Source organism: Apus apus, chromosome 3 (genome assembly GCF_020740795.1).
Source record: "Apus apus isolate bApuApu2 chromosome 3, bApuApu2.pri.cur, whole genome shotgun sequence".
In the NCBI taxonomy this organism is placed as follows: domain Eukaryota; kingdom Metazoa; phylum Chordata; class Aves; order Apodiformes; family Apodidae; genus Apus; species Apus apus.
The window spans coordinates 55,700,588-55,911,971 of NC_067284.1; the positions used below are offsets into that span (position 1 = coordinate 55,700,588).

The 211,384-nt window shown below is 43.3% G+C and overlaps 9 protein-coding genes across 21 annotated transcripts; 5 read left to right on the plus strand and 4 right to left on the minus strand.

The window, feature by feature from the left end:
* Positions 1 to 3,700: 3,700 nt before the first annotated feature.
* Positions 3,701 to 30,474, minus strand: HNRNPLL (heterogeneous nuclear ribonucleoprotein L like). 2 transcript variants are annotated; one of them, XM_051613274.1, is made up of 13 exons: positions 30,210 to 30,474; positions 21,701 to 21,819; positions 20,210 to 20,447; positions 18,148 to 18,233; positions 14,812 to 14,908; positions 14,648 to 14,720; positions 10,614 to 10,685; positions 8,262 to 8,479; positions 7,981 to 8,102; positions 7,324 to 7,525; positions 6,380 to 6,437; positions 6,164 to 6,262; positions 3,701 to 4,458 (listed from the first exon to the last, which is right to left on the minus strand). In XM_051613274.1, the coding sequence occupies exons 1-13, from the start codon at positions 30,369 to 30,371 to the stop codon at positions 4,403 to 4,405; spliced, it is 1,602 nt and encodes a 533-aa protein (XP_051469234.1). In that variant the 5' UTR covers positions 30,372 to 30,474; the 3' UTR covers positions 3,701 to 4,402. The 2 variants fall into 2 exon arrangements, with proteins under 2 accessions (XP_051469234.1, XP_051469233.1); XM_051613273.1 differs by having other exon boundaries at positions 30,174 to 30,474.
* An 18,477-nt stretch (positions 30,475 to 48,951) lies between these two features.
* Positions 48,952 to 62,668, plus strand: GALM (galactose mutarotase). The gene is made up of 8 exons (XM_051615403.1): positions 48,952 to 49,232; positions 49,708 to 49,862; positions 53,601 to 53,807; positions 55,215 to 55,296; positions 58,481 to 58,622; positions 58,713 to 58,887; positions 59,293 to 59,404; positions 62,483 to 62,668. Exons 1-7 carry the CDS (start codon positions 49,037 to 49,039, stop codon positions 59,368 to 59,370), a joined length of 1,035 nt encoding a protein of 344 aa, XP_051471363.1. The 5' UTR covers positions 48,952 to 49,036; the 3' UTR covers positions 59,371 to 59,404; positions 62,483 to 62,668.
* LOC127383070 (serine/arginine-rich splicing factor 7) lies at positions 62,208 to 68,972 on the minus strand. The gene is made up of 9 exons (XM_051615407.1): positions 68,897 to 68,972; positions 68,352 to 68,532; positions 68,040 to 68,219; positions 67,090 to 67,164; positions 66,659 to 66,760; positions 66,246 to 66,293; positions 64,050 to 64,094; positions 63,433 to 63,468; positions 62,208 to 62,520 (listed from the first exon to the last, which is right to left on the minus strand). The coding sequence occupies exons 1-9, from the start codon at positions 68,922 to 68,924 to the stop codon at positions 62,466 to 62,468; spliced, it is 750 nt and encodes a 249-aa protein (XP_051471367.1). The 5' UTR covers positions 68,925 to 68,972; the 3' UTR covers positions 62,208 to 62,465.
* Positions 68,973 to 71,072: 2,100 nt separating this feature from the next.
* On the plus strand, positions 71,073 to 75,491 carry GEMIN6 (gem nuclear organelle associated protein 6). 2 transcript variants are annotated; one of them, XM_051615404.1, is made up of 3 exons: positions 71,073 to 71,185; positions 71,838 to 71,983; positions 74,903 to 75,491. In XM_051615404.1, exons 2-3 carry the CDS (start codon positions 71,856 to 71,858, stop codon positions 75,276 to 75,278), a joined length of 504 nt encoding a protein of 167 aa, XP_051471364.1. In that variant the 5' UTR covers positions 71,073 to 71,185; positions 71,838 to 71,855; the 3' UTR covers positions 75,279 to 75,491. The 2 variants fall into 2 exon arrangements, with proteins under 2 accessions (XP_051471364.1, XP_051471365.1); XM_051615405.1 differs by lacking the exon at positions 71,073 to 71,185 and adding an exon at positions 71,391 to 71,517.
* A 1,371-nt stretch (positions 75,492 to 76,862) lies between these two features.
* Positions 76,863 to 84,549, plus strand: LOC127383071 (serine/arginine-rich splicing factor 7-like). Of its 2 annotated transcripts, XM_051615408.1 has the most exons (9): positions 76,863 to 76,960; positions 77,379 to 77,559; positions 77,706 to 77,885; positions 78,840 to 78,914; positions 79,036 to 79,137; positions 79,625 to 79,678; positions 82,102 to 82,146; positions 82,841 to 82,876; positions 83,746 to 84,549. In XM_051615408.1, exons 1-9 carry the CDS (start codon positions 76,939 to 76,941, stop codon positions 83,768 to 83,770), a joined length of 720 nt encoding a protein of 239 aa, XP_051471368.1. In that variant the 5' UTR covers positions 76,863 to 76,938; the 3' UTR covers positions 83,771 to 84,549. The 2 variants fall into 2 exon arrangements, with proteins under 2 accessions (XP_051471368.1, XP_051471369.1); XM_051615409.1 differs by lacking the exon at positions 82,102 to 82,146.
* A 3,554-nt stretch (positions 84,550 to 88,103) lies between these two features.
* On the minus strand, positions 88,104 to 110,522 carry DHX57 (DExH-box helicase 57). Of its 4 annotated transcripts, XM_051615399.1 has the most exons (24): positions 110,492 to 110,522; positions 105,358 to 105,587; positions 104,616 to 104,768; positions 104,170 to 104,331; positions 102,675 to 103,486; positions 101,099 to 101,289; positions 100,847 to 100,968; positions 100,392 to 100,587; positions 99,505 to 99,629; positions 98,213 to 98,346; positions 97,507 to 97,561; positions 96,619 to 96,821; positions 95,544 to 95,660; positions 95,080 to 95,176; positions 93,444 to 93,617; positions 92,994 to 93,194; positions 91,931 to 92,207; positions 90,741 to 90,836; positions 90,558 to 90,641; positions 90,287 to 90,424; positions 89,405 to 89,479; positions 88,838 to 88,972; positions 88,450 to 88,650; positions 88,104 to 88,341 (listed from the first exon to the last, which is right to left on the minus strand). In XM_051615399.1, exons 2-24 carry the CDS (start codon positions 105,576 to 105,578, stop codon positions 88,198 to 88,200), a joined length of 4,113 nt encoding a protein of 1,370 aa, XP_051471359.1. In that variant the 5' UTR covers positions 105,579 to 105,587; positions 110,492 to 110,522; the 3' UTR covers positions 88,104 to 88,197. The 4 variants fall into 4 exon arrangements, with proteins under 4 accessions (XP_051471359.1, XP_051471361.1, XP_051471360.1 ...); XM_051615401.1 differs by lacking the exon at positions 105,358 to 105,587 and having other exon boundaries at positions 110,492 to 110,510; XM_051615400.1 differs by lacking the exon at positions 110,492 to 110,522 and having other exon boundaries at positions 104,616 to 105,449.
* Positions 110,523 to 110,880: 358 nt separating this feature from the next.
* MORN2 (MORN repeat containing 2) lies at positions 110,881 to 115,234 on the plus strand. The gene is given in 6 exon segments (XM_051615018.1): positions 110,881 to 110,903; positions 111,400 to 111,541; positions 111,789 to 111,850; positions 112,597 to 112,704; positions 115,136 to 115,173; positions 115,176 to 115,234. Coding segments are annotated over 6 exon segments (432 nt in total).
* A 2,380-nt stretch (positions 115,235 to 117,614) lies between these two features.
* On the plus strand, positions 117,615 to 150,198 carry ARHGEF33 (Rho guanine nucleotide exchange factor 33). 4 transcript variants are annotated; one of them, XM_051615472.1, is made up of 16 exons: positions 117,615 to 117,653; positions 123,943 to 124,097; positions 127,381 to 127,430; positions 133,361 to 133,525; positions 135,131 to 135,252; positions 136,125 to 136,267; positions 137,600 to 137,659; positions 138,842 to 139,057; positions 139,695 to 139,824; positions 141,071 to 141,203; positions 141,780 to 141,863; positions 142,742 to 142,825; positions 143,600 to 143,748; positions 144,599 to 144,784; positions 146,407 to 147,160; positions 148,858 to 150,198. In XM_051615472.1, exons 2-16 carry the CDS (start codon positions 124,076 to 124,078, stop codon positions 148,993 to 148,995), a joined length of 2,436 nt encoding a protein of 811 aa, XP_051471432.1. In that variant the 5' UTR covers positions 117,615 to 117,653; positions 123,943 to 124,075; the 3' UTR covers positions 148,996 to 150,198. The 4 variants fall into 4 exon arrangements, with proteins under 4 accessions (XP_051471432.1, XP_051471433.1, XP_051471435.1 ...); XM_051615473.1 differs by having other exon boundaries at positions 144,626 to 144,784; XM_051615474.1 differs by lacking the exons at positions 117,615 to 117,653; positions 123,943 to 124,097 and adding an exon at positions 132,364 to 132,468 and having other exon boundaries at positions 127,391 to 127,430.
* A 6,918-nt stretch (positions 150,199 to 157,116) lies between these two features.
* SOS1 (SOS Ras/Rac guanine nucleotide exchange factor 1) lies at positions 157,117 to 209,262 on the minus strand. 4 transcript variants are annotated; one of them, XM_051613437.1, is made up of 23 exons: positions 207,344 to 208,035; positions 205,738 to 205,904; positions 199,164 to 199,289; positions 196,813 to 196,944; positions 196,126 to 196,290; positions 192,469 to 192,678; positions 191,842 to 191,985; positions 187,941 to 188,051; positions 187,733 to 187,831; positions 176,137 to 176,264; positions 174,540 to 175,195; positions 168,839 to 168,920; positions 168,309 to 168,431; positions 167,684 to 167,787; positions 166,361 to 166,583; positions 165,578 to 165,697; positions 165,122 to 165,284; positions 164,648 to 164,765; positions 163,152 to 163,324; positions 162,451 to 162,567; positions 162,006 to 162,270; positions 160,807 to 160,925; positions 157,117 to 159,438 (listed from the first exon to the last, which is right to left on the minus strand). In XM_051613437.1, exons 2-23 carry the CDS (start codon positions 205,834 to 205,836, stop codon positions 158,944 to 158,946), a joined length of 3,972 nt encoding a protein of 1,323 aa, XP_051469397.1. In that variant the 5' UTR covers positions 205,837 to 205,904; positions 207,344 to 208,035; the 3' UTR covers positions 157,117 to 158,943. The 4 variants fall into 4 exon arrangements, with proteins under 4 accessions (XP_051469397.1, XP_051469398.1, XP_051469399.1 ...); XM_051613438.1 differs by lacking the exons at positions 205,738 to 205,904; positions 207,344 to 208,035 and adding an exon at positions 208,879 to 209,262; XM_051613439.1 differs by lacking the exon at positions 207,344 to 208,035 and having other exon boundaries at positions 205,672 to 205,741.
* Between the last annotated feature and the right edge of the window lie 2,122 nt (positions 209,263 to 211,384).

A 211,384-nucleotide genomic window follows, 5' to 3' on the forward strand; every position in this document is an offset into this window, starting at 1 on the left:
ATTCCTTACAGAATAGCAAAGGTAGGCTGGGAAGAGCCTAGATTAATTTACCACATGCATTCTTAACAATTCAGACCACAAATAGCACAAGCTAGAAGAAATTAAGGAAGTGGAAACCACCTCACTTCTGGGATTGGATACCCTAGGCAAGATCCTGTGTATCAGATCACTTAATCCAGCTGCAGTTTAATGTCCATCTCTCACCCCTTGTCACCTCCACAGACTGGGAGAAAAATGCAGGTCTAGTGAACTGTGCTCACCCCTTGTTCCTTAGTGCCTTCCTTCCAGAGGATTTGCAGCATCACTTGTTCCTTGCTTAGACAGGGTTTTCCATTCACTCTTGCATTTCACAACAGATCAGGTGATAAATCATGCTTCTCTCATGCTGTTACTCAGTGAGGCCTTTCTCACTGGTTTTAAAGGAACACAACCTATGATGTAGGACAGCAGCAAAGCATGAGCAGCTAACCAACACATGGAGAATACTGTGGAGCAGCAGACTGCTTTTCCTTTTTTTTTTTTACCTTTCTTTGGGACTGTTGCCACCAGCAGACCCAAATCAGCAATTTATTTCCTTAAGGCTGACACATTTTTGCCATGTATTCAGAGGGCACTATCAGCTTTTCTATGACATCAAGCCAGAGTATTGCTTGGTCATAGCATCAAACATGCAAGCTGATACATGCAAACACTGCAAGGCAGGTTTTACAACAGGACTCCTAAATTACCTTTTATACACAAGATGTTTGAAGGTGGGAGGCTCTCACTCGCAGCACAGTTGCATCTAGTTTAAGGTCTAAGTTAAGCTGAGCTCATAAGTAGTGTCTTATTTTCCCATGCCTTCTTGCACACTGTTTCTGGCCAAAGCCATGCCAATACAAATCAGATTATATTTGATGTTACCACCTCTGTAATTGCCAGAAGGGAATAAAACCATTAGACTGGGTAGACAAAAACCTGGAATGGCTTAAAAAACCCACTATCAGCAACAGACCTCAGAACACTAGGTATTTTCAAAAGACAAAAATAATCCCAAAGATGTTTAAACACATCCCAGAAGTGAAAAAAATAAATATTTGAGCAAGCATATTTATGTTCCCAGACTTCAACGTATTATTTAACAAAAGAGACCAGATGTCTCCTGCTAAGCCATCACAATATTAAAGAAAGTTCAAGCACAGTTCACAAGAAAACACACAGCAGGAAAAGGAGCAAGTTGCATTTAATTACAACAAAGAGGGTTTCAGACAGTTACAAGCCAGCCTATCCCAAACATTACCCTTTACTAAAAGATGGACTTTATGACAAATTAAGTTGAATCATTCTTTTCAGAAAGCAGGACACCCAAACACTTCCTGAATGGCTTCTTTTAAATCTTTTCTTATATCAACCTAGCAATGCACTCTATCTTGCTGTAGTGGTATAGAAAGTCAAAAAGCAACTATTGCCACTTCTTGCATATAAGAAAAACAAATACAAACAAGGATTAGAGTATCAGGAGAGAAGATGAACAGAACTCCACCCCAGTGTATCATTTACCTCCAATGAAAGGTGATCCATTAGAAAAAATAAACTTTTTTTATTTTTTTAAATAAACAAACAGTGGAACAGACATGAAGATATTACTATGTAAATGCTGGCTGCCAATTAGCAGGGAATATGCATAGCAAAGTTCACTCTTTTACTTGTATGGCTTATGCAAAAAAAAACCAAACAAACTGCACTGAAAGACTTTAATAGTTCCATTTTAATTACTACCACTGTCACATGATAGACAAAACTTCACTCCCCTTGGAGCAATTAATCCTTCACCTGCCCCACTGTTCTGGCTCTATTCTAAAAAGCAAGATTAATAGGTGAACACAGGCCTCATTTGTGGAAAGAAGAGACCAACTCCATTCCTCCCGGAACACAAGCACCCATCCTTGTAAGCCAAAAAGAACAGTTTAATTTTTTTCCCAGCAAAACATCAACAAGGAATCTTTCCTTTTCTCAACTTTTACAGGAATAAGGTTGTTATTATAAGCAGAAAGAAACTCGAACAATTTTTCAGTCTCCTTTCCTTTCTTCCCCACATGGCACAGGCTACTCATCTTGCATTTGGGACTTCCAGCTGGTATCAAGTCCTCTTACATACACCTGGAACTAGTCTGTCCTCTGTTCTTAGCAGCCACAAGACAGACACTTTTCACCTGACTACCTTAGGCACTGAAAGCTGTGATCCACTGAGGACACTGAAACATTAAAGTGCTTTTTTTTTTTAATTTTATTTTTTTTAATGTAAAACCTGAATGCTTTAAGGGTCACTCATCCTACATCCCAAACTGAGCCAACAGATAACATACTATTTTTAATGTTCAACTACGAACTTGACTTCTGAACCTACACCAATACAAGTTATGACAGAACAGAGAGGTTTCCACAGAACATTCGAGCTGATGGAAGAGAAATGAATGACGAGACCTTTCACTGTTAAAACACTAGGCAGCACAGAACATTTCTCTAGCACCCAGTGTTTCTGTTGGCAAGTAGCAAGACGTGGCACAGAGCCTTCTATGCTGGAGCTCTCTGGAAGCAACTTCTTGGGGAAAAGCACTGAGGCTTAAAGAGTACTAGCAGTGCCCCTGAACTGCAAGTCAGTTTGCCACCTACCAGACAGAAGGCTAGTATGATTCCAAACCCTTTGTAGAAAGACAGTGCTGAAGAGCAGCTGTCCTTGAGTTCCCAGTTCAGACATACCAGAAGCCTGATTTGAATACCTGAAATATTCATTACCTGAAACATTAACAAAATGGAGGTAGACAGGGCAAAAATGAATCATCGTTGATGACAAAACCTGAAAAGTCAGCTGACACATTCTCCCTTGCATTATAAGGTGTGTTTGCCTTGAAATTAAGAACGGGGAAAATCCAGTCTGTATTTAAAGACCTGTGCAATGCCCACAGTCTGTAAGCATTCTGCATAATCTCTCAAGACCAAGCACACTGCACAAGTAATCCTGCATATGGATAAAATCCGTAAAGAAGGAACAAAGAACTTGTGTGATAAAACATAAAACACCTGATAAAATAACTTTTCTCTGATCACTAAGAGCAAAACTAGAAGCAGGCCTAAACACTTTGCTGCAAATTCAGATAGGAGAACAAATACAGAGCCTAGGACAACAGCTCACAGACTTCCCTGCTTGGATTCCCATTTCTGGCAGTTTAGCCCAAATAAGATGCGACTCCAGTTCTAGAAGAGAGCAGAGATTTCAAAGTTCTGGGACAAAACAGATCTCTCTCCTTCCCTGAAGTGAAAGACTTCTCGCCTCATTAATTTCACATCATGTAATTAATTACATTATCTGAATCCCACCTAGATTACCTCAGTTTAACTGAAAGGCTAGAGAAGTCTACTTAACCTGTGAATTCTTTCATGGTCATCACAGACGTGTAAGATAAATCAGACAAAAGACAACACCAAATTAACTGTCCAGGTATGAGAGAGTATGGGGGGCTTGTGTTTTTTTTTGTTTAACTACTTTTATCACTTGAGTTTCTGTTGTGATCAATCTTCTCACACATCCAACTTTTGCCATTTAGTATGTCATAACCACTATTTAAAAAATTAAAAAAAAAAAAGAAAAAAGTCAGAAGGATATGTTAAACACCAAAGATTAAAGTTTAAATTATGGAAAATGAGGATGAACACACTGACACAGGCTTGCAATTTTAATTTGAAAAGGCCCCTATGGTGGGACTAGCTATAGATGGCATCATGCTAATGCAAACGGAAAATAGTTTTTTAAAAAACAAAACCACTTTAAATAAGTATGAATTCACACCATACACATGTACATACTTAATTTTCTACATTAGCTTTGTCTGAACTATAAATCAAGTGTATACTACTAAAAATTCGGTATGTGCAACATTAACCTGGTTAAAGCATTCTATAAATACAAGCTTTTTAGTATTGCAACATACTTCACTACTTAACATACTGAAAAACAAGTTCTACATTTAAAATTCTGATGTAATAATTCTACCTGCCAATTAAGACTAGAAATGGAAAAATACTTGCTAATCTTGAACATTACCGAAAATGCAAATACATTTCATGTATGGAAGAAAACAATCTTGTTTATGCTACTGGTGCTTCTTTAGACATTTGAAGATACACTAACAAAATACAAACTTTGTAGGAAGCTTACAACATGTACTTCTCAGAGGCAAGAAGAAAAAAATCTGTTTTGTATTTATGAAGGAACATCCATTTATTATAAAACAAGATAAAAGATATTAGAATTAAGTTGAAACAAGGCAACATTAGAACAACCACTTTAGAGCTTGGTGAATGAAGTGTAGTTTTAAACTTGCAAATCAGGGTGAACGCAGCTCTTAACATGTTGTCCTCTTCTCTATAAATGGGATGAAGTAGAGAAGCAAAGCTTCAGGGTGTAAGGGTTGGAGCCATCTGTTAGGAGACAACACGTAACATACTCAGGGTGTTTTACTGAGCATAACTCTTCTGCTGATCAAGATAATCTTGCATCATCTGACAAGTTTACTGATTTTGTAGCTTTAAGGCTCATACTTCCCCACCTACCCCTGCCAGTGGAGTGCAGACACCAGATGACCTGTAAGTAGGTGTTACTGATAGTCTACCAGCAGCTTTTATGACATTTAAACAAAGTGATAGATGTGTTCACAAAGGAATGTAGACAGAATTCCAAATGTTGTACTATACACAAGACTTTACCATTATTGCTGTCCATCTTCCTAGCAGAGCTAATATAGCTAACTAAAGGGTGGAACTATTTAGAGAAGTAGTATTTAACAGGCAATTTCAAGGACAGAAGGCACTGATATTTAAGCGAGTCAAGACGTAGAATATGACATTTCTGTCACAGACAAGAGTGGCACTGGATGGCATTTACATATGTTTGACCAAGAAAAGGAACAGCAGGATGTCCAGCACATCCTTCAGGCCTCTCCAGAAAGCAAAGCATAAAACCACCTCCCTATTTGGAAAGACTGCCAAGACCCACAGGTGGCTGCACAGATTAGCCTCTCAGGTAATGGAACATATGTCCTCCTGGTTCAGCCAACTTGAGACAATCTTATTACACCAAATCTTAACCAGCAGTCCTTGTTTTAAAATATTGTATTTCCCTGTGATAGTTGTATTTGATTATACACTAGGGTTTGCCTTTTTTGTATTGAAAGACTAAGTTCTTCTGCTGTTATCACCTTTCCAAACTGAGATAAATGTGAAATTGTGAACAGTATGTTATCAATACAATCTTTCTTTTGCCCCTAAAATAATCTCAGTCTATTATTGAGAAGGTAGACAAAACAGGAGAGAGGGATAGGAAAGATTTAAACTATTAAAACTTGACAGGGAGACAAATAGATAATAGTTTGGAGATGGTAGTTCCAACTAAATCCAGCCCAGTGTCTAATGTTAAAGTTATGTCTGTGAATACCCAACAAAATTCCACTTATTCCAATAAACTGTCTTAACTGTCCAGTGCAGATCTGACCTATAATGTACTTGTTTAGCAGGTGAACTCCCCTTCCATACTTACAGGTTTAGAGCTAAACTCAGTTTGGCCTCACAATTTCATATTTGAAACAGAACCAACAGCTGGAGCAGTTAATTTACAGCAGGAAGCTGTGTAACTTAAAGAATCTTCTGCCCCAAAATATGGCAGATTTATCTGCATTTATTGTGAAAGATACAAAAAACTTCAGTAAGATATTATTCATTAGGTTTGATTTTGATGAAGATGGATTTTAATGCTGTTCCTGCCAGCCTTCTTTTTGTCCCAAACCAAGTTTTTCCCCCCCCGCCTCTTTCTGCAACTTCAAAGTTGCAGTCCATATTTTGAGTTCTATAGGATGAATCAAAAAACTAAGAAAGAGTGATGTTTAGATAGAAACTATTGGAACCCAAAGTAGAGATTAAATACTGTATATTTATATACATAAATTTATATTTATATACTGTAATATATAGAGTATGTGTGTGTGTATATTCATTAAATAAAGCATATATGCATATAATAAGAACAACACAGATTTTAGCTGCAGAAGCCTCACCATTTACAAAGGCAGTATCAGCCCAGAAGAAAACAAGAAAGAAATGTATAGAAGTAAAATCAGTAAAATTTACTTACTTGGGACTCTTATCTGGTAGTGATTAAGTACAGTGAGAGCTTCCACTGCATCTGTCTTACATTCCCATTCCAACAGACCAGACAGTGTTTTGGCAGAAGCTGTCAAAATGAGAAGCAAAAAAGGGAAGGAGGGGATCAGTAACATCTCCTGACATTGTATGCCCTTATCATAAGTGGAATTCAAATAACTCCCCAAATAGGTGAAAGCTGACTTACGTTTTGGATCAAACACTTTGTATTTAATAAAGCTGAGAACTTCATGATCCTCACATAACTGTCACAAAAATAAAATAAGAGGTAAAACTCCAGTAAAAATGCACATATACACATTAGCAAAAATTCCAAGATCCTGGAAGAGACACACAAAAATGATAATACTGACTCTTTAAGAGAGCTTCCAAGAATTTATAGCAAATTATTATTATTTAAAAAAAATGTTTAGATTGGTAACTCTTTAGAACAGGATTCTACAGTATGCGAAACAAGGCTCCTGTATCTGCTCTGTCCCATGATGAGTATGATTTTATAGGCACAAAACCTGTTTATAGTACTGATACCACTACTATCTCAGACAACATATTTAAATAAAAACAAGTTCTTTTTCACATTCCCACTTCAATGCAGCAGCTCAGAAGTTATACATCCAAGTACACCACTCATGAACCAGAGTTAACTTTCAGACAGAGCCTGAAAAAATCAAACACAAAACAAAAAAAAAACAAAAAAAAAAAAAAAAAAAAACAAAACCTTTTTTACTGAACTGATAAATAACTCACTGGACTATCATAAGTTTTACCACTACCTCCACTTGAGAGGCACAGAATTGTATGTTTTAAGCATCCAGAGCCCATTTAGGACTCCACTCTGCAAACTGTTCTGAAACATCCTAGCAGTCATTAAGAGTAACCATCTCAGGGAGTCAATAGATTTCTATTTCCAAGACCTTGTTTCTCACATTAAAAAAATTAATATGGAGAGAATAATGTCAGAATTGGGAAAATATAGCAGCTTCTATGTAGAGAGGCTACAGACCTATTTTAAAAAACAGCTCTCATCCACTTGTTGTAACTACTCCAGTTATTTATTTTTAAAAGTAGGGCAGTGTAAAGCTAGTGTAGAGTCCCAAAACACTGTCTGTCACAGCCACTGCAACTGCCTACCTTTACAAATGTTTCTTCAGTTACACACAGGGGAACATTATAATAATGAAGCACACAAGAGGGTGGTTGGATGATGTTCTTAGATGCTTGGCCAGCACTGGTGAAGCGATTATTCTTACTCATGGCAAAATCCTTGTAACTACTCGTGCCATCCTCAAGTTCAAATATCTGGCTTGGAACTACCGAATGCTGCTTGGAAACACTGGGATTTAAGGATACATATATTTATAGTTAAAAGTTTCTTAAATAATTAAGACTTGCATACTTTGCACACAGACTATTGATTTAACCAGAAGAGAGCTGATATTTCTTTACAACAATTTTAAATAGAAAGAAAACAAGATGGGATGGGTTTCACACTTCCTCAAAAAATAAAACCAAAAAAACAACAAACAAACAAACCCAACAACTTTGAAAGGATGGAGAAGACATATTAGGAAATACAGATTATCAGTAGCCAATCCATGTAATGCAAATATGTTTTACTAATATAAATAAAACAATAATAAATAAAATGCTGAACAGGAATAAATAAACAATAGCTGCAAATTGGCAGTAAAAACTCCAACAATGAGATAACAGAACAGCAGCATATTGCCTGTTTGTAACCTCATTCCATCTGCCCACTGGTAGGCTATTAATCCACAAATATATTACCAGACATTAAGTCTCTTTCCAAATAACTTGACATTGTTGAGATGTGTAACAGCTCTTTCCACAGCATACTCATCACCCATTTCAACCAGTGCTGTGCCTGGAATAGTCTTCATAAATTTCACCTAAGGTAAATATAGGAAAAAATGCCATTGCAACAAACAGCCCAACCAAGAGTTTTCTAAGTTATTAGAAAACATTTTACACCATCTCAGTCAGGCTTTTTTTCAAAACAATTAGGATTACTATAGTGGTTTCCAAGTTTCTACTAAAGTGTGCCTTACCTTCTCAATGTTTCCATACAAGCAGAACAGGTTGAAAACCCTTGAACAGTTCATCTTAAGCTGATGCAACCCACTAACGATGACAACTGACCCAGAAGGATTTCCACCATGCATGTAGGAGGAGGAGGCCTGAGGCAATGGATAAGCAACGAGTTCTGGAGTGTCCCGAGATCCCATTCGGTATCGACTTGGCAAGGGCAACAAAGGACCGTGTGACCCTAAGGAGATGGAAGACCATGCATTGGTATCATTTGAAACAAGCTTCACTACTTAATCAGACATTAAACCCTATACATAATGCATATTTAAGGGGGTGGACATAGGATGGGGCATGACAAGCTTACAGCAGCTTCCATTAATTCTTTTTCCAATTAGAAAGAACGAACACCAGAGAAAGAAAGAACGAACACCAGAGAAAGAAAGAACGAACACCAGAGAAAGAAAGAACGAACACCAGAGAAAGAAAGAACGAACACCAGAGAAAGAAAGAACGAACACCAGAGAAAGAAAGAACGAACACCAGAGAAAGAAAGAACGAACACCAGAGAAAGAAAGAACGAACACCAGAGAAAGAAAGAACGAACACCAGAGAAAGAAAGAACGAACACCAGAGAAAGAAAGAACGAACACCAGAGAAAGAAAGAACGAACACCAGAGAAAGAAAGAACGAACACCAGAGAAAGAAAGAACGAACACCAGAGAAAGAAAGAACGAACACCAGAGAAAGAAAGAACGAACACCAGAGAAAGAAAGAACGAACACCAGAGAAAGAAAGAACGAACACCAGAGAAAGAAAGAAAATAGAAAAAAACACAAACAAAATCCAAAAAACCAACCCTCTTCTATTTTCTTTATTGTTCCAAGTCTTTTCCTATATTACCAGACAAGTAGAATGGAGATGTTTCATGAAATTGTTTTTATACACAAGTCAAAAAAGGTATTTCAGTAATTATAAAAATAGTATCTTCCCTGCACCATGCAAAATATTTGAACATAAACCTATCAGAAAAAATATTTAAAATAAACCTTCAGCAATGTTATAATAACTACTCAGTTACATGGCACCAAAAAAAGAATACTACATAGTAGGGAAAACAAACCAAAATCAGTTAACTTTTAGCCAAAGGTCAGCAGAGGATATAACACAGCTCTTTTCCAGAGATAAAAGGTTAAGTCAGAAGACTGCCTTTCTACAAATAGTTAATTTGGAAATAACATGACTGCTTAAACCCCTGTATTAATGCAAAATTAAGCTGTCCTATTTCCCACTTTCTGACTACAGGTAAAGATACAAGTTTCACTGAAATAAACAATTTATTTCCTTTTTTTTTTTAATGAATGAAGAGACATTACTAGTAAGCAATACTTCTGTTTGTAGAAAATATCAATATTACAGATCAAGGAGAAGATCCCTGTTCTTCTGAGACAAAAATAATGTGAAATTCATATAAGCCAAGTATAAAAGGAAACTTTGTCTTTTTCTTCCTCATCAAAAAACAGGAATAAGAGGGAGACAGTGGTACAGGAGGAGACAGCCACATTACTTAAGGGAGAAGGGGTATATCAGAAGAATGCAAAAGATCATCAGTGAATACTTCCAAGTACAACTTGGAAGTTCTGGAGATGCAAAGAACCTTTGGAAAGAGTAGGTAGAAAGTCAACCCACACTGTAAAATATCATAAATACAAAGAAATAGCAAAGAAAGAGGCAAGACCAATCACACTGCACTTGACATTTAGGAGAGTAAAGTATAAAAGTCACATCTAACTGGGGACATGAGTTTCTCAACCCTGAGGTCCTGGTCCAACACAAAGTGACAGGAGATCTTCATTTACAGATAGTACTGGTAACAACTGCAACTCCTTAGAGCATTAACTCCAAAACATTATTCTTATACAGCCACATAGATGTACCTTGTCAGAATTAACTAAATCAGAAGAAACACAAAGCCCACAATTCACAGCTTTGCACACAAGAACATCACAGAGCTCTCTCGCATCAATTCACTGATCAAACTAAGTTGGCATTTTTCAGAAGCAAACTGCTTTCCCAGTACAGATGTCATTTTCCATTCACTGCTAGGGTGATGGCAACTGCAAAGCAAGCATTCTTCCAAGGAATAAATTTGTAGAGCCAGATGCTATCCAAGAAAGGAGAGGCAGGGCAATAAATGCACACAGATTTCAGTGACTCAGGAGCATTTTCAGAATGTGGACTGGCAGCACCACACATACAGCACAGCAGTGAACTACTCATGCTGTAGGGGTCCACAGTTAAGCACTGATTGAATATTTCGAAGTTCACATAACAAGTAAAGATATCAAAACCACCTGTAATCCTATGTTACTTACCATAACCATCATGTCTAAATGATGATGGATGCTCTCCCAAAATAGCTTGCCTCTGGCGGCCCTTCCCTCTGTCTAACATGTGGGAAGGGAAAGGAAACAGTTTAGTATGCACAACTATGCTGTTGATTTCTCCAGTTAAGACATAAATCTTCTACTTAAGAAGCAAAAAAGTAATCTGAATCCTTGTTAATGTTATAATCAATTTCTCATTCATTATACATCTAGAACCACAAGCTGTAACCCTGGGACACCAAAATTAAAAGACTGCCATCTGTATAACAAATTGCATTTAAGTTGATTTGGGGCAGTGGCCAATGAGGAGATGCAGACATCTAAAGCTTATAGAAATACCCAATAGTTTTCCTAAATAGACACCACACATTAGTATAGATAACACCATACAGCAGGATTTACCTATGTGTCTCTTAAAATAAATTTGAAATGCAGTACTTTTGAAAGACAGTACCTGAATCATAATATTAGCTTCAACAGCAACACATTTTCAAAGTGGGCTTCTTTCAAGAAGTTTCAGCATAAGCCAACAACAACCTGTATTACATGGTTTCATAATCAGTAAACAGAGAGCATTACATATGTGTACATATATATTTACAGAACACCTACTGATTTATGGGCGTGCTGAGAGGATTGTACATTATTGTATTATCAGCAGCACATAACAGTTCAATTGAAGAAAAACACCACTGAATAATGCACTAAAACAACAGTCAATACTTTAAGAAAACCCAGTTCTCTAGGATATAAAGTTAAGCAAGGGGTCTACATTGCTGGAGGAAAGCAGAGCATCACAGCCAAAGCTGTATTTTTAAATCAGATCCATGTTGCATGACAAAGAAAACCTAAACTTCTATATTTCTTTGTGGTAAGCAACAACTGATTTCTCACAATTAACCAGGCCACGTTGAAAAGATGGGGCAAGACATTTATCAGTTTAAAACTTTTTTTTCCCAGGAAAATTAAGTATGACTGCTGAAAATGGCAACTCCAGCCCAATGCAGCTGGAGGTAATTCCCCTGAAAAACAGGAACTATTTGCATTATACAACACAACAGTGGAAGATGAAAACACATTCGCCCTTTCTGCTCAGGATTTTGAAGACGGGCTCCAAGTCAGATATTTACTTTGGCAATAAAGCCTGAAGTTATAACAGTGCTGCATGCCTTCAAACACATAAAAGACAGATTACTTTTGACAAGTTTTTGTTTTCCATTCCCTTTTCAGAGTAACAGCTCTGGTTCTTGGCTCTAGAAAGCAAATGGGCAGTCATATCAAGTATTTTGAGCATTTAAACTGTATGCAGTAATAATCTTTCCGAAAAATCAAGTTTATAATTCCAGTCCTTTGAATCTGCACACAGTTAAGTAATACAGTAAAAGGACCACATCCTTCATATAAATAATTCTAGGAGTACAGTTTAACAAGTATTTCCACCTCCTGATGGTGCAGTCCACAGCTCTCTCCTGACCCCATACTTGTTCCTTCCTTGAACAGTCCTTCAGTTGTGCCAGTACAAATACTTGTGCAAACAGGCACTGAAACATGAGAACTGATCTGTGGTAAAAATAATTCTGAAAGGAAAGACTCTTTATAATCTAGTTTAAGCTTGGGGTTTGTTGCTTTTCGGCTTTTTTTTTTACATCAGGTCCTTGAATCACTACATATGCTGGTGTTACTGCAAAAAGAAATGCACCAAACTACAGTTTGAAATTTCTGGCCAAAAGCAATTAGAATATTAAAAGTCAGGTGATTTTTCTGGTTCAATCTAATGTAATATGGGTTCATAGCAGCAGGCACTTGTTAGGAAGTTTTCTTAAGTGGTAAAATACCATGGGGAAGTCTTTAAATTGTTATGATAAAGAATTAAAAACAGGACTTAAGAAAAAAAATAATTAGCAAAATGCATTTCCTTCCTAAGATTTGGGGGAGGGGAGTATAAATTCTCAAAAGATGTGTTAGCATGTCCATCTTCAAAATGAAATTCCTTTGGGCAAAGATCTTTTTTGCTGCAGTCAGATCCCTGCAGTTCAGGTGACATTAAGTTCAAAAGCCAAACAATGCTGCTGCAAGAGTAAGTTGAAGCACAAATACAAAAATTCTCTCTCTCAAAAAAAAAGTCCTGGATTATTTCATGGGCAAAATTGATCTAGGTTTCAGTTTTGTCAAGTACATTTCAGTGTTCATTCAACAATTTATATTCCCATTTTCTAGATAAATGGATGTGGGCCACAGTAAATGAAAAATCATTATATACGAAATTTAGCATTATATTTAGAGATATATATAACACAAGTCTAATTCTTTTCCTCTTACGTGTAGTAGAACAATGTATAGAAAATAAAGACAGGCTGTCAAAGTAGCAAAAGGAAAACAAAAGAGTAGGATGAGAATTCTTGAGAAGGAGCAAGCCGTACCTATCCTAAGTTTTCATTTTCCACTGTTTTCTCTAGCTTGGGGAACACTTAGTTCATACAGCCATATCTATCTGCAGACCAATTACACAATGCAATTAGATGCACAACATTACCAGTCAGTTTCCAAACATTGCAATGATCAAAAGATATGAAGATCAAATTAAGTCTTCAGATTTTTCAAATTCAAACGTTCAGATGTTTTTCTTGCACGTGGGTTTCTTTGAAATCCCTTTTTTAAGTCAGAAATTTGAGAAAAAAATATTGAATCCTGAGACAGATAGTCATAATCTACAAGCTGCAACCAATACTGTAGCTCCCTTGTTAACTTTTTACAAGCACTTCATTTTGAAAATTCGAGCCCTAAGTTTGTAGGTGTACAACAGTTTTACAAGCCCAGCATCTCTGCAGAATTACTCTGAAAGTGTGTATCACTTGAGACGGTCAAAGCTCTGGTTCTCAGCCTCTGATAAGTACATACTCTATCTTGGACACATTGTCTTCACTTTTCTAACTTTACATTGCACACATTATTGTACATAAGATACTGAACTCTGCACTCAACAGTTACAGGGTTGTTTGTTGTTTTTTTCTTAAATGAACACTTTACAGGAGTTTGGCTACACAGCAGTTTGTCTTTACATATATAGTCATAGTTTCCACTGACGTGAGTTAAGCTCTGGTGATTTTTACAGCTGAGTACTCAAGAGACAATATGCCTGTACCAATTAGGAATCTACCTATTTTAATACTTAAATATAAATTAGGGGACTTAGCTGAATTGCACTACTCAGTTCCAGCTATCTACAGATAAGGATTCAATGTCCTTCTACTAGACAGTATTTGCACGAAGACTGAATGCAACTCTCACATACAGCAAGTAATAAAAAGATTACAACGTCAATGATATCAATGAGAAAGTTTCTTAATTTTGGAGGTTCTAAATTTCTCAGTTGTAATTAAGGGAAGACCATCATACATACAAACTTGAACAGAATGGGTACAGTCTATCAAGTTATTCATCCCATACAAATCTGAAGTACTGAAAGTGTCCTCCTTTAAAAACTTGTGGTGGTGGTGCATGCAGTATGCAGACAAGGTGAATTGCAAGTCTGAGGTTTTTTTCAGAGGGTTTTTTGTTTGTTTGGTGGGGTTTTTTTGCTGATGCCGATGTGGTGCATGATGAAGTGTAGAGTCAGCCTGCTGAAGTCCTCTATCCTTCTTAATGGCTCGTCCAACATAGGGGGGGAAAAAATAAAAAAAAAAAGAAGAGTCCTTTCGAAGGAGAAGCAGTGTGCAAGTTTGTAGTTTGTAAGGAATAGTCTGTACCAGGATTCCTCTCCTCCAAAGAGAGAGAGCTGCTTGGAGAAATGCAAGTCCTTGAGAACTGCGCAGGTGCTTGCAGGTGTGGGCTCCTTGTTGAACTAAGTGGCTCAAGCACACGGCAGTAGGGGGCACTAGGGCTCAGGGTTAATTTCCTGACGTGTGAGCACAGACTTCAGCTGCAATGGCTTTGAAATGACTACTGTGATACAGCCTGACCACATATAAAGGATTGGCATTAGTACAGTCAAACATCTACAGCGATAAGGTACGAAAACCTACCTCGTCGGCCCAGATACGGTTTAGTGTAGTCCCAACTATCATTGTCGTTTCTAATGACATTGAGTCGAGTTGGCTGTTCAAATAAAGAAAAAGTGGAAAAGGTTAAGTCTTGATTGTATATGTATTTTTCTAGTAAAAATCCAAAGAGAAGGTCCAAGCATTACCCTTGCATATTCAATCTTTAGGGTGCAGCATCCTGCATAGATATCTGCTCCGTTGAGTGCCGCTTTTGCCTTCTGGGCACAAAACACCGACTCAAACATACACATCGTGTTAAGGATTTTTTTCCCAGGCATCTCACTCATGTCCCTTTCTTCCAATATGGCTTTATTTTTGTAGCCTGCATATATCTCACTATCGTATGCCTTAAAAGAACTCCATACAAACTCTAATATAAAATGACCAACAAGTATACGTGGGTTCAACTTATGTTAAACATCTGTTCTTGAGATGTAAGCAGCACATGAGATCATTCATAAATCAGCAAATTCTTCAGCGTGGTTTATATAGACAGAAGCTTTGTTTATACTCTGAGCTTATGCTGTTTGGAAGAAGATAATTCTGGTGGATTTAGTAGTTTTCATCAGAAGACACAGACAGTGACCAGCAAGCCCAGAGAATATTTGCAGGGAAGGTCTGAAAGGAAAGTTCAAGCTGCATCATTTGGGAAGGGATCAGAGCTTGGGGGTGAGAAGGACTAACTTAAGACAATGCATCCCTTCTCTCAGCTAGAATTAACTAGAGTCTTGTGGGTAAGGAGAACATGAACTCACTTTACAGCAAAAAGAAATAAGAGCAAGCACACCCTTTTTAGCTTGTTACCCAAGTATCACCACAAAACAGATACTTGGAATGAACAAATATTCATCCTGCATCAAAACACACAACCAGATTGCTTTAAATCCACTGCTCAGAGCAGATGCATGTACCATGCTCCAACATGTAGGTTATTTCATAACCTGTACACACTCCACGATTAGTTCTATGACTAGCAGAAAAAAGTACCTGAGCCTTGGCACATGGCAATCCATTATTTCATACATCCTCAGTAACATATGCTGCCAGAAAGCCTGAACCTTGCAGCAGACCAGACATTTTGTGCCAATCTTTGATGTAACTTAGTGAAATTTTGGAAGCAGACTGTATCACTAGCATATCCCTTGTATTTTACCACATCTCTGCAGCCCAACTTGTTGCAAGGTGATGGCAGGTTTACTGTGGAATTTAAGAGTGATTTAGTGTCATCTGCAAACTTACTGAGGGCGCACTCCGTCTCCTCATCGAGATCATTGATAAAGACACTAAACACAACTGGCCCCAGCACTGAGCCCTGGGGAACACCACTTGTGACCAGCTGCCAGCTGGATTTAACTCCATTCACCACAACTTTGGGCCCAGCCACCCTGCCACTGTTTTAACCAGCACACCCATCCAAGCCATGAGCATAGAGTTTCTCCAGGAAAATGCATCAAAGGCTTTACTAAAGCCTAGATAAACAACATACACAGCCTTTGCCCCATCCGGTAAGTAGGTAAGCTTGTCCTAGAAGGTTAGCCAAATAGGACTTGCCTTTCATAAACCCATGCTGACTGATTGCCTTGGTTGTTCCGTATTTGTTCTGTATTCTGTGATGACACTCAATATGATCCAGTCTATAACCTTCCCTGGCACCAAGGTCAGATTGACAGGCCTGTAGTTCCCTGGATCCTCCTTCTGGCCCTTCTTGTAGGTAGGTGTCATATTTGCTAACCTCCAGTCAACTGAGACCTTCCCACTTAGCCAGGACTGCTGAGAGATGATGGAAAGTGGCTTAGTGAGTATATCTGCCAGCTCCCTCAGTAACCTTGGGTGGATCCTACCAAGCTCCATAGACCTGTGTGTGTCTTAAGTGGTGTAGTTTGTTGCTAAATATTTCCCCTTGAATTACAGCGGCTTCCTTCTACTGCCTATCCCTACCTTCCAGCTCAGGGGGCTGGTTACCTGGAAAACAACTGGTCTTACTAATAAAGACTGAGGCAAAGAAAGTGTTCAGTAGGTCAGTCTTTTCCTCATCCTCTGTCACTATGTTTCCCCTCTATCCAATAAAGCATAGAGATTCTCCCTAACTCTCCTTTTCTTGCTATTTATAGAAACATTTTTTTATTGTCTTTGACAGCAGTAGCCAGATTAAGTTCTAGCTGGGCTTTGACTCGTCTGATTTTCTCTCTGCTTAGCATAATGACATCTTTGTAGTCCCCCCGAGTCACCTGTCCTGTCTTGCAAAGGCCATAAACTCTCCTTTTTTTTCCTGAGCTCCAACCAAAGCTCAGCCAAGCCAGCCTTCTTTCCCACCGGATCATCTTTCAGAACAAGGGGATGGGCTGCTCCTGCAACCTTAAGATTTCCTTCTAAAGTAGTCCCGCTTTCCTGGACACCTTTGCCCTTCAGCGCTTCCTCCCAAGAGACTCTGTCAACCAGTCTCCTAAACAAGCCAAAATCTGCCCTCCTGAAGTCCAAGGCAGCAGTTCTGCTGAGCCTCCCTCCTTACTTCTCCAATAATAACAACAACCCCCGAGTCATCTGATGCAGACAGTACCACTTACCACAAACTCAACACACAATCATAGGAAGTCAAACTAGTCCGTTATGACACACAGTTTAAGTCTTCTGCACAGAAAAACAGCTGTTAGTTTGCTTTTATGTAACTTAGGGTAATTCTTTTTGCCTGGCAAATCATCAGTGCAGCCACCGGTTACGTCTTATGTTACAAAAGTGACCCACTAATAAAGCCTACCACATCAGTAGGATCTGAAATTGCAAAATAATTTGAGATTTTTCATACAATGTTGTCCAGGCAACAGCTCAGAAATGGAGGGTAATGATTCTCTAGGAAGAGGGCTATCAGAGTTTTATAAACTAAGGCATAATCATATCAGACTTTGCACTTTGCAGACCGCAGTAGCACATTAACAACTCTGAACATTCATCCTATGTACAACTTGATGTTACAAATAAAGTAAACAGCAGGATAACAAAGCAGGGAATTTCCTCAACACATGATAAAGTGGGTCAAGCAGGCCTAAGTTTGTCTTATACTTTATTAAAGTCAGAATACTAAGACAAGCCGTAATATACCAGAACTATTTTAAGAGTCTGAAGAAATCAAAGTGCACCCCTGCAATCCCTTACCCATTTCTTGAGTATCAACACAAGCAGAAGCCATGAAAACTGTATGTAATGTCTTGTTAAATCTATGACATATTTAATCTCTGCAATTATTAGCCTTAGGGCCAGCTATAAATATAGTTATCAAGAGCATTGTTGACAATGTGATTTTTTATCAAGACGAGATGTGCAAGTGCTATTTTCTCTTCCAAAACATAAACATTAGGAATTACCGTGTCTCAAAAATTAAAAAAAATAATTTGGCCTCAAAATTACACAGTATTTTTCTGACATTCTCCTGTTAAACTCCACCTGCAGCCAAGAACCTACAGCAAAAGCACACTCAAAAAGGATATTCAACCATAGCTTGTATTCCATTTCTCTTGAATATAACAATACGCTGAACTCTCCCAACAGGGTTGCACACAGTATACAAGACATCCTAAGGAAGAAGAAAAAAATGTTTTGGTCAGATATGAAATTTTTAACACTTCAAGTTCACAGAACATTTTCTTGTGTTGACATTTGAATGCCAAAGAAAAAAGGCTTGTTAACTTTTCGCTTGTAATTCTCGCTGTATAACTTATACATTCATCAATAGCATTTTAATGGATTAGTATAGTAGAGGCAGTCAAATCTGAAAACCAGGGAAAGACTTACAGTATTATAAATACTCATGCAAACATTAATTTAACAAGTACCTTCAATGTTGTTGAAGAGGAAGAGGTAGTGTTGGGCTTTGTGGTTTTGGGGGTTTTTCAGGGGTTTTTTTTGTTGTTTTTTTTGGTGTTTTTTTTTTTATATATAATGCAGATGTCATTAAAAATGAGATATTCTTAAGTTAACTGTTTCTTTAACCCGCTGGCCAATGCAAAATGTTTATTTTTCTCATCACATTCCTTGCTGTTATGGGTACAACTGCTCTTCCCAGTTGCTATGACTGCTAGTCTCTGCTGTCTTCAATGAGCTCTGGTGCTTGCAAGTAATTTGGGAAATACGTCTGTTTCTACTGCTTATTGGTTTGGGACAGTGTGAAAGAATAGTTGGGGGGGTGAGGGGCGGGTAGTGGTGTTGGTTGTTGGTTTGTTTTCAAAAAACAATTACTGTGCTAGAAGCTTAATCCTCAGAATTTCCATGAAACTCTCCTAGCCGAGAAAGATGCTTCTGCTACCAGTTTTCTTAGGCATTTATATTCAACTCAGCTGCTTATGCAAGCCAAATTCAAAATGCATGAAGGAAATGCAGCTTCCAACGTTTGTATTACAATTGCAAGCAAATAATACTTTAACTTAGTGGATTTGTTCACACAGCTCAAAGCAGGTATATTTTTAAACACTGACAAAAAAGCAACTCATACATTTGTCATGCTTTTCTATAAGGAAAACTAACAGGAAAAAGAAAATTCACCAACCACAAATGAATCAATGGGCAAAAACCTACTGATATTTCCAAATGCAGTGAAGCAAAATGCATGATATGGAACTGACTGCTTGAAGTCATTTCAGGAATACTAAGTTTCAGTCAATTTGCTAACATAATATACAACACACTAAACAAATGCAAGCACTAAGTTATATGGTTCTACACTACACAAACACTTTGATTGATTATTACTATCCCACATATTTCCTTAAGAACAACAATTAACTTAAGCTCATATTGCAAGTTTTCTTAAAGCAGACTTTTGAAAGTTTTCCTGAAATATTTCTGTGCAATTCAACATGTACTATAAAATCTCTATGAAAAATAAAAGCATTCAATGCTTCAGAAAACACACATTCTTAAATACTAGCAAAAATATCTCTATCATTAAAAAAACATGCAAGTGTGCCATGAACAGATGGCAGTAAATTAGGATGCAACTGTACATATGGTATGACTTGAAATACTGAAAAGTAAAATACATCAGCCCAACTAAAAGTGAGGAACTTTCCATCAAACTGGAGCTGATAATCAACAAATGAAGGTTTCAACTTTCCACAAAGGAAATATGAATGAAGGATTGCAATAAAATAACCCCTCCTGCTGGAAAAACTACTTGCTATTTAAACATACACCACTGAGAGCCTAAAAGCTAAATATTCCTGATGTTGTAGCAACACATTTGGAAATATTTCAGAAGCATGTAGCAACTTAAGCATTTCAAAATCCTGACCACAACAGTCTTCAAATGTATTGCAAAATACTTGTACAAGACTGAGTAATCTTGAAAAACCTTTTTTCCAGAACATACACGATATTTCTGTGAAGATGTTGTAAAGCTTTGGTACCTGAATTTAATTCCTGACTCAAATCAACAGTGTACAGTTTTAACCAATACTACGCAATAGCAATAATGTAACAGAGACAGCTGCTCCCTGCCTTTTGTTGTTCCATTAAGGAAAAAAAAAAAAGAAAGAAAAAAAATATTAAACATACCACTGTAATTGGGTAGAGAGGATTCTGAATTGACAACAGGAGAACTTTATTTCCACCAGATGGGTCATCAGTGTTTCCTGGCCGAGTAATTCTCTTACTTGTTGAGTAGTTGAAAAAGGCTTGTTGTCCAGCAATGTACACAGGTTCATCTGCTGCAAAGGTTACACATTTCTTCGCACTTTGTACGTTTTCAAACTCCACCAGAGCCTGGCGCTTAAATGGCATCATCATGACATAGCTTGTGAGAGAAACATTACAGTAAGTTTTTCTATATGCTTACTCAACACAACTCCAAAGTCCCGTAACTCTCACACCTGCTATGTTTTTTTTCTAAACAATTCCTAAAAAGGACGTGAAAGGAAGGTAGTTCTCCCTGCTTGTGTTTCCCAAACCTGGTCAACACATTCCTAAAGCATTTGCACAAAACTAATGCAGCTATAAGTTAAATAAGTAATAAACAGTTGTTTTCCAGAAGAAGTTTAATACATAAAAACATTCAATTAATAAAACAAATAGTTAATAATTTACTAAATTACAATTGATACTAAAAAAACCCCACAACAACCTTGCTAGAGTCATTTAGGAGGTAAAGGATCAAAGTAAATGCAAATTATACAACACATTGAAAGCCGACACGTTAAACGTATTTGCTGTTGCTATAAAATTTAAAACACTATTTTTGACACAAAACTATGTCAGAGGAAGTAAATATAAGTATTCTAGCTAACCAAATTCAGACACAAAGTCAAGAAACTTTGTTACTTTTTGAAAAGTAAAACTCTCATGCTAAAATACACCCATTTGTATTCCTGAACAAGCTTGTGTTCACTTAATTTTATTTTTTTATTTTAAGATACTGGTACAAATACAATTCAATTATGTGAACACTGCGGCAGTGAAAAATATTATTGTAATATTTACAAAACCCTTTTTTACTTCAATACATTCATTTACTTGAATAGAAATGCACATTTCCAAAAAGAAGCACTCAAAACTCAGAATAAGGTGGCTCTAACCATTCACCTCTACTATTCTGTTCACAGATGAGGAACCTCTAGGCTATATGACCTTTAAAGGCACTTTTCCTAAATAATCATCTCATTCTGAAGGTCCTACCATATCGTACACCTTCCATATGAAACCATAGGAAAAAGCATAGTCTGCTCTGAGTCCCATCCTAATTTTTGGTATGTTCAAGACAATCACCACCATGCTGCTCTGCAATTCAGTGTAGCTACAGCTTGTTTTTAGGCCAGGACTAGCTGTGCTTCTGAAGCCTGACAGACAGTAGGGTGTGCAGACAGAGTAGCTCTGCTTGGCCAGACTTCCCATGCACAGAAACACAGAATTGTCAAAGCTAGCAAATCTTAATGCTTTACTATTAACCAAGTTCTGGATTCAAATGGATATTGTAATGTATTTAAAGAGGTCCAACAGACTCTTAATTAATACTCCAACTTGCCCAGAGACACTATTTTATACTTGACATACCATATGGTTCCAAACTTTTCAAGAGCTTCCACAAGATCTGCTTCCACAACTGATTCACACAGCCCTCGGACATGGACAACAGGAGAAACAGAGACTTTGTGATGACTTCCCCCAGCATCCTAGCAATGAAACAACATTTTAAAATTCAACATAGAACATGAAATACTGCTATCATTAATTAAAATTAAATATTTGGCAGAAACTACACTGTGTCCAGAAGCAGCCATCTAAATGTACAAGCACATTTAAAGTAATTTTTTTCTTTCCCAATGGGTTGCCAAGTTCAGTTGCTGAAGTCTACTTAAAATGCCTTGCAGATTTAATTAATGTGCTTGCACAGGCAAGATTTTTCTTTATGAAAAAAAAAAGCCCATTTAGCACTTGGTTGAACTACAGGAGGTCATCCACCCTAGTCATTAAAAGCATAAAAAAAAAAATACTTGAACATGCACAAGAGAGAAAGTATTTCTGACACTCTTCCTGTTTGTTTATGCCAGTATTCATTTTGAGACAGGCTGGTGGGATAGAAAAGCAAGAACAAAGAAGGGCCATCAGAAAACCGCAAAGCTTACTGCCAGTAACAGATTCAGCCTCCATACACTGGCACACAAAATTCCTGCTATGAACATTTTTCAGAGCTACTGCTTCAGACAGTATCAGTATTGTGTGACTGAAGAATTCGGGTTGGAATAGCCTCATCCTTCTATGCAAAGCCTGAAGTAGGGCAGAAATTTACAGTACATACTCCTAAGACACGAGGATTTAAAAAAAATAAAACTATGTAAGCCAATATGCAAAAATAAAAAAAATAAAGTGTACACTAAAATATACTGTCATTACCAGCACCCAAATTTCATACATGTAACACCAGTGTAAAGCTGATGCATTCAAATTTACCAGGTACATCAATGTGTTAGATCTAACAGATCAAGTCTTGTTGATTTTTCACTTTTTTGTAATTAGTACAGCATCTTCTGCAACTAGAGAGAGATTCTCAGTTGCAGCACAAAGGAGCATTCAGCTCCAGTAATTAAGTAACCACCATTGCTACTACTGCCACTGACATTCCACTCTTCTCTATCTGTTGAACTACAGATTCAAGGAAAAAACATTCCAGATAACTACAAATTGAGTCTCGTGTTTAATTCCCATGTTCCATACACAGCTCTCCCAAAACAATTCTGGTTTTTTTCTTTAAATTTGAGGATTAGACCATTCTGTTTGAACCAAAAGCCAACACTTCAGATTTTGTCAGATGTCAGAATAATCTGCTGTGCATAAACTTGGCTTGCATTTTATTCATTTACAGTATGAAGGCATTTGAAGTGGCAACAGATTTATTTCAATAAGAGCTGTGACAATTGTGGAAAAACACCATTAGTGATATTTGCATAAGATTCCATATATACCAAATTAATCAGCTGAGGTCTATGGCAGTAGCAGTGATGAAAGTAAACATAAAAGGTTAATATTTGATCTCCAAATACTTAGGCAATTGCAGAAGGAACTACACACAAGTTTTTATTTTCAGCTTATACGTTCTTTACCCACATACACACTTTTCAAAGCTGAAAGAAGCACCCAAGGAAACCTTAAAACAAAAACTGGCAATCATTACCCTAAGGCATTAAGTTACCAGGCACCTTTAAATAAAGTCTGTAAAACAATCAAAAGTTATTACATCAATTATTCATTGTCCTGCCTACTAGTTGCTATATTAAGATCCCAGTTAATGCTAGGGGTATGTTTTTCTTTTGTTTTCTTTTTTTTAATGCATTAAGGAAATTGCACTAAAAATATTTCTGTCTAATCAGATGGCAAAAATAAGCAATTATTTTCTCACTGAAGCAAAGACTCACTACAAAGAGAGATCATACCAAATCAGCACCCCCATACATCAAGTCAAGCTTTTCAAAGAGTGGGTGATAAAATTGTTATTTCTCTCTCTCCCCTTCCTAGTTCAATCTATTACTGTTTCCGTTCATGTTTCTTTGTCATGCATATGCTAGTGTATTTTATTTATTAGCAGTCCACTTAAGCTTTTATATATATATATATATCTATCTATGTATCTTCAGTATGTATCTTTCTAGTAGGACAAACTCTCAAAAGTTAACAACTTTCATACTTACATATTCAAAAACAATATAAATAAGTGATATGCACATATCATAGAATCATAGAATGGTTTGGGTAGGAAGGGACCTTAAAGATCATCTGGTTCCAACCCCCCTGCATGGGCAGGGACAGCTCCCAGTAGACCTGGCTGCACACAGCCCCATCTGACCTGGCCTTGAACACTTCTAGGGAGGGGGCATGAACTATTTCTCTGGGCGACCTGTGCCAATGTCCCACCACCCTCATAGTGAAGAACTTCTTCCTAATGTCCAACCTAAATCTACCCTCTTTCCAGTTTAAAGGACACATATACAGATGTCCACACTTCTTCAACTGGAATTATTCTGAAAACAATCAGCAAATACATATTCTGCTTTCTTTTGTAGTGAAAGCAACATGTGGCTTTCCAAACCAAATTTCCTTCTGCCATAACAGCATATAGAAAGCATCCTTTAGTAGGGTGTTGTATAGTACTTAGCAAGAATCATTAAGTTCTAACACCGCTGCTATTAAAGAAACTTGCACAGAAGCTCATGAAGCATGGAATAATAAAAAAAAAACCACATCAACCCTCCTCCTAAAAAATCTCAGCAAAATCTCAGTAACTGCCCATGAAATTAAGGACTTGCTTATATGGTATTTCAAAAACTAATTAATACAGATAAAACCACTGAGGCAATGAACGGCCAAATCAGAGGGCTTCTGCTTTACTCAAAATAGTTTCTAACGAGCAGCAATAAACAGCAGCACAAGAATGGAGCATAAGCCAGTCCTGAGCCAGGAAGCCACAAACTAAAAAGCACAGAACATACTGGTGAAAAACATGAACATGTGCCACAGGCATATGTTTGAGTGCGAAAAAGTCTTCACAAAGGGCAGACACACATATTATCATCAAACAAGTTTTGCAGCTACCAAGCTCCACTACCAAGCAAATCTAAAATGATTCTTGATTTCCTCTAAAAGAAAAAATGAAACCACTAGACCACATGAAAAATCAAACATGTCTGCACGTGTAAAGCATCTTCCACAGCTAAGGTCAGAACACATACAACTCATCCAAATGCTGCCATAATTTCTTCCCATAGATGAAAAACATAGGATTTTAACCAAGATCTCACAGCCACTGTACCTTGAGAACTACACACACACATAGACAAAGGTTACATCAAAGCATCTGCTCACACAGACATTCACCACCACCAGTATTTCTCTGCTTACAAAGAAGTCCTTCAGTAACTCCAACTCTCATGACACTAAAGCCCAATGCAAAACTCCAGCATGACACCTGCCATCCACCAAAGCCAGGAGAACAGATTAGCTAACCTTACTGCTGTACTCATTAATATATATGGCTTAAGGGTTTTTGAAAGCTCAACAGCAATTTATTTAAGACTCATTAGTTGGGCAGAAAATGCAATTATTAAATAGATAATGGAAACAGACTTCCTTTCTAAGTGCTCAGGACTAGTAATGAGGACAGAAAAGGTTTCCCTCAAGAAAGAAGCTAGGAACATCAAAATGCTTAACAACAAAACAGAGCTTCCGTAGAGAGCTGAGGCAGGAACGGAAGTGCCGACATAACCAGGTAGGTGAGGCACAAACAATTTACTTCACGCATGTAAGATTGCAACACAAGAAGCTTCCAACAATGGCTGCAGCATTTGAAAATTCTTTCTCTGGTGACCTACACAGTTCTAGATAGCATTTTATACATACCACTGGTTTCTTGCTTACAAATTATGATTTGCCATTCTGAAAAGGAAGAAAGTTGTCACGGGCTCTAGGATGATGTTTATCTTGCTCCCCAGTTCCAAATTAGAGAATTTCTCACCAACTGTTTGCACATAAATTTGTCCTTTATTCTTTCTCCAGGCACTTTCCAGTCCATACATTCACCTTGGTTCTATTAATTTGTACCACCTTTCCTGGATCATCCACTCCTCTGCTGTTTCTCTGTATACCTCCTCTGTCTCTCTTTTTCTCCTCACTGCAAAAGGATGGCACTCCTTCACATTTTCTCCCCCGGCTACCTAAATATACTCTTATTTTATTTCTCACCATTCAGATTACCTTACTTACTCTCATTTTTTTCCTCTTGCTACATCCCTCTTAAATGCTCTGAAATTTCTTTTATAAATGTGACAGCATTGGCAGAGGGAAAGCCCCAAAAGGTTGTTTGTCAGTTATGTAGGTGCCCCAAACTTCATTAATGCCTAATGATAGACTGATCTGCACCCAACTGCCTTGCAGGATGTCAAGGGTAGCTAAAATTACCACGCTGTAAAGGCAAGGTGAAGGTACACAACACATTCCCCAATAATCTCTGCTCTGCCCACTGAGGATGGTCTGAGGAGGAAAGGCTTTCATAAGCAGACACGCAGCATTTCATGCAACCTCTTCAACTGCTAGTTGAAGTATCAACTGCTAGGCTGTAGTATCATACTACATTATGATAGCATTACTTCTTTGCCCTGTCGTACATGATCACTGCTGATCACACATGCCTAACTTGAACAGTTCTGTTTCTTAACTAGGGAAGTACAGGAGACTCCTCCCCCTGTCCCACCTGGAATTCCTGTAGCTTTGCAGTGATAACAGTACTTCCAGTACACAGTGAATTAAGGCAGTGTTTCTGAAGAACCAAGCAAACAAGACCAAGCTAAGGATCCATGCAACAGAAGAATATACCAGTTTTGTATATCCTGAATTTATTTTTATTTTACTTGTTGGACAGCTGGTTTTGGGGGCAGCAGGAGCAGTGTGCAGAGGACAAGGGTTCAGGTTAATCACACCCTATTTTCTGGAAGGCTGCCTGGTTATCTAGTTTTGTTGTGGATGTGGAGTTTGGGGTATTGTTTCTCTTGTTTAATGCATACCTCTTCCCAGCACTCTCTACCACTGCATTCTTTCAACGATTACAACTGCTACAGAACAGAATACCTGCACTCTGGCCCTATCTGCTAATTCCAAATCTGCCCTGAAATGGTCATGCGGTTGGACTAGAATAATTTTTGTAGGTGCCTTCCAACTGAAATACTCTATTCTGTTTGTCACTGTTTGAAGGAAAATTGGCTTCACCCTGGCTCAAACCAAGACACTGTTCTCTTTTCCTCTTTGTTTATCACAATCTGAGGATCCCTTTAGAAAAACAAACACCCCACACAACACACAGCATCATCAGGAGATTCAGCCAGAGGTGCTAGAAGAACTAGCCTGAAGGCAACGGTTACTCTCCTGATGGAGAACAAAGGCTGGAGGATGATTTTTACTTGATCTATAACACATCTCTGGGATGTACTTCATTTAAGAAGTGGATATATGAACAAGTAACTGCAAAAGCAGGTCAAGATCTGAACTCACAGCCATCTAGCTACAGTTGCTGCAACTGCCTGTGACAGACGTGAGACCAGTGAGTTGCGAAGCGAGCTGCTTTCCACTTACCACAGAGCAAGAATAGCGCACATCCGAAGTTACACCAGAGTAGCTGAGAGCTGCAAGTTCACACCCTTATCTTACCTTGCAAGAGCTGGTAGTTACGTTTGTATATTTAGATACTACATCTCATTTCCTCAAGGGTGAGGATGGGGATAATAGGTGTTCCTTAGTTCATAGAAATATTTAACAATAGGTATGTCAGAGACAGTAAGGCAGGTGGATGCTACTCTTCCAGTCCTGACCCTCTGCTGCACCACAATTCTGACTCCCATGCCAAGGCTTCACCACCACACAACAGTGCTGCTGTAAAAGTCATTCTTCCAAACAACACTCTCCCTCACAGAACACTTCTGCAAAACTACTTCCTACTCCCCCTCCCAGGCAATATGCTGCTCAACTCCTGGCTCTCCAGACTCCTCAGCCTTGAGTTGAGCCTTAAGGAAGAGGGTACACCTCTGGGCTTTGAGGAGTGTCCACACAAGCGGGAAACAGAGGAGAAAGAAGAGAAAATTAAATGTTGGGTTTTCCCATCTGGATCTCACATGCAGACTTCTACATACTCATTTGAAAAAAAAAAAACAACAACAAACAACACAAAAAAAAAAAAACACCCAACCCAAAACTTAAGAGGCATGAAGGGCTTACTCAACCCAGTGAAACAAATCCAGAGGAATAGGAAAATACCACAATAACTAACATAGTCCAGCAGGGAGACCCCACCACCCATGAGCCAGGGTCCTACAAAGTAGCTGTTACACAAAGAGAGCATATAACCCATACTGAGTGTACTGTTCACCAATAATCTAGGATGCATGTTAGGAAAAAAACAGTGAGGCTACCAGTAATCTTCACTTACTCTTCTGATCTCTTCTGAGCAACCCAGAATACTTAAGACTTTTCCCCTTCTCTCAGCCTACCCTCATCTTACAGGTCTTTGCCCTAAACCACATGCAACTTTTATAACATAAGAACATTTCCCTGGAGAGAAATTAATAAGATACAACACAGAATAACTAAGTTGCCTGCACCTTTGTTTAATCTATTAGAGAAAAAAAAAATATTAAACTCGCATTAACTAACTCTAATGAACAGATCCTGGCATTTTGCTATTAAAAGCCCCATGTAAAATGACTAACAAAAGCACTCAGTTATTAATTTTTCGTATATCTGCTTGATGTTACAGCTTATTCTTAAGAAACTACTTTGATCCCTATTATCAAGCCTCTCTTACAGAGGACCTGTGAATACAGCTTTGCCAATAAAACATCAGAGTTAGTGACCAGGCATCTCCTCGAGGCACGCTGCAACTGGCACAACAGGCTGCCTAAAAATCCTCACGTTCTTGATGCGCTACACAATTGTTTTCAGTCTCTTTATTCACGAGACTCAGCACATGGCATTCCTGAAATCCAAAACAAAATTACGTACTGTGTGCTCTGGTTACCTAAAGGGGAATGGCAGCGTGTTTTGCACATTAACTAGGATAAACTGAGATACTGAGGAAAACATGAAGACAATTGGAGCCAGAAGACAGAATGAAGGAGGAAAAAAATGAAAAAAAAACCACAAAAACTAGCTGATTTCATAAAACACTGCAGAAAAGAGGAAAGGCAACAGCAGTTCCTACTTGAAACTCTGCACGATGTCCAGCTCTCTTACATGACAAAATGTCAAGGTAACATAACCAAGGGTATGGATTTGGTTCAGAACTGGTCTTTAAGACAGAGCACATTGTTAAGCCTAGACTGCAACAGAAACGATGCTTTGCCACAAGAAACTGTAAGAATTAAAATAGGTCTCTCCAGGGATGTACCTTAGATGCAGTTTATCTGGGAACTTTTGTACTAATTGAGCAGGTACCCTATCCATCAAGAGGTTTAACCGATGGAGAGATGGTGACAGCAAACGCCCTCTCATTAGCTCATCCCATTGCTAAGCAAGTTCGTTTTAATAATTCGTGAAACAGAGGTATCCTAAATTTCAAGGTTTGCCACCAAATCGATGTTTTCTCGATCCTGCTTTTTCAAGCAAGCAATAGAAAGAGCCATCAAGACGAAAAACGGTTACAATCAGCTGAAAAAATTAGCTCAGAAATCCAAGAGTAGGCACAAAAGTACCATTAGCCCAAACTAAGGTCGAGGACTATTGATACTTAAGATACAAATTCATGAAGAATAAAATGGACGTGGCCAAAACATTCAGCGAACCAGCGTGCCTAATTACCATTTGTGTGGGTGAGGGTGGGTGGGAGAAAACAGGAATACAAGCGCGTTTAAAGGGAAGGCAATCATTTATGACCCGCCTTATCGCTGTGCGCTGCCAGACACAAAGGTATAAGGCAGAAGGGGGGGGGGGGGAAGAAACCCTCTGCCTCGCTTTCTTCCCCCGCTCTACGTTTCTATAGTTACTGAGCAACAGGGCAAGCACAAAACTTGCGGCGACGGCAGCACCCGAGGCGGCAACGCGCTGCCCCCGGCCCAGGGACAATCTCGGGGCTTGCAAAACCCGCACGCCCGGGCAGTCCCCGTTCCGCGGGCAGCCGCGGGGAGGAACGCGGAGCCGCGCAGCCCGGGGCACGCCAGCCGCCGGGAACGGGGAGGAAAGGGCAGGGCAGGGTAGGACCCGGCCGGGCTCCTCGCCCGCCTTTCCCGGCCCCCGACGCCGAGAAGGGGCGGGGGGGAGCTCAGCCCCACCGGAAGCGCCTCCATGCCCGGGGGAGACACCCGTGGGCTCCGGCCGCGGGAAGGCCGCGGGGCCGGGGCTCCCGCCCCCGGGGGGAGCCCGCCGGGCACCGGCAGCCTAGGGGGGGCCGTCCCGACCCTCGCCCCGCCGAGGGGCCGGCCCGGGGCGGGCGGCTGGCAGGCCCGCTCCCCCGCAGCATCCCCCGCGCCCAGCCCGCCGGCCCCGCGTCCCTCACCCCGCCCGAGAAGCCCGCCCCGCGCGGCGGGGGGACCTTGTCCCGCCGGCTCTCGCTCTCCTCCGCGCCGCTGTACTCGATCTCGCCTTCCTCGGCTGCGGCGCTGGGCTTCAGCCGCTTGGCCTGGCTCTCGTAGGCGCCGTCCTCCTCCTCCTCCTCCTCCTCCTCGTACCGCTCTCCAGACGACGGCGACGACATGGCCGCCAAAGGGAACGAAGCGGGGGAGGCGAGGAGGGAGCGGGGACAGCGCCCGAGGGCAGCGGCGACCGCGAAAGGTGCTCTCGGGCTCCTTCCCACCGCACACGCCCCGCCCCGCCCCGCGCCGGGCGCGGATCACGCCTCCCTCCCCGGCTACCCGAGCCACGATTGGCTCGGAGGCGGGGAGGGGGCGAAGACGCCGAGGCGACGGGCCAGCCGGCGTGCCCATCGGGCGCCGCGGCTGCGGGCACTGGCCGGCCCCGCACGCCCGTCACCGCGCCCGGGCTGAGGGCTGGGGGGGGGGCCCGGCAGGCGGGGCTCGGGCCCGAGGGACACCCCTCTGAGGGGCCCGGCCCCAGCGCCCCCGGCCTGGAAGGCCTCACGCCGCTCGCCTGCCCCCGCAAGGCCCCGCCAGCTTTGTCTGCTTCCCGGCGCCACAGCCCGGCTGCGAGCGGCAGGTGCCCCGGTCACCGAGCCCTTAAGGAGCCCCAAGGCCGCTCCCGCCAGCTCCACACCCAGCCCTGAGCTCCCGGGCCACGGAGAGGGGAGGGAGCTCGGGGGCCCGCGGGTGCCTTGTTCCCCGGGTGAGGAGCCGTGCCACGCTAAGTGCTTCTCGGTGAGCGCTGCGAGCTGCCTGGAGAGGTGTTCCTGCCTTCCCGCGGTTCTGTTCCTGGCGCGAACGTGCCCAGCCGTGCCAAGGTGTGCTGGTAGCACTGCCCTGAGCAGAGCTGCGTGCGGGCCTGCCTGCTGGCAAGGCAGGCGGTAGGTGGGCCTGCTCGGGGTTCCTGCCTCAGGGAGATGCTGCGGAAGGCGGCTCCTGGAGCCAGTGCCTGTCTACACAGAGTCGTAGGACAGTCGAGCAGCTCAGGCTGGAAGGGAGCTGGGAAGATCATCTGGCCCAGCCTTTCATGGGAGGGAGCCTCAACGAGATTACCTAGCGCCCTGTCCAGGCGCATCTTGAAAAGCTGCCACAGTGGGGAACCTCCCACATCCCTGGCTTCCAGTCCTTGGTTGGTCTCACTGTAAAAATAGATTATGTTGCCCTTCGTCTTCTCCGTCTCGCTCCTTGTGAAGAGAGAGCCTCCGTCCTCTTTGTAGCCACTTTCTAAATACTGGAACGCTGTGATGAGGCTGTTCCCAAGCCTTCTCCAGGGAGACAAGACCTAGCTCCTTCAGTCTTCCCTCAAGTGGCAGGTTGCCCTGCCCTTTGATCATCTTTGCAGCCCTCCTTTGGACCCTCTCCAATCAGTCCCTGTTTTTTCTTGACATGTGGGGTCCAGAACTGGACATAATACTCCAAATGCACTGAATAGAGTGGGATGAGCACATCTCTGTCCCTGCTAGTAATGCCCCTGTATGTGCAGCCCAGGATCTGAGTGGCCTTTGTTGCTGCAGCAGCACGCTGCTGATTCATGCTCAGCTTCTTGTCTACCAGGAACCCAAGGTCCTTTTCAGCAAGGTTGCTCCACAGCCACACAAGGCTTTCAATCCAATCATCCAGATCCTTTGTGAACATGAACAATGTACAGTGTGGGGTCCAGTGTCAATTGCTGGGGACCCTACTTGTTACAGGCTGCAAACATGAGGAAAAATCATTGATCACCACCATCTGAGTGCAGCCTGTTAGCCAATTTTCCACCCATCTTGCAGACCACCAATCTGTATCTTGTGTCAGTTTGCTCAGGAGGTAGCGTCCTCATAAATGGAGGCCCAGAAAGACTTTCTATGTTACAAGTGGCTTACAGGACTTTCTACCTGAATCAGTGACTACTGCTGTGGCTGCCAAACCCAGATGGATGTGGAGTGAAACCCTGCTGAAAGTAGGTCAATGAAGAATGGGTATAGGATTGTGCAAGTAACTGCTTTTTCAGTTGAGCAGCCGAATAAGAGGGAGGGATGTAATTCAGAAGACAGCCAAAATAATTGTTATTATTCTTGTTTCGGGGGGGGAACCCCCAAACCCCACACTTGTAACAAACACAGCATGGTCTTCAACCTGAAATGGTATTTGCAAGCTAGAAAAGAAAGCGAACCATTTGCTTTTTAAACATTTTATGTTATCCTAAAACCCAGTAATAAAGGCAGTCCTCCAAAATGTGGGAGGAGGTTCAACTTCCCATTCTTCTAGATACAATTTGAACCTGCATATCTCAGGAAGCTCATCTTATCTACAAACACATAGATTTGGTTTAACTTAACTTGCTACATTTGTCATCTTCCTGTTTTCTCTTTGGTCTCTGTTTCTTAATTCATGTTTTTCTTTCAATATTTCTTGTACCTGCTTTTCATTTTTAACAATTCATTACAGCTTTTAAAGAAAACAGTCCACAGGGCTGAAGCTGTACATATATATGCTGTAGGTTCAAGTAGTCAATGAGGAACACGCCATTGTGAACATTAAACTTCCTTTTCTTGGCACTTGACTTACTTCTACAGACAGTAGCAATGTTTCTGCTATGGACATAAATGCTTACTTGCCAGATTAAGTTTATAAGAAATTAGTTTTATGTGCTAGAGTTATGGGATTTCAGCAGACATTTACACCATACTGTTGCAAAAAATAACAGCCTGAGAAATCACAGAACATGCCAGAGTTACAGACAGAAAACAGCACTGAAATGCTGCAATAATTGTTTTTTCTGCAATAATTAAATTTTCTTTTCCCCCATGTCTTGAAAATTTTCTGAAAATGAGTAACTGACTTACTGTTTGACCAAATTCTTACTTACTGAGTGTTCCAAGAAACAGAAAAGTTTCATCATGCTTCTGTGCAGCATGTGGACTCCACTGTCACTTGGTAGCAGACCCTGCTTTGCTGACTTAATTCAGTATTTTATTATTCCACAATGGAGATGTGAAGATCTTTTTCATATTTAAATTGCAACACTGAAACTTCCACAAGAAGCTACTGTGAGCAGCCTTGGAGCAGTTATTCTTTCTGTCTATGCTTCATGCATACGAAAGGAGGGAGGAAATATGGAAATACATCCCAGTTATGTAAGTTTGAAACCAAGCATCTGACTCAGCAGAACAATTTCATTGTTATGTTGCTTGTCAGACCTGCTTCTTTCCGTATAAAAGAGAGAGATGAGAGGTGCTAAAACTGCCCAAAATAGTTCTTTTCACACAATTTTTCTTTCCTGAAGCTGATAAACAGAAGTCATGGTTTCAGTCCTCTACCCTCCTATAAGAAAAGGAATTCGTGTTATTTACTTACTACCATGCAGACAGGTACAACCACAGAATTACATAAAGAGCAGGACAATGGACGTAAAGGAAAATCCCCAAACCCAGCAGAAATTGAAAATTATGCACATAGTTTGGAGGTACATGTTGCCAGTACAATTTTATCTCCTCTTCCTTTCCTGCCCTGTGTTTCTTATGTCCTTCACTGTAATTTAGATTACATTAGCCTATTGGCTCATTGTAGTGATTAATGTTTCTTAACATGCTAACGCATCACACTTCCAGTGCTAGGATCAGTGCGTTTAGATACCACAGGAATCCAAGTAGCAGCTAGAATAAAAATGGGGAAAGGACATCGTTCACTTGGCCATAAGGGAAAACTCATTAGCATTAGTTGATCTAGTAATGACATTCATAGTGGGATGTTAACAAGAGGGTGATACCTCAGAATGGTCTGGCTATGACTTTCAAATGTGAGATGAAAGCTCGTCCTTCACACATTACTGTGCTGAGCGTGTCCAGGGTGATATAACACTACGACCTGATCTGCCCTTTTCAGTTGAATCTACAAGAGGTGACATAAAAATGGGCTAGACCAAAGGTTCAAGAGCATCCTATACTGGAGAGCTGCCAGCAGTATATATATAGCAACAGGTAAAAAATGAAATGCATGGAGTGAGTGTTCCCAGGTATGCTTTCCACTTTCCAGCTGTTAAAGGATCTTCTGAGTCAGAAGCCACTTCCATACCTTTCTGTTTAATAGCCTTAAGCATGTTTTCATATGCATATTTGATGAAAACCAATACCAGCGACCTTCCTGGAGCCTGAGGGGAGTCATAAGTAGACATGCAGCTTGTAAGGAGAATGGCAGCACGTTTCTCAACACATTGACATTAGGGCTGTTAGCCACAGTTCTCCCCCTCTGGCATATTGTGTCTGCTGCTGACACAAGCTGTTTCAGCTGAGGGCATGCAACACCAGAAGCCTCAGTCAAGGACTGAAGCCAAGAAAATGCCATTCTGAAGGAAAAGTAATTTCATCCGAAGGCTAGACCAGTAGAAGTAGAGAGCTCTGCACAGCTGCTTTGCCACAGTATGATGCAGAAGGTGTGCTACAAGGGGATGCTGGCAGGATAGGAGAGGAGGAGCATGATCTCCTGAGCCCTTTCAGTAGAGGTGCATCAGCATTGGTGGTGAGGGAAGCTCTGCTGCTGCAGGGTTTCATTTTGCAGTTCTTCCTCAGCCAGAACTCAGCTATCCTGAACAAGAATTGGGGGTCTGCACTTGGAGGGGACAGCAACAGCTCTTGGGAAGTTTTGCATTGCAGGACTCTGCGTGTTCAAGGCTTAAGACCTCCCTTCCAACAGCGCTTGTTATTGTGGCTTTCCCACATTGATAATTTCATCTCATCTCCTTTTACCAAAAATTCAGGAGCCCACAGACAGTTGGAGGAATCACAAAGTTAGATGTAGCGTGCAGGCTGAATGTGAAGTCTGGCATGTAGCAATGTGAAGAAAGGCTACATTGGTGTTCATTACCTACAGCTGAGGCATGAGTGTGCAGGGTTTTGCTCCTTTTTTGAATTTAGTCTCAATAGCTTAAGAAATGAGTACTCTGACTCCCTCCTGCTGGAAGTTACCGCTCTACCTTGGCTGCAGGGGGATGTTGAAAACATCAACATACCTGGATAAACCAAATGGAACCATTTTTCTCAGTTCTTAGTTTTTATTATTTTGATTTTGATTTATCCATGCTATCCTCTAGGCTGGACAGCACTTACAGATACTTACTGCTTTTGCCAATCTACCAGTAGTTTATAGATCTCTACATTTGAATACTCATTACAAGACTTCTGAAGCCAAAAATACAGAAGTACTCAGCATACAATACACTAGTTGCTGTCAAGAGAAACTGTGACTGCTCAAAATGTTTGGCACTGGCTTGAATACCTAAATTGGTGTGTACTTGGGTCAATATACAGCTGTGGTAGAAGACAGAAAGACTGACCAGTAAGGACTTAAAATCAGTGCCTTACATAGAAGAATTGGCAAGCTTTGCACTATTACCAGCACTTTCAAAAGGATAACAAGTATTGTGATATTTATTGTTTCTTAAAGCATCAGATTCCAAATAACTCCAAGTTTAATTATCTAAATAAACTTAGAGAAATGTATCGCTGTCTAGCCAGTACTTCTGAAATAAAATGCACTTGCTTTGATTGCAACAGAAAAACATTATTCTTAATAATGCCCCATGCCAGGGGTAAACAAGTTGTAGTCAGTTCAAGTACATGAGCCATAAAATCTTACAAGCAAATATCAGGTTTTCCTTTGGATGTCCTGACACAAAGTTTTCAAGTGCTTGAGTTCATTACCACTGCTCTTCTGTATACACAGTCAGTGCACACACACACTATACTAAGAAGAGACTATGCACACTAATACTAAGAAGAAAACAAGTCATTCTTTTACCAGAAGAAGAGCTGAGAAGTGTGTTCTGGGCATGGCCTGGGGTCCCTGCAGGAATGGGAGGAAAGCAAAGACTAAGCACTTGCTTGCTGTCTGCACACAGCCTGTCCGGTGCATCAACTGAGTCTGAGGCCCAAGGAGCAAATGAATCCTATGGCTGTAAATTTAAAGTCCTTATTGCAACAAGAGGCACGAGAGGGCAAAATTAGCCTGCATTTGCAACTTCGTCTTGGCATTTTCCATTATTTATGTTTTCACCTTAGAATCACAGAATGGTTAAGGTTAGAAGGGACCTTAAAGATCAGCCTCCCTGCTATGAGCAGCGACACCTCCCACCAGACCAGGCTGTACAAAGCCTCATCCAGCCTGGCCTTGAACACCTCCAGGGAGGGGGCTTCCACAACCTCCCTGGGCAACCTGTTCCAGTGCCTTTCTGTCCTCTTCCTGAAATTCTTTGCCTGAAATTCTTCCTGATTTTGCATGCTTAATTCTTTTTCTTTGTAATCTACAGCATGTGTATCTTCCCTCTGTTAAAAGGATAAAAAGGTAGCGCTGACAGGTCATCCTGCGGTATTTTTCAGACCTGAGTACAGCAGAGGTACACCAGCAGACCAGAGGCACTACACTTGTTTATGCTAGTGCAGCAGTCACAGCAGAAGTAAGACTTAGAGTCACAGCTCTTCCCTAAGTATGATCTCCCCAGGGGGACCCAGAGGGGTTAGAGGTGGCAGTGTTTGGTTTTTTACATCTATTATTTGTTTGGTTACTGGCCTTCTTTCTTGGATGGGCAGTGTAACATATCTGTTTAATCAGTACTTCCTCTCTCTGGTTCAGATCACGTTTTTCTGCATAAATACTAGACACCACTTGTTCTTCAAGACACTGCAGTGGCACTTTCACATCTCCATCTATGGCTGGTTTTGCTTCTTCTGGGCTGTAGCATGACATAACCACAGTTCTGAAATTTCTTCTTTTTGCTGGTGGGTTGCTGATCTGTTGTCAAGTCCAGCAAAGGTGGACAACTCCAGGGCCATACAGCTGTGCCACACAGAGGTGCTTTTTTTGCCTATTTGAGGCCATTCCACATCCCCTCTTGGCAGCAGGACTAGCTTATCTCTCCAGGGCTGTAGTGTAGGTGAAATGAGGAGCAGAGCTATGGCTCATTTTCTAGGAGGACAGCTATGTCTGTCCTAGAAAACTCCCTTTACCCATGACTAAAGTCAGTTCTGCAGCTGCTACACACATCCCTGGTCCCATTAAATCAAGGACTTTGCAGTGTACCTGCAGTTCAAGTACATTGGCTGTGCCCTGAGCATAGCAAAGTGCTCTGAAAGAAACCCAGCAGCTTCCTTGTCCTGCCTGGCTCAGGAAATGTGGACATAGCATCATGAGAGGTGAGCAGGACACTGGGATGTCCTAGTGCATGGAGACAAAAGAGGGCTGGCCAGCATGGCCTGCCAGGGGAAGAGGTCCTGGCTGCCTGTCAGTATAATGCTCTCAGGGCTGCTCATACAAAATATCCTGGGCCAGCTTCTCCTGCTGAGAAAACAGACAGCTTTCCCATCCCACGGACACAAATCATGCCCTTGGTCAGCTCTGACTCTTGCTTACAACCTGAACTGACATCTGTGGGCATACTTATCCAGACACCAGAACTGTCCTCCCCCTCTTAAAACAGCTGCTCCATTTTAAAGACGGAGATTTTGGAAGCATTTTTTATCCCTGAGCATTGTACTCCCCAAGGAGGAATGGGTCACAATTCTGAATTTATATTAGGCAACAGCTCCTAAAAATGAGTAGCAATTTGTGAAGCAGGGGCTGTTTCTCAGAACCACCATTTGGTATGCACCTGTGGAGAAGAGTTATCAGAAAGGATATGCATTTCTAAAATAGAAAAGTAATCAATGTTCTGTGGTTTATGTCTTGATCTTTGATGGTGAAAACTTAAGTGGAGCATAAGGCTCAGTCTAAGAGAATGCCTGAGAGCCAGGTGCCTTCCTACAAGTTACTGTATTTATTTCTAATCTTAATCTCCTTTGTCTCTATCCAGGATGGAGTAGTACCACAGGACTACTTTGCTGTTTTGGCAGGAAAGCAAATTGGGGATGGATATTGAATGTCTACAGGGCGAGATTGTGTGCAGTGCAGAGGTTTCCCCACCATTGTGCTGGTTGGAGTTGCTACCTCCTCAGAGTGTGAACCAGTGTCTTACAGATGACAGACGTGTGACAGAGAATTGGAACAGGCTGTCCAGAGAGGCTGTGGAGTCTCCTTCTCTGGAAATATTAAAAATCCACCTGGACACCATCCTGTGCAACCTGCTCTACATGAACGTGGTTTAGCACAGGGATTGGACTAGATGATCTCCAGGAGGTCCCTTCCAAACCCAGCCATTCTGTGATTCTCTGATTCTCTGAGATATATTTGCTGGGGCTCCCTGAGTTGTTTAATGTACGTTGTACAGCATTTTGTACACTGTAAAGCAAACATTCTGTAAGTTCAAAGCAGTTCTGCTAATGTCTCTGTGCTATATGTTGTTGTCTCCACTTATTTTTGCCTGTTAGAAAGATTGTTCTACTGACTTAGGCCAAATAAAACATTCTGTACTGTTTCACCTAGTTAGCTGCAATAGCCTTGATGTAAATCCTTTGTGATTTCCCTATAGCATAACTTTTGGCACTTTCCCAGACCTCCAAGCAGAGCAATAGCACAACGATTTTGACTGCAACGAAGCAGTAAACTGCTTTCACAAACAGGATAAAGACAAAAAAAATTATCCCACTTTACCCTGAACCTGTGTCAGTTAAGTGGCAGCTGCTGGCAGCCAAAGGTGACATTGTGGTGGGGCTCAGTGAATGCATAGTAGGTATCTATATGCAGTCAGCTTTCTCTTATGCAATTGCAATACTATTCACCACCTCAGCTACTCCACGACTACTCCTTAGGTTGGCACACTCTCCCCAGCTGAGGAAATGCTGTTTATACAGATCAGGTCTATGAAGCATCATTGTTGACTCGTTAAGAGCTTCAGTGATTTGACGAGGAAGTTGTTGCACTTCATGAAGCATGTCCTTAGGAGATGACATCATCTATTTTTTCACACCCCACTTCACAGGAGCATCCATGCATTGTCCAGCTAAGCCACACATTTAGACAGGCTACCTACCGTAAGTTATTTTAATGGTATGTGTGAGCAAACTTTCAATAATCTTTTTTTTTTTTTCATCTGATGATGTCTGTGCTGAAGAAGAGTTGCTGTGGCAAGAGATGATAATTATGCCAGCAAACATACTTATCTAGCTCAAACTAGTTATCCAGTAGAGGAGGTTTTTTGCAGCCTCCCCCGAATTCTTAACATAGCTGCAGCTTTTGCTTTTAATATAACAAGACTTCCTAAGGTGTGTGTTCTGAGTCATTACAAATGTCAAATATCAAATAATTAATAACAAAATATCCTCCCAAATTAACCCAAAGAAAAATCTAGCAGTCCAGAAATACTCTCATTAATCATTCTTTAGACTGGTACTGCCCATCCTAGAAGTCAAAAGTAATGAATCAGCCCTGTCCTGTTCCCTATAAACCAAAGCTTAAAAATCAGAAGTCAATTTTGGGGGTAAAAAAGACAGCCTGAATTGTTTTGTTCACCTTGTAGCAACTTGAGACTGTATCTCCTACTTGGATCATGTTTTTAATTATGATTTTAAGTCCACATGATGGCTGCAGATTTCCTGTTTAAGGAAAGCAAATATTCTCCCACACCTAACTGTTTTGCATAAAGAAAAATATTGTGTTACTCTGCTAAAACTGCAGGTGTTTGCTACAAGAAATACAAGCGATAAGTTTCAGAGACAGCTGACAATCTATAGAATCAGGTAATAAATTGGACTGACTGTGAAATTTTATCATATGCCTTTCAGTTTGCTTTTTGTTTCTTAAAGCTTCTTGCCAGAGGAATATTTTGTTTTCCTGTTGCATTTAGGTTTTTGCATCTTAAATATTGTTTCTACTGGAATGCTTCAAAGACAATTTTAATATTTTGGTAGATGACAGTCCACCAAGGCAAAAGATGCAGCCAAATTTTCTGATACAATAGCAGAAAACTTAGCCCAAGAGCTTTATAAAAAGGGAACAGGAAATTCTCGGATTAAAAAATTGAAACATCACAACAAGTTTAACACAGAACAGACACTTTATATGTTCTCCTGGCTGAAGCCTGCACAATCAGACTGCTGTGACTCTTTCTTCATAATCTTTCTGATGATGCATCACTTCTTCATGCATAAGGTGCACTTGTCCAACCACAGCATCACTCTGTTAGCATGGTGTGCCTGCACATGATGAAGGTTAAGTTTTCTTGCATGGTGTGACCTTTACTGAGCTTTCTTCCAGCCAACGCTAGGCTGTATTCCAGTTAACATCCTCTGGTAGGTGGTGTTTCAACTCCCCACTTAAGCCCCATGGAAAGTTTCAAATTCAGTAAAATACTCCTGATCTGACTTGGAAAAGCACAGATCACTCAGAAAAACCTCAGATATCTAAGTAGCTACATTCTCCTAACATGAGTTTGCTGCTTAGTTTCAAAAGCTGACACTCTGATGCCACAGATACTTGCTACTGGCATAGTTTAATTAACCACACAGGAAAATAAAAGACTTCCAAAGCTTTAATGTTATTCTTTAAAAGTTTTTCCATTTGTTGTACTTGTTGGTACTATTAGTTTAGCAGGTAGCAATGTGACATCTCATTTCTCCAGTTAACCTGGTAACAAATAATTGGCATCCATTTTATTGAACAGTAGCACATTGTTAGCCTGTATAGGAAGGTCAAGTGACTAAGCATTGATCTTGGACTAGCTACAGGATGAAGAGCTTGAGTGGATTGGAAAAGAAAGTGTTTAACTGTCACTGTGCAATGAGCAGCACTTGTCTGCACAGCATAGTTTTGTGACTGAAGTAAGCATGAAGTGGGAAAAAATGATGCTGTTTTTTGTGTAGCCTTTAATCCTGCTCTATACATGCCTATATCCACTGCTTTCATGAGACTGTGAAGTCTCTCTGTGAGCCATGGTGACATATTCTAATTCCTGAGTTACTGTGTAACTCAATTAACAAATTGGCTGAATTCAGATGTCTGGAAAACGCAAGCACCACAGGTGGATCCTGGGTACTTTACCAGTACACTAGTTATTATTATATTTTTGGCAACCTTTACCAGTGGCATGCTCACAACCAGAGATACCAATACAGGCTGGGGGAAGACATGCTAGAGAGCAGCCCTGTGGAAAAAGACCTGGGGCTACTAGTGGATGAAAAGCTGGACATGAGCCACCAATGTATAGTTGTGGCCCAGAAGGCCAACTGCATCCTGGGCTGCATCAAGAGAAGTGTGGCCAGAAGATGAAGAGAGGTGATTCTGCACCTCTGCTCTGCCCTGGTGAGACCTCAGCTGGAGTGTTGCATCCAGCTCTGGAGCCCCCAACACAAGAAGGATGTGGACCTGCTGGAGTGTGTCCAGAGAAGGGCAAGAAGAATGATCAGAGGGCTGGAGCACCTCTCTTATGAGAACAGGCTGAGGGAGTTGGGGTTGTTCAGCCTGGAGAAGAGAAGGCTCCAGGGGGACCTTATAATGACTTTCCAATACCTGAGAGGGGCCTATAAGAAGGCTGGGGAAGACCTGTTCACAAGGGCATGTAACAGTAGGACAAGGGGTCATGGTTTTAAGCTAGAAAAGGGTAAAAAAGGGCAAGTTTAGCTTGGACATTAGAAAAAAGTTCTTTAGTACAAGGGTGGTGGACCACTGGACCAGGTTGCCTAGAGAGGTGGTGGAGGCCCCCATCCCTGGAGACATTCAAGGTCAAGCCTGATGGAGCTCTTAGCAATCTGGTCTAGTTGGAGATATCCCTGCTTATTGACCTTTAGAGGTCCCTTCCAACCCAAGACATTCTATGATAATTAAAAGTTTGGCTCTCTAATCAGGAAAGGGAAGGAAAAAGGAAAGGCATGAGTCTTTGCAGTGAAGTATTTCCAGATTTCCAGTATAATTATTTTTTTCCCAGGTATTTCCTTGAAAAAATCTTACCCTGGAATTTCTGTGATCTTTATGCACTATCCTTAGATTACTTGTACTACACAAGTAATCTTGGCTACATCTACACTGTGAGGTGAAGAGGGCCTGGCAACACCCAAACCATGCCTTGTTGACTTCCAACCAGCCTGGTGCCAGCTGTGGGCTGGGCACAGGTCTGCCCTGAGCTGGAGGGTAAGGCAGGTGAGCTGATCACCCCATCCCCAGCATGCACAGGCACAGGCACTTTCCTTGCATCCACGGGGATCTGGGGCACCCATGCAAGTGCAGGGGCCATGGCTTGCTCATCAGAGCAGTCCTAGACTGCTGTTCACTGCAAGATCAACATCACCGTTGGCTTTCCAGGGTTATCCTGCCATAAAAAAGTCACCCGGCTTTAGTTGTACCGGTGTCACTAGATACAAGCCTCATATAAAAACATGAGGGCATTATATCCAGCATTGCCTGTGGAGAAGGGGGATGCTCCCTGCTAGGCTGCTTTAACTCTGTTGGTAAGGCATTACATTTCAGCAGCAAAGCTGTGTAGGCACAAAACCTGTGTGTATGCTGTGCCAATATTGGGAGAGGGGGTGGGATCTGCACATCTACACGTGTGAAATAAGTTCTTAGCACCTGGTGCCTGCAAGCCAAGCACACCTCCCTCACATCCCAGTTTTGTCCAGTGGTTCCCCCAGACACCCTCCTGCTCTTCATCTTTGTATGTTGCTGTTACTCAAACAGGAACTGTTTGTGTTCACAGCCTTTAGCAGATGATGCAGGTTTTTTATCTCCCTTTGATATCTCCCTGCCAGTTGCCAATGCAGCCATGTACACATCAGACAGTGAATTTTCCAGGACAGCACTGTGAGGCAAAATGCTTTTCCTATTTGTTTTCTCTCTCTTTTCATCCTAGATCCTCCTGCCCTTTTCTCTGAACACTCTTGTGTATCCTCCTCCCTTTCGCTGGTCTCTGATACTTGTTGCTGGTGCTGGGACTCTATGTAGGTCAACCCCTGTTTGTCGTGCATCTGAGTTGCAGTCACTCTGCAGCTGCTTCTTGATGCAGGAGGTGAAATGATCAGCCTGATAATTTATTGTGCTGCTTCATTTTTGCTTCCTTGGCAAATATCAGAAGTGCCACGCTGCAAAAAATGCCTGGCACATCAGGCCAGGAGCCCCAAATTACTTACAAGCCTTCCTGTTTGGTGCCTCTTTCGTGACCATGCAGAGCCATGAGGATGGGGCTCGTCCTACTGCTGAGAAATGCTTCTGCACAGCGCCCTTTCAAGCAGAAGTCCCACAGGCCACAAGACTGCCATTTAAAATGTCACCCAGAAATGTTCTGTGCCTACAGATGGAGGGGGGAGCTGGCATCTACCAGCTGTAGGATTGCTCTGAAAGGCTGTTTTGTCTGCAGTGAGACCCCTTACCCTCTTCAGAGCTGCAGGTCCAAACAGTAGTTACTTCACCAGTGAAAAAAATGCTGCATAACGCAGTGCTGTCCTCCTTGTCACATACCTGCATGACTTGCTCAGGCACTTTTGAAACCTTTGTGAGCCCCCGAGCCATTGATTTGTATGGCCCTCAGTGCATCAGTCTCAGCATGACCCTCAGTCTCTGTCCTACCCGTTTTCAGTAAGTGAAATGGAAAGCAAACCCAAGTCTCCACCTCCATTAGAAAACATAGCCACGAGGCTGTCCTACCATTTCATAGGCTGCTTTTATTTTTTAACCTTTCGACCTGTGACGCATCTTCAACAAAGGTTTAATTCAAAATTAGCTGCATGAGCACAGAAAGCGGGTCTCTCAGTGCACATTAAAGTCCCTAGCCCTCTCCAAAACAAAATGGAAGTGTCTCTGCTTCAAAGCAGCCTACACAACAGCGAGCTGCAGAAGCTGTAAGCTATTATTTTAGCTCCAAAGGAAAGACATTACTATGACAACCAACACATCCGAATGGCTTTTTGGCTGCTACTAAGGCACAAACAACTTGCAGACAAAGGCACATCTGAAACGTGCTGTGTGTTCTCGGGTAGCTGCATTTTGTGAAGATCTTTATAAACTGGTTCCTGATAAATGACTGCCAGAAAAACAGCGAGCAATTGTACTGTGCCGTGATCCTAAAATAACCTAATCAATGGCTCAGCACATTTGTCCCTGAAGAGATGAAGCAAAAAAAGTGCAGGCTCCATTTTAAGCCTGCGTGCTGGGAAGCACCCAGCAGAGCTGAAAATACATTCAACAAACAGACAATTAAACGGTGGGGGGAATGTCTCCCCTTTTGTTCTGTGTACTGATGCAAACGTCCTGTAGGCTTTAGTGCCAGTTTGTCCCCTCGGGCTTACATGACGTTTGTGGAGGAAAGGGGATTTCATTACAGCCTTGCAATGTGCATGGGTGTAACAAGTGATGCCTGTGTTCTTTTCTGTGTCTGGGCAGCAAGCAGCCCCAACAGACCCCACCTCCAGCTGCAGTGCTGAGTACATTACTGTTGCTATCAGTGAATAAGCAAACGTCTTGGGCAACAGTGAACTATAATCATTTCTGTCACCTTCACATAAAAATGCTGCTGGTTTAATAACAGCTTGATCACTTCAGAGCTCTGCAGGTGCAAAGCTGCACCACTTCACAGTGCTGAGACAAACAGCTTAGGTTTTCCAAAACAAGAGAGCAACCTGGCCAAGGAGTACTGTCCAAAGATTCCCCACGGAGCAGATACAGACATGTCAGATACTTCAAGAACAGTGAGTGGCAAAAACATCACACTCCTGCTCTGTTGCATAAGGCAGCTCTGCTGAAAATGGGGCTTATCGATCTGGGTGACTCAGAACAGAGTTGGATCCTCTAAGTAAACACAACATGTCCCTTCACAAACCTGAATTGCCTTTACGATTTTTTTTCATCACTTGAGTCTTAAAGTCCTGTTCTGGGTTCAGAATAAACTGAAAATCACAGCTGGGTTTAAAATAAAGACAAAATTAAGGAAGGAAGTCTAGTGATGTAATTTATTACAGAGTGTCTTAGGAGCAGCTAGAAAAAGGGATCTTATGATAGCTGGTACTGCACAACAAAGAGTTTTGGTTGACTGTAGCCTTTTAAGCAAAGTTACTTTATTTTGGATTAAAGAAAAACACCTGAGAAAAACACAAAAATAAAGTATCCATAAGAAAATGGCACAAGCACATGTAAAATCTGATGCCTTGCTTCTGCCTTGCAAAATGGTAGCTGCCCTGCAGGCCCATGGAATTTCCAAGCTGCTGGTATCAGAAAAATACATTCTCCTCTGTAATTTTTCTCAGAACAAGTTTGGTCTCTGACAACAGTTGACAGTGCATTAAATGTCTCCCCTCTCAGAAAAAAACCTCAACAACAAACAAACAAATAAAAACCAACAACCAAAAAATCACAGAATCACAGAATGTTAGGGGTTGGAAAGGACCCCTGAAGATCATCGAGTCCAACCCTCCTGCCAGAGCAGGACCAAAACTAGGGCAGATCACTCAGAAAGGCATCCAGAAGGTTTTGAAAGTGTCCAGAGAAGGAGACTCCACAACCTCTCTGGGCAACCTGTTCCAGAGCTCTGTAACCCACACAGGAAAGAAGTTCTTCATGTTCAGGTGGAACTTCCTGTGCTCAAGTTTGAATCCATTGCTCCTCATCCTGTCACAGGGCACAAATGAAAAGAGGTTGTCCCTGCCTTCTTGATGCCCAGCCCTCATGTATTTATAGACATTAATTAGATCCCCCCTCAGTCTCCTCTCTAGATTGAAAACCCCCAGCTCTCTCAGCCTTTCCTTGTAAGGCAGGTGTTCCAGTCCCAGTTCCAGTTCCAATCATCCTCGTAGCCTCCATTGGACTCTCTCAAGTAGATCCCTGTCCCTCCTGAACAGGGGAGCCCAGAACTGGACACTCCAAGTGAGGTCTCACTAGGGCCAAGTAGAGGGGGAGAACCCACAAACCCCAAGAACCACCTCAAACCATTATTTTTCACAGTGTGTCTATTTATGAGCTTTTTGGTGGTGAAAGACAGGACCATTCACTCACAGGCTGACTTCCCAGTTTGCCTTTGCCACTAAACAGAAATATCTTGCCTGATTTAGAGGAGCGGGGGCCAGGCTTCTGGGCAGCACATAACCTGCCTCCATGACCTGCCTCTGCTATACCTGCAGGGTCACTGGCTGTGATAGAGGAGATAAATCTTTGTTCCTCACAAACATTTTGGATTTGGGTTGCAAAAGGCTGCTGCAGTACCTTTTTGGTGAGATCAAGGGAAGATATGGAGAAGGGAGCTGGTGTACTGCCTAGCTACCTGTGCAGAGCTGCAAGGCAGAGAAGTGATACCAAAGTCCTGGAGATGTGCAGCAAGCTTTTTTGGAATACTTACTATCTATGGAAGTGCCATGCAGCTAATGTCAGGCATGTTCAGGCCCAGTACTGCATTTTTCTTCTGGAAAGAAAGAAGAGAAAAATGCAAGGAGCTTATGTTTGATCCTCACAGTAAGCAAAACTCATGGGTGGAGAAGTGGATAAGGCCTTCACCAAACTTTCTCTTAAAAATATGAATGACAAAAAAAAAAAAAATCCAGTGTATCATGGAATCAAGGAATCTCAGAATGGTTTGGGTTGGAAGGGACAGTAGAGATCATCTAGTTCCAAACCCCCTGGTATGGGCAGGGTCCCACTAGACCAGGTTGCTCCAAGCCCCATCCAACCTGGCCTTAAACACTTCCAGGGGAGGGGCATCCACAGTTTCCCTTGGCAACCTGTGCCAGTGTCTCACCACCCTCATAGTGAAGAATTTCTCCCTAATGTCTAACATTACCACTTGTCCTCTTACTCCATGTCCTTTTAAAAGTCTCTCCCAGCTTTCTGGTAGGCCCCCAATCTTGTAGGCTGCTATGAGGTCTGAATCTCACTCATTTGTATCCTGTCTCTTCCCCTTGTCTGGCCTCCCCCTTCGCCAGAGGTAGACAGACAGGACACATGCAAAGGTAAACTGTCAGATATCCTCTAGGTAATGAAGCAGGACTTTTGAAATACCTTGTTCAAATCCTAAAGCTGACATTGCTCCACTGCCCTTACTGTTACGTGCACGATTCAGTCTTGTGCAAGCTCGTTTCTTTTCTGGTTTATGTGTCAACTTGAAAACTGGGTGGATTGTTTATGAACAGATTTGTCTATGGTATTGCCTTTGCACCTGCACTGTCTTAGGTGTCACTGGGGCTTAAGTGATCTTGCATAAGGGACACTAGGTGAGAAAATGTGCCTGACTTTTCTATCAGTTGGATCTGCACCTTCTCTGACGTGAATCAGTGAAGTAGATAAATATGGCAGCTCCTGTTGGGTTAAAAACACACACCTTAATGAAAAGCTGTCTTTGCAAAGCAGAAATGCTTCCTATGTCTGGAGAAGTACATTAAGTGAGAGGTGTTGAGGGAGTCAAGGTGCTAAGGAGTGAGCTTCAGGGAACGCTTTGCATGTGAAAAGGTTCCATGACTTGGATATAAGTGCAGCTGCCCTCTCTTCCATCTGCCTTGGAGTGAGCCTTCCTCCCTTCAAAGTTTGTGCTGCTCCCCGGCCCCTTTCAAGTAGGAGGTTGTATTGATAAGCAGTAAAAAGCATGTTTACTTGCAACATTGTTTTCAGATAGAGTGCTAGTTGTGAAGGTGCAGAAGGAAACACAGAACAGCCATTTGTATTACCCTGCAAACACATGGCCACCCTTAAAAATGAAGTGCAGGTTTCAAAACCACCTCTGCTCAGCCCTGAATGAGAGGTTTTGTTCTTGTGTTGGCTCAGAATCCAGTTTGTCTTGTCTAAAAGTATAGCTGTGTTGGAAATTAATATTTAGCAACCAGTGGTTGACTGATTGAGCTTTTTGGTGGCAGTTCTTGGAACGACTGGTTCTTTGAACAAACTCTGGAAACAAGCCCTCATAAAAATATAGCATATCAAATTGTAGTGGAGTTCTTTCACCTTCCACTTGAGCCTTGCTCAGATGTCAAAAATGTGCATACACATTACTTAAATGTTGCTGGAGTTTCCCCATTGACTGAAATTGCCTGCAAAGACCCGAGACAGACAGTATCACAGTATCATCCTGGTTGGACAAGACCTTCAAGATCATCGAGTCCAACCACTACCCTAACTCTGCCGTGGCCACCACTAAACCCTGGCCCTTGGCCCCACATCCGTCTTCTTAGATGTCTCCAGGGATGGTGGCTCAACCACCTCCTCGGACAGCCTGGATCACCCAGTCCAACTCCCGCCCCAGAAGAGGACAACCCCAAAGTTCACACCACGTCCCTGAGGGCGTTGTCCAAGCGCTTCCTGAACACTGGCAGGCTCTGTGCCATCACTGCCTCCTCTGGGGAGCCTATTCCAAGTGCTCCACCACCCTCCTCTGGGTGAAGGATCTCTTCCTCACGTCCGAACCAGACAGAAGTCCGGATTTCCAAAGATGAACATTACTTACTGGCGTCTGGGGCAGGGCCAGGTGAACGTGACTTGGAAACCACCGCCGGGCCAGCAAATGCCCCGAGCCCGAATCCCTGATCCATCAGCAGGCACTGTGAGCCCTGCCTTCTGCCTCTTCCTGGAGAGGCTAAAGAGGGGCAAAGGCAGAAAACAGCGTTTTGCCACCTGACGCTTTGCAAGAGCCCCTGACAGCCCCACGCAGGCGGGGAAGAAGAGGCCGTCCCGTCCCGTCCTCCGAGAGCCCGAGCACACGCAGCCCGGCGGCCGCTTCCACACCCTCATTCCCCCGCCACATCCAACCCCCGGGCAGCCCCAGCCGCCCTGCCCTCCGCGGGAAGCCCTTCTCGGCCCGCCCCGCTTCCCGCCATCCCCGCCCCCCTTCCCGCCATTCCCGCCCCGCTTCCCGCCATTCCCGAGCCGCGGGAGGCTGTTCCCGGCGCGGCCGCAGCTCCCGCCCGCGCTGCTGGCAGGCATGGCTGAAGTGAAGGCAGAGGTGTTCGGGCACATGCCCGCAGAGGAAGGAGGGGAGGCGGTGGAAAAGTTCGTGCTGAAGTCGGAGAGCGTGAAAGTGGAGATCCTGTCCTTGGGGTGCATCATCGCCGCGCTGGAGACCAGAGACAGGGAGGGGAAGTTTGCAGATGTTGTCCTAGGCTTTGACACTTTGGAAGGTGGGTCTGAACCCGTTTGGTTTGTTAAGGAAGTAACAAAATCAGTAAATCGGGCGATGGAACCAGCGTTTGCTGGTTGGTTGTCACGCAGCGTGATGTGCCCGTGAGGGGCCCTGCGGGCCGCAGGCGGAGCCAGCGCGGCTCTGGCTGCCTGCCCTGCGCCGGGAGGTGCGCAGGGAGCCGGGGCACTGGAGCCTTGAGCCTGCAGCCTGCCCCTCCGGCAGGGCAGCTCCGTGTCACTGCTGGCAGCGCTGCGGCCTTTTCTGCAAACCTGCAAAGAATGAGAGGTCCCATCAGGCTGTTTCAGTAAAAGATACGCGTGACTAGTGTGCTGCCTGCCTTGGGAGTCACTGGGTTTACAGTCACCTCTTCAGTACTGGAGGAAAGCAGTGGGAGCCACCTCTGAGTCCGTAAAACACACCTGGGGACCACCCACCCGTCCTCCTGTTTAACTTGCTGCTCTTCTCCTGGCCAGGTTACCTGAGGAAGCACCCTTTCTTTGGTGCTGTCGTGGGGCGTGTTGCCAACAGGATTGCGAAGGGGAGGTTCTCTGTCGATGGGAAGGAGTATGAGCTGTTCCTCAACAATGGGCCAAACAGCCTGCATGGAGGATCCAGGGGATTTGACAAGGTGAAAATCGGACTGGCACGTCCAGGTTTTCTCCGGCACACAGCCTGAGGGGTTGTGGCAGGAGGATATGATGTCTTCACTCCTTACCCTACAGGGTTTTCTGGTGGTTATTGAGTTGAATTGGGTCCCAGAAAGTGCTGCGAGTGCAGGAATGGGAGGAAGTGAGACCCTGTGAGCTGCTGGCTTGGCTTGTCTTTGTCCAGGTGGATTAGCAGGGCTCACTTGAGTCATTCTTGGATGCCATGCGGAAGGTTCCTGTGCTTCATCTGCGTTACTGTGAGCCCAGTTCTGCCGGGGTTGTCCTGGGGCGAGGTGCTGCTCTCGCCAAGCGTGGGTTGGGATGTGGTGGTGGGAACCCAGCCTCATGCATGATGGAGGATCCTGAGATGCCAGCCACATGTCCCTGAAGTGGGTGCTGTAGTTGTCCCAGTGCCCAAAGAAAATTTCCTGGGGAACAGTGATCCACACAGACTTAATTGCACCTGCACCTGCAGTTCCACAGGTGTTAACTGCCCATAGATCATCCTGGAGGGCTTGTTCCTGGGTTTGCAGAAGCTGAATATCATTGCTGCTTGCTTTTGACAGCACTCCCAAGTATGCAGAGGGCAGGGTGGTGCTGCAGGTTCAGTGCAGTTATTGCATTACCCCCTCCAGTGCCACTTTCATCCCAGTCTCAGCATCCCCTGGGCTCTTGCTCCAATTCACAGCAGCACATGACTAGATCAGGCCTGCAAAATGCCCCACCATCCTGTGTCCCCTCCCCAGCTGTTCCTTGTGACCTCTTAGATAAAATAACCTTTCCCTGGCCCCAGGGCACTCAACACTTCCTGTCTTTTCTCAAGAGCTGCTGCTGAATTCCAGGTATCATCAGTACACCACTAGTGCACTAGAGCAGCAGAGCATCTCCTCTGCTTTCCTGAAGCCTTGAGCTTTGTCAGATCAGTTGATTTTTTAACCAGCTGATCCACTATTTCGATGGAGGAATTAATGTGAATGTGCTAGTGCAGCTCCTTTCCTGGGTTAATGTTTTATTTCATGAAAGGACATCTGGGCTGACTGGGCAAAAGTCAAAGTGTCTGGAAAAAAGCTCACTTCCAGGCAGTGCAGTGTGAACTGGCATCAGGTCGGGACCAAAGACTCCTCAGCACCCTTAGAAAAAAAAAAGGGATTACTGGGGTGACTTGGCTGTTGTATCCCCAAAGAGAACAATCTGGTGTAAAGTTTCTTTATACACCCAGACCCCCTGTGAGCTGGAGCTGAAAACATGCACTCCTTTGCACCTTGGGCTTCCAGGCTCTCTTCTGCATGCAGGGCATGTGGTCCCTTTCTCCTGCCTCTTCCCCTTGCTAGCTGAAGGCACAGGAACTTGGTGGAGACAAGGCAGCAACACCTCCCAGCTACAGCTTTGTGTCCTATAGCCCACAGGGCATGTTTGAGCATCTGCTCAAGACCCTTTCCAGCCAGGTAATGGTCACTGTGCAGAGATCTTTGGTCAGCCTTGACAAAAACAATATGTGCTGTCTCTTGGCTATGACTGCCTTGGCCATCTTGTCAGATTTTCCTAATCTTGCAGACCTCTGCTGCTGTCAGCACGTGGTCTGATGTCAGGGAAGCTTGCATGTAGTGGCAATATCTGACTGTGCTGCTTGGGGACTGGAGGACTTTAGATAGTAGCCCTCTTAACTTTAAAACACAGTGACATCAGTGTGGTTGCTGGCCTTTAATAGCTTTTACTTCTAAGAACTTAAATAGAAACTCATCTATAAAACCACAGCATCCCACAGCAGTGGCAGCTGCAGCCAAACTGAATTCAGTGCAGGACCGGCTCTGCTGTCTGGTTGTCAGATTTGTACCCTCAGTTCCCACGTTTGATGAAAATGCTGGCTTTTGACAAGTGTCCCAAGTTAGTGATCTCTGCATACGACAGGAAAGGGATAATCTCAAAAGCATTACCTTGCTCCTGCCCTTAGATCTGTCCTTTTTGGTAAGATAGTAACTATTCCTTAGCTAGATCCAAAGCTCCAGAGACTGGGCACCTCAATCCATCCTGCAAGGGGCTGGAGGTGCCTGCTTAGCATCAAGCCCATGGTGACATGGCCAGTGGAATTGAGTGCACCCTCACCAAGCTGTGCAGTGCAGTTGACACACTGGAGGGAAGAGATGGCATCCAGAGGGACCCTGACAGGCTTGAAAGGTGGGCTCATGCCAACCTAATGAAGTTCAATAAGGCCAAGTGCAAGGTCCTGCACCTGGGCTGAGGCAATCCCAAGCACAGTTACAGGTTGGATGGAGAACAGGTTGAGAACAGCCCTGAGGAGAAGGACTTGGGGGTGTTGGTTGATGAGAAGCTCAACATGAGCTGGCAGTGTGTCAAAACCAACAGCGTCCTGGGCTGCATCAAAAGAAGTGTGGCCAGCAGGTCAAAGGAGGTGATTCTTCGCTTATAATATGTTCTTGTGAGACCTCACCTGGGGTATTGTGTCCAGTTCTGGAGCCCCCAGCATAAGGACATGGAGCTTGTAGAGTGAGTTCAGAGGAGGGCCATGAAGATGATCAGAGGGCTGGAACACCTCTGCTATGGAGACAGGCTGAGAGAGTTGGGGTTATTCAGCCTGGAGAAGAGAAGGCTCTGGGGAGACCTTATAGTAGCCTTCCAGTACCTGAAGGGGCTACAGGAAAGCTGGGGAGGGCCTTTTTACAAGGGCTTGTAGTGATAGGACAAGGGGTAATGGTGTCAGACTGGAAGAGGGGAGATTTAGATTAGACATTGGGAAGAAATTCTTCACTATAAGGGTGGTGAAACAGTGGCACAGGTTGCCCAAGAAAGTTGTGGATGCGTCATCCCTGGAAGTGTTCGAGGGCAGGTTGGATGGGGCTGTGAGCAACCTGGTCTAGTTGGAGATGTCCCCATCTGTGGCAGGGGGTTTAGAACTTGGTGATCTTTAAGGTCTCTTCCAACCCAAGCCATTCTGTAAAAAAAATTTCTATGAAACAGGCTTTCTGGGCAGCTAAATTGATAGTGTGCTGGCTTTCTTTGCTGGCCAGCAGGTTTGGTTCTAAGCAGAACCCTGGTGTCTGGCAGGGGCAAGGAACAGAGAGGTCCCAGCTCTCTGGATCAGCCCTGATGTGTGGATGTATCTGGTGATACTTCGGTACTATTTATTCCAACTCCATCCCCTAGGCAGGAGCTCACAAGGTGTATTTACATTGTCTCAGAAGCCAGCCCCAAATTACCTGAGGGATGGGCAGCAGCTTGTTGAGGTGATGTTGCCCACCAGGAGATCCATGGGAGGGGGAAGTAAGTCTGGCTGCAGGTTAAAAAATCAAATGCATGGACCCCCTTAGGCATGGAGTAACACAAGCTGAGACAGACCCCCATCAGACCAAACTGCCTCATTTGTTTGACTGCTCGTGGGAAAACTTGTTTGGGGCTGCTGGCCATAGCTGACCAGGAGCAGGCTGGTGCTTGTGTTTTCTCCCTCTTCCTTCGAGATATTTGATTTTAGTCCTTCATAGGGAGAAAAAGACAAAGATTTTTTGTGCTTGCTTTGTTTTGTTTGGTTTTTGTGTTGTTTTTTTCCTTCTAGGAGTAAGAGCAGGAGAGAGGATTGAAAAAACCTTTGTTTCAGTGCATCATTCATTGCCGACCTTTTCTCCCTGGCTTTAGCCCAGCCTGGAGCAGGAGAGAAGGGCACTATGTTTCCCATGACTTTCCCACAAACAGCACACGTCTTGCAGGTTCTGTGGAGCCCCCAGGTTCTCCCAAATGGTGTCTGTTTCTTCCGGCTCAGCCCTGACGGTGAGGAAGGCTACCCTGGTGACCTGAAAGTCTGGGTGACCTACACTCTCAATGGCGGGGAGCTGGCCATCAACTATCGAGCCCAGACCAGCAAGACAACACCCATCAGCCTGACAAATCATGCATACTTCAACCTTGCAGGGCAGGTAAACATGGGGAGATGAACCCTGTGGAGGGATACTGTGCAGGGGAATAAAGCCTGGGGAACCATGGGATGATCCATGGGCTTCCCCTGGCATCAGTAGGACCAGCAGGCTGGTCTGAAGACATAGCATTCTTCTAGGTACACAGCAGTGGGAGCTGTGTCTATGCATCATGGGCTGCATGCAGCCTGTGAGCTGGGACAGGACTGAATCACATAGACCTCAACTGAGGGTGTGTTATCCCAGTATGTTATGAAAACAGACATCCCACCATGAATATTAATTCTGGGGAGTTTCAGTCTTTCCTTGTCACTTGGGAAGATTACAGAGGAGGTGCAGAGCTGGCAAGCTCTAGTGATATACTTGGCTGTCTTCTGTTGGTGCTTCTGAGACAACATACTGAAGCCTTGTGCGGGTGGTGTGGCTGAGATCAGGGGCTCCAGTACCAGCCAGAATCAGCACAGAGCTGAAACACCCAGGTCAAAATAAGGAGGAGAAACATTGTGGAAAGGGGATGTGAGGCAGCCAGATTTTCAGAGCAGGGCAGTAGCAGGGTGCAGAGGGCTCCCACACACCAGACCAGGTTCCTGCCAACTAGACAGGCACTGAATTGCAGCTGTGTTTTAGTCTCACCCCGTTTATATCTGGTCTTGGAGGAAGGGATCTGGGGAAATAAAGTGTTGCTAAGCAGAGCAATAGGATGGAACAGTGCAGTCACACTTGGGTATGAGGCTAAGACCCTTAGAAGTTAGTGAGAGACATTCCAGCCCCTGTGTGCAGGAGGTCTGCTCAGACCACTGCCCTTACAATGGCTGAGCAGTTGTTAATTTACCCTCTGTCCTCCCAGCAGTACAGTAATAACACCACCTGCAGCATGCAACTCAGGCATGTTTCCAGAGGAACAGGAGACCTTTGGGCATGAAATTGCTGCTCAGATTAGACAGTGACATGCAGGCTCAGCTTTGCTGCTGCTCCCTTTCCAGCCCCAACAAGTTCCCTGCCAGCACCCCTAAGGCTGCCAGAGAGGAAGAGGAATGCTGTGCTGCAGGAGATGAGCCAGGATGATGGGTTGCACTTCCCCACATTTGCTTCCTTCCCCTTTTGCCCACACTGTGTGCTCAGCAACCAGCATGTTTTGGCTAGTAAACCTCCTTGGTGAGGTATATGTTCAGACTGATAGTCTCAGTCCTATAGGATTTACAGCTCCCAGATCCTATGTAGGTTTTTGCCTGTGGTGCTACCTTTGTCTTGTGCCCAGTGTCAAAGTAGGATGATGGCCAGGAGGTCCCCCAGGCACTACCAAGTCAGTTGTAGCTCCACTGAGGGCAGTCACTTCCTGGGAGCTCTTAAGGCTGCTTGAATGCTGAAAGAGTTACAGAAGAAATCCCAGTAATTCCTGTCCTCCTGCAGGGCTCACGGGATATCTACGAACATGAGATCTGTATTGAAGCAGATTCCTACCTGCCTGTGGACGACACCAAGATCCCTACTGGTGGGTGGTGCGGCACCTGCAGCCCATGGTGGAGAGGGTTTTACAGAGGAGTGTTTGTGGGAGTTGGTGAACAGCTCTGCCCGGCAAGGGGGAACATACCAGGACCCCAGGCACAGCAAGGCCCTCTTCATCCATGGGCAAAGGCCCACAGCAACTGAGCTGAGCTGCCAGAGTCTGGTGCTGGTAGCAGGGTCTATCACCAGGCCCCCAGACCTGGAGAGGGTTCGCCCAGGGTCTGTCTAGGGGGTGCAGGCAGGAGGTGGGGCCAGAGGCAGGTGGATTGCAAGGCTGCAGCATGGGTCCAAGAGGCCCATCCAGGAGACACACTAACTATGACACAGGACCAAAGCATGTCCCACTGCACCTGTTTGACCAGCATTTTCCTGCAGGCCAATCTGTTGTTCCCAACAGCGTTCAGCTTTATCATACTTCTCTACTGGGATTTTGCACGTGATGTCAAGGTGTTACTTACAGAAATAAGATTTATGGAAGTTCAGCCCATGCTCAAAGTCCATAGAAAGCAGGAGAATTCATTTCTGAAGCCTCAGTAAAATGCAGGAGATGCAAGCAGTAGCTGCAGGCACAGGGTTCCTGTCAATAAATGCGATGGCACGCCAGGATGTGGTCAGTCTCCCTGATCTGGAGGGCAGCTCCCAGGCCCAGCACTGAGCTCTAGAGCTGCTGGGATCTCTGGTGCTCAAGAGCCCAGCGTTGTCCTTCACTCCAAGAGCTGAGCCATCAGTCCCCTCATCTGAATGGGAGAGCTGGTGCTGTTGGCTGGGAGGCTGAAGACACAAAACTAAGACCTTTCTTTCTGGTCGTTAATGCCCTGCATGGCTAAAAGCAGAAAAAAGAGGAAATCCAGGCAAGGAAAACAGCATGTTTTGCATGCTAAGTGGGTTAATAAACAAAGGTGGTATTGCCCCTGTCTCTAGCCTCAGGGCAGAGAAGCAAACTGGCAGCCTCTCGCACCCTCTTGATTGAGGGAGTAAAAAGGAGAAAACAGAGCTTTCTAGTTGTTTTTTTTCCTCACCACTTCCACTGTGTTCCTCCCCATAAAAGACAGCCGCTAAGTTAAGTACACCAAACAAGCTGGGACAGAGAACGTGTTCCCTGTGCCTGCAAGAGAGCCAGCACCAAACATGTGCACTTGACAATGGTCCCATTGCTGACAAGGAGGCACCTTGCTTTGGGCAGCTTGACTCTGACCCTCCCACTGTGCTGCTCCAACACCCACTTTTCATTTAGCCTAAGTCACTTGGCAGTACTGAGTTGCAGTAAGAATTTACCTAATTGCAAAAGTAATCTGATTGTAAGATTTCTTGTTTTTAAGAATGAAAAGCATTCTTTTTTTTTTTTTTTTTAAGGTGCATTTGGCTTGATTTTTAAAACTCTAAAATAGATTAAGATTATAAAAAAAGAAGACTTCTAGATCTGCTCAGAAATGATGGCTTTTCATCCAGCCTGACTAGGTTAGAGGAATGGAGGCTGCTGAAGTGCAGATGCTGAGCCACGGCAGGAGAGAGCGGTGGGATAGTGGTGCACCATGCCAGAGGTCTCCAGAGGACAGAGTAGTGACAGGAGCACCAAGCAGCTAGTCTGGGACGTAAGTGCTGGGAAGACTGTGCTTCTCATCAGCAGAAGATAAACTGGGTGTGGGGCAGGGTGCGTGCCTGAGGACTGTGTGAGCCTGCAGGGTGGTTTCTACTAAGCTCTGCTAGAAATGGCAGGGCTTGTCCTCGTGCTCTTGCACCTTCTGACTTCAGGAGGGAGAGGAAAAGAGGCTTGAGAAAGCAAGAAAACTTTTTAGCTCAAGTGTCTGCTAATACCAGAGCTAGATCTGCGTTGATTGAACCACAACCGCTGTATGTGCATGCATCAGCTTGCACCTGGAGGAGTAGGTCTCCCAGCCCAGGCAGCTTTTGCTCAACTTGGTGTGTGCCTCAGCTCAAGCTGGGGAAGAGCTGAAGGCCACAGCAAACCCACTGCACTACTTCTCCCCACTGCTCACCACGGAGCAATTTCACATCTTCATTGCCATCAGTGCACTGTCTCTGCATTTTGCAGTTCCCTTTTGGTGTTTTGGGTAAATTGTAACCTTTGAAGCTGATAAAACGGTGTATTGTCTTAGCTCCAGGGTGAAGACAAGCTTTGGGCAACTATTAAAGACAGAGCCCTTGCGTGCAATGGCTACTGTATTTTAGTAAGTGCCTAAATCAAAATGGTGGGGTTTTTTTCCAAGGTGTTTTTCTGCCTGAGGAGAGCTGAATTCAGTACATGCACTCCTTGCAGATAGGATCAGAAGCCACAGAAATGCCCTCCTTGTCAGGTGGAGACCTTTGTTTCTCAAGGTTTCCAGAGCAGAACTGGTACAGAGCTGCAGCTGAGCTGGGTGCATGACTGCAGCTAGCAGAGCAGAGCACATGGGGCCAGCAGTGGGGCCAGGATGCCGGGGCACTGCCCATCCCTGACGCTAGGTAGTTGCCTTCTGACCCTTGAAACTTCTCTCCTTAGGGAGGGGTAGAACTGTGTCACTTCAGGGAAAAATCCCCTCCTCTGCCCTTCCTCTCCAACCTCCTCCATGCCTTTGGGTTGGGATGGCTGTGCTTTGCACTGCATTTAGTATGTCCTAGGGTTGTTCTCTCTGCAAGAGCTTTATCACAGGAGGCTGTGTCCCCACATCAGGCCTTAAAAAAAGGCATGAGAGAAAATGCTGGTTTTATGGTCCTTTTTTCCCCAAAGCAGGAGGAGACCAGTCCCTGTATGCAGACCATATTCACCATCCTGACAGGTGGACCACCTTTGTGGCCATCTCTCAGATGTTTGTTCAGAGATTTGGAAGGACTGATTGATAAATTTATTGGCTTGCATAGCTCCATATACAGGCCCCCGCTCTTGTTTTCTGAGTCCTTGGCTTTGCTTTGTTGCAGCTAAGCACAGCAGAGTCCCTGGGGGTTGGCTGGCTCTGCTGGGAAACAAGGTGGTCATGTCCCAGCCTGAGTTACAGTGGCCACAAGGCAAGCTTGCTCAAAGCAGGGCACCACAATGAGACAAGGATCACAAATGTCTTAAAGCCCTCAGCTCACCAAAGCGAGGGTTCTCAACCCTGCACAGGAGCTTGTGCCACAGGTGTTTCCTGCTGGCACATCCGTGAGTGGCTGACATTGCTGTTCTCCTTGCTCAGGGGAGGTGGCCCCTGTGCAGGGTACTGGCTTTGATCTCCGGCAGCCTGTGGAGCTGGGGAAGCACTTGCAGAAGTTTTGCCTGGATGGCTTTGACCACAACTTCTGCCTGCAACAGACACAAGTTCGACGCCTTGTGGCCAGGTAGGCTGGGACTCTGGCGGGGATCTTCCACCCCTGGAGCCACAGGGTCCACCTTTGGCCCCTTACCATCCTCCACCGGCACCTCCCCAGGGCTCGCCACCCACCCACTGGCAGGGTCGTGGAGGTTCACACCACTCAGCCTGGCATCCAGTTTTACACCGGGAACAACCTGGACGCTTCCCTGAAAGGCAAAGGTGCTGTTGTGTACCCCAAGCACTCGGCTTTCTGCTTGGAAACCCAGAACTGGCCTGATGCTGTCAACAAGGTGAGCCATCCCCCCCTGCCCCTGGGAGCTGCCTGGATCCTGTGGCAGGGGACCATACCACCACCCTCCGTATCTGTAGGGGTTAAATACATGAACAGAGTCCTATTTGGTGAGGGGACACTTCATAGACACCAGAATGGAGGCAGCTGTAGGTCACAGCATCCAGCAGCATTAGGCCCCATCAGGTCTTTGCCATGTCCTCTCTGTGGGGCCTGAATTCAGCCAGGGGTAAGACTTGCCCACTCAGCCAGCTGGCAAGGAAGGAGCTGTTAAAACACTGCCACTGGAAATGCCTGGAGGGAGCTATGGGTCACCACCCCAGCAAAGCAGATGCACCCATGCCCTCATGACCGTCCGGTTCCATGGTGTGTGTGCTCACAGTCACTGTCTGCTGCCTCTCCCCAGCCCCACTTCCCCAACGTCCTGCTCCAGCCAGGTGAGGAATACAACCACACCACATGGCTCGTGTTTAACGCCACTTAAGAAAAGGGGTTGCTGATTCCTACCACCAAGAGAGGTAAGTGTCTCTAGCAGGTTAGCCAGAAATCCTTCCAAGTGCTGAACAGTGCTTTCCAACTACCCTGGGTGATGCATCCCATTTGGGAACTTTCTTCCTCTGTGGTTTTCATCCATGTCCTCTGCTGGCTTTAACACCTATCACCACCTTTGCTGCTGCCTGGCTTTTGCAAAGCTCTCACTGTGTCCAGCATCCCCCTGGGCATTAGGTTTTGTTTCACAGTAAAAAAGCACAGAATACACCTTGTTTAGGGACACAGCATGGCACAGCTCCAACTACAGCATGGGAATATCAGGTAATATTTATGTGAAGGCTGATAAAAGTTAGGGCTGCTCTAGACATGATCAGGTGTTCCCAGCAAAGTGCTCTGAGCTGTGCTGGCTGCTGCTCTCCCCACTGACCTGCCCCACAGCTCCATGTCAGTTCACCAAATGGCAACCTGCCCTTCCCGTGCAGCTCTCATGGCCAGAGCTGTGGGGTATGACAGCAGTGTTGCAATGGCAGGGTGCAGTGGTCATGCAGAATACCTTTGCAGAGTATGATGTGCTGGGATTATCCCAGCTGGCTCTTCTGGCTTAACTCCTATTTCAAAGCCAGCAATGACAGCTTCCCAAGGGCATCTTCTGTGCTACGCCTTGGCTGCTGAAGTGAAGCATGTGCATCCATCTATATTCCTGAATATACAACTGCATGAGGAAAACCATCATCCTAGTGTTTTGTTTCCACATGAAATACATCCCAAAACCCTGTAACATGGCCTATTTGATGAAAACCTCCTCCTTTCTCAGGTTTCCTAAAAACTTGGCACAAGCCCCAGGGGATGGCAGTGCCATCATACTAGGGAGCTGGCACCCTTCCCCCAGGGACACAGGGATAGTAGTCTTTGGGGCAGACATCCTATGTGAGACACTGCAGGCACTGCAGCCTGATTCCCAGGTCCTGCCATGCTGCTGCCAAAGAGGCTGCAGAAGCCCCTGCTCCTGCTGGCACGTGGCTGAGGCCCACAGCACTCCAGCATGCTTCCTTGGCTGCAGAGCTGCAGGAATGATCTTGCCCCCAGTGAAAGTGCCTGGCCATAGGGCTCACAAACATGGCAAACCCATCAGTCAGTTCTGCCACCTTGACCCCCAAAATGAGCACCCTGCTGCTCTGTGATGCTAAGCCTGGATGTAGAGGAACCCCAGTCCCCTACAGAAACGCAGACTTCTCTGCTCTGTCTTCCACATTGTCTGTGGGTACTGAAAAACAGGTACCAGCACAGCTGTCGTGTAGTCTGCAGGTTTATTGTGGAGTAGGTTTGCCGTAAGAGTACAGAAAAGAAAAGCTCATCAAATTCCAGAGCAGCAGTGTACGTGTGCCTCTCACAGGGTATGCTATACAGGCAGACAATGCACAATCAAGAAATACTCCAAACACAAGTCAAAGGTTTTGGGCTTTTCTGCTAAATCACTCCAGGGCAATACTGGTGTCGCCCCTCACTGTCCCACTGCAGCAATGGTATTTAATGGATGTTGCCAGAATATTGATAATTGCACCTGGCAGATGAGACACTAATCCTCATCACTGAGCACCATGGGAGCGTGTGCAGGCAGACACCAAGCACCACAGGCGTTAGCACTAGTCATCACGGCCAGACAATGCTGCAGCACAATGGTGTGTTCAAAGTCTAGACTCATACACTGAAAAAGCTCCATAAAGTCACTGTTAACAGGAAACCTTTTCTTTGAAACTCATGGGCTACCCAAGGTGTGACCAAAGTAAATCTTGTCATTTTTTTTCATTTAAGATGCTCTGCTGTGATTTACACATTGGAAGCAAACTGGCATGGCAGCTAACACAAGCAGGACACTGCTTGTTTACTGCTAAAACTGCTAGATAACCCACTGCAATAATGTTTTATCCCCTCTCCACCTACCAGTCTGTTTACAATCTAACATTGTTTCTAACCTTCTGCTGTGATACGTGTCAAAAAAAGTGCCTTATAATGCAATTCTACTACAGAACTAGGACAAACACAGAGTTTGAGGTACTTAGACAATTAATCCTGCAGGTGTGTCTTTGCTGTAAGAAATTAGCTCAATTAAACAATATTGTCTCTGGGATCTGGGCTGCTTAAAAACCATACCAATTTCTGTGAAGCAGGTTAGAATTCCTCAGGTCAGCTGTGAGGATCTTTGAGTGAGCTACAGAAAGACTAATAACAGCTTTACGCCTCTCAAACACATTTTCCTAAGGTCCATCAGAAAGTAAGTCAGAAGCCCTTAAGTCTTCCCTCACAAAAAGGAAAGCATGCCTTGAGACATTTTAAGACATTTTCTTTATATTAATAGCCTAAAGAACTAAAAAAGTGCAACAAGCAAAAGTAGAAATTGTCAAGTAATTAATGATTTTTGTTATGTTTAGGGTTTTCTGCAGATGTTATTAATTTAACAGATGTCCATATTTTGAATAAAAGCTCATCCTCACATTTTTGGGCATCTAGTACGACACCTAGTCAAGCAGCAGAGAGCAAGGTTTGAGGAATAATTAGATCAAGGTTTAGAAAAACGAATGACCACTAAATATCATAAAGGAATAAAATGGGCATATGCAAATTTTTAGCCATCTGCAGACAGAGATGGATTTTAAATTCCATTTCAAAGAAAGCAGAAACTGATCCTTTCCCCAAAGACCATTCAACAAAAATGTGAAAAGTGTCTAGTTTGAGAAGACACCAATATTAGTAATTTTTCATCCACATTACATGGCACACAGCTAAAATTACCCAAATGTTAACAGAAGCAGCAGGGTTACTACAGGGAAGTTTTAGTTAAAAATACACATTTTATTTCAATGTGCCAATAAAAAAGTCCCACATTTCATATCACATGAAGTTAATTCGTACAATAAAAAGAGACCTGTGCTAGTCTATTGGCGTGACTAACTCAGAAGACCCAGATCATGCCAAATTTTAGTTGATATATTCTTCTATCTACATTCTTACATTTACAAAGACACCACAAAATCCCTTATAATAATGTAAGCAAAATAACTTTCTTCCTAAAAGATTAACTTCATAACTTTAATCCATTCTTTCAGGACTTGCACTTCTTTGAGGACTTCCTGATGGTGAACGACTGAAAGAAAAAGAATCCATAGTTAACACTTAGTAGTCACTTGGGATTCACAGATACAGGAAAAGAGCAACAGGAGGATACTTAGACTACTCTGGCACCTTTAATCACTGTTTTTAATAAAATAACCAATCACTACTTGCAAAGTTAATGGGTTGATGGTTTAATTTTAAGAGATAATACATTGTGATTGTTTGTAAGGTTAAGCTACACACAGCCACATCTTTAAATGAAGCTAACCTAAGTGCAGAAGTTCTAGAAGAATGTAAAAACAACAAAAAAAGAAAAAAAATGAAAGATCACCAAGGCAAGGGTTGCATCCTGGCAAGTCTGCAGTTACTCTTACCAGTAAACCCCAAAGTTGTAAAAATGAACTATTAAAGAATTCAAAATAGGGAGAAAAAAACACTGATTCTGTCACTACATATATAAAGATGCATAAACACACACAGATAATTATTTACAAACGTATTGGGAAAAATATAATCTGAGTAAGCAGCAGTAAATTTAACAGCTTCAATCTTGTATTCCTGAAATGTATGCCAGGTTATTTCCCTCTATCTTCTCCAGTCTCACTGCAGCTGTTAATGAGACTCAAAGCCAATTCCCACATGTATTCTGTGCTTTAAGGTCACCAGTAGAAAGTCTGTGTGCCATAAAACTGTTAATGAACTGAAATGAACGCAGGAGCAGACAAAGGAAAGGCATAACACTCCTACATGTCCAGTATCCCAAGAAATTATTGCCACTTATATATCACCATATATAAACCCACAACATTACTTCTGTTGAAGAGACCTTGGAAAAATACCTTTCCAGTATTTTCCCACAAGGAGCAGTCAAACTCTTCAGCAGAAATCACTGCAGATACTAAAATGCCATAGCTCTATGTTATTAGTAGGGAGATCAACATACCTTCTCTTTGGAGATGGTGATCGGGACTTTGACCGACTGTCAAAACAGAATATCATCAATGCAGCTCAATGGTCAAATGCAACTTTTATATTCAAATAAATAAGCATCTTATACAGCAATGGAATTACTATGAGAATCTAGCCAGAAGCTCTTTAAAATGGCAAAGTTTCCAAATCAACTTAATCTGACAAGGATTTTCAATCCATTTAGCATGGAAATTAATTTTAAGCAACTGTCTTCACTACCAAAAAAAATAAGAGGTAATACTGAGGTGAGGCTTTGAGAAAAGGAACATAATCACAGATTTCCTGCTGTTTTATCAACAGTATTAATTAAGCTGAAGCTCTTTATCTGATGGGTAGAAAAATTTAACAGAATCAAGCACAACGAGACAAAAAAATCTGTACTATGTTGGAAACTACTATTAATGAAAACAAAGATATGGGTAAGGAACATATTCCAAATAGCTGCAGAGGAAATTTTATAGCCTCAGTCATACCACAAACAGGTTAGCTGGGCACCCATGTTTGTGGGATGTTTTTGTAAAGGACCAGGCTCTGTTAAGCATGCAAATCCAATACTGAATTATAGATACTACTGCAGGCTTTATCTCTTACCTCTTAGCTGGAGAGCCAGATTTTGATCTGCCATGAGACCTAGACCTACAACAAGAAAAAACACAGCTCAGCAGGGAAGCTGGTAGCACCCATGTTCCTACATTGGAAAAAACATGATTCATACTAAACGTGTAAGAACTGTCATGTTGAATAGACAGAACATGTTTCCAGGGCTTTTACAGCTACTTTTCAGAAAAAAGCTTTTTAAAGTAATGCTGTACATGTTGCTCTGCACTTCATTCCCTGGATGATGACTGCTGTTTGCTGATTCAGGTGGCAACAACCTGCATCCTGATCAGTGTTTTCACAAAGCTAATAAAAAGCCATGCTCTGAGCTGACAGGATTTATTAGACTCAAGTACCATCTACCACTATAGTTGAAACTGGCTGCAAGCAGCATGCTCCTACAAATACATTCCCCTCAGCACACTTAATCTTATATATGCACTTCCTCAAAACATATTTTTAAATCTGTCTGAACTAAAACCCTTGTGAAAAGACTGTGAAAAATACCAGTCTTTGAGATAAGACTGCTGAACTGTAATAATACTGCCTAAAAGAATAACTGAAATTTTCAGGTTCCCAAACAAAGTGTTCTACTGTCCACATCCAAGGCTCTCCACAACAACTTCTAGGTGTATGCTTTGATGTTGTCAAAGCAGTGTCACATAATACTCATCCAGATTGTTCATCTCCATGCTATGAATTCCTTTGATTCTTCTGTAAAGAAACCATCTTTCAGTTGCCTCGTGGAAGTTTAACAGTGACTTCATTAGAGTTAAGCACCAATATTTTGCTACTTCTCTGTACTTGCACATCTGTAATTTCCTCTGCCTCAGTCACTTCATCTCTGCTCACAAGTACGTGTGTCTCACAATAGCATCTAGAAATTTCACTAACAGCATCCTTTACACTGCAGAAAACCATCCTGGTACTAAAAAACAGAAAACAATGGCAGTAAAATGAAGATATATTTTTTTTAGAGCCTGTTGACCTTAGCCATTTTTTGTTCCTCACTGACAACAAACAGTCATGAGCCATGATTAAGTCTGGTATTGAGATTCAAAGTATTAGGATTCAAGATATTTTAGCAACAGGTAGAAAAAAATGTAGTTAATCAGTGAAAGGCATTGCTCTACTGCCTCAGGGAATTTCTCTCCTCTTTTTACTAGTGCTTGGACTGTTTGTGTGAGTTTCTGCTCTTAACTTAGCCTCCTTCTGGTCTTTGTATCTCCATTCCCTAAGACCTCCTCTCATTCCTTGCTTTCCACTCAGAAAATGCCACCACCTTGCAGCACTGCATCTCCCATCTCCAGCTGTAGGCTTTTCCACTTTCTCCCTTTTGCCTCCCTTTATTTTTTTGTGTTTCTTCATGGTTGACTACTATTTGTTTCAAGGAACAGACATCAAACCGGAACGGTAGTCTTGGGAATGGGCTGGGACAAAAGCAGCACCATCTCCTTCAGAGCAGAACTTTAGTTTACTCTTGGTTCTCCTACAACAGCTCCATGAGGACATCCACTCAACCTACGTCAGCCATGCTGCCTGGATGAGGCTGCACAAAGCACAAACTGCATTCACTTACTATGGAAGGATTAAACTAGAACTTAAAAGAGAACAAATGACATCCTGTGTTCCTGTAAAATTTGACTGTCACACTTATGGCACATTTGTTGGTACAAAATACTTCTGACAGGTGTTTATATGAAATTTAATTCAGCTCCTATAGACTGATGCTGTGTTATTCCACAGAGCTGGAAACAGCTGTAACGCTCACAGCACTAGGGAGCCCTTCAAGACTTGCCTGGCTATATGCATTAATGCTTTAACACACTACTGGAAGGGCATCCTGATTTATCTGAAAAATAATGGGAAGAATCCACAATCTCATGTGTGCTACACAAAGAAAACAAAAAGCTCTTCAGCTTATTTTTAAATTTGTTTGCTACGTTAGTTGCTAATGCAGTCTGATCAAAACTGCAGTTGTGGTGACAGTCAGGACCTGGATACCACAACAATACATACAACAACAAAAAGGGAAAGAACACTCTTCTGCACTGCTTTTTAAAACTACAGACCCCTAAGTTAGTGGAGAGAACATGGCTTTTTCCTGAAAATGTTAGCAACTTTTGGAAAGCCTAAACAGACTTTTAAGCAACTTTAACTAAGTATCTGCAGTCATGGAAGAGATCTGACCTGCTTCGGGGCCATGTAACAGATCTGGATCTAGATCTGGATCTAGACCTGAAATAAAAAATTAAGACAAATTAATACAAAATCAAAGAGGTCAAATCAACCAGAGTTATGACATCTACAGCATTATTTTGATTAATGTTGACATGTTGAATTTAAAAACTACATGATCATAAGACATTTTAGACATCAAAATTACTTGTGGGCTATGCAGCTGTGTAAGATCTCAAAACTAATCACATTGCCATGCCTGTAAATTCAACTTGAATTATATAAAACTTTTTAAAGTCTGATTTCTACACATCAACACCTTTTGAAATCTGCTATGGAATACCTTCTTTAATCCCTTAGCTAAAACAAAAAACACCCCCCAAAAAAACAAAGCACAGAACCTATTACAAACTACTACTAATTACCTCGATCTCTTCAAGGAACCTGATCGGGACCGGCGAGGAGACACAGACCTAGACCTACGAGGAGAAACAGACCGGGACCTACGATAGGAAGCTGACCTGGACCTGCAAGGAAGCCACAGAAGCAAAGAACTGTCAGAGCTGGAAGAGACTTCTAGAGATAATCCAGTCCAACTCCCCAGCTACAACAGTACTGCCGAGAGCACATTACTCAGGACTGCATCCAGGCAGGTCTTGAAGATCTGCAGAGTAGGGGACTCCACAACCTCCCTGGGCAGCCTGTTCCAGTGCTCTGTCACCCCCACAGTAAAGAGGTTTTTTCATATATTTAAACGGAATTTCCTATGTTCCAGCTTGTGCCCATTGCCCCATGTGGCACAAGTGCAGCTTTTTCTAAGCCAAAAAATAGGAACAAAAGGCAAACGTAAGCGTACCTCCTACCACGACTCCGACTGCGTGACCGAGAATACCTTCTTCCTCGGGACCTTGAACGAGATCTAGACCGGGACCTGGGTTTAGGTTACAGAAAACAGGTATCAGGAAACAGCTGCAGCAGTCAGTGCATGTGAGGCCCTGCTGAAGTCAAAACTGAATTCACACAACTAAAGAACTAACATCTGTCAGTTGGAAAAAAATCTCTGGGCCTACTTGTCTTGAGCATTTTACTACCTAGAAAAATGTTAAAAAGCTGAATTACATTTCAGAATTACATTAGAATAGAAAACACTGTAATGCGTATTTAAAATAAACCTTGCAAGTTTGCAGGTCGACCCTCTTTGGCCCAAGGTCTAGCAGATCTAGACGATCTAGAAGTATCTATAGCCGATCGCTGCATCTAGGTGTTCTCTTCAATCTAACGACGATCAAACTGACAGCCCAATGAGCCAGGGTGAGGCTTGATTGACGCAAGAAGATTTTTCTAGGTGGGAATGTGGTCAATCTGGTGTTCCTCTTTCTAAACCGGAGGGGGGCCCCAATTGAAAGCCAAATTTACTGTTACGGCGATCACCGTCTCAAATTTTCTGCCCTTAAGAATAAGGTGAAGCTACGTGTAGATGGCTCGAGGGGATCTGGCCTCTTATGCTGATCACCTCAAGGTCTAGGAGGATCTTAAGTGTCGGATTTGCAAGGCGCCTCAGCATGAAATCTTAAGGCTCGTGACATTCTGAATCAAGGCGACTGACTCAAACGAAGAAACCTGAAAGGTTTTGACCAGGTTGATTATTAAGATATTAACATTTGATAGAAATAGCAACAAATCGTAATATACACCTATACATTTATTCTAGCTTTAAAGTTTAAAGAAAACTGGCGTAGCGTTCTGTTCTTTGCTACACAAAAGTGAACTGGCAAAGCAACCCAGCTGCTCTGGCCCTACACCTACCTGCTCCTCCTACTTCGGCGACTGTAGCGGTGACAATCATAAGCATAGTGGCCTTTCTCGCCACACTCATAGCATCTGTCGTTGGGGTCGAAGGGGCGCCGTGCAGGAGGCCTGTCGTAGCGGGAGCGACGGGGCATCCCTGTCGACACTTCCACTCTAACCCTGGAGCCACATATCACCCTGCAACAAGTCCACGGTGGCTTTCAGTTAATGGTTACTCTACAGAAAGGAGAACCTGAGAGAAAACCCTGACACCGTTTCTGGTCTTAAAACCATCTGTAACTTCTACAAACAATTAAAATGCACACGTACTTCCCATCAAGTCCACGGACAGCATCTTCAGCATCCCTCGGGTCTTCAAACTCGACGAAGGCAAACCCCGGCGGGTTCCTCGCGATCCACACGGTTCTCAGGGGCCCGTAGTAGCTGAAGGCTCTCTCCAGCTCGCCTTTGCCCGCGCCCGTGCCCAGGTTCCCCACGTACACCTTGGTCTCTGCCAGGAGCGAAGCCGGCGTCATGGCCGAGGCCAAGGCGGGCTCAGGCCGCGGGCGGAAGCGGCCGCCACACCCCCCGGGGCAGCGCCATCTTGTTCGAGCGGCCCGCTCCCGCCTTCCCCACCAGCGGCAGCGCGCGCGCGCGGGCGCAGCACCCTCCCCGCCGCCCCCCCCCCACGGCCGCTGACGCAAAATGGCGGCGGCGACAACGGCAGCAACGACATCCCCGCCTTCCTTCTCTCTCGCCGGCCTCCCCCCCCCCCCCCCGCTCCCCGCCGGTAGCCGCTCCTCCCGCAGGCCGCCCTCGGCCCCCCCCGCTCCGCGCGGCCCCGCCGCTCGCAGCGCCGCGCCCCGGGAACTCACCGCCTCCATAGCGGCCGTAGCGCGACATCCTAACGGCTCCGCCAACCGCCGCCCCGCGCGCACGCGCCGCCGCCCAGCCCCGCCCTCCTCCCCCCAGGCGGCACCGCGCGAGGCGGGGCGCACGCGCGCGGGGCGCTGAGGCGCGGCGGGAGGGGGCGGGGGGGGCGGTAGCCCCGGCAACGGCGGGTGCGGCCGGTGGCGCCTGGCGCGGGGTGGGGAGCGGGGCGGGGGGGCTGTGCGGGGCGGCGCGGGAGGCGGGAGGCGGGGCGGAGCGGGACCCCGCGCTCACGGCGGGCTCGGGGGAGCGCCGCTTGGCGGGCCTGGCCGGTGGGAAGCGCTTCGGGCGTCTGCTGGGCCTCGCTGCGTGCGTGAGGAAGCGGTGCAGCAGCACCCGCGGGGCTGTTGGCTCCAGAACGGTGTTCGGACTCCCGCTAGGGTTACTAGTCAGCTCCCGAAACGCAGGCAAAGAGGCGGCCTGTAGGAAGGAGACGTTGTTGTTAGTTGCAGGTTTGTGCAAAGCTGGGTGCGTGGTGCCTTCCCAGAAATCACGCACGCCAAGGGAGATTTTTTCATGACGTGTTTATACACGAAACTACAGAGTCAGTAAGTTTCCGAGTGCATCCTCCTTACAGTGATTGGTTAGCGATTACACACAGTTATCATATGGCTACATCAGTGTTTCTGCTACCATGCATGCTCAGGGGAAGGGCCTTCACCTGGACGGAGGTCTTTTCTTTTTAGTATTACAGTGACACAATGAGCTAAGTTCACCTGAAGGACCCAACGTCACAACTTGTACATCTTCAACTGCCTAAGCCGCCAATCTTCTTGATGTTGTTTCTTCTTTACCACCTCCTCCATTCCTCAGGTCCAATCATCCATATAGACCTGAAGTCTTCTCTGCCAAGTCGGTGATTTCCATGAGACAATCTCTAAACCTCTTGATTAATTGTCTTCTTCAAGGCCTAGTTACTGCAGGATGTCCTTGCTCAGTGCTGTGGTACTAATTGTGTGCCTCTCTTGACTGCAGTTTGAACTTGTGTATATATATGGAGTGCATCTTACACAAAATAACCACATCGTTCTGAATTTCTGGGTTGTTTTCCAACACTAGTACAGTTAACTTGAATTGGGAGAGTTACATCTCTTGATGATCATGATTAAGCTTAAATTTATGGTAGGAGAGCTGTAGTAACTGTCCATGATAGTGACCTGTATATGTAAGACACAGCTGAGATGACAGAGAAAAAATACTTCATGGCTTCGTGGTTCAGAAAATCTAAGTAACTACACTAGCAATGAAGGGGGAAGAAGTCAGTAGGGACTGAGACTAGCAAGAATTAAAACAGAAGATATTTGGAGTATCTTGCTCAAGGGGTACTTTGAACAAACTGCAGCCTGTGAAATTAAAATGTGTTATGCATATAAATACATAAAACCAACATTTTTTTCTTTCCACCACTTTCACACAGAAGCTAAGACTTCCTGTTGTGTTGCTTGTTCTTACAGTGAAAACAATTAGATTTGCCACTGCCTGCTTTCTGATGAAAAAAACTGTAACTAAAAGACATGAATAAATAATTGCTATAGCACTGTGGGACTGAAGCTTCAATTAAAAAAAAAAAAAAAAAGAAAAAAGAAAAAAAAAAGAGGAAATTACCTCCTTAAGCCTGCGAAAAAAAATAAGATAAAATGATGGCAGCTTGTTTCCTTCATCCATAGGAAGCTTTTAATGGGTAGTGTTAAAATAGAGCAGCTTTCGTGGGGTGGGGAGGGGGGGTGGGGGAGGGGGAAATCGAGTTTCTCGCCTTCACAGCTGCACAGGAAAGCTTGGACATACAACTCAAAACCAGGAAGCAGAAATATTTTATGCAGCAGATGCGCAGGGATTGCCTGATGAGGCTTGAGCTGTGCGTACCGGAGTCAGCAACCTCGCAGCGCTATCCGGGGCGCCGGCAAACCCGCCCGCACGCCTGGAGACGGGCAGAGCAGCGGCTGGATGGCCGCGCTACACGCCTCGCCGCCTTGTTCTGCAACCTGGCCTCCCGCGTAAACCTATGTAGAATTTATACGCGCAGCCATATGCACAAAATACTCCTGACGTCAGGGTTTCCCTGGCTTAGGAACATCGCGTTTCGTGCCGAAAAAGCCCGAACTCCCGGGGCGGGGGGGGGGGGGTGCCGTTCGGCGCGGCAGGACGCGGCGCTGCTGGCGGGGAGCGGAGCGGAGCAGAGCAGAGGGGCCGCCCCCGCCGCCCCCGGCAGGCTGTGCAGCCCGGCGGCCGGCCACGTGAGCGCGGCTTCGGGGCAGGGCCGGGGGACGCGGGGCGCTCCCTCCTCCAGCCCCCGGGGCGCGGCGCGGGGCCTCGGGCGGCTCTCCCGGCTGGCTCCCGGCCGCTGCCCGCCCCGCCGGGCGCGGGGCGGCGTTGGGCGGCGGGCAGCGCCGGGACGGGGGGCCTGAAACCGCGGTGGCTTTGCCGTCGTCACCGCTAGAGCGGGTGGTGCGGGGGGAACAAAGCGGAACTGGCACTTGCTGCTCGGCCTGCTGTGCGGGGTGAGGGTAGAGCCGGGATCCGGAGGGATCAGGCTTGGATCCAAGGCGGTGTGCGGAGGGCAAAGGCGGTAAGCTCCTGCTGCCCCAGGGACGCGGGCGCCGAATGTTTTGTAACATGGAATGTTTGATGCAACGGGGAAGCGTGAACGTTGGCAGAACAGCGACCTGTAAGGCTTCACCATGTGCCCTTGAAAACAAGCGAGCAGGGTGGGACAGCACAAAGCTGCAGCACTCTGCAGACCGTTTGTGTCAGTGTTTTCCTTTAGAAACGAAACAAACTGCTTGAAAACGAATGGAACGTCTTAACCTGGAGGCAAACTCAGTGCTGACAAGAAGGGCAAAGCAAGAGGATTCATTGCTTCTGCTAATTGCTCTGGCTGTTTTTTAGGTTCTAGATGTAGGAAACATGAATGACTGGCAGAGGAAGAGCCCTCTAGACTGGGAAGCGTATGTGAACAAAATGGTGAAAGTTGCTGCTGTTGAGAAACAGGAATATGAAGGATGGGTCCTAACAGTTGATCCAGTTTCTGCCAGGTAAGTACCAAAGCTTTTGTTTCTGTAAAGCTTCTTAGCAAGTTTTTTAGAAAGAGAAAAGTTCCCAAGACTGAAGCGAACTTACTTGGAGCAAAATCTGCAGGTTGGGACTATGTGTCCTGTTTTTTTTTAATTCACAAGGCCTAAGAGAAAGCAATATTGTAGCTGATGAGGCCAGGTCACCTAAATCCACTTTAAACCCATCCAAAGGGCCGTTAAGTTTGGAGAATGGGTAGTATCAGGATTCATGCTCACTTTATAGTGGACCTGACCTCAGTACTTTTAATTGATACCAATGTGTTTAGGACTAATTTTAATAATATACCAAGCCCTGCTTTACAAAGAGAGTGGGACTGGAGGAATTTTTTTAGTGCTTTAGATGTTGAAATCCTTGACCCATTCTCCTGACACCCTCCCTTTACATATTTACAAGTGTTTATGAGATCCCCCCTCAGTCTCCTCCAGGCTGAACAGCCCGAGCTCTCTTAGCCTTCGCTCATAGGGCAGATGCTCCATTCCCCCAGTCATCTTTGTGGTCATTCACTGGACTCTTTCCAGTAGTTCCTTATCCTTTATGAGCTGGGGAGCCCAGAATTGGATGCACTGTTCCAGGTGAGGCCACACCATGGCAGAGTAGAGGGGGAAGATAACCTCCCTTGACCTCCTGGCTACACCTCTTCTTAATACACCCCAGGATGCCATTGGCCTTCTCGGCCACAAGGGCACATTGTTGGCTCATGGTCAGCTGGGTTTCCACCAGGACCCTGAGGTCCTTTTCCCCAGAGCTGCTCTCCAGCAGCTCAGCCCGCAACTTGTACTGGCACATGGGGTTGTTCCTCCCGAGATGCAGTACTTTACACTTGACCTTGTTGAATTTCGTTATGTTTCCCCCTGCCCAGCTCTCCAGCCTGTCCAGGTCACACAGGATGGGAGCACAGCCCTCTGGTGTGCAACCCCCCTTCCAGTTTTGTATCATCAGTGAACTTGCTAATGGTACATTCTATCCCTTCATCCAGGTCATTAATGAATATACTAAACAGGGCTGGACCCAGTACCGACCCCTGGGAGACTCTACTAGACACGGGTCTCCAACTAGACTCTGGCCCACTTACCACAACTCTCTGAGCTCTGTCCTTCAAACACGTCCCAGTCCACCTCACTGCCTTGTCATCCAATCCACATTTCTTGAGTTTGGCTGTGAGGATGCCATGGGAGATGGTGGTAAAAGTCTTGCTGAAATCAAGGTAGACCACATCCACTGCCCTCCCCTCATCTAGCCATCCAGTTATGCCATCATAGAAGGCTATCAGACTGGTCAAGCATGACTTCTGCTTGATGAATCAATGCTGACTACTCTTAATGATCCTCTTTTTCTCAACATGCTTTGAGGCAGTGCTGAGAACAAGCTGTTGGACAGAAAGTGGTACCACAGTTCTCTAGCGTCTCAAGTGACTTGAAAACAGGGTTTGAAAGGCAAAACATGACACAGAATAGGCAGAAATTTGGCTCCTTGCTGCTAGAGCTTTTTCATGCCTTTTTGGTTGTGACCTTGTACCACATGAGCACACAATGGAGGCTAGAAACTATAACATCCAGCTTCTGATGTGTTTCAGAAGAATTGGTTGTTGCTTCAACACTGGAGCAGCTCTGAAACTCTTAATTTTCTCTTGGAGTTGCTTTTCATTTTGGTGGGAAAGGTGCCCACAGCTGTGAGTGATTGTGGGGATGGCTCAAGCTCAAATCATGGTACAGTTCATTGCATATTTCCCAAATCATTACATCCACTAATGGTGGCAGCAGTAGATTAGCAAAGTGCTGGCATCAAATTCTGCAATCTCTTTTCCCACAAGAGGAAGAAAATGGTTTCTGATCCTCTTCATTGATATATGGGGAAGAGATCCTAGAAATATAACAAGACATATGCTAAGACTTCTGGTATGTAATTTCCTTTGGGAAAAGACCAGACTGCTACAACATGAGCCTTAAACTACTGTGATGTGTTCCCATTGTGATATTCAAGCTGTAGTTTTAAGAAACTAGCAACACTCATTAAAAAAAATAAATTAGGAATGATCAACAATTAAATAATAATTTGTCATTAAAAGGGTCTGATATTGTTAGCTGCCACCACTGCCTCCAGCACTCAAAGTATTATTGTTTTTGAATGTTGGGAGAATTAAGGTTCTTTAGCAAGGTTGTGAATGCTGGACAAAAAAATTCAGATTCCCTGCCCTGATTTTAATACACATTTTGCCTTTTTAAAGCAGCATTCTGCCTGATAGTATCTAGAGTAGTTTTAAATTGAAGGCCAGAAGTTACCTGCAAAGCCCCACATTTTCAGTATTTTAAGGGTATAGCAGCATGCTTTTCAACAAAAATGCTAGGTACTTGATACTGCCTAAATTGTATCATAGAACCACAGAATGGTTTGGGTTGGAAGGGACCTTAAGGATCCTCTAGTCCCAACCCCCTGCATGGGCAGGAACACCTCCCACTAGACCAGGTTGCTTAGAGCCCCATCCAGCCTGGCCTTGAACACTTCCAGAGACAGGGAAGCCAAAGCTTCTCTGGGCAACATGTGCCAGTGTCTCACCACCCTCATAGTGACAAATTTCTTTCTAATGGGTAACCTAAACCCCCCCCTCTTTCACTTTAAAGCCATTATCCCTTGTCCTGTTGCTACATGCCCTCATAAAAAGTCCCTCCCCAGCTCTCCTGTAGTCCCCTTCAGGTACTGGAAGGCCTCTGTAAGGTGTCCCTGCAGCCTTCTCTTCACGTTTAACAATGTCAACTCTCTCAGCCTGAGGATAAAAACCTGGGTTATGCTGATGCCAATGCGCCCTCATCTCCAAAGATCTTGGCCTGTGTTTCACAGTCCAGTTAAGTACAGCGACTCATACATCCTTCTTTCCTTGGCAGTATTGTCCTTGCAACATACTTGGAGAATGGAAAAGTGTCCATATCGGTTGTATTGGGCCATGCTGTGCAGGAGGTTGAAATACTGAAAGAAGGGGACGATGAAATGAAGCAACGTCTGTCTCGTATATTTGCGCCTGAAGAAAGCACAGCGTACAGCCCAGAGGAGCTCGAAGAGAGGAAGAACAGCTTGAGGACTTGGCTAGAAACGAACCACATCCCTGTGACAGAGCAGGGTGAATCAGGAAGAACACTGTGTGTGGCGGGGGTGTTAACTATTGACCCACCATACAGCCCGGCAGAGTGCAGCAGTTCCAATGAGATTATCCTGTCTCGGGTTCAAGGCTTGATACAGGGCTATTTTGAAAAACAACAGTGATATCTGCTGTTGAAAAGCAGTTATCTTTAGGAAAGGGTTTACCTGCCCTATTTTAGGATCTTGGGTACCAATATTCACTGTTTGCAAAAATGCTGGGTTTAGGTACTTTTCACTGAGTTTTGTAAGTTAAGAAAGGGATAAAAAAAGCTGTATAAACGAAAAGCACAAAGCATTTTCCAGGACTATTTTCAATAAAAAGCCATTGGATAATGACGATGTATTAAAATCAGTTTATTATGTCAGTATTAAGCTGATATATCAATTTATTAAGTATTTTGTAACAGTATTGTGAAAGATGATACTGTAAACTGTGTTTTCCTCTGTCTTTAATTTAATTCATTATCTAGTAGTGTAGGCATGTTTATTTGAAGTGGTTACCAGAATTTATTTTTACAGAAAGAGAATTGTGGCACTTGGACTTTCCAAATTAGATGAAAAAAAAACATTCAGAAAGCTTCCCCCCCCTCCGCTGTTCTCTTATTTTAGAACATGAATTATAATGTAGGTCCAAGTTGGTGAAATTATTAAGGAGTTAGCAGGCAAATACCTGGTCTTAAAAAAATTTGTCTGTATTTATTATTTTAAAGCAGCAGTGATTGGAAGACCTTTGTTCTTTAGAAAGGTAATTTAATTCAGTAACCTTGTGTTTCTTAATGCTTTGTTTCTATCTTAGGGCAACACACAATGGAAGAACCATTACGTGATTATTCCTGATATTATTAATCCAATCAGGAGCATTTAGAGCTCTCATTTATCTCTTTAAGTGTATTGCTTTGTTCTGTCTTATGAGGATAGCTGCAGAACATGCTAGTGTGCTCAAATTCATTTGAAAAGTCTTAACTCTTCTTAATGAAAGGTCCTCCTTGTGCCTGCTGTGGTTTACTGAAAATCACTTTGGATTTGTCAGGTTCATGCTGATTTTTCTTAAAAAAAAAACTCTACTGCACATGTGCTTGTGTTTCTTCCTAAGAAGGCTGGTAGATGCCAACACATGAATGCTTCAGCTGCCTGTGTGGATGAAGGGATCGACCAGTGCCTGAACTCCACTGTACCAAAGGCTAGTTGAGATGTATTTGCCATGAAAGCTAGGGTGAGGTCAAGCAACGCTCAAAGAGATTTAGCAACAGCTTGCAAGTGCCTGCTTCCAAGGAAGGCAACACCTCCTACCTCCTTGCCCAGCTTAAGGAGCCTGGTAGGCTCCTTCACCTTTCAGCCTCAGCAGGGCCAGAAGCATAGTTCCCGGTCTCACACGAGGGACATGATGACTGCAACATCTCCTCTCTTCGCACCCCTGCTTTCCTCACCCACCACCAGGCCTGCTGTCAGCAGGAGCGGCCGCTGTGCCCGCCAAGAGTTTCACCGACCACACGAGAGGAGCGCAGCCACGGCCGCAGCGGAGGCGAGGCCGGCAGGAGCCCCGGGGACGAGGAGCAGCCCCCGGGGTGAGGAGCAGCCCCCGGGACAGCCGGGCGGGCAAGGCCTGGAGGCGCGGCCATGACACCCGCCCCGCGCCGCCGCTCTCGCGAGAGCTGGCGGCGCGCGGGGAGCTGGCTGGCCCCTCCGCCGTTGCCCAGCGACCGGGGCCCCGCCCCCCGTGCGGCGGGTGGGCGCAGGCGCGGCGGCGGCGCGAGGGGCGCGGGGCGCGGCAGGCGGCGGGGAGATGTCGCGCTACGGGCGTTACGGTAGGAGGGCGGGGGAGCTGCGGGACAGAGGGTTGTTGCCGAGGGGAAGGGGGGGCGGCGGTGGCCGTGGTGCCGCGCTGAGTGGGGGGAGAGGGTGGCGGTTGCTTGCAGGCGGCTGGTTGTGAGAGAAGACGGCGATGTGGCGGGCCGGCCGCCGTCGCGGGGCGGTCGTGCGGGAGCCGTGTGGCTCTGGGGGGGCCGTGGCTGCGGGTCCCGCCAAGAGGGGGCTCCGGCGGGACGAGGGGAAGGGCCGCAGCGGCGGGAGCGCCCCAAAATGGAGGCGGTGTCAAAGATGGCGGCGGGTGAGGGGGGGAGGGGCGGCGGCGGTTGTGCAGGGCGCGCGACGGCGTGTCCGGCGCGCGCGCGCGGCGGCGGGGCTGGGTGGCGGCCCTGGCTGACCCCCTGCCCCTCCTGGCAGAGACCAAGGTGTATGTGGGAAACCTGGGCACGGGCGCGGGCAAAGGCGAGCTGGAGAGAGCCTTCAGCTACTACGGGCCCCTGAGAACCGTGTGGATCGCGAGGAACCCGCCGGGGTTTGCCTTCGTCGAGTTTGAAGACCCGAGGGATGCTGAAGACGCTGTGCTCGGTCTCGATGGGAAGTACGTGCATGTCTATACCCTTCTTGATTGCTCGGGCTGCGGTGTTTGGCCTCCTCAGCCCTCACCAGTCATTGCTGTTTGTTCTGTGTGTAGAGAGCACGGGAAGGAGAACTGTTCCTCCGATTAATGCATACTGTTTCTTGCAGGATAATATGTGGCTCCAGGGTTAGAGTGGAAGTGTCGACAGGGATGCCCCGTCGCTCCCGCTACGACAGGCCTCCTGCACGGCGCCCCTTCGACCCCAACGACAGATGCTATGAGTGTGGCGAGAAAGGCCACTATGCTTATGACTGTCACCGCTACAGTCGCCGAAGTAGGAGGAGCAGGTAGGTGTGGGGCCAGAGCAGCTGGGTTGCTTTGCCAGTTCACTTTTGTGTAGCAAAGAACAGAATGCTACGCCAGTTTTAACTCTAATGTTGTAAGTCAACAGGTGTATATCACAATTTTTTTTTTTTTGCTAATACATATATAATGTTAATATCTTAATAATCAACCTGGTCAAAACCTTTCAGGTTTCTTCGTTTGAGTCAGTCGCCTTGATTCAGAATGTCACGAGCCTTAAGATTTCATGCTGAGGCGCCTTGCAAATCCGACACTTAAGATCCTCCTAGACCTTGAGGTGATCAGCATAAGAGGCCAGATCCCCTCGAGCCATCTACACGTAGCTTCACCTTATTCTTAAGGGCAGAAAATTTGAGACGGTGATCGCCGTAACAGTAAATTTGGCTTTCAATTGGGGCCCCCCCTCCGGTTTAGAAAGAGGAACACCAGATTGACCACATTCCCACCTAGAAAAATCTTCTTGCGTCAATCAAGCCTCACCCTGGCTCATTGGGCTGTCAGTTTGATCGTCGTTAGATTGAAGAGAACACCTAGATGCAGCGATCGGCTATAGATACTTCTAGATCGTCTAGATCTGCTAGACCTTGGGCCAAAGAGGGTCGACCTGCAAACTTGCAAGGTTTATTTTAAATACGCATTACAGTGTTTTCTATTCTAATGTAATTCTGAAATGTAATTCAGCTTTTTAACATTTTTCTAGGTAGTAAAATGCTCAAGACAAGTAGGCCCAGAGATTTTTTTCCAACTGACAGATGCTAGTGGTGTGTTTGTGTTGGTTTTTTTGGGGTTTTCTTACGGTTTTTGTTTGGTTTTGTTTTTTTCTTCTTTTTTGTTTTCCTTTTTAGTTGTCTGAAATCAGTTTTGACTTCAGCAGGGCCTCACATGCACTGACTGCTGCAGCTGTTTCCTGATAACTGTTTTCTGTAACCTAAACCCAGGTCCCGGTCTAGATCTCGTTCAAGGTCCCGAGGAAGAAGGTATTCTCGGTCACGCAGTCGGAGTCGTGGTAGGAGGTAGGGGTTTCTCTTGAATTTTTTTTTTTTCTTTCTCCTCCCTCTTTTCCACCACTTTCTGTGATCCTTACAAAGAGTGCCTTGCAGTTATTTTGCTTTTTTTTTTCTGTTTGCTTCATAGATCAAGGTCAGCTTCCTACCGCAGGTCCAGGTCAATCTCTCCTCGCAGGTATAGATCATTTTCACCCCGCAGATCTCGGTCTGGTTCCTTAAGGAGATCAAGGTACGTGTTTTTTAGTAAACACAGACAATGTTGTAGACTTACTGTTGATTCTTACAATTAACGTTTGCAGTCAGTGTGTTTGTAGGTACCTTCATGGTGTTACATTCCTGAGAGCTAATTTTAAGGCTTTCTTAGATGTTAAAAATTACTATGCGATTTTGCAACTGCTGTTTTTATACAGTAACAAAGTACTGTGTACTGTAAAAGTACTGAATACTGTACTTGATCTGTGGTTAAGGTTTCCTATTTCTGCTTTAAGAATACAGGGAATAATTATGCTTATTCAATTAGGATGGTGGGATTTCTTAAAGAGGGTGGTAGTACTGGTCAAATGTATTACAACTTTTGATTAATACTAGTTACTTCTTCAAAACCAATAGTTCCAATAAAATTCTCAGAGCTCTGTATCATAAAAGTCAAAGAGTACTGTCTCAGCTGTATAAATCTACTATGTAGTAGTAGTTTAACTTTCTCTGCTTTTTCCTAGATCTAGGTCCAGATCACGCTCAAGATCCCGATCTGTTGTATGGCCTCGAAGCAGGTAAGATACTTTCTTCAATTCAAACCAATAATAGTTTTGGAGATTTTTTTGGTGTTTTGTTTTCTTCTTCAGGGCAGTTTGGCTGGAAGGTTGTGCAGGATAGCAGTATTAGTACTGAAGGTTATAATTTAAATATATATGTTTTATATATATAAATCTCTGTATATCATATGTATCTGTAACTTGTAAGAAAGTTATGCTTGTCGCAGTCTGAAGTTGTGGTTGATTTCTTGTAACACACATTTGTTTGCTTTTGCCTGTGGCCACTATATGTAGTCTACATATATGTAACAAAAAAAAAGCATATACATGATTTTTAAGGTCTGTGGAGAGCAGTTCTGAAAACTTATTAATGCTCTATGCATGTAGATAATACTTGACCTTCTTAATTGCTTCTTAATTATTCTTAATTTTTTCTTGGCATGTTTATCCACAAATCTCAGATGCTGGGGGTGTGTGAAAAGTGATGAGAAGGTTGCGCTGCTGTTGACTGAAATCCTGCTTTCAGCTTTTCAGCTTTGTCAGTTCCAGTTCTGAGATCAAATTAAATTTCTGTAGTGCTAAGAATTGCATTATGTGGTGTAGGACGCTTGACTTCAGAGGTATGGAGAGCTGAATGAACAGGACTGTGAGTCCTTTTGGCACAGGTAGTGTTTTGAAGGACTTTTCTGACATGGAGCCCTGGTTTTGTGGGTCTGGATGTTTTCCATGCTGAAACGGAAATTTAGGAGAATGGATATAGAATAAATGCTGCTGCATTATTTTCCTCTATCCTTTATTCTATGTCTTAGTTGGAAAAAGGGTGAAAGAGTAGGATAAAAATATGATGGAGAAGAGCTGCTAAGTTGGAATTTGCATTAGAATAGGGAAAGGTAAATGTGTGTTAGGGGTCTGTCTGCTATTTTAGGACATTGCACATTGAGCCTTTAAGGGGATGATGATTACTAGGGCTGTACTGACTTACTATTCATACAGACCAGTAATGGAGGAGATAACTAGTTGGACTCAAATTACATGATGTAACTGTGGAAGAGTCTAGATGCTGCTGATGTTGCTTGGTGACTTCTAGTTCTGGGACAGTAATGTTCCTGCATGAAAGACTTGAGTGCTCTAATGAAATTTCTGAGGAATGCTGACTTTGCATAGGTCTGCAGTTGCAGTGTGAAAAGTGGCGGTTCAAGACTGGAGTTGAGGAAGCGTTGGGAAAACTATTCTGTATTTGCCAGTGCTGGTCTTCTGCTATTATAGCAAAACACTAGTTAGTGTGTTACTGGTGCTGCTTCTGGGGCTTTTGATCTGCAGTCCTGCCTTGTTGCTGTGCCTCTCAGAAGATGGATTTGCCAGCAGTTCTTGTAGTAAGGTGATGCTCTTGTGCGCTGCCTTACTGGATTCCTTACCAAAGGCGGTCATGCTCATGCTACAAAATGCAAGGTCTAGGTAGTTCGGATCAACTCCATTCTGTTGTAACTGTGGTACAGTAACAAAGTTACTGGTTATTGTGTTAAAAACTGTGGCAGATGTGGCTCAGCGTAGTTAAAATTTCAAAGCAGTGGCATGTAATTCTTTGGTTAACTTATGCCAACAGTGTCCAGGTAGTATTTTCCTAAGTTAACAGGCCAGGTGAATCTTGATTGTCTTTTAAAACAGTTCTGAAAAATAGAAGTTCCATATTTTTTTGGCCAGGCCTATTAAGCAACTGACCATCTTGAACACTGGACTTTCTGATGTTCAGTAGTACCGCATGCCTGATTTCTGATGCTCTAGGAGGACAAATATTTTCTAAGTAACAGCATATACTTGAGTTGGTGAAGTAACATAATAAATATGGGAGGGAAGTCTCACTGTTAGAGTAGATTATAATTCATAAGATGAACTGGGAGTAGTTTACACACTAGTAGACAGATACCAAAGAGAAAACTGGAATGCTGTTTCTGTTGGGATAACTGATGAAAAACCTATGTTATACTTGAATAAAAGTGCCACTGGAAACTTGATCTGAAGAATGCATGAACTCTTCAGAACTGTCACCTTCCCTGTGGCTGATTCCAGGCTCTTAATGTGTTACAAGGTTTTCTAAGATGACACTTGAAACTGTTCTTCCCTTTATGGAAGGGATACTTGCAAATGGAGAGGAAAAGTCTGGGAGCCTCCTACAAGCTCTTCTGTTTTATGAAAGTGGTGGCTGAAGCTTTGCTGGAGTACTTCTTGTGCTTGTACTCTAGTCTTCTGATAAGTGGGGTCTCTGGAATAAGAGCTAAAGGATTCTCCCAAAATGTCACTAGAAAAGCCTGCAGAAGCAGAGCCTTCCTCTATGGTTTGTCATGCCATGTAGTATGAACTTGCTGTTGCTGGTTTAGCTAACTTTCACTGTATGTGCATGCCCACTGGCTGTTTTGCTGAGCTTTATTTTTCTCCTGTTGTAGGTCTGGGTCCCATGGTAGATCTAAATCTGGCTTACCTGCTAAAAGGTGAGCGTATAAGTGCAACTAGCACTCAGGTGGTTGTTTTTTTGTTGTTTTTTTGGTCATAATTCAAAAATCTCTGCTTGGGCCAGTATTTCAATTGCATGTGGAAGAGTTCTGGGTTTGTTGGGGTTTTTTTTGGCTTTTGGTGTGGTTTTTTTTCCCCCGTGTTTCTTTGTTTGATTTTTTTAATAGCTGTTTTAAAAACATTTTTATACATTATTTTAATGTATTTTTATAGCTGATTTCTGTGGGACAGTAGGCAATTTTCCCAGAAGGGTCATAGATACAAGTTTTTGCTTAACCTGTAAATGTGGAAAAAAGTATTTTTGACAGGATTTGGGTTATAGATTTCCCTGCCTTTGTTCTAAACAGTCTGTAGTTCTCGGTCTTCCTGACTCTCCTTTACCTGATTCACTGATCCTGCTTTGTAGGATTACTGTGATCATTTTATAGCTGTTTTGAAGCTGTGTATTGCTCTCTTCCTGAAGGCTCCAACTTTCAGCAGTTTTCCTTCTCAACTGCAGCTTCTTGCTTAAAGTAATTTGGTATAATTGCTATCAGCAGTATTAAGGGTGTTGTCTTTTAATGTATTTAACAACATCAAACTGTTCTTACTCTTTTTGAATGGTCAGAAGTAGTTACTGGGTGTAAGTTTACCACATTGATTATTTTTGTTTGGGTTTGTTTTTTTTAACAGTCGCTCAAAGTCCAGATCACCGTCTCCAAAGAGAAGGTAGGAGTGTCTTAAAATTGGAGTGTTCCCATACAGTTACTTACAACTAGTGTCTGGAGTGGGGTTGCTGCAGAAGTTAACTTGTGCAAGGATAAAAGCTTAGGTTTTTTTTACATGTTTTACTTTGTTAACTATGAATCCTTATGAGTGCTTCCTACTAAGAAAAGGTGGAAGCTTTATTGGCACTTTCTACTGCTGGTAGTCAGAAAGTCATAATAACTCTAAGGTACCTACTTTAATGAAATTTTAAAGGACAATAGAAAATGTGGACAAATTATAATAAACTCTTTCAGAATTCCTGAGGAATTTAGGATCTGTGGAAGAAGTGAGTAATGCAATGTGTGCTAGCAAGCTGTGAGTATGTAGTAGTATTAAATTCTTGCTGGTGGCTTCTCACAGCTGGCTCTCGTTCAGTTGCACAGCTGCCAAGTTTTGCTGTGGACTGTGAAATAAGAAGCAAGTTTTTCTATGTAACCAGAGAAGTGTGTGCTGGGATTTACATAATCTGAGATAGTGCCTCATGGCTAGCCACAAACTGGAACTCTGTAAGTTGTGGCAGAGTAAGAATTCCTCTGCACAGGTGCAGCATGGGCTCCAAGGTGCTTTCTGAGCAGGCCCAATATCTTGCCTACCTGTATCAGCTGATGTTTCTTATTTTGCTAGTCTTTTCAAGCTAAAGCAGTTGTTACTTATAAAGGTGTAAAATACAACACTTTTCTCATTCGTTAACTGTATATGAAAACAGCGTGGGGAGGGGTGTTATGAGGTGGAGGGGAGGGCTCCTGGGCAGAGAAGATCTGGGGTAGCACAGAAAGTTTCTGTTGGTTTTGCTGTAGGAGTTGCTGTTAATCTGTTTCTTTCCCTTTCAGTCATTCACCATCAGGAAGCCCTTGAAGCAGTGCAAGTCCTGAAAGAATGGATTGAAATTTAAAATGTTTAAGAAGAAAATTTATTTTGTTTACATTATTATAAGGGATTTTGTGGTGTCTTTATAAATGTAAGGGCTTAGTCCTAGAAGGCTGTTTCTATTGACTAACAATTGGCATTAATCTGGATCTTTTAAAAGTCTTAGTAGACTGCAAAACTCTTGTTGTGTTAATGTTATGTCATCTGGAAATACTGGGCTTTTTTTATTGGTGCATTGAAATAAACTGTGCATTTCTAACTAAGAAATATTTTGTGGTAACCCAGTGGTTTCTGTTAATGTTTGGGTAGCATGGAGCAGGTCAGGTGTCGTTATGGTGAAAAGCAGGAGGCAGGCCTTTACAGGCCTTTGTGAATTGAGGCTAGTGCAGCAGCCCGTCGGTGGCTGTCCTGCAGTTGTGTGCCTGTTGTGGGAGTTTTTTCCTATACAGCACTGCTTAGTGTGAAGGGTTACCAGTACCAGCTGTCATTCTTATTATTCAGACTTGAATATTACGGTGACCTGTACCTTATGTTTTTATTTGCACCTGCTCAAAGCTCAGTGAAGCTGATAACCGGTCTGGAGGTGCTTGTGCATGGGATGATTTGACTTACAGAAATGTCTACAAAGGGCATTAACAGATTAAGTAAACAAAGAATGTGTGAATGCTGGTCTGTCTGTCCTGTAGATTAAAGGACCTTCTCACCTGAAGATATTTGGAATACTTCTGGAATGTAAACTGTTGAAGTAAATATATTTAGAAATGGTATTTTTATGTCCTGGTTGTCCAGATTTTGTGATACTAACAATGAATTGGCAGTTCTGGTGCAGAAGATAATACATTTGATAGTCTTTTTAGGAAATTAAAGATTTTCATTGAAGGTCACAAGCAGAACCTGCAGGTCATGCTTAAGTAGCAGTACGTTTGGGGAATCAAGAGCTCATGTGACACTTGTCTGACCTGAACTGCCTGGCCACATCCTCTCCTTTGGCAGCAAAGTGTAACTAAGGGACCTGCTGCTGTCCTGATCAGTTGTTGCTTTGAGAAACGGGACTGTAGCTGCCTGTACATAGATTGTCCCCATCTTGCCACATATACATTACTGAAGGATTTAATACAAGTATGATAAACTAGTGTAATGTATTTGGTAGTTTGGGTTGTCTTTGCAGCTGATACGGCTATTGCCAGACTAGTAAGGAAATCAGCCAGCCATATGATTTTGATTTAAGTCTTCCTTGTAGTATGTTCTGGCCTATATTACAGGCTGTGAGGAACAAAATTCTCTTGGAGCTTCTAGTTAGCAGTGGGTTGATACTCTGCTGCTTGAGTAAATCACTGCAGTTGTGCTGGGTACCCAACCCTAGGTTTCCAGAATTACTTCAGTCACTGTTGTTTTATAAGATGTTCAGGTATTAAAAGAATGGCAGTGAGTCCTTATTCATGAGTTCACAGAGACTTCTTGTGTACTACAGAATGTGTTTGTCTTGTTCTGACTTTCCTCTTGCTTCCCCATGTTTGTACTTTAGTGTATTGGTGCTTAGTGGGTAAGTGGTTTTCCTTGCTGACAGTGCTGCAATGAGTATTTTATCATAACCATAGTCCATTATAGGCTGCAGAAGAGAGGGATCTGGAAGCAACAGCATTAAACTAGGGTGACTCAAAAGCCATTGCTTAACATTGCTGGGGGTTGCCTTCCCTCTGCCTCATTGCAGTTTACAGCATCAATGGTACAATTACCCCATGCAACAGTGCTTTTAGAGAGGGGTAGCTTTTCCTTTTTTTGTTTTGTTTTGTTTTCCTCTGTACTGCAGAAGCAAGCTGACTCCACAATAAACCTGTAGACTAAAACTCTTCTAGTGATACTTTTCTTTTTCAGTCTTTCCACTCAGTGTTACAAGAAAGGGGGTAAGCTGGGACTGCATCTGTGTATTTACTGAGGGGTAGAGGAGGAGGGTTGCCAGGGGGCAGGTTTTGGTCAGCATTAGAAGGGAGGTGGCTCTTACAAAGGAGGCTGGAGAAGGAATCAGTCTTCAGCTGCTGCTGGAAGTGAAGGTGGCTCTTCATACCTCACAGGGAGGCTTTTATTCATTCATGGTAGCACTGCCACTGCATTTTGTATTTGTCACTTGTATTTAATGTGGGTTTCATCCTTGTGTTAGAGACTGCTGTCTCAAAGGCACTTGTCACTGTGGAGGGCTTGCCTTGTGATACTGGGGAGTGCAGCAGCTAGACTCCAGCTCTGCCTCTGCTGTTCACTTGGCAGGTGAAGGTTACTCTTTACTCTTAAAGGTTAATAGAAGTGGGGAGATGGAGTTGTTGCATGGACTGGCACTGGCTGAGCATATCTGCTGAAGGGAGCAAGCAATAAAACCACTGTGTCTGGTTAGCACATGTGCAATTCCTGGGAAGTCAGCCTGTTCTGGCACTAGTGTATAGAAACCCTCCTAAATCAACAAATGATGCTGCAGCCCAGGTGGCAAGACATGAGGGATGTGCTCACACTGCAGTATCCATTGTCATATTTTGATTGTATCTATTGGTTTGTGCTTTGTTTCCTTCCCAGACTTGCCCATCCTATCACCAAGGCAAGGCACCAGGATGTTTCACAAGTCCTCCCTCCAGCAGGGTGGATGCTGCTCATAATCACCTGCTACATCGACTCACTTCCTCACTTCAGGATAGCTCAGGTGGAATTTAGCATGTACTTGGGGGAAGAGTCATACCAGACCCTGCTTAAGCCCTAGTTTCCATCTCAAACAGCTCTCCCTGATGGTTAACATACCACTTTGGAAGTGTGTGGAAGTCTGAGTTGAAAAATGGAATCACTTCCTGTTTCACTCTGCAATCAACCTGACTAGAAGCAGTATTTGCTTACCTTTACTGGCATGGCTGCCAGGCATGCACAGAAGCAATGCCATATCTAACAGTTCTGCTTCACACAGAAGTCATGGCTGACAACACACTCCGTGTGCCTCTGCAGTGCTTTAATACCTCACCCTAGTGTTCCTTGGGCTTGACAGCTCTTCACTGAACCTCAGAAAAAAACCTGCAAGTGTCCAGGTACACAGTTATGGGGGTCTGGTACTACTGTTGACCACAGTTAAGCCACAGGAATCATCCAGTCTTGTGCAGTTCATTGTTCCTGCAGAGACCATTCTACTGCACTAGTGTGTTGGTCTTGGTACTCATGTCTTTCCCACACAAGGGTGTCTTGCTGTGAAACTGCTGCTACATTCAAGTATGTTCTTTTAAAAATTGAACTAGTCGCCTCCTGCCCGTTGTTCCTCAGCCTGAAGGCTATTTCTAGGCAGGGCTGGTGGAAGAGAAGGTGTTTACTCTGGTTTTACTACTGCAGATTGCAGCAAAGTGATTTCACTTAAGGCACTTGCTATTACTTGCAATTGTTAGTACATCGAGCAGCTCAGCTGTAGCAATGCTCAGCATTGCAATCAAGCAATGTGAAAGAGAAGTAATAATTCATTATTACTGTGGCATTTTGCCGCACACTTTTGTAGTAGTCCATTCCCCAGAGCGAGTGTTTTGCTGAAAGTTTCCAGAAGTAGGACTTTTCAGATGTGCAAGGCCACAGGAGGATTACCACCACCACAGAAGGTTAATGGTGAACAGTACTGTCTACCAAAGGATTCATTTTTAATGCACTACAGCAGCCCACCTCATCTGTTCTGCTTTTTCACAGAACAGGGAGCACTGGAAAAGCTGAGCTTTTGAGGAAACATCCACACTCTCCTGCAGATTTACAGTAACCAGAACAGCCTGTACCAATCCAACAGGTTACTCCAACTGATCTGCCAGCAGATGCTCTCTAAATATAAATTTCAGAACACCTTGACAAAAACCAAAAGGCACTCACCTTCCTAAGGGCTTTGGGTTGAATTGTGAGCAAATCAGTCCCTGGTCAGCCAGGCCTGACTACCTCATTTAATTCTTTGCCAAACTGTAGAAGTGTGAGTATAAACCAGTTTGGGAGCAGCTTATGATGTTGTATGCTGTCTCCAGACAACTATTACAAGAATCAGCGAGGTTTTGTGATCAGAAAAAATTACTGCTAGTGTACAGCCTCATGAAAAAACATTTTGCTTTCTTTGTTGGAGGTTTCTGTTCATCCTGGGAGCTTGGCCATTTTCCCATTACTCTGAGTGTGCTGTAAGCCACCTTACTGTCAATAAGCAAGCTCTCTGAAGACAATGGGGGGGGGAAACAACCCCCTAAAAACACAAGACAAACCCTCTCTCTCCGCCCCCCCCCCCCAACCTGTCAACGATACAGTCGCCAACTTGATCTTCCAGAGATCAGTGCCTTACTTTGGGAGAATAAATGTATCAAGACACTGATGTTTATGTGGCCTGTTCTCAGGCAGTAGCAAACAGTGAGTCTTTATAGAAAGCTATTGTAAAGTTACTGTGTAGTCACAAGCTTTACAATCATAGCGATGATCCGAGATCCACGGGGGCACATGCATAAATCCATACTGGGATTCTTGATTTTATCCTGCAGCAGCTGGTCTAGTTCACAGCGTAGCTCCTTCACCAGCTCAGCCACCTAACACGCAGGGTAAAACACAGAAGTGAGTTAAAGGCTCACAAACCACACCTCCTGCATTCTAACACGCACAGCACTCTAGCATTCCCAGGATTATCCCTCCCTTACCTGGTGAGAGGCAGCGACAAACTGGATCCATCCATCGTCAAGAGAAATGACACACTCTCCCTTCTGCAGCTGCATGTGGACCTGGCCACCTCCAAGCAGCACCAGGGGGTAGACCGACACCATGCTGCAGTCTCGAATGAACACACGGCTAGTCTTGATTTTCTCATGATACACCAGGTAGGGGCTCTCAAAGTGCCTAGTCTGGAACATACACAACATCCTTGCTGAAGTGACGCATTTCCTACCTGCTTGGGCAACTTGGGGGCCTGCCTGCCTCTTTTGTGGCGGCAAAGAACAGCAGAGGTGCATAAAATGCACCTGTGTCACTTAACAGCCTTTCTGTGACCCACAAGAATGCACATGCTTTGCAAGAAAAAAGAATCCTGACCTGATAATTCACAGAGGAAGGGTGAATGTGAACATAACCATCATTTTTGGTAACAAACTTGAGCTCTTCTGCTTTTGGTTGCATTTTGACTGCTCCTGTACTGGTCTTCTGGTATTTGCCCTCTGGCTTTTTCACCTGTATGGGAAGATAAAAAGTTATAAAAGTCTGCTGTACCACAAAAACTCTTTAACCTATGTTTTAATTTTATCAAAACCAGAAATTTCCAAGTAATAACGTCAAGTCACTAGAGACAGATACTACACTCCAGGTACTGTCTAACCTTGACTGTTCATTTGTAACCTCAAACTTCTAAAAAGCTGTAAGTAAAGTAGCTTCTTAAGAACATTTGCTGGTGGCTTCTGTGACACTAAGATCAGCCTGTGGGAACTGCAGCAGTCTCAAGCAATACAAACGAGTTAAGCTGCCTGGCTCTAACACTGTAAGCACCAAGCTTTTGGCAAGCTAAGCCAGGCTCCAGTCTGCCACAGTCAATCCAGACCAAAAAGCAGGCTGTGTGGATATGCCAGATAGCAGCAGGGAAAAATTAAAATAAAAGCATTCTTTTACCTGGACAACATTGGGATACAGTGCAGCACACAACATAGCTGAGATCAGTTTGATGTTCTCTGCATTCGAATTTGCCTGTGAAATTAATGCATAGATTAGGTATTCTACAGGTAATTCTATAAAGGTATAGCCATGCTGGAATGACTGAATTCTGGAAACTGGTTTACTTTTGTAGCTGTTCTGCTGTGCTTTATAGGGGAGAACCAGTTCCTAAGGTCTCAGGCTAGCCCTGGGCTGCATTCCCCCCACTATCAATGGAGTAAATTGACCCCCAACTACCTTGATGCAGTTAGTGCCAAACCTAATTGATCCCTAATGCCTGGCTACAAAGGGAAAGCTTGAACCCAAGAGAAAACAAGCAGAAGTTGTCTCCATGCCCAGTGAGACTCTTAAAACTACTAAAACGTTTATCAGCTCATCACATAGCCCTAGGACATCTCTGGTTCTGGCGGTACTGCTTTCTGAGGTTTGTGCACTATGCTGAAATACTTCACTGCCTGCTCTGTAATGCAGTTTGGTTCCATAAATAAGGTTGGCACTAATCCAAGCATTCAGGTCAGATCCATGTCTTTCCACCACTTCCTGACTTCCTAACATGTCAAGTCAGGGGTGTTTTCATTGCCTCAAAGAAGCAGGTTTCAGCTCACTTCCATGTGCGGGCTTGCTCTTCCTGAACACATAAGGCCTCATGCAATTGAGGCTAGTGCTGGCATATAGAATGTAGAGGGAGGGAGAACAGGGTAGGTAGGAGGTGACTGTTGCCAGTGTGAGATTACAAAGCCAGGCCGTGGCAAGAAGCCCACCAGTCTAGAGCCCACCTGGCACACAGGTCAAATGAAAAATTGCAGCATCATTCTGGTGCACTGAAATGCTGTGAATTACCTCTTCTCCTGTGGCATCCAACACGCCATCGCCTCCTTGGGACCACTTCTTTTCAATGTCCCTGGCTCTTAATCCATCCTTCACAAACCCAATATCAGAAAGCAGCTCTGTGAATTGCCGTTTCAGACTGGCAATTTCCTACCAACAGAGAAAGGGCTGTGATGGGTACCACACAAAGCAAGAAATCTCTTCATCAGTTGCTCACTTTCAGCACTAGGACTTGGCTGTTGTCTCGGCCAGTCCCTGTGCAAGGCCACAAAAACTGACTTACCTGAAGAACTCTTCCTGACAGAAAATTCTCCTTGCAGTAGTTGTAGCTTGCTTGGGAGCCCTCTTTGATACTTAAACGCCATCCCTAATTGAGAGCATGACAGGAAACCTTTAATAAAATATTTCAGTTTGAATGACAAGCACATCACAAACCTCTGAGAGAGGCTACTGCATTTTAGCTCACCTTATAGGCCTGGAGAAGAGCCAGATAGTCGCTGTTTCCTATTGCAAACTCCAACTTCTTTTTGTTTGCTTCTTCCCTTTTATCCCATGGTGACACCTAGACAGGCACTAACAGATTAAGCATGTTCTTCCCCTGACAACTTAGAAAAGCCATTGTGAGAGCTGCATGGCACATAATCTTTGCTATTTTCAAAGCAGCTCACCAGTAAGAATGCAAATTTTCTCCATGGATAACAGACAATATGAGGCTTTCAAAAATGCCTTCTCACCAGCAGAGCACCTAAGCCCATTATCTAATCATAAGAGATCCATTGGCAAATTCATGATTGACCAGCTCATTTTGGGCAGACCTCTGCAGCTGCAGAGTGCAAAGATCCATCTGACAAGTCTTACCACATTAATGGAGCTGAAGCTCAAATGAGAATGCTTATAATAAAGAAGAGCACAGCAAGTCTAAAATCTGCTTTGGTCTGAGAGAGAGAAGGTGATAGTAATTCAGGACATTCAAAAAGCTGAAATCAAGTTCTTATCAGCAGATAGAAACTTGCAGTACTTGAAATCAAAATAGGTATATGGACAACAATATGCAATTAAATAACTAGAGCAGTATTTTTCCAATTCTTTCACAACTATCCTCAATACAGACTGTCTAGCAATAGTAATCAAAACTTCAAGAAAGTCTGACTTTTTGTGCAAGTTTGTACATTGCAGTAAAAGCTTAAGAACAGTAAGAGCACCTGTAAGTAAAGCAGCTGGTTCAAAAAGCTGAACTGAAAGTGACACCACAAACCGAAATCCAAAATGAACCCTGCATTCACAGCTCAGACATGTTAACTTCATCCTTATCACTGTTTTGTAATTATTTCTAATTGCTTCTTATATTACCATTCTTGATTCAATTTTTACACCAAATTTGGTCCAAAAGGACTGGCTGTACTTCTTAGTTCAAATTAAAATGAATATCCACTCTGTTTCTGCTGTTCACTCAGAATATAAATAACATACTTGCTGCTGCACGTTTTTTTTATAACTGGGCTTTTAAAATGATCACTCATTAATGTGTCAATAATGTAGGCTAAAAAGGAGAATTAAAATACTCCCGTGTAGTATGCTGCAAGCTACCAACAGTGTTTTGCTGCTGCATGGAAACACCCTGTTTTCAAGGAGGGATACATGGTTAAGAATACTTACAAAAGGTGACTTAAAGGCCAGACTGGCTGCTATAGTTAGTGCAGGATCCAGACAGCGAAAGATGGTGCCAAACAGCATTAGCTTGCCAATCCTGACATCAACAGGCAGAGAAGCCAAGTGATATCCCAGAGGGGTGAGCTCTTCATCTGCAGTTAATGCTCCCAAGTCTTGAAGTCGCAGCTTTGATGCCCGCAAAGACTCAGTTCTAGGAGGCTCAATGAGCCGTGATAAGACAAAGTGAAGGCTCTGTGCAGAAAACATCTCCAGCATCTTAATCCTTAAGAAGGGACGAAAAAGGAAGGCAGGATGGCAGGAAGGGAGAAAGGGAGGAAAGAAGGGAAAGAACATTAGTTCCATACACAGGATAAAAAAGCAAGCTTTTATAAAATCAAAACAAAACAAAACCACAACAGAAAACATGTTTTGAAGAATACTCTTGTTAGAAGAGGGCCTGTAACACACACTTTGTCAAGAAGCAGTGTAGGAAGTGGGGGGAAGTGTACTTCATCCCACCTCAGAGTCCATATGAACCGATTCCTATTTAGCTTAAAATACAGTTTCTACTGTAAAAAAAAAAAAAGTTTTGTTTCCTTTTTGTACAAAGGGCTGCACAATGTGCAGCAGGGATAAGGGGGCCTCTTCATTCAGTACTTGCCTGATGGCAGTACTTGATTCAGGTTGTGGCTTTACTGCATTATGCTGCTCAGAAACACCACAGGAGCGTTTAGAGCGTAAAGGAACAAACATCTCGATCTGGAGTACAGGAATGAAACTGTCTTCTCTAGTTATCTAAGAGATGCTTTTTCCTGGGATCAGGTGCGAGCTAAGGAATGGAAAGACAGGCAGAACTGTTGGAGGGCTGGGGGAGGGTGGGCTTGGGATGCAGAGCAATGTGGTAGTAAAAACAAAGCAGCCAGCCAGCAGAGCCTTAGATCTCCAGAGGAATTTCCTTGGTTTCACTGTGTGAGAAAATACTGAGGAAACTACCTGATCCTCCAGGTGCTCCCTGCAATGCAGGAAGGACATTCTGGCTAATTCAGGCAATACAGAAACAACAGCTCACCTTAGACAAAGCTGCTCCAAGGGTACTCTTTGTATTTCTGGTAACTGCTGTTTTATAAGATGATTGTTATAGTGATGGCTACTGAAAAGATGAAAGCAGACACCTGAGGCTACACGGCCTGCTCGCCCTTTCCTTTGCAGAGCATTGGCCTTGGACACAAATGTATCTTCCAGACTTTCCATTCCTTTGCTTGGGTCATATCTACAGGAGAACAAGAAAGAGTCATAGTCAGTGCAGAGTGAACAGGCTGGAGGTCAAACAGCCAGATGCTGCCAACTTCCGTATTCCCACCCCTGCAGATGGATCTGAGTCTTGACTAGCTTCCTCCACCTTGCAGCAGCTTTCTGCAGATAAAGTCCCTTCAAGTTTTTCCCAGCATTTTGGAAAGCTAAAGTATGTAGCTCAAGGCACAGAGCAGTTTCCCAGATCACAAAGAATGAATCCCAGTACCTTTTCTCTTTCATTTTTCCAGAATCAATCACATAGATCACATCATCAATAGTGACAGATGTTTCTGCAATATTTGTAGAGATGATTATTTTGATAACTCCTGCGGGAGGCCTGAGGAACACAGACTGCTGTTCTTCACTAGACAGTGAAGAATGAAGCGGATAAACAACACACCTAGAAGAACAATATGACAGCATACTCAGTGCATCTCCAGCCTCTTCCCTGTTGGGAACAATCTGCCTGTACACACTTTTGCCCCAATAGTAATAGACATTGCCCACAGCCACTCAAAACAATATAAACTGCTCTGCTATATCATCTTATTCACTTGGGAGAAGAGACCAGCCCCCATCTCATTACAACCTTCTTTCAGGCAGTTGCAATGAGCAATAAGGTCTCCCCTCAGTCTCCTTTTCTCCAGGGTAAACAACCCCAGTCCCCTCAGATGCTCCTCACTAGACTTGTTCTCTAGACTCTTCATCTTCACCAGTTTGCTGGTCTTCTTTGGATGCATTCACAGAATCTTAGGGGTTGGAAGGGACCTCCAAAGATCATCTAGTCCAACCCTCCTGCCAGAGCAGGATCACCTAGAGCACGTCACACAGGAACGTGTCCAGGCGGGTTTTGAATGTCTCCAGTGAAGGAGACTCCACAACCTCTCTGTGCAGCCTGTTCCAATGCTCTGTCACTCTCACAGTAAAGAAGTTTTTTCTGATGTTTATGTGGAACCTCCTATGCTCCAGTTTGCACCCATTGCCCCTTGTCCTATCACTGGACATCACTGCAAAAAGCCTGGCTCCATTGTCCTAACACTTGCCCTTTACATATTTGTAAACATTGATGAGGTCACCCCTCAGTCTCCTCTTCTCCAAGCTAAAGAGACCCAGCTCCCTCAGCCTTTCCTCATGAGGGAGATGTTCCACTCCCTTCATCATCTTTGTGGCATGCCAGCACCTCGATGTCTTTCTTGTAGTGAGAGGCCACATTATTCAAGGTGCAGCCTCACCAGTGCCAAGTACAAAGGAACAATCACTTCCCTAGTCCTGCCCACCACACTATTGTTCATACATGTTCTAAGAGAAGGTGGAGAAGTTTACAGAAGGGACAGGCCTCAGAATAGAGTTGAGCAGAAATTCTGCCTCTTTTGAAGAGTCTAGAATCTGACATTTATAATGCCAGACTGGAAGAAATCACTCCAGCTGTCCTTGCCATGGACATCTGTGTAAAAACTCTCTAGTCAAGGAGATCAAGTTACATCTCCATGTAACAATCTAAGGCCAAATGCAACCACAACTGAATGCATCTCAGGAAATATTCTGAAACAGAGCAAGGGCTGAGGTGGAGTTTTCAACAGTCTACTGGGTCATGAAGAGCACAAAATGGAAAACATCACTAGGGTCTGCAAGAACAACACCTAACCTTCCTGAGTTGAGGAGAAGAAAAAATATAAACCATGAGAAGAGCAAGCCATTAATATAGTAGAAAAGGAATTACCCTGCCTGCAGTCAAGACCTTCATATCACAAGCTGTCTCAAACATTTAATAACCTTTATCCCTGGATAAGGGCAGGCTTTGTCCAGGAAGCTCTTCTTTATTTATGGGTAAAGACTGATATTTTGGAGCTTTTCTGCCTTACCTCTTGCTATGCCTGTTATTAAAAAGAGCATTAGACTGGAGCTGCTCATAAAGCATCTTGATTTCTGCTAGACCAGGCAAAAATATCAACACAGCACCTATACAGATGTAGATTAAAAAAAAAATAATATTAAAAAAACATTCAACAGAAGGGACAACATGATATTTTATCAATGTGCAGAAGGCTCAAGTCAAAACTCCATCTCTGTTTTGCAATTATTGTACAAAACCCACACAGGATGCAACAGTCCCCCCTCACCAAAGACTTTCCAAAGTAGACAATTCTCTCACCTTCCCCATCCCATGTATATCAGGGACTGTGTCACTCAGCTAGAACTTTTTTTCTTTCCTCAAAAATAGTAACTACAGAAACTCTGCATGCAAAACATTAGCTTTGGGCTGTCAGTTAAGTGCACAGCCTCCATGAATCTACTTTTGTTTATCTCTCAAGGACAACAAAATTACCTGGGGGGTATGAATGTCTGCCAGCAACTATCCACTCTAGCAAGGCTTCAATTAATTCCAGATTAACTTTGTCCAAGTCCATGACTGACATAGTTTTCAACACTGCCTTGTCAACCCCTTGGGAAAAGGAAATAAAAACACAGAATAAGTCCATCTCTTGTAAAAAAAACATCTGCTGGATGCACTGACCCAGTGGGGCTGCACACCCAACTACACCTTGGTTTACAAAGCATCTGGCTTAGACCAGACAGATGTAGCTGTGCAAGTAACTCAATGCTTCACATTTCCCCTTCCATGCTTTCCTCTGTTTCACCTCTTTCCTTCCTTTCCAGTGCCATACTAGGGGCTCAGATCTGCCCCATGCATGACCTAGACCAGGTTCCATCTACTAGCAGAAAAACACGCACACCTACTAGTGGTGAGGAGCTGAAAACATATGGCCACTTACCTCCATGACTACCTTCTCAAGCTCAATGCAAAAAGACATCTGGATTCCCTTACTCTTCCAGGATCGTAATTGTTTAGCTGGAATCTGAAGCTATTAAGTAATGGATCTCACTACGTACCACTGGGGAGCGCACCAAAACAGTGTGAAGGGAGGAACTCTTCAAGACTAAGCACAAGAATGATTTTGATGATGACAGAGTGGGAAGTTCATAGGAAGGTCTGCCTCTCTTTTTCAGCCATTCACAGAGTGAATTCTGAATTCTCAAGGAGGGTTTGTCATGTTGAAGTGACCTCAGCATGCCCACCCTTGAAGTGGGCAGATACATGCTGTGCTTTAAGTAAAGCTGATACAGCAACAAGAGATACAGAGAAGAAAGTGGAAATAACAAGGCATCTGAAAAGGGAAGGAAGCACAATAGTAGCTGAAAACTGTCCATTTTCGGATGCTAATCTGTTTTCAACCAAGATGTTTGTTCCGATCTCATCTAGAAGCAGTGACCTGCTTGACTTCATTAGTACAAAACTCTGAATTTTATACATGCATTCAACATACAATATGATTTGCTAACATACCATGTTGGCTGGCAAATGTTATATGCCAGTTTATTAGATTTAAGAAAGAGCTGACCTTTATATCGTGCAAGGAGCTGCTTCAGGGTTAATTTTTGGTCTGGGTCTGAATCTCTGACAACTGTGTCAGTGCCTTCCAAAATGCCAGCACGTCTCAGGTCCTCCTCTACTTCTTCAAATGCAGTTCTTTTGTGTCTTCCATTCTGTTTGTTTTCTTGCTTTGTCTTGCGCCTGTAGGGACTACTGTCCTCTAAAACATACCTGAACAGCAGCAGAACATTTAGCAGCGTGGAAAGAAGCCTACAGAAACAGTCCCTTTCTAATAATTAGCTACACAGATAGGGTATCAAAATTATTTACATATAAATCTGAGAGGAACTTTGTATTAAGTGGGGTTGCAAAACCGTAGGCAGCATCAAGGTCAAGCTGCCTTTCCATACTGGGATGGCTAACATCTTTTAAAAGCTATGATGCTAAAGACTAGGAGTGCCAACTTGACAGCTAAGTGGACAGCTCAGAGCAACAAGCTGTGACTCTCTATGAATGATAACAGGAATCTGGTACTGAGGCTGCAAGGTAGGGCTTACAAAAATGAACTGTTTGGTGTCCTTCCTTTTTACACCTTCAGTGCTCAAATCTACCTTCAGATTTCTTTTGTTTGCCAATGTCTAACCACCAATGAAACAGGTAAAGCACAAGCACTGACAAACTCTTCACGGTATCTAATGCAGAAAGGCTTGTTTTGGCATGAAATCCTGCAGCTGACTGCAGTATAAGAAGTTATGGTTTCAAGTCAGAGCTTTAGTAGAACTCCAAGACTGCAGGTGATGGGGAAGCTTTGAGAGGACTCAGTTTTCACATTTATGCACAGAACCACTGTAGCCTCAAGGTCAGTAGTGCAGCCTCAAAGGCCAAATACATCTGAGAATGTTTGGCAATTTCATACCTTGTCATTGCAATCACATCTTCCAGAAAAAACTGATCCACGGGAAATGTTCGACCTAAAAGAAAACATAAGAATAAATCTAAATGCCACACAACACGCAGAAAAGAGGAAAAAGACAGGAGATGGTTATTATGTCACACACTGACTTCACAGCTGTCATCTATACTGCACTCTTCAACACAGTTTCTGTCTAGGACAAACAGTGGATGTTTTCCAAGTATGGTTTGGTAATATGCACTTACACAGTCAGAGAAGGGCCGTACACTTATGGGAACATATCCACAAGGCTACATGTTTCTGCCATTCTCCAAGTAATAACTTAGCAATTTAGAAGGCACATTTGGCTAAATGCACCCACATCCAGCTGGATTCTCTCACTGCTTCTTTTTCACAAGGATACAGAAGAGTCTTCAGCTGTGGTGAAACTACCTCAGGAAGCTATGTCATACAGACCGTGTCATTTTTGGTTTTTGGGGAAGAAAATCCTGCTGGTATACAGACAGCACAAAAAAAGGCTGTTTTTCTCTCCTACATCTCACTAGTCTTTCCTGTTAAGAATCCTAGTTCTTGTATAAATCCTCATCTTGCCACTTTTCAAATTAGCCCCTTGCACTTGAATTGACAAACACTTTGCTAGGGATAATTACTGATAAGAACCCCCTAAAACAATGAATGTAACAAGAAAATAAAAATTAATAGTTCTCACCTGGTATGTTAATAATTGGACAGGAGTGAAAATATTGAGAAAAAAGCTCTGCATTCAAGGTGGCACTCATGAGTATGATGCGCAGATCTGGCCTCTGAACCATTACATCCTTCAAAACCAGCAGCAAGAAGTCACTGAAGAAAACAAGCAAAAAGACATTTGAATTTCCTCAGTGTTAAATTTTAGAGTTCTTTTTTTTTCTCCCCATTCTGTCCACCTTCCTGGTGTTTTCAAAGCACAGCTATACCAACACAGAAGCACAAACACCTCAGAATGCCTGGAGGCTAATAATGCAGTAAATCAATAGAAGGCTATCTGCTAACTTTTTTGTTTTCTCTTACTAGTGTCAGGATGACTTGGCAAATTCATTTAAGCAACAAAATGCTTTGGCTACCTATGAAATAAATTACATTAACATAAACATTAACAAGAACATTAGAAAACAATTCATATTAGCAGATGAGTCCTTTTTGCTCCTGTTCCTTACTGGAAGAGTTATTCAAACTTGCCCGCTCTTCCCAGCTCACCCTGCATATTTGTAGCTCTTGTGGTATGCCTAGAAGACTGGCTTGAAGTGATTTTAGATGAGAAGGAAGAAGAATCTTTGAGAGCTACAAGCCCTTTTATGAGGCTAAAATATCATCTTAGATATAGAATAATCTGTCACAGACAAAGCCTTCTGGAAACTCACTGCATTGCAGTGTTTCACACAGAAAACATCAAAGAAAAGGATCCTTGCCACTCTAGTTTACAGAGATATTGACATTATCTTTTGCCTGGCATCAGCAGGTAAGTGGGGTAAAACCACAGGAGGCTGGAGCAGGATAGGATGAGACTGTCCAGAACTAGTAAAATCTATAGACTGGAAAAAAATGTGGCACTTGTCCCTTGCAAGTCTCTGCTACCTGCACCAGGAGAAACAATTCCCAGAAGGGCATAGGAAAATCTAGAGTATTTGGTAAAAGCTGAAATAAGGAAAGAATAAGAACCAAACAACTGTCATTAAAAAGTTACTTAACCCTCTAGCTACATCCAAAACCTCTTTTCAACACCACTGCAATGTGATGGCAGATGGGAGGCACAGATATTTAAGAGAGATGTGCTTTCTTTGCAAGCTGCTGCAACCCAACTTCCTACTACCCAAAGACAAGACCCCAAAATCAGGCTCCTTCCACCATCCCACGTTACTGCCACAGGACCATCAACTCTGACTTCAGTTACTTGCACCTTAGTCACCTTTATCCTTCTGATTAGGTTTCTTCATTTTGCTTATGGGATAGGAGATTATTTACCTTTCTTCTGTTCTTTCATGAACTTCATCAACAATAACATGTGTGATTCCCTGCAAAGCCATATCTCCTTCCAGTCTTCTCAACAGCACACCAGTAGTGCAGTACAAGAGCCTGGTAGCTGAGGACTTGAATGGTAAGACAAAGCATTCAGTTGATTTTGTGCAACTTAACATTGTGCAAACAGAACATGTGTTGCTGTAAAGCATTCAGTTTCAGCTGAGTGCCAGGTTTGACAGAAAGGGAACAGGCAATCCCTGCTGGAGATAGGCTGAATGATTTTTCTTTCTTTATTAAAACTTAAGACCATCTGCTTCTTACCACAGGGCATTGCTAAATGTAAGGGGTAAAGAAAAATCTGAGCTGTTTTTCCTGTGGAAGTTGATTTCTGATAAACAACTCAGATCTCTGTCCCTAGGAAGATTTACTGAATTTCTTTAACATAGCTCTTGGAAAAAGCAATCAACTGCAACATAAACAAAATTTCACTTCCAAGACAGCAATTTGAATTCAAACTCCCCTTTCTGGCTGACTGAAGATCTATCCTTGAATCTCCACTTGGGAAACAAATGGAAATGGAGACTAGTCAGCAGCCTTCCAGATGACAGAAGTTCTATACAGTATACTCTCAGACCCCTTCTTGCTTCTCAACAGAAAGCAAAACAACAATACAAGATGTAGTACTGCACTCTTAGTCTGTAAAGTGGACTGTGCATCCTGAGATGAAATAAAATTTAGAACATATTTCATAATATAATATAAAACACAGGTGATCCGGGCTTGCTTATCCCACTATATGGCAGATAAACGGCCAAGATGCTGTATGCTAGAGAAGCACTAAGCACATTTTAATAGAACTAAACAAAAACCAACAAGCAAAGTGTATGCACCTTTACACTTTCTAGACGGATCTGATATCCAACAGTGAGTCCAATCCTTTCTGTTCTTTCTTTGGCTACACGTTCAGCCACAGAAATGGCAGAGATCCTGCGAGGCTGGGTGCAGATGATGTTTGCAACTCCGCTTGGAGATCCTTGCAATGAGGCATCCAAAATAAATTGAGGAATCTGAGTGGTTTTCCCACATCTGAAGGACAAAATCAGGGATTAATTAAAAAAATCCCACAAAACAAACACCTTCCATCCACATAAAACAAGATGACTGCATTCCACTTGAAATGTGCTTTGTTTGGTTAGTGTTCTCATCACGTGAAGTTCACCTAGGATTGCTGTCACTAGTCACAGATGGACCACAACCTTAACCTTTTCAGGACATGGATACATATTTCATAGTCTTCTATGTATACTTTGATACGTGAAGTCTGTATATGCAATCACAGTCTTACCCTGTCATGCCACTCACAACAAGAACTTGGTGGCTCCTCAGCAAATCAAGAATGGTTTCTCTCTCTTGCCACGCAGGGAGCTTCTGTCTTTCGTACAACATGGACTGGAAGTGCCTAGAAGACTGATGCACAAAACCAGACAGCATGGCAGTAAGAACACCACTGGAGTGGAACAGAACCATCTGAAATAGCAGCCTGTGGCTTAAGTATTTCTCTAAAGCATAAAAACAGATATTCAGTTCTGTGTTATACCTTTTTCAGACGAAATTGCGTGCAGATTTTAACATTTTCGTTATACAGAGACTTTGCCTGCACATCATACTTTTTGGAAAGCTTTTTCTTAAAGTTCACATAACTCTCATTCTCCACGACAACTTGTTCAGGCTCATCTTCCTCCTCTCCTGCCTCCTCCTCTTCTTCCTGAGGCTCTGACACTGTTGAGGCTTGAGAGAAAATATGTACAATTTAGGTATTCTTGTTACTAAGGAACAGGACCTCATCAGCACTGTAGAAAAGAGAAACATGTTCCAGGAGCATTCTTATCAAAGAATTTTGTTAGGCTGGAGCTGAGGGTCTGCAGGACTGTCTTCAATATGCATTTAGTTCAACACCAGCAACCCTCCCCATACCTCATCAAACAAACCACAACTTCTCCAGCTCCAACCCACCTGTCACTACACCTGCACCAGCTGTGCTCTGCAACACCATAGTCTCTGACTGGCCATCCAGTGAACCAGACTCAGAACTGCTTTGCCTTCCTGAAAGCTGTTCATGTGTGTGTGTCTCAGCTCCCCTCTCCAGTTCACCACACAACCACTTAAATTAAAACTACACTGTAACACCAAGTGTTAAGCCACTGCCAAGTACTTTTCAACCAAGGCTGAAAATGGACCAGGTACTTTGGTGCCTACTGCTTAAGTAGTAAGAGAGTAAGCCAGTCCTTAAAAGTTCTAAGGCTTCATTTATCTGAACATAGTATTTTATAACGTAAGGAAGATTACTTGGAATCTCTGATTTCAGCTTCTGGAATAAAGCAGTTTTTCTGTGGAGCTGTTAAAAAAAACCTGAATAATTGGTTATACTGTAACAAAAAAAATAGGCTGTCACTATTTAGGTGCTCTAAAACATGATGCAGTTGTTCTTGAAAACTCTCTTGAACAAAGTTTGCCTTAAATAAAACAGTTTGGGAATGGAGAACTTGAAGGTCATCTATGCCACAGAGTTGCTGTTACCCTGCCATACTGACAGTCCCAATGCTCCCCCTGTGAAATCAACCTAGTTGCACTTGCATGCAAAAAAACAGGGATGATACCTTGAACAACATTCTTACAACCTTTACTTAGCCTTAAATCCAACTTTACAAAACTTATTTTGAGGAAGGGTTGGTAATTTTAAGTAATTAAAAAAAAAAACCAAACAACAGATGTTTCTGACTTGATTAGTAGCAGATGTAACACAGATTTCAAACAAGCTTCTCTGTTCCCTTCCAATCATACTTCTCTGGTCAGTTCTGGTGAGCTCACACGGTATCTCAATGGCTTGTTATTGACTGGGGGGGAATAGCTATTGTTCACTTTGCCAACCCAAACTCATTAGCTCTGTGCTCCTTTAACACAATCCTTGTCAGCAGAAAACCCCTCTGCTGCAGCTTTATTATGGAAGGGACTTTGTGAGGCACAGACAGATTATGGATCTGGCTCACCATACCTCAAGAAACAGATTTGGAACAGATGCCTGAGTTGGGCTCTCTGCCTTCGCTCTCTCTTTTTTTTTTTTAATCTTTTTGACTGTTTTTAACCCAGAAATCATAGAGGCAAATGTGGTGTACCTTCAGACACTCGACTTGAGCTAGATGCACTCTTTGTCTGTAGCTTTACAGATGGTGTTGCCAGAAGGGACACAGGAGGAACACTGTACTTGTGATGAGTATTTTTAAGTAACTCCCTTATTTCAGATTCATCTTCTAAGCAAGTCACTAAGGTGTACACCACTGGTTCATTAGATTCCGCAGCTGTTAAGGCCTTTCCAAAGAGTAATTCAGCAATGTGTAAACGACAAGCAAGAGGTAGATTCTCGTCAGTGGAATAAAATGCCACAAGAGGTGCTTGGAGTGGATACTTGTTTTCTTCAGGAAATCTTACTTCAAGTTCATATACAGGACGATCACTGTTAAGTCTCAGATGAGCATCATCTACAGAGTTCCTGTCTGGTTTTATTGGGTGGTTTGGAGGGAATTCATGTTTGAATCTGCATTTTGAACCAAATCTGCAGCCTCCTTGGAGATGAAATTTACATATTTCCTTTGAAGTCTGCTTAGCTGCTTCCCTAGTACAACTGTCCTTTTGTTTAGATTTGCTGAGCCCGTTTGCCAGGTACTGCAATTCCAAACTGAAAGTCCAAACGCGGTTTTGAATTCTTTCTACAAATTTTTCTCCATAGATTGCCCGGAGGGCAAAAGCCTCTTCTTGTCTCTGTTCCAAATATTCTTCTTGAGTGGCTTCAGCAGCTGTTGCAGAAACCTGCATCTTCTCTCCGTATCTTTCAGCAAAACACTGCAACAGCAAATACTCCAACGATGCCCCAATGTTACCATTGCAGGATCTCAGTACTGCCCGACAACGCTCACTGTCAAAACCATACCTGCAAAACAGAGACTTGTATGAAGCAAAATAACCACAGATCTGCTTGATTAGGCTTCCAGTAAGCGAGCACGTATGGCATAAGATACTATTACTACCATATGGGGGGGAAAAAACCCCACACCAAAATATGTATGCTATATTAAATGACAATGACAGGCAGTAATTTGGTGTAATTAAGTTTATGTGACAACTATCTCATGCCTCAGAACGTAGCACATAATAGTTGAAGGATTAGATTTCCCTGTTGAATTATACAAATACAACTCTTTTGAAAAAGTTTAATCCTTTCACATATAAAACACTCTTAAATGAAGGAGAAATAATTAATAAATGCTCACAATTGAGCAAAATGGATGAACACTTACAAGGTTTTGAAACATTAGCTACCTGGAAAAAAAAATATATATAAGAGCAATGCTCCCTGAGCTTTCCCAGATCTGTTTCATTGTCTTGGAGAAAGAACTGAAAACTTCACTAAAAAAGGCCGGGGTGATTTATTTTTGTAAAACAATTATTTTAAACCCACCTAGTTGAGGATCAAATTATAGGAGACACAAATTCATCAGTTCTGTACATAGAACTTCCTTGAAGTCAAGAGGAAGTCCAAGCACTGATAGCTTACAAAATGAATACTAGTGATTTAACTCTTCAGGATACAAATTATTCACTGAAAAGCATCACCTGGAGAGTTTGTGCACAGCAAATGAAGACACTTCACTTTCCACAATTCTCTGCTCAGCAGACAACCCTGGTATTACGTCAGAAACTTCTCGATCTGTTGACCAGCACTGTTCATCATCAAGGTAATCAGGACCATCCTCATCTTCATCAGAACCAGCTACTCTGATAAAAAGATTTATCAGATTAAAATGAAACAAAATTATATTGCTGAGCAGATGCAAAACTCTGCTTCTGCAGTTTTAAATCCTCCATTTAAATGGAGGATTTTGCTACCCGCTTCCCAGAGTTGATATTGTAGAAGAACAAGGCAGACTCAAAACCACAGGATTTGAGATAAAATTAAAAGTTAAGGGAAAAAAAAAGAATATTGTTTTCATTTCTAACAGTGTGCCTGTTAAAGTGTGTTCATCTAGCAGAGCTAGAAGTCGTGACCCATTTAAACTAACTCTGATTCAGGACCCAGCTCCTGTGCTTGAAGCTCTTGAAGAAGTTCCTTCACTCTTCTCTGATTCTCTGATGTCATGTGTATGGTTTGCAGAGGCATTCTCGCTTCAGGTCTCTGTTTTGCTTGCCCTCCTCTTCTAGCAGAGGCATTTGATCTAAAAATTGAAATAGAACATAACAAGGATTTATTTGTTTGGCTCAAACGATCCTGACTGAATTGGGATGTGTTAGGACCCAACCCTGTAATTCGAAACAAGAAAACCAAAATAAGACAAGTCCATGACTTAAGGATTATTCAGTTGGGTTCATTCTTCCATGACCAGGATGTGTGCCTCTATCTGCACACACACACACGCATATATTTATTTTATTCTGTGTCAAATCCAAAGTTTAATAAAGGCTTTGCTAAGTATAGCTGTTCCCAGGCTGCAGTACAACCACATATTTCTAAGCTAGAGTTGTCAGAATACATCACGGTGGTCAAGGATACTAAATTCATCCTAAATTGCATGTTTATCATGGCCCAGCTTCTGCTTTGTAATACCCAACAATTAACATCCTCTGTTTATTAGTGATTTTTGATTAAAGGCATTCTGATATTACTTTATGACCGAAGAAGAAAAACAGAGGTTCTAATATTTTGTTAAATCTTCACTCTTCTCTATATTCAAAGATGTCCAAAACTGAGGCCCAAAACATTCCAAATATCTCTGTCAAACAACCCCCCCAGATTAAGGGAAAGACCTGGATTCCAGCCTTGGTTCCTCAAAGAGACAAAAATCATCTCCATCATCCCAAATTTTGGTTGCACACTTCCTATTTCCACCAAGCTGAGACTTGGTTGAACGGCCACTGCTGCTTCCTCCTCTTCCACTGCCTCCTCTCCCTCTTCCTCCTCCTCCTCCTCCTCTTCCTCTTCCTCCTCCTCTGTTGGGCTTTCCTCTTCTTCTCCCTGCTGAACTCATGTTTTCTAGCTGAGGAAGGGAAAAAAATAGCCCTTTGTTATTAAGATAATTGATCACATTGCAGATGTCCAGGCACATCACATGATTCGTTTATCCATATGACAAGAGAAGATATTCTCTCAAACTGTAATTACCTGCATGTTTTTGAAGGCACTTGAAGCAAAGTACATTTTTCTAGAACACTGCTAAACAAGTTATTTGGCTTTAGAAAATAAAAGTAATATTCCTCACAGCCTCCTCAACCAGAAACTACAGGATCTCTGGCAAAAGGGTGAGCCTACCAGCAGTGCTGCCTAGTCTGGGAACTCCAGTTCTGCCACTGATGGAATTTTCTTGGATATGGGAGCCCAAAGGGCAAACCTCCAAGGGAACTTTCACAACAGAAAGCAGCCTGTGTCCTGCCACTTTTCAACTTTGGAGTTTGCAGGCCTGACAATAAAAGGTCAAAGGGGAGCTGAAGCCAAAGATACAATTTGTTTTCACATTAACCTGCTCCTGCCTGACCCATCTCCTTTTGCAAGGAGCTGTCCAGACTGCTGAGCACTATGGAGTCTGGGCAGAGGAGTTGGAAAACAAGCCCTCCTCTCCTGCTCACAGCAAGTTCTTACCAACAAGGAAGAGCTGGTAGATAACGTGAAGCTCAAGGGCAGCCTTGGCTGCAGTGACCAAAAAATGGTGGAATTCAAGATCCTTAGGGCAACAAGGAGGGTGTGCAGCAAGCTTGCTACCCTGGACTTCAGAAGAGCACATTTTGGCCTCTTCAGGGACCTGCTTTGTAGGGAACCATGGGATAAAGCCCTGGAGGGGAGAGGAGTCAAATACTGAGAGGAGATGAGCTGGTCAACATTCAGTGATCACCTCCTCCAAGCCCAGGAGCAGTACATCCCAACAAAGAGGAAGGTAGACAAGGATGCCAGGAGGCTGATATGGACAAACAAGTGGCTCCTGGACACACTTACATGTAAAACGGGAGTTTACAGAGGGTGGAAGCAAGGACACTGTGTTGGGTTGGTGTGATAGCAGGGGAGGGGCCCCTGGATGCCTCCTGTGAGAAGCTGCTGAAAACTTCCTCAGAAGAGAGCAACCCCAGAGCAGAGATACCAAAGTCGGTGACTAAGGAGGGGGAGGAGGTGCCTGAGCAGAGGTTCCCCTGCAGCTTGTGGTGAAACAGCAGGCTGTCCCCCTGCAACCAACGGAGGAGCGTGGTGGAGCAGATGTGGACCTGCAGCCACAGGAGACCTTGCACCAGGGGACGTGACTGCACCTGAAGCAGGCTGTGACTCTGTGGGAAGCCCACACTGGAGCAGTCTGTTCCTGAGAGACTGCACCTTGTGGGAGGGACATATGTCAGAGGGGTTCATGAAGGACCTTCTCCCATGGGAGGGACTCCACACTGGAGTAAGGGAAGACTGTGAGGAAAACCAGGTTCGAAGGGGGAAAGGTATAAAATCAGACCCACTACAGATGAGTCTAGCGGTGAAGTGATGCGAGTGAAATCAATAGCCCAGCCCAAGGGCATCTACACCAATGCGCACAGCATGGGCCACAAAGAGCCTACCAGGGAGGTGCCTTGTTAGACCTGCTGTTCACTAACAGAGAAGGAGTGATGGGAGATGTGGTGGTCAGAGGCCGTCTTCGGCTTAGGAACCGTGAAATGGTAAACTTCTTGATTCTTAATTAAGGAGGAGGGTGACCAAAACCTCCACCATGGGCTTCCAGAGGGCAGACTTTGGCCTTTTTAGGACATTGGTTGAGAGTCAGTCCCCTGGGAGACAGTCCTGGAGGACAAAGTGGTCCAGGAAGGCTGGGCCCTCTTCAAGAAGCAAGTCTTAAAGGTGCAAGAGCAAGCTGTCCCCATGTATCATAAAATGAACGGGCAGGGAAGATGACCAGCCTGGTTGAAAAGGGAGGTTTTCTGGGACTCAGGAAAAAAAGGAGAGTTTACCACCTTTGGAGCAAATGGCTGGCAACTCAGGAAGAGTACAAGGATCCTGTGAGGTCATGCAGAGAGAAAATTAGGAAGGCAAAAGCGCAGCTGGAACTTAATCTGGCCACTATCATAAGGGACAGTAACCTGTGACCATTACTTGTGAGTGAACCCTCCCTGTCCTTGTCTTGACACACGGGCTTTTAATCTGATTTTCTCCTCCCCATCCCACAGTGGCGGGGGGGAGGTGTGACACATGGCTTTGTTACTGGCTGGGCCTCAACCACAGCAGACAGGTGGCCTGTAAGGAGTACAGAGAAGTTGTCTGAGCAGCCAGGGATCAGGTTAGGAAAGCTAAAGCTCAGACAGAAATAAGTCTGGCCAGGGAAATAAGAAAAGCTTCTAGAGGTGCATCAGTGATAAAAGGAAGACTAGGGAAAATGTGGGCCCCCTCCAGAAGGAAACAGGAGAGCTGGTCATGTGGGATATGGAGAAGGCTGAGGTACTCAATGACCATTTGCATCAATCTTTGCAGTCAAGGGTTCTGGTCACACTACCCAAGTTGCAGAAGGCAAAGGCAGGGACTGGAAAAAGGAAGATCTGCACACTGTAGGAGAAGAGCAGGTTTAAGATCATCTAAAGAACCTGAAGGTACACAAGCCCATGAAACCTGATGAGCTCCATCCATGGCTCCTGAGGGAATTGGTGGATGAAGCTGCAAAGCTGCTTTCCATTATTTTTGAGAAGCCATGGCAGTCTGGTGAAATTCCCACTGACTGGAAAAGGGGAAACATAACCCCTAATTTCAAAAAGGGAAAACAGGAAGACTCAGGGAACTACAGGCCAGTCAGTCTCACCTCTGTGCCCAGCAAGATCATGGAGCAGATCCTCCTGAAGGCTCTGCTAAGGCTCATGAAAAATGTGGAGGTGGTTGGTGGCAGCAAATGTGGCTTCACCAAAGCCAAATCATGCCTGACAAATTTGGTGGCCTTCTACAATGGACTTAGAGTGTTGGTGGATGAGGGAAGAGCAACTGACATAATCTACCTGGACTTGTGCAAAGCACTTGAAACTGTCCCACAAAACATTCTGATCTCTAAATTGGAAAGATATGGAGTTGACAGATGGACCACTTGGTGCATAAGGAATTGGCTGGATGGTCATACTCCAAGAGTAGTGGTCAACAGCTTGATGTCCAAATGGAAGCCAAGGGTCAGTACCCAGACCAGTACTGTTTAACATATTTGTCAGTGACATAAATAGTGGCATTGAGTGCACCCTCAGAAAGTTTGTTGATGACACCAAGCTCTGTGGTGTGGTTGACAATGCTTAAGGAAAGGAATGCAATCCAGAGGGACCTTGACTGGCTTGAGAGGTGGGCCCGTACCAACCTCATGAAGTTCAGTAAGGCCAAGTGCAAGATCCTGCACTTGGGTCAGGGCAATCCCAAGCACAAATATAGATTGGGTGGAGAACAGATTGAGAGCAGCCCTGAGAAGGGCTTGGGGGTGATGGTGGATGAGAAGCTCAACAGGAGCCACCAGAGTACACAGGAGCCCAGAGAGCAACTGCATCCTGGGCTGCATCAAAAGAAGTGTGGCCAGCAGGGCCAGGGAGGTGATTCTCCCCCTTTATTCTGCTCTTGTGAGACCCCACCTGGAGTGCTGTGTCCAACTCTGGAGCCCCCAGCATAAGAGGGACATGGAACTCATGGAGCAAGTCCAGAAGACAGCTACAAAGATGATTAGACGGCTGGAGCACCTCTCCTGTGAAGACAGGCTGAGACAGTTGGGGTTGTTCTACCTGGAGAAGGGAAGACTCCAGGGAGACCTTGCAGCAGCCTTCCAGTACCTGGAGGGGCTACAGGAAATCTGGGGAGGGGCTTTTTACAAGGGCATGTAGCAAAAAAAACCACAGGGTAATGGCTTTAGACTGGAAGAGGGCAGATTTAGGTTAGACATTAGGAAGAAATTATTTAGAGGGTGGTGAGACACTGGAAGAGGTCACCCAGGGAAGCTGTGGATGCCCCCTCCCTGGAAGTGTTCAAGGGCAGAGTGGATGGGACTTTGAGCAACCTGATCTAGCGACAGGTGTTCCTGCCCATGCAGGGCGGTTAGAACTAGATGATCTTTAAGGTCTTTTCCAACCCAAACCACTCCATGATCTTCACCAGCTCTGCCACAGGCCCACTGGTATTAATCAGTTGTTGTCAGTGAAAGAATGGCTCAACATGCACAGATATAGTGCTCCTGCAAATGGAAAGCTATTGCAGGGACAGGTGAGCAGCACTGAACAGTCCGTCAGGAGCTGAATACCTGGACCTTTGCACTGGCACCTCCAGAGCCAGGACAAGAACCCATGTGGCCGTGCATGAATAGCAGCCCAAATGAGGGCTTGGAGAGTGCCAACAACTCGGGGCTTGGAAAGTGGCCAACTTCCATTTTTGGTGGCAGTTCTCCCCACTGGAGCTTCACCAGGACTGAACAGAGGAGCTGATACCGCTCAGAGCAGCCCGACCTAAGTGGAGGAGGAGGCTAAGAGAGTGAGCACGGCGGCCGGGCACGGGCACGGGCACCGGCAGCCGGGCCTGAGGACGCTGTCACACGGGGTCCCACCCTCCTAGCTCAGCACACAGGCCGGAGCCCCCGGCACCGAGAGCAGCTCCGCTCCCACGGGGCGCTCCCTCACCGGCTCCTCCCGCCCTGCCCCGCGTCCCCCGCCTCCCACACCTCCCACGAGGGTCCGGCCACCAGCACCTCCCACCCGGGGTCCCCAGGCCTCCTCTCCTGGCCCTGCCCCCCCCTCACCGCAGGGTCCCCTTCCCCTCCCCTCCCCTCCCCTCCATCTTCCCGGGACCGCATCTCCCGCTCACTCACCCACCCACCCACCTTCCCTCAGCCTCCTTCACGGCGCCTCCGCGGGGCCGCCACGCCGTCCTGGGAACCGCACCGCCCGCTCCGCACCCCCCCGGGCCGCCCGTGCCTACCCTGCCCCTCCCGGCTCCCGGCTCCCGGCTCCGCTCCGGCCCGGCTCGGCCTCCCCTCCCCCGGAAGCGCCCGCCTTCCTCTTCCGGGCCGCCGGCTTCCTTAGCAACCGCCGGCACTTCCGCCTGGCAACCGCCGGCACTTCCTGCTGGTTCCCGCCGAGTGTCTTCCCACATTCCCAAGCGAAGGCAGGTAGGGTAGGGAAGTCTTTGTAGGCCTCAGCCCCTTTTGCGAAGCTGAGCGTGTAGAACTGAAACAGAGGAAACGTGCGCGCTGGTCTCACTCAGGTGGAAGGTGTATGTCAGTGACGGGTGGCCCCGCAGCTGCTGAGCCGAGGTGGGAAAGCTCCTCTGGAGGGCCCCGGTCTCCTGCCCGTGCAGAGTCAGCCGCCATGGCCGCCCTAGGCTGCATCCCGTTGGATCTTGGATATCTCCGCGGATAAAGACTCCACAGCTCCTCCGGGCAGCCTGTGCCAAGTTGCAGTTTGAAGCCAAAAGAAGCTTCCCAGCAGAAATGGGCTATTACCCAAGTCCACGCTGCTTTGGCTGTGTGAGGACTCCCCGCAGACACACAGAATCTGCTGTGGAGGTGTTTTCTCAGGGTCCTCTTGCAGACAGCCACATCCACTGCCCCGGTGGTCCATGGGGCTCTGCTCTGCCAGCTTTGCTCTCTGAGGCTTGGGCGTGCTGGGAGAACAGGTGGCAGGACGGTGGCTGGCTCGCACTCCCTGCGTGGCACCCAAAGGCATCTAATTCAGTGGGGCTTGTGTGCTCCAAGGACGCATCTCTGGGAGTAGCCTGTCCACAGGAGATGGAGTATCAGCTCTGGGAGAAATGGTGTCCTTCAACAGAAGAAATACATTGCACCCTCTCATAGGTTTTTTGCCTCTCAGATGCTCTCTGTCTCAAAGTGAAAAACCTGTCCTCCACCACCATAGTTTCCTACAGGGGGAATCCAGAAGGATCCCTGAGGGTGAGCTTGAGAGGAATGGTCATGGAGTCTACATCAGCACCAACAGAACTACAGATGTTGGCAGCTGGAAAAATGACAAGGTAATTTAAAGTATTCCTTCATTTTAAACATTCTCTGGGTTTGGAATGGAGTGTGTCTCGCTATATCCACCCTTAAAAAGACACAGAAAGGAAAGTCATAACCTGAGAAGGATCAGACCAATGCTGCAGGTTCTTCTTCCACCTGGGAATCTTGTGACAGCCCAATCTGAAGACTTGAGACACTTGGGGTCTTCAGATGTCCTGCTGACTCCTGAGGCTCCTGCAAATACCCTGGTCATTCTGTCAGGCAGGTGCTAGTGAAACACCCAGCAATGTGTCCCTGGTGGTGCCCAGCATGGCACAGCCACTGTGAAAGCCTTGCATGAATGAGCTGTGCATTCCTGGCCCTTCTGCACGTTTATACACCACACACACATCCCACAATCAAACAGGGGAGCTCTGGCCACTGACAAACACACCATTGTTTGGCTGCCCTTGGTTACTGAGTTCCCCAGGAATTAATTAGTAAGTACAGGAAAACTGCTTATTTTGTTGATGCTGGAGACAGTCCTTGAAATGAGACCAGTGGCTCTATTAGCTCTACTCTGGCCTCCTTTTTTTCAGTGTCTTACACAAATATTGGTGCAATAACAAGAACTAAGATTATGGCACAGAAGTGATTTGCAGCACAGATTTAAATCCTCTTGGCATGGCTTAGTAGCCTTGGCTGAAGAAATGATCTGCCTTGATCCACAGAAAGGAATTCTGGAAAAGTTAGTTAACAACTGAGCCTGTCCAGGTAGATGAGTTATTTCCAGGGCTGGGGGCAGCAGCTTCATGCTACATAGATTGCTAAAATCCTGTGAGATTACCAGCAGAGGAGGGGTTTACTGGACACTGTGGCTGGCTGAAAAACTTCTAAGCTCTTACACTAAATCCTTGTAGAAGCAAGAACCTGCCTAAATCTGAAACAGTCACTTTCCTCTCCATTATAATATCTGAATATGATAGCAGACTCAGGCAGCAATCTGAAAGGATGTTGTAATGAAAGGAAAAAATGCTCTAAGCATAAACATGAACCAGTTTCTTTATCCTTCATCACTCATTAAATGCAGATCAAAGACTAGAAGGCTGGAATATCCTTCTGGGGCAGTTTATGAAGGTGAATTCAAAGGCAACATTTTTCATGGGGTTGGAACCTACACATTTCCAAATGGAGTAAAGTACATTAGTTACCATTTAAAGACAGCTCCTAAAATGCAGAGAAAGGGACTACCTTTAGGAAGGAGACATTGTTATTAGTTGCAGGTTTGTGCAAAGCTGGGTGCTTGGTGCCTTCCCACAAATCAAGCACACCAAGGGAGATTTTTCATCACATGTTTATACACAAAACCGTAAGGTTAGCAAGCTTCCAAGCAATCCCTATAGTGATTGGTTAACGATTTACATATAATTATAATATGGTTACATCACTATTTCTGCTATCACGCATGCTCAGGGGAAGGGTCTTCATCTGAGCAGGGGTCTTTTTGACCTGGGGGTGCGATTTTTAGGATTATAATGACATTATAATGAGCTAAGTTCACAAACAGGACACAGTATCTCAATTTCTGTAACTTCAACTGCCCAAGACTGGTTCAGTAGTCAATCTTTCCTTGATTTTTGTTCTTTTTATCAGATCCTACATTCCTTAGGTCCAATAGATCTTGAATCCTCTTACCAAGTTGGTGATGTACACAAAACATCTTTGAAACCTCTTGATTAATTGCTTCTTCAAGGCCCAGTTATTGCAGGATGTCCTGGCTCAGTGCTGTGGTACTAATTGGGTGCTCCTCTGACTGCAGTTTGAACTTGTATATATATACAGGGTGCACCTTACACAAACTAACCACATCATTCTACATTTCTGAGTTATTTTCCAACACGTTGGACCACTCAAATAAAACAAGTAAGTTTGAAGTGGAAGGGTCATGTGGTCTTTTCTATTAGTTTTTATTTCATAAGCTGTAAAGTGCTCATCAGCTTCACCCAACATAGGAGAAGGTTTCTGAAGTCTGTGATTCACTCCTAGTCAGAAGTTGTCAAGATGCTGTTGTACTTTCAAGAAGTTTTCAACCTACTTGCTTTTTGTTACCCAGTGTCTGGGATCAGGCACAGTTCACAGAAACACAGCAGGTCAGACCTCTTTCAGAGCTGTTGTTTCAAGCTGTCTGCCTGCAGATACCTGCAGAAAGACAGTGCTGATTTGGGCTGGTAGTTCAAAGTTTGTGTCTACTTCTTTTTTGAGGTAAAGTATAAATTTCAGAGAGATGGGAAAATGTGGAGGTTCATTTTCATAGCTCAGAATAAAATATTTTAGTGCCACTCATAAACATCAGCTAAGTTAATTTATTCTGAATAAGGCTGTGGATTTTGAATTGCCAAGATACCATCTTTTCCTAAAGCAAGAAGTCAATACCCACTTCATAATCCACAAAACAGATTTAATGAGAAAGGTAACTGGAAAAAATGACACGAGAACATTCTTGTTTATGCTTCTTAAATTAATTCTCTATCAAATTTACTAGGTATGATTTAGGTTTATTTTTTCTCTTAAGTACCTCCTCAGTCTAGTATCTGAAATAAATCTAAAATGTATGTGTGTTAATATGTGGTCTTTCATAAGAAAAAAAGCAACAACTCGCTCTTGCCCTGCTGACCAAAAATCACAGCCACAATAGCACTAGAATGATGGCCAATTCTATTTTTAAAGGAAATCTACATTACAGAATGTACTTGGATACAAAATGGGAACCTGTACGACAAACTCAAATGTTTGGGGAAAAATGAAAGACATTTATTTCAATGCCTTAGAACAGACTGAGTTAAGTTACACCTCTGTTACAGTGGCATGTTAAAATCTGCTACAGGACTCCTGTCTTTTGCTGACATGTTGCTAATTTCCACGTACTCACATGAAGTAAGTGTCAGTTCCCCAGATCACTGTGGCTTTCATGAGAGAACATACATAGGCAGCACCATAACAGCTTGGTGTGACTGCTAGGTGGTTTTATTTTTGAAGGGAAACAAATATCCAGTAGTTAATTTAAAAACGTATTTCTCCCTCATTTGCAAGGGATGCTGATTCTTTGTTATAGCAGTTTTTAGGTATAATGATCATGGCTTTCAAGGATCAGGAGAAACGTGGTTTATGAGGGCACAGCAGTTACTTTTTTCCTGCAAGTGGCTCTAAATCTTTGCATTTTGTCATAGCAGCATATAGCAAGATGGTGAGAAAGAGAGGATGGATTTGTACAGCAAGAAGATCACAGGGTGACTAGCTGGATACACTTACACATCTTTAAGATGCCCCTGATGAAAGTCAGGATACTTGATAGGACTTAGTTCAAATCATGAATGGGACTATGAAGTTTTTCGGGGGAGGGCATTAGTATAAATACTAATGCAAATAAAGGAATATCTTTCTTGGATATCTAACCTGTGTGCTTTGTAGTTCAAAACTTTTACAGGCTAAAAAGTGGGAGAAAGTTAAGGCAGGTGCTTACACTAGTAAGGTTCTGATTCCTGGCAATTTGCTTATCTGCATAGCACACAGATCACCATGCTGCCAGAAACTGATGGCATTCTCAACAGACTGGATTTCTGTCATTACAGGATGGAAGGTGAAGGAGACTTTATAGATTAAAATGGAATGGAGGGGCATCATTTCATGGCTCGGCAGCAGTGGGAATGAGGCAGGAGTTGAAAATTTAGCTGTTTGGCACAGTTCTGATATTTTTTATCCATTTTGGATCAGATTGCATTCTGGGATCAACAGCTGTGACCAGTTTTCAACAGGCATTGATTTCTTCATGTATTTATTTAAAAAAATCCCTAAGGATGCATGAAAATAGTGAAGAAAATTATTTTTCTTTTCAGACCAAATCAGCTGAACTCTGCCAAATGAGAACTTAAAAAAAATGAAGTTGGATAGGGTGAATTTATAAGTGCAACAGTTGATGACTAGAATTCTTTTTGTATTTTAACTTGCCCTAGGAATGCCTTTCTCCCTGGGTTTCAAAAAACTTGTTAGCAACTAATGAAGCCTAATTTATGCTCAACTTTTGTAACTTTCCCCAGAAAACAAACCTCTCCACCCACAGACACTTTTGCAAACAGTGCTCATGTGATCGTGTTTACCCTAAGGCAGGTGTTGCATAGTGGAGTCAAAGGAGACAGCAAGGGTAGCTGTAGCATGGCAGTTACTCCTCTCAGGTCAAGCCCATAAACCCCAGGCTCTGGTTCCAGACTGCTCAAGGACTGACCTCTCCCATGCACCAAAGCTGCTTTTCTCAGGGAAGGGAAGTAGACAGGAGAGCACACAGAGGAGACTGGTTTCTTCCAATGCACCATCAGAAAGTCTAATGCACTGAAAAATCTATTTCTATTTTTGTTTGCATTTGGTCAACAAAAGTCTGTGCACTATGAATCTGAACACTTCGCTTTACAAGCAGAAAAACGGCTTTTTAGTTAAAAAAAAAACCAACAACAAAACAAAATAGCTACAACATGCCAGTGCTGGCAGGAAAAAAAAGGTGTGTTGAGTCTTTGATTGCCAGATGTTGAATGGAGTTTTTGTAAATACTTGGCCTCGCCTCCATTTGCAGGCAAAATGTACAGATGCTTTTCCTTAAGATGTGCCTTCAAATGCTCAGCTCATTTTGTTGGGATTTGGAGAAATCTTAGGCCCTGTGGTTTCTTAGCAAAATGAAAAAACAACCTATTATCAGCAGAATGAAACATACTGGGTCATCTGAAACAAAGCACCTCATGGATAATTTTTCAATATAACACCTTTCAGCCCTTTTCCTTAAAGCTATCTGTAGGAAAAATCTCTATTTTAAATGTTTTGTTCATAGATTTGTGAAACCAAAGGTTTTTATTATTAAAAAAATAAAAATCTCTTCTAGCTTGAGCTGTTTGTTGAATTCACAGGCATCTTCGTCTTTCCAGCAAACTCCTTCAGAATTATTTATTATGTTCAATTTTGCTGGGTTTTCCTCCTGAAACAGCCAGCTCCAAAACAACAACCATCCCCAAACAACAAAAAACCAGTGTCTTCTGTCCCTAGTCCTTGACTTCAGAGGTAGTAGTATATTCCACAGAGCTTCTGTTCATCTATGAGCCTGTCCTTTCAGCTCCTTTGCTAGAACTCCACATCACCACATGTATCTGTGCTGCACAGCAGCTATACTGAAGCAGGCTGTGTGGTTTTACATTGCAGGTTTTCTGCCTGAAGGCTGTATTTGAAGCAGATCTTTGTCTTTCAGGAAGAAATTAGCCTGCCTTTTATTACTGTTCCTCCTCCTTGATGTCTCTCTGCTCTTAGGCTTCAGGGTAACCCACTGGACTGCTCAAACCTTTTCCTGGCATGCCTGGACTTGAGTTACTTGCTTTATTGATGCTCTTCGAAGCAAAATATCTTGCAGGACATTAGTGAGGAAATGGAGCTGGTGTGGAGGACTGCTGTCTCCCATTCTCCCACCTCCCTTCGTGTTCTTCTTTATTTTTACTCAAAGGAAATTTTTTATGATCTAACAACACAAAATGCAGAAGTGGTGGTGGTTGCTACTCCTCTGCCCTGGCTACTTTGGCAACCTTGCTGTCAGACCCAGAATGAAGGAAGGGAAGCCCTCTTGGCTCTGGTATCCCTGGTGAGGCCGTGCATGGTACAAGACTGAGGGTGTCAGAGAAGGTGGGGAGGAGCTGGTCCTGTCTCCCTGTCCCCAACTGCAGGCTGTCTTGCTTGGGTGCCATAGGAGGTATTTAAGAGTCTCTGAGCTCAGTGAAGTAGCAGAAACCACAGAGCCCCCTCTGCCTGTCACTTCACAAGATTTCTCACCCTCCCCTTGCAGCAGTGTGCAAATCTAATTAAAAAGGAAAGAAGTCGGTATCATCTTCTTCCAAGTGCACAGTCCTGATTTTGGTATGGGGATGCAAGGATGTGACCTGACAATTACATAATTAGAAGGCATTTGTTAAGCTTGCGTTTCAAACCAGTGATTAGCATGTGACAGTCCCATCCTGGGACACGTCAAGCCACCATTGCTCTCCTCTCTCTCTCCTTTCTTGCACAGTGCTAATTCCCAACTCTGGCAACTGTCAGTGCTGAAGAATCTTCAGCTAGCCTGGGGTAAGTTTTAAATGTTCTCAGCATGGGATGAAGACTGGGATTAATAATATAATTTTTCCTATTGCTGGAAAAAGCTAGAGCTCTGCTATTTAATATTGCATGTGCTGTGGATAAAATGGTTATTGGAAGTAGCTTGCATCTTCTGTGCCCACAGTTATTTCCAGCTGATTTATTCTAAGACTGTATATGGAGATCTAGCTTCTTAAACTGCTGGAGAATCTAGTGAGGCTGCATTTATAGTAAGGTCTCTAAAATACCAGGTAAAAAAGACTTTTTTTTGCTCTCACCATTTAACAGCTAAATTGAGGTTTCATGCTGAATTGAAGTATTTGAATGACAACAGCATTAGAGTTAGCTGGAGACAAAGCATGATAGTGATGAGAGTAAATAATTTATTTTTTGCTCTCTTTAGCAAAAGAGGTTTTTTAGGGGGTGTTCTCCAAGTGGGATAATTAAAACAGCTAGCAATCTCAGCTGGCAGGATTGAGACAGTCACCAGGAAGATCCCGAGCATTTATTTAGGAATCTTGCGGAGGTTTAACAACTGAAGTAGCAAAAATGCACTGTTGCCCATGTCATGATTTCAGAAGCAGAATGGGACAGAAAGCCAAATAGTAACTGTTGTCCGTCAAGGCTAGGTTGTAAATGCTTTACTGAACTTTGCCTGTTTGCATGTTGATGCTCAGGGAATTCGGTTGGTCTTTTTAACAAGCCATCCTCTGCACAGTTGATTGTTTCTCCCAGTTGTGCCATTCCATGTGCGGGGACCGCTGGAAGGGTGAGCATGGTCACACTAATGCAGTGCAGGTTGTGGGACTTGCCTCTTCTCCCTCCCCCATGCACAGCTTCATGTGGGAATTGTGCTGCCTCAATGGCACCTCACTCTGCTCTGACTCTGATCTGGGGCATAGCTAAAGAAGGCAACTCCAGGCAACTGGGACCTCCCTGTCCATCCACACCTTCTCCTTCGGGGATCTCTGGGAAGTTGGTGCCAACTCAGGCTCTGTTAACTTGCTCACACTGCCTGCTCTGCTCTGGAGAGGCTGCAGCACCAGCTGCTCCTGGAAGGCACCAGGGCACTATTCTTTGCTGGACACCAGTGGCCAGAATCATGGTGATCACTAGTGGCAGAGGTGACACTGGTTCTTGGGCTCATCAGATTTGGCTGCTGCAGGGAAGACACAGGCAAAAGAGGAAAAAACTTCATTTTGCCACAGTGGAGGAATCTGGTGGCTTTCTTACCCTGAAACTATTTTCTGGGCTTTGCTCCAGAGATGTCATTCTGGCTTGATGTGAGCTGCAGGAGGGTTAATGGGTTTTAATGCTTAGCTCAGAAAAAACAAGCACATCTCTGCCATTTCTTTGTCCCTAAAGCAGGGAGACCATGGGCTTGGGTTGCAGGCCAAGGCAGTCTGCTGATGGCTTCATGTGACTGGGTGTTGAGTCTGTTCAGTGGAGAGCTTGCAGAGGAACAGTAGAAAACTACCCTGTGGTGAGCTGGCATGTCAGGCATTTGGATTTGAGGCAGCCTGCTGGTGGTTTAGGATGGCTTGCTCTTGCTTCTTATGTGCACATGCATATAGGAAGGGGTTAAGGGTGTGGGGCTTGCTCAGTACTGGGAAAAAAAGGTGAAGGGGGGGATCCTCTTCCAGCTTTTAACACCCTCAAGGGGGCTATAAAACAGAGTCCAGATTCTTCCCAGAGGTGTGCAGTGAAAGGCAATGGGCACAAGCTGCAGCAAAGGGAAACCCTGAATGCACATAAGAAAAAACATTATTTCCTGGGGTATTGGAGGGCCCAGAGAGGCTGCAAAGTCTCCAATGTGGGAAGTACTCAGATTTGAACTGGACACAGCCCTGAGGAGCCTGATTTAGTTTGGAGTTAGCCTCATTTTGAGCAGGAAGACTAGATACATACAACTGACTAGATACATACAAGGGTCCCTACTCACCTAGACTCTGCTGTGAGCTTATGACTTGATTGCTGCTGGTGAGGTATGATTTGACCAAGCAGCCTACATCCAGGGCCTTAGGTCCAAATGTCAGTCCTATTTTCCAACCCTTTTTTGAACCCATTAGGAAAAAGCCAGATGCTCTTAAGCCAACTCAGGCTGACTAAAGCCCTTGTCCCTGGTGAGGATAATGTCAGCAGCTTCCCGACCTGGCAGTCAGGGGAAACATGACAAGCATCCACTCCAAATCATGGTGTTTGCTTGTTTTAGTGATGAGGAAGATATATTTGCTCCCTATATTTGGCAAGTCAGAAGAATCGGGGGCAGGCAGGCAGTATTATATATTCAGAGAATCCAGCAGTGAGGCCTAAATGTTGGCAAGTGGTGAATGTAACAAAGAAGTGAGCGGGTGACTCAGGAAATTGCAGGATGCAGGTAGAGGACACATGAAAGACAGTTACTCTGGTAAAACAGGAAAGATTTGCTGGACCCACTTAACCAAGATCAACCTACTTTGAGGTGCGGTCATATAGCAAAGCTCCTGGTGGTGCCTGCAGCAGGAAGGAATGGCGGCATCCCCGGTGTCCCAGTTTCAGTGCCTCACTCCTGAGCTCTGCAGAGGACAGAGACTGTGCTCAAACATTGTCCTTGTCTGCATGAGGATGATGTGGAAACTTCTCAGATAAATCTCCGTGCTATACAGGTATTGTTTTGCATTCCCTCTAGAAGGAGAAATTCTTTCTGGTACCAGGAACCCACAGCATTTTTACGACCAGAAAGAAGATACAATGCCAAAGGGCTCCTTTCCAGCCCTATGTGGCCCTGAGTTGAAAGCATGTAAGAAGAGAAGATAGATAACAGGGCAATGACATCTTCATATAAGCCCTTCTACAAGTATTGCTTCTCTCTCATTAAAACCTCATGTAGGTTATTTTTCTCCATATCACACAAACCTCTTTCTTTATACTGGACCCAAGATGTTTCATGTCATCACCTGTAGCATAGCAGAGGTGGGAATGCCCTCCTGTGAGCTTCTCCTCTTAGGTGCACCACTCCTCATGACAACTGCAGGTCTCCATGTGTTGGTGGAGGGTAGCCACGGATGCTCTTTGTGTTGCATTCTTCCCTCTGACCCACCACCTGCGAGAGTGATGGCATAGCCCTGGTGATGTGCCAGGCAGGAGGACCCGCTGAAGTGGGACCTGGACAGAGACACAAGCTTTTTGAGGTCTCAGATGCCAGGGAGGGGTTGGTATAAGAGTGGAAGTAGTTGACTCGTTCCACTTGGTGGAACTGAATTATGCTTTAATTCTGGCTTTTCCTCACCTTGGATGCCTGCCATTGCAACCTGTGTACACACTGTTTCCTCATGCACTACAGTCCCTTGACTCCCCCATTTAAAGCTGTGTAGCAGTATGGTTTAGAGATTCTCATTCTTGTGTACTTCCAGCAAGAAATGTTCTTGGTACTGGCAGGATATGGTTACCCAGTGAAGACCAGAGACACGAATGTCACATTGTTACTGAAAATTCAGAGATCCTCAGAATAATTCAGCAAGTGGATAGTAAAATTACAAAATCTTTAAGACAGGTTATTCAGTTAGTGTGTTTAATGGCATGTTAATATAAGTAATTCCACACTAATTGATGTTTGTTAATTATTACTAGTTAACAACTATGTGCTGTTATATTGCTATAGATGGCATGATAAAACAATAATGATATACAAGCAGAATGGGTAAAAATACGTGTCTTTGTTAAAAAGAAAACGTAATTAATTAAATGGCAAAAAGCCATTTTCATTGTTTTCAGTGGAAATATTTATGACAGAGAAGGTTTATGCTTCTTTCATATCTGATTTTCCTTTTAAAATTGTTCCTTTTCCCCCAACACTCTAAAAACTGTTACGAATTTTGAAACCAGTTCTCAGTGTGAAACAAGCTGCAGCTCAATGGCCCCAAACCAAAAGCCTCAGGAATTTGCTATGGCATTGACTAGTCTAAACTGGGAGAAAAGTTTAACCACTTTGCTACTAAATGAGCTGCTACTGAAGTTAAAACTCTGTTTTGCTCAGAGATACAAACTTAAGTACCTTCTTCTCAAACCTACTAGAGGAGAGGTTCAGCTACTTTAAAAACAACTGCATATTTAGCTGCTTGGAAGCAAATCATGGTCTTGTGATTCTTTGGAATACCTATCAGAAAAAAGAAATATATATATATATATATATATATATTTTTTTTTTTTCCCCCTGCTACAGAGGGCTGGAGCACACAACATAGGAGGAGAGGCTGAGGGAGCTGGGTTTGTTCAGCTTGGGGAAAGGGAGGGGTCCTACAGCCACCTGCAACTACCTAGCAGGAGTTATAGACTAGCCAGTCAGGCGCTTCTCACAGACACAATGCAAAGATAAATTGCCATGGGCACAAGCTGCAACAGGTGAAACCTCTGCTGGCCATAAGGAAAAGATTCTTCCCCATGGGAGAAGTTCAGCCCTAGGACAGGCCCAGAAAAGGCTGAGAAGTCTCCAGCCTGGGAGATACCCAGACCTTGACTAGATGTGGCTCTGAGGAATCTGGTCTAGCTTTGGGGTTAGCCCTGCTTTGAGTCAGATAACCCCAGAGGTCTCTGCACATCTAAACTCTGCCATGAACCTGAGAGTCCTCAAAAAAACCCAAACCAACCCAACAAACTCCTAGACTATCTGCTGAAAGAAAACTGATTTAATAAACAATTACATTTATCTTACTGTAACCAGGTGTCCACCTAGAACTTTTCCCAGCTTGTGTGTACAAAGCCGAAGTCCAAAGTCTCTCCACCTTTGTTCAGGTTTTTCGCATGTGTCACCAAAGGATCCTCTGTCCTGAGAAGACAGCAGATCTTCTTAGGAGGAGAGCACATAAGCATAAGCAGCTCTCTTACAAATAAGAAGTTTGTCCTTTCATTAATCCTCAGTCTCAAGAAGATGCTAAGCCCCAAGTCCATGCTTCCATACTGGAAACCTTTCTGTCTACATCATACCCTCAGCAAGAGGCCAGCTGAGTATGCTGATGGCTGTGCCACTCTCAGCCTGACCACAAGAAACATGCATTGCCACAGCTCACAAATGCTCAGCATTGCCCTATTCTTAGGGACCCTGATGGTGCTGCCCTTCTGCTCCCTTGGGAGTTCCACACTGGAAAGCTGTCAGGCCAAATGTGTATGACCCCCAAGCTACACTGCTGACTGCACCAGCAGCAACTGCTTCTGTAGCGATTTCCTAAAGCCACGCAAGGCTCCTGCATCTTTTGCATCTCTTCCATCTATTTAATGCTGTGTGACTGTCTCTGTCCCTGCTTCCCTGAAAACATCACCCCTGGCTTCTCCAAGCCACCACAGCCCTCCATAGCTGTGTCAGCAGAGCTGTGTGCCAGAATTACATTAGCGCCTCCAATCCCATTAGCAAAGTTAGCGATAACTCACATCAGCCTTGGGCATATCTATGTCTAACAGGAATAGAGTTAGGAGGTTATTCTAGACTCCTGAATCACATCTAGTTTCCTAGTAAGGCTGGTCAAAAACAGACTTGAATTAAACTCTGGGGAGAGGTAGCATGGATGTGGGGCAATGCCCATGCTGATAAGAGAAGCATGAGTTGGTGCAATACATTTTTCTGGGGCTCTGCCTATGTCACTACTCAGACATTATCTTAAGACTGTTCTCAAGGTCCTAATCCCATTACTGGACTGCTGAGATGCGTTACCAAGGGAGTGACTTGGGCATGGCATCATGCTTTGCTGGCCCTGGTTTCCAGAGAAGCTGTAGCTCTTCACATTGAGGTGCCTTGCAGGACTCCTGTGCCTCCAAATGTAAGGAGACAACTGGTAGAGAAAGCAAGCATGGCAGCACAAGCACTTCCAAAATTTCCAGCAGGGCTGTGCAGCAGTATTGTGAAGGCAGTATCTCTTGTGGCCCAGATACCAGTTTGGAGGACATTTTGGGTGATCTGTTGCATAGAAAAAGCTGGTTCTTTGATGCAGAGCACCTGTGCAAGATGTTCATGTGCCATTCAAAATACATCTCATTTTCCTTCTGTGCTTAAACAAGCAGCATCTTGCTGAGCAAATAGTCTCTGTGGGATTATGTAGTGCCTCTTACTCACCCATCCACATATGCACAAATGGCCTTGGGCTGGGAGGGAAGTGTTTGTACCAGTGCCCACTCTCCTTGTGGAGGCACTGGGAATCCGAACAAAACTTTAGGATGCCTCATTCCCTCTCAAATCCCTCCTCTTCCCTCTATTTTCTGAACTTTGAGCATCTCTGCTCAATAAACCCTTTCTGCATCTTTCTGCACTCAGGGTTCAGACCAGCTGACCTATCGCAGGGCTCACATGTGAGCAGCTCTAAGCCATGGGATGTTCCCAGTGACCAGCCAGAACCCTCCAGAGTGAGGACAGGAGTCCCTGCAAGGACGCACATCCTATAGCAGCCATGGACTCAAACAAACAAGAAGGTAAAGCATCCTCTTATTTCACTTCTTGATAGTATGAAAGACAGCAAGGAAGAAACCTGCTCTCATATGACCTGTCTGTTGGCAGCTGCCAGCCAGCCCTGTGAAAGCACCTCTTAGCCACGGCAGCTGTAGGCACCTGTTCCCTCTTTTAATTTCTTAAAAAAATCTGGGGTTTGAGGTTTTTATCTCTTATTTTAGAAACACCTCACTCTTTCCTCTGGAAAATAATCCTGTGGCACATGTAATGTCCAAGTCATTCCACTCTCTTACCTTGGACCCACCTTCTCATTGGGATGTACAGACTGCAGTCAAAAGCTACATCTTACATGAGGGCATTGTGATGAGGATCTGCATCTCTCCCCAACATGCTTTGGTGCAAGGGGTTCTTGATCATGTCAGTACCACAACCCAGACTTCTGCACTAGTCCTGATCTTGCAAGCACCATTATGTATCCAGGCCACACTGCTTGCATGTAACCAGTCCTCCTACAGTCAGCAGCACTTCCAGAAGGTCTGCAAGGCTCAGAGATTTCAGGTCCAGGGTTTTAGTGGTTATCAGCTTTAGATGTTCTTCTGGCAGAGAAATGTGGGGCTGGTGGCATTTGCTTTTCACCACTAACTCCTTGCAGCATTGTTCTTCACCTTGCCACCCCAGGAGTGACTGTGCCCATATGCTGAGGAACTCTTGAAACAATGAGGAGCAGGAGGAGCAGCTTTAGGGGTGCCCATAATTATCAGCTCAGGAGAGAGCCTGGACTACCTGTCTCCCTCTTAAAAGACAGTTAGTTCATTCGTAGCATAGGTAACAGAAGAGTTAATTTCTCTATTATTATTATCCTAGTTTGACTAAATTAGGTCTGTGTACCTAGGTGCCTGCACTACAGAAGGCTGAAAAGGAAATTAACTCAGGGATTTTTTTCCAATTAATTGGTATGCCCCCACGGGCTGCAGAAGTTCACTGCAGAAATTAGGAGATCACCACAAAGTCCCTTGCTCCCACAGTGCAACTGGGAGGAGCTGCCTCTGCTCCAGCTCTAAGCAGAGACTTCATAGCAATTATCTGGGGTTTGACTGGGTATGTGCAGAGAGTGCTTCAGCTCATGCTCATGGCAAAGTTGGGAGGTAAAATCACAGTAGCAGGGAACCTCTCTTCTGGTCTTGTTCAGAAGCAGTTCTTCGCTTTGAGTGTGTCCAAGGACATTATAGACTAATGGGTATCCAAATCCAAATGAAAGATCCCTACAGACTTCTGCAGGGCTTTGATCAAGTCGTCTATGTTATATATCAGATTGAAAAACACCCAAAGAAAACGTGAGGAGATATCATGGCTCTTCCCTGCTGTGCTGGTCTTCTACCTGGCACCTCTAGCCCTTCCCAAAGCTTAGCATTCTATATGTCCACCACTTTGCAAAAACATCTCCCTCTCCTTCCAGAATCTGATTTGCATTGTGCTATTAATTAAGAAACATGTCCTCTTGCTCTTTTCAGGGCAGTCATTACCATCCCACAGTAAGAGTCCAGCAGTAACATTTGCATCAGAATGGACGTGTACCTCAGTTTTCTTTATTCAGGAGGATCACAATACACATTGGCTGTCTTCTCAAGCCTAAACTACAGCATCATGAGAAAGCTTCATCATTCACTTCAGACCAAAAATCAGTTTCTAGTTTGTGGGATTGCAGAGAAAAATCTGAAAAACAGCTGGCATTTTGGGGCCTTGGTTACTTCATCCAGTCAGCTCGCTGCCTTTTGTTTTCCTCAGGTGGAACCTCAAGGATATTCCCCAGAGGGTCCATGTCTGACCTTGCTACTCAAACCCACGGCTGCAACAACAGCCAGCACATGGAGAAAGTGGCATATGGGCAGACAGGGGCACACAGGGGCACACAGCCTCTCCTTCTCTGCCTCTCACTTCTTTGAGTCACTAGGGAATTTGCTCACATTCCTTCGAATCAGGACAAATCCTAGAGACAGACCAGAACAAGGCCAATTCATAGGTGCCCTTGGCAGTAACCCATATTCCCCCTCAGGGGTAAAGAAATCCAAACGTAGCTGTGCCTTGTAAAGCTCTGATTCCAGGCTTCATCTTTCCTCTTTCATGCACTTGCTGACTACATAGAGTCCTCCCTGCAGCCTTTCAATCCTCTGCAGGACTGAATTCCTGTGGCCCTAAAGGTCCAGGTGGGTAAGGCACTAAGCATCTGCAGTCAGCATGGAAAGAGAGAGCTTGGCTGACCCTAGAACTGGTCATGGGGTCACCAATTATGTCTGTGACTGACAACAGAGATGGATGAAGCAAATTCTTGGAGGCAAGGAAAAAAAAAACCCCGCTTCCTCAAGTGACCTGTTGGCGATCCAGATGAGAAACTGGGTAGTATTGTGGTTTTTTTTCTGGGAGTGAAGGCCAGCCAGGGAGCCTGACATAGGGAATAACACAGGAACTGGTGGCCTTTGGACTACAATTCCTTCAAAGTGCAACGGTGGCACAGCGATAATTTCTGTTGGATAATTTATGGTTTCTGCACAGAAAATACAATGTTGGAAGAGGAAATAATAAATACAGACTTCTTGGTTTCAACCAAGGACCCATTAAGGCCTAGAGATAATGTCTCTGCAGTGTCCAAAACACCTCTGCAAAATAGATACAAGCTCCTCCATGAGCAAAGTCTGTGTCAGAAATGTTAAGTCTGCCTTCAATTGTACAAGATCAGGTGGGATCACAAAGCCACAAAAACCTAGGGATTTAAAACTGATGAAAAGATGGGGGTTTTTTGGTGTTACAAAAGACATTATTACTGCTTGGAATTGTGACAAAATGTAACTTAGGGCTTAAAATATACAGATCAGAGCAGCCTTTTGTGGAACTAATAGAAAAATGTACAAATAAGTGTAGAGGATCAAAGCCACAATTTCAGAAGAGAGATGGATCAGTAACATTTTAGGGGGAAAAAAACCCAACACTGAAGGCTGGTATACAGAACTGAACTTCATAGGGAGCAGTTTAGTCCTAATTGCACATACAAGGTTTCTCACCTCTTCTCATGGCTCAGCTTTGGACACAGGACAGAAAATGAGGTGAATCTAATGTCTGATATGTGAGCCTTTTATGGTTTATAATTGAAGTTTATTTTACAAATGACATCGTGTTCACAGCTCCTAAAGTGAGGCTTGAGTCCTTTAAAACTGATTTGTACCTCAAGAGGGACTTCAAACCCTCTGTTTCGGTTATTTATAGCAACCATAATAAGTCATTTTAATTGACTGAAGTTCTTTATTCCCACAGGAGGGACTGAAAGTGTGCCCGTGAGTACCCCGGCAACACAGATTTCCCAGGTAAAGATGAGCAAAATGCCCTAAATAACTCCGAGAGTTTAAAGAGTTACTAATAGATAAAACAGTAGTTAAAAAGCTAAATTAAGTGGAAGGAAAAATGTAGGCACTTAGAAGGAACATGGCAATTAAAATGTACACAGTACTTGAACAAATGTCATATATATCACAACTAGTTGTGTTCAGACAGGTGATTTGTCAGCTCAGCTAATTAATTAGATGGCATCATTAGCACCAATTAGTCAATTCACTGGGCCGGAGAGAGACTTCATGACTGAGCTCTGGTGAGCTTTCACCAAACCCAATGAACTGTCCCAGGAGCAAGGACGTGTTGATGGACATGAGGAGCAGGGAGCCAAGTCTTCTGGAGGGCTCTGGGTTATCCTTACAGCTCCTTGGACCATGGGGTGCTCTGCTTGCCTGATAATCCAGATCAGATGGGCAGCCAAAGTGTTGAGTCTTGTTGCATGTCTCTAGGAGCTTGGAAACCCTGGCTTTGAGGCCATGTTGGCTCAAGGTGATCAGGACTTCCAGAGCTCTGCAGCTGCTCTTTGAGTGAACATTCTTGCTGGGATTAGCCACCATGGATGCAACAAGATTGTCTGTAACACAGCCCAGGGAGAAATCTTCCTGTAAGATGCAGTTTCAGTGTTTCCACAGTGATGTTTCCTACACATTTACAATCTGCAGGAAACACAACAGAGTTTTGAGCACTTTAAACCTTGGTTTGGTTCAATATGGAACCACAGTCTGAAAAGGAAGCATATCCTTGAGCTGGAAATCCTGACTATTTGAGACTTCCCTCGTTACCATTGCAACATTAATGTCTGTAATTGCTTGCAAGTGCACCATGGCAAGCAGATAAGATACTGCTTTCCACTAACTAGTCAGTGCTTCTCTGGTCTCATCCTCTTTTCCCATCCAGAGAGCTCGAAGCAGGAGCTGTGACTGCATTGCTGAAGGGCCCAGCACAGTGGATCCAGCATGCCTGGAAAGCTAGCACACTTGTGATGGGACACTGTGTTGGGAACACCATGCACATGTGTTGCTTTCCAGAAAAACCCAGCTGAGATGTGGATACCCTAATGAATCCGTTTAATTAATCTTACCAGCTGACTCCTTCTGCTTCAGCAAGGGCACTGTGGACGCTGCAGTTACCAAAAAAGATTGCATGGCTGTGAGACAAGAGCTTGCAGCTCCCTTTAAGTATCTCCATCCTTCTCTCTGTCCTCAGCCTGCTGCTCTGTCTTTATTCCTACCATCCTTGCCTAGGAATATAAATACTGGATTTAGTCCTAGGGCTAGGTTCTCTACCACTGTGAATCAGCACAGCTCTGCTGCTTTCCCACTATGAGGCATTGCAAGCCTTCCTAATGCTTGGCTGTAGAAGTGCTGCCCTTAAACACAGGAGTCAGTAACTGTGCTAGAAGTTAGTTTTTCCATGTTACAAGCACACACCCTACAGCTCAGAAAAATCAGATCAAGGCTTTGTGGCAAGTGTTGGACTTTGTGCCAGATTAGTTTCAAGCAGTGTTCTCAGGCAGCATTTTTGAGTGACACAATGTTTACTTCAAATCAGCCACGTAAGATGTGCTAAGTGATGGACAGTAGATAAGCTGGGGAAAGTAACAGGCAGTACCCCTTCATGGCCACAGAGCATTTTGCTCTTTTCTAGGATGTATTTATAACAGCAGAATTATTCCTGTGCAGTATTTCTTCATCATGAACCTGTTATCTATTGATTTTGACAGGCTTCAGCTCAAGGGTCCTGAGAGCAGACCCTGTCCCAGTGTAAGGACCCTAGGCAGCTGCCAAGGGCAGCAGATGCAAATAGCCATCCCTTTGGAGACACAGAGCCTTTGACAGCCTGGCTAATGCTGGAAGAGACACGTAGGGAGGGACAGCTACTTACAGAAACAAGGGTTCTCTCTCATCCTTTCAGTGGCAGCCAAGCCAGCAAACCCGGCTCAACCAGGTTCTGTCTTCTGCTTTCCATCCAAGTCCTTCCTTCCATAAGCTGTTCCAGTCTCCTGGCCACAACCATCTTCCCTGGGCTGCCTCAAAGTCTGAACAAAGTTTTAGGCTGCAGGGATGGTCACTATATTTTGCAAATGGCTCAAATTGCTAGTATCCACTGAGGGAGAATGGGAGGGAAGGCCCTGCAGTTTTGCTGCCTCTGGTCCTGGAAGCAGCATCAGTCCCGACCAGCCTATGAGAACAGTACAGCAGGTGAGATGAGTAGAGGCTCAGCAAAGGAGATTTCACAGTTGTTATTTATGTGTGTATATATACATATATATATACACACACACACACATATGTACACATACAGCTCCATTCTTGAAAAGTAAAGTCAAAACCAGGCTGAGAAATGCTTCTTGTATGTCTTCCGGTCTCACCCTTCTCCTTCCTGCTAGCCACCATTAACTCCTCCATGTGGTCATAGTTCCCCTCCACCATGTTGGGAAATGCTTACTCCCCTCTCTAGTTGGACTTCAACAGAGAGTTCATATTCCTGTTGGACTGGAGAACAAGTGAAAGTTACGAGTGACTGCTTCTCAGTGTCCTATTAATCAGAGTAGCTAAAATAGGGGAGGAGAATCCTTCATTTCCCCATGGGCAGCTACCCTCAGAGCACAGTGCAGTTACTTGGTGTGTCTAGAGATTCTACTTGCATGGTCTTTCCACACAGAGCTGAAGAACATCAGGGCAGCAGGTAAAATGGGAGTCATGGCCCTCAAGAAAGAAAAAATCTGCAATAGATGGATGGTGCTGGATCCGTCACTACATTGCTTTGTCAGGTTTGAGGATGACACTCCAGAGGGTGGCTTTGGAGCCCAAAGGCATGTGGGGGCTGAAATGTGTATCTTGTACTAAATTACCTAGATGCCTAAATGCTTTCTTTTTTCTAACAGTTCTTGGGCAGGTTCTAAGGACTCCCTGTGACCATCCAGATGTTCTCTAGGTATTAGGTAGTTAGGTAGTTCAACCTAATTTTTTAAGATGTTCTCCTCTTCAACTGTATTTATTGGCATAAGTAGGTGAGCCAGGACAACACATTACAGTTAAGCTGTTGCCAAGTTTCCATGGTAGTATAAAATCTGCCCTTTTTTCTTGGTTTTTTTTGGCGGAGTTGTACTTTAGAAACACTAAATTGGCTCTGCCTTCCAGTGGTTCACAAACCTGTGAAATGTCTCGCTGGTCCTGTAGGCATAATCATGTAGGCAAGACATAAGCATGAACTGATGCTTCCATTTGTTGAAACAGCCCATGGGATTTAAAGGATGGTTTTCTACATCTTGTCATTGGAAATGAGCTGAAACTAAAATCCAGAGCTCAAGCACTACAATTTGCTTGCCAGGAGTTCAAATTTAATGCATTGTTCCTGTACCACTCCACTCAATTTCAGATCAAACTTGCATCCAATTCCACAAGGCTGTTTGTGTTTCCTTTCTATGCTCTGAGCACTGAGGGCAGCAGAGGAGAGAGTTCTCAGGCTTTCCAAGCCCTGGCAGATGTGGCTGATTAGTGTTGCTGGCTGCTTTCATCCATCAAGCGGCAACAAAGGGAAATGCAAGTGTAAGATGCATTTCAGTGTCTGAAATAGCCACTGCAAGCTGCATGGGGTCGAGGAAGAATGTACCGGGCAGTACAGACCCAGACTCAGGTCTGGAGCACTGGGAAGGATAAACAAAGAAACCCAGGTAGCGCTGTGACTGCAGCAGCAGAGACTGGCCAAGAGTGAACCTCAAAATACCAAGTGACTGTCTGCTCTGAGAGGCAGAGGGTATTTACTCCAGGCTCTAGTCCAAATCTTTCTTGTGGCCACGTGGACTCGGTTTTCACAGAGCATTTTGGTGCACATGGACACCAAAGTCTCTGTAGTGGTCCCTTTTTTGTTGACTTTTGCTGATGGCTAGCAGTTTTTGACTCTGAAACCTTTAAATCATCAATGACTCCTATCCCTGTATCCTTCACAAAGGATCTAATTTACCCCCTTTCTGTATGCACCCAAGAAGGATATGGCCAGGCTTGTGGGCAGAAACATTTCATGTCTCCTTAGACATAATCTCCATAACTATGTCTCCTTAGACAAAGTTATCTCCAGGGCCAACTTCCATACTTCACTGTTTGAAAGACTTGAAGCTGACATCTCCATCCTGAAGCAGGATAGAATGTGCAGCACAGCACATTCCAGTTGGAAGGGGCAGGTGTGAAGAAAGACCCCCTTTTCACTTGAAGTGTGTGATGCCTGGGCCTGATGCAGGCCAGCAGGGAGATGCCTTGGCAATGTCATCACAGTGTGGAAGTGTGGCAAGCACCTGTGAACACGGATGGGAATATTAACATTCTGCACAGCTGCAGCCCTTCATGTCCCCCCACTGCTCCAGGCATGGATGTTATGATGTCTGATGATGCTAAGACCATCTGTCTCACCACCCCCACCCCCCCGCCCCCCCCCCCCCGAGGCTGCAATATGGTCATTGCCTCCACTAGCAACCATGGCCCCAAGCAGCCCTTCTAACCCTTCAGGCTACACTCAGAGGTCACCAGGTGACAAGTGCTGTGACACAGGAGTGTCACATGAAGATGTACCCTGTGGCCAGGAAGGGTACGTGAAGGGGTTGAACCAAGGGATCCGGAGTTCCAACTGGCTTGGGGAGTCAGGGTTGACTGCCTGAGAAGGAAATACGCCCTCAGTTTCCTGCTCCCCTCAGCATTGTCCCAGCTCCTGTCAGCCCTGCTCCTCCTACCCAGGCAGCTCTGGGAATGTGTGCCTAGGCAGGCCAGACTGGGGACGGTGAGGTAAGCACTGGGGTAGGAGTGGGGATGTCAGGCAGATGTCCTGTGTAAAGACACTGCCAGTCTTCATCAGAGGAGGATGGTGCATGCCATTGCCCTGAGGTATCGGAAGCCATCTCTGCTCCATTTACAGGACTCAAGCGCCTGAGTTCTCCGGGGTGGCTGTCCTCTTACCATCAGTGCTCCAGTTTTGGACTCAGTTTATAACCAGATGTTAGGCCGAATTTCTGTTGTAAAGGTAAAAACCACTGGTTCCTGAGCACCTTGGGCCGTGACCTTGCTGTGGGCTTTGTGTAGGCAGAACAAGTGCCTTGCTCACAGCAGTGGGGGCAGAGTTCAGGGTTGCCAACCCAAGCTGCCCCCGAAGAGGTTGTTCCTGCTGCAAGCTGCCTGCCTCCCCTCACTGCCACCTCCACACCTGCCTTGTCTGCTTGCTTTGCCAGCCTGGCTTGCCCCTGTCTGTCTTCTGCTTTGCCCAGCTATCAACCAGCTGTGTCCAGCTTAGGTTGTGAGCTCTTCCAGCAGCACTAGGGACAGAAAACAGGGAGAGTGGGCACAGTATGCCAGGAGAAAATCTCCTGCTCCCTCCCCATCACGAGTTAAAGGGCTGCCTTGCTCCCTGGAAAGGGCCCGCTGACCAATGACAGAGCTTCTTTTCAGCCCTTGGAGAGTAAGGAGGTGTTAGACCTGTCTGGGGAAAGCACCAGCCCCACAAGAATGTGGGGGAGAAGGACTTGCTCAAAAAAATGGTCTTGATTGCTCAGCTGCTTTGGGGATTGATAACCTGGCTGCTTTTATTGCAAACCTTCTTAGCATGTTTCAGGCTGTCCTCTCCTCCTACAGCCTGACAGGCTGCAAACTACCAGGGAGCCTGGAATAATACTGAGTTGAAATAGGGGCACATTGACTGCCCAAGACAAACACCTCCTACCCTGTACTGAGGCTGCAGCAGGGGCCAAACCTCCCTTCATGTGTCCCAGCCATGACAGAAGGAGAAGAAAGAGGATAGCACCTCACAGGATAGGTTAAACCCAGCCTTCATGCCACTCAAAACCATGGGTGACACTGGGGACACAGCCACCTGTGTCTGGGAGGAGGGACTGAAACCCCCATGTTTGTGGTTCCTCTAGTTGCAGGCGTTAGCCTCTGAGCTGAAGGCAGGTTTCACAGAAGCGATGCAGGAGCTGTCACGAATCCAGCATGGCGAGTATGCCCTGGAGGAGAAGGTCAAGAGCTGCCGCTGTGCCATGGAGGAGAAGGTGGCTGAGATGAAGAATTCCCTCAATACGTTCAAGGTAGGAGCATGACTGGTGGGGGGTCAGAATGGCTAATCATCAGCCATATTAGCTCAGGTGGCACGGGGCAGCGTTCCTGTGCCTCCATCAGTCCTGCCTACTCCCAAAAAAGCCAAGCTGGCAATTGTTTCAGATGCATCTGGTGCACTTTCTTTGGCTTTGTCTCACCCTACTGCTGCAACCCAAACATAACCCTGGCCTGTTCAGCCTCCTCGATGGGTCACAAGGCAGTGCTGTGAGCTGCCCTGGGCACAAGCAACCCTCGCTCTGGGCTGCATGTGCAACAGCCATCTGGCCTGTTCACAGGCTGCCACTGGGCCATACCTCTCCTTGGGTCAGGTCTCCTGCATTTCCTGCAGGAACCAAAGCCACTGTGGAGCAGGGTATTAACACAAAACCCTCAAACCTTTTGAAGTTGCATTCCCACACTGCTGGGAGGAAGTGCTGCCTGGTTTGATCCAGCCCAAGAGGATAAAGACAAAGGACTGGAGATAGACCCTAGCAAGAAGGCTTGATGTACACTTCAAACCAGCCAGTCTCTCCATGCAGAAACTGGATGACTGCCTGCAAGGAGGCAGGCAGAGGAACTGTTTCATTGTTTGTATTGTAAATTTTCCCCATGGGGTTTTGCTGAGTCAATAATACTTTGTGAAGGTAGAGCAGGCTGCTTATTTGAAAAGCCCATTACTGACCCTGTGACAGGGAGAGACAGATGGCACTGAGCAGAAGGAGCCCTGTGGTCCAGGATGAGCAAGGAAGATGACAAGAAGTGTAAGAGCACATGGCAGAGATATCAAAGCAACCAGAGACAGGGTTATCCAGGGCATTGTTATGGGGAAAGAAGGACACAAGGAATTATGCAAGAAACAAGAGGGGCGAAGGCTTCTCTCCCTCTGCCTCATGCCCATGTTGACTGTCCAAATATTCACCTCCCAGTGAAGCCACCTGCTTGCTCAGGGAAAATCCCCCTCCTTTGATTTACAAGACACTCTTGAGTGTCTCTCCTCCATCCCACTGCTCACAGTAATGAAACCTGCAGGAACTTCATGCATCAGAGAGCTCTACATCCAAGTAAGGCTTGGTTGTAAACTGCATGAGGGAGGATGTGCTGACAGGGAGATTACAGAGGATCTAATTTCCTTAGGAAACCAGGCAAAAGAGGCAGCTCCAAAGCCTGACTGGCAATAGCTTACACATGTGAGTGATTACACTGGACTCTGAACCAAGCACAACATGTGAATACATATGCAGGAGAACTGCAGAGGGAAACACACCTCCTCAGGCCCACCTCTGGAATGCCAATAAAGGCAAGAGTCCTCCCAATGCTTTCAACTGATGGTGGATGAAGCCCTGTGTCTCCACCAGTGCCCTAACCAAGTGACATCATGCTGGCTTGGGTGAGTTGTCTGTAGCTGAATTAAGGATTGCCATGCTGTGCAGTGCAGGTACTAACTGCAGCCCTCAGACCTACCCAGGGAGAGTGTACAGAGCCACTCTTCACAGCATCCTGGAAGCGTTGCTAGCGCCCACCAGCCAGAACTCAAAGCTGTGCCATGCAAGGCTGATAGGCAGCCTGAGAATGCTGTGCTTTTGCCTGTTTCTTAGGAGGAGCTCAGTGATGCAAAGTCGATGATTGAAGAAATCAGTGCCAAGCAGGAAGAAATGCAACAGAAAATTGAGCAGCTGCAGCAAGAGAAGCGCCGGGAATCACGGAAAGTGAAAGCTAAGTAAGGGCCCAAGCTCCAGGGCTCCAAACTGCTAATTAGCAGTGGTGTCCGTTTTGTTAATTTCCTTATGGCTTAATTTCTTAATCTTTTCCTGGCTAGATATATGTATCAACACTGCTTACTAGTGGAAGCTCTAGCCTTCAGTTCACACCAGGCTTTTAGACACATACCCCCCAGAGCAAATACAGCAGAAACCCACCAACACCTCACTGGGATTCCAACAGCAAAACAGCCCCAGCAGCTCTCAGGGAAACCAGGGCCTGGTGAAACACAGACCTGCTAGAGACATGTTGGGGCAGGAATATTGTTGAAAGTCAGGACACTCCACCATTCCAAGCTATTGTTAAGCCACCCCCATCCAGAAAATAGCACTGCAGTTTCCCCCTCCAAGAATGCAGGGCTCAGCAGGCTCCTGATGGTGCAGTCATGCTTTGCCTCCTGTCACCAGCTTCTTCTTCTCTGAGCAGGGTCATGCAGGAGTATGTGTGCACACTGCTGGGCCACACTAGTGTTGTGATAAAGCAGACAGCTTAATCACCTTTGCCCTGATTAGCCTCCTTCTAAGAACAGTTTTGATGATGGATGTACAGCTGCCCTGATGCCAACACTTTGCAAATCCAGGGTAGCTAATTGGCTAATGAAGCCTTTTAGAACAGATCTGAAATAACATTCTCCAATCACCAGTGGAAGTTACTTCCAGAATGTTGTTCATTAATTGCCTCAAAGCCAGCTCCTTTCCCGGTCTCTGCTGGAGTGGTCCTACTTCTGACTCTGTGCTTGTACTTACACTGGTGTTTGCCACAACTGTAGTGTAAGAGCTTCATCTGTAGCATTCAGACTTTCCAACTGTCTCATTCTTTGTATTTGTACAGGAGAGCACAGAAGGATGATCATGGGTCACAGACAGTGCCTACACCTCTCCAGGGCAGCCCGTTTCGATCCATTAATCTCCCAGAACCTGTGCTGATCAATGAGGATTTTACAAGTCTTTTACACAACGTGACTTACGAAAAAGGTAGGAAATAGAATGCAGGGCATTCCTCAGGAAGAAAAAAAAAAAAAAATCTCAAAAAGGTCACTAGGGTAAGAGGACATCAAGTTTTCCTCAGGCACCAGCAGCACAAAGAAAGAGAATGGGAGTGCTCCCCTTGGCAGCACTGCCCTTGGGTCCCTGCACACACCTCACCACAGGGTCTCAGGATAGCAGCTGTGGTGCTGGCCTGGATTCAGGAGATACTGCTCTGTGATCACAGTGTCCCAAAAGCCATTGCTTGCCACCTCCAAGGAAAGGGAAGCAGGCTGGATCTTATTCCCTGTGATGCTAGTGGCACAAACACAGTCAAGTAGAGGCCTGATAAAAATACTACAACATGTGGATTTGTTTCCATTTAAGGGATTAAAGCATAAAAAGAAGGATCACAGGGACTGGGTTGATAGAGAACACCAGGTGTCATTAAAGGGCAATGCCAGTGGTTGATGTGACAAGGGAACATGGGAGCTGGTACATATACACAGTCAGCTACTGGTGTCACTCCTCGCATACACACACTGCTAGGAGAATTCACTCTCCCTTTATAGCTGCAGAAGCTGTTAGCCCATGGTGTCAGGGTTAAACCCTGATCAGGAAAACTCTGACAACTGCCCAACACTTGTGAAGATTGGAATAAAAGAAAAGGTGATGGGCCAGAGCCTCTTCTTCTATAATTAACTTTGGGGGTCTAAACTGGTCTACCATTCTCTTGCTGTTCAGATAGGAAGACACTAAAAAGATATACTTGTAAGATGTCCACAAAGATAGAATTTGGATGAAAACCATGTGCTGTTTTCAACTCTGTTCTGTTCAGAATCTGGCCAGTCATGGCTCCCCTCTGCCTCACTCCGAGATTGTATTTAGCCCTCTCCCTCACCTCCCTCTTGCACATCCACCTCTCTCATCCACTTCTCTCCTCCCACTACTCATTCCTTTCCAGTTGTCTCACCCCTCCACTCTTCAATAAGCTCCTTTCTACCCAAAATGGCAGCCATGTCTCTGTGTCAGGCCTCCATTCTCTCGTTCTTCCTGCTGGGTGCCTTCTACCCAACGTGCACCTACAGAGTGAGGACAAGCCAAGGCTGCTCATGTTCCTCTGCAGTCATACAGCACCAAGCACACAAGGACATCCACACTGGCTTGCCTGCAGGTGCTACTGAAACAAAGACCACAACCAGAGTCACAACACTGATGTGGGTGCTTCCATAGCAAAAATGTGAAAGACTGGAGGATCTAAGCATACTGGCTGGGCTCTGCAGGAGGAAGCAAGCTCTTCAGCTGACTTCCTTTGTAAAGTTTTCCATTCTTCTTCAACAGTGTCTGACACCAGGATCATGCCAATGGGAGAAGGAAGTGTGAAAGTCATAGCAGGTCCAGGTAGGAAAACACTGAACTGTCAAAAAACAGTAGGAGAATCATTCAATTAGAGTGGTTGCATTACTGCACTGAAGAAATGCTTTCAGGAAATTTATTTCACAGAAATGTCTTTCACTTTGCTGTGTACCTCCATTTTGATGCGTGTGGTTGAGATGCCAGGACAAACCTGCATCCCTAAACTGCCAAATACCTGACAGACAATGCAAAGGATTGATACTTGGCAGGGAAAGCTTTTCTGCTGCTGCTTCTGCAGCTTCTAAGTGCCTTTGAAGAAAGAATTGAGGCTTTTGTTATGGTAAAGAATAACGAGAGTGTGATTTTGCCACTTGGGAAGAAACTATCTTTGCAGTGAGTATGCAGTAGTAGAACTGGTGAAGTATTTATTTACTCACCAGCTTCCAGATACCTTGCAGATTTGTCTGAAGAGGAACAGAGGAGTTTTTCTGGCAAAAAAGAATAACTGCTCAGAAGTAAGAAAAGGGTATAGTGTCCAGCTAAAGGACACATGAGAACAACCATTAGGTGTTTGCACTGTTCACTAGAAATATTAAATGTTTTGGATGGCTTTTCTGCTTGAATCCACTTGAGAGAAAACAAATGCTACAGAAAATGGTTCATTGCAACCCAAATTCGAAGTATTTGCACTAAAGTAATTCCAGCCCAAAGTCTCTAACTCACTTGCACCCTCCTATACCTCCTCTGTGATTTAATAGCCTCAGACTATCAGTCCTGCTGCTGCTGTATAATCACATCACACTAAAAAAATAAAGAGCCATGACTCTTTACATCCATTTAGAGTCGCAGTTAAATGCAAATTCTAATAATACTTTGTTTCTACAATACCTGTCAATAAATGTTGTATTGCCAAGTCCTGAAGTGTCCCAAAACCCTGAAGTGCAACCATACTTAGAATATATGTTTTTTCTTTTCTAATGTAAATCTAATTTTGGACCTTATTTAGCCTGAAAACATATTCTGGAAGAGTGCAAACCTTGTTCAGCCCACGTGCTTACCAACAGCACTTCTGTTTGTAAATTAACACTACAGGGCTACAGCCCTTGTGAAGCACAGAGAATGCTTCAGACTCTCCATCCAGTACTTAAAATGGATGATAATGCAGATTAGCTGCCTGCTGTAGCACTACCTGTAGATGTCAATCCATGCAGCTGCTGGTCATTGCAGGAGCAACCACAGAGACAGACGACAGCCTCAAGCCTTCCTTGGCAACAGAGGGGCAGTCGAAAGTGCATCTGCCATCAACAGTGTGGAAGCAGCCCAAGGACACCAAGGACTGGGGAGATGAATACATTTCCAAAGAGCAGCCAGAGAGAGGGAAGGACATGGGCCAAAGCAGATACAGCTCATCAGACAATATAATATGTGAACCCTCTTTGGCTGGTAAGACAGAATGGAAAACTCTGGCTAGAAAGGCTTAAAGCTGCATTCATACCTAGTGTGAGCTGGCTGGTAATCAGCTTCTAGAGACACACAAGCCAGTTTCTCCTGCCAGGGGAATATGTCTCAGAGTCTCAGTCTCCAAGACTTCAAAGCCTTTGTATTTGCTGGTCTGTGCCATTGCCAGAATCACTCTGTACCCAGGACACCCATTCCCCTTTTCAAGACCTGGCACATTTATAGTACTTGTGAAATTGTGACAGTGTAGTTGCTTAGGCAGGTGAAAAATACATCTTCTCATTCTGCAGGAAACTGGGTGTGAATCCCCAGTATGAATTGTTTTGCCTCTGATTGCTTGTTTTGTTATTAGAAAAAAAAGAAAAAAGTATTTGTAGGAGAAAACACATTTGCTTTGGAGCTTTCTTAGCAAAACATAACTCCAGTCACTTCTGGGGCATGATGTAGCATCAGGCTAGAATTTAAAATTTTTGGGAAAGTAAACACACAAAGGCAAGACGTTAGTATCACATTTTGACAGTTTCTCCTTTCACAACTTAATGCCAGACCACCAGTTTAACATGAGGCTGCCTTTGAGGTCAGCATTTCCTTCTTTTTAAACTTAACCATTATCTTCTGGAAGCCAAAAGACAGAACATCGCCTTGGAGCTGCTGGAGTCAGAAAGGAAATATGTCATCAACCTTTCTCTAATACTGAAGATCAAGGCCACGTTGCAAGGGCCAGATGTGAAAAGGAGCACCAAAGAGAGAAGGTATTTGATTCAGTGTGCTTTCTCTTTTGGGGAGTTTTCTTCAGTCAATATTCTTTCTACATCATTTAATTCCTCCCGCTTTTCTTTCATCCACACAGAGATCTTGGAACACTTAGAGCTTATTTCTAGTTGAAAACTGGAGACACTGGAAGGTTTTTTTGCAGTGATTAAGGACTTCCCTGCCTGTCCACTTTGCAGCCCAAACTGTTTCACAACTACTTAATTTCAGTCCCCTGTTGTTCTCTTGCATGCCTCCTGCCTGGGTGGGAACAAAGCTTGGTGCCTGGTTCTCCCAGTCCACAGCTCCAGCTCTAGAAGCTCCTGTGGGCATAAGTGGCTGCCCCCCATCAGGTGTCAATATATACAGACAGACACCTGGATTTACACACAGATACAAGATGAGTGGGGCTGACCCAGCTTAGCAGTTAAACCCAGCTCTTTGCAAAGGCCATCCCCTGTGACGTGTCTTATTTCCCAGGATGGAATGGCTCCTACAGCTCTCCCAGCTTTATCCTGGGAGTTTCTAGCCCCTAAGTACATTTGGGGAGCCCGATCCTTGCTTTTATGGCTCTCTCTACTGTCTGTAGGAGTCCCACATCCAAGGAACCACGTGACAGAAGTCCACTGTAGAAAATGTGGTACATGGGTTGATGTGGACTCATTTAAGCAGTTACATGGCACACACAGTTCAAACTGAAGCATGAGAGTCCCAAGTGAGTTTTTTACCCTTTTTTTTTCCCTGGGACCCTTCCATCTGGTAAAATACTTTGATACTTGACATCTTCATTCCGATTCTAGATGTAACCAGCATAAATAACAGCCATGTGGTAGCACACTTTGACCAGCTTGTTAAAAGGGCCTCACAAATTAGACATCTGACAAAGCTGGGGAGCTCTTCTCAAGGACTCTGTGGGATGGCTCAGGACCATTTTCTTGCTTCATTAGTCTCTGCAGCATTGCCCCAGGCTTCTTAGTTCTGCAGATTCTGGTCAGCTACACAATACACTGGACTGTAAGCCTAAGAAACCTTCAAAACACTAAAATAGCCTACTGGAGAGGGTACCTATGTGTACATAAGCAGACAAAACAAGGCCTTCTGGTACAGCCAGGACCCCAACAAAAGTAGTTAATAATACCCATGTTCAAGCAAGCCTGTGCTGACCACCCATGAATGCATACTCCAGCAGTACATGCTTAAGACCGAGTTGCTGCTCTGCATAACCAGTCTGATATCATCTCCCTTCAGTTTCTTCCCCAACTCCTTGAGGTACCTGGTCCAGCAACATGTCGATTTACTTCACGCTCTACAGGAGCGAGTCTTGAGCTGGCCACGACAAGGGATCCTAGGAGACATCTTCCTGAAGTTAACAAATGATGAGGTATGTTACAAGCCTGTCTGGACTCTTCTGCTATGATTCACAATGTTGTACTGATGGCCCAGGGCATCTTGCAGCAGAGGAGCTGTGTTGTGAAGCTGTGGCTAGGGTAAGGCCTTTCAGTCAGCCTCCTTCAAGCAGGGTCCCAGTGCATGGTAGCCCCTTTGTTGTAGTATATGGTTGGCCAATGAGCCCACATGCCAGACCCAGCTGGGGGCAAGCAGCCACCTAGCACAACCCTGTGATAAATGCAAGAGATCTAGACGTGGTTGCAGGAGCCAGTTACGAGCCTCGACAGCCTGGATGTCTGTATTCACTGTGAAGGTGTGAGAAGAGCATGTTGCTTATGCTCCCCTTCCCCAATATGCTTTGCTCAGAGTTATGACAAGTGGGTGAACGTGCTTTATTAACTGGCATTTCTTGTGAAGTCCCAAACCCTGAAAGCTTCATATAGACAGAAGCTCTGCTGCACTGATGAGCTCCTAGGAGTGACAGTAGGAAATGAGTGGTTTCTCGTTCTGGCTGGCTCGATGACCAAAAGTCTCTCTGAAGTTTCTTTGTTCTTTTCTTTTTTTCAAGAATAATTTCCTGGACTACTATGTTGCTTACCTGAGGGACCTGCCAGAATGCATCTCTCTGATCCATGTGGTGATCCTGAAGGAGGTAAATTTCCTGCCTGCATCACAGACATGCAAGCCAGGATCTCCTCCTGTTATGCCTGCCCATGACAGGACTCTTCTGCCAATCCCCTTGTTCTGTTACCAAATGACAGTTTCCCAAGGTCACCATGGCTGACATGGTGCAGCTACAAAGGCAACTTCAACATGTTCATCACTGTGTGTAACCAAAGCTGTATTTCTTCTGTGACATGACATAATGTCTCAGATCAAACCTCCCAGAAAGCCTGCCTGTGTACACACTATCCAGATCTGTCCCAGGCAGATGGTGTCTCCTGGAAAATGGAGGACTCATCCAAGCAGGGAGACCAAGAGTAAAGCTGTAAGAGAGAAAACACCTATTTGGTCTCATACCCCTGATTCTTGATTTACACCAGGAAAATTAAATCTGAAGGTAGTTTTAAAAGTACAATAACTAAAAAAAACACCAGCTCACTTCCAAGACATCTTAATTTAAGATGTCCAATACAACTAAAGTCAATCTCATTTTGTTCAATTCACTTGAGCCTAAACTAAGAACTTCATTCTGAACAATACCATCTAACCAGAGTTTCAATGAAACAGAACTAATGCACTTTTAACATACACCCCTACTTAATTATGCTGAGTGTCCCTCACAGGCAATCCCCAATCTAAGGAATTCATCCTTAGGACTAGTCTTGCTGGTGGAAGTCTTTGCACACATTCCTTTCAGAAGCAAGATGAAGACCAGGGTCTTGTCACACACCAATGCCACGACTGGTGTGATCCTGTGAATTGTTACAACTCTTTACAGCATAAATATTCATTAAGCCCCAGAATCATTTGGAAGCAGACAGGTTTTATGGGTGGAAAAGACTCTGAAGTTGCTTTCTCTTATTTCAGGTAGAAGAAGAAATCAAGTCTGATCTCTACATTCTGTTCTTCCATATAGTCCAGCGAATCCCTGAATATCTTATTCATCTACAGGTAGGGCCTCAGGATGGAAACTGTCTTATTGAACTCTTATCACAATATGTGACTTTTACCTCAGAGCTGGTATTCAGGCCTGTTGAGGGCTGCTGGCTAAGCCAGTGGGCTCTCTGGGGAAAAAAAAAAAAAAAAAAAAAAAAAAAAGGAAAGCCAGTTGAGAATGCCTTCATCATTTTCACCTGAAGCTTGCTTCTGTTTGCCAGTTTCTACCTTTAGCCTGGCAGAACCAACTTTTGTCCCCTGGGAAGCCAAAAGCTCTGCTGCCTACTGCTCTAGGAGAATAGGAGGTCAGGGATGGAGCAGTGAGCTCGACCTAGCTCCTGTAACAGAGCTGGTCTCTTTGTGACTGGTCCACAAGCCTGGTAGCTGAGAAACTGAGAGGGCCAGAAGCTTATAGGGCCCAACAACTTTTCCTACACAGAGCTTGCTGGTAAAAAGAGTTCTGGTTCACAGGAGGGTTATCAGAATGGTACTAAAACATTTCAGACAAGGCAAATGACACCAAAAGAAAGCCCTATAAAACAAGACATCAGTTTGTTTATCCAGTGCTAAACTCAAACATGCATCCCAGGATTACATCTACAGAGGTTGCTTAGGTATTTGCACTGAAGCAGGCCCTGTCCAAGTCCCTCAGAAACTGGTGATCCCACCTTGCTTACACAGGGCAGTGACATGGGCACTCTGGAACACTATTCCATGGTCCAAATAGCATCTTCTCCCCAGAAGGGGTTAGGACACCGTCCAAATAGCCTGCTCTCCTCTGTGTCCCAGAATGTCCTGAAGTTCACGGAGCAAGAGCATCCTGATTATTACCTGCTGCTAGTGTGTGTGCAGCGCCTTCGGGTTTTCATCTCACACTATAGCCTCCTCTTCCAATGCAATGAAGACCTGCTTATTCAGAAGAGGAAAAAGCTGAAGAAGTAAGCACAACATCAGCTCATTCTCTATCACCAGGGAAAGGGAGGTGCGGGAAAGCCTGAAAACTGGGGGCTTAGGTTCAGACAAGAAAAATGGGCACATTGCTCTGTTGGAATTAAACAAAGTGCATTTGAATGCTGGAGAAGGGCCACTATTGGCATTTGTCCTCCAAACTGAGGTCAGGTTTGGGGTGGGCCCTTCTAACTGAGTGAAAGGAAAATCAGTTTAATCCTTCTAAACATAGCAGCCATATGTTTCATGGGAACATTTGGTTCCTTAAGCCGATGGCAAAGTCACTCCCCAGTGGAAGAATACATGGGGACTTAGCTGCTTTGGCAGCTCTGGGCCCTGGTGAACACCAAGACTGTTGCCTGAAGCCCTCACAGGCTAAGACTGAGAAAGGGCAGTGTTCTCTTATTTTACTGGGGGAGTGGGGTAGGAGAAACAAAAGCCTCTCACAACTTGTTTGAGATGAACTGCAGTAAAAGTTACCCTGATTGTAGATTCTGAAGTTGTGATTCAGAAGTGATCCTTGAAATCAAGACTTCTTACTAAAATAAAAATCTCCTTGCCTTTGCTCCTTGTGATGATTCACTGAGGGAGCAGGACATTATCAGACTTCAAGGGAAGCTTCCAAATGAAAGGGCTGGAACAGACTGCTGGGGAGGGACTGCTATCAGGAGAGGCATTAAGAACAGGACTGAAAGCAGGATGCCCTGCTGACTGGGACAGACTAGTTGGAACAGGTGCTTTCTTGGGGTGAGAAGAGGAAAATGGGAATATTGAGGTCCCTCCAAGCCCTGTTTTCTGTGATTCTACATGCTTGTGCTCATTCCCTGCCTTATTTCTTAGCACGACGATGGATTTCTCCTCCCTCAGGTCATCCCTGGTGAAACTGTACAAAGGTCTCACCTCCCAGTGTACGAGTCAAGAGGTTTCCCCAACACCCAGTGCGACATCTATCCGGGACAGCGGGATCCACTCTGAAGAGACAATCCAGTCATTTCCACCAGCACCTTCCTCTGGGACAACCACCCCGTAAGCCTATTGTCTTTGTAGGCTTCCAAAGTAGGCTGAAAACACTCTCCTCACCCACACTATGCGACTGACTAGGCAGTTACACACTGTCATTTCCAAGACTATTCCCTATGTATGCATTGAGATGAAGGGCTGGCTCCTTCCTGCTACCCACTACCATGTGGCTTCCAAGCAGGAAACATTTCAGAGCTCTGGCAGCCTTGTGCCACTCTGCATTATTCACTGCTAGCATGACAAGAGCCAGGAAATATGACCAGTGTCTCAGACTAGCAAAAAAAAGTGCTTTTCCACACAGCACATTATTGAATGATGGGATTCACTGTCACAAGATGCAAGAACAAATGGGTTCAAAAAGACACAAGACATTAGACAAAAAGACAGAGCTACCAGTAGCACCTGGCAATCTTTGACCATTTCTAGCCTACTGACAGGTGCCAACTGAGATGATGATCTGAGAAACACACTAGACTTACCTTTTATTCTTATGTCAGTAATTTGTGTCTGTTGGGATTCCTTGTGTCATTTGCCTCTAACAAGAAGAGTCTGGCTTCACCATTCTGAGTCCCTCTAGGGTGGCAATGTTATTAGATCAGTCCCAAGCCCCCTTTTTCACAAGACTCCCCAGGACAACCTCCCTTCCCTCACAGTTGCAATGCCCCAGGCCCTCAGTTGGTGCCTCCCCAGTTTCCCCACATTCATCCTGAACTGAGGACCCAACAGGCTCAGGTGGGGCCTCATCAGCACTGAACAGAAGTTTGGAAAATAACTCACCAGACTCTGCCAGCCATGCAGCTCCTAATACATCTCAGGTCAGGTTTGCTTTGTCTGCCATGAGAGCATGCTGCCAGCTCATCTTTGCCCTGGCCTTGGCTATAACCCCAAGTTCATACTAGGGCTGCTGGTAGGACTTAACCCAGTCTCCCAGCCTGGTCTGATGCATGGTGTTATCTTGCCCCAGATGCTGAGCTCTGCACATCTTGAACATCACAAGGTTTCTGTTCCCCCACGCCGTTCATTATGTTCCCAGAAGATGGCAGTGGGACTTCCCTTAACTGGTGTTTGTTAAGAGCCATGGAGGTGCACACCCTGCACCTAATGCCTCGTCCAAGGCAGTACCCCTCTGACAACTTAACTGGAACACACAGAGGGTAGAAGCCCTCCAAGTACTCCTGACACACTTCTGGGGACAGAGTCATCTTACCCAAGAGAGGAACCCTGTCCACCTGAAAAGACAGCCAGACCACAGGAGAGTAGACACAGCCCCTACATTACATAAAGAGAAGGAAAATAAAAATCCAAAATGCAGATGAACTGGAGAGAGATGGAGCACTTGGCTTCTCATCTCAGTTTCTATGTATTTCATGGTGTAGAGTACAGAAGTTAGACAAAGCTACTGGATAAGCAGTTCTACTCCTGCAAGTTGTCTCCTGCTAACCCATTCAGGCAATTTCTATTAGTGACAGCTCTGTTACTGTTCTCAAAGATGTGAAAATACCTTAAAAGCAAGAGAATGGGGCTGGGGGATAGAGGGGGGGGAGGAGGGCTTGTCATACTGTCTCTCAGTCATCCTTAGTATTCCGCTTCCTTCTGTTTTTGTTTTGTTTGTTTTTCTTATTTTAAAGGCATTTGATGCCCCAGATGAAGAAGCCCCAGCCAACTGTGATAGAGAACATCCAGGCTGTAAAGCCCCCTGACTGGGAAATGGAAAGTAGAAAACTTGAGAGGCCAGAGAACATCCTTGCATCCTCCCAGCTCACAGAGCAGGAAATCAAGGCTCTGACGGCCCCCTTACAATCCATCCCTGAAATGGAGTATGAAGCACCACCAGCTGATGCAGTGGGGAACCCCGAGAGAGCCATCAGGACCTCTGTGGAGCTGCTGCAGGATGCGAGGAACTTTGCACCGAGCTATGAAGAGTTTGACTACCCTGGGGAGGTTTTTACCCTGCCAGGCCCCTACGAAGATGATGCCTTCCAAAACCTTGCTCTCTTTGAGAATTGCTCCCCGGCTTCTTCCGAGTCCAGCTTAGACATTTGCTTTCTTAGGCCTGTTAACTTCACATCAGAACCAGAGAGGACAGATCATGCCTTACAGCCATTGCCTAAGAGCTGCACTCCAGTAAGCAGCAGTACTTACAAGCGTGAGATGTTCCACAGCAAAGGCAAGCAGCTGAGCAGGTCCCTGAAGGAGCTGCCAAGGAGCGCTGAGGGCATGAGCACCAGACTCTACAGCACACGGAGCAGCAGCGGGAGCCGGCTGCAGCAAAAGCAGGAGAGGAATGTCCAGCCTCACATGATCTCAGCCTCATCTCGAAGCTCCCAGAGGAGCTACTTCCCCCCACAGAGAGGAGCGGGTGAAAAACAGAGCTTTTTGGAAGTAAGGAGGCTTAAGTAGGAGGAGTTAAAAAAATAGTAAAAAAGACACATGGTAGTGCAGAAGCAGCAGCACCAGCAGGAGAAAAGAGCTGAGATACAGCTAGGGCAGAACATGGCAAAATAGCTTCCATAGTCCACACATTCCAAGTACTCATCGGCATGCACATGGCCAAGGGAGGGACAAGGCAGCTCCTTTTCACACCTGTCTTCCCCAGGGACAAGCAGGGACTTGAAGCACACAGCTGGCTGAGTGACAGCTAGAAAACCCCTGAGACAAGGTAGTCTCCTGTGTCTCTAGCTGTCACTGAGCTTCCCTCACAAGTAAATGTTGTCTCTGATCAGGGTCAGTATGAGCAAAGCTGTCTGAAATCAGTGCTATATGGTGGCACTCAGTTAAAAAGGTCCCTTTCCACCTGCTGTGAGGATTGCTGGGTTAAGAAAACCAGTAGTATCAGATCCTAAGCTGGTGTAAATCAGCATGGCTCAACTGAACTCAAGCCATTTACACCAGCAAGGATATGGCCCATGGGTTTTGTTTTGCCTGCATGTGTTGCATGGATCGCAGACACATGCTAAGGTCCATGTGAAAACAGAGCCCGCCATCAGTGTCCTTCAGAGAACCACAGGCATGGCAGGCAGCACTCCAGCCCTTCAGGGATACCAGGTCTTGCAGGAACAATGTTTCTGTAGCCTGCACTGCCTGTTCAGAGTCAGCTCTGAGCTGTCACAATAAAGGGGGGGAAGATGCCCTTCAAAATTCTTGGGGAAGAGGCTGAGGGTGCTGTGAGGTGCTTAACTAGTTCTCTTAGTGCTGCCTGAAGAAAAACTCTCCTTTTAAAATGAGGCAAGATGCAGATGATGATGGGAGGATGGTTCAAGCAGTCTGGCTGAAAAGGCAGCAAGGAAACCTCAAAAGAAAAGAGTGAAGCAGGAGGTGGGCAGCTGAGCTGGGGAGATGAGGCAAAGCCAGGGAGAAGAGCCATGGAGACAGAGCCCTCCCAGAAACAGGAGCCTGTCAGCTCTTCAGCACTCACCTGCACAAAGCTATGGCCCACATCAGGGTGCTGATGTGGAGCTAGTCCAGAACTGCAGGAGCTAAGGAGACCACTGTGGCAGTGGTAGGCAGAACTGGAGAAAAAGGATTTTGAGAGGAACTCGACACTCTCCTGAAACAGAGAGAGGTCTTTTAGTGGCACTTTTACTACAAGGTGTGTGTGCTAATGAGGCCTTCTGTTACACAGATAGAAAACCAGGCAGCAGCAGAGCCAACAGAAGTGTCTTTCACATTCTATCAGCTCAAGAAGCCTGAAGCCTCTCTGCCCTCGGGTAAACAGAGCTCATGAGCAAGGAGAGGGTGGGAAGATCCTTCACTCCCCATGCTGGCTTGCTCCCTTGTTGGAAAAGGGACTAGTAAGCTCCCCCTAAAGAAAAAGCTTAGCAAGGAAGGCTCCGGTTCCTGCTAACAAGGCTTATCTCTCCACTCCTCTGACACTGCCTCAGCCTCAGAGCCAGCAACAAGCTCTCTGCAGAGGTAACAGTGCTGCTAAGGCCTGAGTGACCTGTTGTCTTCCAGCCTTGCCAGCACCTTGTCACCCACCAGGTTCCTCCTAGCACAGAGAGAGAGAGAGAGAGAGAGAGAGACAAGGGAACAAGGATGTGAGGTTGCAAATGCTGGTTAAATTGTCTTTTCCCTTTTAGGAGCTCCATGCAGAAGACAACACCAGGTTCTGCCAGAAGGATGACAATGAGCAAACATCCTTCAGCGACCACAACCCACGGCACGAGCCCAAGGGGGGTTTCCGGAGCTCCTTCCGCAAGCTCTTCAAAAAGAAATAAACAGCCCCAAGAAAGGCAGGCCACAGCCTAAGTGCGACAGTGCTTCCCCAGGCCCCTGAGGGTGGAGACAGACAGCGAGGCCCCAAGATCCCCCCTGACTAACACAGTAGGTGGAGGGGTGGGGGAGAGGAGACTGTCACAACTGCCTTACAAACGCATCCTGCTCTTCCTAGCACAGGGCAGGGCCAGGCTATGGGTTGAAAGGGAGCTCAGCCAGCAGGTCCAGTAAGCACAGGAACTTGCTAGCTTTCACCCCCGCCTGACTTTAACCTTCCTCAGTTTTGGAAAGCTTTGGCCAAATCCCACTATCTTCTCCTCCCCCTCATCCCCTAATGCTGCTTGATTTGCCATACATCTTTGCTCTTCTGAATTCAAGCCAGGTCTAATCTGGGCTTACCCACAATGGATGGGCTACCTTTGCAGCCTTGGCGTCCTGGTCAGAAGCCTGAAATTCCCCTTTTCTCCACTTTCCAAATTAAAACCACCATCAAAGATGTTTTCCAGGAGGCCAGCTCGCATTACACCCTGCTGGTTTAAGAAGATCTAAGAAGCATCAGCTGGAGCACCTGGGCTTCGTACTGCTTAATCAGCAGCTTCCTTTCTTTTGGACTTCCATCACTCCCCAAAATCCTCCTTCACCTTCCATGTGGTGTGCTGTTTCTTGAATTGCCTCCTGCTGTGGACTCTCTGCTCCTGCCGTTGGAATTGCCTGTGTCTCCAAGCAGGTGATGTAGGCTGAGTTCAAGGCCTGCCACAAGAGACAGAGACTCTTCTCCACGCTGTCCCCACAGTGGATCGATGCAGACGCTAACACAGTCAAACCAGTGTCCTGGCTCCTGGTCTGTGTTATACCTGAAATACTCTTTCCTAATTCTCTTTGGCCTGACACCACCTTAAAAGCCCCATCATGCGCAGCACCCTGCTTTGGAGCATTCTTCTAGCCAAAACTGAGGCACTACGGCAGGAAAGGCGATGGTGCCATACGCTCAAAGTCACAACTTCTCCTTGTGGACAGACGAAAAATATCCTTTATCACAAAGTTTTCCCCACATTTCAAGAAATTGAGGAAACAAAACTCCAGAGATTAAAATGTTTTAGCTGATACCTGCCCTACAGATTTTACTGGACCCAAGCCCCAAAACAGTTCCCAAAAATCCACTTCTCCTTACAAAAAGTATCATCGTCCCCTCACCCAACAGCTTTTACAACTATTTTGGGAAGATTTTTTTTATAATTTAAGGTTTTTAAATAGTATCTTTCCCTCTCCCTCACATCCGTTAAACTACAAATTGCTCTGTCCTTTCATTAGGGCCACATGGCAGCCACTGCACCACGAAGACACTTCTAGAACATTGCAGCTTCCAGTCAAGAGAGTTCAGGGCCAGGACAGAAGCATCTTGTAACTGAAGCATCAGCAAAGCCTGTTTGTTCTGCATAGGAATCAGTCACAGACAGACCTATTTGCTTGTCCATGGAACCAGGGTTGTATCAATGTGGATGAGTTTCCACTATGCACTGATATTGTCAAGGGCTCCAATGCTTGTGTCTTTGGTCTCATATAGAACAACACTTTTATAGAACAAACTTGCTCCTCACACTTGCCAGGCAGATGCCAGGACAGAAATAGGACAAAGGACAGAACCTACCAGCTAACATCTCCTAGGTGAGGAAATCCTTCCAAAGTGGCAGATCCTTGCTTATAAAATGCACATGGATTTTAGTTTCTGTTTTAGTGGCTTAAGGCATGGTCAGAATTGATGGTTATTTCTTTCTGATCCTGTATGAGTTCTTACTTCCAGGCTGATACTTATAATTTGAGATGTCCTTGTGCCTGCTCCAAATCTGCAAATGTAAATAAAATTAATTAATGATGCTCAGCACCACACAGAAAAACACAACCTCTTGCAAGGTCTCATCCAAATTCACCTTTGGTGTCTGTGTGTTCTGGATTATTTTTCTCCCTGTGCCAAATAAATGTTGCTTTTAACTAACACTGATGTGTCTTTTGCAGTGAATCAGCCCTAAGGTTGCAGCCATTAGAAGAAACACATTTCCCAGGTCCCTTTCTGAGGCAACATTACTTACAAAATCCTGTTCCCCTGCACACAGTCATATGAGAAGACTGCTTCCATACAGCTGGTTCCAAAACTCTTATACCCAGCACTCAGCTGGTTCACTCTCTAGCCTTCAGGTCAAGATCCTGTTACTGCAGCTCACTGTGACATTTCTTCAGCTCCTTCCTCCATCTCCTTTACTCCTGTGGCTGCTTCTGTTACAGACACATGAGCTTTCACAAAAAAATCCCATGAGCCTCCTTCACTTACACACACTCCTCTGTAATATCAGCTATCCAACTCTAAGAGATCTTAGTATCTTCCTGTATATTGCAAACGTCTGTCGCATACCATTTGTAGAAAAAAAAATAAATGTAATTCCAGTTCTATCAACACTATCTTACCTTTGTCACATTCTCAGCAGGTCCAAAGCAATGACAGCACAAAGAGAGACAACTTAGTGCATTGTGCTCACACCTTCCCATGCTGGCTCCTGCAAGCATGTGTAGCATTCCTCCTACTGCTCTGTAGCTCCCTGCAGCATCGTGCCACTCGAGGACAGTGGTCTCAGAGATTATAGTACACCAGCAGAGCTTTCCATCAACAGCACAAATAGTTGTACTCCTGTGCAAATCTACTGCAGTGTTTCCTCCTCAAATCCCTTTCAATCGTAGGGATGCTTATCAGCTAGCTGGAAACTGCCCAGGACTGAGACAGCTCCCACTAGGACTCGCTCTGCTCGTGACTGTTTCTTCTAGATGATCTCTCCATGGCTGGTCAGATGTATCCTCTCACCACTTCATTTCTCTAAGCCAGCATAATTGAGGCTATTTCTAAGTTTATGTAACTTAGGCACTTTCTCCTACCTTTCTTCTCCAGAGTTGCAATCCTGGCTTCAACTTCTTGGAGTATTTCCACCTCAGCAGAAGTCATGCGCATGCTACGAGTACAAATATTCCTTGGTAAGGGCACAATCCACTTCAACATGTTCTACGGAATCCAGTTGCTTTTTCCAAACCCTACGCAAAGTTGTTAAAGCCCCTTGGTCATGCCGGAACAGGAGCTGGGGCATGTGTAATAAGTACTGTCTTTGGCCACTGTTTGGTTTAGTGGGGGGGACATGATGGAGGGGGCTACCACGAATATTAAGCAGTTTCTACACACAAGTGGTTTTCATTTACTTACTCTGTTCTTTGAAAGCAGATGTTTTGCCTGTTGCCAGATACAAGATATTAGTGTCCCTTTATTCACCGTGATCTGATTCAACCACAAGATGAAATGTGGGTTCTTTTATGAAGGTACCTACCTAAAAAATGAAGTGAAACTGAAGAGACAGTATTTACCCTTAGACTTCAGATCCTTTGAGGCAGTAAGCTGTAACAGAAAGGAGCAGAGCTGGAGTAGCACCTACAACAAATAATCCCATGGCAGAGCACGACAGTTAAAAAATTGTGTCCCCTTCCTCTACACTTTGCTTACCTGTCTTCTACTCCATACAGCTCCTCTGCCCACAAGCTACTGTCTTTTAATATTTTTCTATCCTATGGAAAACCTACTTCTGTAGCAGACTCATGATTGTCCTTAATGTAAAGCACACAATATTTAGACTTAAGGAAGCCAGTCTCACACTCCAAAAACCTTCAGTGTATCTGACATTTCAAAGTGTACACTTCTGTGATACATAGGGTTTCAAAAATTATTTTATTTTTAAAACATAACTTTTAATGCCAAAAAGTAACAGCCACTATTGAATTTTCACTTAAATGCAATCTGGATACCACTGCAGACACAGCATACAAAGACAGTTACGTACACAGGTCATCAAATATGCCAGCTAAAGTTTACTACTTCTCTTTCTTTTGTTGTTTGTTTTTTCTTTTTACAACTGGACTGACATAGCTGTTAAGTTCACTCATTTTGGCAAGTAATCCAAAGCAAATGTACACACATACTTGAACAAACTTACTGGAACCTAAAATTTGTTCTTTTCACAAACAATAAAAGGCTTATTCCAAAGTAGATTTGAACCAATTTACCCAAAGCCATTCCAACAACTGCACCCCTGACAGTTTTACTTCCATCTACCCTTCTTTTTAAAATTATTACTGATGTTCTTTGACAAAAGGCACATTTGGCAGCTACTAGAATTGTCATGCATCTGGCATATGCTTTTTAAATTTTATTTTCCCATTTCAACTTTTCAACCACCTGGTACAGGATTTTGCATTCGCTGGCTAGAAAGCAAAAAAAGAATAATTAAAAAAAATAATTAACTTACTCTTCTTACTCTTTACTTTGTTTGCCTGATAATGTTGCAGCAGCTGGCTACTTAGTGCACTGTTTTCCACTGAAGGCAAAAGAGAAATTTGCTCACAGTTGACAAAACAAAAATACACTTAAGAGGGTTTTGGTTTTGTGATTTTTTTTTTTTTAAATGGAAAATAAGGCATGGAATTTGCAAAGTTGAAAGTGCTTTTGTTCTTACAATAATATTGGGCCACAGGTTTCACTATTTAACAAGTAAGAACTAAAAGGCTTCAGCTCTCACATCATCTAGATTTTGAACTGACAATTCAACAACTAAAGTTGAGGGGGGGAAACCCATAAGAATTTGCAAAACTTTAAAATATCCTCTTAAAACAGTCTTTTTTGAACAAGTCCCTCCCTGCTGGCTGGAAAAGGCAACAAGAAAAAAGTCAAGGATGGATTTTTACATACTGCAGCAAATTGCACCAATCACAGCAGCAAAACATCGAGGAATATTTTATTTGACTTGCATGTAATTTGCAAGCCCTTCATGAATGAAGGGTTCTTTCTACTTGAACTTAAATTGCAGCTAGAAACACCAACAGTAGAGGCTGCCTCTGTAAAATGCCAGACTAGGTTGAGACAACAGCCACTAAGAAGGGAACTGATGCCTATTATAATGCACTGGCGTTGCCACCCAGCCTGCTGTGAAGCAAATTTGTTCCAACACCTCCTCAGGATGAGAAGAAACTTCCTTGTATGTAACAAAGTAAAACCACCCTGAAACACCATAAACCTTCAATAGTGGTACCTCCAGTGATGTCACCAAGCTTGAATCAGAGCCAATTCAAAAGAACTTTTAATTTAAAATGCATGCAAAAGAAAAATAATCAAACATCACACGTTGTCACTAAATGCTGAAAGATCTAAATCCAGTGCATTAGCATAAACACACTCTTACTGAGACAGACTTTTCTCTCCCTATTTTAAGAGGGGCACATCAGAGAAACAGTTTAGCCCACAGTGGAGATGGCCTCTTGAGGATAGATGCTTCCACAGCACTGAACCTGAAGCAGGATAATTTCCTCCATTAGAAGACAGCAGCAGAATAACTTTCCCTGGGCTGCTGAACGTCATGACAACATATACCTTGGGGTCACCATGCAGCATGATGGCTGACTTTCCATACAGCATACTGAAGAGAAGTAAATACAGGGCACTTAGAAAAGCATAGAATGCTTTGGGTTGGAAGGGACCTTGCAAAGTCATCTAGTCCAACCCCTCTGCTATGAGCAGCAATATCTTCAACTAGATTAGGTTGCTCAGAGCCCTGACCAGTCTGACCTTGAATGCTTCTAGGGATGGGGCATCTACGAACTCTCTGGGCAACCAGTTCCAGTGTTTTAGCAGCTTCATTGTAAAAAATTCCTTCCTTATATCTAGTCTGAATCTACCTTCTTTCAGTTTAAAACCATTACCCCTATCACCACAGGCCCTGCTAAAAACTCTGTCCCCATCTTTCTCATAAGTCCCCTTTAAGTACTGAAAGGTTGCAATAAGGTTTCCCCAGAGCCTTCTCCAGGCTAAAGAACTCCAGCTCTCTCAGCCTGTCTTCACAGGAGAGGTGCTCCATACCTCTGATAAGTTTTGTGGCTCTCCTCTGTACTGGCTTCAACTGGTCCATGTCTTTCCTGTGCTAAGGGCTCAAGAACTGGACACTGTACTGCAGGTGGGGTCTCACCAGAAAGGAGCAGAGGGTCAGAATCACCTTTCTTGCCCTGGTGGCTACACTTTTTTTGATGCAGCCCAGGTCATGGTTGGCTTTTTGGTTTGCAAGCACACACTGCTGAGTCATGCCCAGCTTTTCATCCACCAGAACCCCAAGTCTTTCTTTTCCAAACTGCTCCCACTCCCTTTATCTCCCAGCCTGTACTGATACACCAGGGGTTGCCCTGATCAAGATGCAGCACCTTGCACTCGGGACTTGTAGCATTTCCAAATTTCCAGAGTGCTTTTCTTGAGCTAACACACAACTATGACAATCAGGAAAAAAAAGAACAAACTCAGGTTATGCTTCACTGTTGCACTAGTCTCCATATACAGTAGAAACCTTGAGGTGAAACTGCACAAATTGTGAAGCATCGTGTTTATAAAATTCTGCTGAACTCTACAACCTTGTCCACAGTTTGCAGTTGTTGAGGCTGATTTTTAGCCATATATCAGCACTATAGGGTAACAGAGCAACTCACCTAGCCTCCATACAAGCATGTTTCATTGTCCAGGCCACATCATCAACCCAGGCCACACGAGACCATCCAGGGTCATTTTACCAAGGGGGCAGATAGAATAATTAAAAATATTTAATTTTGTATATGGGAAGTATTGACACTAATGCAAATATGGTCCAAATAAGTAATTCCAGATTAAATAATTAGTAACAGAAATAAAGCAGTCATTAGACAAACCACTGGCTTAGCAGTTGTACTCCTAAATGCAACAGGTTTGATTCTCAACCATTCCTGTTTGCTGCTGAGTCAAATCTACAATTTTGAACTGTATGACTGACCCACTGTTGGGCTCCAAGGCATGTTTAGGTTAGATTCCTGCATAGTGACCATGATCACCTGTTGTCCAAGTACCTCACCAAAAAGTAGAGGATTTTTATCTTCAGCCACAAAGATGTCAAACACTATTCCTCATTTCCCAAAGGGAGAGACTTACCAATGTTCAAGAAAACTGTTGATTAGCAGGATCCATGTGAAGTTTCTCCGAACTGAGCAACCTAACCACTGGATTGCTCCTTCTGCCTTGGCTGCAAAATAGCACAGACAACACGCAGAAGAAGAGGCACAGATAATGTAGTCTAGACGTAAGGAGTTTTCCCTGCTAATCCACTGATGAGCTAATACGGCATTGCCAACAGTATGTCCATTGTGGTGTTTATATCCAAAGAACTGATAACCTAAACCATGCCTCCTGTAGCTTGAGGGTTTTTACAAAGGTCCCATATAATGTTCTCCTCTGAAGCCAAGGTTCTTCACTTATCTTCTTTTGCCAGAAAAATTTTTCAAAAGAACATTGTTAAAGACATAATGTCAACATTTGACTATGATGGAAACTGCCATTCTTGTTGACGAAATCGGAACACTTTCTGAAATGCAATTACCACACTGAAGGATCGAGGGGCACTGCTCAATGGCATCACAGAAAGCATTAATAAAGGTGATTCCCATCATCATTTGCCTAACACCATCTCTAGTGACACAGCTTTCCAAGATGCTGAAATGTATTCTTCTTCCAAACAGGAAATGGGATAGAATTTTACTTTGACTCCTCAGCCACAGTAACTGAAGATGAAATACTTCACGCTTCACATACATACCATAGTGGAGATTACAGAACTTTTTTTCAATAACTGCCATGCATTACTGTCACAGTATTGTATAATGTTGAAGAACAGTACACAGGTTTATGGATAATCCATGTCATGATACCTATACCAGTACATGTTCCATCATGTGTATTTTGGACATAGAAAGCTACTGTAAAGATGAGTAAGTCTGACATTTTCTAACAAGTGTCATACAGGAGAAGTTTTACAATGTAGAATAATTCACTTCGGGGGTAACCCAGCTTCTCAAATATTACTAGATTATTACTTTGTAACTCATGCCAAAAACAATTTCTCTTTAGACTCTTATTATGAAAATAGATACACTGAACTAGGAAAAATATGTACCACAACATGTACTTTTATCCCCTTCAGTGCTTAACTGAAAAACTGAGTTGCACGTTTGTCTGTGTAATAACTTAACATATGTCAGCCAAACATATCTGTATCTTTATTTCAATTAAATTAAAAACAATCTGCAAGTATATTTATGCAACGTTCACTATATACACATGATTTATGCAACTGCAAAGCAATTCTATGTATGTTGATTAATCTATTGTTAGTAAAACACGAGAACAGCTATGGAAGATGACCAGTGAGTGCTCCTTTTCACAAGTGACAGTTTTCATGGCATAACTGAGAAAGAATAGCTACTAGCCATGAAATGGATTATCAGTAAACCTTAAAAAGAACATGACATAACCTAGCAGAGATTAACAGTCTTCTAAATGTAGCAATATATTTACTTCGGATGATAGTGCTGCCTTTAAAAACAAAAAAGAAAAAACTGTCATCTTAATGATGTAAGACTTTCATCTGCTCTATCTAATGAAAGCAATAATTAGACACTATGCTTCCTGGCAAAAATTTATTTTTGAACTGGCACCATAACATTTCAGAAAATAATAATAAAGTACCTCTTTGGTGAAGCCTAGGTACCCCCTACTACTCATTGTAACAACTTGTAAACAGGACTGCAATACAGTGCTTTGCCTTAATTCTAGCTCCGTAAGGTACCTGTCCTGGTTTAAGCCAGGATGAGGCCAATTTTCTTCTACTGATTTTGTTTTTTTTTCCTTCAGTGAGATCTCTTTTAATGAACAGCAAGTTTTCCAGCTAGTGAACTGGTAACGCTGGAATGTTTATGTTACTGCCAAGACTTCAAGGACACTTTGCTCTGTGGCCTCAGTCGTATCTGCAGCCCTCCTGCAGGGAGAAGTGGACTAGATGGACAGCAAAATTGACCAAAGTATTCCATTCCATATACCTACATAACCTTGCTGTAAGGTCAGGGATCATGGAGGTTAAGCCCCTTCCTGCTTCCTCTTCCCTTCTCTTCCATCCATGGCCAGTGTCCAGGGAGGACTCCATCTATCCATCACCATTGATCCCCAGGCCCATGCATCCCTGACCCTCATAACTCTCCTCTCAGCTCCTGCCTGCTCTGCTGCTCTCTCCGGCAGGTCCAGGACATTTCAGAACTGCTCACAACTCAGGAGATGCCGTGGGAGTTGCTGGGGGTGGGGGAAGGCAATAGGGGATTTGCACATTCCTGAACATATTTGTATATAATTGTACATATTTTCTTAAGATTAGTATTTAATTAAAGCTGTCTAGTTTACTTTTCAAACCAGAAAGTCTCTCTCTCTCCTTTCCCTACCTGAGCGGGGGGAGAGGGATCAGAGCATTATTGTCGCTGGATTAATTGCTGATCCTGAGTCAAACCATGACAGTACCCCAGATCTTCCTTGCAGTCCTTTTCATAATTTTAGGAAGTTATTTTAAAGCAGGGAGTAAAGCAAAAGGAAAATTAAGAAGGATATAAAGTTCCCTGTTTGAGATTTTAAAAAAGTGCATAATGTTTTCATTCCAAAAAACTGTGCTACTGTATGGAACTGATGGATACAAGACTGTTTTCCTTCCTGTACTGGACATTATTGATCATTACACAAACAGTCTCTGCTCATTGGCCAAAGAAGTCCCTCAAGTCTTTTTTTCTGGTACAATCAGTTGTCCAATTACTTTAGAACAGTGTCCTCCATACTAAAATAAGAATAGCAAGGTGACTGATTTTTCCACTAGAATGTCTTTTTTTGCAATTCCATTTCTGTACACTGCATTTCCAATCTATTGGGAGAGTTTTTAGTGTTTGGCATACACATCCCAACTCCTTGGCACCACCAGGTTCAGTGCATCCATTGCCAGCAACAGACGTAGCACCAGGAAAACACGACTCCCAGTGCAAGGGATAGTTCAGGAGGAGTGGGCATTCTCCAGCAACGGTGGTCCATCCCGATGCATCGACGGGTGTGTGTGCTCCCTTTTATAAGTTTTTGGAGGAAGCTTTGGGATATGTTGAGAAGTGCTTTGTCGTGGAGGAACAGGTGGTCCAGCAACGGAATGAAGGTCCACATCTTGTGGTATCAAAGGTGGTGATGGAAGATGCCTCCGTGCTACATGTGGAGAAGGTGTCTGAGGGGGAGGGGGAGTAAACGGAGAGGGACTATTTGGGAAAAAGGTGTTACCAAGTTCACTTTTTCTCCCCAGTGGTGGAGGTTGGAGGTGTAGTGGTGAGCTAGAGAAAACATCTGGAGTTCGCACAGGTTCTCGTGGTGGTAACACAGGAGGGCTCTCAGGGGGGTCAGAGATGCAGGTCCGGTCAGGCACTGAATACCTTGGTGAATACACTTTCGAGGTTGGTTGCCTAGGAGGGATTGCTGGTGGGCTGTCCAGATGCGCAGAAGAAATCTGAGGCACACAAACATTTTATTCAATATAATTTTAGAGTGGCAATAAAGAACAGGTCCCTACCATGAAATGGAAGAAGAGCTCCTGCCCTGCAGACTTCTCTTATCCAGTAACAGAGGTGGCACAGCAAGCAGTTGCAGAAGGAAGATGCAGATTAAAGAAGGAAGAGAGTGGCAGTGTCTGAAAAACATGTTTCTCAGAGCAATGCAGACAGAAAAGACAGACTGGATGTGCAGGAGGAAAGCAGGAGTATATCAATACATGAGTTTACAGCCAAGGATGGAAGGAATGAAGAGGCGAGGCAAGGCAAGCATGGTGGTCAAAGCAACAATTTCCATGCTAGTTCCAGGTCTGCTTGCTGGGTATGTCTCCCCAGTCAAAAAGCACTTGGTGTGGGTGGTAACACCAGACATTTCTCCAAGAAAATGAAGAAAAGGGAGAGAGAGATGGTGCTGAACAGGGAAAAAAAGACCTATGCTCAGAAGATGGAATTAAGTAGTCAGAATTATTGAATGGAACAGGGCCCAAGCTGCAGACCACAGTGACAGGGTAATTCGTCTCCAACACCTTATCACATATATGATATTTTCATCATTTACATTTTGGTAGGAACATGATGTGTTTAGCTCTGCTGGCTGACAGCATAGTTGCCTGTAGTCTGAAAACAACAACTTGCTAAAGAGTCATACACAAGCCCTCTTCAAAGACACACATGTTCTGAAGTGATTCTGAGTGGGATTTTCAATCCACCCAGTTCTCTGAAGTCAGAAACCAGCACTCACTGAAATCAAGAGACACTGTCTGCAACAAAGGCTGGATCAGATCCCAAACGTCAGACAAATGCAAAAGCAAAATGCAGCAATGGCTCAAGCAGGCAGGCAGACAGGACTGGTAATAAAGAAGGGAAAAAAACCACTGAACACTACAGCATCAGGGCCAAATACTCTAATGAACCTTTCAGAGGACTGAGATGCGTACATCACTTTCCATCATTGTTGTTCTTCAGATCTTTACCTTCACCCATACACCCCAAAATGATACCCTGAGATAATTATCACATATAGAAACATCTGCCTGAAACCTCAATTTCTCACAGACAATGTGAGGGATCAGTAGACAAGAGACATTTCCAACCCTAAATTTATACCTCATTTGTTAATTTTTGTTTGGGACCAGGACATAGTGAGGTAGAACTGTGAAGTCTTGAAATACATGGTTGCTTAGTCTTTCACCTACAGTTCTACAAAAACCTCAAAGATTTCCAAAAAGTTCTTCTGAAAATCTTGTACTATCTTTAAGGGTTACTTTTCTATCATACATTGCCCTCATCTCCCAGAAAAAAAATGCCCTTTTTTTCTCCTTACTTACTTTTGATGGGGAAGATTCAGCTGGGGCAGACTCTGGTCGTCTACGTGGAGGAACCGGAGGTGGGACATGAGCTTCATCTGAACTTTTGGTAAAGTTTATGGATGACACAGAGGCAGATCCTAGTGGACATAAAAAAACCCCAAACCTGATAATGATGAACTTTTGTTCCACTCCATATATTTACTTTATTGCTGCACATAAAGGTGTCATAAATAATAAAGTAATTGCTCAAAAGTAGCATGAATCAGGATGTGAAAGAAAGACAACGAAACAACCCTCTAACTTGCAGCTTCCAAACAAACTGCTTTTCTGAGCTGTAATCATCTCTATGGCCATCAGTTCCGGCTCATTCTTAAGTAATCTTGGAGACCAAAACTACAAAACAAAGTTGTTCTTGTATCACAAGAGCACTAAAACAATGAACTGGCAGTCAATGGGTCAACTCAACAATGAAGAAATATCTTTTTCTGAAGAGGTACTCCAGAGACCTGGCTTGGACACTCAGCAAGGTCACTGGCTCTGCTAAGCAACTTCTAGCAAGTCACTTCACCTCCTTGTGGCAACCAGCTGAACACAGGATTAACCTTGTACTTCCTTTGAAAGCCCTCATACATGACTGGAGGCTATGTTCACTATAAGTTACTGAAAGCACATCATAGAATATGAACTTTCTTGCATGTTGGTGAAGACAGAAGAAAAAAAATTGTGTGGATGGGTCCTGATGGATTTAAAGCAGGGAAATGCTGATTTTAAGTTCTGCAGAAAAAAAAATCCTCGTGCAATAAGACCAGTTCAGAATGGTAGACAGCAGAATAAGGCACCCACAAAACGTTCCTTTTTATTCTCATTGTTCACCATCAAACTGATACTTGGCAAATACACTCACTGCATAGACACATGGCAGCTGACTCCTCAAATGTTTGTTTGCAACATGGGCAATAAAGATGTACCTCTGCCTTCTGCTTTGACAGTTTCTCCAAAGGCATGCAATACTCTCTAAATAACACAACTATTTCTGTTCAGCTTCTCCCTTTACAATAAAAACTTATTACAAAAAGAAATAAAACACACTGAAAGCTTTTGCTGCCACAAGGAGATAAACCATTTCTGCAGCCTCCTTAGAAGACTAAGCATGATTTTCACCTGTCTAGCACCAAAAAGAAGAATACATTTTTGGTAGTCTATCTATTAGCACCTACTTGCATGAAAGGGACTTGAAGGATCTGAGTCAAACACACTGCAGGCATCTGTAGTACTTGAAGTAGCAGAAGCAGGGGGAGGGGTCAAGGGGGTTCGCGGAGAGTTGGGTGCAGACGCGGTACTTTCGGTCTCGCTCTCTGGGATGCGGCTGTAACTAATTTTCCTTGGCTCCTGTTGCAGGGGTGTAGGATGTCTCATGGTACCTGGCCTTGGATTAGAGGGACGAACACCTGGGGACTTGAGAGGATAGCTGTATTTTTTGGGCTGAAACAAACAAACAAACAAACAAAAAAAATCAAAAGGCCATAAGATCAGCTAAATGTAGCTTTGTATTTATGAGGTTAGACACCTGAAATGACTTCTGCTATCTCAAAAGAGAAATGTAAGCATTTTTTGAGAAAAAAACAAACACAACACAAAACTAAGAATAAATTGAATACTAACAAATCTTGGTGGAGGCTTGACATTTCGTGGCTCTATCTCTAGTGACTTGTTGAAGAGATAATCTGTAAATTCTGTTTCCATGCTGTTTCCCATTGGATTCAGGCTTTCAAAAAATCTCTGAAATACAAGAAGGTAGAAAAGTCATCAGCTAAGCCACTTCTTAGTGCTTACTACTGTTTCTTTCTACTGCACAAATGATCCCAACTGTTCTAGAGAAGACAGAAAATGCTGGAGTCAGAAGTAATGATACATTTTAAGTGATTAAATCTGCTTTGCCCTTTGCTGGGCATTGCTACTGCTACGCTTGGTCTGAAAATCAACTATGCAACTACCCAAAAAACTCTCTGCAGTGCAAAAATCAGACCAGGTTAGCTCAAACACCAGAAGAAGAAGTTGTATGTAGTCCATCTTTACAGGGATGCAGGGAAGATTGCTCTCACAATGCATTCTGCCAAACCTTGAGAAGAAAAAATAACAATAGAAAATCTTGCAGTATCTCTTAAGATAACCTGTCCTGTGACTCTCTGAAAGAATGTAACTTAAAAGATATGAAGGAGGGGGGAAAGAAGGATGGGAGGAGACACTAGGAGAAAGAAAAATGTGAACATCAGCACCACCAACACACGCTTATGGTGTATCAGCTGACAGAGCCACCATAAAAAAAGCTTGGTGCATGGACTCAAGGAAATAATGCCACCTACTCTGATGTCAAATTCCACTCTTAAACAATATGGCTGGTTCTGGTACTGCTGTATCTCTCCAGTTATTTCAGCTACTTTTCTTCTCTTGCTGAAGTTAATAAGTTCTTTCCCATGTCGCTTTAAAAATTCAGGGTTGCCTTCTTCTGTTTTCAAAATGTTAGTTAAGTAAATCCCTAAAGAGCACACAGAAGAGGTTCTCAACACATAGTACAAAACAAGGAGGAAGTCACATGACTGGAATACAAAGAATTCTTAAACAATTTGATTTGGGCATTCTAATTATTTAGAAAAGTTCTCTGTTAGGGTCAATTGCATGTCATTTTCAAGTAAGGACAACATTTAAATATTTTAATATGCCTTTCCCAAAAAGCTCCCCTTTTTGCATCAAAATCTCCAAGTCTGGACATCCTTCTGTTGTTCAGAAAGCTCACACAACTGAACACCACTAGCATTTTGCAAGACAAGAGTACCCTGTACTCAAGTGCTTTCTCTCAATTGCTCTGCCTCAATTCAGCTCTACTCCATTAGATACTCTAGCTAAGCTCCAAAATTTACTTTCAGATTTTATTCTTCTGTTCCACTCTCCAATCCTAGCTTCATAATTGCATCAAATGATCTGACGAGTATAAAGACCACTCTCAGGTCCATAAATAATGTCATCTGGAACAGTCATTATGACTCTTCTAAGTGTAACTTGAGAGAAATAACTGAAGCTATTCACGTGTGGATCCTGCTAACCTCTACTCATCTCTGAAGCAGGACATGATGTAATGTCTTTTTGCAGAGCTCTGGAGTATATCTTGCCCCAATCTGTAAAACGCCAAAAAAGCCATCAACACTGTTTTATTTCAGTTTCAACCTGAAGCCTGTGCTGGACAAGTGCAATGCCCAGAGCTGGAACTGATCTGCTGCAAACATCCATGTAGCTTGCTAAAGAACAGGAAGGACATGTGCTTAACTTCACAATTCGCTGAACATTAGAAATTGCAAGCAATTTACTTGAAAAAAGAACTTAAGTTAAGTTTGATGATAAAGGAGAGGCTTCTTTCCCAAACTCTGTTTTTATAGAATCAGACTTTTTAATCAAGTAAGACTCTAGTTATAAAAAACTATAAACATTAAAACTCTAGCTTTATTTCTCAGAATACCTGATCGGCAAAGAGGTCCTTCTTTCTCCTCTAGCCAATGGCAATAACACGTCTCACATCACTGCCTTCTGTTTAACGCATTTATGGTTGGTCAGAACACAGTCCAAACCATTTTAAAAGCAAGAATGAGTAAATACGTAAATAATATATAATGGATATACTTGTTTTTACTGCAAATTACTCCTGCAATTAGCAGTCACTTTACTTTTTCTTTCACAAATAAGCAATTAATGTTGGGGCACCTGAAATTCAAACCCACTATTGTTCATAACCTAGTTTAGTGCCCTAGCTCTGTTCTTTCCAAATATTTGTGCATGCTAACAGTTCTTTCAAACCAAACATACATACCAAAAAAAGGCACACAAGGAGGATTAATGGACCTGAGTTTTGCCAAGTACTTCTTATAATGATCCTCACTCAGCTCATAAGCTTCTTCTAAAATCTTCTTCTGGCGACTTGGAATTTGCTAAATAGAGAGATGAAACAGGCTGCTTGGAAAGAGAGTAAAAGTGTAGCCCAAAACCAATACAGAGTAACTGTCTCCCACTGATTCTTAAGACAGTGACAATGAGGGTAGTGCCCAACCATCTGAGGATCTTGCTACCTTTTCCTGTGTTTCTTAAGTGAGGATTGATTTCTTGCTTCTGAAACCAAGAAAAAAATGCGCTCTATGACACACTCATTGATTCATTTGTTGGGAAATTTACTTCCCTTGCTCCTTCATTGAAGGACATGCTTACTGAAAACACAGGCTTTTAGAGTAGCTAAGGTGCACTGCATTACACTTCCATACCAAAAAAAACTGGAAAATATTCACTGTACCTCAAATGTGTGATCCAACCTATACACTGCTGCGGAGTTCATAGCACTGACAATCTCAAGGACACCATTAAAGTTGTTTAGCTCTTGAAAAACTTGCAGGATCTCAATTATCCGGCTCACTACCATTACTCTTTCCTCCAGGTTTTCTGTTTCTACAATGCACCTAAATACACAAGAAGATTTGATTCTGTATTGAAGTGCTGATCAGTTTTCCAACACTATTAATTTGTAACACAAATATGAAAAGTTTATCAAATAACTTGACACAGTTTAGAAAGTGTTCAGAGAAAAAAATTTGAAAATATTCTAAAAATAAAAAGCTGAGACTATTATGGCAGCATATAAACGTGACCTAAAACTGGAATTCTCTCAAAACAGTATTTTTCACAGTATACTTCTGAATAGACTGTAAATGTCCAAAAATGGAGTAGGTGCAGATTCAGGAAAGTCACTTACTTTTCGAACCACAAAGTGAGATTAGTGGTATGCCTTATCATTTTGAGTAGGTTAGGAGAATTAATTTCTTTATCTTCCTTTGTCCACACACTTCCAACTAGTTCAGATGGCTGCACAGCTCTAGAAAAGTATGCATGTATCAATAAATGTAATTAAAAGTTGGAAAAAAGGTATTATTTTCCCAAACCCTGTTTATTTCCAGTTAATTTTGTAAAGCACATTTGGAAATAAATTCTTAAGGAAGCACTTCTATAATGTTAGGCTCCCCATATGACTAAGTGACTGGTATTTCAACACTCTGTTTTTAGTGTGTAAATATTTATGTGACTATTAACCACCTCTGTTCATCTATATGAAGAACAAAGTCTACATCTTCACTGTAACAGAATGTGAGCCTCCAGCACCTGAACCACCTCTCACAGACACCTGATGAGATCTGACACAGTCCATAATTTGCTTCAAAAACTAGGATATGAAGAAAACTGATTTAATTATTATTTATACTTCTCAAACATTGAACTGCACAGAAAATGTCAAGAGAAACCTGCAGCACAATGCAATTTATGGTATGCATCAGTCACATGTACTGCACATTAACTTGGGGAGACAAATACTGCTTTTTAGATGTATTTATTTTTTTCTGAAAAACAAGTAGTTATTACATGGCATTGGTAAAGTCCCTTGACCTACCATGGGGGCTTCACAATACAGGCCTGCAGAAACAGTTTAATGCTGGAGAATATATTGGTTTGTGTCATGTGCTTTTCAGTGGAGGAAAGTTACCTGTAAAAATCTGACTCAAGCAAAGTGAGCTGCCGAGCAATTTCTATTGGATGCAAAGTGAGCAAGTCAAAAGTCTCTGTGTGTCCTGGTTTGCTTATGTGCCATTCAATTGCTGGAGGTGGGCTCTCAAAAGTAATGTTGTGACTTGGCCCAATGGCTTGTGCTTGCTTTTTCCGGTTGATTATTTTTGTGATCGATTCAACCCATTTCTTCATTGCTTTGCCTGGTGCACAGAGAGAAAATTACTAATTAGTTACTCTTAATACCATTTTTCCAAAGAGGTCAATATAATTTAGTAATCTTTCAATTTAAACCCAGAAGCTGCTGCCTTAAAGGAACCATAGTTTCTTTAGAAATGCCTAAGGGGGGTTTTTGCACGAGTCTCACAGCATTCAAACACAATGAAGAAATCCTCAACACTGAGGATGCCAAGTTTGCCCAAGTACAATTCAGGACACCCAAATTAGCCTCCTGCTCTGAATCAGCTGTCTTCTTTTCTTTACTGACTTTACCACGAGTTTATCGGAGCTAATCTTCTTTTGTCCAAAATACACTTCAGCAAACACCCTGGATTTTATACTTTGGGCAAGAGTGTGTGCTTACTCTGCAGCTAACACAGGGAACGGGGATAGGAAGCTTCTCCCTCTACTACATTTAGAATCAAATCCCAAGGGCCAAATGCTTGTTTAGCTCTACACCACAAGAATTTCATACGAGACAGCAAGTCCATTGAAAATTTACCAGTCATCCACACTTAACTAGCTGGCTCATTCTTTTCCACTTTTTAATTGCTAAATAACCATTAAATACCTCTCCAACATAATATTTTACTCTCAATGGCTCCTGCAGCTGTCTCAGTTTTTCTTACAAGGGAACAAGAAAGATCTGTATGATCACAATGCAAAGGTGTCTTACGGGTCTGTTATGCATTGTGAAAGAGATGGAAAACCCTGGCTTCAAAAAAATACTGGCTTCCACCAAACTTAAGCATTTAGCCCTGTGTATAGTTTAAGATGACAACCAAAGCAGTTACTCTGTTCTGATCATTACTCAGTTCTTATTTTTTGCATGATTTCACTCCCTTTATAAAAAAAAAAATACTTATTTACCAAGACGTAACACTCTTCTGAATGTTAGGGGCCAGATGTTGAATAATAGTGGCTTTTTTAATACTAAGGTTTGTTTTGTTCTTTGTGAAGTATTTTATGAGCAATCAGTCCTGTTTTTCTTCATCTACTCAGTGAAAGAAAAAGTGATCCCATTCCATACCTTTGAAAAGGGATGCTTTATGATAAATGCCAGCACTTAAAAAGCCATAAGTACCTCTTACTGTTCCGATGAATTCCTCTAAACGTTGCAGAAGATCAGCATCTCTTTCAAAGTCATAGAAGTGGTGTTCTACCCAGTGTCGACATACATTTAATACTCTGCAAAAGCACAGGAAAAGTAAGCACGCTATAATAGCCTATCTTCATGTCTAGCACTTAAGTAGTTGAAGGCTCACACAAATATCTGAATCAGTAGACCACATGCAATTTTTCTACTGTCTGCTCTTGACCAGCAACAGCATTTTTCTACTTTTAAATTCAAAGAAGTCACAGTAATGCTATTGTTCATAAAAAGAACATTCTCTGTAGTCTTCTCTGCCTACACCTTTGTGGTACACTTAGGCTGTACATGAATTAAAAAAACATGGCAAGTGTAAGAAACTAATTTGCACACTAGTAGTCTAAAAAACCAGCACAAGGCTTTCACAAGGCTTTTCATGTAATGAATTCAAATTCCCACCAGGATTTAAAGTAGCAAGGTCAAAATGGCTCACACATGCCCTCTATCAAAGCATGCAGAAGACAGACTAGTGGTATCACCAAGAGCCACTGCATCCAAAAGGTGGTACATCAAAAGATTTAAAGGCAGTCAGCTCAGCTCATGTTGAAGCAACACTCACCGTAGCTGCACAGGCTGAATGTACTCTTTCCTAAATCTTTTCAGCTCTGCACTAAGAGGCTGGTCTCCATTCTCCATAGCAATACGATCAGCTTCTGTTGGCTCAGGCTCTGGAATTTCAAATCTAGCACAGAAGATGGGTACAGGTATTAGGCTCCTATTACACTAATCTTTTTCACTGCATACATAAATAAAATGCTGATTAAAGATAGCTTGTAATTCAGAACATTTCCACAAGCCAGAATCTTACATCTTGGTAAGCAAGTAGAAAGATTTGGTAAATTCAGTAACAGACTTGAAAGACAAATCCATGAGATGCTAGAAGTTACTGGAGCTACCTGAACAATCCTAAAGCTTCTGGATAGAACTTGAACATTTTACTTGCGATCCTTGAATTTGACAACTTTTTAAAAGTGTTAGAAGTGAATCAAAGCAAACCGGAAAACAAGAATTTTACAAACCCTACTGCAACTAAAAATAATAACAAAAAATTTACACTTCATATGAACGACATTTTTAACAGTGGCATACCTTTCTATTAGTAGACTCAGCAACTCTTGAGGTTTACAGAAGGATCTATACGTTGTGAGAAAAGTCCGAACAAAGTTGGGATCTAAGACAAAGAATAGTTTTACGCTCATGTCAGCTATTACCTTATTTTTTTATACACTTTAAATAACTGTAAGTGTCCTTTAATATTAAGGATGCTGGCCTATCAATTTACAGAGAAGATGACAAACCAAGATTGCTTTGGATAACAATTCAGAACCTTTTAAAATAGCAATACGGAGCAGAATTAAAAACAACTACTTTTATTCTGTTGGAAATTAAAATAATGACTTCTTCTTTCCCTTCAATTATTAAAAGACTGGATTCTTTGGATATTTATTTATGAGACATGGAGTAAAACACTTTCTTTTGGACAATGATTAGAACAAGATAATTCAAATGACACAGCAAATAGCTTGGCATTGTTCTTTTCAAGGGGAGAATGTTTTGCCTAAACTGGTACAACTGATAACCAGTTGTGGTTAAGCCAGGCCAGATATTTTTTCAGCTGACAGCTGTACTTTGAGGTTATATTTATTCATCTTCCAGAAAATCAACAGATTTAAATTGACTAATTACATATTGGTTCATTTAAAATACTCAAATGCATTTTAAAAACATGAAAATATTTAAAACAGAAAACTGAAGTGTCTCCCTTAATTACGAAAGCAAACCCATTTGTTTTCAAGTATGAGGAAATGCAGTGACAGCCTGCTGGCACTGCACAGAGTGGACTAGAAAGAAGGTTAACACTGTTATCACTAACAAAAAAACCTGAGTAAATTGCAATTGTTTTGCATATTGAATCCATATGCAGATTTAAAAAAAAAATTTGGAACACACAAGATTTGAAGGAGGAGTTCCTATAAGCTGTAATGAAGAAAAATAATGCCTTGGTTATTTGACCTAACATTATATTAAGCCATCAGACTTGTTTCCTGGAATATGGGTTTTTAAAAGCTTTTTAAAAATCCTTCCTAACTATTTACCAGCATCTTGTCCCTTTGAATGAACATTCTACCTTCCTTAGATCCTACTAAGCTCTTCATTTGCGCAACAGTTTACTGTAATGTGTTGCACAGATTAACAGTGTATTGTGTAACACAGCATTTCCTTGCATTTCTGCAGTATGCTAATTCCTGTTTCTTAAACAATTGGCTATTCTGTTTTACCATATCTATGTCCTTCATTATTCCATTTTTCTTATCATAACGCCTCTCCCACCTCTCCTTGAAACTGTACAGTCTAAAATCCTTTTCAAAGGCAAAACTCCAAATCCTTTTGCATGAAGAATGTCATCCCTGTCCCCATCATCCTCATCATGAAAATACACAATTTTTGTTGTCCTAAAAAACAAGTACAGAAGTAAGCACAGTAACTCACGCTTTCACAGCTTGCATTCTGTACACAGCATCCACCCTAAACAGGTTTTGTCTACATGAAAAAGAAAGCCTCCATAGCAACTAACATTTTCAGAGAACTGCAAGCTCTGAGTCATAACTATTGTTATTTACAGGCAGGTAGGGTCAGTGTTTAAATCCATAATACATATTGAATTTCAAATGAAGTAAACAGAAAATCAAATCTAACCTTGTTATCTTACTAGCAAAAACTGTTACTCAAAATAGTTTACAGTATATGAGCAATCATTAAAAAAATACAGACAGCACTAGTTAGTCAGGATGTCTGCTCATGTGATAATTCTCTCCTCAATACAGCCAATTTGAAAGCTAAAAAAGAACAATAACTTGTTCTACAAGGATTTATAAATAATCACCCTTGAATTCCTTAAGAAAGGAAACGGACACTATGATGACGCACAAGCACTTTCAACATATCAAAGCTTTAAAAATAGAAGAGCACTGCCCTATGGATGAAAAAAAATTGCCACAACTTTCAAATCTTGGTACCACCTAATCCAACTTTCTTAAACAAGATTCATGCAAAGGAGGAGATAATGAATAGAGAAACACATTAAAACGAGTAAAATCCATCAGAATATGCAAATAGGGTCAGAACCTGAATTTCTAGTTGAAGGGCAGTTTGTCTCACATAAAAATACACGGAAAGCTGCTTTTGCAAAGGAGATTTCTCCTTATTTTGCTTCTCCACCACTGGATGCTTTGGACAGCCTGCCATGCCTTGTTGCCAGGTGGCCATCAGGGCTGTTTCTGTCCTAGTTCTTGCAGTGGCTGGACACCTCTTACCCCCAGCAGCACTACTTTGTTAGAGCTACTGGTCTGTCCCTGCTCCTGTTTCACAGGGAATGAGAGAAATATTTCAGCTGATAAACTGGTTTGTGCATTGTCAGGGAGGTGAGGGAAAAAAAATAGAAAGGTCTAATGCTCAAATACAAATGAGCTGGACTGTGTGGATCTTCACAGATGACACAAGCTGAAATCTGACTATCTGAACACAGAGCACATACTCCTCAACATGCAACTAATTAAACTGCTCTTTGGCTACTTGCCATAAATTGGTACCACCTCTACAATTATATCTGTAATTATTCCTTATAGTATGTGACCTACAAAGACAAAAACCTAGAGAAAAGTCGTATCTATGGCAAACACTGCCTTTAGACTCCCTGATCCAAAAGCTGCCATCACTGCTGGTCACAGCATATTTGAGAGAAGTCATCTCAGAAAATTAAGGGCTTGCTATTCTGGCCCAGATATCAATTCAATAAATTATTTAAAAATTACTATCATGCATAGACATTGGGCAAGAAAAGCATGTCTATAGTATGTAGCCGTTTACCTAGATACCACTTGAGTACTCATCTTCCCACTTCTCCAAGTGAAATGTAAGCCTTGAACTCTGCTGATATGTGTACGAAAGAAGAACTAACGGGTTACTAGGGAAAGTTGCTGCCCTACTCACTGTATGTCATAAAACGCAACAAAACACTGAATGATTTACATAGTAAATGGACCTTATTTCCTGTAAAACAGAGCATTTTTAGCTGAGTCACTAGATCTTTTTTTGTTTCCCTGGAAAAGACAGTACAGAATGGTTAGAGTAACATTTTTCTTTATGGAAAAATCAATTATAAACAGAAGGCACAGAATGAAAGATAAGGATGTTGAGAAACTATGTGCAATCTAGCAATTCAGCATCAGGTCCATGTATGTTGCACTACGATCTTTATGGCTACAGAGTCAGGCCATAGAGATCATGAGACAATAATTTTTATTATTTTGTTCAGTGTTTCAGCCTCAATATCCACATTCTCAGCTTTGTCGTACCATAGCTTAGTCAAAGTCACTAAAGCTTCAAGTAACCTACTTAAAGATTTATTAAATAGGGCCTGTTAAAGGAGGGAATTTAAGTAACTCTAGATGGACGTGGATTTAATTAATTCATCTGAATTCCTCCTTGATGTGCTATGTGCTAGAAAGCACAAAAAGACAAGCAGATGAAAAAAAAAAAACAAAAAAAAACAAGAAAAAGATACAAGAGACATATTTCAACAAGCCACATGGTCCTTAAAGACAGGCTTTTCTGGTTTACGGAACAGAGACAATGTGTCTCAGAGAACTGCTAGCACCCAGAGCAATGCCAAGGCTACACCAAACCAACACCAAAGTCCCACCACATATGGTAAGGGCAGTTCTCAATGGAGAAGAAGTTAGACGAAGCAAAGCAAAGTTTCACAAGTACATTAATGAAGTATTATTTTTGCTAATTCTCTGCCAAATAGAGTACTATAGCTTTTTTTTTTTTCTTAAAGAAAAAAAAAAGGTGTCTTCCTTTCTCTAAGGTTGAATTGCTTTATTTTAACTTCCAAAAACATAAAATCAAGTCATAAATCATGCATGGAAAATGCAAAGGCAAGAGCTAAAAGTCTATAAACTTACAAGAAAATGAAGACAGGCAAGAAACTGCTTAGGTAAAAACTGCCAGTATAATATTGCATTTGGGTTTCTAACAAAAGTTAGGAAAGTTCAACTGAAGAAAATGTGGAGAAGAGCAATAAAAGTAATGGAGTAAACAGATGTATTAACAAGCATTTTAAAAATTAAAAAAAAGTACTAAACTGCACTAATTATATTCTGCTTGCTCACCACCTCTCCCTAACAACTATTCCTGACCTGCTGGAGAGCAGTGTAGGTGAAAGGGACCTGGGGGTCATGGTAGACAGGAGGATGACCATGAGTCAGCAGTGTGCCTTTGTGGCTAAGAAGGCCAATGGCATCCTGGGGTGTATTAGAAAGGGTGTGGTTAGTAGGTCAAGAGAGGTTCTCCTCCCCCTCTATTCTGCATTGGTGAGGCCACATCTGGAATATTGTGTCCAGTTCTGGGCCCCTCAGTTCAAGAAGGACAGGGAAGTGCTTGAAAGAGTCCAGCGCAGAGCCACAAGGATGATTAAGGGAGTGGAACATCTCCCTTATGAGGAAAGGCTGAGGGAGCTGGGTCTCTTTAGTTTGGAGAAAAGGAGACTGAGGGGGGACCTCATCAATGTTTACAAATATGTAAAGGGTGAGTGTCAAGAAGATGGAGTTAAGCTTTTTTCAGTGAAGACCAGTGATAGGACAAGGGGTAATGGATACAAGTTGGAGCATAGGAGGTTTAAGATGAATATCAGGAAAAATTTTTTTACTGTAAGAGTGACAGAGCACTGGAACAGGCTGCCCAGAGAGGTTGTGGAGTCTCCTTCGCTGGAGACATTCAAAACCCGCCTGGACGCCTTCCTGTGTGATGTACTCTAGGTGACCCTGCTCTGGCAGGGGGGTTGGACTAGATGATCTTTCGAGGTCCCTTCCAACCCCTAGGATTCTATGATTCTATGTAGGTTATCTATAGATATATCTTTAAAACTGAACTGCAGAATAACAATTTGGGATAATCAGAATGTAAAGAGTAAAAAGAAAGAAGAAAAACACTCAAAGCATCTACAGTTGAATATGAGAAGCACTAATACCAAGATGTCTGAAGTTCCAGAATAACTGACATAAGGGGTAGAATAAAAAAATGAATTAAAACCCTCCAAACTGAAAAACCAAGCCCATGATTTTCAGCCCAGCCTATGAAATCCTGGGAAATTATCAAGAAAAATATCACACACACTGAGGTTGGACTGGATAATCACTAACATCTTAAATGTATCTTCAACACAAAGACAAAAGTCCTTTAATCAAATACCCACTGAAATGATGATTAAGGCAAAGTTCCAAGGCCAAATTATATAAACGACTGCCTCTAGCAAGCTGATATTTGGTCTTTTCATTAGACTGCAGCACAGACACCAGTAACAGTTGATAAAGTATAACCTTTAGCTGAAAACACTGGGCCCATAATGCTCTCCTGCAATGCTGGTGCTTCAGCTTTGGAAGTCTCCAGGGAAGGCAATTCTTGTAGCCTGGGGCATACAGGAAAAAGTATTGTCTAGAGCTCAATTCCTGCAGGCCCCTGCCCCCCCATCCCTTGCACAAGAATAACCCTATGCACATGCATGTACCACTACATTCTGCCAAACAAGATTATATTTTTAACTGCAACAGGCAAAGAGATGTGTAGTTAAGATCTCAAAATCCTTACTCAAAAAGCATGTTAGAGTATGTGCACTGCAAAGCATCTTTCCTTTACACACTATGTATTTTCCTGCATGTATTTAACACAGAAAGAGAAGTGTACATTAGTCACCACCTTAAGTTTTGACTATATAAACAAAATGTCTCACCTGCGTACATATGGTAAGTCAGCCTCTCAATGAGCTTGACAACAGTTCCTGCCTTAATGATGGGGATTCCAGATTTGGGCTGCATGTTTTCTTCAAACACAATATTTTCTTCAGAATCAGGTTCTGCAAATCTATAAAGCTCAGGATTTGGAAATCTCATCTGCTCCTCTTTTTCTTCTTGCAACATTGTTACATCCAACATCCTTTCCAGCGTGCTTCTATATTGCAAAGATATCAATGCTGCCATCCAGTTGTTTTTCTCTTCAGCTGACTTAGCAGCAAAAATAACACTGTTCTCATCTTTTAAGATGATTTCAAAAGCATGTCTGTACTCGTTAGTGTCGTCTTTATCGTTGATTTGTACCTTTCGCATGAAGAACTTTTCTTTTAGACGATATTCTGCATTGCTAGCACCGGGAAGTCTCGGCTGTCCATGATTTGACTTACAGCAAATCATCAAGCCATCAAATAGAAATATATGTCTCTCGTGCTTTGCTCCTACACGTGTGAGTGTTCCTTCCATGAGGAACTCGTTACAGCATTGTCCAATGTCCTTACCCTCCCAACCATCAATATTTTTCTGGATTTCATTCATTTTCTTAATTGCTAGCTGTTTCCCCTTCATCTGCTGAGTATAGAATCGGCATGCAGATTCACTTCAGTGAGGATGGGAGGAAGGCAGCCTATTAGTATACATGTATTTAAAAAACACAACCACCACTAACAGCAAAAACATAAGATCATCATTCTGAGCGAAGAGAATTCCACTGAGAATATAATTTCAGCACTCAGTATCAGCACTGTACTGAACCTTGACTAATGTTTCTCTTAAGTATCTCATCTGATACATTTCTATGTAACAATTGCTTAAACACAGGCAACCAGAAGCAGGAAAGCTATTACTGGTTCTTAGCTTAACAAACCACTTATTTCCATAGTCAACAAACTGCACTGATTTGAAAGCAGCACATTCAGAGAAAATAACCTGTTAAATGCATTCATGTACAAGCCTAAAGGTTACACTTCGAAGCACAGAACTTGTTCAGCAAAGAAAATATTTAAACAATTTTAAGAGCAAAAGCAAAGTTTTAGCATGTTTAAATAACTGCACAAATATTAACATAAAAACAGCAGATAGTATCATCCAAGAATTTGCTACAACACTGCAACTAAGTACTGGTTAGCTATGCATCTATATACTATCCAGTGGTAATTTTAACTTGCCATTGCAGAAAACACCTTTCAGAATAAGCAGTTTGAAATTCAAGAACAGTCACCTCTAATCACACAGAAATGTACTTTTGTAATATTTTTAGGTGGATATTTATTATCTGAGTATAATTAAACCACAAATTCCGTAACTTTCTACTTACCAGTGAATTCTCAGAATGTCTCAACTACCAGCATGCAAGGACACAGAAATTAAAATGGTTTTAAAACAATAACAAGTTATCTTGGCTTTGATGTCACTTCCTCTGAAAAAGTAGGCTTGTCAGAAACTATTTTGTTCATTGTTTACTAAAAGAGGAAACTGGGAGCCCTGGATTTATAGCAAAGCATTAAGAGCAGAAAGCAGGAATAATGGAAAGATGTTTACCTAAGCCTTCGTTTTGCAAGACTTTTGGAGCATATCCGTTCCATACTGCTTTGAAGATTTAGTAGGGCGGTTATTGCTTGCTTCAAGCATTCTTTATCCTCTTCGTCCTCACTTTTTTCTTCCAATTGCTGTGAACATTGAAAGTCAAACACAGAGTTACAAGCATTTTGGTATGTGCAAATCCAGAAGTTTGACCTAGGAAGAAGAAATCCAACCATCTGCTGATTTTGCATGCTCCTGCTTGTTATTAACGTTCATGAAATAACCAGGTGCATTACTGACATAGGCAAGAGAGACATCTCTCTGCTAAGAGCTTAATCTCAGTAAAAACCAGAGCAGCAGTCACTAGTCCTCCAGACTCAGATGTGCTCAGGCACACATTATTTACCTCAAACCTAGTTGATTTATGTTACATCTCAAAAAAAATAATAAATCCTTTAGAGGTGCTAAATCTTAAGAGTAACATGTGAGGTAGGAGATGTCCATACATACCATTCTACAGCACAAGAGCAAGTCTGTGGGATGTCTGTACATTTGTAACATGTATAAAGACTCCTGGAACAGGAAAACTGAATGGAAAGCTAAGCAAAACTCCTTCTTCACGTTTATAAACAGATTACAATGGCTCTCACCTCATTTACAACAGCCTAACCAGTACTTCAGGCTGGAAGGGACCTTGAAGATTCTTATCCTACCTCCAGCTCAACAACAGAGCCAACACAGATCAGGTTTCCTAGGGCCATATTGTGTTTTGAGTTCATCAGATGGAGAGGCCACAACCTTTTTCAACAATGTTTCAAAGAGTGAAATCCCTCATGGTGAAATATTTTTTTCCTAATAGCTTCTTATGATTTCCCTCCTTGACCATTCACAGTGGAGTATGTGGAAGCACTATGCAGCTGTGAGACATATTTATTTCCCCACCCTATCACACAGTTGAAACAGTAAGGTTTCACTTCCTCCCTAAGTCTCCTCTTCTTCAGAATGAGTAAGCCCACTCCCCCAGCATCTCCCTTATCACATGCTCCATTCCTCATGTAATTTTGAAAAACCCTTCCAGTGAGCTTGTACACCACTGTCAACAGGATCTTGAGCTGCACATAGTTCTCCTCCGCAGAGCCACAAAGATGATTAAGGGAGTGGATCATCTCCTTTATGAGGAAAGGCTGAGGGAGCTGGGTCTCTTTAGCTTGGAGAAAAGGAGACTGAGGGGTGACCTCATCAATGTTTACAAATACGTAAAGGGTGAGTGTCAAGAAGATGGAGTTAAGCTTTTTTCAGTGATGACCAGTGATAGGACAAGGAGTAATGGATACAAATTGGAGCATAGAGGGTTTCAGGTGAATATCAGAAAAATTTTTTTACTGTGAGAGTGACAGAGCACTGGAACAGGCTGCCCAGAGAGGTTGTGGAGTCGTCTTCACTGGAGACATTCAAAACCCTCCTGGACGCCTTCCTGTGTGATGTACTCTAGGTGACCCTGCTCTGGCAGGAGGGGTTGGACTAGATGATCTTTCGAGGTCCCTTCCAACCCCTAGGATTCTATGATTCTATGACGCAGCCTTGCCAGTACAGAACAGGTAGGCACTGCCATTTCCCTCAAACTGATGGCTACACTCTTGCTAATACAGGCCTTTGTCTCTGCACAGGTGTTTTGCTGGCTTGTGTTCAGCTTATTAGCTACAAAGACTGATATTTTTCATGAAAAAAAAAACAAAGGAAAAAAACCACAAACAAACAGAGGGACAGTGGGGAGAAGTATGTGTTTTTCCTCCATGGAGGTGTTGCTTACGTGTTAATCTGACACATGGGGGTACCCAACCAGGGTCAGTTTGTAAAAACAGAGTGTATGTCTCAGAGTAAACAGCTACATTAATGCCTTCTTAATTTTTCTTAAAGTACAAAAAAAAAAATTAGGTATAAACTGAAACTGGACAAGAAGGGTTAATATTAATATTTTGTGCCCATCACTGTGCCAAATAGGATTTATAAAACAAGATCTGCCATGTTTTTTACCTTATGATTAAATTAATGTTTAAGATTTTAATCTTAAGTTTTTGTTTAAGCATAAAATGTTTCACATAATAGTCAGTGAAAAAAATTACTACAGCTGTGGTTTAGAAATAAAACTGAGATAACTATTTACAGGACTATTAAGAGACAAGCATTTCAGACTATTACACACCAAGAACTGGCTCCACACAACTGAGAAATTTGTTTTGACAGAGGTGGTGAAAGTGAAGAGACAGGCTGGCATGGACCAGAATAACAGATGCCCTTGGAAACAGTACAATCACACACTTCACACTGGAACCAAACAGTAAGTATTGTCCTCCAAAATCCAACATCCAACCGAATTCAGCATATTCATGTTTGATATATGAAAGGCTCATACAATAGCATTATGTTTTTCCCTAACCAGAGTCAATAATTCAGAGCAATAGCTGTTAATGTCAAAGACTACTTTGTATTTTTAGTCATAAAGACGATCACAAGGTTTATTCTAGGCAGCTTCGATTCATGTAGCGTAACCTGTCATTCTCTTGACCTAATCAGCATTAGGCATGACTGCTTACTCCTGCAATGACCACTGAAATAGTGCTGACAATATACCAGGCACTACTTTCCAAAAAATCTCAGGGAGAATACATTCTTCCAAGAAGGAACAGACTTCCTTCATCATATTCCTCTAGTACTTAGATTTAGAGGTATCATCTTCCCTTTGCTTCAGTTGTGCAGATCATCTAGATTTAAAGAGGGCTGCAGACAAATGAGACAGGTGCAGCACTGCTGGCAGAAGTCCTGAAACAAAGCTAAAAAAACATGTAACCACCTCTAAGGCTTTGCATCTTTCCTGCACAAGAGTTCAAAGGAGGCTCTTTGCCTTGTGAGCTGCCTCTTTGCCAACTTCCATCAAAAGAGCTGGGCTAGATTTCATATAATCTCTGGGTAGCCACCCTTTACCAAAGGACAAGATTGTTTCAGCTGAGTCTCCTTGAAAGCAAGCCTTATTAGATCCTATGATATTCTGCCATTTGCTTGCAAGGGTACCACAGGAGACAGGATAAGGAGGAAAAGGCACATAAAATTGAGGAAAATTAGGCTCAATCCATACAAAGCATATCACCTTATTTTGTTATTTAAAAAACTGTTTATATAACGTTCAAACTAACACAGATGCATGGTGCCTAGCATAAGGTAGAACAAAAATGGCCCACATTCCACTCCCCCACCACCCCCCTCCAAAAAAAAAAGGTTTTTAAATTTGGAAAAATCTCAAAAAAAACCCACGTACAAATACAGGTTAATGTGTATAAGGAGAGGACTAAACCAAACAAAGCGAAAAATAAACTGCTATAAAGTAATAGGGAATTTTTTCAATTTAGTGCTTTATAAACTCAAATATCTAGAAAAAATGACTCCCTGTACATTCTTTACAGAAACAAACTTGTACATATTAATGTTAATTACTGCAAAGCATTTCCTCCTATGTTGTGTTTATAGAATGTTTTTTACAGCAATTTCTCTCCAATTTCAAAAATGTTGGCATTCATCCCAAAAAAATCCATTATTCATTTGAAGTCACGTATATTTCCAACTGTATATACAAACTAAATCAAAGTCCAGTGAGTGTAATTATACTACAGGTTTAACATTTAGAAAGTAGTGTGTAGAAGGAGGTATCTTCTAAAGTGTAAAACCAACACAAATGGCAGATCAGGTAGCACTGTGAACTACTATGAAGATGCTTCTCTGCACACAGAAAAGGAATTTGAAAGTTTTTATTCTAGTATTGTATAATCATAATGAACTTCCAACAAAAACAGTCTTAGTCAGACCGAGTTTAAATTACAGCAATAACTTTCATTTTGCACTGCCCCCAGACAGAATGAAGAGGAGGTTATGGAAAGTGAAACAGCGTAACTGGAAAAGCATCCAACTTTCTCTGCCAGTCCCACGGATTCTTCTACAGCTGTGCAGTGCCCCCTAATGAACGAATCAGGTAGATGGTAAGAGTATTTTGACTGTTTTGTTTGTTTTTGAATAAAGCAAAGACTACCATATTACTGTGGGAAGAAGGTGCAGATATCTGGGTATCACTATTATTACAGTCGTTGTGTTTTTTAATAATCTTATGAGAAAATGGTTTATGGTTTATAATTATTCTAATACAACACTACAGGTGCAGTATCCTGGCCATTCAAAGAAAACAAACTTGGAAAATAGACCGCCAAGGCAAGTTTCTAATAAAAAAAGTACTCTATATGCTAGGCTGCAAGCTCTGAAGAGATGTCAAGAAGTGGAAGACAGGGTATTTTGTTCTACCTACTGCATAACACAAGGATTAGATATTTATAAAAACAGGAAATTCCGAACAGATACAAAAGAGATCCTCCTCATATAGTGCAAAATTAAGACTATGGCAGACCTTCTGTTACACTGTCAGGGAAGCATCTATCTAGAAAGACAATGACAGAAAATACACTTAATTATGATGAGAGTATGAAGATATAACAATACAAGTAGGTGTCACAATTTACATAAAATATTGTACTTCAGGGCTTACATCACAATCTAGACTTCTGTCTTCCTAGATTATCCTAAACCTAACAACTGAAATTTGTGAACTACAGGTTCCCCAATTCATCTGGGAAGAGAGATCACAAATTAGCCTCCATACACGAAAGATGCAAGAGCATAAGGGAGGCAGGAAAACCACAACTGAACATGGTTAACTCAAGTTAATTTAGTTGTAGGTGCTAACAACCCTTACTGCCCCTCAAAACACTAATCCAAGAAGTTTAGCGCATAAGTAAGACCATGCTACAAGTGGAAACTGCACACAGCAATATTCAGAACAAGTTTGAATACTGCTGCTTCTGAAAAAATTCTTCAAAACCCACTATGTCATTTCTTCAGGTGTCCTGAAGCCCACAGTGAGGCAACAAAACACCTGCATAGCTCTGTAGAGAAATGCTACACAAGCAATGCTCAGAACCTGAAGTGCACTGACAGCAGTTACTCCAGCTTCTGTTCTAGTTCTTCACATTTTCTTCAATACTTTTCTGTGAATGGGGAACCTACCAAAAGGCAATTCTGAAACAGGCTAGTTTATGAGCAGGAATAAAAATGAACAAGGTTTCTCCTCTGACAAATGCAGGGAGGCAGGTCACAAAACAATCCTGGAAGCTCACTCAATAACATTGAGTTGCCCAAAAGCTTTCTGACCTTTTGCAATTCCTCCAAATACTAAAATCTCAGCCCAAAGCAGCAATATGCTGGAAAACAGTGCCCTCGTATCCAGAAACTTTGATTTTTAGAAAGCATCAGGAAATAATATGGAGCAGCAAATGGAGATAACTGCAGAGAACACTACAAACTTCTGGAAAATGGTAACAGTCTAAAAGGCACTTCACAAGTGAAGCTTAAAGGAAACTCCACGTGTGATACTCCTGGACATACATATGCAGCTTTAATGCACTGAAATTTCAGAAGTACTTTTGTATTCATATGAACTCAGACAATATAGTGCAGTAAAAATATGCATACATTTATATAATTGTTTATTTATATTACAGCAAGAGTGTTATTTGCATTGAGTGGTACATTACTAAAGTAATGGTAAAAACTTTTTTCTCCAAAGTTTAACTATGCCTTCCCAGTTTAAGAAGTTACATTAAATCACAATCTTACATAAACATGTCAAATATCAAACCTCAGATATCAGATAATTAGTTACAAAAAGCCTCCAGCGTTCTCTTGAAAGTACATTTTTAAAAGAGATAAAAACTCAAAAGTTCTCATTTCACATTTTTAACTCCCATAATGTAAATTACAGTCAACTCCATTGGGAAGCAGACCGTACAAGTAAAGCATTAAAAAGGAAGAAACCAAAACATTTCAACTTTTAGAACAGGCTTCCTGGTTCTTTCACAGGTTGACCATGTGACTTCAAATAGATCTCAAAGATATGTGGAAAATTTAAGTACATCAGACTTCACCTGAGCCCAAAAAAGTGAAACCATTTGGACTAAGGAAACATGAATTTATGGAATTGGTACTTTGATTACTCAAGGTGGATGTCTGTATTTGGGGAGGAATAAAATTAAATCTGTTTCATAAATTAATTACACTATTCTGAAGTAAGTGCCATTTTTCAAATTGGGATGGACACTGACGAAAAGTCAGGAAGAGCTATTCAGAAATATATGCCACACACAAGTCTGTCAGTTAATGTTTCACCAATTCAACAGCTGAAAAGTTTTCCCTAAAAGGTTTCTTATGTGGCCAACTTGCCACTAGCATTCCCATGAATGTGTGTAGCCTGTCAGGGAGTCGATTAGGTCTGCTCAAGTGCTACTGCAGCCTGCTAGGTATTTCAACTGGTGTCTGCTAAGCATGAAAGAGTGTATTTTTGCTCTCAGTTTCTGCAACTGGGAAGAGTTTAATGTATGTGAACAATTCTCATTGAACTTAACTGTTTCCTTCTTCAAGGAACAGATACAAAACCAAAGTCTTGTTTTCAAGTAAGTTCCTCAATATTCTCATAAATCCATTTCCTCAACATTCAGACTTTTTGTAGGCTACTAGCTGCCATATATGCATTTTATATGCCTACATTCCATTACTAGGGAAATGGCTACTATGTTTACAGGCTACATTTGCTCTGCATTCTTCAAAAATATGAGGGGTTTATTTGCATATGCTGGTGTCTCTTCCACAGCAGATTCATTACCTTTCTGCAACAAATGTACAAGTTCACACAGATCCTTCCAGAGCCTTCATGCTCTGAAATTATCTTCTTTCTTACTGTCACTTTGGTTTGTCTCATCATTATTAGCAGACCTGCAGAATACATTAGAAATTTAAAATTCATAATTAAGTTGATAACATTTAGTTAGACCAGTATTTGAAATATCACAAAATATTTACCTACGTGCTTCCACACTTGTAACTGAGGTCTTCCATTTTCTTCCCCCAAATTTTCCATCATAGTAAAGACAATTCAATTTGAAAACATCTTCCCTTTCTCTTTTGTAATTCCGAAGTGGACTAAATTCCACTTTCAGCGCTTCGACACAATTCAAGTCTCATCTTTGCTAGCCAAGTTTGCAAGGCCGGAAGCTTAACTGGATGGCACCTCTACGTTTGGATAGAAATATATGAATTTTTGAACGCTAAGTAAGACAAATTCACAATTTCAGAGATCATTCTGGGAAGCAACAGTAGAACCCTGTTGATTTTAAGAGGAACCCTGTCAATTAAGGAAAATCGGCAGGGGAAATGAGGGATGACAAGAATACCATCAGTAGACTTGGTCTATGGAAACCATGAATAAAGGCTTGTTGTTTTACTTGTATTTGGTACTTCCTACATCTTTCCACTGGTTTCCACTGAAGATACCAAAGTATTGACAGAAAACATAGATCTCCACTGCTATAAGAAAACGAGAGAAAGCATGCTGGTAGTTGGACTAAATCCACAGTTCCATGTTCAGAAATGTTAACACTGAAAAAAACAAGTATCAAGTCTCAACTATAGCACTACCTCTCTTCAAGGATCTCCGTTTAGTACAGAAGGTGACAAGGAATGGAGGCAGGAGAACAGGACAGGAAAATATACTACTGCTACTAACAGACGATAGAGCAACAAAAATTTATTAGGGGCTATATAATGACTGCCACAGTCATAAAAACCTCATGTCTTCCTATAGGAGTTGAAAATATCAGCTACAATAAGCTTCTTAACATGCAATCCTCAATGGAGTACTTGTCTCAAAACTTCTGTTTAGATGGGAAAAAAAGGATTTAAGTTTGTCCAAGTTCCTGTAACACCCATCTGTTTTCAAGAGAGGTTGGACTTGGGTGTTCAGCATAAACTGCTGCCAAGTAAGCTAAAGAGCTAGCTAACATAATCAGCAACATTAATAGAAAACTGGGAACAGATCACCAGCCCCAAAGAACAGTCTGCCCCAGCACACTTAATTCTCATGATACCAAGGAGAATTTGCCTTGAAGCTGTTCCTAGAAAATGGATCAGAAAACAGGACTGTAACCCCATGGTTTGGCACATAAGCAAAATCAAGTCTGAGTTCTCTTAGTGCTTCATTTGATTGCCCAAAGAGGGCACCATCTAGGTAAGTACAGTCTGGCCCTGTGTCATCCTACTCCCTGCATTTGTTGGTCCTGAAGCAGACTGACAATAACACAGCTCAAGCGTCACTGAGGATTGTATGCAAAGTGGAAGGAGGGATTTTACTTTTACTTCTGTTAGATTTTATCCAGCTTTTGCAGAAAAACAATTTTAGTGAGATAACACAAAAATATTCCCCAAGACAATTAGTTCTTAATACAAAATCCCTTGGAAAGAAACATCTGCTTCTCAAGAGCCCAGATACACTCTGTGTAAAAAGAAAAATGGTATGCAAATAAAACATAGTCCCACCACAACTCCATAACAGATGACATGAAGTCATTGACAAATGAAGTGATACACATACACACATATCTCTCTCTGATACAGACACACAGCAAATCCATCAATGAGTACCACAGCTAAAAGGAAAATATTAAATAAATTCCGAATATTTTTTTCAATTAAAGAGTTACCTCAGAGAGCTCAATTAGTAAGATTTACAATAAACAAATTTGTGGAAAAAGTTCATACACACAGATGTGACTAGGTCTCATTTTCCCCATCATCTTCCCTTTGGCTGTCAAACACAAGCTGATTTAAAGAATAAACCCACAGGCATTTAAAGGAGAAAAGCAAGAGAAATATTGTGAATGAAACCACACAAGCAAGAAATAAATAAGGAACCTCATTTACTTGCACCTCCAACTTCTACCATAAGGCACAACTTCTACACATGGGAGTATGCACTTGGCTTAAAAATAAAACTAGAAAGAAATCTGGCTCTCCTGTTTTCCAGAGCATCTTATTTTATCTAAGCACAGTTTATATAAGCTTTGAGCCATTCCAACTGGGAAAAAAAAGGGAACTTAAAAGTAATATCTTCTATTTACCCAAAGAAAGGAAAGTATCATACATGCATACAAATTTACAGCATCTGAAACAGTGCCCAAGTAAATGTAAAGTCTTGTGAACTTCTTTCTTCAATAACTCATCATAAATAACTGCACTATTTTTACCATCCTACCTTTCACTCAAAAGTCCCCATTTAGAAAAGCAAATTTGCAGAAAAGCAGAGTCTCACATGAGGCTGCTATTTTATATAGTTAAGTTTCTTATATAAAAGTTTGGGGACTTTCAGGCCAGTAAAAGGAAAACACAGCCCTTAATCATATGCTCATTTTCCAACAAAGTTACAGCAAGGAGCTTGAACTAAAAATAGAATATGTTTTTGTGCATTCCTCCTAGCCTGTCAAACTTCAGGAGGGCTCTAGTTTCCAAATAGAATAACCATCAGTGGATAGAAATGTACCTTTTTTGTAGTCTGCATAGTTAGAAAGTAACTTGGAGACACATTTTAAATAGGTAATTTCAAAGTATGCAAGATTACACAATGTAGCTTGAAGAAAAATGCTAATCCCCTTTATCCTTAAGTATATCTATATTCAAGACAAATAAAATGTTTTTTCAACATACAACTTTAACAACATTGCCTCTTCATACCAAGAGAACAATTTTAATAGCATTTTAAAGTTGGTTATTCACAGATAAGCCTGCAATCACTACATCAGGTCTCTTAACATACAAAATAATTCAATACAACCTTGCCTGAGTGAAATTATCAGGATTAGATGGCTAAGTAATTCCACCAGTACCATCCCCAGCAAACACCCTTCTGACAGGCCATTTTTAAGTATAACCTAAGAAAGATCTAAGAAAGAAAATGTTCCTGCCAGCAGTGAGTACTTGAGGGAGGGATTCATAAACTCTGTGCACAGATATGGACTACTTGACAGATCAAGCTACTGCCATGAAAGCTAGTCTCTCTCCATGTGCTCCTACTATCCATCACTGCCCATTACATGTATTACATCTGACAGACCATGGTGGTAAGTGCCTCACTAAATTACGAGACAAGCAACACAGTGGGAAGAAAATCTGGAGGGTTATAATATACAGAACAAAATCCAACCTAACATCATCAGATTTACAAAGGGTGGAGGGGGGGTGTGTGTACAGCATGAATAACGCAAGAATTTTACACAAATCAGGAGTTGCAAAAATACTAATAACTTGCTGGAGGTGGGCTTATCTTAGACTTCAGTTTGTCCTAAAAAAGAAAAACATGAGCTGCCCCCTATTGCTGTAAGCATGCATGCCCTCTTTCCCCCAGTAAAATTACCGATGGCAAAAAGCAGCACAGGATGTCTGTGTGTCAGACAACATTAATCCTACATGCTTTGTCTACTGTGTAAGAAAATACCACGTTCACGTGGAAGTATGCAAAGCCACAAGCTACTGCATTTTTCAATTGTGTGATAAAAGCACCAGCAGAGAAAACTGATGTCTGTGCAGGTATTTATCATACCAAATGCAGACAAGCTGTGTCATACCTCCCTTCCAATGGACTGTCATGAAAGGAAATGCTTAATATGTTAAAGATGTCTGAGAAGTCAGACCAAACCCATGAGCTAGACACACAGATGAAGGGCACGTTCCAAAATTAAAAAAAAAAAAAGGCATATTACACAAGATGAGCTTCATGCCAAAGCTGTACTTAAAGATCTAAATTAGTAAAAACCGTGTGTAAACTGTAGACACTGAGACTCAAAGATGACCTCACTACTGTGTTACCCCAAGACAACCAAATCAACATTCAAGAAAAACACACCCAGATTTCTTCAAAAGAGCAGAGATCATTTTGTTGTTTGTTTTGTTTTTTTGGTTTCTTTACTTCTGATCCAAATTTCTCCAAGTAATTAAGCATGGAACTGCATCCCTTATGAGTTTCCACTAAGTTCAAACTCAAATTTTTTCCTCAAAATTCTATACACTCCTGAAAGATTATTATTCAGTGCTAACCAATAAACACCCCAGAAAAACATTCTGTAGCTATTTTCTTTACATGTATATGTTACAGAGTCTTGACAATGTGAGGTCTCATTACAAAAAGCCTAAGAAGTGTATGTATAAATCAAACCTTCCCTGTGAAGGAAGGAAATCACCTTTACAATCACCATGGGATATGCACTGCAAGAATATGAAGCTTTTATGAAAATAAAATGAAGTCTGAAGGAAAATCTTACTGTGATTTTAACTTTATAAAATAACACCTTGAGAAAGGCTTGGACTTTTTCTGTAATACAGCCATTTTCCATTATCTCTTAGCACTCTTAAAACAGTAATTTCAAAAATGAGTGTCTAGGTATCTATTGCTTTCTAAATTAATAGTAACATTATATTCAACACAATCATTAGCTGCTGTAAACCTTGCATGAAATTACAAGCTGATTTTCAGTTAGTTATAGCACACACCAAAGCATATAACCTTCTTTTCTCTCTATCACAGCAGTCTTACTATTCACATTATAGTAAAACTTTTTACATCTAACTGAGCACACAAAGGTCTGGTACCCAACACTGAGAATTATCAAAAAACATCAGATTGACACAATGTTCTTACTTTTAGCAGTTCAAAATAATGAAGACAGTGGTAAACAGGGGCAAGGAGCAGCCGGGGTAGAACATACTGCACAGCTTCTTTAAAGCCTTCACCTATTGACTAGAAACAAAGTAAGTTTCAGTCTTAAAACTATGAATGTATTGAAGCAACAATACCATGCAATTAAAATTGTAATATCAATAGTATGATTTACTTAAAAGGAAGTTACCTGTAAATAAAATGCTGCTCCTGGCTTTGACAATTGACTTAGAAAATGATCATGAAAACCAGGTCGCAAAATATCTTGCGCATATGATTCATATGGATCAAATGCTAGTTCCTAAGAAGAAATACAGAAGAATTTTACAAAACCGATTTAATATCTAAGCTTCATATTTCTTAAAGAAAAAATATATAGTCGACATAGGAAAGACTTTTCTGCATCCTTTTTCCAAAACACGTATAGAGAAGGATCAATAATTTTACATGCACAGGGTCATGGAATAACTCAGTCTGGAGGAGATCTCTGTTCAACTGGTCCAATGACCTGGTCAAACAGGGACTCAACTCAGGGAAAAAAGTCAGATCCAGCACCAAGGATAGCTGAAGTTGTTCAGGTCCTCATCAGGTTAAGTTCAGAGTACCTTCAAAGGTGGAGGCATCAAAACCTCTCTGAGCAGCCTATTCCAATGTTCAGTTGTTCTCATTGCAGATTTTTTCCCACCACTATCTTATCAGGATTACCCTTTTTAAGCATTTGCATGCTCTCTCTCATTTCACCTCACAGTTCTCTACAGTAAGAGTCTGCCTCAGTCTTTTCTATACTTTCCCTTCAGGCAACTGAAGACAGAAATAAGATCTCCTTCCTCAGACTTCTTTTTTTTAAGACTGAATAAATCCAGCACTCTGAACTTTCTTTGTACATCATGGGCCTCAACTCCTTAATCATCCTGGCAACCCTCACGTATAACCATATTTTGTACTAGAAAGACCAAAACTGGACATAGTATGACAGATGTGGTCTCGAGTGCTACACAGAAATGATTCCTTAACCTGCTGGCTACAGTTTTCCTAATGTAACACAGTAGGCAGTTAAGTCTTCACTGCTGATTCTGGAGGATCTCCAAGCCCCATTGAGCAGTACTGCTCCTCAGTCAGGCAGCTGGACCACTGCATGGAGTTTTCTGGTCCCATGTGCAGAACTTCATGTTTGCCTTTACTTAGCTCCATGAGGTTCCTGTAGGTCCATTTCTCCAGCAGGTCCACTTCTCCAGCCCCTCAAGAAGTAGCTTTGTTGTCCTGTGTCCCCCCCACCATTTGGCATCATCAACCAACTTGATGAGGCACACCTTCTCCCCATAATGCATACTGACATGAAACAGTGTCAGCCCCCTAAGGAATTCCACTAACCACTGGCCACCAGATAGATAGTCCTTCAAGCCTGTCAGTCCAGCCAATCTCCCACTCACTCCATAATTCAACTAGCTAGTCTACAGTAAGGATACTATGAGAAGCAAGGCCTGCAGCACAGTTTAAGTTCAGAAAAGGTATATTAACTGCTTTTATATTTGCCCAGTCATCTCCCTTAAAAAGCAATCTAGTTGCTCAGGTACAGTTTTACCTTTGAAAATCTGTACTGGCTGTTGCCAATCACTTTCTAGTCCTTTGTATGGGTAGATGTGAATTCCAGAAAGATTTACAAAATCTTCTTAGGGACTGAGAAGAGGCTGACCTAGTTTCCAGGATTCTCCCTCCTGAGTCTCTTTGAGATTGGGCATAACACTTCATTTCCAGTCACTGAAGAACTCCACAATTCACCACTAAATGTCAGGAATCCTAGATGGTGGCTTTTCAATTACATTACCCAGCTGCCCTAGCATCCTGTCCTGATCCAAAGACTCGCATATATGTACCTTAGATCAACGGTATCTAACTTGATCTTTGACTTCCACCTCTTCCCTCAACCTTTGGTAGCAGGCCTACCTGAGAAACCTAGAAGCACATCTTGCCAGTGAAGACTGAACAAAGGAGACTGACTACCTCAGTCCATTCCATGTCCTCCAGCACTGGACCTCTTACCCCATGAGCAAGATAGCAGTATTTTCTACCACCTTTTTTTCATACTATTTTACCTACACAAATCCTTCTTGCTTTGCTTCACATTCCTCACAAAGTTTAACTCCAGCTGAGCTGCAGCCCTCTTTATACTGTAATCACCTGCATAGACAATGTTTCTAAGTTCCTCTCAGGAAGCCCGTGTTTCTTTTTGAATCATAGAATCATTTCAGTTGGAAAAGACTCTTAGGAGCAGCAAGTCCAACCCTTACCCTCTCACTGCCAAGTCCACCACTAAACCATGTCTCTAAGCACCACCTACATGACTTTTACATACCTCTAGGGATGGTGACTCAACTACTTCCCTGCGTAGTCTGTTCCAGTGCTTGATAACCCTTACAGTGAATAATTTTCTTCCTAATATCCAACCTAAACCTCCCCTGTAGCAACTTGAGGCCGTTTCCTCTCATCCTACTGCTTGCTACTGGGGAGAAGAGACCAATCCCCACCCCGTTACAACCTTCTTTCAGACAGCTGTAAGAGAGCCATGAGGTCTCCCCTCAGCCTCCTTTTCGCCAGACTAAACAACTCCAGTTCCCTCAGCTGTTTCTCACAGCTGTTTCTCACCCTAGACCCTTCACTGGCTTTGTTGCTCTTCTTTGGACACACTCCAGCACCTCAATGTTGTTACAGTGAAGGGTCCATGTTTGGTTAAAAAGGGAATTCCAAACTGCACTTAACCTTGCCTCCTGCTACACCTACTCTTTTTCTTAGGGACTGAGAATGCATATTCCCTGCACTTTTGAGAATAAACCATCTATCCTGAGCCTTTCCTATGCTCAAGGCAGCCACCGATGTGAACTTGCCTTCCAATTCACTGAAAAAGCTAAGTCTGCTCTCCCAGAGCCCAGTGTCTTCAGTCTGTTTATCTCCTGAACTTTTCTCAGGAGCTTAAACTGTACCATACCTACCATTAGCTACAATGTTCCTGCTAGTTCTTCCCTGTTCAAGAGAAAGAAGGGTAGCCCCTTTTACAGTTGAATCACTGGCATGTGCCATAAAAAACTGTCCCCAGAGCCCTCCAGAAATCTTTTGGATTACTTGAACAACAGTAAGTGGTCCACCCAGCAGATGCCAGGAAGGTTATTCTCCCAAGAGAACCAGGGCCTACGATAAGGAGATGATTCCTCCTTGTTTAGAGAAGGTTTAGTCCACTTGTCAATTGGGCAGTCTTTGCTTTACAGAGGCTTGACCACAACAGTCTTTTGCTGGCCTCCTCCTCTGATCCTGATCCCGATCCCAAAACCATTCAACCAGCTCATCAATCATTCCATAACAGAGCTCCATGTATTTGAGATGATCTTTCGTTAAGCCTCCTGGCCTCACTTTCCCCACTTGTCTTTCCTGAGTGCCTATATTTGTTCATACAGCTCTCCATCATGCACCTCTTCCTGCCACATCACTAATTTCAGTCACATGACAGCTCTGCAACTGTACAGATGCTCAGATCCTCCAATCTGTACATCAACACAAGCCTACTGGGCAAATAGACACTTCAGATGAGCCTTTGGTCAACCTACCTTCTCAGGAGGAAGGTACAAGAGCCTTTGCTGTCAGGCTTTTTTGTTATGCACGTCCCCTTCTCTTCTCAATTCTTCAATCTCCAAGCTTTGGTCTCCATCCACTAACAAGTCTAGATCAAAAGCCTTCCTCACCAGCAAGCCAGTTGGCAAAAAAGCCCCTTTTCCACTTTGTCCTTCCACAGCAATTCTGATCTACAGACGATTTACTGGATATCTCCATTTCTGTTGAAGTCCAACCTCAGGTGGTTGGCTTCATTCCCCTCTCCCACCTGTACTCTCTAAAGTCTAAATAGCATGAAGAAAATGGAAGTTTAGAGACTAAAAAGATAAAAGCACTCTCAAAAATGGTCAGTCTATTCATCATGATGGGGCCAGAAGAAAAGATCTCAACCTAAACAAAGGCAGCTAGAACAGAGATGTACTTAGCATCTAAGTGCAAGTAACTAAACCACATATAAATAGCAAAAAAAAAACCCTCAAAGATTTTTTTACCTCAGCCATGTCTTCAAAACAGCTGCCTACTAGCGGATGAGGACTACCTTCATCTGTCATTTCAACAGTGTCTTCTATATGACCCAGCAACTTCACACTAAGTTCATGAATGTCCGATATACGACTAAATATATTTTCCACATCCTACAAAAAGCAACAGAACCAGACAAAAATCAACAAAGAACCAGACAATTTCTTAGAGGAAGAATGCTACATGCATATCTGTTATGATATAGAAGTAAGCAAACAGAACTAGATTCTGAATATATTACAGACTTTCTGTGTAACTTATAAAAAATAATATAATTTATTTTTAAAATTACTATATATGTATAAATATAAAAAAATACAATGACTAAAACATGGTAAAGTATAGAGACAAATTTTATATTACAGGCCTACAAGTGAATATCATAAACAGAGTGGATTTTTTTCCACAGTTCTACAAAATCAGAGCTTTCTCACAAGTGCTCCTTTACTATTTCCATTTTAGAACTCAAGACAAGTGCTTCCTCTGCTACTGATATGTTAAACTTGACAATAGCTTTGCTTTGGAAGTATTAATCTAGATGTATAGATTATTATAATAGGGTTTTTTTTTTTGTTTGTGGTTTTTACAGTACTTACATGAGATGAAAACAGTTTAGAGTTGGAGGCATATGGCTCTCTAAAGACTCTGATAATGAGATTTAGTTCCCTTATATATTGTCGAACCTCTGCCATAAATGACTTCACTAGGTCATAATAGGTTTGCTCCCCTGAGGTGGAGGGTTCCTCATCAGATAAAGTTAGTGCACTTAAATCTTCTACATCCTGATGGAACATATCCATTAATACCTAGGCAGCAAAGAGGAGAAAATCCACAAAATGAGAACAACTTATTTTCAAGACCTACCAGTAAGTTACCAGAAAAGGAAATCTATTATTGCAATGAAATCAGACTGATCAGCAGTAAGATTTATGTATTATTCTGCAGTTGGCTGAGCATTATAAAAGCAGTATCAATTGCAATGAATTCGCAAGTCATTAATTTCAGCAGCAATATCTGAAGAATTCCCAGTCATTTAGACCAATCCTCGCATCTCTCCAATAATGTGTTCCTAAAATAAATTACAATTTTTTAGAGGTCTATGAAGTTACAGACATATTTAGTTGTATTGTATTATGCTGAATTAGTCATATGTAATCTAAGTTTCTGAGATACTATATTACTTGGTCAAAAAATGCACACATTTTGGTTTTTCACCTTCAGCTTTAACAAGAAATCACAAATTATCTTACTCAGAACCCTGTAACTTATCTGTGATTAACACTGCCCTGCCCATATACCATACATGGCCTGAATTCTCTTTTTGTTAAAATAGACCCTTGAGGAAGGGTACCAGCTTCAGAAAAGGTGGCAGTCACACTGCAGGACTACACAGACAAAATGACCTCTAAAGCTATGAATACCAGAGGTCCCAATTAATACCCAAGAAAGGCTGACCAAACACAAGGAATTAATAGTTCAAACTTCAAGAAAAGTGGAGCACTGAACACTTCTTCCAAACATGGTATCTGAGCCAGAAGTCGTTACAATGACTTAGCAAATGGCAGAGATACCCCACTTTGCGTTGTTTCCATGATACTCAGATAGTATCTTAAAGACAAACTAAATAAGTTGACAGCAAATTAGTAAAAGGCATCATAATTTGAAGTATCCTTAGCAGAAAGAAAATCTAGAGGGTCCACAAACAATTTGCAATTATGTAGCAAATCTTAATACACCAACATCAAGTGTAGTTCAACGTACATGATGACTTTGTCCTGGGACAGACAGATGAGACAGTATTTATAAACAAATCCTCCTCTCTTCCAGGAAGAAATGAAATGTATCAAACAATACATGTGAACTTCAAAATAAATGAAAACTTAAGTGCTGCTTGCTGGTCTCTTTTCCGAACACATGGAGGTGAAGCCTGTCAATCACTTAGGAAAAAACTGCAGGATCAAAGCTGTAAAGGCTCCTCTGAGAACCACAGAAGGAAAGGCTCACACATGAAACACGAACTATAGTTCTTAAAATGACAGAAAACAGAATGAACAAGTGTTTTTCAAATAATTCTAAAACTGAAGATCAAGAATTAAACTTCTGAATGAGCCACAACAAACATGGCATTTACCCTGGTATTTATAGAATAAGTCTTCTTTCTTTAAAGCATGTTACAGGCACTTCTCCAGAAGACATGTCATTTAACCAAGATGCTGACTATGGATACTACACAAATGAACTATTCTGCGAGAAAATATTTGAGGATTTGTAACTTCAAGAAATGGTCTGGTAGCTTCATCAGACTTAAATGCTGGAAGAAACAAACCTAAGAGCAGACATTCTTCACTCAGGTCTTGTCCTAACAGTCCTCAAAAATACATGTCTAGTGAGAAGGGAAATCAGTGCACAGCAGGTTACTTCTCCCTGTGATTCAAAGGTCCCTGCTACATACCCTGGTGTCCTAAGCTTCTCTGAAAGCAGAAAAATGGACTTTTTGCATTAAGACTGACTTCTTCTGAAGCTCTAAGAACAGATGGTGAGCAATCTTTTATAGCCAGTCAAAGTACATGGAAATCAGCTTATAAGGAGAATCCAGCTAATTCTGGGTAATGGGACACTATAGGGCTACTACTGTAGGGAATTACGTTGAATAATGCAGGTATTCAAGGAGGCCCCAACATTTGTAACTCTACCTCACAGATGCAGTTCTAGCACACACTGGAGCTAGAAGATTCCAGGTTGAATTCATGTAGTGCATCTCTCACTACTGTGAAATCCACAAATAACTATATGCCAGATATTGACTTTAGAGCAATCGGAAGCATGAGTAGAGAGTAGAAGAAAAGCAGCTTGCATTTTAATGGAGTTTGTTTTTTGCAGACAAAGCAAAATTTTCCAGATGGATGGATGGCACAATAACAAGTGTGAAAGAGCCTGGGGAAAAAAAATGGCATACATGGCCAAGAAACTGTTCTGATTGTTTTGTTTCAAAAACTAAAAACAAGCAGAACATGTTATGGATATGAACATAATATACTATGAAGTCTCTCAATGCAACTGGAAAGAAAATACCTTGGGAGCACCTTTTAATGGCTTGATCTGCTGAGGCAGTCAACCAACATGTCTGCTTTAGAGCCTTTCATCTGCATGCCTATCAAAGAGTTTCTCCAATGTAAGACAATGGAAGTTTCTAAATCAACTTTATCACAGCTCTTCTGCTCACCCTTCCTAGACAGAAAGAAGCAGCCAGCAACAGCACTTTTTCCTGTTGTTATTAAAGCATACACCCTGAAACCCTGCCGAGGCATAGATGATCAAAGCAAGAGCGACCAAAATGTCCTGACTGAGAAGTACATGACCCTTGAGACTTCAAAATACCTTAAGAGAGAGTAGAGAAAGGTGAAAAGGTAGGATGAAAAAAGCAAGTAGAAATGAGACAAAGGCATTTATTGAAACAAAGGCATCCTAACCCAAGACACTGATTAACACAGACCAAGACAAAATACTGAAAAGAGGTGATTAAAATGAAAATTCCTAGACTTCAGCAAGATTAAGAGATCCTTAAATGCGACCAGTTAGATTAACTTCACGTTTTGTTTTGTAAACAACAGAAAATTTCAGATGCTAATGAAGTGGCCACAGAAGTTAAGAATACAAAGGCAACTGAAAGAGAGACAAGGGACCTTGTTCTATCAATGCTGGAAAGAGGTCATTCCTATCTGAACCTAATGAATCTTCTGAAGCTACAGGACTACTGTCAGATAAAAAAAATGGACTGCTAAGGAGGATTAGGCTGAGATGCTAATGCAGGTGGATTTTTATTTTAAAATGCTAGAACACCAGAATACTACTTCTTACATGCACCATAGTCTTACTTATTTTAGGAGACTATCAAAGCTTATTTTCAGTCTTCTTTTTTCAAGCTACAAAATTAGGTTCCACTATTACAGCTTATGAATGTTAAACTTTTATGTTAGTGCTGCTGCACAATATTTTTTACAGCATTCCCACATTACTGAGATTAAGCAAGTTATATCAAAATGAAGAGACAACTATTGATATGCACAAGCAACAGCTCTGTAAGCTCAGTTAGCTTTTTGGTAGCTTCGCTCCATTACTGGAACTGTATTTTAGGGCAGTAATTTATTTTTTCAAAGGTAAAACACTTGATGTACTCAATAAAGAACAGACATCACCATCTCAAAACTTCATTAGAAATTCTAGTTAACATGAGAAAGAAGAGCCAGGCTTACCTTATCAGCACACATTGCGACTTTAATATCTTGTTTTGTAATCTCATAATGTCTTATATTCCGCACATAATTCCCAACCAATTTTAAGATGTCTGCAGAAATGTACTCTAATACTGCCACTATGTAAACAGACACTTGGTGGTCAATTTTGTAGCCTAGAACTTCCTGAAATGGAAAAAAAATAAGTGTTTCGCTCTTAGTGAAATATACACCATAGGTTGCAACTAAAACCAGTAATTTTAAGATCATACTCAATCACCACATACCCAGTCTATTTTAGTAACAGAAACACAGGAGTCTAGGCTTAGACAAGGAACTGTCATTGTAGATGCTGCTCAGTAACTGTAGAAGTGACAACAGCAAACAACTGTCCCAAAAACCTTACTTAAATACTCAGGGTTATTTCCAGAAGTTTCTTGAGCATGTTATTAGTCATGCAAAACAAAACAAGAATAATCAAATTCATCGCAAATGAATTCTTGGCTTTGTGTGTCCAATAGAGAACAACTTTTTAAGTGAAAATAAATAAATGCAATTAACTGAATTGAAACACTTAAAATAAAACTATATACAAGACACAGATAACTTTATTCCTTTTTGCTTACACTCCAGGCAGCATACAGACACATGGAACAGAGTTGTCAACTTCTAATTGCACTGTAAAAGCAAGATGACATCACTGCTTACCTTCAGTAAGGGATGGATTTTTTCTACTGGGAGAGATAACGGATTTCTTCGTTTCCTCTTCTCAATTGCAGACTGGGCATCAGCTATTGCCCACTTATCAATGGGATGGGGAAAACTTTTTTGAACACGATCCTTGGGAAAAAAACAGGACTAGAGGGTAAATGCACAATCTGAACGAGTTTAGCAATATTGTTACATTATCAAATTGCTTTCCACTGCTTAACACAAAAATGTTTGTTAATGTTAGTATTTAAACTATAAAAACCTGTACAACGTGCATAAATTTTATAATTTTGGTATGTGCTTCTCATACATTCATAAAACTGTATCAGAGTATCATTATTATAAAATAATCTAGTACTCAACATTTGAGAAATGCCAGAATAAAGTTGTCATAGCAGGCACAATCTTCTCCCCTTGTGCACATGCCTGGTAATTCAGCATTTAAATACAAGACAACACTTCACCCTAGCACTTTATTCCCTGTTCAGAATACTCACTAAATGAGACGATATGAGTTTGTTTCACCTTTACTGATCAGCACGTGGTCCAGACTATATACATGCAAACTGCTCTGACAATAGCAGTGAATATAGTAGGAAAAGAGAATGTCCAACAGTAACCACATCATTTCATAGTCTACAGACCATATATACCCCAGTTTCTTTACTCTTTCCAGCAGTCAGGGTTCTTAAGGACATCCACATGCTCCTATGCACTGAACAACTCTCCTGCTAGAACTCACACACAGGTCTCTGGAGGTTCAAAACCATCACCTTTTTTTGATAGCCCTGGTGTTCAGAAATGCTAGAAATCTAATGTACCAGATAACTTCTTATTTTATTTTTTCAGACGACAGTTCCCACTATTTGGGTTGCAAGTGTTCACTTATGTAAGTACGACCCCCAACTGAGCAACCATGAAAGGAAGACGGAGTCAATGATCACTTAAAAAGAGCTAGTACAGGAGAAGGTATACAAATGAAAACTTTCTGACAAAAAACTGGAACAACAGAATTCTACAAAGATAGCACTGAATGTTCCAAAGTACAGGCTTTTCTTCTTCTCCCCCCATCATAACATTCCTGCAAAAGTAGAGATCCTACCCCCTTTCCCCCCAAAAATTCACTATCTAATACCAATTCACTCTACTAACATAGTCCAGCCTTTTGACTGAACAATGAATGTAGGTGTCCTGGGGAAAAATAAATGTGTATGACCATATAATTAAAGACAGCATTGTTATGTATAAACACAAAGGGGGTAAACTGAGGTTGCCTGGTCATCTAATTCTTGCATTTCTCATCCTGACTTCACAGTCAAAAGACCTGTAATGCAACACTATGTGTCAAATTTTTTGGTAGTATTGTTTAAAATACAGCATTAAACAATATTCCACAAACCTCCTGTCTCTTGAACTGCCAGACCATAATCATGTTAAAAAAAAGGTCAGTCATTAGAAGGGACACTGGAACACCATTAGAGGTGTCAGTATTTAAAAGATAAGAGGGAGGATTCAATGAAAGAATCTTTATCTCGGAGACAGCTACCTGTTCTTTTTTAAAGGCTTTTTTGTTGTTGTTTAGATTTGTTTTCCTATTAGTCCAGTGTCTCCAGAACATGAGGAAGTTGCATCTTGTCTTGTTATACAACCTGGCATAGGCACAGCCCCCCCGAGTACTGGACACCAACAGGCACACTGCACATGGAGTCTGCAGCTTGGCCTGAGGTCTTCAAATCATGGTTAAGCACAAAGGGCTACCAAGTTATTCATGGGCTTAGAAGCTTAACTCAATTAACTTAATTTGTTTCTCAAATAGAGAAACTCTTCTCAAATCAAGCCCTCTTCTCAAACATCAAACTGCTTTTCTGAGCGAGAGAGGTTGCAGATCTTTGAAAAGGTAAGAGAAAAGGTTTCTATATAGATGAAAGAAGTGTTTCTCAGCCCCTTCTGAGAAAGTGACTGAACTATTTTTGTTAAAATTTCTGGCATGGAGCCTAATTCACCATGTTGAGAAAGCAGCACAGAGCCTCATACTAAGCAGCTATAGGTTGCATGCAGTATCAATGGGGAAAAACAGTCTTCTGAAAGGAAACAGCTTTATGTACACAAGTCACACTCACCAACTATTATATACTATTACAGATCAGAGATTTACTGTGCGTTGAACAACAAATTAAATTGATAGGGAAATCAGCTACTGGGTAACTCAGAAGTATTTATGCAGAAGGTTCTGCTACATAAAGATACATCATTCCTGCTTTCATTTTTACACTGTGAAATGATTAATATATTAACTTTTCATGTAACAGTTAACGTAATTACGGATTTGTAATAATTATTCTCTATACCTCTACATCCAGAAAACTTCTTGGCTGGGCTTGACACAACATATTTAACAACTGGAGAATTAACTCCTCCACATATTGTAATGCATCTTCAGTAGAGGAAAGTTTAGGATGGACTTGCACCTGAACCTATAGGAAATAAAAGAATTAGATTTTTGAGTTTTGCACTTTGCCAAAACAGATGCCTTACTTGAAGGAAAAAAAAAAATTAAAAAAAAAAATTATGAGCCTAACAGCTCTGAAAAATCCAAACCAAAACATAGCTCTATTAAGGCACACCAGATGAACGTGAGTGAAACACTCACCTACACCCAATAGAAATACAAATCTCAAATGTTAAATGTACTCACATTGTTGTAAGTGACGTTTAATGCCAAGAAAACAGCTAATTAATAACAGTGCTTAGCAGTGCAATTAGGAAAACTGTCAAAAAACTCTGCATATGTTTAACTTTCTCCACTAGCTCTTAAGCCGCTGTTGGTATAAGACATTCCAAACATGGGGTTTTCTCCATTTTACAACTCACTGTTCTTCACTTAAACTTTAATAATGAAATACAAAACTTATTTTACAGAGAGAGCAGTACAGAAATAGCATTTATTTCAGTAGTACATAGCCTTCAAATTATTTAATACATTCTCCACTAGCCCTCACTAAAATAAGATTAGTTTAGAAGTTTGTTCCCGTACTGATTTTTCAGAAAGATGTCCATCCCTAGAGTGAAAAAAACACTTCAAAAAAAGCCACAGTGTTGTCCTGGCATTAAGTGGCAGTTCAGAGGTTTTGAAAGTCTGGTCCCCATACATTCACTTGCACAGAGTCACATAATCATAGGGGTTGGAAGGAACATCTGAAGATCATCCAGTCCAACCCCCCTGCTGCAGCAGGAACACCTAGGGAAGATCACACAGGAACGCGTCCAGACGAGTCTTGAAAGTCTCCAGAGAAGGAGACTCCACAACCTCTCTGGGCAGCCTGTTCCAGTGCTCTGTCACCCTCACAGTAAAGGGGTTTCCCCTCATGCGAAGGTGGAACTTCCTGTGTTGTAGGTTGGTGCCCATTTCCCCTCGTCCTATCACTGGGCACCACTGAAAAGAGATTGGCCCATTCTTGACATCCACCCTTCAGATATTTGTAGGCTTTTATAAGGTCCCATCTTAGTCTTCTCAAGAAGACTTCGTATGACAGATGTGCCAGTCCCTTCATCATCCTCATAGTCATCTGTTGGACTATTTCTAGTATATCCCTATCCCTCTTGAACTGGGGAGCCCAGAACGACAAAATACTCCAGATGTGGTCTTATGAGGGCGGCGCGGGGGAGAGCCTCCCTTGACATGCTGGCCACACTGTTCTTAATACATCCCAAGATACTACTGGCCACAAGGGCACATTGCTGCCCCAGAGATAACTTGTTGCTCACCAGGATGCCAATGTCCTTCTCCATGGGGCTGCTTTCTAGCAGGTCAAAGCCGAATCTATGTCATAAGCGTCTGTAAATTCTCACTGGTATAAATCCAACTGTAGCATGATCCTCCTTGCTCCTCCCATTATTTTTTCAGTCATTTAAACCTCTGAAACAAACCTCCAGTATAGCTTTCCTTTGCTCTTCCACAGCTCACAAAATAGTGCAGTTATAACCAGTTACAAATTTCAGGTATGCAAATCTCAGTGCTTCAGAACTTAGGCAGTTTCACCTCAATCCTACACTGATGGCAAGCAGACCAGACCAAACTGACTGCTAACTTTTGCCAACGCATCTTTCAAGCCTCAGTTTCACCATTTTCCCATTCCACTGCACACAACTCAAATGCCTTCAGTTCCCGCAATCACTAGAGCTTAACCACCTTAAACCAAAACCCAACAATCTGTCTCATCCAAATATTAAACCCATGTCTATATTCAAATAATTGTGCCATAATTACTTAATTTCACAGCTGAGTTTTAAATCCTGTTTGCAGTTATAGTAAAAGAATTAAATGTTATGAAGTGCAAATACACAACAGCCTCAAACAGAAATCCACTTGCCTGCTAAGGCCCTCATTAACTTGTGAACTTCATGTCTGGGCACAGTCCTGGTGCTCATTTAATTGCTGTTGCGATTTAAATATGCTAGATCATGTGTTTAGTTTCTTCCAGATTGAATACCCTTATGGAGCAGAGCTTAAAGAACATTTCCTGAAGTTACTGCTTTTTTCACTTAAAAGCACTCTGGCAAAAATAGAACAGAAGAGCTTCTCTCCCTTTGACTACCTAACGCACCTAATTTGGTTATGCCAACAGTTTCACTTTTCCTAAGAACTTCACCGTGCACAGCTACAGACTGTGTTTGTAGAGGTACCCAAGTAACAGCATGCCCAGCAGTCCCAAGCATTATTTACAATTCAAACACTGACATCTGAAATACTGTACCAGCTTGGAATACCTTAACACCAGAAATTACAGACTTGCAGAAGTATTCTCTTAAAGATCAGAGCTGATCTGAGCTGCCTGGAAGATAATGCCTTTAATGTTTTTGTTTTATTTTGTTTTGTTTTTTTAAAGCAGAATTGAATAAATCTGTATTACATGATCTCTACAGTACACTCCAGCACTTTGTATTTTGAGAAGTGCTAAATTACCAAGTCAATCCAACATTAAAAATACAGAACATGATAAACCAGAGTGATGAAGCTCTACTTTCTCCTTTTCTTGGAAAACAGATTATAGACTTAAACAGCCTCATCACGATTCTTTTTGTCTGTAACAGAGTCTACAGGAATAAGAACAAACAAAATACCACATCAGGCCGTGACACAGTCCACAATGATAACCTATTCCTAGCTAAGGAGATAAGAGTTGTAAACATTTTTCCTAAGCATTACATCATTCCTCTCAAAGGCCATCGTCTTCTGGCACTATCAATCTCTACTTTAGCAGAATATCCACCTTGGCAGAGGAAAATGTACCATTGGCTTTCAAGTGTAGTTTACTTGTACTAGGTATGTAGTAAATAAGCTTCATTGCTACTTAAGTGAAATTCAGTATCACTGAGGGTTCAAAGTCATTCGAGCACAAGCAAGAAAACAACCAGACTAACAAGGAAAATTACAGGATAGCTTGGTGTACAATTATCACAGAAATGTGTAATTTTAGTACCTGCATTACTGTAGTACCTAAAGGTTCAGACAGAAAATTCAGCAGTGTTACTTGAGGGTACTCAAAGCAAGTCCTGAGAAGTCCATTACCTAAGATATGATGCAAGACTGAGCAAGATCCAAGATTTAGTAAGAGAAGACAAGAAATGAGAACATCTGTTACCAGATATTGTCATGTGACCAGTTTCAAAAAAGATCAAGTTACCAGGCAGTTTCCATCTCTCTCATAAAATCAGCTCAGATTTTAAATTTAAAAAAACTGGGCAACCCTGCCTTATCACCCTTAAAAAGGAGTATGGCTTGAATCCCACCAGATCCTTCACTGTCCTATGTTTGGAATATGAATTATAAAATCAGGTTAACAATTTCTGAAGTGTAGTGATGTCTAGATAAGATTCTTATCAAAACAAACATTTAGTCTCTCCCTTAAATAATGACAGAACCCATCCCTCTCTTTCTAGACACACACCAAAATGTCTATCTTATGATAAGGGAACTTACTAAAAGAGCAGCTTAAGATCTTTTCACAAAACCTTCGCTTTTTCAAAATAACCCCACAAACTCTAATGGGCAAATACAATCAACATCAGCTACAAATCCTTGCCTCCATCGCTCTGCTTTCCATCAAGTAATCTGGTAGGTTTTTGGATGTTCCATCTTCTCAACCTTTTTTAAATTCTCAAAAGGGAAACAACCAGGATTCTCTTTATATGAATATAAACAAAGCCAACATTTCTTGAACAGCTTTTCATGCTCTGCTTAAGAACAAAAGCAGAAACAAGCAGTGTCTACTTAAGAAAATTTGTAGCACTTCAGGAAAATCCTTTAATATGATCACTCAGGTTTTTTTTCTCCCCCCCCCCCCCCACCCCCTCCTGTAAAATCAACAAAAGAAATGGCAACAGCCTAAAAATTAGGCAATCATAAACCTAAACTGCCAGAAAAAGTGAATGAAAATGACTAAAAAAAATGTGCATAATGAATAATAAAAAGATAAATATATCTGATCTTACTTCATAACCCTTAGCAACTTATTTTATATAAAGCTTTCTCAAACCATTCCTTTTAAACTCTACATAATAAATTAGAACAAACACTCCCACAAGCCTCATGGGAAGCAGCAGGGACCTAGAGTAAGCCCAGAAACAAGTTTCAGTTAAAGGACCACAGACTGAATGGCTTCAGCTTATACAGGGCTTGGTCTCCAACTGGTCCAACACAACAGCTCCTAGGGTGGTCACAAGATGACCCCAACCAGTGTCCTCACACTCAGCAACCCATTCTGCACTAGAAAGAGCTGTAAAATAACAGATAAGAAAGGAACAGTCCCACAGTGAATTGAGCAATCTGACTGATACTAAGCCACACTTCCCTGACAACAGTTTTCAATCACCTATTCCTCACACTGTCAGGAGGAAAAGCCTGATTTCTTTCAATCTTAAAGCTGAAAAATTTCAGCTTAGGATAAAGAACCTCTCCAAAGTCTTCCTAAAGCAACTTCACATGTTACATAAAAATGCCAGCATAATGCTTGCAAATCATCACTGACAATCAATGCAATCAGGCTCACAGTTCTCAGTTATTCTGCTAAATACAGAACATGCCAGAAAAATCTTGTGTGAAAGGTTGCAGAGAGAATACCAAACCAAGTCCCATCAGGAGCAGAAGCTCCAGAAAAGTGCAAAATTCTAAATAATAAGAAGCATCTGCTGTTGGTTAGAGAGAAATTTTTTTCTTATCTGGGCAAGACTACCCATTTACTGGGATTCTGGCAAGAACTCACAGTATGAATAAAAAAACAACACTTGCTACAGAACAACTGCGCCTCACTTCTGAGTATAGGTACTTCTGCACTGCCAGTCTTCCTTGATGGCAGCTGAAGTGCTTCTAAGAAAGTGTCTAAAGAAAGAAACCATCATATTTACCACAGCTTTTTGATAATAAAATGGAAGAAGCTGTAGAGAGACAACAGGCCAAACTGTTTTCCAAAGCACTATCGGAGAGGGTGAAATTTTACTGGTCATAAACATTTTTCTAAACATTTTCTAAACCTTTGCAGACAGTTTATTCAACACATTATTAGCAGGTTCTTTGGGGGGTGGGGAGGGAGAAGAATTTTCTTCACTTCAGTAATTCTGGAAGTCTTCCCTAATGTTACAACCCTTACTTTTACACAACATAACTTTTGTTAATCTTCCCTCAAAGACTACAAAATTACTGACAAGCAACTGTGCTAAAACACTCCAGGATGAAATAATCTATGCACAGCTTGCACAAATGAGTGTTCTCATATTCCAAGCACTCTTCTATTCTTGTACATCTCTGCCTGATATTTGGCAACCCTGCCCATGTTTTCTAATCTTGATCAACTACAAATCCAGGAAATTAATGCTAAAACAAATGTCTCGAAAATGTACAATCAACAATTCCCTGAGATTTTTGCTAACATTTCTCTTGATGTATCAAAGGAGCTGTATTACACTACACCAGCAAACATGCGAGAAAACTTGCACTGAAGACTTGAATCACAAGAGGATCAGCCAACAGAGAACCCAAAGTGATCAGAAGCTAAAGGACATTCTACAACTGCAGTGAAGCAGTGCTAAGGATAAGAAGTGCCATTCAGAACAGCAAGTGACAACTGGATTGTCATTGATTTGATGAACCAGGTAATTAAAAGTCAGGTAGAAAGATCTTTGTCAGCCACAGCTCCCTAATCACTCTATAGTCACTGAAGCAGCTTTTCCCGTCTCTTTTGCTCCATGAAAGCTACAGAAGACTGACTATACAACACACGTAGTACCTGGAAGCACACTGCCTGGAACAGTTTCCTTAAATGAGGAAGTAAATACACCTCAGCTGTCAAGCCACACCAGTCCAATCATTGACTCCAACAAATTCCAACAGCACCCCCTGTTAACTGCTCAAGTGATTCAAAACAACTTGAGGTACATAAACAGCAGAATATATATATGCTTTAAGAAAGTACTTTTTTTAAAAATCAATCACTGAATTGCTTAAGGTATCTAACAGAAAGGATTATGTGCTTTCTACTGCAGAAAACAATGTATTAGGGAAGAAGCAAGTCATGGGCATGCAGAGAAACTGACACTGCATAACCAAGAGTTATACAAGCAAGATGAAGCCATGAGGAAAGATATTTAGGAAAAGTTATTCAAAAAGTTATGACCAGAATAAAGGGTATACATTCACTAGCAAAGGAACACCAGTGTTGGAAGAGGCATCACTTTGCAGGTGTCCCTTCTGAGTCCTTTTTCCAAGGAGCATTAAAAGCCATGTATCTCCATTTCCAGCCACCCAAGAGCTCTGGCGTTTCATTTGTCTTGAATCCTCTGTCTTCAGCCCCAGCATCTCACCTTCTGTTCATCTCTGCCACTACAATTTCAGACACCAGCTGTTATTCTTACTTCCTTTTCTTGTACCTCATAATCAAGATTACTGTCTTCGGACAGCAAACAAGGATCTCTGCAACACTCTTCTTTTGCTGCTTCAAAATAACAGTGGACAAGGCAGAGGAACATCTCAGTACACGTAACTTTCTTCCTAATTGAGTGCACTGGAGTCTACCTTGACAGCACCTGAAGGAGAACTGGAAGAAAAGGGATTACATTATTAACTGAATGGTACAAGGGCTGCTCTTTGCAAATGCAGCTGTTTGGTGCAAATACACCTCTATTGTTAAAGTTCATGTCTAACAACATACAAGGCATGTTCTCCTATGAATCTGTTAATGCAGGAAGAGATTTATTCTTACTACACATTTTTTGTTTTGTTGCTTCATTTCAAACAAAAAAACAACAACAAAGTAACTCGTTGGGAAAAAGAAAGCAATTTGCAATGATTCAACAACACCTATTTTTTAAGAAAGCAATTCTGAGGCTGTAGTTTGAGCTTTGCATTACAAGCCAACTCATAGTTACAAAAGGGCAATGGTATTTTAATGATTCTGTCCACGTGTGGCAGCTTTCTCCAACAGCTGCGAACACTCCATCCTAGTATATATACTTTAACAATGTTAAATTAAATGCCATTGTCCTCGTTGGAGATACTAGTTCAACATAGATCTTCCCAAACTATTAAACCTCACTTGCAGCTATGCAGGAAATCTTCACAATCCTGTTTGTGCATCTGTCTGCTTTCAGGGTGGAGTTCAGAAAGCAGCTTGCTGTCACTACCTGAGAATGAGTGTCAGCATCTAGTCACATAACAGGGGAAACGAAGGAAAGGTTCTGCTCTAGCAAGGACAGGATGTACATAAGCTTCAGATAATCTGACTCCTACTGAGATAGCATGCTCTGGCAATTCAGCAGACAAAGCCACAAGGCACTAGTTTCCCTCCAGGAGAGTTCTGCCCTTTGACCTCACCAGCATATGCTGCCACAATCTCCACTTCACTAGTCCCACATGCTGGCCTCCAGGTACAGCCCAGGTCTTTGGCTAGTAGAGTAAGGGGTCAGTGTTCCTCAAACCCACTGGCTGCCTGCAGTATCACACCTGTCTTGCGAGCGATGGCAGATGGTTGTCAAAGGAAGTATACTGCAATCTTCATCGTTCTATCTGCCACTCAGCACAGGTATACTACTTTATGGGGCCTTTATCAGGGCTAAATGCCCTAGACAACAGTCTTGTACCTATATAAGTTACTAAAACACCCAATTTGGTTTCTCCATTAATGAAGATGCCATTAAGATAATTTAGTATTCTCATCTGCCATTTGGTTTTCCTCTAACTGAAGTATTTTTGGCTGTTCAGTAAAGCAGGTGATAATATGGACAGATTCTTAATTTCCACCTTTATAGGGACAGCAACAGGAAGCAGCAGAAGACTGCTTCTGGAGCACAGGGGGTCAACAGCCTAAGATAAGAAACAGGTGGTGATCTCATGAACTGAAGTTAAAAGACTTAAAACCTGCAAGACAGCTGCAAGTTTGAGTGTGAAGCCTTCATAACTAACTCCACCACACTTCTCCCACCCCTCTACCCACAGTAAAAAACGGGGCATACTGCACCAAAACCAAAACAACTATACCTTGCAGGGCCAGTTTGTCATCCTTGGTAGCTTGTCATCACTGTCGTCTGTTGACTTCAGACTCCAAAATTCCTGTTTCCACCAAGGACTTGATCCAACCCCTTCAGCAGGCATTGTTAATGCAGGGTGACTCCACAACCAGCTTGCCCATCAGGAAGCAATCTCGCACTTCGGATGCAGCAAGTAATTCCAAAGTCTTAGCTCATGCTTGCCTCGAATCCTCACCATACATCCTCCAGAAGTTAGCACTGAATCTCATTCCATTTGACAAACCTTTGTTATACGATAGAATAAACCATCCTCCAAAGGAATGAGCTCTCTCTCGCTGGCTGAGGCCTGGGGTAGCTCCAGTTTCCAAGCAGACATCAATCAGATGGCTGTCCAAGTGCTTACAAAGCACCACAAGAAGCAGCAAGTTGTACAGTTAGTGCAGAAGGACTGTTTCAAAGAAGTGACTACCAATCAGGGATAAGACATTAACAGTACATGCTATGGATGAGACAAGCAAGAAAGCTTCCAAGGACTGGATGATACTGCACAGTGTCGTAGGCCTCCGAGTGCATGCCCAGAAAAGCAAGGCAATAGATGGCAAGAGGAAATTAGGAAGAGATATTGAACCAGGACAACCGCAACACTTGAGACTTCCAATCCATACTGGAGGATGCAACAGTTCAACTAGCCCTAGGAGGAAGTCTTTCACGCAAAAGTTGCAGTTAATCACTGTAACTAAACAGACTCGTAAAGCGTTGCTGTACATAACTCAAAAGCATCAAGTCTTGCAGTCTGAAGCCTTGAGTTCAAGCAGGAGTGTCAGAAACCTCTTGTTTCTTAACCTTCTACTTTCTGGGCTCTGGCTGCAGAAGAGGAGCCCTCACCGTTTTGTCTCTCTCCCCAACCAATTATTTCCACACCACAGGCACAAGCTTCACCATCCCGAGGGAGCAAGACTTGCTAGTTTGTCTTAATGAAGCCTTCTCAGCAAAAAGGCATTTAAACTAAGAGAAGCTTAACTAAAACTCATTAAGCCCGAACAGTAATTAACCAAAATTTTCTCAGCAGTTCCTCATAACGATTCCCTCCCCCCTACACACACACACACACACACAACCAAGGCCGTGTCACTTCTGGGCGCCACGGGAGCCCAGCAGGAACCCGCAGCAGCGTTGCTCGCTTCCTTCTCAGCCCAGGGGGGCCACGACCCGCGTGTCCACCAACCAGCTTTTATCGACACGGCCGCGTCTGTCACAGCATCGCCCCAGCGCGGCTTCCGCGGCCGCCGGGCCCTGCTCGCACGGCACCTGCCGAGGCAGGCAGCCGCCCTACGGCGCGGCCACAGCCAGACCCGCGCCGGGCCCCGGACTCCCTTCGGGAGCGCGGGGAGCGCCAGCCGGCCCCCCTGCCCCGGCTCCGCCGAGGCGCCGCGCCGACCGCGGCCCAGCCCGCGCCCTGGCCGGGCCGCCGCGGCAGGCCCCGGGCCGAGCCCCCCGCTGCTGCCGCCCTGCCCGCCGGGCCGGGGAGCCCCGCTGACCGCTCACCTTCTTGAGGGCGGGCACGAGCAGCCCCCGCCACTTGGGCGCGTTCTCCTCGCTGAAGAACTCGTAGAGCAGCGGCTGCGCCTGCATGGTGCCGCCGGGCCCGGCCCGCTCGGAGAGGCGGGCGGGCGGGGCGGGCCGGGCGCTGCGAGGAGGAGGCCGAGGCCGCCGCCGCCGCGCCCCTCAGCGGGAGCTCGGGCTGCCCCCCGCCGCCGCCGGCAGCCCCGCAGCGGCGGGGGGAGGGGGCGGCTGCCGCATTCCCCGCCCCGGCTCTCGGTGGTCGCCCCGGTGGGGGCGGCGGGCGCGGGGGTCACGCGGCGCGTCGCGTCGCGCGGGCCGCGAGGGGCGGGGTCGGGCGCCCAGGAGCGCGAGCGCCGCCGCCGCCGCCTCCCCGCTCCCCTCGCCCCGCGCCGGCTGCGCGTGCGCCGCCCCGCCCCCCCGCGCGCCTGCGCGCCCCCGGCGGCGCGCGGCCCCGCGCCTGCCCGCCCCCTCCGCCCCGCGCCGGGCGCGGCCCCGCTCCAGCCCGCCCTCTGCCGGCGGGAGGCGGGGCCCGCAGCGGGGCGCCCCACCGCACCGCACCCGCACCCGCACCGGCACCGGCACCGGCGTGGGCGGGGCCGCGGCCCGCAGCCCCAGCTCTGCCGGCCCAGCCGGGGCTCCCGGGTGGGCCTGGGGAGGGGCCGGCGTGCTGCGGCTCCCCCGGGACCCCTCAGCCGCGCAGGGCGGGCTGCTGGCCGTGCCCACCGCGGGAGGAGGGTCCGGCAGGGGAGGAGCGGGTGCCCCACGCAGCCCTGGGGCGGTGCGGGGAGCGAGAGGGCTTTGGGTCCGTGACAGGCTGCGGTGGAGCTGGGCTGGGGCAGGCACGGCCCCTCAAGGCGCTGTCCTGGCTAGTGCCTCTGGCTGTGCCGATAGCGCAGCCAGGACTTTGCTCCCTGTAGCCCGCAGGTGATGTCGTTGCTGTCTTCTCACCAGCCTTCCTTGCCAGGGTGACCTGGAACCCGAGGAGACGGCACCTTCCTGTGACTGCCCAGAGTTGGAGGTAGTGCGGTGGGGTTATTCCACTCGGGAAAGCTCTGTCACTCCTTGTTTGAAAGACACCGTCATCTCATGTGGTAAACAAGACTGGGGAAAAATAAACACCCCCTTCAGGCGGTACAAGAACAGCCTCAAGGGTAGAAAGCTGAGCTCTTGGGGGGGAAAAAAGCCAGGAAAAGCGAAGCCAGAATGCAAATAAAGGCCAATGGCTTAAACAGGATGAAGTTAAGGGTGTTCTCTGGGGCCGGGCGAGGCAGAGGGAGGAGGATGATGCTGAAGATGAAAAGCAAATCACCGTGCTCTCCGTTGCAAGGCAAGGGGCCAGGGAGAGCCCGAGGACTAGAAGATGAAACAGTGAGTTTGGGCACACAGGGAGAGAAACAGATGTATGACAGCCTTCACTGGTCATTGGAAGGAAGGTTTAGGACCGGCCTCCCAGCTGGGAGGATTGCAAAGAACCTGCACAGATTGCTGGGGTAGAGACTACTGTCTCCCTTTGTCTCAAGCACTGGTCAGGCAGGCACCTGGCAGAAATGGTTACGTATGTTGGGAGGCTCAGAGTGTTCATGTTCCACTCTGAGAACACGTTCTTGAGACACTTAAGCAGGTAGTGGTGGAGCCTCTCAGAACTGTAATCACTGTGTTTTCTTTGTCAAAGTAAGGGAGACCTGAATTTGAACATGTTGATTTTGAATCAGTGCTAAAGGGAAAATCTGCATCCAGGGAGGTGTTTCCCAAGGACTGACTGTTGACCTGTAGCTACAGTAATGCAGGTATATTGTAGGGGATGATGCTGAGCAGACGATGAACACAGCATTGCTGCTGTCAATGAGGACTTGAGAGCCCACAAAGGTGCAGGGAAGCAAGAGGTTTTGGCACATTCCATGGTTTTATGAGCTTTTTTCTCCGTCTTTTAACGTAAATTCCTTCAAAAACCCGAAGGGCTGTTGCTAAAGCCAAACTCTGTGGAGTGAAAGAACTCCCCCTGCCTGGGGAACACATCCATCCCCATCCCTGCTCGTGGCATTGCTGGGTTCCCCCAGCCCCTTTGCAAGGTTCCAGTAACAAAGCAACAAGGAACAAGCAGCCAGCAAGATGTGCTTTACCTTGCACAACTCTTGGTTTCGGTCAAGGGCAGTGAGATGCAGTAGTGGAATATGAAGCCTCTCTTTTTCAGGTCACCAGATCATGTCTCTGGCAGGGGCAGGCAGCACCACATGGAGAGATGTGCAAGAATAGGATAAAAGCAGTGTCCATTCCCATGTCCTCCCAGCTTCCAGGTGCACTTCTTTGTTCTCTTTAAGAAAGATCAGTTTATACTGGGATCTAAGTTCAGCCGCTGCTGATCAGACTTGGCTGCCAGGTTGGTGAATGCCCCATCACACCACCACATCACTACACACTTCTTTCTGTTAGCAGCTAGGACTGCTAGCTAGAAGCAGCCAGAGTTGAAGAGGCTGGGAAGAGAGAGAAG

Coding starts and splice junctions, on each gene's coding strand:
- GEMIN6 (XM_051615404.1), top strand. CDS start 71,856: ATGAATGACTGGCAGAGGAAGAGCCCTCTAGACTGGGAAGCGTATGTG. Junction 71,984..74,902: donor GTTGATCCAGTTTCTGCCAG/GTAAGTACCAAA, acceptor TTTCCTTGGCAG/TATTGTCCTTGCAACATACT.
- GALM (XM_051615403.1), top strand. CDS start 49,037: ATGGCTGAAGTGAAGGCAGAGGTGTTCGGGCACATGCCCGCAGAGGAA. Junction 49,233..49,707: donor AGGCTTTGACACTTTGGAAG/GTGGGTCTGAAC, acceptor TCTCCTGGCCAG/GTTACCTGAGGAAGCACCCT. Junction 55,297..58,480: donor CGACACCAAGATCCCTACTG/GTGGGTGGTGCG, acceptor CTCCTTGCTCAG/GGGAGGTGGCCCCTGTGCAG.
- LOC127383070 (XM_051615407.1), bottom strand. CDS start 68,924: ATGTCGCGCTACGGCCGCTATGGAGGCG. Junction 64,095..66,245: donor GTTACATGGCCCCGAAGCAG/GTCAGATCTCTT, acceptor TTCTTGTTGTAG/GTCTAGGTCTCATGGCAGAT. Junction 63,469..64,049: donor TCTGGCTCTCCAGCTAAGAG/GTAAGAGATAAA, acceptor CTGTTTTGACAG/TCGGTCAAAGTCCCGATCAC.
- SOS1 (XM_051613437.1), bottom strand. CDS start 205,836: ATGTTCCTCTGCCTTGTCCACTGTTATTTTGAAGCAGCAAAAGAAGAG. Junction 196,945..199,163: donor GAAGTTTTCTGGATGTAGAG/GTATAGAGAATA, acceptor TTTTTTCCCAAG/GATCGTGTTCAAAAAAGTTT. Junction 163,325..164,647: donor TCCTTGTGTGCCTTTTTTTG/GTATGTATGTTT, acceptor TGTGCTCTTTAG/GGATTTACTTAACTAACATT.
- DHX57 (XM_051615399.1), bottom strand. CDS start 105,578: ATGAGTTCAGCAGGGAGAAGAAGAGGAAAGCCCAACAGAGGAGGAGGA. Junction 100,588..100,846: donor GTTGTGAGTGGCATGACAGG/GTAAGACTGTGA, acceptor TTTGTCCTTCAG/ATGTGGGAAAACCACTCAGA. Junction 88,973..89,404: donor TGTATCCCAATGTTGTCCAG/GTAAAAGAATGC, acceptor CTTCCCATACAG/GTGAAAAAGCCAGAGGGCAA.
- HNRNPLL (XM_051613273.1), bottom strand. CDS start 30,371: ATGTCGTCGCCGTCGTCTGGAGAGCGGTACGAGGAGGAGGAGGAGGAG. Junction 14,721..14,811: donor TAAAGATTGAATATGCAAGG/GTAATGCTTGGA, acceptor TTATTTGAACAG/CCAACTCGACTCAATGTCAT. Junction 10,686..14,647: donor ACCGTATCTGGGCCGACGAG/GTAGGTTTTCGT, acceptor CCCACATGTTAG/ACAGAGGGAAGGGCCGCCAG.
- ARHGEF33 (XM_051615472.1), top strand. CDS start 124,076: ATGGACTCAAACAAACAAGAAG. Junction 136,268..137,599: donor CAACGTGACTTACGAAAAAG/GTAGGAAATAGA, acceptor CTTCTTCAACAG/TGTCTGACACCAGGATCATG. Junction 143,749..144,598: donor AAGAGGAAAAAGCTGAAGAA/GTAAGCACAACA, acceptor CTTATTTCTTAG/CACGACGATGGATTTCTCCT.
- LOC127383071 (XM_051615408.1), top strand. CDS start 76,939: ATGTCGCGCTACGGGCGTTACG. Junction 76,961..77,378: donor GTCGCGCTACGGGCGTTACG/GTAGGAGGGCGG, acceptor CCCTCCTGGCAG/AGACCAAGGTGTATGTGGGA. Junction 77,886..78,839: donor CGCCGAAGTAGGAGGAGCAG/GTAGGTGTGGGG, acceptor ACCTAAACCCAG/GTCCCGGTCTAGATCTCGTT.